Source organism: Thermobia domestica, chromosome 7 (assembly GCF_964235325.1).
Source record: "Thermobia domestica chromosome 7, izTheDome1.hap1.1, whole genome shotgun sequence".
Lineage (NCBI taxonomy): Eukaryota > Metazoa > Arthropoda > Insecta > Zygentoma > Lepismatidae > Thermobia > Thermobia domestica.
Window position 1 is genome coordinate 93,215,861 of NC_137460.1, and position 262,078 is coordinate 93,477,938.

Sequence of the window (262,078 nt, forward strand, 5' to 3'; positions counted from 1 at the left end):
TGGGTTGAACGCTTGCGATTGCAACACTGAAAGTTTACTTGCGATGACTTGTTCAGAACCAAATTGAGCTTTGAACTCTTTAGTGAAATCTTTAAATGAACGAAATGTACCTAATTTTGACTTGTACCACTTACGAGCGTTACCGGTAAAAATAAACCCTAGTACATCTAAGTATTGGGATTCAGATACGTCTACAGCGTGCGCTGCAATCTTAAACTGCTCTGAAAACGAAGTTGGTGACTCATCATCCTCTAAACCAGAAAACTTTGGGAACATTTCAATGTCACCATGACGCAATATTCGTCGTTTAGCCCTTTTTACGTCACCCCTTTCTGATTTTCTCACTTTAATACGCTTCTTTAATTTTGTTGTCTCACTAGCTGTCGAAGAACTACAATCTGTTTGGTTGGCACTACTAGTTTCTTCCTTACTACTGTATTTTGACTTATGGCTACTCCTATCATCACCGGATATACTTAATCTACGCCAATTACGGTCTCTTCCTTCTCTGCTAGCGCTCTCCGCTAATGAGGTTAACTTCATTTGGGTCTCATCTACCTTAATTTCTAAACTTGACAACCTGTCACCTATTAAAGCAATAATTTGGTTCATGTTAATGATATCAATATCAGGAGGGATAGTGTTCTGTGACAAAGTATCAACCCTACTATGCAATACTGCGACATTTCTTTCTAACTTGTGGGTCGTATCACTTAATCCCACTAGCATTTTTTCTTTATTTTCTAAATTGCCTTCAATTTTATTTACTGACCCCTCGATTGCTTCAATTTTCTCAAAAGCTCGGTCCGCTTTTTCTTCACATTTACCCAAATCGACCGTAATGTTCTCAAGTTCTTTATAATTCTGAACTGTTTTCCCCCATATTTTCTCACATTTATCGTTTACCTTCTCATATTTCTCGTCTATTTCTTTCGATATTTGTTCATATCTACCTACACATTCTTTTCTGAATATTTCTAATTGCACCTCAAGTTTATTATCAATCTGCCTTTTTGTTGCCTCTGATATTTCTACCATTTTAATTTCTAAAGACTCACGCACATTATTAGTTTGCTCGCTAACATCAGCTATTCTATTTTCTAAAGATTCGTTGATTTTTTCAATTTTGCTTTCTAAGGACTCACGTACCATATTAGTTTGTTCAATGAGTTCCTCTTTATTTGCTTTAAGTGCGTCCAGCACTAACTTAACATTACTTTCATCCATTTTTAAACAATTACGTAAAAATTCTAAATACGAGCCAGAAACTTACCTTGTACATCAATATTTCTGCGCATAAATCACTACTTTTGCTTTACGGTGCAGGAGTTCTGTTCCTGTTTCGGAGCGCCATTCTTATAACACGAGTGGTTCGTGTTCTTGTTCGGGAAGGCCATTCTTATAGCATGCGGGGTTCGATTCTCGCTTGTTCTCTTTCGGGAAGACACTCTCATGACCTTCTGAGTTCGAATCTTGTTCGGTACGCCTTAATAATAGTGATTTTAGTGGTTAGAACTCGTATTTGGAACTGCACCAGATTGCAACTTGAGATCAGTCCGAACCAAAGTCGTATACGCGCGTACCCACCTTCAGTGACACGCCTGCTTCGCATACACTCAAGTGCAATGATATTAAGTACAGAATTCTTACCGTTCTGGTAGTGATCGATGCGAGAAACATGGATTACAACTGAAAACAAGAAATATACACAGAAATGGTTTTACTCAAGCACAAAACGTTACACTTTTCATATACATACTTACTACTGCATTTTGTTAATATGATTATCGTTGACACCTTTAGAAGTTTTGTATTTTAGATTTTTCTCTTATCGTATGAACATAGTGAATTTAAGCCCTTGTATTTATTAATAAAAGAATAAAAAAATAAAAAAAAGGGAATTTTAAAAGATCAACTCAAAATATGATATGACGACGAAGCCGGCTCATTGCGTGACAATAGAAATGATTATTTTACACACGTTAATCACTGAGCACTTCTTCACACAACACTTTGATTCTGGGGATTTCACAAAGAGAAGAGGAGGGTTGGTGGACTATTTAGGAGGGCAATAACTTATTGGATTCTTCTTCCCAATTTTGAATAGGTTTCAAATTTCCTTGAATAACTCCAATTTCCATTGTACGGCTTCGACAATGTCGACAATAAAATTACTTGTGGTGCGCTGATGAACAATTGAAGAAGTAAATTTATTCCTTATTTTACTTACGTTATTTCATTGCTAATATGAGCAAAACTCAGCAATGGACTTGGTATTTGTTCTAAAAGAGTAACCTTTACAAGGAACTGATACGACGTGGCGTCTTCAATCGTAGACAAATTAAGTTATTTTGAAGCGTTTTCATTGTAATTTACATTCACATATGTATGTGACGAAATGATATAAGTTCCACACTTCACTCGTACATATTTGAATACAATATCATAAGTGATGACCAAATAAACGACGGATTTCTTTGCTGAGTCGTTTTACATCATTCCTTTCTGATGGCGTCTTCTAGCACACACACACGTTCCCGCCTTCTCTCTCTAGCGTCGGTAAGCTTGCGCTATTCACACCAGAGGATTATTTTAAAAAAATTCCATAAGCAGTATTGTTTACAAGAAATATATACATCATAAGGCGTTAAATGATTTCGCCATTAACATATCATAATTAAAATATTGAAATTAATAAAAACATTTTATGATTACATTTGAGTCACTGGCACTATATTTCGTAACATCACCATCACATCACATCCCTTTTGTTCGGTCAACAGGAAATACAAGTCACCACTCACAGCACTGCCAACCCATAGAAAAAGATAAAACTAAAACACAATTTGCGTCAACGCACAGTACATGGAGCCTTATTCCAATTCGGCCAAGAAAAACTGGGAAGATAAAATGGAATCGGAGTGAGGGGGGCCACACGCTCACATATACTAGCAAAATTGTGTGATTATTCCTTTCGGCCCCAGGTCATTTTTGGCGTTTTCCTACATTTCCAGTTAGTGACTTATTGCTCAAAAACCGTTTATTCGATTGGTATGGTTAAGGCCTTGTTTTTTAGAAAATGGATGTGACTATTTTTTTGGTGTAAATTGCATTGCAGTGTTGCCAATGGGTGGGAAATTATTGAGGGAAATGTAGGGGTGAAAATTTACAAAAAATTCCCTAACCGAATTTCAAATTTTTTTGTATCTAGTACCACTCCTGCTATATGGGTTCAAATCACCTAAAAGAATCTTTGGTGTGTTGACAAGGTACAGTGAAATCCTGAAGTCGCTTGCTTCCATCCAAAGAGGGAAAGAAAAAATTCTGTCATATACATGAAATTTTGACACTTTTTGCGCCTCACAAGCAAAAATCAAATATGCCTGGGCTACAGCTTCTCTAATTATCCTATTGAAACTTTTTATGGTGTGTTCTGTAGGGCAAGGAGGAAGCTTTCAGGTAGGGGTACGTTTGTTTCAATGTAGCCAGTAAGAGGGAAATAATAGAGGGGAAAGGGAAATTTTCCGAATTTTTCACGTAAAAGCGGGAATTAATTGTTTTGGCTGGAAGCACTGCCATCAGACAGACGAAAACTATCTGAAAATAAACCTTAGTACTCCAAGAATATATTCTACAAGTATCATGGCGATATATAACAAAGTAAGCATGAAATTAAAAAAAAATCTCATTCTACCTCAGAAATTCACCATTTTCTTACCATTTACAGAACATGGTTTATTATAAACCTCAACTGTACTTTCCCTAATCATTCTAGTGAAACTTTTTATGGTACGCTGTGTAGGCTAAGGATGAAGCTGTTAGACACTGTTACGTTTGTTCGAATGTAGCCAACAAGAAGGAAATAATAGAAATAAAAAAGGGATTTTTTTCCAGAATTCGCTCCTAAAATCTGGAATTAAAATTTTCTGTAGCTGGTAACACTGCTACCAGACAGACGTAAACTATCTTAAATTAAACATTGGTACATCACTAATATATCCTACAAATATTATGACGATATTTAAGGAACAAAACTTCTAATTACCAAAAATATATTACGGTAAACAAAAAATAGGGAAAAACTAGAAAATCAAGGGTTAGAACCTAAATACGAATTTTTCGTGCGTTCCCTAATTACCCCATTGTAACGATCTGTATTTGCGTTTGTTAAGTAAGGACAAATGTTCGATTGGCGTAAGTTGACTTGCACTCTTACGCAGGGGTGCCCATCCCCCCCAAAGCTGATGGCGCACTCCCCCCCAAAATTAATAATCTCTTCCCTCCTCGAAACTCAAGTTTATTGCTTTGGCGTTTGTTTGCTTTGGTAATATTGAAATACAGTTATTTTAAGCAAAAATCACAACGATATACATGCTTCGACCTGTGAAATACCAAATGAACTGCGGGGAGCGGGCTATACACAAGCCCATAATGGATATGAGAAAATATTTAAAAAATTATTTACCTTTCTTTAGTTGATTTCGTAGAACTTGATGATGTCACTTCATTAGATTCCATGTAGGGTGTGCATGGCTTATCACCTTCTTTCACTTCTATAACTTTGTACTTTATGTGTATATTATTTTTAAACTTATAAGCGTGTCTCTTTTTGCAATGTTCTGCCCACTTGTCCTGTTGATACACCGTATTACACATGACCTCTAAGCATTTATATTTCAACAATCTTTTCAGTTTTCGAGGCATAATTAAATCAATCAAAATTCTAGATTACAACAAACAAAGCAAACAACAGGTCTGCTGAAACATTCTCTCTCCACTTTGTCATAGAGATAAATACTATACAGAGTGCGTGCTGAGGTCGTTTTATTGATGTCAAATTATATAAGAGAACCGCAGTACCAGGCTATTTTAACCGATCTATTGTTCGGTTACGTTTACATTTATTTATTTATTATGGACGACAAATAATACGTAACAATATTCTGTTACTACTTGATGTATGGTGAATGATCATATTTTCTATAGTTTTCTATGTGTGTGAATGTGTGATTACATTTTCCAGAATCTTCGAAAAACGATCAACTGCCTAGCTGGCTTCACTCTGTACAATACATGGAGCTGAATATATAGAATACTACTGGAGCGACCTCTCACGGAAAGTCTCTATTGTACACAGTGATGCCACTTTTGAGTTGGTTTTCAGTTTACCGCAGGCCCTGGAAAATGTAATCGCACAACAGAAAACTTATCATTAATTCATTTATTATAATCATGTAGCAATTGAACAGCATTACTTTAAGTGTCGTACATGGTATAAATAAGAAATAAATAAATGCTTCCAGCAGAAAATGGGTAAATTACCTACACAAAGCGATAAACCGACCAACCCTTCCTTTCATACGACTACTTGCGCGGTACTTCATTCATCGAGTATCGAAGCAGGGGGTACGGGGGTTCACCCCGGAAATTTTTTGAAAATTAGCTTCTCAAAATCGTGTTTTAATGCTATTCCGACAGTAAAATTGATAGTTCGAAAGTAGACTAAAATCCCCCCCAAAATTTTTCTCAATGGCGCAGCTTGCGCCATACATCCCCCATGTGGGCGGCCCTGCTCTTACGTATAGGTGCGGATTTATAAACAAAAATTTCAAATTTTTTCCCCAAATTTTAGAAAAATTTAATTTCCCTAATTGGCATCACTGCGCGCAGGCCCGTCCAATTGATGTCAACAGTTAGGTATCCATCCGAGGTATCTACCTAGCAAGTCTTAAGGAGGTCTTTCTATTACGAAGGAAGCTACAGGGAAAAAGAAGTAAAGGAAATTCGAAATCAGAAAATTCTCGAATTTTTGACGGCTGAAATTTGAGAAGGAAATTCGAAACTAGAAGAAAACAATTAATATGATAAACTATAGTCCAACCATATTTTGCAAGAATAATATCCCGATATCTTAATTAGCGTCCACAGAGGAGTGGATTAAACAAATGACACATCCGTGTGTGCCACTTTGGACACGTGGGTCACCGAGTATACATTTGATTACATTTTTTGACTACTAACTCGTGTTGTTGTTGTACTTATAGTCTCGACTAATAATAATATCGTTGTTGTAAACAATAACTTTATAAGGAAAATTTTCTCTCCTTTTTACATCTTAGTTCCAACACTGTTGGTGAGAAATGCAGGGTGTTTCAAAATGAATATCGGGGTTTTAAGTCTTCGTAGTACTTATTACATTTTACGTACAATTATAAGCAATGCATCAAGTAAAGCAATACATCAAGCACCTCAAACAGTCTTTACTACAAGTGTTCAATGTGAGATTCATTCGTCACACGGGACACATCTAGTCGATAGGCGAGAAAGGCCCATAAACTTTCCGCCATATGGCACAAAACACATTCAATTTAGGGGAGTCTCGTTTCAAGTGTACCATCTCCTGAGGATTTGCTGACGGCCAGATACAAACATTATGAGTGTTTACATTACCTCTTAGGTGAAATGTCGATTTATCACTGAAGACGACACGATCCAGAAAATCTTCATTGTTATGCAGCAATATTTCACTTGCGAAATTGGCACGTAAACCGTAGTCTGTAGGCTTTAGACGTGTAGCAATTGCAAACGATAAGGACGTAGTTGCAAGTAAGCAGTGTTGAATTCAGACATTTTCACCCGGGGGGGAATGTGAACTCCTCGGGGGGAGGGCTGTTTTTCTGTATTTTTGTAAGAAAGCAGCATATTTAACAATTCCATTGACATGCACATCTTACCTAATATTGAGACTAAATGTTGATAAATATTCAATGAGAGATTATAATAAAAAAAAAACAAAAAAAAAACAATCGTTTAATTTTATCTACAACATTAAATAAAGACTGGCAAAAATATTTTAGACTAAACTTTAACTCCTATTTACAGTAGCTATTTTTATTATTATTTTCTATATTCAGTAGTTACTGTTTGTTATTACGTGACCAGGGTATAGCTCGACACAGAAGTCTCTGCCGCGATACAAATGCTTCACATCCCGCCCTTCTTACATGCATTTCTTCGCCCCCTTGTTTCTAGCACCTGCTATGTTGCCACAATAGTCAGTTAAATTCTTGACACCGAGGAGGAAAGATAATTTAAAAGTCTATGCGAATTTATGTTCCATATCATTCTCTCTCCTTTTCGCTGAAGTAAGTTTGGCAACTGCGCATGACACCCTTCATTATGACGCATATTGTTCTTTCCATGCTGAACTATAATTCGCTGAATAAAGTGTAGTGTTGCCAACGGCAGACGAAAGCAGCAAAAATATACATTTCAGAAGCAGAAGTATTCTGCAAAATTTCTTTCTAGAAAAATCATTGTTTAAAAAAAACTTATTAGCATACGACAGTAGAGATTAGTGGTGTTGAAGTACCTTTTTCTAAGTGCGCGCGTTTTTCGAACTGTGGTGAAGACAGCTTTTTAAAAAAAATAAAAAAAAGCTCGGTGTGTTTTTTAGTGTTGAAAGTTTTGTAGATAGCCTATTTCTAGTTTTTTAAGTTTTACGCTTGTAAAAACGTTTATTTGCACAATGCCTCCAGTGTTGTCTAAATTGAAAACAAAGACTTTACATAGCTAAGCGAGAGAAATTGTGAATAATGTTCATTCATTTCTGAAGATGGAAGCTAGTGAAAGTGTTAATATTCCAATTAAACATTTTGGTAAAAGAGCGGCAGCTGCAATCGGGGCCCTGGAACGAACAATTCGAGGAATTGTGAAGGAAAGAGAAGTTCTTGAGTCGTCAGAAGGGCCCTCCACATCATTCTCTACTCCTGGAAAGAGAAGACCGAAACCAGCACCTAAATCTTCAGTGGACAATTTCGATGAATGTGTCATCCGTAGGTGTGTGTATGACTATGCTATGCGTGAAAAGCAACTGCCAACACTTAGCAAATTGCACACGACATTACAAGAAGAATAAATTTTGCGGGTAGTAAAGAGAGTTTGAGACGCTTACTGCATAAGCTGGGTTTTAAGTGGAGGAAGACACCAAATAATAGAACCCTTTTAAGCGAAAAGCAAAAGATTTGTGCTTAAAGAACGCGGTTCTTGAGACAAATAAGGCATTTTAGGCGGGAAGGACGACCAATCATATATGTAGATGAAACATACTTACATAGTTCTCATACTCCAGAATATGGTTGGTCAGATGATTCTGGCAAATGTTTCCGGGTGGCTATGTCCAAGGGACGACGTCATGTGATAGTTCACGCCGGAGGTAAGGATGGGTTTGTTCCTAATGCTTTACTAATGTTTAAATCTAATTCGAAATCGGGGGACTACCACGATGACATGAACAGCGATAATTTGATGAAATGGCTTCGAGAAAAACTAATTCCTAATCTTTCACCCAGATCTGTTATTGTTTTAGACAATGCCTCGTATCACAACGCACACTTAAATCCTGCCCCCACTCAAGATTCTTTAAAAACAAGATATGCAGAGGTGGCTTCAAGAAAAGGGGTTACCTTTCATGCCTGACATGACACGACCTGAGCTGTACGAATTAATCAAATTACACAAACCTAAACATGTAACCTACAAAGTTGACTCCTTGCTAAATGAATACGGACATTGTTTATTAAGATTTCCACCATATCACCCTGAATTAAACCCAATAGAAAAAATATGGGCACTAATGAAAAACTGGGTGGCATATCACAACACAACCTTTAATTTGGATGCGGTCATGCAGTTCGCACAATGCAAATTTGAGAGTGTCACAAGCGAAGAATGTGGCTCAAGGTGTCGTCTTGTGGAAGAGATCGAGAATGAGTTTATGGAGCGCGAGGGCCTGATAGATGAATATGAAGATAATGCTGCATCGGCACCTTTCATAATTTACGTGGACCCTGAATCAACTGACACAGCCTCGGAGATTGAGGACTTCTCAGGAGATCCTGAATCAAAAGACACGGCCTCGGAGATTGAGGAGAACTTGTCAGGAATAGAAGAATTAGACTAATTAATGCGTGAAGTGTGCCATTAGTCTTAGCTTTAATATGTTTGTAGCCATTGGAATAAGGTAAGCTCTCTCTTTATTAATAGGCTGTACATGTTATTCATTTACGTTAGTATATTTTTTTGTACAATGCTTGGTAGTTATTCTTTTGGATACTTAGATTGCAACACTGTGCTGTGCAACGATCGCGGCAGAAACAAGTGTGTTGGAAGGATGGCGCTGCTGTTGTGTTTACATCAGTTTCTTGGCAAGCGCGGTGAGACAGGGGAGCGGAGAGTTTCACTCTGCAGTGTATCCAACGGTTTTTAAAAGTTGCAGTTTAGATGTTATGCATAGCCTAATCTCTTTCCGTTTAATAAAGAACGCCGTAAGTTATGTGATTGTAGTGAACCATTCCTGCAGTATTGGAGATGTATTGTGAATAGAGATATATGAATGGAAATTACCAATTTAAGAACAACATAGCACAATTGACAATTCAATGAGTTTCTACGTGTATTAAAAAGATTGTATAAAAATTGATTACGTTTTATTCGATGTCATTATAAAACAGGAGCAACCTGTAAAACGCTGCTCTCGTTAGTTTGTTCGCAAGTTAATATGGAGTTATATTTTTTGTTGTTGATGTTTTCTGCTTGTTACTTAAGATGTTCTGCAAATAACTTCAATAACTTTTGAAACTGTTTGTCTTAACTTGAGCCAAGGGCGGATAAAGGCTGAATGTTTGGAGGGTGGTCGTTCGAAGTCAAATCAAATTGAGAGTTTATTGCAAAAAAAAAAAAAAAAAAAAAGTAAAATAACTTTAGAAAAGGAGAAGTAGCTATTGTGTGCAATTTCTAGAACAGAAATGGCCACCTGCGATTTCGAAGGTGGACATTTTTTTTAATAGCAAGAACGCCAATGTAAGTAATTTCTTGCAATTTATTATTTGACTTCTGACAGTAAAACAAAAAAAAAGTAAGGCCTACCTATTTTAGGTTTTATTTTACATTTATAATACAAAGGTGAAAATTCTTAGGTTTTATTTTTAAAATAAAAAATATCCTATTCTGGGGGCCAATCGCCCCGATCGCCCCCCCCCCCTGAATCTTCCCTTGACTTGAGTATGTGCGTGAAGTGGTTTATTACGAACAGGACAAAAAGAACTGTGATAGATTGATTACAAGTAATCCGGTTAGAAACACTGCTGCTTGCATTTTAGTTTCAAAACCGGCCGCCCGCACTCGTTGGCTGGTCAGGTAATACTAATGTAGAAGTTTTTAAAAAGATTTAAATTAACTCAAATATTTTTTGTCCTAAAACAAACATACATAGGAATATCTTAACAAAAAGTTATCATTCTTTCTCACACTTCTGATTCTACATCAAGCATATTAGCCTTGGTTTCTTCACTGCATATACATCAATAGTTTAGTTTACGAAATCATCAGTAGATTAGTGCCGTGTCGTGGAAAATCAACGCTTAGGGCGAGAGTATACGACGGCACCCCCGTACATATGAGTGAGGTCGACAGACCAGCCGCAAAAGGTGAGAAAATTTTAAAAAGTAAACCCTGCTCTTCCGTGATTTTGAGCACTTTTTAGTACTTTTTTCCCTTCATTTTATACATGTGCATATGCCCACATGTGCACATGTGTTTTATTCCTCTCTTTTCTCTTTCCCTTCCGAATTTTGCGCTCCTTACTTCGGCGCCCGGGGCCGTCGCCCCGCTTGCCCCTCCGCCATGGCACGGCACTGAGCAGGATCTTCGTAACCTTCAATAGCAATCTTTCACTTATATACTACTATTATATTGATAAATTCTATATAAATCTCTAACCCAGGAGGGATAACTGTTCCTCCCTGATCCCTCTGAATCTCACCCTTTAACTGACTTATTTTTAGTTAAAGAAAGGTGTGTTTACTTTAACAATCATAAAACACATTTACGTCTGTTATTTCCAATGCGAGAAATGGGATTTAGGCGCTTTATTTCAAATAATGCAAGAACTGTACATATTCAAGAACTGAAGTCTGCTGACATCAGAGATCATATGGAATGATCGAAAGATCTTCCCTATCTTTCCTTTCCTATCTTAATCTCTGCTAGTGCTACCTACTAATATACATACCATACTGTATAGGGCGAGAGTATAGTACCTACTAAAATACAAACCTTTCTTCAACAGTTGACAATTTCATGTTCTGCCAAACTCGGTCATAGTGTTAAGAAATACAGGTTTTATTGACTATTTGGTATTCTATCTTAGATGTTACATGTTTAATATTTATATAGAATGTGTCTGCGTCATTTATATCTACATATATTGAGAGATCGGATTTCGTCTACACTTGCACGGAAAGAAAAGCAAATAATTGGGTGAAGTAATTTCTACATTTTGTGACTGAAATTTTGGGAGTTTCTCCGGGGGGGAATAAATTTTCTTCGGGGGGAGATTCCCCCCCGGGCTACCCCCTGAATTTATCCCTGCAAGTAAGTATTATTCACACAGACCGTTGCACTGTACAGATTCAGTCTTTATTAAAACACAAAAAAACTATCTGCTCATCTAGTCTACATCTTTGCTGCTTGCTCTTTCTAACGGCAGACAGAAGAAACAATGCATGTAGGCTACATGCGTGCGTACAAAACTGTTTGAGTTGAGTTGCTCTTTCATTTGATATAATATTTATAATTGTAAGTTAATTGTAACAGATACTACAAAGTTTCAAAACCCTAATATTAAGTTTGAAACAGCCTGCATTGCTTAAAATTGTGTCATCCTATATTCATGTCTGGTATATACATGTCATCAGGGCCGGTCCTAGTCAATTTGTCGCCCCATGCAATGGCATAATTTGCCGCCTCCCCCTTTCTCCAGAAAGAACAAATTTTAAGTATGCTACTCTAGCATGAACAACAAAGATGAGGGTAAGTGCAGTTGCACTCAGAAAGGCTTAAATACCGTACCTACTCTAAAAATGCGAAAGATGGTAATCCTTTTTATAGAATTCACTATCGAGCTTCAATCTCAATGTATCAGTTTGCAATTCCAGTGCAACTAGCTCTTTTATCTTTATTTCTTGATTTCTCTTTTAAGAACTTGTTTCTATCTTCAATGATAAGGGACTTGTTTCTGACAAGAAAAGACTAGTTGTCATATCAAAACTGTGATAACTTACTAAATGGAACAGATATTCACTATTATTCGAGAATTGAATTCTTGCATTTGGCAACAATGAATCAATTTGTGCTCGGATTTATTCAACCATTTGCTTTAGCATTGTCCATGTGGCCTTAAACTAATGCAACCTAAACATAATTTATGAATGTAGTATTCAAATAGAAGGTCAGCTTAGTAAATGTAACTACCATCATCATGAAGTCTGTTTCCAACAAGAAATTTTTAATTTAAATAATATACTTATGACAGATTTTGCCGGACCATCCAAACTTGCCGCTCCACGCAAATGCACGTGTTGCATATATGGTAGAGCCGGCTCTGCATATCATATATATCTTGTCGACAAATTATTTACGTATGACATTTAGAAAAATACTATTAGGCAAATTAGTATTAGTTTTTACCTTTAGACAAGTTATTTGAATTTTATACTGCTCGTGACATTATTTTCGTACTTATTAAAAGCCTGCTTTCTCGAAAAAAGAAAATTTCATTTCTACTTTTATTTCTTAGTTGATATTGATGAAAACTGCTGAAATCCGAATTGTTAATAGGTATGATATTCATGTAAATTGTAAAATAATTGTAGCGTATCAGTACCTAGCATTTAATTTATGTTGCATTTTACGGTGATTATACCTACATAAAAATATTTAATACTTAAATAGACGTAAGATGCATTACAAATGACTATTTGAAAAAAAAACGAGAGGCAATGTTTTTTTTTTTCTAAAAAAAACGTACATTTCTGAAAAATACGAACGGTTTTTTTTTCCTATTTACAACACTACGCACAGGTTGTGTCTCGAATGCCAAGTAGTAAGTCCTATTGCTATTGTTCCAATTACAAATATCAATATTCAAATATGCCTGAAGTTTTTTTTTTACTTACAATTAGATATACTCATCTCAGGTAAATTAATAAAAAGAAAGGAAGAAGAAAGAAGCTTTGAAAGTTAAAGTAGACAAATTGACCAGTGTTCAGAAGATGCTGTCTACAATGCACTGAGCAGAGTGGGTCGGTGGGTCCGAGTGGGTCACGGTAGGTCGTAATGGGTCACGTCCTGTTGACCCACGACCCACTGACCCACTCACAAATGTTGACCCACGAGCCACTCCATCTTTGGATGACGGTACGTATGACTACAAAAAAAAAAAAAAAAAAACATTTCGAAGAATTTTTATATTTTCTCAATAAGTTAGACCTTCAATTGCAGAACTTTTATGTATCTTCATTAATATACTAAATTCGGAGGGTCCACAATACATTTTCCGCTGTAACAGTTTGAGATGTTAGTTTGTAGTACAAAGAAACAGAGCAAATTATTTGGTCTAACATATTGACAGAAAAGATACGCTTATCTTCTCATGAAAGAGAAAGAAATATGAAGTGAATTGCATTTTTTCTTTCTTCTGGATTTGCCACTGGCCAATAAAGGGTTTATAGTATATTTCTTCGTTATTGCGCAAAAGGATGGAATGATGCGAAGGGTACAAAATGTACCCGCTATAATAGCCTATTTGCGGTCATTAGCTACGTCCCAGATAGCAAAAATGACATGCAACAAACTTGCAGCAGATTTGCAATTCAAGTCTGGCAAACTTGCAGCAGACTTGTGATGTAAATCTGCAAGTTTGATGCAAGTTTAATGCAAACTTCCTAGTTGACGCTGTTCGAACTTGCAGCACGCCTGCAGTGCAAGTGTATGGTCAATTTGCAAAGCATGGGGTTTGTTTGCACAGCAAGGCTACTGCAAGTTTCCACTTGCACTGCAAATATACAGCAAGTTTGTAGTAAGTCTTCTGCAAGTATATACTTGCATTGCAAGTCTACAGCAGGTCTTCTGCAAGTGAGTGTAGTAAGTCTTCTGCAGGTATATACACGTGTACTTGCATTGCATTGCATGCCTTTTACAAACCGAACATTTATTGTATACGAACAATCACACAGTATATTTTTCTCAACAATTTTGTCAAACAATACACGTTTAAAATATAAATTATCTCTACATACTGGATAATTACGTAATTATTTTAATTATCCACTTATTTTAATGCTTCACACACTTCGCACCTACTACAAATGGCGGCCTGTCGGGGAGATTTCTAAGCTTAGACTTTTTTGCCACCTGTTGGTAGAAACTAGAACTGACACATTTGCTAAAGTAACTCTTTGCGGGTAACTCTTTCAAAACACCTGCAGCAGGTGTACAGTGCACGGAAAGTCTAGCAAGTTAAAAACAAATATAGTGAAAGACTTGCTGCAAACCAACATGCTATTAGGGGTTGTACTGTATGAGTTAAAAACATGGATATTGCGCAAAAATGATGAAAAATGACTGGAAGTTTTAGAAATGTGAGCGTCGAGAAGAATGGAGAAAATTATGTGGGTTGAGAGAAAATGGTCTTAGAAATGGTGGAAGAGAAAAGAACAATTTTAGATATTATTAGGAAGAGAAAGAGAAAATGGTTGGGACATTGGCTAAGAAGGAACTTTATCATGAAGGCGTGCTAGAGGGTATGGTGGCAGGAAAGAGAGGGCGAAAGAGACTACAATTAATGGACTTTATCATAACAGAAAAATCATATGTGAAGACGAAGAGGTTAGTGAAAGACCGTGAAGTATGGAAGCTTCTCAGTTGCAGCCAGTGACCTGCTAATAATGGCACAATATCTATGATGATGATGATATGCTATCAACAGCGGTCGAAGTGAGACGGTATGCGGTGGTATGCCATACCGCCTCTGTTTATTCCGTAATGAAGGTATACCGCCTCTGTATTTTCAGTGATCAAGACATACCGTCACTGGAGAGTAGATGCTAAATACCTTTAATAAATTCATTTTTATACCAGTAATTGACGAATAGCTTTGCACGCAAAAACATTTTATTTCTTATGCAGAAATAATTTCGAAGTGGACAACATCGACATTTTTGTTATCTTTTTTCCACCTTATGTTTTTAAAACGAGGTGTCTTCACAGAAGTTCATCTAGTTTATATTTTGATGTACCATACTGAATTGTTTCTTTCTTATGTATGTGTGTGTGTCTTCTTGCCTGAATGCATTTTATTATTATTATTATTATTATTATTATTATTATTATTATTATTATTATTATTATTATTATTATTATTATTATTATTATTATTATTATTATTATTATTATTTTTAGTATGGGTTGTATGCGGATCTTCCGTTGTTTTGCGAACCCCTCAGTCGAGTGGCGTCCAGTTTTCCTGCAGGAAATTTTTAGTATAAAAACTCTGTTTTTGAGCATTTTCGTATATAATTCTCTATAATCCAACATAAGGGGATTGTTTTTTTTTTTTCATTTTTTCAGAGAGTTGCTGTCGGGGATAAAAGTCTCTCCATGTCCCTCCCTCCCATAACTGCAGAGAAACTCTTCAATGGTTTTTACTCATTATGTAAATAGAAATGCAATCTTTAGGCAACATACCCTCACTGTATTTCAATATTTAGATAGCCGGTAGAGAGCCCAAAAATGTAGGGGGGGCTGAAATTATGGGGGGCCGATCCAAAAATATTATTGTTCATCACCATATTATAGTTCATTTGCAAGCATACCGTGAAAATTTTAGGGGGGCCCGCAAAAAGCCCTAGACCCCCCTGATACGGGCTTGCCGATATGTCAAGTCAAAATCGTAATAAAACATACCGCTTCTGCTTTTTCCCCACTTCGAACACTGGCTATCAATAGACTGAGAGCAGAATTTTGCTCTAATGTGATGACAGAAAAAATACTTTTGTCATCTTGTCTCGTTGAAATTACTCTAAAAGTGTTAATTACCTTCAACAGGGGGCGCGTACCAATCCTCTGGATCTGGTACCGTAGTCAACTGCATGCATGAATCATCATCACTCTCCGAGAAGTCTTTCAGCCTAGCCATTTCGAAAGTTCATGGTACGTTACCGAGAATCAAGAGCAAAACTGGTAAGAGATATTCAGAGTATTTTGCTGTCAATTTATCGTCGAAACACTGTTCCATCTTATCTGTTTACCCTGCTTAAACTGGAATTTTCAGAATCCATTACCAGATTCAACTTTCATCGCCATAAAGCAAAAACAGTAATAGATAGCAATAAGCGATTTTAGCGAATCATTTCAGCGTCTGAAGAAAAGATTAAAAATTTACTCACATCTCTCTACTAAAACCGGAAGTAAAACAAAATTATTACCGCTTCCGTTTTCAATATTGATCCTCATAGAGCAAAAATAGAGATAGCAAGTGATGACTTTTTAGTATGGATTTCGTGACCGAGGAACAGTTTCTATCTTTGTTCTTTTTCCTCTATTGCAGGGGTGCCCACAAAGGAGGGCTATGACGCAAACTGCGTCATTGAAATATTTAGGGGGCTTAAAAATCTATATAAATATGTTTGAGGGGGTGTAAAAATTAATCGAAAAGATTTTTTTTTTCATGGAAGAACACCTACGGATAGACAATTGAGGGGGGGGGGTGCGTCATGGATATGAGGGGGTTGGGCACCACTGTCTATTGCAACCAGAAGTTACAGATATACTACTTTTACTTTCAGTATTGAATGTGCATATTTTAAAGGTCTACTGTAGCTTCACACTGAAAAACGGAATATATATATATATCTTATATATAAAAGAGAACGCACAAATCCTTTGTTCCCTCATCACGCTAATACGGCTGAACCAATTTCTTTCATTTTTGGGGGGTTATTAGGATTTGGACATATATATATATATATATATATATATATATATATATATATATATATATATATATATATATATATATATATATATATCGATTTAAAATAAAATATTCTTCTGTTATTTAGATGTTGGCTTTTCTAAATTCTTTCAAAGAGTCAAGGAACTTGTCTTCTACAACTCTCACTCGCAAACTAACCATTGAATTGCTTTCTTCTCTTAAGTTTTCACGAGAATTGTGATGCTTTTAGATCTAGAGTAACACATGCGATTTGTAATGGGCTGCATGCAAAACATTTTGTTTCAAAGAATCATGTAGCATGAAAATAAAGCACATTAAAGAAAAAAAAAACGTTTGATTCAACTTCTTCCGTGTATTACTTCCTAGTAGTAGTATAGATATGTTGAATACGACTAAAAGAGGCAGTTTTTCTTATACAAGGATAACGTTGTTTGCAGGTGAACCATTTGTTGAATGCATGCACTTTTGAATCTATTTTCACTTTTTCTTTGTGAAACTTAAGTTATTTAAAGCATCATATCCTTAGGACAAGACACGAGATCCAACTGTTTCATACACGTATTGGAAACTTATAAATACTTCAACATTTTGCCATAAAAGAAAAATATTTATTATATAAAATACACTGTACTCTACAGCGACGAGTTACAGTCAACAGTCGACAGCTACACATTTCTGATTAAATTGACTAAACCAAAGTGCATTTAATACTTGGGCCAAAGCGTAGCTCGTGTGAAATTAGTTATGCAGCTAAATATAACAACTTGATAGTTATCATCAGACAATTCCTACGAATTATAAATGAAATGACTGTTATAGACTTATTTGAGATGCGTTTGACATCGTACCACAGCCTGATAGGGCTCGAATAGATTTGTATAACAAGGTCTACTTGATAGTAATGGTAGAAGGTATTAACCATTATGTCTAATCTCAACATCGTAACACTCACCAGATGTATCTGTTGCAATGAATCTCTAACTGCATACAGTTTCCATTTATTGTCCTAACTTTAGACTCTTGAGCTAACTCTCGTTACTCTCCAAGATCCTTTGCTTTCCGAGATTCACAAACTTCCTGAAATTTCGCACCTGCAGCGTAGGACTTAACTCAGATATTGGTTTGAAATTCTATATGATGTTTTTTTTTCCTTGCGGAAATATTTCGTATATGTATGGATTTTTGTTTCCTTGATCAGCTAAGTTCTTTACAGCTTCACAATTTTCGAAATTATTATTGAATTTGAGGGACTTTTATAATATTTAATAGGTATATGCAAAATTCCACTTCATCTGTCTAAACAAACAAAGTGTAAATTGAATATTGATGACTGTTTATTGTTTAAACAATGTTACAAAGTTTATTACGTAAATGAGTGTAGTTTATTCAAATTTCATACAAATTAAATAATATACTCCTTTCATTGCGTAAAACAATTGTAGTAGAAGAAACAATTATATTCTAACAAGTAAAAGAGATACGTGAAATTTATACTTACTAGCTAGAGTTTTTAATCTAATTTTTAAAATTTAATTAGATTTTTAAATTTAATTAGAGCTTTTAATTTCTTTTGTAAGTCTCTATACATAAAATAAAACTGATTCACTGATCAACTCCCAGGCCAAGCTGTTTAAGCTAGAAACTTGAAATTTGTACAGACCATAGACTTTGTGACGTAAAGTACCATCGAGAGGAATTTTTCGAATTTCGACGAAGGAAGGGGAGAGTGTTGCAATTATTATAGTAAAATATCCAAATATCCAATTCCTTTGGCTTAGGGACAAGAAATCTAGTATTTAAACATTCCCATTTAAAATCTGGGGCTGAGAAGTAAAGTAGTATAAGTCATAAAATATTAATTACACAGGAGAGAGCGAAAAAATGTTTGCAAGTCAATATTTTGTTGAATTTCGTCAATTGTTTAAGTGTCTCTCATACTAATGTAAGTAAGAAAAAATATGATAACTCAATTTCCGCCAAAAACTGAGTTGGCATACTTTACCTCTCGGTCTCAGAAATAATTAGACATGTTTTAATCGTTTTCTTTTCTTTTCATAATAGTTGACCTAGAAGGCTAGAAAAAAGATGGAAAGAGAAAAAAGCGAGATTACAATTATCAAAATGGTGTCCATGTCTCGGTATGTTAAATATAGAGCTATAAAATTTGGTATTTGAACTTGCCATTTAAAATAATTAAACATGTGTTTAAGCGTTTTTTTTAATATTTGGTGTACGTGAAAAGAAAAGGGTGGGGGAGTTGTTCACTAAAAGATGCTCAAAATATGAGGTAAATCGAACTTCATGCAAGATCTCGAATTCAGACGAGTTCTGTATGAAAGGCACAGAAAGAGGAACGCATAATACCGTATTGCCAGTAGTAACACGTGGAAGGAGAAAGGACCTAGTTGAATGTAAGACATTCATATTTGTCCATTCAGAGATTACAACAGAGTTGTTTCTTCTACTACAATTATTTTACGCAATGGAAGGAGTATTTTATTTAATTAGTTTGTACGAAATTTGAACAAACTTTACTCATTTACGTAATAAACTTTGTAACATTGTTTAAAGAATAAACACCCATCAATATTCAAATTACACTTTGTTTAGACAGGTGAAGTGTAATTTCGCATATATCTATTCAATATTATAAAAGTCCCTCAAATTCAATAATAATTTCGAAAATTGTGAAGCTGTAAAGAACTTAGCTGCTTAAGGAAACAAAAATCCATGCATATACGAAATATTCCCGCAAGAAAAAAAAAAAAAAACATTGTAAGGAATTTCAAACCAATATCTGAGCTAAGGCGCTGAAAGTTAACATTTGCGACGCCACTGCGTCACATGTAATTGTGTATTAATAAAATGTATCTTTAAGTATGACATTTTTATTGATTAAGATAATGAATTAATTTGTTTCGATCTGTTCCGAGCTTAAGATATACAAAATAAGTGAAAAGAAATTAAAAACAAATAGTGAGGAAACTAAGTTAAAAACCTGCATAGATAATAATAAGTAAATGATATAAAATGCTATGAGCCGATCAGTAAGGGACTGTATACTTACTTTTGGGCTACTCTGTACTAATATTAATTTCAGGTCTTCTCGGGGGAGATTTCGAAGCCAGAGGATGAAAATAATACAAAGAAAATACTGATCATACGTTGAGCACGATCGGAGATATTCTCCGAAGAGGGTTTCGTAGCTCCAGAAGGAATTTTTCCCGGACTATCCACTGAAATCATCTTTAAAGATTATAAATAATAAAATAGTGTGTATATCTGTCATCAGCTTTCCACATAGATTGAAACATTTACAGCAACCCAATGTGACACACAGACAGATCACGAAATCTAATCATATCCGACACTCTTTTTCGAATTTTGACCCGGGAGGGGGAAGGGAGTTGAAGAAGTCAAATGCTATGCACGTTACTTATGAGTTATTTCATGAACTCCTTTCTATAAGCAACCCGCATGACCTCCGTGTTATGCGGGCTTATAAATAACCAGGCAATGAAATAGTTGTGAACGATTTTAAGCATATTCTTCTTCCTCTATTTGTATCAAAGTCCTGAATTAAGGCCCGGTATCGACAGATGCTTGCACATATTCACTGAATACTTTGAAGAATCAATATACATAACTTGTAGAACAAGATTTCCTTGATTGCGACACCATGGATCCACATCTATTATTATAAAAAGGTGCAATAACATTCACTTTATTAAAATTGGGTAATAAATATGTTATAACTATTTGGAGTTTCTCTGATACTTACTTTCATTCGCACTTCTTTCAAATTTAAATGTGTTAAAACCAAACACCACTATCATTTAAACTGCTATCTTATACAAATTAATATTTCATTAAAATATATTCAAATAATCTGAAATTTAAATATAATTAAAGTGAGCGTAATCAAGCTTCTATACCAGGGTTTCTCAACCTGGGGGCTTGTGACCCTTAGGGGGGTCGCAAGAGGGTTTCATGGGGGTCGCGAACATAAGCGGAAGAGATAAATATAATTAGAATCTAATACCGGAAATACAAATTCAACAAAACCTGCATATTGAAATACGCTTAAAATTGAAAGGTAATGAGATACCTGAATATGGTGTGATTTCACTAGTGCGGCAATGTCCGGTTCAATCTTCGTGACGCACATTATCAAGCAATTTAAAATACTCAATAACTTTTTTTTAACAACTGTTTTTTTTTTATAAACCAAAATTAGAAATCACTATTTTTCTATCATATGACCGAAAATTAAGGGAGTTATAATAAAGTTTTAAAATTTTCAAACTGCATCCATTTTGAAATAGTTTGACCGGATTCGGATTCGATATTGGTAATATGAATGAAATGACCAAATTCGGTTTTAATCCATTCGCTTTTAGGGAAGTTAGCAAGAATAGAAATAGACGGATATTGTGAAATCTCCGCAATGGATATATTAAAAATCCCACATAAGCTTATTACAAACCAGAAATTATAAGTGGGTCGCTGGTAAGAGGATGTAATAAAATGGGGGTTGTGATAGGAATTAGATTGAGAACCACTGTTCTACACCATTGAACTCAATGTGCATTTGTGTATCTGTTTATCTGCCTCTCTGTTTCAAAATTACTTTCGTTATCTGATTTTAATTAAACTTGGAGTGAGCTTTTTTTTTTTTTTAAAGACTTGAGGAAGAGTCTTTAATTTTAACGCTTGCGTGTGTAAATGATCGAATTTGGAAAAAGATGTGATAATTTACGTATATTTAAAGAAGGGCAAACTCCCTCAAAATAAAATTTCTGAGAGAGTCTTGAAGATAACTTAAAATGTCATTTTATAAAGAAAAGACTTGAGAACTTCGGTTTTTTTTTTACCCCACTAATGCCATCTGTATGGCTCTCGTTGAAACAATATCAGATATAGAGAGTGGCGGCTCTCGAGGACAGCCAAATCAGTAAAATTTAAAATGCTTATCACTTCAAATTAAGGGAATAAAACTTATCTGATACAAGAACTAGAATATTACGTAAGTTTTCTCCCTTAGTTTGAAGCGATTCTCTTAATAGCCGTCACTGGAAATGGAAGAGCTGTTGAGTTGTTTTTTTTTTTCGTAAGTTTTTTTGAGTGTGAAGGGACATTATCTAAATATTTGGCTTCTACTGTTTGTACGTACAACTATGATTTAAATTAAAAGCGTCGGACTTGTGAAATATTCAAGAAAGAGAGGACATTTCCTATATAAACAGCAAAACTATCTGAGCTAGTATTATGTTTAGGAAACTATGATTTCCGTTAACACTTTTCAGAGAAAGTAACTTCAACATTTCTTCCTCGTAGAAATCGAACCCAGAATTAAGATTTCTTCCACCAATGAATTAATAAAAGAAAAAAAAAGAAAAAAACAATTTTAGATGGGTAGAGAGTAGTTAACCTATTTTTACTATTAAGAAGCTTTCAGTGTTTCAAATATACCTGTTTCCTTAGCAAATACTTACCTTAGTGACATACTATTATGAATTTATAATAGTTCCGAAGAGCAATCTAGTTCTAAAATGAAAGGAAATTTTTCAGTTTTACGTCCCACAGTTCTGCCGGCTAAACTAAAGGAGATGGTGATGATGAGAAATGAATGAAATAAATAAAGTGGAAGGAAACAGGAAACTCCCGAGAAAACCAACGCACACGGTGTTTGTCCACCACAAAGTTTACTTGGCGCAAGCTGGGATCGAACCAGGGACCCCGTGCACCGGAGGCGAACGCTCTACCACTGAGCCACAACGGCCCCAAAATTCAATTTTAATCCTTCTGATTATTACGCTTATAGGGTTCTCTTATTATTGCATGCCATCAAAATAATATGACACATATTTTTTCTTTCTTACACTTCGGGGCATTTCTCGGGTGAGTAAATCTCACTTTCATGCATTTGCTTTTATTCTGGTCTCAGTATGATTGTTTTAATGTTGCCCATAAACTATAAATCATTATACAGTGTTATCTCCACTGAAATCATCACTCACATCTGGCATGAATTCATCTCATGCATTTCCTTGAAAACATATTTGTCTTCACTTCCTGAAAAGGATCAGACATTAGATGAAGTGAATGTTCGTAAAAGAAGTTATCTCCTCTAATATGTAGATGAAGATGAATGAGCTGAAAAAGAAATAACCACTAACTAATGTGATTTTGCAACCACTGTGTGTTGGTTTACGTGTATAAATCAATGCAGGCTGAAAGAATCAAGTTATCTTCATTCTGCAGGGTGAAGGTAAGGACGGAATGAGGATGTGAAGTTCGTTGCGGCAGCCAGAGACATAGAAAAGAGTAATTCAGAAAGCAAAGAAAAATGTGGATCTGATTCTCTCATTAAATTCACTAAATTAAAGTAGCTTTCGTTCCATAATAAAGCATTTTATAGTAAGTTTCGATAGTTGTAAACATACTGAGTTGATAAGATTGGAACAAGAAAATAACAGGGGGGGGGGGCGCGGTGGCTCAGAGGTAGAATGATCACCTCTGGTGCTTGGGGTTCCCGGTTCGATCCCAGCTCGCGCCATGTGGACTTTGTGGTGGACAAACACCGTGCTCGTGAGTTTTCTCGGGGTTCTCCCGTTTCCTCCCACTTTCTTCATTCCACCATTTCTCAGAATCACTGTCTCCTTTAGCCTAATCGGTATAACCGTAGGACGTAAAACTCAAAAAACTCAAAGAAAATAACATGTTTTATAGTTTTATTTTTACACTCTGTGTCGATACTGTAAGAAGCTATCTACACTAAACTACGCTATGCATGAATACTACACAGGATTTTTGACACTATTCTATGCAAATTTATTATTAGTGTGATGAAACTATAATTATTTATCTCTTATATAGAAGTAGTGTCTGTAAACATAATTTCTTACACTTCTTTCTACTTCAGTTCCTTAATTGCCACTCTTCCAAATAATTTTTTGAACCGCAGTAGAAACAAACTGGCCACCCTATCTTGTTCTACTTGCTTGATGAACTCCACCTAGATGGTTATCATTAATGTTTGAAGTATCTTCCTTCCGATTGAAGAAATAAAGCTCTGTATTATTCTATCAAATCGGTCAAAACTACACAGAAAAAAAAAGTGTTAATACAACCAGTGAATTCAATCCAACATGACTACTGCTTTAGTGTGTTATCTCAATATCTAAGCTCCAATGTTACGGTTAACACTGGCTCGATGTTACCGGTTTGACACAGAAAACAAAAAAACAAAACAAACAAAAAATCGCGCCGGTGTTAAAGAACCGATTGGATAAACGAAAGAACACGGAAATAAATTAGGAATATCGTCTCTATGGTGTTCTTTTGGTGTGTTCTTGGTAACATTAAAGCAGTGGCGTCGCCTTGTGTAGTTCACAAGAGCATATGAACCACCAAATATCTTGCGCTGTTTGTTGATCCTTAAGATATTTAATAATATTTAGAATATTACTGTATTGTCGTTTCGTTTCTACTCTTCACTTGCTTTAGCCCTTGCGTATATGCATTCCATCATCACACAACGTTAACAACAGAACATCGAACGTGATAGACTGCTCCGTGTGTGGCACGTGCGTCTCTTACGGGGGAGGGCAGGGGGGACGCGTCCACCCAAAATATTTTGAGTACGAGATAAATGGATCAATGTTGAAAGTATTTAGATCTAAATAGAAGAAGTAAAAACATAGCAGAACAAATAAAAGTTATGTCTGTTGTGAACCATTAGGTTGATGTGATTATAGTGTCGGCCTGACGTGTGCCACTTTCAAAGATTTTATATATATATATATATATATATATATATATATATATATATATATATATATATATATATATATATATATATATATATATATATATATATATAGGGTGTTTAATAAGTAATGGTCATAAATTAAACCGTAGATAGTACACGCCAAAACTAACAAAAAAGTCTTAGTAAACATGTGTCCGCAAACGCTTCGTAATGGAGATAGGGGTTGGCGAAAGTGTGGGAAAATAAAGCTTAGAGACGAATGTCTCAAAAAGTATGAATCGGACAGAGGGCGGTCCAATGAATGACTATCGAATTCAGACGTCCACTATGCAGAAATGCATGGTTGATAACTCTGCAATGCGCGCGCAAGGGTCTCCCCAAAGAAACGGAGGGATTCCCGGAAAATTGTCCACGGAAAGGGGGCTCGAGATGAACATCGAGGGCGAGTCTATCCACCAGTAATTCATAAGTCGTGGTACCAGGTCGAAAGCTCGTAAAGATCCAAATGGCGGAAAATGATTATGTGCCGTGTGTGGTTGCATAACCAACAGGAAATGAGAGAGGCAATCGAAGAAAGATGGTGGTGCATGTTGTGAACTACTTCAGAGCAGATTCTTAAGACGAATGCACATGTACAGAGTAGTCATGTACTGTACCAATACCAAGGTAAAACAAACGATGTGTGAAAATGAATGGAATGGCCGAAAGAAACACTGGTAGAACATGCAAGCCAGCTGGAAATACTGAATCGGGGTTTCAAGAGATGTTGAGCTCATCTTGGGTGCATGATGTTGCGGGTTCAAATCGGCTGAAGTGCCCACTGAATGCAGTGATTCTGATCCCAGATTTTCCAAATCGTAGGTCCCGTCCTTCGAAGCTCGTTTAAAGCAACAATAACTCAATCAATCAAGCGCCTGTAGCTTGCTCATTATTTGGTTCATCCCCTGTACGTATACGTAAAAAAAAAAAAAAAAAAAAAAAATTGTGCACGCAGTTCTTGTCAATCATCTTGTAAGCCAGAAAATATGGAATGGAAGAACACTACATTGTTTCGATTACAGACGTGAATTGGAAACACGCTTGCCTTTCCACGTTTGTTTATTATGTTGCCTGAAGGGTTCTACTACAGGTCTACATGCTTTTGTCGTACCGTAGTAGTCGCTTGGGAGAATGATTCAGAGTGTAGAGGTTCTTTGTCTTCACTTGTCTTTCTCGCTTACAGTGAATGTAGTAGTTCTGTGTGTTGAAGAGGTGTCAAATGCGCGTGTCTTTACAGTGTTGTGGTTGTACTTACTTCACCTTATTCCGGGGAACAATGCAATAATTTCAGTAGTGTTGCAAATCCACGGGGATACTATTGTGCAGTGTTAATTAGTGCTATTAGTGTGTTGCTAAATTATTGTTTACCTCGCCGTTGATACAATGTACAGAAATGTTGAGATGCTGACATGCACTTTATGTACGGCAAAGCAAACGGGAATGCGGTAGAGGCCGCTAGGTTATATCGCGAGACTTTCCCTACGAGACAGCAACCAGACCGAAGAACATTCATCAGAATACATCAGCGGCTGCGAGAACATGGGAGCTTTACACATTGTTCCACACCGGGAAGGCCAAGGACAGTACGTACCCTGAATTAGAAGAACGCGTGCTACAGGCAGTGGACGAAAACTCAGGTACGAGCAGAAGACGTGTGGGACTTGCCGAACGCGTATCCAGTGCTTTCGTATGGTACATTCTCCATGAACAGCAGTTGTACCCATACCATCTGCAACGTGTCCAACCTCTGACCCCCACAGACTTTCCGGCGAGAATGCAGTTTAGTTGGTGGCTTCGCAGACAAATTACTGGCAATTCTCATTTCACTGATGACGTCCTATTTACTGAAAGCACAATTCACCCGGGATGGCATTGTAAATTTTCACAATCCTCATGTATGGGCCCCTGCGAATCTACATGCAATAGTGGAGGTAGGACATCAGCGTAGGTTTTCCTTAAATGTGTGGGGAGAACTCAGGTGATCAGCTCGTAGGACCATTCTTTCTTGCTAATACATTAACTGGGATCTCATATTTGCGATTTCTCCAACACGATTTGCCGCTTCTACTCGAAGATATTCCTCTCGATAGGCGTCAGCGACTGTGGTTCATGCATGATGGAGCGCCAGCACATTTCTTTAACCCTGTCAGAGAACATTTATATGCCCGATTCGGACGAAAGTGGATAGGACATGGGGGTTCTATTGCTGGGCCACCGCGCTCCCCGGACTTAAATCCTTTAGATTTCTTTCTCTGGGACCATGTGAAATCGCTAGTTTATTCTACCCCTGTTGCAACATTAGAAGACCTTCGAGAAAGGGTGGAACAAAGTTGCGGACAAATTCAACAGGATGCCGACATGTTATCACGAGTACGTGGATCTTTGCGAATTCGGGTACGAGCATGCATTCGCATGAATGGACGACACTTGCAACTTTTACTTTAATGATAGGGGTAAGTTAATTTCTTATGCATCTCTTCTGTAGTTACACATCTGGGTATTTTACTGTTTACCTTATGATTAATACTGTACACATTACCAACATGACAATTTTTCTGTTTGTTGATATGGACAAACACGACATGTCCATCATTTTTTGCTTGTTGTATGTAATACACTTACGCGTTCAAGATGCGGAATGTTTCAGATTCGCCTCCCACATACTCGAATGTTGTCATGCTTTTCCCATTGCAAGCCAGTTTGCGGATATTCGTTACGCTAACTGCTTAGCACATAATGCTTAATCAGTGCCTTGCATACCGTTTGATTCCCCTAAGTGCTGCCACACTTGTACGTATGAATTAGTTGTCGGAATTCTTCCTGGAGCCATTTCCAACGTACATCACCACACTCCGATTGCCTCTCTCATTTCCTGCTGGTTATGCAATCACACACGGCACGTAAACATTGTCCGCCATTTTGTATCTTTTCGAGCTTTCGACCTGGTACCACGACTTATGAATTACTGGTGGATAGACTTGCCCTCGATATTCATCTCGAGCCCCCTTTCCTTGGACAATTTTCCAGTAATCCCTCCGTTTCTTTGGAGAATCCCTTGCGCGCGCATTGCAGAGTTATCAACCATGCATTTGTGCATAGCGCAGGTCTGACTTCGATAATCATTCATTTGACCGCCCTCTGTCCGATTCATACTTTTTGAGATATTCGTCTCTAAACTTCATTTTCCCACATTTTTGACAACCCCTATCTCCGTTACGAAGCATTTGCGGACACATGTTTACTAAGACTTTTTTGTTAGTTTTGGCGTGTACTATCTACGGTTTAATTTATGACCATTACTTATTAAACACCCTATATATATATATATATATATATATATATATATATATATATATATATATATATATATATATATATATATATATATATATATATATATATATATATATAAAGTTGCACTTCTTGATTAGTCAAAGTAGTCTTAGCTGCAGGCACACATTTTTTCAGTGCTTAACAAGCAACAATTGAATTCCACGATGAAGAAAGACTGGAGAGGGGAAGGAAAGGATGTATAGATAATCTGCGAATTAAGAAGGGAAATCTATACAAATACAAGGAAATATACAATACAAGTAGAAGCGAAGGTGACAAAAGAAGTTAAAAAGGAAATCAAAATTTGAATAATGTATGTGAAGGTAAATTTCATTTAAATAGAAGGCAGCAAGAGAGAATATAGAAACTACAGATGGAAATGAGCCTAAATGAGCGAATTGCAAGTTGGGGAAGACGAAAAGAATACATTGAGGAGCGGGATGGTAGCAAGAATAAGCTGTATATTTTAGATATTAAAACGGGAAATGAAGTAAACAAGGATGGTTCATTGGACAAGTTCAAAACATACTGCGAAATGAGAAAGGTAGATAATATACCTTTTTTGAGTTTATTAAGAATTCAGAAGAAGAAGAAAAATCAAAAATACGAAATCCGCAATCAAATCAAGAGTGTCACCGTAAGACTTCTTTCAGAGAGTTAAGATTTTGTTAGTTAAAAAAATCGAAATATATTAGTATTATAAAACTAGAATGCTGCAAATTTGTTTAAGAACACTGAGTAGGAATTCACCGGTAGGAATGTCAAGGTAAAGTAATAATCTAGAATCGTATTATATATAAACTAAATTTTTCATTTTTGCGTGGAGGGGGGGGGGACAAGTAGCCTACCAACGATGGAAGAAGATTATAATGAATTGTGTTGGTAAAGGTAGAAAGACAGAATCTCGTTAGTAAAATAGATTCCAGCTTACAGATAATTTTGACGTAACTTTAGTTGGGATCTACTAGTATTCTAGTCGTCCCCCCCCCCCATTTTAACATGCCAGAGACGCCTATGGTGTGTAGTAAAGGAAAATGCGGGCAGCTGAGGCGAGGAAGTGCGGTTTTCTGCCTAAATAAACTAAATGTTTGTAAGAAAAGCGAATAGCTTATCAAGACATACTGTACTTGGTAACATTGCTACAATGGTAAAATCTTACCTTCTGTATTGTAGGAACCTGAAGCAAATTTTGGAACTGATTTTTTTTCAACATTCATCTTTAACACATGCAAAATAGAAAAAAAAGACGAGTATTGGTATTTGCTGTAACTCTTGTAAAAAAAAAAAAAAAAAAAAAAAAAAAAAAAAAAAAAAAACGCGGATAGATTTTTTCTTTGGAGAGGGCGGAACTTACTTCGAAAATCGTACTTTATGAGCAGAAATATTATTCTCTCAGTGTATTCCAAAGTGGCAAAAGTGAAAACGTGTTGTGTGGTGGTATACTGATTGATTTATAAATGTGTTTGGTAGTATTTATTATTTCTTATTCATAATTTCAATCAGCTATGTACTGCTAGAATTTTTGGTAGATTTACGCTCGACCGTTTTCAAAACTGTAACTTATATTCATCCTTATATTTCCATTACATCTCTCAACTAAAGTCAATATATGCTGACCTATAAAGAAGTTAGGTGGATATATTCCATATAATCTCGTATACCCTCCTCGATAGGTTTGTATTGTTAGGTTTTCCTAAAATACTTTCTCAATACTAGTGACCAGAGATGACCACTTTGACCTAACCTCACTCAACCTCACGCTCACAAACTCATTTCGACCTCACGCTCACCTCACCGGTCAGATCTCACGCTCACATCACCAGTCTGACCTCACGCTCACATCACTCTAACCTCACGCTCACATAACCAGTCTGACCTCACGTTCACATAACCAGTCTGACTTCACGCTCACTTCGTGAGGTTGAGGTCGAGTGAGCGTGAGTTCCGAACTCGTGAGCGCCGACCTCATGAGTTTGGACACCTATGCTAGTGACTCTAAGGCCTGTTCGATACGGAAGCATTTTTCGGAAGATTTCTTCCAAGAAAAATCTTGGTCATTACCCTATTTTGTAGAGAATTCTGTTGAGTGATTGCAAACTACTGTATATCTTTTAGTGCACTGACGAATTGTGAAAGTTTAGAAAGAAGTTAGAGCATCATCGACCAAAGTTAACTTTCATCTGGAAGTGAAAACTTAACTGTATCGAAATTTCAAAGTTAATTTAAAACAATAAATTGTTGATGGATAATGAAATGAAAATATGATTGTTTTGCTTTCCTAGCGTCTTATATGAAGGGAATTAGCAATGGACCTGAATTGTGCAGTATATTTGGGACGTATGATTGAAGAAGTAAAGAAGTATGAGAACTGTAATAAACACATTAAAATTATGCTGAATTTAATTAGTGTTAGCATCAGGCAGCACCTACACAGAATCTATCGGACCCGGATCCGGATCCCCCTCAAAACTTCTTCACTAGACATTCACTTGTACACTTTCATAATAAAACTATAATCGTTTAGTAGAGAAATGACTTATGTAACCTAAAGATTTGATGTTACATTTCATCTGTACTCTTTCTTTTCTTTAAAAAATCTAATTCTATATACTTTTTTAGAATATAGATGGTGGAACTTAACAGTTAGATATCTCGGCTGTAAAATTACATCGGATCAATCGTACATAGATGTAATATCTTATAATATTGGATCCCCCAAACTTTGGACTCATCCAACAAAATTTTCTGAGTGAGCACCAAGTCCGTCAAATATTTTATCACGATTCGTTCGTATGATCATTTCTATTAAGTTTCATAATAATTTTGTAGAAAAAGAAGTCATATTCGCCCACTTTTGATTGATTGTATAAGATTTCGGGGTATTTGAATATGCTTTATGTCTCCGTTGGGACTCCGAAGATTCTAATAGCTCTGGTATTTTCCGTGGTTTGGTTGACTTCATGAAGCTCGTATCATCCTCATTTGTATAGTGACCAGTGTATGTCTTTGGTTGCCTGGTCCCGAGTTCAATTCCAGGTGGGAAAGCACCAAACACATTACAGTAATCTCCCTTTAAAACTGTAAATCTCGTCTTATATATCCTAACTAATATAAAATAAACAGTCATGAAGCGTCTTGAGACAACAATTCAAAAGTACATGGACAAGGTATTTTTAATTAAAGGTACCTCTGCAACTATAATAATAATTTGATATATTGCATGTTTTGTGTATACTGTTAACAGTTCACAAAATAGCATATCTGGCAATTTAATATACGAGATAGCAGACGTTTGCAGTCTAATGGAGATTCCATTAGTATATTTTCGTGAAATTGATGGTGAGTCTGTAGAAAGAGAATGGCATACAACAAAATTCGTGAATATGATAGTAAATAATCCGACGTTGACTTCAGAAACTGAAAGTTGTTTTTACTATACTAAAGAATATAAAAGCATTTATAGGAGTGCCGTAGCTCAAAATAGTCTCAGTGCACTAGCTATAGTATCAACAGAGAAAAATTGTAAAAACTAAACTTCAGAAGAATTATTGATAAGTTGATTGCCAGAAAAAACATCAGAAGTGATTTCATATACGAATGAAATGGAGTATTTGTTTATGATTGGTTCTGTTTCTGTTCTATATAAATAATTGCTGGTCTAATCACTGTTTTGTAAACCACTCCTGTATTCCTTACCGTGATTCTGCAGTCACACCGGACGCTATATACTTTCTTTTAATTTCGCCGTGTCTGTTGTATTCTGTGCGTTATTTATACATCTATCCCCGTTCTTGGTAACAAATAAGTCTAAATATTTATTTTTCTTTTTAGTTCATTTCAATCTGTGGTACCTAAATGAGTTCCCGAAAAATCATTTTCTTCAAAATTCCCGAAAAGTCGTCGAATTTTTCCCGAATTTATGTGTTTATGACAGCCTATATGATGACATTGGAAAGTCTAATTTATTCCATAGATAATAATATCATCATAATTATCCTGCCATTATTGGTAGATCACTTGCCGCAACTGAGAAGCTTCCATGCTCCATGAGCTTCCACTAACCTCTTCGTCTTCACGTACGATTTTCTGTTTTGATATCGTACATTAATTGTAGTTTTCCTTCGTCCCCTTCCTCTTTTTCCTGCCACCATCTCCTCTAACACGTCCTTTATGATACAATTCATTCTTAGCCAATGTCCCAACCAGATAATAACGTAAGAACAATGAATCTGACGTTATTAGGGTAAAAGCAGAAGCTCCGTAAGTGAACACCTAAAATTTCCTTTTAAAACTCGTGATTTTGAAAGATTTATTTTAAAAATCTGCAGATCTTCAGACAAAATGTCTGTCTTTGTCATACATGAATTGATATGCGAAAAGAACAATGGAACGCTTCCTTTTTTTTTCCAAGGAAGTGGAATTGTGTTTTCTTTGTCGTCGATAAAAAAGGCTTGTCTAACAGAAATAAATGTTTTGAACTTGACACGAATTCCTTTTCAGTGATATGCATGTGAGACCGGTGAAAAAGAAAGAGCGGAAAAAACAAAAACAAAACGTGTATATCAACGTTCTGGATGATAGAAGAAATATGCAGTCAATCAACTTATGGGTATAAATTTACACATTCGAAGATAGTGTCATTGAGATTTCTCAAAGAAAATTGAAAAACAAGAAGATAAAAGAGCAAAATTGTTCTTGATTAAGCGGAAATACGACCTTGGTATCATGGAGAGTTGGCCTGACGCAAATTGAAAATCTTTCATACACAATGGTCCGTCGCTAATAGGCCTATATATCTTGACATTATCATTACGTACTTTAGTAGGATCTGTCAAGTGTAGCTTTTTCTTCTACCTTGCTTTCCTTCCACCACACTTATAATCACATCTCTGATAATATAATTTCTTTGGTGTTCTAGCCAATCAACCTTAGTTCTCCTCCCTCCCTTGTTTTCCTTCTCTTACAGCTACAACCACACTCTCACAATATAATCTTATCTCAATGTTCTCACAAGCATAGTTTACTGCGTTCCCTAGTTTTGCTTGTATTATAGTTACAATCAGATATCTCATACTACAATTTCTTCTCAGTGTTCTAAATAGTTCGTTTTCCATTTCCGAATTATTCTTGTTGTTGGTCTTCCCCCCCCCCCACTATTTCTAATGATTCTTCATTATTTTAACACTTTACCAAGCTAAACTTCTCCTTTCTTATCTAGATTGTTAGATAGAAGATAGAGCAATCTATACACGAAAATCCATTTTCTTCCACAACTTTTTATCATAAAAACCACGAAGCTCCACGCAAGCTAGGAGAGCTTTTAACTTCCCACAATGCTCCAGGCAAGCAGAGTATGCAGGAGGCCTCAGATTTCCAGGCAAGCTCGGAGAGAAAAGTTGACCAGCTGAAAGTGATGTTGGTTGAGACGATGCTTGGAATTTTATACCTTCTTCTGACTTCATACCTTTAGCATGTACTTATTAACATTAACCAACAACATTTTTAACACATGAAAGTTACTAGTGTGCTTGATGAATGAACAAATATATGTTCGCGCATGTGAACCTAAAAAAGTGAGGAAAGTTCAGGGAGAAACATGACTAGTCCTGGACTATCCGCTTTCTCTTGGTTTCTGACATTTCAGTACCCGTTACGGACACAAGTGGGTTTCTCTTGACATCGCTGCATTTCCTCTCGCAGTTGTTGTTTCAATCATAAAATTATTATTATTATTTTGACAAGTCGGGTTTCTCACACAACTGATTCATTTATGTAAGATGTAATTTAGTGAATTTTCTATACGACAATTTCAAGCGTTTTGCACATTTTAGTCAACATCGTATTGTGTTATCAATCAGAAAGTGAGTTGTAGTAATAGTAATAACAGATTTTGCCCACGCGCTATAGAATTGCAAAGTACTTTTATTATTAGGTCGCACAGAGAGTGGTATAGAATAAAAACACAAGGCGCCATTCGGTAGTAATTGTTGCAAGTGCCACAAAATAATTATTTAGTTTTGTAGTTGTAGCACTAGAATGAGATTTAAATATAAATTTACCATGTTTTGGACAAATTCCAAGTTTACCCTTTCGTACTCCTTCGGTTGTAGGATTCGAAAATATTCTCCCTTTGTTTCATACTAAATTCTTGTCATTATACAGTGGGACCTCTATAACTCAAAACTGAAGGGAATAGACAAAAATTCGAGTTTTCCGAGTAATCAAGGCTCGAGTTATCGACCTTTTCGACTAATCAATGTTCGAATTATCAAGATAGCCACAAGAAAAATCGAGATACAGAGGTTTAGCGTTCCTCATTAAAAGTGACTATATAACCTCCAAAACTTGAACTTTTATTCTTTCAGCCTCTTGTGAAAGTTCCTTAAATTAAATAAGATGACTAGTGAAAATAAACTATTGAACATGTATTACTTTAGAGGGGGCTTTCATGTCTAGACATGAGTAAAACACAATTACAGTACACATTACCAACTATGACAGAACTAGCAACAATGACAATTACGTAAAAGAATTGCTATGTATAGCTTCGAGTTATCGAGGTTCATCAAGAGAAATTCGAATTATAGAGGTAAACTTCGAATTGTAGAGATTCGCAGATACGAAAGTTCAAGTTACCGGTGTTTTTAAAAATTATTATGAAACCTTTAAAATTCGACTTATCACACTGAGAAAAATATGTTCTCTGGACAGCGGTATATTGTACAAATATACGGTAACCTCTTGCTTACTACAGAAATCAGTACGGAACATACGTTATCCGTATGCTACATAGGCACTGACTTTAGATGTTACATCATGCCGTTGCAGGATGTCTAACATCTAACAGTTTTCTGTATATCACATGCATAAACTTATTCTACATTCCTCAGCTATATGTTATATATGTCCATTTGTATGTGACATCCTAACCACTTATATTGTTTCATACGGAAAGTACTTATAGATGGAATACTTATGCGGAAAGTATTATAAAACATGCGTTTTCAATTATACGTCTGTTGTACGTTCTCAAAAACTACAGGAATTATGCATGTAACCTACCTTTTTAAGTATGCAATCTACATTTTTTTTTCTCAGTGCAAGGTTGTAGTTTTTAAACATTCGACTTACTATTTTAATTAACATTGAGTGTTATGGAAAGTTCAAGGAATTTGAGTTATCGTGCTTCAATTGCAATTCCCCCCCCCCAAAGTTTGAGGAATATATACTAATATACTAGTACAAAACGTGAAAGTCTTATTCGATGGTGCTCTTGCTTCCCCCCCCACTTCCCCCTCAAGCGAAGTCTGAAATGAAGCCCTTGTCTGTGTTACTCGAGTTGTGTTAAATTTTGACGAGAGCCTGGTGCTATTTCAACTCCATTGCACGTTTGGGGTGAAATGTTAAAATAGTATTCGTTAAATAAATTACTTGATGTGATGAGGAATTATTTTAATAACACACCATTGATGTTTTCTTTCTCTTTTATAACATTACAGCAAAAGCTTTTAATACTTGTAATTACAAGCTCTCGCAATTATAGGATTTAAACAGTGTTGATAACTTTATCAATGTTTATCACATCTCCGCAAAGAGTTGTGATATCGAAGTGATATAAACGGCAAAATGATTTGTTTGTCAATTGCAAACGACACAAGTAACTATACTTAACCTTTTTATATATTATACTTAACCTTTTTTTAAAAAATAAACCTATTCAAAAAATTTCAGATTTTCCAGCCCTTGTAACTTAGTTTCTATTTTTTCTAAACAACTCATATCATGACCATGGTATTCAATGCTGAGGTACTTTCGATGTGTTTTATCCTACCAACTCCGTTGTGCTATATGTGTGATAGAGGCCTTCAAACGTTGAATGTTTGTAACACTATAACATCCTTAGTTTGCAACACTGTATAGTAAATGTGCTATTTGAAGTTTTCGTTTGATATGTTGATTTGAAATGTGTAATAATCTGACGTAGTGCTATTTGAAAAACATAAGTTAATATTGGGTTGACAACACTCTTCATCCAGTGGTGTTACAAAATACCTAGGACGTCCTCTTCCTTTTCTTGGTACAAAATTTCTCTTCTCTTCTTTCTACGATTTCTGAGATATTTACTACTATCATTATAAATGGAACACCCTATATATAGGGTGATTCTTTATAGGGTTCATAACTTCAATTAGTTATAATTATTTATTGGAATCACATACAAACTTGGTTTATATGTCATTATACTGCAAAACACTTCAAGTTTGGCTCGCGTTGTGAGTAGTTGCGGAGTTGACCACACGCGGCGCCACCGGTCAGTCGTTGAAAATGGTGACTTTCACTGGTGTGGAAAGAGCTAAGTGCGTGTTTTGGTTTAAAGAAACTAAGTCAGCAACGAGTGTACAACGTAAGTTTCGCACACAATACGGCAAGGAACCACCCAGCAGAGCAGCAGTGTACAAATGGCACCAGACATTTGTTGAAACAGATTGTTCAGTGCGACACACAAAGGATCCAGGGCACTCACCCGTGACTGACGATATGGTGGAAGCAGTTAGGGAGAGTTTTGTCCGCAGTCCTCGGAAATCTACACGACGTACATAACAAGAAACTGGTATCACTCAGATCACTGTTTGGCATGTATTGCATAAAACGTTTGTTCATGAAGCCATACAGACTGTCCTTGGTTCAAGCATTGAGTGAAGCGGGTAAACATACCCTACATGAATTCTGTGTTACCATGTTGGATCGCATTAGTAGTGATGACTCATTCTTGAACAAAGTGGTATTCAGTAACGAATAAACTTTTCACCTTTCCGGCAGAGTCAACACACGTAATTGTCATATTTTGGGCACGTAAAACCACATGCGTACGTGGAACTGGTTCGTGACAGCCTCAAAATGAAGGTATTTTGCGCTGTTTCCAGATGAAAAGTGAATGGACCATTCTTCTTTCCTGAGAGCACCATCACCGGCATCGCCTATCTTGACATGCTCCAGAACTTCCCTGTTCCACAGTTAGATGAAGATGACCACGATGGCCGCTTATAGTAGCAACAAGATGCCGCTTCGCCACACTACCTGATAGACGTAAGAGAATTTCTTGTTCAGCGTTTCCCAGATCAGTGGATAGGTCGTGGTGGACTAATTGCCTGGCCCCACGGTCTCCAGATTACACGTCACTTGACTTCTTTCTGTGGGGGTTTGTGAAAGGTAAGGTGTACACCACTCCCCTACCTGATAATGTTTATGAACTGAAACATCTCATCACAACAGCCATTGCGGACGTTACCTCCGAAATGGTGGCTACTGTTTGGCAGGAAATCGACTTTCGTTGGGGTGTGTCCAGGATGACCGCAGGTGCACATATTGAGCCATAATGGATTTGTCATAAAAGAAAAAAAAAGCTTGAAGTGTTTTAGACTATAATGACATATAAATCAAGTGTGAATGTGGTTCCAATAAAGAAGTGTAACTGATTGAAGTTGTATACCCTATAAAGAATCACCCTCTATATACCGTCCGCCCAATACACACACACACACACACACACACACACACACACACACAAAGAATCAAAAGTCTGAGGCCACAGGCCAACTTTGTTATGAGTAAAGGATGCAACGCAAAGCAAAGAGAAATCTAAAATCAATCGTTTCAATCTAAAATGATGATTTCTTTCTTCACCCGCACCAGCACCTACAGCCCACTCGTAAGGTGTCTTGGGGCCATGGTGGCTCAGTAGTAGAGCGTTCATTTCTGGTGTATGGAGTCCTTGGTTCGATCATAGCTTGCGCCAAGTGAATTTGGTGGTGGACAAACACCGTGTGCTTGGGTTTTCTCATGGTTCTTCCGTTTTCTTCCACTTTCTTCATTCCACCATTTTCATTCATTTCTCATTATTACCGTCTTCTTTAGTCTAGCCAGCATAATCGTAGGACGTAAAACTTAAAGATTACATTTAATTTCATTTTCATTTCGTAAAGTGTCTTATGTTAGTTGAAAAAGCAATGCTCTCGGTACATTAGACTGTCCTAACAGAACGGATGCGCAAAAATTAGGGTCTACATGGTGAACTTCCACATCGAATCCGTTTCCTAACAATACTGTATTATTGATATGGTGAAGATCCAAGGGAACAGCCTGCAAACCTGGCAAATTCGCTGTTTCATTTACCCTGAGAGAGAGAGTTATTAGGTTCTTCAGTGACAGCCTTCAATAGGCACATCGTCTTCCCCTCGTGCTGTGGAGAAAGAGGGTTAAGTAGGACTTTCTTCATATACCTTCATCTCTCTTCTTTATTACTTCTACTTGTGGATACATCCACTCCTTCCTTTACACCTTTCCTCTTTCCACTCTACATTTTACACTTTTCTGCGCCGTTTTAGCTGCATCCATCTGAGTACTGTAACGTACATACATTAGCTTATGTAAATATATTAAAATCGTGATATGCATATAATTATTTTTTTCTAAAATTTACATGTTCACATATGCTTTCCGTATATTAATTTGCATTTAAGATAGAATAAGTAAAGGATTAGTTGTGGAAGTAATTGTGTATAGTTTATTTCATTTTTGTGTTTATTATTATTATTATTATTATTATTATTATTATTATTATTATTATTATTATTATTATTATTATTATGTGTGTTATATAAATGTCAAGGGTAAGGATTAAATCAAGATTGAAGTTAAATTAAACACCTCGACTGAGAATAATATGTACAGAAAGCAATGCTTTGGAAATCTTAGGAAGTTGGACAGTACATCGCATGAACACAGCACAGAGAAAAAAAAAGTTGGGAGATTCTTTATCTCAAGGAAAAGAACACCCAAGATTTAAGTGCAGCTGGTCCAGGGTTGCTAACTAGAATTTTCAGAAAGAAGAGAATATGGATGAATTTTCAGGGTGCATAAACCTGCGATAGATACATATGGGAAAATTACTATGGTCAGAGACGATGTGACATGTAGTCTCCAAGTCGGATGCAGCTATTGTTTAAGTTTGCTTGCTGGAGTTCGTAAGTACATGCGAAACTTCGACTACAAAGAGGTGTGATAATTTTAGAAGTTGACCAGAAGTAACACCTTTTGAGCAGCTAGCATCATTTCCAACGGAAATTCCGCCAGCCAGAACCAAACCTAGGATTTCGCAGCTCCCCTCACCTCACCAGAGAAAACCGAGGAACGGAGCATTCCATGTAGAATCCTTCACCCCTGTAGATAATTTTACTTCCACAAGTAATTCTTTCAATATTGTAAAGATTTTCTTGGTATTTCGTTAGTGTAGAATATAGCCCAGGTTAGTCGCTGTATTGTGTTATTTTTGTGTCGTATCAAAAAAGGCTTATTTCAGTACAGGACGGCAAGTCCGGCAGTACTTCATGGAAGGAATGCATGATAGATGTAAGAGCATAAACATCGTTTATGTTAGCAGGCGACGTCCTGAGGGGAAAAACTGCACCAATATGGGAGAAAATGTAAAATTTCTATGTTTTTAAGATATGACAGCATGTCACACTTACAAATAAGCTGTCTTATTGTATATAGGTGTTAATTCTCGTGTGTGCTATGTTGACAAACACTTTAATTCAACAAAAACAATGAAGATATGACAACTTCACATAGCAACCCCTCACACAGGTGAGTGGTCGCGGAGAAATCCCGCTAGGTGTCAGGACCGTCAGAGCTGCATGAGAGCAGCGTGTGTTATCAGCTGAAAATTAAACAATTTTGGTGAGAAAACGTGAAATACATTTTAATAAGAACATGATTAGTGTAGTGCTATGCATCATTTTAAAGCTGGGCATTTCAGCTACACTGTGGATTTCAGCTTGCGTTTCAGCTTGCGAGTATCTATTAACAATTTTAAATGATGTACATTAGAAACAGTGAAAGTGTAAATTCAGGTCAGAGGGGACAATGACCTCTGTAGGCAACCCCTTTTCTTCCCCACTTCAAACCGTGATAAGACTCGCAAAAGCTGTGGAGCGAGCCCAGCTTTTTGTGTGGAAGGTGGTTTTGACAAAACCAAGGAGGCAGGGGGAAGAAAGGCAATTCGTGTCTGGTGATCGGGAGAGAGGTATCACTCTTCGTGTGCTCGCGTAGAAAAACTCGGTTTTTGACGGACAGAGAAATTGGTGTCTCTGTTATACTAAGAGACAGTGTTAGCTACAAACATTTAAGCTCATGGTATGAGCTATGTACGCAAACATTTTGTAAATACTTATACTATTAATCATACATATAGTCAATATTTATCTTAGTTCAGATATTCTTCGTAAAATGTGTATATAAATTATATCTCGTTGTTAATCCTGCGCGACGAACTTCGCAACTGTGTGCGTTAAGTACAGGACAGTGGTGTACGAACATTTAATAAAGTATGAGCAGGATATAATATAATCTATTAAACGAACCTTATAGTGTCATCTTCCCTTTTCTATTGGGGGTGATGAAGTTAGATAGTCGAGCAATAGCCACCTAACAGGCTGGATCGCGTTAGGTTAGGCGAAACAACCTGTGCCAAGATCCACTGCAGACACAAGATCCAGAGAATTGCTAATTGTTCTCTGAATATTCGACCGAAGGCGAACCAGGAGGGAAGCAGAGTATCGTCATGTTTTAATGTGGAAGAGAAACATGACCTCCGTGGGACCTACGTTTTGCTAAGCGGAAGATAGCAGAGCCAACGGCAAGGATCAAGAAGAAGACCGGGAGACATCCAGGAGAAGAGGAGAACCACCGAAGATGCGTCGAATCGTGCACGAACATTTAATCTAAATAAATCAGGCCTTAAAGTGAAAATAAACATTTCGGCGAAACAATCCTGAAAATTTCAAATTTTTTTTTTTATTGTAAGTCACAGTGTATAGTGTTGTTGCGTGTGTTATTACACCTAATTAAAAGCTTATCCAATGAATTTCGTGTGCACATCATTCTTCACAGGAAGTCCTACAAGGTATGTGATCAGTGTGATATTATCGTGTCTTTTCTTTCAGCTGCCCTGGAGTTGTCAATGTCCGGTAAAATGCGGTCTCCCAACAACCAAGTGTTGTTGTGGGAGTGAGAATTAGTATTGCCTCTAACCACCTGGAGAAACACGTAGACCTGGAACTTAGAGTCTCTCTTTTGATCTGAAATGCTATCCTAAATTACTCTCATTTTGTTCATTCAATTACTTTATCTTTTATATTACATATATTGCTCTACCGACATTTTAAACTTAAAAGCTCTACCGACTTAGCTAGTTATTTACATATTTTTCAGAACATTAGCATTTCAAGAGTAGCATATTCAAATTTATTTAAATTTTGATTCAATTTGCATAATAATTAATTTATTTTTCACGCTACGGCCTTCCCCTTTACAGTACTTACCTCTTTTTCTGAACTTCGCTCCCGATTTTGAGCTTTTCCTGATTTTGACGTTTCCCTTTTATGAGTGGCCTCTAGTTCTGGACAATTTAATTGTCATTTCAAAAATTCTCCTATTGAGGTACACACGATATATATATATATATATATATATATATATATATATATATATATATATATATATATATATATATATATATATATTTAGCCTACATGAGTTAATTAACCATTACACCTATTTAACCGTTACTGGTTTTGAAGAAGAGAAGAGAGATTATTCTCTTCATCAGGGGCGGATCAAGGGGGGCGATAGCTCCCCCCAGAAGAGGAGTTTTTTTCTGATTTTTTATATAAATAAAACGCATCCCAGAGTTTAGAGCTCTTAAAAGTAGCTCTAAGTAGCATTATTACAACTCACCGCCCCCCAGAGGTCCGTCCTGAATCCGGCCCTGCTCTTCATAGAGTATGAGGTTTCAGCTGCTCTGCTCGCTGAAACTAGAGACAGTTGCGCCACCACTCAAGGGAGTTGGGTACCACGAACTACTGAAAGGAAGAACGAATCAAAGCATTCAGAGCGCCTGTCTGATAGAATTAGCCAATGATACACTTAGCTACTGCGAGTAGCAGACGATGCAGTTAGTTACAACTCTAGCCGGTAGTGTCGCCGAATCACTTTCGTTGCATTGTGGGAACGATTTGAATTTCCATTAGGAATATAGGGGTGGTTCATCAGGTTAATCAATGATTCTCTTCGTACAATACTTATAATCGATGTCTCCTTGTGAAAGCCATTCTATGACACAAGCTTCTTCGCGTAAGTCTTCATACCAATGAAAGTTGCGGACCAAGTTATGAAGTGTTGTCGTGCGCATAGAATCCATAAATGCAAATTCTCCTCAAGTACAGTACCTTATTTGATTTCATTATATCTATATCTTGAGTTTATATGAGAGCTATTTTATCTTAGTTATACCCGAGCCATCGTATCTAAAAGAGAGAAATTACCGTTTTACACGAAAGGAAGCACCATACAAAGCAAATCTTTGTTTTGAAAAAATTCATTTGATGCAGTTGTTGTTCTCTACAAAGAATTTGAACAATAGTTTCACCATAATGTTATGGGGGTTACCGATGACATTTCCATTAATAAACAATAAACGTGCGGAATCTATAAAATAACATGAGTAAAATGTTTTCTTGCTTTAGGCAGTTCTCTCTTGTTCTTCGATTTATTAGCCAGCTATGCAAATCTGAAATGAAAAGCAAAATTCATGTTAGAAAACTAACCACTGTGTTTAACAACAGCTATTATATTCTGAAACCAATTAGATTGACATAAATGATATGTACGCAATAAAATTAGTGTCCATTGTTAATATTTACATAATATGAAACAATAGGCCGTTTTATAAACAAGTATGAAGAAACCAATCGAGCAGAAAAAACATTGCTTCTTATATAAAGAAAATATGAAATTATGCTTTCTACTGGACAATATACGAAACTACAATTAAAACAATGTCCAATAAAAGTGTTGATGTCTGAAAAAGAAACAATAAATTATAATTAAGAATAGAACGGAAAATTTAACTCCATGGACTTGAAATATTTATTACATCAATTGCAATAAATTTTGTAGTTCATGTGCTAGTTATAAACATTTAGTACTGTAATATTCATATGTATGATACAAGCCTTCTGTTTTGTTAAGTAATTGCGTAAAGCTATATGAAATATAGAGACAGATTTAATAGTTCGTTTTATTAAAGATAAACTTACTATAGTAGACTTGTTTAGACTGGAAACTACGTTTTCCTTCAATCGCAATAGATGGGATCTCTCAATGGTCATACATTTTGAGTTTGAGATTTTATTAAAGTTATAATTGTTACTATTGAGTTATTTCCTCATGACTTGTAGCTTTCTGAACTTGGTATGGAACACCCAAGTTCAATCTTTGGAACTGAACATGAGGTTCGTTTTTTTTGTTTGTTTGTTTGTTTTTATATCCTCATCCAACTAACTAACTAACTCTATGGCCTATGGAACCCGGAGGTTCAATGCCGCGTTCACAAAAGCTCTCCACTGACTTCTATCCTTAGCTAATTGGATCCAGTTTCTACTTTGTATTCCTATCTCTGCGAGATCCATCTTAATATTATCCTCCCATCTGCGCTTAGGTCTTCCTAATGGTCGTTTTCCGATTGGTCTTCCAGTCAAGACTTTGAAAGCGTTTCTACTTTCTTCCATTCTAGCTACATGACCTGCCCACCTAAGCCTCCTAGACTTGACGACCCTAACAATGTTGGGTAAACCGTATAAATTATGTAGTTCCTCGTTATGAAGTTTCCGCCATTCCCCATTCCCGTTCCTCTTGGGTCCGAATATTCGTCTCAGGATCTTGTTCTCAAATACTTTCAGTCTATGTCCTTCCCTTAGAGTAAGCGACCATGTTTCGCAACCATACAGAACAACAGGCATGATTATCGTTTTGTATATTTTAAGTTTCGAATTCTCTACAGAATTCGCGACGACAAGAGATTTTGAACCGAATAGTAATACGAATTCCCTGCTTTTAGTCGACATTTAATTTCTTCTTGAATATGATTTTCCTCTGTTAATATTGATCCTAGATATTTGAAAGTATCCACTGTATCAAAAGTATTATTTAATATTTTAACGCATCCACAATTTGCCGTATTACTGTCCCGACGCACTTCCATGTATTTAGTTTTCTCTGCATTTACTCTAAACCCGTGTCCCTGTAAGCGTTTAATAAGATCTCTGCATTTCTTTCTATTGTTCTCCTATCATCCCCTATTAAATTTACATCATCAGCATATGCCATAACCTGGTGAATACCGTTCAACTCTAGGCCCTGGTTGCTATCTTTGATTTTCCTTATAGCGTATTCCAGAACAAAGTTAAATAATAATGGCGACAACGCATCTCCTTGTTTCAGGCCATTTTCGACGTGAAAGCTCGTGGACAAAAATTTTCCTACCCGGACTTTACATTGGGATTCATTTAAACATATCTTAATTAATCTAATTAGCTTTCTCGGTATTCCAAGTTCTGTATGAACGTTGTATAATGTTTCTCTCCTAACCGAGTCGTACGCCTTTCTAAAATCAATATAAATAGTTGATATACCGGGGTATTGTGTTCCCACTTTTTTCGAGTATTTGGCGAATGGTAAATGTTTGGTCGATAGTTGATCGATTTCGTCTAAATCCGCACTGATAATCTCCAATAATTTCATCTGCGTAGAGGGTCAATCTTGCTAATAGAATATTTGAAAGAATTTTATAGGATGTTGACAGAAGAGAAATGCCTCGATAATTATTAGTCTGATTTGTCGCCTTTCTTATGAATTGGAACAATGATTGATTCTTTCCACTCTTGTGGCAATTCTTCCTTGTTCCAGATAAGGAGAATGAGTTTGTGTATCTTGTTCCACAATTTTTCACCACCAGCTAAAATTAACTCAGCCGGAATTGTATCTATATATCCGGAGATGTGTGTTTCTTTAATTTCTTTATAGCGGTTTCTACTTCTATTCGGTTGGGTTCTGGAATATACGGTTCTGCGGTGTGTATCTCTTTTCCTCATCCAACACCGACATTATAAAGTAAAGGGCCTGTATGAACGTCTGAATGACGATTGGCCTTGAATCCGATATAGTTGGCGGGTACAAAGACATCATATGAGACCCACCCTCACAGTAATAGGCAGTGACTTATCCAGAATTTTGAACTTAGGGGGTGTTAACAAAATCTGGGGGTTGCAATTTTGCATTAAGGTCGTATACTATTATCGACTTTTTAATTAGCCTTTTTTTCTTTTTTTTAAATTACAAACTAAAATTCGTTGATGCAACGAACGATTGCATTGGATTTTCTTAATCAGTCAGAGTCAATTAGCGTCGACTTGCTCATGCTTGGTGTGACGTCGACTTGAAATTGTTGGTAATCGATTGATAAAATGTTGTTGTGACGATCACAGCCGTGTAATGGCTGATTTCCATTCAATCTTGCGTTGCATGCTTTGCTTGAAAATTTATCTTGTCGAAAGTAAGTTGTTTTATTCTATTGGCACTTAAAAACAAGAATTCAAAATCTTTTAAAAACCAAAATAGCAAGATTTTTAATGGTGTCTTCCCGTTCTACCTAAAAGGCCCTCCAGCACTTTGTAGAAAATATTTTAAATGAAATATTTAAAAATATTTAAAATTTAAAAATATCTTATCTTCAGGCAGAACGGGAATGTCTGTTCTGTCTAATCTTTCGAGACGAGGAATTAAGTCCAGGGAGGGTTTTCTTCAAGAGAATTTTCCTTTAGTAATTGTAACAGATTCTGTAAGAAGAATAACTATTGTTTTAAGTTTTATCATAAATTTTAGATGTTATTCTGCTTTTTCTTCTCGGAAGAATGACTAGATTAGATACAGTTGTTACTAACAGTGTTATTCACATCTATTTCAGTAAAAATGAATGTGATTTAAAAAGAAAAAAAAACTACCTGCAGAGAAATGGAAAATTGATTGACTCAGTTGCAAGAAAGCCGTTTGACACTGTAGCTGAAACGAAGATAAAACAAACTTACTTCGGTCAAGTATCAAGCCATTTTACAACAAAACTTTATTCAGTTTTCCAGTAGTTAACCTCTAACATGCTAAGGCTCGCACTCAGGGGCGGCTTTGGGATTTTAATTTTGGGTAGACCCGCTCCCTCTCGTATGGATACATATGTTATATACATTTGATTGATTAATGACAATAGGAAATTACTTTTACAGTAGTGGTTGATGCTGTTTATTAAATAAGTATTTACCATTAATATAAAAAGTGGAAAATATATTTACCCTTTATTGTATCTTGTAGTGTTTAAATTTTTTTCAACATTTTTGGGTAGGCTCGGCCGACCCCGCTTACCCGCTAAAACCGCGATTATCTGACCTTTTGATTTGATTGAAACTACAAAAAAAGCATACAAGTATTTCAATATTGATATTGATATTTTGTATTGCTGCTATTTACATTGACAATATAAATATGAAAATAGAAGTATGTATATATGATACTATTCAATAGAATTATGTATATAAGACAAATCAGCTGATAAGGTGATGCCGAAAAAGGAGTTGTGATGTAGAACACTAACATTCTTTCTTAAGAGTCGCCTTATGCATCTTCTTGCATTGTTTACATGTTTTGAGGATGTGAACTGTGGCACCTTTTACGTACTGCGACTCTTAGCATGTTAGAGATGAACTACTGAAAAAGTGAATAAAATCTTGATGTGAAATAATTTGATATCATATGAATTAAGTTTATTTTATATTCATTTCAGTTACAGTGTCAAACGGCTTTCTTACAACTGTGTCAATCAATTTTCCATTTGCCCGCAGGATTTTTTTTAAATCGCATTCATCTTTACCACAGTAGATGAGAATAACACTGCTGATAAAGAACTCGTAATTTTTCCGATAAGAACAAGAAGAATAACATCTAAAATTTATGATGAAACTTGAAGAAATACTTATTCTTCTACAGTCTCTGTTAGTATTACCAAACAGATTACTACGAATGCAGGACAAAATTCAAGAGGACAAACCCCAAGGAAAATTTAGACAAAACGGACTAAATTCAAGCGACAGAATCATAGGCGCAGATTAATAAAAGAATGATTGTTTTTTCTTCAACACTGTTATGCATCTAAAATATTATCTAAAATTCTTCACTTTACGGAAATAACATTTTTTTAATGCTGAAAACCCAATAAAAGACATGACTGTTATAGTAAGTATATATTTCACATTTTGATCTTCGCTAAAAAAAATGATCAGTATTTAAGAATTAAAATATATATTTATACATTACTCAAAATAAAAGATTGCTATATGCTACCACAGAAGAATGACTTTTTAAAAATCAAATAGCATCACAGTTACTTTTTGTAATTAAAATGAATGGTCTTACTCTAATATGCTAAACGTTTTTCAAATGTATTAAAGGTATAATAAATAGGAATACTATAATAAATAGAAATACCCAGAACTTTTCATATAGGCATGTGTGAAAGTAATTAAAACTAATCTGTTCTTTTTATTATAACATTTTTACGTTTTACTGAGTTTTCAGCATTTTAAAACAAAGAAAAAGTTATTTCAGTTGAAAAAATACAGATAACATTTTAGAATATATGGTAATTGAAGGGGAAAATAATCATATAACGTGTGCACTGGTACATCCAATATATACTTTTGTGATTTTGCTCCTTGGATTTTGTCCTCGTCAGAATTTTTCTTGCATTTTGACCGCTTGAATTTAGTTCCCGCCCTCGTTACTACAGCCATTTTATAGATGAGTTCCGATCTGCATACAAACATGCTAGGAGTCAAGCTTTTCGGTGCTGCATTTCCCTAAAAGTTTCCTCCTCGCATAGAATTCCCTGTCTCCAAAGATTAAGCACAACGGGAATTCCCGTTCTGCCTAAAGATAAGATCATTTAAAATATTTTCTGCAAAGTCCTGGAGGGCTTTAGGCAAAACGAGAATGAATCTTTCGAATATTGCATCCCCTAGCTGGGAGGTGTAAGAATTCATTTCCGGAAGGGTGTCCGAAAATTTTAGGAAGGTGCTCGGGGGTATTAGGGGTGTATGGATAAATCACTGGTAATAGGCTGTTTCCTGCTATACTATCTGGCCTATAAGAAAATTTACGAAGTCGCTCTTTTAACCCTCAATCAATTCCACACACACACACACACACACACACACACACACACACATATATATATATATATATATATATATATATATATATATATATATATAGATAGATAGATATATATATATATATATAGATAGATAGATAGATATAGATATAGATATAGATATGTTGGTGCACCAGTATGCTCCCAAGAGTACAGATTAATTCATTCTTGATTTTAATCTACAGAACAAATGCTTTTTATGAAAGCAAGGGGACTGCTACCCATAGATGGCTAAGTGAGGTAAATAAAATTTAAACTTCAAATGGAACTGGGATGGCTCACCGACAATGGCTGATTTAACACGTTTGATAACAGCGCGGGTAATAGCTGATTTATAAATAGAGCCTGCGTAGGTAAGTGGATAACGTGTGAGACTGTTATTCTAAGGGTCTGGGGTTCGAGTCTCGGCCTAGACTGAATTAAAATTTTTTCAAGGAATTCAACACTATAAATGACGTTCGCGTTTGATACTGAAAGAGATTTATCCTATGAGGGGAGAAAAACCAAGACGGGGGCAGGGGGAAAGACGGACACTGTTTATCCTTAAGTGTTAATATTTAATTAATTCCCATGTCTTTTGCTCTTTCCTTTCCTTCTTTTCTCATTTTGTTTAGCTTTCCGTACTTTTCGGTTTCTGCATGTAGCGTATTATTCTTTTCGTTTCTTTGCATTAATTCCTATCTCTTTGAATTTAATGTGAATGGAATTTCTGCAGATTTATCTCGTGGTTGTTTCTCTAAATGATGCTCTCAGATAGTAATACTTTTTCCTCCAAATGGAGGAATATCCTGTCATGTTATGTTTTCGGGCATGTATTTGCTGTCATGTTGGTTGTCCAACTATCAGACATCGAGTGAAACTATTCTGCTACTGGAAAAAGCTATCATTTCTTATGTATCCAACCTCCATTTTCTACTGTCGCTGACTGTACAAGCTATTTTTTCATATCATTGATAATGATATCCCACTACATATTTAAAAGGACATAATAATAATGTTAATGTAACATAATAATAGAAGGGCACCCACGGGAATCCACCGAGTCCGTAGACTCTCAAAAAGTACGAAATCATTTGTGTTTTGTCTGCATCAGGTGCGCGCTCACGGGGAATCCATACGGTCCGAACTATCAACTATGTACTCTCCAACAAAAACTTCTGGGTGTGAGTCTGAATTAAGAATTATAGGAGCATTCAGTTGTGGAAGCCTTTTAATACACAGTGTTTTGTTGAATATAGGACACTCGTGCTTAGAGTTTAATATCTACAAATCATCTCTTCTTTATCCATTGAATTTTATAACGAAGTTCCTCCGTGTTAAACGTTACATTGGCATTGGCAAAGCAATAATTATGCTTCAAGTACCCATTGTTGACATTGAATTATGACTTCGTGCCATTAATAATGCGAAGTAACTGTGAAGTATCTGTGAAGTGACCATGTGATAATTGTGTAAACTCTTAGCTTAATTCGCTAAATTCAATTACTTTATTAAATTACATTTATCCACGACAGAATTATGAACATTTAAAATCCAACGAAACAAAACTTTTATTCATGATTGTACATTGCCGGACAGCTTGTATAAGCATGTATTTGTTAATTTTCACTTTTGAAATTGTCAATAAACGCGACTAGTTTCCTTTTTGCTTTTCCGCGTTCCTTTCCGTCTAGCCTGACATTTCCTAGTAAACTGAACGTCAGACACCGTTTTTCGATTAAGTAAACCACGGGACCGGAAGACACATTGATAGGGGGTATTCGCCACAAGGTTTGGGAAGGTACAGGATCGTCGTGAGAGGAACGTCGCTCCATTGGAGAACAACCAACTTAATGTCTTGGGAATACCATTCTGTTGGTACATCGCCACAGATTCAATAGAGTCCAATATCTGACTAGTGGAATGAAGGTGTAGGAGAACATCGTTGGAGACGTACCGTGACGAGAGAATTCGACGCCCCTGGCAGTCCAGCAGGATTGAGTTCCAGTTGTTGGCTGACTTCAGTACATCCAGGCTCCTCCAGGGAAAACCATTCATCATCCAGATGACCAGGGCGACACCAGTCTCATCGGATCTGTCAGGCTAGTGTTCATCCTTTATCTCTTAGTCATAACCTATTTCTCTCTCACACACCTTTTCCCCAACTAGTCATTCTCAGAGTTAAGACATTTGAATTTTATTTATATTCAATCATAACTCCTACAGTTAAGTGCCGTGTTGTGCATCAGTTTCATCCCCAATTTCTTGCATTCATTTAATGAATATTTTAGAGATTATTCTGAGCTACAACTGATGACACAGTACCGGCACATGATGGAGATGATGTGAGGCTTATGCCCTTGGAACGATTCCCTAGAAACATAGCTCATAGTCGTTAGAATTATTGATTGCTGATTTTTTTCTTAATAGAAAAGTACAGCTCATAGTAGCGATAAATAAGTTAGACATGTTAGATATTTTTAAAAGATAAATCCTATTGAGCTAAACATAATGAAAATGTATTTTGAGTAAAGAATACAATGTAATTTATAGTTTTTTTCTTGAGAAACAGTTTGACTAGAGTTGCCTTTATCACAGCCGTCCAGCCTATCTACGTTTGTACAGTTGCTCACTTATAGTAACTTTTGTTTTATAGTTTTTTATTTATTGATTTATTTGTGAGTGAGAAGAGATTTTGCCAAGTTGTTACATTTTGTTTTTTTTCTAGTAGTATATAAGAAGTGTGATTCATATTTTGGTGTTGGATATATTTAATATATATGCATAGTAGTGTAAGATAATTATTTATTAGTGTGATTAGGAATAGTGATTTAGAATAATAACCATAATGGAAAATACTAAAGTTATTTCATCTACGTTAGATCATTTAGTTGAACCCCCCAGATTTTCTGGCAAATTGAATGAATCAGTTCAATTATTTTTTAATCAATTTGAGGATTTTGCTGTCCTTCATAACCTTCGTGATGTACAGAAACGCCATTTGTTGCCATATTGTATAGTCATAAAAATGTCACAATAGTATAGTCATAAAAATTTCTTTGGTTCATATCCAAATACTTTGAATCTCAACAATGAATTAGAAATAGTAAAGTTGTTACTTTCCTGGAAAACCCTAACTCTTCCTTCTTATAGGCAAGGCCTGGAGTAACTGTCCTATTTGTCTCACTCATGTGACGCCCCGAACTGTTATTCTTATTTCCAACTCAAACAATTAACTATATAAGACCAACAAACAGAAAAGATATCGAAAAATAACATTTTAAATCCTACGTTTTTAGCGTTGTCCTCAAGGATGTTATAAAATAGAGGATCTGCCTATACAACAAAATCGTGAAGCCATACCTCACAGATTCGCCACACCTACTCTGCAAACTCCGAGCCACTAAGATCGCAATGTTCCGAGCCAACAATTATGCCGGAAACGAGAGTAGCCGATCAGACGTTCCGGCTCAGACGATGCTCGGTTATTTTTTTCGCTTCATTGAGTTCATATGATGAACATACACGTATGGGCAGATCCTCTATTTTATAATATCCTTGGTTGTCCTATGGATCCCGATATACCATTGATATACTTCTCAATCGGGAAGATGAACCTCACATAGAATCTGATATTCAAGACTGCATTTCTGGCTGGTCTAATCTAGTTGGTTTAAGCCCTCCTGAAACAACGACTAGAAGTTCGCAATCAGTTTGGGACAACACGGCCATCAAATTACATCAAGCAGTGTTACCACAAGAAACAGACAAGAAGACAAGTTGCGACTTCTCGCATCTTCCATCTCCAATATCAAGTGCTTGGTTACAGATATTACCATCACACATCCTAGGACCGCATCTTTCAAATGAAGTTTTCGTATTGCAGTTGCACTTCGCGTAGGAGTAGATATCTGTGAATCACACAACTGCTCTAAATATGGTGCATTAGTCAAGTAGAATGATCTTACACGGTCTTTCTTGCATAAGTAGCACCGGAAGACATGTGAGACATTCCAACGTAAACGACATTATATGGAGAGTACCCACATCGGCGGAAGTTCCAGCTGTTCGTGAACCAGTGAGATGTAACTGATCTGACGGCAAAAGACCAGATAGCATGACTCTGGTACCATGGAAGAGGGGAAGAATTCTTATCAAAGATTTCGCCTGTTTTGACGCTTTTGCGTCATCTAACGTTTCTCTTTCTTCATCATGAGAAGGAACCCACAGGGAATGCCAGAAAAGAAGAAAATATAAAAATCTACTCGATATGTTCATGTTCGTGACCATATCCATTGAACCAAGCGTCACTTGAGGCCTAGAAGGTCTAAATTTCAACTAAGAAGTAGGTCAACGTATTGCACAGGTTACTGGTGACAATCGGGTTACTGCTTTTCTTATACAAAGTATCAGTATAACAGTTCAGTGAGGCAATGTAGCTTCCAGTGTACATTACCTCCTGGTAAATTATTGGAAGAGGTTTTTCTTTTATAGCTAACTGTCCAGAATCAATTGCTGTTTTTTCATATCATGTTCGTTTCTTTCTTTTCTTCCCATCCTCTCTTTTATCTTTTTTAACCGCCTCTGTCTTTTCGATCTTTCTCAATGTAGCAAAATTATACCAAAACGAGTATTATAAAATATTATAATAATTTTAATTGTTAAAAATTAAAATCAGTTAAAATAAATTGTTAATTTTAAAAATATGGTTATTAACCTAGCAACAAACTTAGGCTTAGAGCTATAGTATAACATGTCTTAAAATATTTAATTTAATTTAATTTAAATATATCAACATTGGCGCACCGGACGAAAGATGTTTCTATGGCCTAAGACATGCAAATTGTTGAAAAATTTATGGATTCTATTAGCAACGAAAAAGAAAGGTAAACCAGGATACATGATGTTGAATGTTTGCTTGATAAATCGTACATTTTCTTAGATTGTAGTGGCCGTACGCGTCAATGGTCGTGATTGTTTTCTTCAGTTCTGGAGTTTCAGCACTTATCTGAGAAGATGAATAGAATTTCGGTGGAAATCATGCAGCAGAGGTCGTGATTAGAATCTCGCAAGAGATCAAACGGCAGTAGGCGCTAGTGAATTCATTTATCATCTCAGTGGAGATAATCACTGAAGAGTCTCGGTGGCGATCGTGAACATCTCAGTGGAGATGTTGATTGAAGACTCTCGGTGGAGATCATGTCACAGTGGTCGTGAATTTATATATTCTGTTAACAACGGAACAGAAAGAAGAAAAAAAACGGGATATATGACATTGGATGTTTGCTTGATGAGCCGTACATTTACCATAGATGACAGTGGGGTTACACGACAATGATCGTGATTGTTTTGTTGGGTTCATAAGTATGAGACCTTATCTGAGAAGATAAATGGTATCTCGGTGGAGATCATGCGGCAGAGGTGGTCATTAAAATTCTCGCAAGAGATCAGACGATAGTGGTCACTAAATTCATGGATCATTTCAGTGGAGATAACAATTAAGATCTTCCATGGAGATTGTTGACAGTGATCGTGAACATCTCGATGGAGATCATGCAACAGTAGTTGTGAACATCTCGGTGGAGATGTTGATTAAAGAATCTCTGTGGAAATCATGCTAGTCCGGTCAAATTAGACAAAAAAGGACTAAACCTGAAAAAAATCATAACAAGCTGAAATTTGTACATACCTTTGCAAAGGTGTATATAACAACATACTAGAAGTCAGGAAATATCCGGTGAAGGGTTTAGCCGCCATATTGGAAAATGGCGACAAAGTGTGGTTTTTCAACGTAATGACTGATTCTCACTTTAATAGCTATAACTCACGTTGTATTTGCACTATTGATGTTATTTTTACTTCATTCGAATAACAAAGAACTACGCTTATAGACCACGTATTACACTTACCAATTTACTCCACATGCGGGAAGTAACGGGGAGATTTCTTTTTTAAAATCCCAAAAAGTTCCCTTCTTCCTATTAGTTTTCTACTACATTAACATAGAAAAAAATCATAACAAGCTGAAATTTTGCATATACTTTTGGAAAGGAATATATAACAACATACTAAGAGTCCTAAAATATCCAGTGAAGGGTTTGGCGGCCACATTAAAAAATGTCCGACAAAGTGTGGTTTTTCAACATAATGACTGATTCTCACTTTAATAGTTATAACTCACGTTGTATTTGAACTATTAATGTTATTTTGACTTCATTTGAATAACAAAGGATTATTCTTACAGATCACGTATTACACTTATCAGTTTACTTCATATGCGGGAAGTAACAGAGGGATTTTCTTTAAAAATCCCCAAAATTCCCTTCTTCCAAATAGTTTTCTTATATATTAGCCCAGAAAAGTCATAACAAGCTGAAATTTTGCATATACCCTAGAGAACATGTATATAAACACATACTAAAAGTCCTGAAGTATCTGATGAAGTGTTTGGACGCCATATTGGAAAATGGCCGCCGAATAGTAGTTTTTAAAGATAATAACTATTTCTGACTGATAGCTATAGCTCACGTAGTATGTGCATTATTGATGTTATTTTCTCTTCATTCGAATAACAAAGGGCTACGCTTACAGACCACGTATTAAACTTACCAGTTTCCTCGACACGCGGGAAGTAACGGAGGGGTTTCTTTTAAAAGTCACCAAAATTCCCTTCGGGACATTAGTTTTCTTATACATTAACCCAGAAAAAAATCATAACAAGGTGAAATTTTGCACATACCTTTGGGAATGTGTGCATAACAACATACTAAAAGTCCTTAAATATCCGGTAACGGGTTTGGCCGCTATATTGGAAAATGGTCGCCAAATAGTAGTTTTTAAAGGTAATAACAGGTTCTCACTTTCATAGCTATAACTTACATTGTATTTGCACTATTGATGTTACTTTTAGTTCATTCGAATAACAAAGGGCTACGGATACAGACAGTTACCAGTCTACTACACACATGAGGAAATTACGTGGATATTTTTTAAAAATCCCTTAACTTTTCTCCTTCAGATTCCTTTTCCTTAATTAGTTAATAATCTCGTTCTCTGAGAGTAGACCCTAGCAATTAATCTTGTATTAAGTACACCATAATACACACAATATAACATCCAAGTTTCATTCAAATCATAGTGATAGAATCAGAATAACAAATAAAACTTCGTTAAGTACCACTCCTTTACTACACATAGAGCGAATAAGGCATTCTGTCAAGCTACATCTCCAGAGAAGTTCTTTGTGAATCTGAAGAGCAAATCTATGTTTATTGGAATACTTTCTGATCATGTCACGGCTGCTGGCACCAGTTTTCTTCAAGCCTTTGGAGATGCACATATCCAGATTTGTGTACATCAATAGAACTCTCTCTCAAATAGCCACATCCAGTATCAATTATTGGGGAAGATATTGATCTGCTTGTACTTTTGGCCTCATTAGCAAGTGAGGAAATATAAAGGTAACCAAGAAAGTTCTGTCGCTTTTTCACCCACCACCTTTGAACATCGATATGTCACCTAAGGCTTACCTGGATGATCAAAAAGAGTCCCCATCAGCATTGACGATCTTCTGTCAACGCTATGGAAGGCCATGGATTTCATCGCTTGGATAGAACTTGGTGGGTCGTGAAGCGAAAAAGGTACCAAGTGCATTTTGCACTTCTACTAGGGCTTTGAACTGGCGTCCTCTAAGGTGATTGTCCAAGGAGCAAGTGATAAGCGGACGGTGCAATGCCGAGGGAGTATGGCGGATGTAATAGTATTTCCCATCTAAGGCGTAGAATGGTGTCCTGCGTCATCCTAGCCACATGGGACTTAGCGTTGTCCTATAACATGAGGACCCCTGTGCGATTCAGAAGTGCTGGTTCCAGAGCTTTGAGTTTTTCTTGAACACGGCTCAACAGTTGACAGTACACAGTTGCATTGGTGCTCTGACCAGCTGGTAGTAGTTCCCGATGCACGATGTCGCGAGCAGTCTACCAAACATACAGGAAGACCTTTTTCTGGTGCAGTGTTGGCTTCGGCTGTTTTGGATGCTAACTAATGATGACGGTGCCGTGGAGCTTCGTATAGGACCCACTGCTCATCACATGTCAACACCTGTCCAGAAATGGCCCTTTCCTCAGACAAGACAGCAAAGAAACACAGGTGTCTGCTCGCGTTGCCTTCTGGCCAGGAGTCAAATCATGTGGGACCCGTAGATTTAATTTATAGTGCATCCCAAGTTGATGGCGGTTGTGTCGAATGGTTTCTCCACTCACACTAAATTGTAGTTCCAGTTTCTCACATATCTGGCCACTGTTGGCCTCAATTGCTGCCTGAAGATCATTTTGTACGTATGTTGGAATTCCGGCACTTGGTGCATCTTCGAGTGTTTCCTCGCCGTCCTCAAAACTTGTTAAACCACCGCTGCACTGTTCGCGTAGTCACGACACAATCACCAAAGGCCTAACATATCTTCCGCCCCGCTGCAGAGACATTTGATCCCGGTTTCAACTCGAACAGCATACTGTACACGCCCTTATGATGCTCTATGGAGGTCTCATGTTCACTCTCTCCTTACGCAAATTCACGGTGTAACTGAATTGCTACAACCAGGTAGTGTGTTGGATATACCCACACAAACAACTGACCTTTGCCTTATCTCCATTCGCATTCAACTCACGGTGTGACGTCCAATTGAACACAGATCTCCACAAAAAGCGACAGAACTTTCTTGATTACTTTTATATTTCCTCACTTGCTAATGAGGCCAAAAGTACAAGCAGACCAATATCTTCCCCAATAATTGATACTGGATGTGGCTGTTTGAGAGAGAGTTCTATTGATGTACACAAATCTGGATATGTGCATCTCCAAAGGCTTGAAGAAAACTGGTGCCAGCAGCCGTGACATGATCAGAAAGTATTCCAATAAACATAGATTTGCTCTTCAGATTCACAAAGAACTTCTCTGGAGATGTGACAACTAGCGTTTTAGAAGTTAACATAACAGTTCGGGAATGTAGCTTGACAGAATGTCTTATTCGCTCTATGTGTAGTAAAGGAGTAGTACTTAACGAAGTTTTATTTGTTATTCCGATTCTATCACTATGATATGAATGAAACTTGGATGTTATATTGTGTGTATTATGGTGTATTTAATGTCAGATTAATTGCTAGGGTCATAATCTAACAGACTAGTCACATTAAGTCATAATCTAACAGACTTAATTAGTTACTCAGTCAGAGGGCGAGATTATTAACTAATTAAGAAAAAGGAATCTGAAGAAGAAAAGTTAAAGGATTTTTTAAAAAAATCGCCGTAACTTTCCTCATGTGTGTAGTAGACTGGTAAGTGTATGTAACCGTAGTCCTTTGTCATTCGAATGAACTAAAAGTAACATCAATATTGCAAATACAATGTAAGTTAAGCTATTAATGTGAGAACCTGTTATTTCCTTTAAAAAACACTATTTGGCGGCCATTTTCCAATATGGCGGCCAAACCCGTTACCGGATATTTAAGGACTTTTAGTATGTTGTTATACACACATTCCGAAAGATATGTGCAAAATTTCACCTTATGATATTTTCTGGGTTAATGTATAAGAAAACTAATGTCCAGAAGGGAAATTTTGGTGATTTTTAAAAGAAACCCCTCCGTTACTTCCCGCGTGTCGAGGAAACTGGTAAGTGGTTCGTAATACGTGGTCCATAAGCGTAGCCCTTTGTTATTCGAATGAAGTGAAAATAACATCAATAATGCACATACTACGTGAGTTATAGCTATTAAAGTCAGAAATAGTTATTACCTTTAAAAACCACTATTCGACGGCCAGTTTCCAATATGGCGTCCAAACTCGTCATCAGATATTTCAGGACTTTTAGTATGTCTTTATATACACCTTTTCAAAGGTATGTTCAAACTTTTAGCTTGTTATGATTTTTTTCTGAGTCAATGCATAAAACAAATATCGGAAGAGGGGAAATTTTGGGGATTTTAAAAAAGAAATCCCTATATTACTTTACGCATGTATAATAAACTGGTAAGTGTTATGCATGGTCTGTAAGCCTAGTCCTTTATTATTCGAAAGATGTAAAAATAATATCAATAGTGGAAATACAACGTGAATTATAGCTATTAAAGTGAGAACCAGTTTAAAAAAAACACGGTTTGGCGGCCATTTTTCAATATGGCGTCCAAACCCGTCACCGGATATTTCCGGACTTTTAGTATGTTGTTATGTACACCTTCCCAACAGTATGTACAATATATCAGCTTGTTATGATTTTTGTCCGGGTTAATGTATATATTGACTGGACTATGCGGCAGAGGTCGTGATTAAAATCTCTCAAGAGATCAAACGGCAGTAGTCGTTAGTGAATTCATGGATCATCTCGGTGGGGATAATCATTGAACAGTCTCAATGGAGATCTTTGACAGTGGTCGTGAACTTCTCGGTGGAGATCATGTGACAGTGGTCGTGCATTTATAGAGTCTGTTAACAATGGGACAGAAAGGAAAACTTGGATACGTGACATTGGATGTTTGATGTGCTGTACATTTACCATAGATCATAGTGGCCATATGCCACAGTGGTCGTGATTATTTTGTTGGATTCTGAAGTGTCAGATCTTATTTAGGGAGTTGAATAGAATCTCGTTGAAGATCATGAGGCAGAGGTCTTCATTAGAATCTCGCAAGAGATCAAACGGTAGTGATCATTATTAAATTCATGGATCATTTCAGTGGAGATAATCATTAAAGAGTCTCTGTGGAGTTTGTCGAGGTGGTCGTGAAACTCTCAGTGGAGATGTTGATTGAAAAGTTGTTTCAGAGGTCGTGATGAATGATTGTATCTCATAGTATCTCAGGGAGATCAATAATTAAAAATATGTTATTATAGCTAAGGAGAGGTCTTTATGAGTGTCTCGACAAAGACAGTGAGTAATCTGGGCAAATTATTTTACGAATGTTAAGTATTGTATTCAGTTTACTCAGAGGGAGTGGATCTTCATAGTAGAACTACTTGAGCGAGAAGTGTGCACTATTCAAATGTAGTACTGCTCATTCGATTGAGATATGTCCTGTGATGTACGTGGATAGAAATTATGAGTTAACTTATCAGTGAACTAAAATGACATCTAATTTAGATTATTATTCTGTAGTGACTTTGTGTTCTCATAATGTTAAGATCCGGTGAGTTAGGGGGGCAATTCAAATGCTACAGCTCCGTCGCATGTTCGTTAAGTCATGCAAATAGTCCTGGCTTGGTGATACCGTGCATTGTTGTTCTGGAAAATGCCATCGTGTGGGTAGAAGTGTTGCATTGTACGTTGTACATGATCCTCTAACAGATGCAGGTACACAACAGATGTCTCGCTGTAGTCCATACACACCAATGGTCGCAGTCCATACCAACAAAAGTATCCCCAAACCATATAGTCGCCCTCACCTGCCTGTACAGTGCACAACATGCAGGAAGGATCTAGCTTCATGGTGGTGGAGCCACACATGCACACGCCTGTCCAAGAGAAGTAGCACAAACCGTGATTCCTCGGAACAACACACTCTTTTTCCAATTATCTACAGTTCAATTAGCGTGTGTCTTATGCTCGAGCGCAACGAAGTCGGCCGTTATGAGCCGTAAGAAGTGGGTCGTCTGCTGTGGAGCTTCATGCGTGCCAGTGTGCAAGAGATATGGATGTTGTGTATCCTCCCATACTTGTAGTAGCACAACACCCATATTTCACGCAACTATACAGAGTACACTAGCACGCATGAAGTTCCACAGCAAACGATCCACTCGTCACCCACTCCTTACAACACGTAACCGGCGACTTCGTTGCTCTCGAGCACAGGAACACGCTATTTGAATGATTTAAAAACACATCCATCTGTCTGAGTAACGCTAATATGAAACTTCAAAACTTGTAAGAATTACAGGTTGCATAAACATCTAGGCGAAAATACTTAGATGTTGTTTATCATTATTACAAACGTAAGCCTTCAGTCTATCACTCACCCTAATTCCCAACAGTTCACAGTCAGGCTAATAGCTGCGGCTAGTTGTGCCGCCTTCTACTTGATGCCCAAAACTGTCGATAACGTTCGGGCAATTTGGAGATGAGCCGAAGGCCTGGAAGAAGGAGAGGAACTACTAGTTTCTGCCCTAAAACAACAACCTAACATTAAAGTTTACAAGTCAAATTTCCTAAGTCATAGGAAATATGATTAAAATTTAATGATAAAAGGTTTGGCTATATTTTCAGCTGACGCATCAGAAATAAAGCGGTAAGAATTTCGAACATGTTATTCTCAGCTGACAGTGAAAAATTAAATGAAATCTTTGAGCTTTACGTCCCACGGTTATCCCACCTCGGCTAAAGAAGACGGTGATGATGAGAAATGAATGAAATGGTGGAATGAAGAAAGTGGGATGAAACGGGAGAACTCCGAGAAAGCCCAAGCACACAGTGTTTGTCCACCATGAAGCTCACTTGGATCGAATCAAGGACCCCATGCACCAGAAGTGAACGCTTAACCACTGAGCCACCGCGGCCCCTTCTCAGTTTACAGGTGAGATATAAAGTAGTAAGAGCTTTAAGCATGCAATTTTTAGCGGACGAAAATAAACATTTTATTTTGAAATCACAGAGGTAAGAAACTGAATATCCTACCCCTAATCAAGTTAGACATTCACACACAAGAGTATCGAAATTTCTATTTGTAAGTAAAATTCATTTTTTAAAAAATAGCTTTAATTGAAAGGAGAATAGTGGGTGTTAATGAATTAGACCGATAAGAGGTGATTCCTCAAATAATAATAATAATAATAATAATAATAATAATAATAATAATAATAATAATAATAATAATAATAATAATAATAATAATAATAATAATAATAATAATAATGGAAACTTAAAGCAATTTCAATCTAAGCAGAAGAATATTATGCTCCTGCAATGGGAGTTACGATGGTCAAGCAGGTGTAATTCAGTTTTGGTTGGAGGAGTGACACATTTCCAGTGAAAAGATCTGGCAGAACAATTGTATGTATATAAGATCCGATTTAGAAAATAATATATATATATAACCAACGCTGATTTCTTTTTGCTTGACAAAGCCAACACTTACGGAATGTAATGGTCTAATATAGTCATTGCTTTATAGGAGACTCTCAAAGTTTAGCATTCACATCACAAGACATATACGACGTGAGAATTAAATTATCGAAATAATATTCGATTATGAATATTTTTTAAAACGCTCTTTGAAGCAGATATGATTAGGAATAAATATGCCAGCGTTACAATAATACAAACAACAATAAATACAGGGTTCATTATGAAAGTAATGAGCATTAGTTTAGAAAAACTGTTTTATTGTTCCGATTGTTACAAATCTTTAAAATTCCTCAGAGTACGCTCCTTCTGCATCGATACACTTCTGGAGACGTGTTTTCCACGCCTGGAAAGCATCTTTAAAGTCCTCGACTGGAATGACTTTTAAAAACCTTGTAACATGCTCTGCACTGAGTTCCAATGTTTTCCTTTGAGGTGTCTCTTCAAACGGGGAAACAAAAAAAAAGTCACTAGGAGCCAGGACAGGACTATAGGGGGTGGGGGACCACTGGGGTTCTGCTCCGGGCTAGGAAGTCGACGACGGTGAAGGCGGTGTGACTTGGTGCATTGTCGTGGTGGAGTTTCATTGAGTCTTTGATGGCGACCCTGCGTTTCAGTCTCTTGAGCACTTCTAGATAAAATACTGCGTTGACAGGTAGTCCTGGTGGCACAAACTCGAAATGGATGATTCCTCGAACGTCGAAAAAGACAATGAGCATGATTTTGATTCGGGATTTGCTCATGCGCGCCTTTTTGGGGCGGGGGGAGGATGAGGTGTGCCACTCCGCACTCTGCCTTTTGGATTCTGGATCGAATTCGAACATCCAGGATTCGTCTCCAGTTACGACCGAGTCTAAAAAGTCCGGATCACTTTCACACAATGCCAACAACTCCTTGCAGCACAAAACTCGAAGTTCTTTTTGTTCGTTCGTCAACACCTTCGGCACAAGCTTCGCACAGACCTTTCGCATTTGCAGGTCCTCGGTCACTATCCCATGTACCGCAAATGTTGACATGTTTAGGGTGTCCGCGATTTGTTGAATGCTCACACGCCGGTCTGAGCGCAACACTTCACGCACACGGTTAACGTTGTCGTCGGTCCTGGCCGTTGTTGGGCGTCCAGAACGGGGCTCGTCGGCGATCTCCTCCCGACCCTCCTTGAACGACTTGTGCCATTTTCAGACCTGGGATCTTGACAAACACTCCTGCTTGTAGGCCTCTTTCAGCATCTGGTAAGTTTCCGTAACATTCTTACCCAACTTGACGCAAAATTTTATGGCGTAGCGTTGTTCGAGCGAACCCTCCATCGCGCCGTGTTACAACTTGTAAAAACGTGCTTCACGCGGATCGACATCCACACGCTGTCACTGCTTGCAGCAGACTGACTCCGGGCGCGTTTGGAAGGACAGGCAGCGCGCGCTGCGATGGATTGTTGAGTCAGGGTAGCACCATGCTCATTACTTTCATACTGAACCCTGTATGTATGATGTAATGCTTAATAGTTTATTTTTCTTTACATTGACAATAAACAATGTTTTAGCAAAATAAAAACAGTAAATTGTTATTAGCAGCTAAATATGATATTATGATTATTAACGCTTTGTAGTGGACTGAAAGATCAATTATAATTCCAAACTAATATATAAACATTCGCCAGGTAATGGGATGGGAGTTTTAATCTCTAACTGCAAACTACCAAGTTAGCTATACTCATTTGAGATAGTGCTGAATTATATAACTAGCAATATATTTAAGCTGCTCTAAATTGCAGGGATATTCTACCAAGGTAAAATATTTAAAATATAAATTTCAATGTATATGTGCTCCACACATAAATATAATTGTATATGGAGCAAGTAATTTTTAAATTAATTGAAACTTTATGCTAAACAACTGACTGAGACCACAAATGAAATATCATTGAGAATTTCCAAGCAACAGTACATTTATGGGTATATTTTGTTTAAATAATATAGATTTTTAGAAATAAATTATGTGCCTAATTTATTTTTAAAAAATACAAAAATCGTTTTAATTAATTTAATGAAACTTTGTACAGTATTTTAACAATTTTTTGAGTTATTTCGACAGCTTAAAGTTAAAGATTAAGAGAAAGATATATATATATATATATATATATATATATATATATATATATATATATATATATATATATATATATATATATATATATATATATATATATATATATATATATATAACATTTTCCAATATTAACGTCTACAGTTTGTAGAGTTAAATCATACACTAACACACTTTATAGAATATAAGCTAATGTAACTTGTATAACTTTTAGAGAGTCAAATATTATTATACTCGTTCTATTTACCATGTTAAATCCATTACTTTCAACAATTAATTTATATTTTATTTATAACAAACAATTACGTCCCTATCAAAAATTAACTCTTCTGGAGTTTAACGTCCCGGGATTATGCACCAAGGCTAAGGAAGACGGTGATGATATGGATGATCATGGTTGGATGGCGCAAGTGGTAGGAAATGGGAGAACTTCGAGAAAACTCACGCACGCTGTGAATGTTCACCATAAAAGCCACTTGGAGTTAGATGGGATCAAGCCAAGGATACCACGCACCGGAATCAACAGTTGTACCACCAAACCACACGGACCCAGAAAATAATTTAATTTGATACGAATTTAAATATCTCTAACAATAAACTTTAAAATCAATACTTGTATCCCCACAACATACTTGTTTTTATTTATAATTATTCAATAACTAATAACATAGTCACAACTATGGATATTTTAGTTCATCGATATTACTTATATGAAAGTAATTATCAGAATTTATTTCAGCTTGAACTATTTTGATTAATGAGAAGGAAAGAATATCTGTAGTTATCATTTATAGCTGTGGAGCTACGTATGTGTTATTTGAATACATAGAAATATTTGCTCTTTGAAGGCCTTGTATATTATCTGTACTGTACTACTATATACTAACAAATTAGAATATAATTAACATACTGAACCAGGTTTAGTTTTACTAATTGATCAAAGAGCGAACACGACATGTGCAAGGTTAGTAATTGAGATATCTGCATACAGTTTGCTTTGTGTGTGTGTGTGTGTGTGTGTGTTTTTACATGTTACTATCCAAATATTTAGTTATGTTAGCTGACGTTGTTTTTCTTAATATAGTATAAATATTCTCGTGATTAAAATTCTTTGTGTTTCTGCGCACTATAGAAACAATTAGTTGCTTTATTAAATTCTCTCTGTAACACAAGGAATCTGGAGAAGAGATTTGAGCTGGATTTGTAATGGAAATGGTAACACTTGCAGCTGCGAATTTCTACCTAGGTGAGCTAGGCAGCTTCCTAGAGTCTCAACCTCCGAATAGCGGATGAAATGGTACATACTACCTGATGAGGACACGTGATACGGAAAACAATACAATGCGAATTACAGTGAGATCATCCATTCCTTTGCAGAGTAGAAAGTTCATTGCGTGGCAATGTGATTTTCATTTCTAAGTTTAGTTGTCTATTTTCTACAAAGTACACTAAGTAAATAAAATGTAAAAGTAGATTTTTTTTCTAAATTATCAAAAACAGAAACTATACAGCGTGGTTCGGAAGTGGGCGCACCCCTAATTGTACTTCTTCGAAAACAATGTTAAGGGGGCAGGCTACTAAATATTTTTCAAAAGCTAACAATTTTTCTTTTGCCAGTTTTTCGTAAATGAAAAAAGATAATGAAATGTAACTGACCTCAATAATAGATAATGTTATTCTACACCCGAAAATATGAATCGGAAGAATTTTCAGTGTTGCCATCCATAGAAATTACAGTGTGACCAGATTTTAGATTACGCAAAAATCTAGGTTGAGGCAACGACTAGAAAAATGGACTCAACGGTAATTGATGACTTATCATGCTGTCTGTGTTTCTGGTTAACTACTTTTTAAATAATTGTGTACTTATTCTGTAATAACTTACATACGTTATTACAAAATTATAAATACAAATATTATTTAAAAAATAGTTAATAAGGAACACAGGCAGGGGCGGATCCAGGACCGACTTCTGGGGGGCGGTAGGTTGTCATACTGCTACTTTTAAGGGCACCAAACTTTGGAATGGGTTTTATTTATATATATAAAATAAGAGATTTCCTCTTCTGGCCCAATCGCTCCCTCTGGATCTGCTCCTGAACACAGGTAACATGATAAGTCATCAATTACCGTTGAGTTCATTTTTCTAGTCGCTGCCTTAACCTAGATTTTTGGGTAACTCAAATTCTGGTCACACTGTAATTTCTATGGATGGCAACACTGAAAATTCTTCCAATTCGTATTTTCGGATGTAGAATAACATTATCTATTATTGAGATAAGTTACATTTCATTATCTTTTTTCATTTACGAAAAACTGGCAAAAGAAAAAATGTTAGTTTTTGAAAAATATTTAGTAAAACAATGGACATTCTTAATTGGAGATACCTAATGAGTGGTTCATGCCTCAACTAAAAGAAAATGGTATCAAAGACATCAGGATAGAGCACCAGCATACTTCGCGATTCACGTGCGCAGTTACCTGAATCAGACGTTTCCTGGCCGCTGGATTGGAAAAGGTTGTGCATCTTCACCAGCTCCCTTTACCTGGCCTCCAAGAAGTCCCGATCTGAACACTAGACAATGCTCTCTGGGGTTTCATAAAGCAACAAGTAAGAAACACTCGATATCACACAACGCAGGAATTACGAGCAGCTGTGGAACACGCCTTCACCCTCGTGTCTCCAGAGTATCTCCGCAAAACATCTGCGAGAACTTGGCGCAAAATTCAGCTGTGTTACGATATCGATGGTGATCATACCGATGTTTATGACTCTTAAGACTGCAAAGTAACTGTGTACAGACATTCTTCCGTAACTAAGACTATACTGTTAAAACTAAAGGGGGTATGCCCACTTCTGGACCACCCTGTATATCTGGTCTGGTAAGATAGTTAAATCTTTGGATAAGTGTCAAATGTGTTAGTTTCATTCATTTTGTTCCAGAAGTTACATGGAGTACTACTACTACTAATAAAATTACTACTACTACTAAACCATACTTACTTTACATAATCAGTTACAACTTCAGTAGCAAGCATAAGTGTGAAGTAGTAGCAATTTTATCATTATAAGGGTAAAAGTGCTATACTCTCGATTCTCATGATAACGTATGTGTTTATTATTTATAGAATATACTTTTTTCTTTTAAGATTTTAATAATCACTAATATTCTGTATTCATTTCTAGGCTGCTATAATTAATTACTAATAATTTTAAGGACCATCCCGAATTATTAGAATGACATAGATTAAAGTATTTGACATAATATACTGTTACTCTTCCAAGGGTATATAAAAATATATATGTAGGATGGATGATCACATTTGAATAAAATAGAGATACAAGCAAGCTTTTCTACATGATCTTGAATATGAAATGAAATCTTTCAGTTTAACGTCCCACGCTTATGCCTTTTAGGCTAAAGGAGACGATGATTAAAAGAAGTGAATGATGCTGGAAGAATTGGTGGAATGAGAATGCGGAATACCCTGAGAAAACCTACGGGCACAATGTTGTCCACCACAAACTTACTTGGACGGGGATCGAACCAGACACCCCAGAGGTAAGCACTGTACCACTAAGACGCCGTAGGTAGCACAGTGGCACGAGAGTGGTTATTTAGGCTCTTCTATGCTTAAGGAGAAAACTCCATTTAACTTTATCACTTTGGGCCTATGATTTGTTGATGAAAAATATCAGTGTGTTCTGGTTACACTGAGTCACATTACAATTTCTTTCTAAATCTGTTTTAGGTCCTGTTATGAGCAAAGATACTATCTTAAAGTTATTGAATTTTACTTAGTTTTTGCTTTTTTAAAACTAATTAATGTTTCTGTATTGCTTTTTTTTTTTTAAGAACATTACGACTTTTCAAAAATTCTATGTTTTTAGAGGTCATAATATAACGATACGATCATACGATCATATTGATGTAATAATATTATCAATCTGTACCTGTTTTATGAATATGATCAGAGGCGCAATAATTGAGCAGAAATATGTATATTGAAAAAGAAAAAGTTTGTTGATTAGGTTGTCAAGAAAAAAAAAAGATTATTATTCATAAGGGTGATTGTTGTGAAGATATATAGATTATTACATATAGTTAAATATAGATTACGTTATATTAAATGCAAAACAACTCGTTGTAATACTACTATTCGTCGTATTTTAGAAATTAAGTTATAGTTGCAATGCATACGAAAATAATAAAAGAAATTGAATACTTAATAAGGGAAAAGGGTTAAATTCCAAAGTTGGGCGTCCGTTTCCAGCAAAATTTTTAAAATTTACAGGAAAGATATGGATAATTTGATCGTTTGTGTGCTTGATAGTGTATAAGAGTCTCGAAAAATCTGTTTATTTGTTATATATAAGCGGTTATAAACATGGGACTATACGGCGAGCGGAAAGAAGTACTTGGCGCAAGGTAACCAAACAGTTGCATTGTGGGAAAGAAACGAGCATTTATGGTATCAACATGGCGAATGTGCAAGGGCAATGAACTAACAGTTTTAACACTTGTGAAGCAATACGTTGATAACGAGCAAAATCTTCTAAAGGTTTGTGAAGAGCACGGATTAATGAACCTAATAACAAATTGCAGAAAGCGTGGAAAGGAGATAACAGCGAAAAAACGTGGCAAAAGCGGACGCCCAACTTTGGAATAAATGCCAGGGAAAATATTGATTTTGATTACATTTTCCAAAGTTTTAACAGCAACACCTATTTCTGGATGGATATAATGGTAAGGAAACTAAGTTCAGAGCATGGGACTGAGATTCTCTACCTACACGAATTTGTCTTGGATGTTCTTTCGTCAATAACTTCGGCACTAGACCAGGATATTATTAACTTACAGTAGAAATGTTTTCTGTACATCTAAGATAACGGAAGTACTACTCAAACTGAACAATTAGTGGTGAAGTTCCTGAAAAGAGAACGTGTTTCCCATATGGTTGTTGGATAATATTCAATCTTGGTGGTGACATTACACAAAATGGCCCAGTATGTATTTTGCGCATACCCAAAGATGAAAGTACACAATAGGAAAATAAAATTATGACAGAGATGTCATGAAATAGAGAAGAAAAGAGTGTGGACATAACTTTATTTATTTATGTACTTATTAATGTTCTTGTATCTATAATTGTGAGTGACGTAATCCAGTAAAAACTAAAAATATTTCTGTAGTTTTCTTTTGGAATGCGTTAATAACTTAAAGTGATAATCACCTTTGTATTTTGTAATGTCTTAAGAAATGGTCCTTCAAATTATAATTTTAATCTGTAAAATAGGAAATAACAGCAAAGAGATGAATGCGGAGAAAATGGTTGGTGATTGATATTTCTTTACAGGCCAAGAAGCATTAAACTGTTCCTAATAGCGAGGGGTAGTATATTGTCATGAAAAGCATCCACCTGCCTAGTGACGCGGATAATAATTTCTCATAAGCGTTGCACACACGCACTTGCCCTACAAGAATAAATTCATGGTGAAAGAAAATGGCTTCTGTTAGTACATATAAACGATATACAAACATTGCCTTCAATTTTCTAATTTTTGAACCTGAACTTCCTGGATTGTTAGTCATTCGATGTAGAATTAGCTGTGAGTGGGTTGGTTGCAAAAAGTACTGTGTAAAATACTGATGTCTCTTTCGGAAAATATATGTTTCTATTTGAAGAGCTCTGTCTCGTCTTGGAATGTATATATGTTTCTATTTGAAGAACTCTGTCTAGTCTTGGAATGTTTATCTGTTTCTATTTAAAGAACTCTTCTCGTCTCGAAACGTATATATAAATCTATATGAAGAACTCTGTTTCGTCTCGGAATGTATACAAGTTTATATATGAAGAGCTCTGTCTCGTCTCGTATCTCGTCACGAAAATCTATCTCGTCTCGTTAAGTGGGCATTACTTTCCATGTACTTGTTGCAGTAGCAGAATGGTGATAGAAAATGCTCAGACATAATCTGTTTCAATAAATGTTTATTCACAACTTATTAGATATCTCTGATGCATTTTATACTATACTTATATGCACCTTATTAGAGTCATGTAAGTGAGAGTTATAAGATTTAAGTGTTACCAGTAGAACATCCGTCCGTTACTCCACACGATAAACGAAAGCGAATATTTGAATTATGTTTTTTCTACAATAGATACCTAGAGAGAATATATCAGCCGAGTTTTTTTAATAGAGTCAGTTTGTTAATACTTTAATGGATAACGGTATTGAAACGAAGTTACTACAGGTTACATATCTCACAGTTAGATGTCAGTAAAACTTCTCCAACAGTTGACATTTACCGGCCGGAACTGAAACTTTCAGCGTAATTGCTTTTTTTTCTTTAACTCCCAACGCAAGCATACGGGACCTTAGAGTTTCACTCTAGGTGTATGTGTGTGTATATGGTACTTTATTTCTCGGTAACTACTGGCCGGATCTGGACCAAATTAAAGAGGCAAATAGCCCATAGCAAAATAATAATAATAATAATAATAATAATAATAATAATAATAATAATAATAATAATAATAATAATAATAATAATAATAATAATAATAAAATTGCTATATTTGGTGGCTAAGTTCGGCTAGGGACAGGCTCGGCTCGGCCTGACTCACCTTGCCTTGTATGTGGTACTTTATTTCTCCATAACTGTTGGCCGAATTTGAACGAAATTCGATGATCAGACTAACAGCCCATTGTATAGGGAATAAATATTGCTATACAGTATTTTGTCTCTGGCCTCGGGCAGGGACAAACTCGGGTTGTATTGTATGTGATACTTTACTTCTCGGTAGCTACTGGCCGGATCTCAACGATGTTAAGTAGCCAAGTAGTTCATCTCGTAATCACTAAAAATTGGTACTTTTGGAGGCCAAGCTTTGTCAGGAACCGGCTCGGCTCTTCAACAGAGTCCATGTTCTATAGCTTTACACACCGGAAGTATGGTTCACTTCGGCTTATTACTGTATACCAGACTTTATTTCTATGTGATTATGCTGTGAAGACTGTTATGGAAACTATCTTATGAGATACCTTGTGCTCTCCCCACTGGTATAGTGGATAGCGCATCTTTGATGTACAGGGCATGAATTTGATCCCAGTGGGAGAATATTATAGTTGTTCGGATTCCAGCTTAAAAGTATAGGTCTTAGTCTCACATACCCTCGGAGCTGAAAAGAGACGCTTAACTTCAACAATTTAAGAAATATAATACCTAGTATAACACTGTTTTAATTAACTAATTTGATTTTCAGTTTAGCGTCCCGTTCAGCAGCGGGGCTATATGAGACGTGGACCTACAGGTTAACGTGGAATCCGAATCGCATGAGGTTCCACTGGGATTTGAATCTGGGCTTCCACGCCAAAGGAGCGTACGCTAACCGTTTAGCCAACGGGGGAGCTCCAATTAACTGATTTGTAGATATCACAATTTACTAATACACAAAATCTAATACTAATTTTACCTTTGTTACTGTTTAGAAACAACTCAACCTTCACATATCTGGTAAATCTATCGTCCAAATATACATGTTCTTCTCACATACTAGGATGTTCCGCTAGTTAAATACTCATTATAAAAATAAATACCCTTCGTTTATTCAATCATAAAAAATGTCAAACATAGAAAACATTTTTGTTTTTACTATGTTGTTTGCTAACTGTGACCGACTACTACGCGATAAATTTTTCTTTCTGCAGCTCATAAACGTAATCAATGTGAAGCCGCACAAAAGAGTCCATAGTCAAGAAATAGGTAGTGCTATGCATTGGACGCATTTAAAAAACGACTTGCGTATACAACTTTGCTAATAGATTACAAGAAACAATAGGTACTTGTTAACAAGTATGAACATACTAACATAGCATAGTGGTTTTATTTGAAAGTGCTTTGGTTAGTATAGGACTTAACAATTTGGACAAAGCAAGTCAGACGTTCATTCAAACAACTCGTTACATTACGTCACTCTACGTTACACGCACTGAGTCGGTGACTTTAATGACTCCAGTGACAGCAAAACAGTGACTTTCTTTATCATTTCATATAGCAGAGTACTTTTTATTTAAATTGAACGAAATAACCGACCATCTTCTTGGCGTTACCGCCCCGAACACCATAAAAAAAACAAGGTGCTGGGTAAAGTTTGGTCAGTAGAAATTTCTCGTCTAATCTCGACACCCGTCCGGAAAGCGAGACGAGAGTTCGGATGACAAGTACGTTTGAAAGTCGTAGCGAGATGAGAAACATGGTAAAGCTTGTGTTTTCGAGATGATACGAAAAATTTCTCTAGTCTCGTGGTCCACACAAGTTCACAGTCACACAAGTCATAGATCACAAACACTTCACAGTCACACAAGTCATAGATCACAAACACTTCACAGTCACACAAGTCATAGATCACAAACACTTCACAGTCACACAAGTCATAGATCACAAACACTTCACAGTCACACAAGTTATAGGTCACAAACTCTTCACAGTCACACAAGTTATAGGTCACAAACACTTCACAGTCACACAAGTTATAGGTCACAAACACTTCACAGTCACACAAGTTATAGGTCACAAACACTTCACAGTCACACAAGTCATAGATCACAAACACTTCACAGTCACACAAGTCATAGATCACAAACACTTCACAGTCACACAAGTTATAGATCACAAACACTTCACAGTCACACAAGTTATAGGTCACAAACACTTCACAGTCACACAAGTCATAGATCACAAACACTTCACAGTCACACAAGTTATAGGTCACAAACACTTCACAGTCACACAAGTTATAGGTCACAAACACTGTTTTAGTGTTACATGATTTATACTAGCGGTGGGTACAAAAACCGGTTTTTAAAATTTTCAGAAAACCGGTTTCGGTTTTCTCCAAAAACCGGTTCGGGTTTTCGCCCGAAACCGGTTTTAGTTTTCCAAAACCGGTTTCGGTTTACACGAGCTGGGATTGAACCAAGCACCCTACGCACCAGAGATGTGAACACTTTCATTTCATCGTTTAAAGATACTTATATATATATAGTTTAAATGTTGTTGTATAACACCCTTCATCGACTTCCGTGCTGGGAAAGGATTTGGAAAAGTTTTAGATAAAGTTAGGAAAAGTTAGTTTAGTTAAAGTTAGTTTAGAAAAAGTTTTAGATATCTTATATTTCGTCTCGTATCATGGGCAGCGCAACTTATATCTAGATCGTAGTTTGCTATCTCTTGATTCAAACAGGTTCTTCATAGCCTCTTGATGCTGGGTTATTACCGAAAATTCTTTGTCCCTATACACTAGAAATCAAACTTGGAAACACATTATCGGAAAACACTAGACATTTGGTTATGAGAGCAGAAATTATAATAAAAAACAGTTAATAAATTAAACCTGTTAATTTGGCCATCTATCTAAATTACGATAGAGTTAAACCTGTTAATTTGCCCATCTCTCTAGTTATTATAGAGTTAAACCTGTTAATTTGGCTACCTCTCTAAGTTATGATAGAGTTAAACCTGTTAATTCGGTCTTCTCTTTAGTTATTATAGAGTTAAACCTGTTAATTTGGACACCTCTCTCAATTACGTCGTAGAAGTGTTTATTTGTGTGTAGTGAGGTTTCGGTTTCCATTATAATTTCAATGATAGCCAATTTAATATCATATTTTGATGTTTTTCCTGATAAAGGTATATTAAATATCATCGCATTAGAAATCGAACCCGAGACCACGCACAACACAGAAAACCTTGCGCGTTAGCCACTTGACCAGGAATGGTGGGTAAAACGAGAGACAAAAATGTTAGTAATACTGGCAGGGCCGAAAACGCAGTCCTGTAATCCAGCTCTCTTGAAGGCGATTATAAGCGTGGTTTGGAACGACATAGAGGATTAGCATAAATAATTCATTCGTTTTGAAGAGGCTATATTTTCAAAAATATTACACGTATAGACATGAAAGATATACTGTATGAAAAGAAATACAAACTCACGAAGTTCGTGTGTAGAGTTTGGAATTCCCTCATTGCCACACCCCAGTTCGTGATTACGTAAACAATGAACTTCCGCATCGCTGGATTGGGCGTATTGGTGAGAATGACCTAGCTTTGTTCCCCTGGTCTCTCAGATCTCCTGAATTAACGCCCTGCGACTTTTTCCTGTGGGGGTACGTTAAGGACCTTGTTTACATAGTGAGCTCAAAGAACGCATCAGTGCGGCAATGCAAACAATTTACAGAACTATACTACAAAATGTATGGAATGAGCTCGAGTATCGTCTGGACGTGTGTAAGGGACACAAATCGAACATTTGTAGAAGGTGTATAAACTTGGTGAGTTTGTGGTTCTTTTCGTATATTTTTCATGTGTGTGCGTGTAATACTTTTTAAAAATATAATCTTTTCAAAACAAATGAATCATTTATGCTAACCATGTACGAGGGTAGACCCAAAAGAAACCGGATTGAAAGAGCGCTGCCGTTCCTAAGCGTAGTCGAGAGTTCTCCTACTAGGTGGGTTTAGTAGAGACCTTCCCAGATCAGTTGGCCAAGCGGCGTCTGCGTAGGAGGTTAACGTTTGATCGTATTATTGTTTTTCTCAACTGTTCTCATTTGCCACCTGCGAAATCGTTATGGCAGATTCAAAGGAGCAAGGAGTGTGTTTGCTTCCTACTTGGAAAATCGGAAACGAAAACTTACCAAATGCTTCAGCAGGCTTTCAAGAAGGATACTATGAACCACACACAATTTTTTGAGTGCTCTGGGCGCTTTAAGTGTGGTGAGATGAGTATTGAAGACCATGCTCGTTCTGGGTGCTCTTCATCATTTCGAAACGACGAAAACATCGAACAAATCTGCCCCAAAATCAGCGAGGATCGTCGTTTCACGATCGATGATATTTCAAAACAGGCAGGAGTGAGTTGGAGCTCGTGCCAGCGTGACTTTTGCAAATGGGACATGTTGCCGCTAAGTTTGTTTCTCGCCCGCTCACACAGGATCAAATCATTCGTCTGAATTTGAGCCAGGACTTGAAAAATCAGATTGAAAATGATCCAAACTGTTTGACCAACATGATGACTTCTTCCGAGAATTAAACAAAATCTAAAAGAAAAATGTTTTGATGGTGTAGAGGCTGTAAAAAGAACTTCGAAGAGCGCATATAAAAGTTCCAGAGTTCCAGAGGTGCTTCAAACACTGGGAAAGAAGATGGGAGAAATGAATCGCATTTAATGGAAATTACTTTGAAGGAAACTGAAAGAATTTTGTAAAAAATGTAATAAATTATTTTTTTTTAGAACGAAAGTCCGATTTCTTTTGGGTCGTTCCTCGTATAATGTGAGATTTGATCTTAAATGTTGATCTGTGCATGCACCAACTACACCGGATTCAATGCTCGGTCTTTGGAACTCACGTTAATAATAGGTAACGCTCACAATAACATTAGTTCCACGTTTAGTTCATAATCTCTCTGTTGCATCACAAGAACTTAAAACATAAAAACTCAAAATAAACTCACCTTAACAACATTGGCAAAATAACTTGCAATAAATTTCCAATGCCAAAATCAATCAAAATTTATTGTAAGTATATTTTTTTAATTTTATTTATTTATTTATTTATTTTTTTTTTTTACCAGTATCATTAAAGCATTTTCCACCTTCTGTTCCTTCCAAGATGCAAAAGAAGGAGAGGGATAAAGAGAACAATGTCTGTTATACCGTAGCTGTAAACACAGAATTGATGATACAAAATTAAGATTTATTTACTGTTTCTGATGTTAACGATTAAATGACAAGCAATTTGTAATGCTTATTTTCCTTATTAACCACTACGAACGTTGTTTCAAATTGACGTTTTGTTTGAAATTTTTAACACACTTCTTTTATTTTCCTTTAAAAAAAAAAAACTGAGTATCAGCAGTGTTGCCATCTCATACACTAGAGATATTTCAGGCCGCATCTGATGCATAATTTAAAACTCCTTAGATGAGCAACAACTGTTACCAGACTTTTTTTTTATTCCTCAAATTTAACGTTCCTTCTCAGTACTGAGGTTAATTTAGATGTAAACCTACAGTTTAGCATGTGGTATGAATTATATGCGTTTCTATCAGAATTCTACATTGTTTCTCTTCACACCAAAACTATAATGCTAAGAACACAACCATGAAAAGTTAAGTATAGACTCCTTATAGTTGTTCAGTGATTAGTATATAAGAACTATCTTGTAGCTAAGAAGTTAGCTTACGCTCCTTTGGTATGGGGAAACTGGGTTCGATTCCCGTCGGGAGCTCATATGGTTCGGATTCCACGTTAAGCTCTAGGTCCACATCTCATATAGTCTCGCTGCTAAAAGGGACGCTAAACTTAAAATCAAATCAAATCAAATCAAAATCAATGGTTAGCATGTTTACAGTTGGCGAGGGAATCGTGAATTCGCTTCCTGATGGAACTATATTTGATTTAGTTCAATCTTTTGGAAGGCACTGTACTTCAGTGGTAGAGCGCTTACCTCTGGTGTGTGACATCCCTGGTTCGATCTCCGATCAAGTAAGTTTGTGGTGGACAAAATCATGTTTTCTTGGGATACTACCGTTTCCTCCCGCATTTCCATTCCACCAATTCACCCATCATTCACTTTCTTTAATCATCGTCTTCCTTAGCCTAACAGGCATAAACGTGGTACGTTAAAACTGAAATATTTCATTTCTGTTCACTCTTTGATTAGTTGAAACTTTAGTAAATCTACTTTTAAAGACAAAATTCGGACAAATAAAAGCGTTAAAATGTTCAAACTTAGTATATGTTAGTGAAACTTTAAAATAATAGAAAAAGTAATTTTTGTTTACATCTTGCAACATTTTTATGCAACAGTATTAGTGGATGATGATCAAAGCATATGCAGATGATATATGAGGCGTTAACAAACTCCGTAACATAAATTTGGGAGGAGCCGCGGTGGCTCAGTAGTAGAGCGTTCACCTCTGGTGCTTGGGGTCCCGGGTTCGATCCCAGCCCCCGCCAAGTGAACTTTGTGGTGGAGAAACACCGTGTGCGTGGGTTTTCTCGGGGTTCTCCCGTTTCCTCCCACTTTCTTCATTCCACCATTTCATTCATCACTCATCATCACCGTCTTCTTTAGCCTGACCGGCATAACCGCGCGACGTAAAACTCAAAGATTTCATTTCATTTTTCATAAATTTGGGAGATGATTCCATATATTAACTGCAAGAAAAAGCTTTAACAATGCCTGCTTTCAGTTATAAACGGTCGAAAACGCGAAACACCACGTTTTAAAACGCCCTGGGTTAAAAGTTATGAGACCTCTCACATGCGGTTCGGGGAGTTGAACAGTTACTATGAAATGAAATCTGCCAATTTAACGTCCTACGTTTATGCCCTTTAGGTTAAGAGAAACGAATGATTAAAACAAATGAATGCTGCTGGAAGGATTAATGAAATGAGCATGTAGGAGGAAACAGGAGTGCTCTGAGAAAACCCACGGGCATGATGTTGTCCACCACAAACTTACTTAGCCAGGGATCGAACCAAAGGTCCCACGCACCAGATGTAAAGGTTCTACCATTGAGCCACCGTGCTCCTAAACAGTTACTAGTGTGTACCCTTGTCTAAATATCCATGTTTCATAACCCTCTGGTACCCGCGCAAAGAGTACTCAATTAGTACTTCAAAATGTATTCCTGTGCCTCAATCTACTTTATACATACCGGTACCGGGGGATTGTAAAATATAGAGCATATATTAGTTTCTGTGTAATCCCTTGCTTGAATTATTTACGAGAGATTCCGTAGTTTCAAGCCAGAGCGTTTTAAAACACTATGTTTCACATTTTTTGTGGTTTATAACCAGGGGTGTAGCCAGCAGGTTTTGGTAGGGGGGGCCCGTCGTTTTTGAAGGGGGGCCAGCTGCAATGTACAAAATTAAAAAAAAAATGTGCTGCAACTAGTGTTTCTGAGCCCTGAAGAAACCGGAAAATTTTGTTTTCCTTCATTGTTTTTAGATTATTATTATTATTATTATTATTATTATTATTATTATTATTATTATTATTATTATTATTATTATTATTATTATTATTATTATTATATTTATTGTTTTTCTTCATAAATTATATTCCTGGTATTTTTATTATGTTTAACTAAGAATACTGCCCCGAACCAAACATTATACTTTTATGCATAACTATTTCAATTTAAGCCCTTGTACACAGAACCTATCTATAAAGGTAACTAAGGAAGTTCTATCACTTTCTCACCCACCACCTTCCAACATCCATATGTCACCTAAGACGTACCATTTCACTATACTTATCCACCCACGCCCTTAGTTTAATACCATTGTTTTATGGTATTTGTTAGAACGTTTGTCTTCAAACTGTCAAATATTGTGTAATCTGTTGTCACAGAAAAGTATACCATACTATTTACCGATCGGCACAAGAAAGAGAAAGCATACTATTTATCGATTGGTATGGTAAAATACTATTTTTCCATAAATTATTAATATGTAAACTTTGTTATTTTTAAATGATTGAAGCGAGGTAATCTCACTATAATGTTTTAAAAGCTGGTCATTTGGGGGGGGGCAGGAATTCATTTGGGGGGCCTGGCCCCGATGGGCCCCCCGTGGCTACACCCCTGTTTATAACTCTGATATTTGGTAGATTTTCTTTCTTGTATGTGATGTAAGAAATCAACTCCTAAATGTATGATAAAATCTTATTAACACTTTGTATACTTGTGGCATTATGAATGAAGATCCTATTGTATTAGTTGGTAGTACAGTAGATAAATGTGATAAAAACAAATATTATTATTTACTGTGTGTACGAAGTTCAAACTATTGTGTTTGTGAGAGACGGACAGAATATGTAAAGACTATTAAGAATTGTGAGTTTGAAATTCGCATTGTGTTGAATACTAGCTGAAATGGATTTCTTTTTCACGAGTAGGAAAAGATGTATACAAAATATTTGAAATTAAAGAAATGAGTGAAATAAACAAATAACGAATAGCAACGCTCCTGTTAACTCCCGAGCCAGCTGACAAGTCCTTTCTTGTCTTAACTTGAGCTTAAATGTTATTGATATTGTCACCAATCAGCTAAGCGATCCCGAAAAGCTATGGATTCTTCGACACTAATATTCGGTTGTTTTCAGTGGCGTAGCAGCTGCCCCCGCAACCCCCGCAGTGCGGGGGGCCCCGAGGTATAGGGGGCCCCGAAGTCCTGCGATGAATAAAGATTTAAAGAAGTAGAACTTCAACCTTACTTCTATCGGCTTTACAACTAGGGCCCCTTCTCTATACTTTGCGGGGGGGCCCGCAAAAGTGTGCTACGCCACTGGTTGTTTTCGAATATCCCCAAAACCATTCCATTGTCCGGGTACGTATCCTGTCTGCTATGTAAGCCCACATAACAAATATGTAATACTGATTGCATATAGGCAAGGCTTTTTGAAGAAACGATTAGAAAAGAAACGTGCATAACTTTTTACCCTTCACCACCTTCTAATCCAAAAATCGAAAAATGGCTTCGCATGTAATTAGATTTCGCAAAGATCTAATTGCGTGCAAACTTTGGTTGTTCTAAGTGACTTCTTTCTATGCAAAAGTCTGATGATAGATAGAAAGACAGATAGACACTATATATATATATATATATATATATATATATATATATATATATATATATATATATATATATATAGATATATATATCGGGTGTTGCAAAATAAGTGTTACAACTCTTGGGAGGTGAATGCTGCCACTGAGACAAGAAAAAAAGTTCTCTTGAACTTTCTGCTGTCGGACATAGTTTCAGATCTACAAGGTGCCGAAAGCGTGGGAAAATGACTTTCATACGCCAATAATTCGGAAACTATCCAACATAAAGAGGGCGGGTAAAAATTTCACTGAAGAAGTCATACCTGCTCTATTGAATTTTGTATGTTTCACAATCCTACCATGCACGCGCAAGGGATTCCCCAAAGGAACGTAGGGAGTCCCGGATAATCTACCAAATGAAACTTGGTCTAAATGGATATGAATTGATAGGCTTTCTACCAGGTAACAATAATTCGTTTCTATTAAGTCGATATCTGGAACAAATACAAAATGGCGACACCTTCATGCCCGTTGTGTGTGGTTGCATAATCGCCAGGTACGAAAAATGCTCAGAAATGCACTCATACTCAGTAAACGCGAGTTCAAAGCGTCGGAAATGTAAGGATTAGTGTCAAGAACATGAAAGCCATTGCTAATTCACCAATAATATTCCTTCAAACCGATGCAATATGATGTACACGGTTGCATACCAATAAGGATGCAACAACTGAGGCCAAGTTGAAATTGTGCATAGGGACTCACTAAGAAACTGAATAAACTAAATGAATGTCACTAGTGGGATCGCATGATCGATATTGAAATGTGGCCAATGTGTGTGTTGATATCAACATGTAGCTAATGAACAAATGTCAACATGTCCCACTACTGCTTGGACACGGTCTCACGTGCGAAAAATAGGAAAATAACTACTCGGGTATTGAATCTGAGGCCGTGGGTTCCCAGTAGGATTGGAAACTGCTACCACGCGAACAAAAGCGAGTGATCTAGCCGTGAGGATCGAAGGAGCCTCACTTTCTCTGTATTCATTTCTTTGAGGCCCACTTTGTTTGGCAAGCGCCCTTGTACATCCTCCCGACATGCTTGTGTGTTTCATTTTGTTACTCCTATTGCACAGTTGTAAACAATCAGGGTTTTAGGACGTTTATTCCTATTTCTCATGTAGTTTTATTTTCCATATGTATGGTATTCCAGCTGTAGTGTTAAATGTGCCAAAAGGGTTCAGTTTCGTCTTTCTCTTGGCATGTGCACTGTGTGTAAGATACGAATTTCTGGAGGTATTTTCCTATATTTCGAGTACGTCATATGTCCCAGAAGACGTGGGACATGATACAAGCTTGTTATTTTCACGTTCTATCAGAATTTGAACCCTGCATTAAGAGATTTCTTTTCATATGTGTCGACTGTGGAACAATGTTCCAAACAAAGAGGGACATTGATACAATCGTGTTCTATTTACGTTCTACCAAAAGGTGCAACAGATGTTATAGCAGAGTGTACAACTTATTTTCCTAGTTTTCGCACGTGAGACGGTGTCCCAGCAGTAGTGCGACATGTTGACATTTGTTCATTAGCTATATGTTGATATCAACACACACATTGGCCACATTTCAATATCGATCATGCGATCCCACTAGTGACATTCATTTAGTTTATTCAGTTTCTTAGTGAGTCCCTATGCACAATTTCAACTTGGCCTCAGTTGTTGCATCCTTATTGGTATGCAACCGTGTACATCATATTGCATCGGTTTGAAGGAATATTATTGGTGAATTGGCAATGGCTTTCATGTTCTTGACGCTAATCCTTACATTTCCGATGCTTTGAACTCACGTTTACTGAGTATGAGTGCATTTCTGAACATTTTTCGTACCTGGCGATTATGCAACCACACACAACGGGCATGAAGGTGTCGCCATTTTGTATTTGTTCCAGATATCGACTTAATAGAAACGAATTATTGTTACCTGGTAGAAAGCCTATCAATTCATATCCATTTAGACCAAGTTTCATTTGGTAGATTATCCGGGACTCCCTACGTTCCTTTGGGGAATCCCTTGCGCGTGCATGGTAGGATTGTGAAACATACAAAATTCAATAGAGCAGGTATGACTTCTTCAGTGAAATTTTTACCCGCCCTCTTTATGTTGGATAGTTTCCGAATTATTGGCGTCTGAAAGTCATTTTCCCACGCTTTCGGCACCTTGTAGATCTGAAACTATGTCCGATAGCAGAAACTTCAAGAGAACTTTTTTTCTTGTCTCAGTGGCAGGAGTCACCTCCCAAGAGTTGTAACACTTATTTTGCAACACCCGATATATATATATTTTGTAAAATTTCTTGGGTAGAGCAAATATAGTACTCGGGATTTGGACTTTTCCCATCACCTTTTTATTATAAAAAGTTCCTCTAATACGGAAGTATGTACAATAATAGTTTCCTTTAAATACTTTAGGTTAGAGTGTGGTAGGAACCCGATGACCAAGCGTCTTAGGGCTTTATGATTAGGTGTCTCTCAATTGACCAAGCGTCATGAGAGGGTAGGGTAACCCAATGGCCGGGTGCCTTAGGGCTTTAGGTGATTTGATCAACCTGTGGAGATTGATGTTGTCGAGGCGTGCAGCTCCCTTTTATCCTGTAGTGTCGGCTTCCTTCGGTGATCCTCGTCCTTCTGACTGTTGGCGATTGTGGGCGACTCCTCTTCGGGACCGTCGTCTGTTTGTTTTTATTTACTACTAACACATGTTGTTCACACCTGGTTATTATTGCATGACGTGTAGACATGCGGAGCCTTACAATATACAGTATAACCAGGGGCGTCATTCAGACTTCGCTTGAGGGGGGCAAGAGCACCATGGACATAAGATTTTCACGTTTTGTACTAGTATCTATATCAGTAGACAATCAATTAAAGTATATGTATTCCTCAAACTCTTGGGGGACAATTGACCCCTCCTGCCCTCTCTAAATGACTAACCTGAGTAAAACAATTCTCGTCTTGCCTCGTGTTCGAGCCGATTGTCCCGACTCGTCGGTGACTCACAAGGCACATTGTCGTTTACTGCTGTCGTGACATTGTTATTTACCGCATACCCACTTTAGTGCCCCGTCATCTCTTGTACCCAGGGTTGTCAACCGTCCCGATTCTGTCGGGACTGTAGCGATTTCTGACTTATTTGTCCCACGTCTCGATCAGACACTCGTCGGGACGCATATTGTCCCGATTTATCAATTTTCAAAGTTAATTAATATTTTACTGGGCCATTATTACAAAGGAATAACTTATTCTTTCGCACGCACAGTTTTATGTATAGAATCAATTTAACACATTTATATTTTAATTTCACTCATGGCAAAAATAGTTGGCAGCTCGTCGTTAATTTATAGTTATTTCTCTGCAATAAGAACACAAAGACTCTCTTGCATTTTTAAATTTAAGATTACCAAAAGAAATGGCCAAAGAAATGACTTGTTTAATTAATAAGGAACTCTATAAAACCAAACATTCTATATGGTACGTTGTTTATCTTTAAAAAATTACAATTGAAGCCGTGACTTTCATAATCTCACAAGTCCAGCTGAAGAGATGTTGAGAAACTCAATAAAAATGGAATATTTGTGGAAATGTGAACTTGGAAGTCAGACTTTTTTCATACTTACAGTTTGCTGAATAACAAATGTCACTATGCAAAAAATCGGATTTCCAACAAATATTTAGTTTTTAATACCTCTTCAGATGAACTTGTGCGATTATGAAAGTCACAGCTTCAATTGTTTTCGTTTGAGTTTGATCCGTATATTGCTTATACCAAGTGATGAGCAGTAGGTGGGAAAATAAAAAAAAATAATAAGGTGTCACATTTATTCAGGTTCGTATTATTCAGCTGATTATTTGTATTGTTTTCAACGACTCTACGTGTAGTCGCTCCAACACCGATTGTCCTGTCCCGATTTTTTCATAAGAAAAGTTAGCAACCCTGCTTGTATCGTTTCTTCCTTTTGTGCGTGTTTTCTGTACTTTACTATTCAGTTTTTAGTGCTCACTGTTCGTTGATTTTTACTGTAGAGAACAATACAGTCATTTTTTAGTTCAGAGATTGTTTATTTTACTGTAAAAACATATTTTTCTGTATTTTATGATAATCTGAACTTGCTTGCGTTCCGACCATACCCCCCAGTCTCAAAGGTGTCGGATTAAAGGGGTTCTACTCTCTCTCTCTCTCTCTCTCTCTGTATATATATAGTGTTTTATTTCTAAACGTAAAGGTGCCGGTACGCTGGACCTCAGGTTCATAATTGTTGAAAAACTGCATACCTATCAGGGTATAATAATAATAATAATAATAATAATAATAATAATAATAATAATAATAATAATAATAATAATAATAATAATAATAATAATGTCCAGTAGCATCCCAGACAACACGTACGTGTACGACACATGTGCACTATCCATGCATAAGCCGTACATTTGCACATGTGCATTTGTGTGGATGATGAACACATACATAACCCGTGCATAAGCCGTACACGTGAATTTGCGTGGATGAAGCACACATACATAACCCGTGTATGTGCACATGTGCATTTACGTGGGTTATGCACACGTACATAACCAGTGACTAAGTCGTGCATGTGAACATGTGCATTTGCATGGATAAAGTACACATTTACATAACCCGTGCCTAAGCCGTTACATACACATGTGCATTTGCGTGGAAGAAGCACAAGTACAGAACCCGTGCTTAAAGCCGCTATGTGCACATGTGCATTTGCATGGATGAAGTACACATTTATATAACCCGTGCTGTAGCCGTTATATACACATGTGCATTTGTGTGGATGCAGCGCACGTACGTAACCCGTGCTTAAGCCGTTATGTACACGGTGCATTTGCGTGGATGCAGCGCACGTACAGAACCCGTACTTAAGCCGTTATGTGCAGATGTGCATTTGCATGGATGAAGCACACATTTATATAACCCGTGCTTAAGCCGTTATGTATACATGTGCATTTGCATGGATGCAGCGCACGTACGTAACCCGTGCTTAAGCCATTATGTGCACATGTGCATTTGCATGGATAAAGCACACATTTATATAACCCGTGCTGTAGCCGTTATGTATACATGTGCTTTTGCGTGGATGCAGCGCATGTACATAACCCATACTTGAGCCGTGCATGTGCACATGTGCATTTGCGGGGATGAAGCACATTTAAATTACCGGTGCTTAAGCCGTTGTGTGCACATGGGTATTTGCACGGCTACTGCACGTGTGTATGAGACGTCCATAATACCGTGCAAGTGTATACTTTTACTTTCATTCTTTTACTCTCATTCTCATCAACAGAAAGTAACCTCCAATTTTAGTAGGTGTTGTTTTTCCTCCAGGCGGTGTTATAGAGACTTTTCGACGAATAACAGCTGAATGATTGTAAAAACTCCATAACATCCACTGAGCTAGGATACAAGATAAACAGGTGGCAGCATTGTACTGATGTAACTACAGTCAGGCAGTTCATAGGTTTACAAAATTATTTTCGTGACCAATTACAGCAGAATATGTTGCGTTATTTGTTACTTGGCAAACATGTCAAAGATACTACCTAAACTTTGCTCGTTGCAAATAATAAACTCCAAAACTAAAATTCTCACTGACAATTATGAGTTACTTGTTATATACTTTGAAGGTGATGTTTTTGCAGTTATAAATGGTGTTACTGCGTAAGACACCAAATATATAAACTCTTTTTTTTCGTTGCATCTTGAATTTGCTTTTACATCACCTCTGTACTATCTGAGGAAATCACCTGTGCACTACATGTAAGTCATCTGGGTAACGCTTCAAATCATCTCTATCGTACATGTAAATCATCTGGGTACTGCGTGTAAATCACCTCTGTCCTACATGTAAATCACCTGTGTGTTACGTGTGAATCATCTCTGTCCTACATGTAAATCATCTGGGTACTGCGTGTAAATCACCTATGTGCTACGTGTAAATCACCTCTGTCCTACATGTAAATCAGCTGGGTACTGCGTGTAAATCACCTGTGTGTTACGTGTAAATCTTATTTGTCCTACATGTAAATCACCTGTGTGTTAACGTGTAAATCATCTCTGTCCTACATGTAAATCACCTGGTTACTGCGTGTAAATCACCTGAGTGCTACATGTAAATCACCTGTGTGCTACGTGTAAATCACCGCTGTCCTACATGTAAATCACCTGTTAACTACATGTAAATCGAATACGTGCTACTTGTAAATCACCTGCGCGGTAGGTGTATTTCACTTGTGCAAGACATGTACGTGTGCATTGCACATGTTCTGTGCACGTGAAGATGTTGAATAGAACCTGGCATGTATATGTGCATCACATGTACAGGCATGCATTTATACAGATGATGCACATGTTGCATCCGTGCAATTCTACATGTACTATACGGATACTGTACGTGTATTGTGCTGTCTGGGATATGACTGCAGTCTTGTAATTAAAAACTTTTACGTATATATACTGGGTGGCCCAAAAGTAGGTATACAGTCCCGTATTGATCTAACTAACTAACTAACTAACTCTATGGCCTATGGAACCCGGAGGTTCAATGCCGCGTTCACAAAAGCTCTCCACTGACTTCTATCCTTAGCTAACTGCATCCAGTTTCTACTTTGTATTCCAATCTCTGCGAAATCCATTATTGTCCTCCCATCTGCGCCTAGGTCTTCCCAATGGTCGTTTTCCGATGGGTCTTCGAGTCAAGACTTTGAAAGCGTTTCTATCTGCTCACTGTATTTCATATCACTTCTTATTGTTATCAAACAGATAGATCTTTTATTATTTGTTCTTAATGTCTTTTTACTTATACCTTAAGCCCGGAACAGCGGAAGCAAATAAACCCATAAGCTAGAATGTTATACTTGATCAATGTAGGGGTGTATACCTACTTTTGGACCACCCTGTATATAAGAATGCTTTAAAAATGTCTGAGTCTTACATCTTAATTTGATAATACAATAAACCTATAAATTTATGGATAAACTTTTAGAAAAAATCTATTGGACATTTTCATTTAATCTTCTTCCTCATAATGAATAAAAAACTATTAATTTATAGGAATTTTTTTAAAAAAGGAGGCGCGGGGACGTCCTTGCGAGCAAGAGACAGAAGGGCCCAAATATTTCTAGTCCCCGTATATACAATTAACTGACTTGAAGAAAGAACAAAGATTTACAACTCTTTCTCTAGAAAGAAAAAAAGGAAAACAATAAAAACTCTAATTTTCAATAAAACTATATCTTTACTATCTGGTATTTTTGAAGTTTCTCATCGACCCAATTTTAAGGACAGAAGAGTAAATATTCCGTTCTCAACAAAAAGGTGTCGGTACGCCGTACCGTTCCGTACCGCCTGAAATAAAACACTGTTTGTGTGTGTGTATATATATAGTTTTAGAGATGAGAGAGAAAGAGTAGAAATATCTACTGAAGGAGAGTACCTTTACTGAAATCTACTATAAGAAATACAATTCTAACTGAAAATTGAAAAAAGTTTAAAATGATTTAATTTTAAAAACTTTTAAGCTACAAGAAAATAAAAGATAAATTAACAAATAAGGTGAAATAGAAAATACTATTCATAGTAGTAGGGAACAGTACATAATAAAAAAAAATTGAGAGCAGAGTGGGTCGTCTAATGCAAATGTTTATGCAAATTGAAATCAATAGACACGTACGGACATTCACCAGCACTACAACAAGAAATTGATTTCATTACAATTGAATGAATACTGTGATAATCAAATTAGCTCAACTTGTGGACAGTTGATTATACCTGGTAAAAGTGAAATGATATTTTTTTTTTTAATCGAGCCAAGTGCTTTGTTCAAAGGTTGCATTTCAAACGGTTCAGTCATTTTCCTGTGAAAGGGTAATGTACATCGTCGATATAATAGATCTAACTAAAGTCCGGAATCAATAGCAAAATGCCATAAATGTCATTATTGCAAATTTCATGATATTTTCAGAAAAAGTGCAATTTCACAATTTAGAAGCAATTTGTTGCCATTGTCACAGGTTTTCTCTTCCACTACTCTTTATTTACTCATGAATGACAGCATACCACAGATCTGAGTCGCTCTTATCTGGCCAAGTGATCTCGGTGTCTGATAATAACTGGTCTATTCCCGTTGGAATGTGACAAGTGGAGGAGCAGGGATGCTAGTGCGTATTCAGTTCTTGGACTTTTGAAGCAATGTTCGGTTCTTGGAACGACAAAGAAGATCCTTACCTTCAAGAAGTGGCCAGGTGGGCAGTTATTGTGAATCTTAGGCGTGCGTGATACAGAACTGGTATTTATGTGCGTTTCAGTATTTCAAGATGCCGAAAGTTGGTCTTTCTAGGCAACAAAAGTTGGAAAAATTTGTGAGTGAGTTCGGGCGTACTTTTTTCCAACAGACAGTTCTATACTGTTTTGGAAGTTATGTGAAACTGTGGTTTCCGCTGAAAAGCGTTATTTTCTAACACACCATATAAGCACTGCAAAACAGAATTCTGCAAGGACACGCAAATCAGCTGGTGAAAAGGTTCAAAATCTTCTTCTGGGAACCAGGAACGGATTAAGGGCGTAGCCAATGGACCCCAGGCTCAGGAGACCCCCAAAAATCCCTCTTTTTAATACTAAAATATTTCAATCAATTTATTATATTATAGGTTTCAGACCGATACTAATTTTTTCCACTCGCTACACTCGCGGTATCGCTAGAGTTAAGTCTTCTTGCACCAGCGTCTTCACGATACTTATTTTATGAGGGAGTGAGCTATTTTGGGTCTCTATTACAAACCAAATTATTAGCTTATGGTGAAAATTCCATTGAAATATCTGTCATTACTTAGAGCAAATCTAGGAGGTTTTCCAAATCTCCTTAACAATAAAAGGTATTTATTAAAATCAATTTGTGCTCTCTGAGATACCAAAAAGTCATTCCGTAACAACATGTGTTGGGAAAAATGCTCATACACTGCAGTATATGAGCATTTAATTCTTGATAATAAATGTAATTAAACTAATTATTGTAAACTTGGAGCACATTAAATTTTACTACAGTGTAGTTCTCGGTGTTTCAATAAGACTATGAGGCTGTGGAAGGCAGCAAAGAAAATTTATGCGCTGGAATTATTTGTAACATAGGGCCCTCTTGAAATGGTCGGCTCCAGGCCCCCAAAAGACTTAATCCGCCCCTGCTTGGAACAGTCACCAATCCCGCTTCAGCTTAGCGAATGATCTGTGTGAAGCTCTAATTAACGCGGACATTCCTTTATGGAAGTTAGAAAATGTTTCCTTTAGAAACTTTCTTGAGAAATACACAAAACAAAAAGTTCCAAATGAACCATCTTTGAGAAAGATTTGTGTTGATAGCGCGTACAGCAGAACTATTGATGATATCCGTAAAAGTGTTGCTGACAAAAATATATAGATTTCAATTGATGGAGCTTGCGATATTCTAGGACGTTCCATTGCCAACGTTGTAATTGGACCTTGGGGAGGGGAAGATGGCACACAAACTTTTTTGATTGCATCAGAAGTTCTGGAAAAAGTAAATGGCACGGCAATTGCACAGGTTTTTACAAAATCGCTAGAATGTGTAAAATACAATAAGTCTTTTTTTGTCACAGACGGAGCTGCACACATGAAAAGTGCAGCAAAAGCCCTTAAGGTTCTATTCCTACGTATGCTGCATGTCACCTGTCTGCCACACGCGCTACATAGAATTGCAGAGGAACTTCGTTCTCATTTTCCTGATGTTGCCCTTCTTGTGTCAAATATGAAAAAGGTATTTCTGAAAGCTCCCTCGCGAACAAGTGGATCCCCTGAACTTCAGCTTCCACCACAGCCTGTCTTAACGAGATGGGGTACATTAATTACAGCTGTTCTCTATTATGCTAACAACTTTGTGATCGTGTTGTAAGTACTAATCCAGATTTGGGAAAATTGAAGGACATCGCTAGTGTTATGGAAAGTGATGCTGATACAACTGTTGACAGTGACATGGATCCTTCCCAAATTACAGGTTTCAAGTATGCTCCAGTGACATCTGTAGATGTGGAAAGATCATTTTCACATCTAAAGTGAATTCTTTCTGACAGGAGACAAAGTATTTCCTCTGAAAATCTTAAAAAAGATGTTAATAATTTCAGAGAACAAAAATATGAAAAATCTTTCATAAGTGAAAATAAACTGTTAGTGTAGTGTAAAATGACTTCACTTTAGTATTTCTTGTGCTTTGAATGTTTCTGCTAATGTAACCGCGTGTGAATAAAATGTGATAGTGTTTATAAGTTATTGTTCCATTCTTACTACCGAAGAATGACGAATGAATTGTTAGATGTCGTCCCTTCACGGGTTGCGCCAGATTCCAGAATTTTAAGTGGTAAGTACAAAGTGCAAAATGAAACATTTTATTCGATTAGTAAACGAATTATAGCCTATTATAGCTTTTACATATTTTAGTATCTATTTTTTCCCCAAAGTTTGTGATTGCTTGTTTATTTTATTTTGCCATTTTACCTGCCATTTTTGGGTGTTTATTTTGCAATTTTGCCAGCCATTTTCGGGCTTTTATTGCGCCATTAATTACGGGCTTTAGATATAACGTAGGTAAGATTAAGCGTGAGATTTGTGGATAATGTGTAAGTCTTTGTACGAGTGACAACATCCACAGTATTAGGGTTAAGGTCCCGTTTCACATGTCTTGCGTAGGGTGTGGAACCAAGGCACAGGTGGACGTTTGTAAGTCATAAATTGTGACTTAAGATGAAGTTTTGAAGAAAAATTAATTCTATTGGTAAAGGAGCATTGTAATTTTTTTAACCTTTTCGCATGTAATACAACGTGTTTCTTATTTCTCTTTTTCTTTTATCTTTCGTATCTCGAAACCGAACATAACGTGATTAGTAACAACATTAAATTGAAGACCATAAAAAAGAAGACTGAATAGAGAATTCAGTTACCAGTATAGGAACGACAATACAATTCAGAAGATCTCTTATGTATATCGCCTCAAGGAAACAGTTGCATGTAAGAAATATCTGTTATGCGAGTATGTATCTAGTTATAGAATAGTAGAAGTGTTTGTGTAGCTTTTTTCACTATTATTTCCGAACAGGAACTACAAATTCAAAAGCTGTATCAGTTCCTTATATATTGGCGGAACTGTCACGCAGAAAATAAAAAAAAGTACCGTTCACTGATTCCAAAGCAATTACCATAGTAGATACACCTGCTTTCAGAAGAAGGCCACTATATGGTCATGTCACAACAGATTTCCATAGCCTTTATGGTTTTAAAAACAGTGTACATACCTTGCCTATCTTGGATAAGGGTATTAAGCAAAATTAACGTCTTAAACCCAAGAGAACAATAGTACACATTAGGCATGGCTATAAAGAAACCTGTTGATATTCTCTATTTTTTCTTCCCTTCCGGGAACAATAGGGTTATAGTTTGTAGTCCCAACTTAATAATTGAAGCAGTTTCTGGTTAATCTAAACTGATGATATTTGTCAACTAGCAAAGTCATGCCAGAAGAAGTGAACCTGTTTTTCCGACAAAATTGCGATTTCCCCGCCAATTAGCAATGGTTAGGCTATATCGTTGCACATCTGTCGTTGCTGTGGCGAAGCTGTGGACTACTTGTGACTATATTTTATATAACACTTTGTACGAATCATGTTTGCCACCACAAGGATTACTTTTGGTAAGTTCTCACGTTTTAAAATGAATTTACTAAACATAAATGAAACAAGTAACACATCTTAAAACAATTGAAGTGTATTGAATAACAATCTTTTTTATGATGTGTTCTTTTCTTTAAAAAGCTAGTGCATTCAATTGTTTTTAAAACGATATATTACACGTACGGTTTATTCTAAAATGCTTACCGTTAACGAATATTTTGTATTCTGTAAGTTGAGTACTTCGATATAGCTAGAAGTTTATAAAAAGGAAAGGAGTTAAGTTGAGTTTAACGTCCGTTTCAGAAGCGAGGCTTTACGAGACCTATTGATTAACGTGGAATCCGAACCACATGAGCTCCCGGCGGAAATCGAATCCGGATCTCCAACGCCACAGGCGCGTACTCTGACCAGTTAGCTACGAAGGAGCTCTAAAAGGAAAGGAAACAAATGTTTTCGATTCAAATACGTGTGCGCACACCCGTGTTTAAAACTATTTGGTCATTCAGCTTCGTTTTTGAAGCTTTTTCGTAGCATCTATGGATAATATTTTTCTTATATACTATTATTACAGGAAATGTTTTTGAAAGGGGAAACTGTACGCCGTCACAATCTGCTACAATTTATCTGTCTATAAGGATAGTGCTTATAAAAAAAAAAGAAATGTACATATATATCTCTTTCTTAAAAGAAACCCAACTAATTCCTTCTTAGTTCCTATAAAGTTTTTTTTTCGACAAATTTAAAAAAATTCGTTACTGAATTCTCTATGTCAGTGTGAATGCGTGTCTCTTATTTGCGAATTTTTCAATTTTGAGCCTCCTTGCATTCCATATAGCATCAAAAACTACCTCAAAGAAGTGATGGAATTTTTCGCGTCTTTTTTACTGTTTTCGAAAGATTGACCAAAAAGGTTCGGAGATTTGGGAGATTTAAGAAGCCATACCTCGGGAAGCGTGAGTCATAGAGAGACCATATTGCGTGTTGATCAATACCTAAGAGGATGGTGAACATTTTGGTACCAAATAGTAGCTGGTGGCCACTGGCCAACTGGCCACTGTTGTTCCCCAGATATTGGCCAGAAAAGTTCGGATTTTGGGTGATTTAAGGAGCCACATCTCGGGAACCATGAGTCACAGAGAGATGATATTTTGCGAATTTTTCAATTTTGAGCATGTGACTTCATAAAACAACATATAGTAGAACGTTTTAACAGAACTCTTAACAATAACATGTGGAAAAAAATTACCACTCAAGGAAATTGTAAATGGATATATATATTACAAGAATTGTTTAATGAGTATAATAATAAAGTACGTAGTACAATTGGCATAAAGCCTGTAGAAGTTAAAAGATAAAATAATTCTTTTTTAAGTTCGATCTGGCTATGCTCTGGGAGCATTCCATTTTTTTTTAATGTAGGTCTACAATCTGAGGAGTCAAGATGCATATGGATGCCTCCAAATACAGATTTATTTTTATTTTTTTTTATTTATTTTTATTTTATTTTATTTTTATTTTTTTATTTTATTTATTTATTTTTTTGCGGTAACATAGAAAGTAAATCCGCATTTGGAAGTATCTTTACAAAATTCCTAATGTAGTACTAAGAAAAACCTTTAGGAAATTACTGAACAACAGGCTATTGGACAATCCATAATACGGCCCGAAAGTTCCTGGTTCGGTTCCCAATGGAAGTCAAGTGGTTTGGATTCCACGTTAAACTATATATTCACATTTTATATAACCTTAGTGTACTGAAAAGTGACGGCAAGTACTCCAAATGAACCAAGATTGAATGAATCCACAGTCTTTTACGAGGTCTGATTATGAAGTTAAGCATAGTAACTGAAAAGAACTCAATGCATTCCTTGCTATTCTGATTGTGGATATTGTTGTGAAGATTTATTGATGAAAACATTTATACCTAGGTATAAAAAAAGAACTGTCCTTAGTAGAATTGAATATATTTATTCTAGGTTTTTAATTAATCTGTGCTATTATATAAAAGAATAAACGTGTGTCTTATGAACGTCCAGGTTGTATGATTATAGATAGAAATATTACTAAATTTGGACAGGTAACTCCTTTAGTTACTAGTGTGTTTACAGAACAAAACAAGACAAAATAAAATTTCCTCGTCTCCTGTCATAATTTATTTGTTAAATTTTTCGTCTAGTTTTGTAAATTTATGTACAAAATGCATGCCAAGATTTTCATTTTAATTTCGTCTAGAAGTTATCAGAATCCTTCTGCGTCACGATCAGTGTTTCTTCCTGACCTGTTTTTTTTGGGGGGGGGGGGCAATGTCCCCCGGAGCTCTTAGAGTGCCCCCGGAGAAGACCACGAAGACCATTAATACGTCTATAATATAATAATAAATAGAATTGTATCAGCAGTGCCCCTCCGGAATATCAATTTTTCCCCCCCGGGGAACATTGTTTCGGAAAGGTGGTTCACGCAGAAGGGTGTTATATAACAACATTTAAATCATATTTATTATTGGAGAATATTATGCAGGGACTCGCCTAATTTTAAACATCGATAAATGCTCTTCATTACGCTCCTACAACCTCTTTAAGAATTCATAGATTTTATAGGTACTGTGTGTCAATTATGTAATACTAAAACAGTGTTCGAGATCTAACATTTGGCTGAACTAATATTGATCACGAGGCTCGTCTCAATTCTTGTCTCGTCTCAATTCCCAGGGCAATAGAAATCATTCAATGCATTATAGTGGTACAGATACCACTTTCAGATGTAGATGTAAACTTGATATAATAACCTCGCTGCTAACTAAAATATAAACCAATATTTCAATATATTGGCTCCCTATATATTGAAAGTGTTCCTAATTTCACAATGTTATAGACGTGTCTAGCATGTTAAAGTTTAAGGGGTCGACAAAAACATAGAAATCTTCTATCTCTAATCAAGTTTACGTGAAAAAGAATTTACTTGAAGCCCTTTGTCCTTAGCTAACCTCTTCGTTTAGGCAGTGAAATTATCCTTTCTAATACTATCCATACTATCCATTATTTGTGGTCATCCCTTTCCTAGTTTTCCTTCCACCATACACTCTAACACGTCACTCGTAAGATTATTTTTTCTCCAATAATATCCTAACCCATTTTGATTTGGCTATTCTTCCACCCAGTAAGCTTCCTCTTTCTGCTGCGAACATTTTCCGGAACTCAAGTCTTTGTCGTCGCCATTCTGTAATGTCTAAGTTTTTCATTCCTACAGTACAATACTGAAAGTTTCGTAAGTTTTTTTTCCTTGTAATTCTTTGCTCAGCAACCTATATATAATTTTCTTTCTAATAAATATTATTCCTTTATTATCATCTTCTACTTAAAGAGCTTTTACCATTTCTATCCTTTCTTTCTAGTTTTCGCCCTATTTCAAATCTTTATTAATAATACTATCTACGACGGGGGACCCAAAAGAAACCGGATTGAAAGAGCGCTGACGTTCCTAGGCGTATTAGAGAGTTCTCCTGCTAGGTGGGTTTAGCAGAGACCTTCCCAGATCAGTTGGCCAAGCGGCGTTTCCTCCCAATGGCCCATGACGCCACCCATCAGTTTTTCTGATATGCCCCCTCACACAAATCAAAATACTAGCTACCTTTAAGTTTAATCAATGCTTTTCTAATCAAAGCATTCTTGTACTTAGATAATTATTCATTAATTATTTCTGTCCTCACTTCCCCAAATGAAGTACGGAGAATGCTTTGGAACTTTTAGTACGTTTCACTAGTATTTCGGAAAGAAAAGGGATGAAAATTAATTCGCTACAAATCAACCACTACTTTTCTCGGAATACTTTAAAGTCATTTCCACCTGGAAAGAGTATGAACTATTCTCCGTGAAATACTCTTACACTGGAGGGTCCCACAAGTTGTCGCTAAAATCTGATTGCCACATAGCACATCTGATAGAGCACCATGAGAAATGAACATTAGCAAAATTTAAGGTGCTATGGACCAGAAGGATAGGAGCTAGGGGGCTTCAAAATTTGAATATCAAAAAAATTATATCATGGAATTATGTACGTTTAAAGTAAATATCTTGAAAACCGTTAAAGTAATCAAAACAAAAGTTGCACAAAATAATGAGAACAAAATGACCTATCGAAAACCATAAACAGTGTTGGCATAGGTGAAGCAGTGTTGCCAACTCAGCATAAAATATTTTATTTGAAATAGCACTATATACAAAATAAACTATTATCACTAAACATAAAAGTGAAGTGTAGTTTTACAGTGTTGAAGATTATTGGAGCTACATGTGCTGAAAATGTACAATAGAGAAGTCTGATGTGTACCAACAAGGGGTGATAAAGGAATGCATTAGAAACAAGTGAGGATTTTGCATTATACTTCTGTAGCCCCGATGATTAAGCAGACAACTCGCGAAAACAAAATGATACACACAAGGAAAGAAACACGTGATTTTCCTATTTCTGTAAACTGGTTCTCGATTATCTTATCAGTATTTGGAAGCATAGTTTCTTGGTTTCTGTCTTTCGTGTTAAGAGACATATTCTTTTACTTCCTCTCCTACCCAGGTAACACAAATTGGAACAGAAGACGTTTTTAAAAAGGTATCACATGACGTCATTTTTTTGGTGATAATGTCATCAAATATCACGTGATCTGCGACGTCTTCTGTAAGGTGCAGTAGACGTCTACAGAGGACTATTTGTGCACCGTCATTTCTTTCACCTCGATTTCGTCGTCCGTAGACGTCTACTGATGACCTATATGGTACCATCATGGTACGTCATCTTTTTAACCTCAATCACGTCATCCTGGTACCTACTTGAGGTACCCTTTTGGTTATCCTGGTACCCATTGGTAATCATGTAAGAGAGATGTCAAAATTTGGTAGAACCGCGTGTTCAAGTAATGCCACTTGTGTTTTTAAGTTTACAATTGGAGCGTTCCTATGAAACCATGATCAGTGCTAGTAAAACTCGTATCACTGCCAAAAACCCACTTCTTTCCACTACCCTTACTAGCGCGTATACCCATAATCGCTGACGTGCCTGCTCCCTTCGGACGCATTCCCGCGCGTTCGCACTGCCCTGACTTGATTAGATAGTATTCGTGCTTCTTAGTGGCAACATAGCAAAGGTTAGTTTAGTTTTAAAGTTTTATGCTACACATCTAGAAGCCGCATTAATAAGTAAATCGTAAAACAATCGTTGGGGTATGTTTAGCAGAAGGGTTCCAGAGGTACGTAAAAAATATAAAATTTATACAAATGGGTTGATGCAAGTACTTAGACCTCACATAACCATAACCAAACCTATTATTAACAGAAATAAGTGAAATTCTATGATTTATTCGAAAATTATGCTGGACCCTAAAGTAACAATCTAACAAACTAATCTAACCTAAGCTAATGTGAAAAGAAATCACCAAAATTGTAACATTTTTCTTAGAAAAAATTGCTGTACCTCTTCTGCTAGACATATATCTAATTGTAATTTTTAAAACAATTCGGGTGGCACCCTTGAATTGTATCTATGCGAAAGTGGAAAGCTTTTAGGAAACAATAAGAAGGAAACTAATGAAAGATTATAATTTATCAACAATTATTTCAAGTCATGTGCCAAAAGTAAACCTGTACGGGAAATTCAATGCAAATACTCACTTGTCTTAGATCTGATGTTTTTTTTTTATTTTCACAAGAAGCTAATTTTCTTGTGGTTCTTCCCCTGTTTTAAGCGCGCGTTCGAAACGAGTAGACACTTTATATGGAGGCCATAGAACTTCACATTTTCGTGGAGTGAGCCAAATTTCGTTGGCAATAATAACTGAATTGCCTTCAGGCAACTGTATCTCCGGTTCTTCCTCAATGACACAATACATAGTTCTTCTTCACCCTAATTAAATGCAATGTTCTGAAAAGATAAGATGAGATAATTTACCTTCTCCTCCGGTATAGTAGCACAGTGGTCTGTTATGACAATCTTGCTGTAAAACGAGTACTTTTACTTCTAAAAATTAAATTAACACTACGCGACTTTCTAAATGATGGACGCGCGCTATTCTATCATGTGATTCTATCAAGCACGACTCCCAGCATGCACTGTTCTAAGAACATCCGCGGTTTTAGCACCTCAAAAAGACGTCCTTTTTAGGTGATGTTTGAGACGTCAGTTCTTTCAACCATTCTGGCACGTGATAAACATGTACAATTTCGGTCATGTTTGACACGTCATTTTTACTACCATTCTGGCATGTGATAAACACGTACAATTTCGGTCATGTTTGACACGTCATTTTTACTACCATTTTGGTACGTGATAAAGACGTTCCAAATTTTCAAAAAACGTCATTTTGAATTCGAACCCCAAAAAAAGACGTTCATGGTCCGGTTTGTGTTACCTGGGTACATACCATATGATTATGTTTGTACACTGCAATATTACCATATTCACATTCGAAATATAATTATTTTATTACTTGCTCATTTCGTTTTTAGTTGGCCAGGATAGCCGTGTGGTCCACAAGGCTAGACAACCGATACATTAGGCGTCACGGGTTCCAATTCCGCTTCGGACATATTTTTATTGTACTTTTCACCTTGCATTTCATTGTAATCTTTCTCTTTTATAGTGATTCGCATCCCACTTTACACTCCTATATAGATTCGAAGCTGACACAGAACGTAAAAATGGCATCACTCAATTTCGTTTTTCAAATTGCATCAATATTTTGTGACACTGCTGACATTTTGCTATGTTATACTATCTGTGTTATGCATTTAAACTAAATTCATAGTATGAGACCCAGATTTCTTTATTACCATCTGTTGCCACATATCAAACTTCTCCATTGTACATTTTCAGCACACGTAGCTCCAATAGCGTGCAACACTGTACCACTACACTTCACTGTTACGTTTAGTGATAATAGTGCATTTTAAATCTGTGCACATTTGTATATGTTGCTATTTCAAACAGAATATTTTTATGCTGTGTTGGCAACACTGCTTCACCTAAAGCAACACTGTTTATGCTTTTCGATAGGGCGTTTTGTTCTCATTATATTGTGCAACTTTTGTTTTGATTGCTTTAACGGTTTGCAAGATATTTACTTTAAACGTACATAATTCCATGATATAATTTTTTTGATATTCAAAATTTGAAGCCCCCTAGCTCCTATCCTTCTGGTCCATAGCCCCTTAAATTTTGCTAATGTTCATTTCTCATGGTGCTCTATCAGATGTGCTATGTGGCAATTAGATTTTAGCTACAACTTGTGGGACCCTCCCGTGTTAATATTAGATGAAAAAAAAGAAGAAAAAAAAACCTTAACTGTTATTCCCATCCGTACCTGTAGATCGTTTCTATTATCCACAGAGAATAATGGAGAATAGTAGAATATGAACTACTCTGCGAGATTTCCTCTTGGAATAATCATATTATTTTTGTATTATTAAATTTTCAGTAAATATTCCTGCTTCCCCATACAGACTGTTCTCCATCTAATTTACGCAAGTTTCACAGTACATGGTTCAGAGTGAATTGTTTATTATTTTTAATAAAATTTACTAGTACTTGACAGTGTTTTGGAACTCAAAAAAGTTGGAGAAAACGTCCGAAGTAATGAATTACAACCTCTTCCCCTTGAATCAAACACTATCTCCGGTGAATAGTTATAATCACACCCAGTGGCGTATTTAAGGGGGGGGAATTCCGGGCTTAAGCCTCCCGAAATTTTATTTACTATTTTAAAGTAAATGAAATATCTTGCAGAATTTTCACATTTCCAGGAATAAAGTTAGTAAAGCCCTCCCGTCCTTTCGAAAGAAAATCGTAAATATGTCACTGATCCGGAGATACGAGGTGTAGTTCCAATGCATTATTCTTAATTTCAGATAAAATTGTAAGATAATTGTAAATAGAAAATCAAGTTAACTGAAATATTTGTCCTCCCTCTCTCTCCTCCAAAACAATTACTCATGAATTTCTGTGCGTCATGGTACTCTTCCGAGCACTCCTAATAACCATCGTTACCCCAGGGGTAAAAGTTGCTCTGAAAAGGTAGGGGGAACGCATGACGTCACCCCGTCCCCCGTGCTTATCTTTGCCCATTGTATTTTTAGAAAGTGGAGGGACGCCATAGATATTTTCTGGAAGTGGGGTAACGACGTCCCTTCGCGTTCCCCCTCACTTTACCTCTGCCGTTACCCGTTAAGCTGTTAACAGATTGACTCCACTAATGAATTTAATCCAAATAATCACTATTGCTATCTATTGCAGAAAATAGATTCAGTTTCGTTTAACTGTTATCATGTGGAGAATGAACAAATGGGTGTACTAACATTATAATCCTATTTTTAATTTTACTTGTGTGATTCTAATAAACATAAGTTGTTAAGTAATAGCTTATCCCTCACATTTAGCTAACTGACAATTGAATATGTTAAAGGTATTAAGAATAAGTTAGTAATGTCATCTTCTAAAGAAGAAACAAAATGGAATCGAGTTGCGGATTATTTAAAATATATTGACTTTCAGCATATGTTTTTTTTTTTTTTTCGTGCTGGACCCTAGCCACCTATTTTAAGATGATAACAAGGAAACAGGTGAGGTTACATTTACATCAAAGTTGGACCACCCGAGTGTGACGTATTATCATAGGGGTCAAGGTGGAACAAAACGAGCCTGCGGGGCTTCTTACCGCCTTCGCTCGCTTAGCTATGCTTCGTGACGTAAATGAATCAGTTTTTTTTTTTAATCAATAAAGTTGTGTGCGCAAAATTGAAGCATTATGTATAGCGTTAAAGCCAAAAACGAGTGTTATTTTCATCTTATTTTAATGAAAAAAGTGTTAGGAAAAATTAAACAAATAAAAAAAAACTTCCCTTGGATAGGGTTCGAACCCACTCCAAAAGCGATTTTTGTTATTAACTTGAGGTTAGCACGCTCGGCCACGAGGGCTGGCAGGATCTGGCGTTTCCTTTTTGTTATATGTATGCTACGTTGCGAGAAACAGATAACTCCAACCAATCAGAACCGTGCATTTAGATTCTATGGCTAGGGTCGAGCATGATTAAAAATATGGCGACTTTCAGTAGCTACACAATGCAAATAATTGGTATTATTATATATGTTATTTTCAATTGTTCTTCCTATTTGTTTACTTCCTCTATGCACATAATTTCAACCTTGATCTTTTTTTTTATCTTCTTTACAAGATATTTGGGTGTGGGTGGAAGGCTCCCCTCGCTAGGGACAGCAGTGCACACTGTGAAAAGAAACTAATTTATCTATTACTACTACCGCTAAATTTAAGTATTTAAATCTATTCACTTGATATACACCATTTCATTTATCATTTTAAATCAAGATACACAAGCCTGCGATGAAAAAAAGTACACGGGAAGTGATAGCTGAATTTAATGTGGTTTTTGGAGCTAATTTAAAACAAAACAATGAAAAATGTCTATCACGACACGTTTTCTTGAAAAATTAAATTTTACTTGGATTTGTATGAACATTTACCATAAAACATGTTTTGTAAATGATCTTAAAGTGATTTGAAATTGATCTGGAAGTGATTTGAAAGTGATCTCCATGCTTCTTTGTCAAAAAGACGAATACAAAATTCCCATGTTTCATTTGTAAGTAGGACAGCTGTGATAAGACTCACCATTGGGTCAAAGAAAGACTGGCCGAAAAGACAAACTCTTGGACCAGGCACCAAAGTGTTGTTAGCCCCTCTGCATATAAAATTAGGTGTAATGAAGCAGTTCGTGAAGGCTATTTCAAAAGATGGCGATGAGTTTAAACTCAAGGGAACTTTTTGTTTTTCTTTCGACCAGAGGCGGCTCGTGCGATCCGACGACAGTGGCTTTCATGCCTCTAACCCTATCATAATAAATCGATTGCTGAAAAAATCAATTGGCCTCTCCAAGAATCGCTTATAAACTTCAATGGATAAAAAGCACTGTTGCCAGATAGTACATGCGACATTCTTTGAGAGAATTCCTTTTCAAATAGGGTTTCCGCAAAAAAATATCAATATCGATTTTACAAATAAAATCCTGACGTTGCGGGCAAAAATGGACGTTATTTTCGAAATCAGCACACCAAATCACATACGACTCAGTGAAAACTTCTCTTGTATTTTTTCAAAAACCTCGATTTTGCTGGCTTGTGATATTAATGTTCATATAAATTAAAAGTTCTTTGTCATCTGAAGTATAGTCTCCAACTAGAATGATTATACGAATGACTATTTAGATTGGATAAAATATATACTTTATTGAACTGTAATCCATGGTATTCATCACTTAACATGCACTTCTCTCTCTCTCTCTCTTTCTCTCTCTCTCCCTCGCTTTTTTCCTACAATGAGTATTGAGCTGATTGCCTTGTTGATTAGCCGTGGGACCAGAAAAGCACATTGCAGCTAAATAACCTAAAAGAGTGATAATTTGTTTATCGCGCCAGTAAATGGAGGATGGGTGTCGCTGTCCCAGTTTCATTTGCTACATCTCGAAATAAATAAATAAATTATAATAGAAAAGACGGTTTAATTAAAGACTCTTCTATTAATACTTACAGTAGTATCCTTGTTTAAAATGTAGGACATACATTTATGTAGTGAGAGTGTGTTACATATATGCATTTCTTATGTGCCAGAGCTAAGTCAGGAAGATCCGTGATAGCTTAATAATAATAATAATAATAATAATAATAATAATAATAATAATAATAATAATAATAATAATAATAATAATAATAATAATAATAATAATAATAATTCCCTGAAATTCCTCTCATGAAGTGGCGTTCACCTCTGGTGCTTGGGATCCCTGGTTCGATCCCAGCCCCCGCCAAGTGAACTTTGTGGTTGACAAACACCGTGTGCGTGGGTTTTCTCGGGGCTCTCTCGTTTCCTCCCACTTTCTTCATTCCTCCATTTCATTCATTACTCATCATCACCGTCTCCTTTAGCCTAACCGGCATAACCGTGGGACGTAACACTCAAAGATTTCATTTCATTTTCTCCTCCCATGAAGGGATTTGACCAATCAGGCTGCGTATATTCAAACGGGTGATGTATGGTCAAGATATTAACTTGAAGTGCCATATGGAAGGCTTTGAACAATTGTTCGTTATTTAAACAATAATTCGACCAATTGTTTATTGTTTATATACTGTTTGTACCAACTACTTCTTATTTAAATAATGATTCGAGCAATTGAAGACTTTGGGGAAAAAAACCGTCAAGTCCAAAAAGTGAAAGTGTAAAAGAGATAGCTTCATAAGCGTTTCTCTTCATCCGATTTTCTTCAAACTTGGCACCTATATACTAGACCAAAAATAAATCGAAACGTATTTTTTGTTTCTTCCCAAAAATAAGTTAAGGGGGCAAAGGGCCCTTTTTCAAAAAAATCGTCCCCTTGTTTAAAAGGTCCACTTTAAAGAAACGAAACTCTGGCAATGCAAAGATGACTTCAAAGTAGGAAATACGGGTTTTGTCGTTTTCGCGAGAAAAGTGTTGCAGGGGAAATGCCCCCTTCGAAATGACAAAAGACCCCGCACAATCCTTACGGAAATTGGATTTCAGTGGAATTGCTTAAAACCGTGATATGTTGTAGATATGGTGTTCCTAAGAAAAAGTTTCAATTTGCACAACGACAAATCACTGACCATTTGGCCACTACAGTGCCACATTTTTTGAAAACAGCCGAAGATAGTGATATTCTGAATTTCGGTAAAAAAAAAAAAAAAATTACTGAAACCTTGATATGTTCTAGATATTGTGATCCTGAGAAAAATACTTAATGGGCATAACCACCAATCACTTATCGTTTGGCCACTACAGGGCCACTTTTTAAAAGCAGCCGAAGATGGTGATATTCTGAATTTCGGTAAAAAAAAAAAAAAAAAAAAAAATAACTGAAACCGTGATATGTTGTTGATATTGTAATTCTGAGAAAAAATCTTAATGAGCATAACCACTAATCACTGACAGTTTGGCCACTATAGGGCCACTTTTTAAAAAAGAAACAGAAGGTAACGATATTCTGGATTTCGGTGGAATTACTTGAAACTATGATATGTTGTAGATATTGTGATCCCGAGAAAAAGTGTCAAGAGACACAGCAACAAATCAGTGACCATTTGGCAACTACGGGGCCACATATTTTAAAACAGCAGAAGGTAAGGATACTGTGGAATTTTGGTAGAATTGTATGGAACCCTGAAAAGTCCTATCCACAACCCGGAAAAGTGATGCGAAGTGAAGCGGCCAACGTAATTTAAGCATAGGCAACATTCAAATGTTCATCTTGCGGGAACAAATCAAAACCCTGGAAAGCCCTAGACAATTTTTCTCAAGTTCACGACTCCTACAATATATCACAGTTTCTTTCATTTACACCGAAATCCAGAATACCGTTATCTTCAGCTTTTTTTAATGGCCCTGTAGTGGGCAAAAGGTCAGTGATGGATGGTTGGAAAAATTCAGACTTTTTCTCAGGATCACAATATCCACAACATATCACCTTTTCAAACAATTCCACCGAAATCCAGAACAACGTTACCTCCTTAAAAAAAAAAAAAAAAGGGGTCCTGTAGGGGCCAAATAGTTATTGATTGGTGGCTGCGCCTGTTGAGACTTTTTTCAGGATTACAATATCTACAACATATCACAGTTTCAAGCAATTCCACCGAAATCCAGAATACCGTTACCTTTAGCTTTTCTTTTTAAGTGGACCTGTAGTGGTCAAACGGTCAGTGATGGATGGTTGGAAAAGTTCAGACTTTTTCTCAGGATCACAATATCTACAACATATCACGGTTTCAAGCAACTCCACTGAAATCCAGAATAACGTTACCTTCTGTTTTTTAAGTGGCCCTGTAGTGGCAAACGGTCAGTGATTGGTGGTTGTGCCAATTGAAACTTTTTCTCAGGATCACAATATCTACAACATATCATGGTTTGAGTTTTTTTTTTTTTTTTTTTTTTTTTTACCGAAATTCAGAATATTACTATCTTCGGCTGCTTTCAAAAAAGTGACCCTGCAGTAGTCAAACGATAAGTGATTGGTGGTTATGCCCATTAAAACTTTTTCTCAGGATCACAATATCTACAACATAGCACGGTTTCAGTCATTTTTTTTCCCCCGAAATTCAGAATATCATATCTTCGGCTGTTTTCAAAAAAGTGACCTCGTAGTGGCCAAACGATCAGTGATTCGTGGTTATGCCCATTAAGACTTTTTCCTAGGATCACAATATCTACAACATATCGTGGTTTCAGTCATTTTTTTATACTGAAATTCAGAATATCACTATCTTCGGCTGTTTTTTTTTAAAAAAAAGTGGCCAAACGGTCAGTGATTTGTGGTTGTGCCCATCGAGAATTTTCATCAGGAACACCATATCTACAACATATCACGGTTTTAAGCAGTTCCGCTGAAATCCAATTTCCGTAAGGATTGTGCACCGTCCTTTGTCATTTCGAAGGAGGTATTGCCCCTGCAACCCTTTTCTCGCAAAAACGACAAAACCCGTATTTCCTACTTTGAAGTCATCTTTGCATCGCCAGAGTTTCGTTTCTTGAAAGTGGCCCTTTTGAACAAGGGGACCATTTTTGAAAAGGGGCCCTTTGCCCCCCTTAATTTATTTTCCTTAAGAAACAAAGATACTTGTCGATTTATTTTTGGTCTAGTATATAGGTGCCAAGTTTGAAGAAAATCAGATGAAGAGAAACGCTTGTGAAGCTATTTCCTTTACACTTTCACTTTTTGGACTTTACGGGTTTTTGCCCCAAAGTCTTCAATTGCTCGTTGTTTAAACATAATGATTCGAGCAATTATTTGTTATTTGAATAATGATTCGAGCAACTGCTTGTTATTCGAATAATATTTCGTTTTCAGTAATCATTCGAACAAATTGTTTATTATTAGAATAATGATTTGAGTAAAAATGTTACTCTGATACACTTGAACAATTGTATGTCGGATAATGATTCGAGTAGCTATTTGTTATTCTGGGTGTCTACTAAAATTCCAAAATGAAATTTCGTGACTTTTTCGTGATTTTTCTTTACCAAACCATAAAATTGGTGACTTCAACTTTCGCCTATTCAAGATTCGCCTAATAACCCCAAGCAATGGAATTTAAAGATGTTAACTCAAGAGAAAGTATAGGCGAATCTTGAATTCAAGATTCGCCTTTCAAGATTTGCCTAATGCGAAATTATGTTGGTAGTACTGTCAAAAAATGACTTAAAAATTTGTATATAAATTAAAAAATGTACATTTAAAAAGCACATATTTAAAAAGTATAAGCACAATTACAGTATATGACTAGACTATGGCAGTATATGACTGATATTATATATTTGACATCGAGATATGAAAATGTTAGATGATGTTACAGAATTATTACAGAAAACTTAAGCACAGTTATGGTATATGAATTACAACGATAACGTTGTATGTAATATTAACAATCTGTGCCAATTTACAGAAAGAGATCAGAGGCGAATTATTTGAGCAGTATTGTGTATAAAGAAAAGAAAGACATATAGAGATTTCGAGACATTATCTTTGTAATCGGTAACTAAAAAAAAAAAAAAAGACTTGTTACTATAGCAACGTCGTAAATAAATGTACATGTACGTGGACATCTTGTCGAGAATAAGTGTATGTATAAAGGTGTAGACATCTTGTTGTATATGCAGAAAAGTTGATTATGTACGCTTCTCATGGTTAAGTATTAAAAACCAGCTAAGAAAGTGTTAAAACGTTTTGAATTATTTTGAAGATTACTAAAATACGAACCAGGACAGACTCCTATCAAATTGGTGCCTCACCACCGGGAGTTATATAAGTGTCGTTTTGAAGGATAGTAAAAACGGCAAGCTTTCAACGCGACCTTAGTATTACCATATTGAGAAGTGGAAAAGTAATTCATCGAAATATGGCCATGAGTACAAGTAATAATATAATTGGTGAACAGAGTGTGTATCCTGAATTGACTCCTAGTGAAAATTTGACAGACATTTTAAAAGACTTGGCCCAACAAATAAGAAACCAGTCAGAGCAGATTAGAAAATAGTCTGAGCAAATTAAGGATCAAGTACGAAAAGGTGATGATTTAACCCAACAAATGAGGAACCAGTCAGAGCAAATTCAACGCTTTGATGAAAAATTGGACCAGCAAATTCAACACTTGGATGAAAAGTTGGATCAGAAGTTAACACAGTTAGCTAATGAGTTTGACGAAAAAATAGCGAAGTTGAATCAATGCAATGAAGACAGATGGGATCGTGTTCAACATCAATTAAACCAGATGAACCAACATGTGGTGGAAAAATTTGAGAAGTATGATGAGAAAATGGAAAAGGTAGTGCAAAAGAACACAGAAATTCAAGAATCAATGGATGTTTTAGAATCAACGATTAATGCCCATGAAAATCATATTAAATTACTGCGAGACGAAGTAAATTTCATCAAGGAAAGATGTATTCCCGGAACTCCATTTCAGGATAACGAATGCACGAATCATCCTACAGCCACAGGTTGGGTACCTGATCGTCCTCCCAGAACAACTTTAGAACTTGATGGATCTTCGAGTGGTGCAGAGAGTAGTGAAAGAGAAGGTAGAGTAAGGCAAACATCCAGGCGCAAACACATCTCCAATAGAGGTATGAAGACGTACACAGGTAAACAATTGCGATTTAGCGAAGTTAAGTCGCTTACAAAATTTAGTGGCGTGCCAGGAGATATACCCGCTAGGGCATTTCTCGAAAAATTTCAGGATGAATGTGAGCTCATGGGTGTAGATGAGTCTCAGTTCTTAAAACTATTACCGCACATCTTGTTGCCACCCTGCTTAACATGGTTTAAAGCTATTAGAGGTAGTCTTCATACATATTCCGATTTTAAAAATGCTCTTCTATCAAATTATGAAAACGATTTTATGCTAGCGAATAGAGATGTCGTTTTGCGAACGAAGCATTACAATCAAAATTACACCGGAGTATTACTGAATTTGTAGTATCTACATATCATGAGTTAAGATCATTAAATCCAAACCATCCGGAATCCCGAATTATAGCTTCCATCAGGATCTTATTGCCATTTAGACTACAACAGTTGTTAATGTCGGCACAGTGCATTAACTTCAATCATTTAATTATGCTCATTCAGAGTTATGAGAGTCAGTCTGAAATTCAGAATAACAATAAAATGCAGGATAGAGGTCAGGGTAATTATGTACGTAATCAGACACAATATGCTTCTGTTCGTAATGTAGATATACAACCAGAAAATGATTCTAATGTTCGTAGTTTCAATAATAGAATGAGTAGTTATAATGGTACCGGAAATCAAACGCAACCTAATTATAGAAAAGGAGCTAGGAATTTCAGAAATAGCAACAGGAATTTCAGTAGAAGTAATAATTATCGCCGATCTTCACAAAATCAATTTGCAGATGGCAGGATTTCTGTAAATAGGAATCAAAATATGGTATCATCCTATGAAAGACAAGAACGTACACAAGATTGTGCCATACAATGTTGCTTAAATGAACCCTTCGAACGTATATCTTGAACTGTCAAAAAGGCGTCCGACAGATTTGTATTAAATTGACCTTTGCTTACGTCTATGGTTAATATGTTCTTCAGTCTACTTATTATTAAAATCTATGTTGAAAACATATGCAATTATAAGATCAGTTAAGAAAGTGTTAAAATTAATTTATGGCAATTAACTGAAAATACTATTGATTTGTCCCTTATAGTTTTGCTGCAATTTCCTTTTATAACATTAATTGAGGAAATGTTGATTTGTGTTTCATGTCTTTTACAAGGTTCTCTCATAATTACTTATATGAATATTATAGATATTTAAAAATAAAAGATCATAATTTTAATGTAAACTTATGAAGGTAATGGCAGACTTATATAAAATAGATGCACCTTATTATATGGAAAGAATAAGAATAATGAATATCGAATCTCTTAATTTTTCAAAGTTTATTAATGTACTAAATGATAATCTTCAATGTGTTTATATGTTCTAATCTTGTTGCCTTCTGACCCTGCTAATATTTAATATTACGAAGATCTTTGTTTGTAAATTATGTTGTTTGTATATGAAGGAATAGTTAATTTGTACCCTAGAAGGAAACTATCAGTTAGGTTTAATTTTTGAATAGCCTTATTCATGATAATTGTAATTCGTCGTTATTAGTATTGAGATATATTGACAAATATAAAAATGTGTAATGTCATAATATATTATATAAATGAAAAAGTAGAATATGTGTATTAAAGGTGATATTAAATATATGAGGGCTATTCAAAAGGTAAATGTTTCATGATATTTTAACCCAGGGTTCTTTCCTTCATAGTAGAACTATTATGGAAGTCCCGTCCGAGCGACATCTACAACGATAACGTTGTATGTAATATTAACAATCTGTGCCAATTTACAGAAAGAGATCAGAGGCGAATTATTTGAGCAGTATTGTGTATAAAGAAAAGAAAGACATATAGAGATTTCGAGACATTATCTTTGTAATCGGTAACTAAAAAAAAAGAGAGAGTTGTTACTATAGCAACGTCGTAAATAAATGTACATGTACGTGGACATCTTGTCGAGAATAAGTGTATGTATAAAGGTGTAGACATCTTGTTGTATATGCAGAAAAGTTGATTATGTACGCTTCTCATGGTTAAGTATTAAAAACCAGCTAAGAAAGTGTTAAAACGTTTTGAATTATTTTGAAGATTACTGAAATACGAATCAGGACAGACCCCTTACAGAATAGATAGTATATGTACGCTTGACATCGAGCTGTGATAATGTTACAAAAAGTTACAAAATGTCTTACAGAAAACATAAAATGAAGTGATAGAAATTATACGAAAGTTTGCATAAATCATAAAATAAACAAAGCACCAAGAATCACTAGTTACACATAAATGAAATGTAGTGAGACACTGCAGCATCAAAGTTCTGTATTATGACTATTTCTTGTGATCCAACCCTTCTTTTGAATTCCACAATACATCGATAAAGGCGTCACCACTTTGCTTTCTTTGATTTAGCGACGTGTCCCATCTGAAGTTGATACATTGTCATTTCATTTTCTGCTTGCTCCTGTTTCAAAAGTTCTACAAATCTGTATATATTCAAGCCGCCGCAGTTTATAGAACAATCATGTTTTCCTTGATTTCTTACCTTAGGTTCAATTATACGGTCTTCGAGCTTATAACAAAATATTTTGTAACAAAATTTCCTTTTGTCACCTCTGTAGGTAAGGTAGATATAAAATTACAAATGATAGGCCTGTGCCGTTTAATCTTGTTATTTGTTTCTTTCAAGTGTATTTTTCTGATTGCTTTAACTGATCCACAAAGAAGGCAAATTTCATCAACCAGCCAAAATGTTTAAATACATGGGGAAATATGGATGATGTGATACTGTTTTACATGAATTTTTTAGGAAGAGACACGACTTTGTTCCAGAAAAGGAAGAAAACTTGTTAGAAACTACTCGAGAGATAGACAGTTAATTGGTCGGTGTTATGCATCAATTGACCAAGCGCCAAAACACGGTTCTGAGATATTGAAGAAAATAGAAACGTGTTCCTATTACGATCCAGTACTTGGAGCTTCGTCGAATAGCTTTTCCTGAACGTTTAAACAAACAGTAGGGTTTCAAACCATTTTTTTACATTGTTTGCATTATTTCCCATTCACTGATGTAAAAATCTCGAAAATCGTAAAATGGCGCTTGGTCAATTGATGCAATTCCTATGAATCCTGAAGAACTCGTAAAAGTGGGATATTTTTTCCAATTACACCTATGCATCGTGTGATAGTGAGGCACTGGCATTCTGTCGGTATTCCACATACAGAAGACTTATTTCACACCAGTCACTCATCCCTCAGTTTTATCCAAAAAATCGTGCTAGCAGACGACACGTATTGAAGGTGTACTATCAGAAGCAAACTCAGCTGGAGTAAGATATTCCAGCAATTGATTGGAAATCAGAGGAGAAAATGAAGAATGCTACCCAATTACTTGTTTGGACATACCGCAATATCAAATTCTTTTCTGAAGCTTGTGTATTGTAAATGTAAAACCCTTATGCCCTTAGTTCAACTGCTCTTGTTCGAGATTGTTTCACTCAGACATGTGCATTAATTGTAGGGAAGTCACATTTTGGGAATCAAATAACAAGATGAAAGTGACATGTTGGCGTTATCTTAGTGTTGAACTACCCTCGAATTATACATAACTTATATGAATCTTTCGAAGTTCCTTCTTTCTTATTCTTTTTAGTTTTTCAGTGTAGTAGATACCTTTCCTGTTCTGAAAGAAGCAGAGTTTCTTACATGAAACCTAAAATATTAAAACATAAACGCTCTCCTTAAAACTGATTGTTTCAATGACCTTTCTCATCTGAAGCAGCAGTGGGTCGGATCCAACCGAACTTATCGTTCATGTCCCAATAGTGAACAGTGTCAAGGATTGGTTAATTTTTGTGTCTTTTATACACTATAAATTATGAATGTGGTGCAGGACTACCAAGTATGCGAGCTAAAACAAGGTTTAAGAAAAAATCAACTTTCGCCTAATAAGAAAATTAGCTCTGTGTCATCGTTTTTGATTGACGTTTGCATCGCTAGGAGGTATTAGGCGAAACTTGAAGCCCCGATCAAATTTCGTAACATTCAAAAACTAATAACAGTACATATATTCTTCAGCACTTATCTTTATCTTATCTCTATTTTCAAAGGCTGTTCCTTGGAGTAATAAAAGGTTGGTACCGTATCTTCTAACAGTTAAGTAAACTGGTTAGATGCGTAGGTGGTTTCGGCGATGCGATGCGATTTGTATCGCCACTGCTCAATGATACCACCTGAAGGACAGTCTCAAGAGCGAATTTCAATGTGAATTAGGCAGAATTTTCATGCATGCGATAGAAGCGTGCTTTGCTTGCGAGTTAGTAGCGTTTAAAGCCGACAATAGACATTTTTGGTGGTGAATTTTGATGTTTTATACAATAAAATTTTCAAGTCTGTACTTATATTCGTACAGATAAAAAAAAATTGTGACCATAAAGCTAAATCTCTGACTTTCGTGACCATTTTCTGATTTCGTGACTTTTTCTTGACTTTCGTGACCGATAGACACCCTGTTATTCGCATAATAATTTGATTCAAGTAATGACTCGAGCAATTGTTTCTTATCTAAATAACGATTCGAGCAAAGCAATTGTTTGTTATTTAAATAATGGTTTGAAGAAATGTTTCTTATATTAATCTTTTAAACTAACTAACTAACTCTATTGCCTATGGAACCCGGAGGTTCAATACCGCGTTCATAAAAGCTCTCCACTGACTTCTATCCTTAGCTAACTGCATCCAGTTTCTACTTTGTATTCCTATTTCTGCGAGATTTATCTTAATATTGTCCTCCCATCTGCGTTTGTGTCTTCCTAATGGACGTTTTCCGATTGGTCTTCCAGTTAAGACTTTGAGAGCGTTTCTGCTTTCTTTAATCCTAGCTACATGAACTACCCAGCTTAGCCTCCTAGACTTGATGACCCTAGCAATGTTTGGTAAACCGTATAATTTATGTAGTTCCTCGTTATGAAGTTTCCGCCATTCCCCATTCCCGTTACTCTTTGATCCGAATATTTCTCTGTTGATCTTGTTCTCAAATACTTTCAGTCTGTGTTCTTGGTCAGAGTAAGCGACCATGTTTCGCAACCATACAGAACAACAGAAAGGATTATCGTTTTATATATTTTAAGCTTCACTTTCCTTTACAGAATTCGCGATTACAAGAGATTTTGAACTGAATAATAACATGAATTCCCTGCTTTTAGTCGACATTTAATTTCTTCGTGAATATGATTTTCGTCTGTTAATATTGATCCTAGATATTTGAAAGTATCCACTTTATCAAGTGTTATTTAATATTTAAACGCATCTATAATTTGCCATATTACGGTCCTGACGCACTTCTATGTATTTTGTTTTCTCAGCATTTACTTCTAAACCCATGTTCCTGCAAGCGTTTAATAAGATCTGTGCACTTCTTTCTATTGTTCTCCTGTCATCCCCTATTAAATTTATATCATCAGCATACGCCATACCCTGGTAAACACCTTTCAACTCTAGGCAGTGGTTGTTGTCTTTGATTTTTCTTATGGCGTATTCCAGGACAAAGTTGAATAATAATGGTGACAACGCATCTCCTTGTTTCAGGCCATTCTCGACGTGAAAGCTCGTGGACAAATATTTTCCTACCCGGACTTTACTTTGGGATTAATTTGAACATACCTTAATTAATCTAATTAGCTTTTTCGGTAGTCCAAATTCTGTAAGAACGATCTTTCTCTAATCTTTTAAGCAATTGCTTATTATTCAAATAAGTATACAAGACAATTTCTCCTTATTTAAATTAATTGTTAAGTTTCATAAATCATCTGAGGAGTAATTTTGCTCATATACTGTAGGTAGTAGAGTAGGCCTAATGAATCTTGGAAAATTTTCCTATCTTATTCCTAATTTTATTCCATATTCTTTCGTACGTGAACTTTGTCATCTATTAGTTGGTCTCGTGTCAGCTTTTTTCTTATTTTCATGTGAAAAAATTCCGAGGAGCTAGCTACCCATGTGATCATATGGTTACTGTACATGTCTTCTGCACGGGGGACCCGGATTTATGGGATCCATATAGTTTGAATTCCACGTTCAGCTGTAGATCCATGTCTCATATAGCCTTTGTGTTGACAGGGGCGTTAAGTTTCAATCTAACGTAAGAGCTTTGGAGGTTAATGTTTTCCTTCAATTTTTCTTTTGCAATGGCCATATTAATATAGCCTAAATTTCTCTATCTGGGTTCACTCAAGCAGTCGGTTCTACCAAATATAAAATTTATAGATAAAATACGATATGAAACATCTTTCGTGAAGGAATGAGAGTGTGAATATAATTACTGTCAGTGAATAGCATATTGAAATCAATTTTGAGTGATAATGAAAGTATTATATGCATAAATGTGCTCTTTTCTATCCTTGTTTATGCGCACACACCCCACCGCTGACACGCCTGCTCCCTACTGACGCACCTCTTCGCTACCGCTCGGCTTCCCTGCTGTGCTTCTGCCCTGACTTGGTAAGATAGCATTCGTGCTTTTTAGTGGCCACTTAGCACAGGTTGGTTCGTGTTTTATGCACGATAGTTTTTATGTCATCCACACTATTTATACTGAGCCCTCCTGAAGTCAATCTGCAAGTAGTAATGGAGTTCCCCTCTTAGTGCATGCTCTGCTAAAAGAAATATAAAGCTCTAACCTAACTTGAAAATGTGCCACAATTTGGTAGAACCGTCTCTTCAAGTAATGCCATCTATTCTTCTTGAACACTCTCTTGGTTGAGTGTATTCTCAATAACTTCATTTCTAGTTCATGCTTTTTAAGAATCTCATGTCCGTGTTTGGATTTTCCTTCACTCTTTTCAATATTATTCATGTACCACTGGTCGAAGTGAGACCGTATGCGGTAGTATGCCATACCACCTCTGTTTTTTCAGTGATGGAGGCATAATACCTTTCGTCTTGCATTGATCCAGACATACCGTCACCGGAAAATTATGGGCACTGGCTCATTTAATTAAAATAATTTTGAAGAAATATTCGAAATTAAATTATCTGGGGATCAACAAACCCTCACAACAAGTGAAAATTTCACCGTTTCGGCCAAGGCAGCTAACAGCAGGAATACGCTTCCTCGTTACTCACTCAAAACTTTGATAAAACCATGCAAGAAAAGCTACAGCTAATGGCATGCGACTTAACCAGGTAGATGGACGAAAACAACCGAATAGAAACCATAATTTTTATTAGGCTGAAGGCCTAAATATTTAAAATATACAATTCAGAGTATTTTACAGTGCAAGTAAGTATCTGTTCAAAATATTCGTCCAATGTTCTTTTAAACTGTGATACTTCTAATTGTTTGCCGTGCAGCACGTGTTTTCCACTTCTTGATTCACTAGGAGCTCACTACTTGCTCCTGCATTCCCAGTTCCCTCCTTCTCCTGCGGCCGTCGAGTACGAAGTGGACGAGTCTCCCCCGCTGCTTGCCTAGTATAGCCGCTTCGTAGGCTCGCCGACTGGACAGCAGTGTTGCTAACCTTTGGGATGACGTCACCTGCAGAGTTCTGTGGGAGGGGACTACCACAGAATATACCTTTAATAAATCCATTGTTATACACAGTAATTGGCGAATAGCTTTGCAAGTGGAAAGATTTTATTTCTTATGTAGAAATAATTTCCAAATCGACAACTCCGACATTTTTGTCATCTTTTTCCTAAATTTTGTTTGCTAATGAGGTGTTCAAAGAAGTTCATCTAATTTATATTTTGATGTGTCATATTGAATTGTTTCTTTCGTATGTATGTATCTGTGTGTGCCTTCTGCCTCAATGCATATAAATGTCGCGTTTTGAGCACGGGCGCATTTAGAGGTTGTCTGCTGTGCGGGACGGATCTTCCCAAGAGTTTAAGAATACCCCTCAGTCGAGTAGGGGTTCCGAGTTTTCCCGCAGGAAATTGTTAATATAAAAAGCCGGCGTTTGAGCATTTTCGTGTATAATTCTCTATAATACAACTAAAGCTGTTGGCGTAGGATCAAAGTCTATGTATCTCTCTCCCCCTCCCCTAGGGGCCGCGGTGGCTCAGTGATAGAGCGTTCACCTCTGGTGCTTGGGGTCCCGGGTTCGGTTAGCTCATAAGGTCATCAATTCTCTTCCCCGCGTCTCCACTGCGTTTTAATCTCTAAGCTGGATAGATTACACTCTTGTCCGTGATGCGCGCAATATCCAGAAGCCACATAAAACCTTAAAAGAAATTGTAATATATTTTTTTCTATTGATAAGAAGGTATATTTTTACAGAATTATGCATTAGCGATACCACTTATATTCAACATGATAAACTTAACGATACGGCATAAATTGTTATTCCTGAAAAAAATCACATGAGGTAGTTTAGTATTTGGGGTGATTTTTTTTTCCTTTCAAATTCTGAAAATGATCCTGGGAAACGATTACATCTAAAGATGATAGCTGCAAAGCTTAGTGTGGTAACGGATTTCTTTACTTTTTATCATAATAAAGGATGTGCTTCGTGTTAAGGTGGCTGTTCATTAAATAGACTACAGCTTAATGTGGAATCATTCCAACCCAAGCTCGCACTGGAAATCGGACCAAGTATTTTGAACTGAAACGTTTTAAAAGCAACTCTCTGGCGTTTCTCGAGCCTCGTGTAGATACTTTGCCTTCCTTACAATCTTTCTAGCAGTGATTTTTTTTCAATTTGAGTTAACATTTTTTTCAGGCATACAAATGTGTTGAGTGGTTTAATGGCTCATAGATGTTTCGTATTCATAATAAGACAAAAGAATAATTATTGTTCTAGACTTATACCCCTGTAGTTAGGCCTAGTAGACACTTTGAAGCAGAGCAAAATCAGTCAGTAACTGAAATTAACATGCTTTCCACATTGAGAATTGATTGTGCGTATAAATTCGTTCCCGATTTTATCTTCATCAATATTCTAAAAGCAAATAGTGTTAGTGCGTGTAAAAAGGAAACTAGCTCTTAAATTAAACTTTTAGACTTCCAAACTAAAACAGTAAGAGATATCCAAATGCGACTTCTTGTAATCGATTTAGCATTCCAAGAATAGATTCCATCTTCTCCATTAACTTTCTATTCAAACCGGAAGTGATTTGAATTAGTCATTTCCAGTTTTAACGTTTATCGTCATAAAACGAAAACAGTAACAGACAATGAGAAGCGATCTTTTTACAAACGATTCAGTGTTTCAAGGCAACATAACATTATCCCAAACTACCAAAACCGAAAGTGGTTCAAATTTAATATTATTTCCCTTTGCAATAACTGACTTCCCCAGAGCAAAAATGGTAAGAGATATGGAGGTGAGGATTTTTGCAATTGATTTAATGTCCCAATAATTCTTTCCATCTTCGTTTATTTTCTATTCAAACCGGAAGTAGTCCAATTTAATCACTTCCGGTTTCAACGTGTTTTCGCCAGAAAACGAAACAGTAACATATAGTGAGAAGCGCTTCTTTGCAAATGATTTAGTATCCCAAGGTAATGTACTTTGATCATAATCTACTAAAACCGGAAGTGGTTGAAATTTACTACTAGGCCCTACTTTAAGTTTCAATGCTGATTTTTATACAGTAAAAACGTTAAGAGATAATAGATTCGATTTTTTGCAATTGATTCAGCTTCCCAAGAGTAGGTTCTATATCTTTCCTTTACCTTTTATTGAATCTGGAAGTGGTTAAAATTAACCATTTCCGGTTTATAGCCATAAAACAAACATGGTAACAGATAGCGACAATCTGCTTTCTGCAATCGATTTAGAGCATGAAGAGAATATGCCATCACACCCGCAACATTCTACCAAAATCGGAAGTGATTAAAATTTACTACTACTTCCGGTTTCGATCATTGTCGGCTTATAACAAAGAAACAGTAAGGCATAGCGAGTAATGGCTTTCTGATATGGATTCAGCGTCAGAGGAACAGGTTCTATCTTTGATCTTGTTAATCGATTGCAACCATCGTTGTAAACGTACTACTTCCAAGTTTTGAGTATTGAATGTCGGTAGTTAGGAAGTCTATCGTAATTTCACACTGGGAAACGAAAGTCACTTGTATACCTGAAATTTATACAACAAAATTGTCTCATGGAAAAGGAACAAACTTCAGTACATAGTTGTACAGCGTTAATTAAAGAAAGTAAGTTGTCCACGTCACTTTGAACTCCTATGAACTCAGACTTGTATGATTTGTTCCAAGGCTTTGTTGATTTTTTTTATTTTACTCATTGTTTTTAGAAGCATCATTTTTCAAATATTGCTTCTACGGTTCTGAGTACAAAGCCTTTAATAGGATATAATAATAATAATAATAATAATAATAATAATAATAATAATAATAATAATAATAATAATAATAATAATAATAATAATAATAATAATAATAATAATAATAATATAATAATAATAATAAAAGGCGTTATTTCCACCCAGGCTGGTAGCCAGCCCAAAAATGTAGGGGGGCCCGGTTAAAGTTAGGAGGGGCCCGATCCAACCATATTATAGTTCATTTGTAAACCTACCGTGAAAATTTTAGGGTGGTCCAGCAAAAATTTAGAGGGGTGGCCCCCCTAGAACCCCCTATATACGGGCCTGTTTCTACCTAACAAGTTAAATTTGAGCCAAGTACATATCTCTGCACAAACTCAATTCAGTTTAAAGTAACGCATTAATTACGCACTTTCGTATTTGTAGTTTTATAATGGTAACGTTGAAGGGAAAGGAAAACAAAGTTCTTTCGTCGTTAAATTTTATTTAATATTAAGAAGCTAAATCGATTTCAAATTGCAAGATATTACACTTTTTTTTTTTTTTTTTATAAAGTATAAGAAAATATAGAAGAGTACATATGCTGTGCTTTAATAAGTAGATATATTTTTATTCAAGTAACAAAGTTATGAATAGTGTTAATACTTTCAGACATACAAAAGAAAAAAAATGTTTTGAAGTTTGTTCTTTTCAGTATAGAATCTACGTGAGACGTGGACCTAAAGTTTAGCTGAGTTGATTTTGAGTTTAACGTCCTGTTCAGCAGCGAGGCTACATGAGACGTGGATCTACTGATTAACGTGGAATCTGAACCACGTGAGCTCCCACCGGGAATCAAACCCGGGTATTCGACGCCAAAGGCGCGTATGCTAACCGCTTAGCCACGAAGAAACTCCTAAAGTTTAACGTTGGATTCGAACTATATGTACTTTTATGAAGAATCCCGCAGTTAAATATTCCCTGCAGAAGGCATGTATGATAATGAAAAAGCGACGAGGGAGGTCTATCGTTATAAGATATAAGGATGGCACTATTTACAGATAAGTAAGATGAATTTACGTATCTGTTAGGTTTTATGTTACTTACAGTGCTGGGCAAAATAGGTAAGCAAACCTATTTGAAATACAAAATACAAAATGTATCTAAAATACAAAATACAAAATAGTTTTCAGAAGTGTATTTAAAATGCAAAATACGATATTTCAAATACGTTTGCAAAATACAAAATAGGTATCACTAATTTTATACATAGTCTGCAAAATATTTTTATTGATTATGGTTCATATAATAGTTTAGACATCAAATACAATCATTTTCTTTGCACTAACCAACATCAAACACTTCCATTAGGTCTACATCAAACAGATTCTTTCATTTAAGGAAATGCTTATTCACTTTCAACAATTGTTTATTGAACATTTTATCTCCCATACTCATTTTGTGCGATTTCATAATGAGGCCCCCAAATGAGAAAAGTCACTCAACAGCTGCTGAACTTGACACTCATGTATTGAACTTTTTAAATAATTTAAGAACAAGAGGATACTTGTCCAGTACACACAGTGAAGTATCTGAATCCTCAAAGTACTGGAGACATTGCAACTAAGAAGCATTGGAGGACGCACAGATATTCTCCTTGTGATCGTTGGTGTCCGATTCGAACAAATAATATTGTTCATCATTAAGGTCAACTGTTTTTTCATTTGATGGTACAGTATTGTCAGTGAGTGTTCATGGAGCATTTTTTCCATAAATGCATCTTTCACAGATTATCTGTTTTCCTTGGGAACCCATCTAAGTTTAAAAAACGAATGAGTGACAGAAGCAAGGATAACATCATTTACTAGTGACTCCATCATTTACTCATGGAATCTTTTGTCCATGCCCTCTAACAATGCCTTCACTAGCGAATTACAACACTTTAATAACGTAGTTCCAGTTTTTCCAGAACTTTCTTCATGTGAATAAGTTCTGGGATGAGCTCGCCATAAAATAAAGAGTCAAACGATTGCTGTCGATCAAGTTCTTGTGCAATATACAATTTAAGTAAATGTCAGAGCCCGGGGCGAAGTGGAATTCGGCGCCCCCCACCTACTCACCTTACTAAGCTTTTCCTTTTTTTTTTATTACATATAACAGAAGCAGCTTTTGTTGTTACACTACGCTGAATTTTTATCAGGCTGCTTGGACAAACCATTATGTATTCTTTTACAAATAAGACTTGTTTTTAGGACTTGTAAGCTTCTATTCTACAACTGATTGAACGTCGAAAGTGTTATTATTTCCCCTTCTTTAAATTTATTTTCCATATTCCCGAGCAAACAGCAGCTTGCGTGTGTGTCTACACTTCTCTCATGCCCATACCTTCATTCTCACCGCCGTGATTATTCCAATTGGTTAGAAAAGTGTGATTAACTAAACAAACTCATCACCATCAAAATGCGGGACATGTATTTCAGAGTTTTACCGTTTGTGATTTTGAAAACGCTCCTGCGTACACTATAAGTCATTACTCGGTACCATGTAGTGTATATTACATGATCATTAACAAATCATATATGATAATATTCTTTAAGTAAGAGTAAAAACTTGTTATCAGTCTTATTGAAATGTTTGGGTTGCGAGCAAGAAAATTTTAACATCTAGGTCTTTGCAAACCGGCAGCAATATTGATTTAATAGGGCGCCAATACTTTTCCGGAGTGACGAATGTTTACTCATTTCCAATACTTTTCCTTTCTTTTTGCTCGTTCGGCGCTCTCTTTCTATCAGCACCCGGAGCGACCTCCCCGCTCGCCTCCCCGTAGCTACGGCTCTGGTATTCATCGAGAAATTAAAACTCGTTATGTTTAAAAGTGGGAATTCCCAGTGCGTGGCATGCATAATTTAACTTACTTTTTACGTTTTAAAGCTTCATTAAACTATCAAAATAAGAATTCCACCTTGTACGACAAGGTATTGTGAGAGACACACCAACAATATCTTTGGAAACTTTGCATGATTTTGGGAATTTCGAATGCAAGTTCCGCGACAGCAGCCAAACTACACGCCACGTAATGTTAATAACTGTTAGTTTCTAGTATACTGTGTGCAGGTTCATAAACTGCGTAATATTTTATTTCCAAGATCAGATCAATTTTGCATTTTGCATATTATGGAAAATAACAAAATACATTACAAAACCTATTTCAAATATAAAATACAAAATAGTTTTCGAATTTTAAGTCATTGTGCTAGGATTCGAGCTCTGCCTCTTCTTGGGCATAAGTGCTTTTAATGCATAATTTCTTTCACAATCGTTGTTATATATTTTCAACTTCTGCTTGAGCCTACGGAAAGTAATATTTAAAACTGAAACAAAAAAGTTAGCATATTATGCCCTAGCAATACCAATAAAACTTTACCTTTCTCGTCAGTCCTCCACAGTTTTGCCTATTTTTGGTAAAATGTAGCTTTGAGCTTGGAAACTGATAAGTGCTCTTAGAGGACCAGCTGCCATATAGGCAGGCCACAAGGGAGCTCTTGCCTCATGTTTAGAATTTTCGGAATAGAGCGTCCGTGAAGAACCGCAAAGCAAATTACATATACAATGAGCATTTTATAGTTTGCTTAAAGATTTTTTTTTAAAAAATAAAAGTATAAATAAAAAATGAATGCATATTAACGAATGATCAACTATTTGGATATATTGATTTACATTGGTTCTATGTAGGATTATTCCGTACTAGTCTTCGCAAAGCTCTACGTACAGCAACACAATGCAACGCAAAAGATGAAAAAAAAGTCATTATAATTGCTATATCGATTATCGCAAACGAAATCGCAAATTTTGCGTTGCAATGACTGAATTTAGAGTCCCTTTCAGCATCGAGGCTATATGAAACATGAACCTACAGCTTAACGAGGGATACGAACCTCATGAGCTACTTCCGGAAATCAAACCCAAGTCTCTCATACCAAAGGTGCGTATCCTAACCGCTTAGCCGTGAGAGAACTCCGTTAATTGGTTACTTACCCTACAACATTGAATCATGATTTTTGGATTCGATCATGTCCTTCATAAGCAAGAAAGCTGTAAAAGGAAATTTAAATGAAATTCTAAGTATATCTTCAAGAAATAGTGTTAGTCATGCAACAACAGTGTCGTCAGTTCCTTATTTGATCCCATTGCTCATGCCTGTTTGTAACTCATCCGTGACATACACACGTTTGGAATTTCTGACACGTTTTCACACACAGCTGGTAGACTATTCATGTTGCAAAGGAGTGTCCAGACAGAAGCATCACTCTCCTTTTTTTAACTAGAATGACACACAATTTCTGCTAAGGAATACAGAAATGGTAATAACACAACACCAAAGGGAGTGGTAAAGTTCTTAGCTCGTTGTCCGGTTCGTTTACCTACATTATCATAATATTTTAATTATCAATAACTATACAATCGTTCAAAACAGTCTTGTTAAAAGAAACCTGGCCACTCATCCCTCTTTATAAAAGCTTTGTACCCACAGTCGGAATTAAATTGAAAGAAATGTAGATTTTCTTGGGCAGTTTCTTTTCTTTATGTAGAACCAAAGTGTTAAAATGTTCTACATATACGGTTGCTAGAATATGGCATTTTTTAATTTCCTGGAATAAGTAGATAGCCAATATATTTTGAACGTATAACGATCTTGGTGTTATTGACAACAAGCTTACTTTCAGTGAAGATATTTCTGATGCTATCTACAATATCCCCTTTAAAAATGTGAATATTAGGTATCTTCAATAGATTTACATCATTTAAAATTTGACAGCATTGGCTATACAGTCATGGTTTCTCCTTTAGCGCAATATTGTTCACATTGTTTGGTCTATGCTATAACCCATTCACCTTTTCAAGCTAAACACTATATTCAACTTCTTTTTTAGTCTTTGTTAACCATAGAGTTTCTGAGCTACGTACGTCAAAATAATTAAACTAGATTATAGTTTAAATAAAGAAACTATATTAGAAATTAGATGTAGTATCCTACAGTAGTCGTCCCAAAATTCGAGTAGGTTTTTTTTTTTTTTTTTTTTTTTTTTTTTTTTTTTTTTTTTTTTTTTTTTTAGCAAGTGGTAAATTGCAAATTCAGCTGTTACTCTCGCTTCCCTCACTTAATGTCTATTTGGAGGGTCGCTATGTTGCACGCTACAAAATAGCGCCATTTCTCGTAAGCCTGGCAAGTGATTTATGAGTTTTGTTTCGAAATTGTATTGCTCTCTCTCTCTCTCTCTCTCTTTCTCTCTCAGTTCAAGTACCTAATCGCATTGCATGCAATACAAGTCTATACGTTTTTCAGAAACCTGTGCCTGTAATAATCCAAAAATCACTGATGTACCTACTGAATTCAACAGAGTATCACCTATCAGAGATATGTTTTCCCCTGGAAGATTTTTTTTTCTTTTTAAATGTCCGTTCTGCAAATTAACTTGTAAATGTTTTTGGAAACAGCGATCTAATGAACAACAATATACTATGGTGTAAGTAATTTCCCTGGTAAAAAAAAAATCCAGAAGAGGCAGTTCACTCCGGGGAATTAAGTTTTTCCTTTGTTCTGTCTGTTTCAATTTTCTCAAATACAAATCGTACAATTTTGTTTATATTTCTTAATATCAAAATTTATTAATAACCTTAATGAATGGTAATAAGTCATTTCTCACGAGAAAATCCATAAAATGTAGTTTATTTTTGGGATTGGGTTATCTTCGGACGAAACTTTTCTGAAAACCTTTGTAATTCTGTTCGTATTTCAAAACTAAATGTTCCAGTAATAACTGAACCAAAACGTATTTAGTTTAACAAGCTGAAGCGAGAAAGTTTAACGTATATGGCCGTACCTTTTATTGCACATTAGATTGTATCGAATCAATTCCCTAACATCCATAAAAACTAATGAAATATACACTTATATCATTACTAATAAAACTCCAACTGGCCAAAGCAGTATATATATTTTAAAATTATATATTTGTGTTACATAGTCGAAACTGTAATACAAATATATAATTTTAATATATATACACTGCTTTGGTCAGTTGAAGTTTTATTAGTAATCTTGAATTTTTCAAAGGTACAATGAATAATATGCTTACATCATTGATATTAATCGTTCACATGGTATTTTAAACTGGAGAGGAAATGATCTCTCGCGTACATTAGAGATGGCTATATATTTTTTAAAAGTATCTTATGGAAAAATTCATTTTCCGAAAACTAAAAATGAAATACGTTTTTTTTTTCAAAAAACAGAAAAAAATAAAAATCGAAAAACAAAATATTTTCGAAATAGCGGAAAACGATATTTAAAAAAAAAGGTAAACAAAAATCGAAAACAGAAAACAAAAAAAATCGAAAAATGAGAAAATAAAAAATTCGAAAAATGGAAAATTCGATGCAGCCGATAGAGTACTTGGTTGCCAACTACAATTATCACCAAAGACTGTACGTAATTGCACTGCCACATTTCAATTATTTTAATTCACGTCGAACGCAGAACCATCTTTCACGCTATCTTCCACGAATCGAGAAAACATTTGAGACAAAAGATTGATACTGTTTATCGCATATTTATTCTGGAATGAAAAGTGAGAGCTCTCAACTGAAATGAAAATGAAATGAAATCTTTGGGTTTTACGTCCCACGGTTATGCCGGTTAGGCTAAAGGAGACGGTGATGATGAGTAATGAATGAAATGGTGGAATGAAGAAAGTAGGAGGAAACGGGAGAACCCCGAGGAAACCCACAGACACAGAGTTTGTCCACCACAAAGTTCACTTGGGAGGGTCTGGGATTGAATCCGGGACCCCAAGCGCCAGAGTTGAACGCTTTACCACTAAGCCACCAGAAACCTTGGTGAAACTTGTTTCCATTGATTACTCCATCTATCAGAAATTGAAAGAAAATTTTCAAGTATAATTTGCTTATTTTTTTCCTCGTAGAATCCGAATCTGTAATTTAAAAAAAAATAAGGATCTTCATTTAACTTTCAAAAAGTTAGACTCACTTCACCTACAGAGGGCGACGGAATATAAATTTATCACAGAAAAATTCCCCTTCTTAAATATTAGATTTTTTATTTAGGACATTTTTCTGTCCCATGCTTTTTCTTCTCCAGATATTTTGCAGTTTCAAGTTTTAAAAACACCCTGTATATATAGTATATGGTGCCCACAGGCATATATGAAAGCACAAATTGTGTTCATAAGAATATTTGAAGGAGTGGCATATTTGTTTATCCAAAGTTATACATCGAAAATTGCAAATTTAGGGGGGAATTACACCTGAAACCTTTGTGTGATGGACACCTCTGTGTATGTTTGTTTTCAATGAAGACATCAATATAACTTTCTGACTAATAAGGGTGGCCTGTTCTTTCAAAAGTTTGAGAAACACTATTCTAAGCTATTAGTACTAATAATCATTTCCATTTTTAAAATTTTTTGAGAGACCACAGTAGCTCAGTGGTAGAATCCTTACTTCTGGCGTTTGGTGTCCTTCGTTCTATCCTTGGACAAATAAGTTCGGGGTGTACATCATCTGCATGGTACTCCCGTTTCCTCCCGCATTTTCATCCCATCAATATTTCCATCATCATTTACATGCCTTAATCATCAGTTTTCATTAATCTCCAAAGGGTATACTCGTGGTACGTTAAAGTGAAAAATAACATTTTATTTATTTTTTTTTCAAATTGTTTATGCTGTTTTTAAATACACACTCAAAGAAAAGAACGTAAACATAAAACCACTTAACAAAATCATAATAGGCAGTAACAATATCTCGTGTGGAAAGCGCAACACTTGCGGTATCGACATTTGCGGTACTGCGACATTTGCGGTACTTCGAGTACTGACATTTGTGGTACTGGAACATTTGCGGTACTATTCGAAATAACTTCTTATTCTCCTTGCTAAGAGAGGATATTTTCGAGTGTTCAGTTAGAGGACAAGCACGCAGTGTCAACTGCTACACAAAGACCAAATTTTATAACATTGGTGTAGCCAGTACGTTGTTCTAGGGAAAAATAACAATAATATGACTTTTTTTTATATAGGACTCGGGTTTATTGCATACTAAAAGCAGACTAAAAATCTTCTTTCAGAATATGAAACCATTATTAACACGACATGTATACATACAAACTTTTCTCAGAACACTAAAAACATGTAAACCCAAATATAAGATTCAGTTATACAGAAGTGGAAAAAAAAAAATACTAGGATACATGGTAGACACATCCGAAAGGTGTAACCAAAAGCTTGTTTGTGATTGACCAAAACTGGAAAATGTAAACAAATCCTTATCTCTTATTGGTCAAACGCCTGTCCATAAGATTTAAAGGAAACTTCCAGAAATATTTATATTTTTGTTTTCTTTAATGGTTTTCACTATCAGTTTTCCAATAACTACAGATAATTATGATCGATAGATTGAGACAACTAGAGACATTGAGATCACAATAATAAAAACAATAAACAACGAAGGTTCTCTTCTGGAACAAACAATAATTATTCCAACTTTTGAATGTGTGCCATTTTCCTCAAGAATTTCTTGACATCTTTTGATTCTACATAATCAGTTAATGCTTTTTCTATTCTTCCGTCCAGTTGTATATACTGATGTTGTCTATGTTTCCCTTCAATGTTTAAAGATCTTCTTTGATACAGGTAGTCGCTGTACAAGCATTTTTTAGATACTTTACCAAACTACATGTTAGGAGTTGACTTACCTATTAATGATTTGAGTCTATAGTTCCACTTTCAACAGCATTATTCGTTTTGTGCTCTTGATTCAAGCAGTTCCACATGAAGATGTCAATATCGGTATTATTTAACCGCTATTATTACTTAACCACTGTTCTACAAGATAATCTAAAAACATCTTAAGTCTTTTGTGATGTGATGCATCTTCGATAATGGAAAGCCACCCAATATCGACATCATCTATAGGGAGAAATGCTGGGACAAAACACATTCTGAGGCAGAGCCTTACCTCTGGAAATGATTTATAGTCATTTATGAGTCCTAATTCCTGAATCTTCCTCTACAAGCACTGATTAAAATGGAAATTACACCCACTAATGTGCGTTTCCTGGAACAGTGTTCTTAGATATGTTATTGCCGTTTGATCGAAATGTAATTTGTTTAATTTCGGATTCCAATTATAATATTAGCCTTCATCAAGCTGAAACACTCTGAAACATCTTACTATCTATTGCTGGTAAGAGGCCGAAAATCAAAGGGACAATATTTGTTTCCTCCAAGTTATGTTCCCCTTCTTGAAATTTCTATACAGTCTGTACTGAAAACCCTGGTGAAATGCGCATGGTTTCTTCTAAGAAGTTTTGATTACTGTGATAGTTTCCATTAGGCGGCCCGCGTGATCTCCTTTTATATATCCATAACCTACTAAAATCAGCCAACCGGAATGAATCACATATATTAAGCTGTTCCATTTGCATACCCACCTCCTTCATGAATGTATTCATTCTAATTTAGATTAACGGGGCTGAAATGGATTATTTTGGCGCACGTTCCACGGTGTGTACCGCAAATGTCCCACTGTCTAAGGGAAAGTTCTGGACAGTACCGCAAATGTCCCAGAAAAACTGGTTTTCTGGTTGTACCGCAAACGTCCTGATACCATCTCGTATGAGTACGTAATTGAATTGAATGATTAATCAGAAACGATGAGGAAGAACCCCAAAGTCGCCTTTAATGTGCTTTTCTTAAAGTTGAGATTTGAAAGAAACTTCTTTCTTGCAGCCAAAATATTAGATAAACCGTTAGGTATTTTAAAATCAAGAATGTTTCTCCTATTTCCGCAAACTCAAATATTTACCTTAAATCTGATTCTTCTACTTTTTTTCCACTGCTCTATGAATGTATGCTATCGAAAGTACACTCGGTAAGTAACTACTCAAAAATTACTATGAAGAAGATTTGCGACTCACATATTTCATGATTTATTTCTTCTTTGCCCTTGGTTTGCTCGTAAAACCGTGAACAAATCTATACACTTTAAAACTGTACAAGCTATAAGCATATCAGCACTGTGACAGAAATACGTGACGCTTTATACAATTTTTTTTCTTCCCTACTTGCAAATATTTAGATGTCTCCATCTCGTGGCAGCCAGTGTCGGTTGAAATAAAAACGAAAGCTGTCAGTTTAACGTCCCGCGTATTTGTCCTTTAGGTTAATGGAGATGGTCGATTAAACCAAGTGGATGATGATGGAAGAATTAGTGGGATGAGAATATGGGAGGAAACGGGAGTTTATCAAGAAAACACACGGACATGATGTTGTTCACCAAAAATTTACTTGGTCGGAGATCGAATTAGGGAACCCACGCACCAGAGATAAGCGCTCTATCGCTGCTTTTTTTTTTTAAAAAAAAAAGTTAGCTAATTTACCTCAGTAACTTAATTATCTAATTACTACGTTTTACCCGTTTCTTCCAGTAACGTAGAATGACACGGACACGAACACAAATACATCTAGGACAATTAAAATTCCAAAGTCTGTCCCAACGGGAATCGAACCGGGGACCACATATACTAAAGGTGCACGCGCTAGCCACTAGACCGGCAGGGCGAGCAAAAAAACTCTACGAGGAGAACTTAAATCGATAATAATCCTATGCCTCTACCCAGTGGCGTATTTAGGGGGGATTCCGGGCTTAAGGCCCCCCCAAATCTTACTTATTATAGTAAAGTATATGAAATATCTTGCAGAATTTTCACATTTTCAGACAAAGCCCCCCCCCCGAAAGTTAACAAAGCCTCCCCGAAACAAAATCGTAAATACGCCACTGCCTCTACCCATACCGTAGGCGCCGACATGAAGAAAACATTGGGGGCTTAACTACCGTAAACAGGAACAAGAGATGTAGGGTTAGTTGGTTGAAAACCAACTGACTTTAATCAGAAGTGTTTGTTTTCTCCTATTTTTGTTTCACGTTTCTGTACACCAATAATAGTTAACTACTAATGCTGATAGCTCGACACAATACAGTTGCAGCCCGCTCTGCTGGTCTAGTGGTTTGTGTCTGTGACTCTGGAGCACAGAGTCCCGGGTTCGATTCCCGGTGGGAGAGCATTATACGATAGTGGATCGGATTCCATATTAAATTGTAGGTTCACGTCTCATATAGCCCTGCTGCTCAAAAGATACGCAGCTAAATGATAATCAACTCAAAAATATAGTTGCAATAATTCAGAAACGACAATGGATAAGAATTCACTATAATCTGTTTCACGTAAGCTGATAGGAAAAAGAAGATGTTTTTCCCCCACCACACTCAAGTACAGGTGAATGTTGGTGTTCCGTCTTTCACCATCAGCCCCCGCACACAGAGGTATAGAGTGTATCTAAATATGTAAAACACACGTCAGTAACTTTCTCACGGTGCAACGACATTGCGCAAATTTTTCTAAGGATTAGATCGTTGATAATCTCTGTAATCTATAATTTATTAACGAGGAGCAGAAAGTGCTGAAAGTGCGCAAATTTCCACCGTGACGTTGCCAACAACAGGATTTAGGAAACGGTATGAAATTTTGAACCAAAATAAAATATATAAACGCCATTCCTTTGTGTAATAATATATGTATTGTATTCTAATATTTACAAAGCAAAATATACAAAACATTTCACGTTTACAGCTTGAATTCTTGGAATTTAAATCCTACAGCTTTTAAAAATGTCATACATGCCTTCTCGTGGTTTATCTGTGACTTCCTAAACTCTGCTTATTTCCTCATGACGAACTGGTTTCCGTTTGGATCTCTAGCAAAACAGAAATCATCGTATGAACATCAGGAGCAGGGAAGTAAAATTGATTATTGTAGTGTCTATGAAAAGCTTCTGGTCCATTTGTTGTCCGACATGGCTCGTTGCGATTCTCGTTCTTCATTGGCTGTTATATTATTGTCTTATTATATCTGCAACCGGCACACTGACCACTCATTGTTATAACAATTTATACGATAATAATATATATAAATAATCTTTTTCACAGCCCCTAAGAACAGTAACTAAGATGCAAATGCAAATATAAGGATCACTTATAGAAAGGTGAAAGAACAGGTACTAAGACACACCTGAAACATGTAAACAAATGCTTGTTTGTGATTGCCCAAAACTGGAAAATGTATAAAAATCCTTATCTCTGATTGGTCGAACGCCTGTTCATGGTATTTAAAGGGAACTGCTAGAAATACAGTTTATATTTTTTGTTTATTTTATGTAAGTTTGTTTTCCTTTCAGTTTTCCAATAACTATTTTCTTATACTTTTAATCTTACAGTTAGATATAATCAGTGGCGTATTTACGATTTTGTTTCGGGGAGGGCTTTGCTAACCTTCGGGGGGTCTTTGCCTGAAAATGTGAAAATTCTGCAAGATATTTCATATACTTTACTATAGTAAGTGAGATTTAGGGGGGGGCTTAAGCCCGGAAGCCCCCCTAAGTACGCCACTGGATATAATACAGAAAATTATTGACTGAGATATGTACCTCCGTCTTTCTCTCTAACGACGCCCGTGCATACATGTAAGAGCGATAACTGAAAATGTTATTGTCATCCATTACTTTGTATTTTTTGCGATAAAACAACTCGGGTTTTCGTGACTGTTTTTATGTCTTAATGCTTATGGTAATGATGGCAACATTGCACAACATTCTTTGCGCAATTTCCAATTTTGTTGACTGCTCATTAAAGCTTTATCTGTGTCAACAGATAAGGCAGTGAAAGATTGCGCAATTTCAGTGCACCCCTTTCTCATTCTGTCTCTACTGTCTCTAACAAATGTTTACCAAAGCAACCTCCTTTTCCCTCTTCGTGCCATTATATTTAACACCTCGTTAGGGGTGAAAGGCACAGGGTAGTGTGCAGATATCAAAGCCTTGCCGTAGTTTTTGTTACTTTTAACCTTCTTCCTCTTTTTCTCGTTTCTATTTGTTTCATCCTTCCTTAGTTTTTTTTCGTCTCTGGTTCTGATGGGGGAGTCCGGACCCGCACTTGGCTACGTGCCTGTTTGGTAGGTTACCTCTCTCTCTCTCTCTCTCTCTCTCTCTATATATATATATATATATATATATATATATATATATATATATATATATATATATAGAAAAAGAGAAAGAAAGAGGGGGGGGCAGCCTAGAAAATTCTAATTGAACAACAATTTAAAATAGATTGAATATCTTTGTACCTGAATTAACTCAAGTATATGGACTTTCACTCTTTCCCCCTTACCTATGGATGTGCGGACGCTTTTCAACTATTTTTACCTTATATATATATATAAGGTAAAAATAGTTGAAAAGCGTCCGCACATCCATAGGTAAGGGGGAAAGAGTGAAAGTCCATATACTTGAGTTAATTCAGGTACAAAGATATTCAATCTATTTTAAATTGTTGTTCAATTAGAATTTTCTAGGCTGCCCCCCCCCCTCTTTCTTTCTCTTTTTCTCAAGCCTACATAGCCAAATAATTTATTCTTAAATATCTATAGTTAATTGATCGTGGAAGATAAAATGAATGGTACCGTTATTTTGAACAACTCTTCATTTTTTTAAGAATTTTTAATCGTCTTCTCTTGTGAAAAGGAGGAAATTTCAGCCTCACGCTAAATTACAGATTAAAAATTCCATTTTATGACTACTTGAAACAGCAAAACAAATATTGAACCTCATACAAAAATGAAATCAACAATCACATCAATCATTAAAAAGAAAAGAAAAGAAAAAGAAAGAAAGGAAGGAAGAAAGAAAAGTTCTTCTGAAATCCTGAATCTTTTAAATCGTCTAATTGACATTATATCTTTGCCAGGCGTTCTCTAATGCATATGTAACACAGGTCTCATCGATTTTAGTAGGGAATGCTTATTACATTTTCCGCTCGTGAACCACAATGCGGGAAGATCAACTAAACTTTTGAGTTCGTAAACCTTTTCCTTTGGCTACTACCATTATTGATCTGCTGCGGATTTCAAAATGCAATACTTAACACCTTCAGTTAGAGCGGAGCTGAAAGTGATATTAAAGATTATCTCTCTAGTTTATCCAAATCTTTTGTTGTTGTTGTTGTTGCTTATATATTTCTTTTCTAGAAAAGTTTTTCAACGTTTTCCAGCATGTCTTGTCTTATTAACCTAAAAAAACTAACGCCATACTATATAGTGTACGAAACTCTGCCTCAGAAATGAGAGTCTGCCACTAAACTGTGTTGACACAATCAGGATCAGTGTTACCAATTTCCGTTAGATTATCCTTTATATTATATTCTATTTTCTATGGCTTTTTTATGACACAGAGAGATTCAGATAATTTCTGGATGAAGTTATGGGAAAATCAAGTATAAATTTTGTAGCTGAATTTAGAAAATTAGATAAGAAAATTTCGAGATTAGACAAGGCCAGAAAGGATTTCTTCAATAATCAAGACCAGACGAGATTTCTTGTGAGACAAAGCTTGTGAGACGAGACGAGAGATAAGGAATATGGTCTTGTCTCAAAAGCAACAGTAGTGGTGAGTGATGTGACCGCTTACAAAGCAATCTTGTTGTATGTAACCTAATGGCACCAAAAGAGAAACAATTCTGGGAAGCCTACATTTTAGCACTTTCCAACGCACACTCTAGTTGTTCCAGCGTAGTTAAATGTCATCACGAACATGGATATGCTGTTGTAACGCTCTGCTGTGAATGCTATTGTGTGATAATATACTACATGACCGTCTTTGGACTGACAAACGGACTAACACCCACACCACTGATGTTGCTAGCACCACCGATGTTGCACGGAATTAGTGGCATTGATGGCGTCAAAGAATGCACCCACACAACATCTACGGCCAGCCAATTCCATCTCAACAGAAGTGGAATTGAATACCCCTTTGTATATAAGCACAGAAGTATTCTCCATTGGGAAGTGCGATGTCGAGCAATCATCACGAATATTGGCCGACACGGAGAAACAACAGATGATTGAAAGATGGATTGTCGTAGGTGGGAGAACACTCCAAACCAGGCGCGGATCCAAGGGAGGAGCCCTCACTTGACGCTCAGGTATACACTGGATAAAATGGGCTTCAATCCTGCTTCACACTGGATAACGCGGCAAACTATGGCTTAGCCCCTCCCTTGATCATATCCTGGATCCGCCACTGCTTCAAACAAGGTTATACGGAACCCTCTTACTTAATTCAATTTTAACGTGATTAACATACAGAGAGTGATTCGGAATCAACAAAAATATTGAATTGTCACGGGGAAAATAATATAATTGCAATATTTTAAGAAAATCGAGTCAATAGAACCAACTGTAATGTGAAATCTGTATATATATATATATATATATATATATATATATATATATATATATATATATATAAACAATGTATGCAATTAGTCTAACAGTTTTCTACTTAAGCCCTTTAATAAATACTCTTAAATTGAAAAACATGTTTGTATATATCTCATTTCAGCATTAATTTTACTCTTTGTGGTGGTAACTGTGTCCGGAGACGAATCGTCATCAGAGGAGGAGCTTGGGATCAGTACAGGGAGTGAAAAATTAGCATTGGATCTCTACAATGTAAGTAATATAACACTTTTGTTATTTTCTTTTTCAAAATAAATTAACATCGTTTCACAGTGTGAAACTAAGACTTCCAAACTATAGGAATTCAATACTCAAACTTGGAGTAATGCATCCATAAATACTGGTTGCAATAGAGTAATAAGATCAAATATATAACCTGTTCCTCGGACGCTGAATTCATATCAAGAAGCCATGACTCGCTATCCCTGACTGTTTTTGTTTCTATAGCGATAAAGGTTGAAACCAAAAATCTTTAATTTCAACCACTTCTATTTTGAACAGAGGTTTAACGGGAAAGAAGAGATCTATTCTTGGCAAGCTGAATCGATTGCAAACAACCGCATCTCGATATCTTTTTTATCGCTTCTGCTCCATACAAATCAGTATTGAAACCGGAAGTAATAGTAAATTTTAACCACTTCCGTTTGGTAGAGTGTGGTCGATAGTCATATTATTGTCTTCAGATGCTGGATCGTTTGTAGAAAAACCGCCTCTTGCTATCTCTTACAGTTTTCGTTCTATGCCGATAAACGTTGAAATCGGAAGTGGCTAATTTTCACCACTTCCGGTTTGGATATACGTAGCTTCCAAGAAGAAGAAGAAACCTATTCTTGGGACGCTACATTGACTGCTGAAAGCTGTTTCGTAACATATTTTACCCGTTTTTACTTCACAGAAATCAGTATTGAAATATTTAGTAATAGTAGGCCTACATTTAAACTACTTCTGGCTTTGTTAGAGTGTTGTAGAGAGCCATTACGTATTGTCTTGAGACGCTGAATTGTTTGCAAAATTCCGTTTCTCAGTATCTGTTCCCATTCTCTTTGTATGTATGGGGATAAACCTTGAATCTGGAAATAATACTAAATTTTAACTACTTCTGGTTTTGGTACAGTGTTGTAGGCAGGGGCGGATCCAGGACGGACTTCTGGGGGAAAGCGGTGGGTTGTAATACTGCTACTTAGTGTTACTTTTAAGAGCTCCAAACTCTTAAGAAGGTTTCCTCTTCTGGAGGGCGATCGTCCCGATCGTTATCCCCTGGATCCGCCCTGGTTGCAGAACAGTCATGTTATATTGCCCTGAGATGTTGAATCGTTTGAAAAAAAAAAAAAAAAAACTACTTCTCGTTGTCTGCTACTGTTTCTATAGGGTTAAACGTTGAAACCGGAAATGGGTAATTTTAAACACTTCCGGTTTCAATAGAGGGTTAACGGGGGAGATTCAATCTATTCTTAATCGACTGCAAAAAGCGCTTCTTGTTATCTCTTACTGTTTTTTTCTCTGATACCTGTCGACAGACGGACGGACAAAGCCGTTTTATAAGACTGCCGCATAGCAGACAGAGTTGGGAAGTTTTTAAAAGTGATTTTAAAGAACGTCTTTTCTTATATGTTCAACAGCAAATGTAGACACATTTCGTAGGATTCAAATTAATGTATCAATGAATATTAAGATTTAATGAAGAAAGAAATGAAATAAAACAATAAAAAAATTACTTTATTTCAAAGCAAACAGGAAAAGAAAATTCATAAATCAAGGAGAACTCCGATGCAATCAGATCCACGTCCAATATCGATGTATTCGACTTTTTTTTTTTTTTTTTTTTTTAACTGTTCTTCCAACGACTAAATAGAAACACGAAAATAATTTTAACATATTGTTGGCTTGAAAATTGTTTGGAGGCTCCATGAAGGGTGTGACGTAACCATATTTATTTTTGGAGTATATATATAATAACATGCGTTTATTTAAACGTTGATAATGCTCTTTACTGTGTTCGTACAATCACTTTATCAATTTACGAGGTGTGATTGGAAAGTTTTAAGACTGGGCTTGTAATTTAAAATTGGCAGTACCTACAGGCTATTGTGATGGATCTCCTTCAAAATAGTCCCCTGCTGAATAAACACACCGATTCAAACGGTGTTTCCACTTCTGGAAACATTCCTGAAAATTATTTTCCGCGATGAAGTGAAACACTCTCTCCGTATTTGATTGAATGTCCTCAATTGAGTCAAATCTCTTCTCTTTCAATGACAGTTTTAATTTAAGAAAGAGGTAGAAGTCGGCCGGGGCCAAATCTGAGGAATACGGGGGTTGCGGAAGCACAGGAACGTTGAATTTGGCCAAAAATTCCTGGATCGAGAACGCGCAATGCGCTGGTGCATTGTCGTCGTTGATAATCCAATTTTCTTTCCAGAGGGCAAACCGTTTCAGCTGCACATTTTCGCGCAGAGGCTGAAGGACACTTTTGTAGTATTCCTGGTTGACTGTCTGCCCCCTAGGGGCAAATTCATGATCACGATACCCTAAGAATAGAAAAAAAACTCACCAACATTGTCTTCACATTCGACCGAATTTGTCGCGCTTTGTTTGGTTTTGGTGAATCTGGGCTCTTCCACTGAGAAGATTGGGCCTTTGTTTCTGGGTCATAAAATAAACCCATGATTCATCACTTGTTATTATCCTATTCAAGAAATCTGAGTCCATTTCGGCTCGATTAAACAGTTCTTGGGACACTTCAAGTCTGTGTTGTTTCTGCTCGTGTGGCAACACTTTTGGAATGAATTTCGCGGACACTCGACGCATGTTCAAATCATCAGTTAAAATTTGACTGAACCTCATAGAAATTTAAATTCAGGTCTTCAGCCATCTCCCTAATTGTAAGGCTACGGTTCGAGCGTACTAAATTGCCAATTTTCGCAATGTTTTCGTTAGTGTTTGACGTTGAAGGCCGACTAGACGGGGAGTCATCCTCTACTGACTCGTGGCCATCTTTGAATCTCTGAAACCAGATAAACACGTTTGACCGGCTCAGACATTTGTCTCCAAAAGTTGTTTTTAATAGTTCGTATAGTTTTTTTATACTATGAATCATGTAAGTTACAGGAGTAAAAATGAATCTGAAAAGGTACAGGGACGCATGACGTCAAGCCGTCCCCCGTGTCTATCTTTCTCCATTGCACTTTGTACGAAGTGGAGAGATGCTATAGATAATTTCTGGAAACGTGGGAACGACATCCCCCGCGTTCCCTCTCACTTTTAACCCTGATGTAACAACAAAACACCTGATGTAAGACTTGAGATGTAAGACTTGAATGAATCAGCGTTCTCCACAAGACTCGTAAAAGTTCTTGTCTCGTCTGGAATTTCGAAATATACATCTCGTCTCGTTTCCGAGACGAGAATGAAAACGAGATGAGAATTTATTGTTTCGTAGATAACATCATTTGTAGAACAGACTTCGATTACTTAAGAATCATATTTTCCTTTTTTTTTTCGTGTTCTTCGAGATATATATATATATATATATATATATATATATATATATATATATATATATATATATATATATATATATATATATATATATATATAATAAACAGCTACTGTTTGTGTTCTTTCTTACTTGTTTGTTTTTCAGGTTGTCTCACAGCATTGACAGAGAAGAATCCAAGATAATGTTGTGAAGCGTATCGAATGCAATGCAATACAAATGACAATGTAGAAACTTAACGAATCCATAGCGCTCATCGCATACTTACGATTGACTATGTAACGGGCTTTAAAAGAGCTATTGTTAAATTTGAGTTTATAATGCGGAAATTAACGGAGATAAGTAGAAATTCGTCTGGAATATTGTGTATAGTTGTCATCCTGTGAACTAACAAATTAGCTAACATCTACATTACACTTCATTATTTTATCTAGAGGAAACAGATTACGAGATTTTAACTTTTTCTTTTACTTCTAAAAAGAAAACTTACTACAATATTGCTCATTCATTCGTCTGAGAAATGTTCATTTTCTTGTCTCTATTATTATTATTATTATTATTATTATTATTATTATTATTATTATTATTATTATTATTATTATTATTATTATTATTATTATTATTATTATTATTATTATTATTTAATATTTCAGAAATGATTTCATTCTAAATAACGTAGATGTGTTTCGGTTTTTCAACATTGTTTATTTGATTTCACCATTATGCTGATTGCGTCATTAACATAGAAGATTTTAAATTATGATATTTCATTTCTTGATTACGAGGAGGAATCAGAAAGTAAGGTTCCCTAATGAATATCTTTTTTACTGTTGCATTTCAGAAGTTGCTACTGGACCGAGACGAAGTTTCGATCTTGACTGCATTGTAGCAGCAGAATCAAGTTTCAGTGCATCACACACCCTGAATTATATATACACACAAAATGAATGCTATGCTCTCTGTGAGGACACTAAGAGAAGTGCGATCTGTGTTGTTCTTTATGAACAAAAGGGACAGAGTCAGTTTAAAGTCAGAAGAAACTGCAACAAGAAATGTACGAGTTAAATATGAAGTCAATGGGGCATGTCCGTAAATTGTGTTGGAAATTCAGTGATACTCGCGTAAGTGTGCAAGAAGAACAAAGAAGTGAGTGTCTTCGTACCACATCAGGGGAGCTTCTTATTCAGTCGAAGAGACTGTACGATTGAATTGCCGAATGTCACTAGCAGAGTTGGAAGCACAGTTTAATCTATCACATCGCATAATATGTGACACATTGCCCACGAAGGTTTGGGGATCAGAAAAGTGTGCAGCAGGCGCGTTCCGCGACAACTGACAGAAAACTCATATGGATGCATCTCTCTCACATCTCCTCCGCTCTAATGAGGATTTCCTGAGGGGGATGGAACATGGGTGTGCCAGTATTCTCAGGAGTCAAAAGCGCAATCAATAGCATTTAAATATACAGAACCACCAACAGCCAAAAAGTTTACATTATCACCCAGCACTGGCAAACTGGTGGCAACGGCTTTTTAGGATACGCATTGGTGTGCCCTTCGTGGAGTTTTGTGCTGCTAATTGCAGGGTGAATGCTGCGGTTTATAAAGCAACACTTTGGGAACTGAAGAGACCTATTCAACGCAAAAAGCCTCAACTGTTAGCAAGATCGTCCACTTACTCCACGACAATATGTGCCCGCATACAGATTATGCGACAGTGAATCTTTTGCAATGGTAATGCAAGGAATTTATTTCGCACTCACCGTGCAGCCTGGATCTCAATCCCTCTGATTCCCATTCACTTTTTTCAAAATGAAAGAACATCAGTGTGACAAAGATTTACATCACATGATAACATCAAGCATGCGGTTCGAACATGACTTCCTAAGATAGGATCCCACCTTTTATGCTAGAGTTTTGACAAATGGATTTTCCACCTAGGCAAGTGTCTCATCAGAGAAGGTGACTAAGTCGAAAAATTGTGAAAAGATGTATACCTTTATTCTACATCTAAGTATTTCTCTTTATATTTGGTTTCAAAAATATACATGAGATGGGAACCTTACTTTCTGACTTCTCGTAAGTTTTCCTTTGTTGTTCCGATTACTTAATTAGTCTACTGTAATAGATATATGTTTAAACTTAGTCCAAAGATAATTTGAATCAACGTGAAGGCTGATCCGTTTCCATCCGAACAAATTGAAGTTGTTGCTTACATAAGAGAACACAAGCAAAGTTTTCACCGTGTGAATTGAAGCTTTGCTCTGGAGCAGTTGTGTAGTTGCCATACAATACTGGTATTTCGTTTGTGTAAACTAGGAATAGGACATGTTCTTGATAATAAAGAGCATTGATTTTGACATTTTTGTTTTGGACCTTACGAATTTTGAGAAAACCTTACGAGAATCTTTCCTTGCATTGATGCACAAAGCTATATCGGTCATTTTCATGAATATTTCTGAAGGTGATGGCCTGAACATTGTTACAACAAATTTCTTGCGGTCACCACCTAGGTGGCACTCATACAGCCTTCTACCCTATCTCTTTCGTTCCTATGTAGATACAATGTGATCTGAACGCATGCACTCTGGCCTTCAAAACGACTTCAAGCCTCAACTTATAACGCATTGTATGATTCATTGTTTGACTGCGTCACATGTAATTGTCTTACTCCAAGAATAGCCATTCCCAAAAAAGCATTCAACAAGAAAAGATCACTCTTAACTAGCAGGCTCAATATTGGACTTAGGAAGAAGTTGGTCAAGTGCTATATATGGAGTATTGAACTATGTGGTTCAGAGACGGACATCATAGCAGTTAGAGAGAAAATATTTAGAGAGCTTCAAAATGTGCTGCTGGAGAAAGATTAAATGTACAGCGATACATTCCTATTATAATTAATCTGTACCCATTTTACCAACACTGATCAGAGGCGCAATAATTAAGCATATAGCTTAGATGTAAAAAAAAGAAAGAACGCTGTTATTGACAAGACATGTTGTCATGGGAAAAGACTATGACAAAAACTATCAGTTTGTTATTGACAAGATTATTAGTTGTTATGGAAAAGCTCATTACGCATGGGATACGCACGAAATTGGAAGACATGTACAAAAGCTATGGTTGCTGTTGATATTTAATGTACGTATAAAACAGAAGAATAAATCGACGATATCTGGACGCAATTCATGTTTATGGTTAGTAATTAGTAGCTGATATGTTTACTATAATAACATACTGATTTAAAGATACGTAAAACGAATCAGGGCTAAAGCGAAGTGTTTATTTATATATATATTTCGTTTTATCTGGTGCCGAAGACACGGGACTATACTATACTATTTAGTTCTGAAGAATAGTAAGAACTGAGTTTATGTGTATACGTATTTTATGAGTTTCACTACTTTGAGAAGTGGGAAGAGAATCCAAAGAATTAGCAATATGCAGGATTCCGAGATTGAAGAAGTACCCAGTATTTCAAATGAAACCATATCTGGAAATGCCGTAACTGTGTCTGAACATTCCTATTCTAATCTTATTGATGTGTTTAGTCAACTACTAGATGAAAAGCTAGATGAAAAGCTAGAACAGAAATTTGACCAACAACAAAAAAAGCTAGAACAGATACTAGCGCAGCAAAAATCTCTTACAGATAAAGTACAAGGTGTACAAGAAAGGTTCGATCGGCTACAGCATAGTTTGAAAGAGGATTTGCACGTATTGATTAAAAGGGTGAACGGTACTGATGTGAATAAGAAAGTAGAACCGGAAGAAGGTCAGAAGAAAGTCGATGGACGAAATGAAAATATTGAAGAACAGGATGGAAATGAAACAATTGAACCTGTGACGAATGGTGATGCGGAAGATGCTACAATTGAAAAAGAACCGTCATCTCCGGCCAAGGAAACCTCCACTACCACTACAGGCGTATTCAAAATTGAAGTGAAAGGTCTACCGAGATTATACCGGTTAGAGAAATTGAAGAAATTGTTGACAGACGATTTGAAGTTGGGAAGCCATACTATTTGGTCACCGAAAAGAGCGAGTTCTTGGATTTATTTGATCTTCAAAACTGAAGAAGACCAACAGTTGGCAGTGAAGACCTTGAATGGATACAGTTGGAAGAAGCGAGTTCTTTCAGCCGAAGTTGTCGAAGCTGATCAACGTAAGCGAAAATTGGAAAACTCTGTTGATAAGGATTATAAAAAGGCGAAAGTTCAGTTATCCGTAGAAGACAGAATAAAACAGGCTACAATACCTTTGTGGGATGTTAATTATGGAGAACAGTTGAAGAAGAATAATGAAGAAATAAAATCTTCACTCACGCGACTAATGGATTTGTTGCCGAGAAGGAATTTAGATTTAACAAATTGGGCAGAAGAAAGAAAAGAGAAGAATGAAGGACTTGCTGACTTTCTGAAGCATTCGTCTATAGAGAAGATTACGGATGATTTGAAAGATTATGTCCAAAACAGAGAAAGAAACTGCTTGAACGTAACATCGCTCTATTTCCAGATCTTCAATGAAAAGGAAGAAGGTGAGAAACCTCCACCACTACAGCTGTTGTTCAAGAAAGAATATGTGAAAGAAACTATATGTGACATGAATTTTCGAGTATCTCCAGATTATTATTTTCAAGTGAATACTTTGATGCTGTATACTTCCATCGCAGAAATGGTTGAAGTTGACGAAGAAACTTCCTTGGTAGATGTGTGTTGTGCCATTGGAGGAATTGGATTTATTTTTGCTAAGAGTTGTGCTCAAATTCTTAGCATAGATGTAGTTGAAGATGGCTGTATTCCCGTTTGTGACTTATCGTTTAGCTTGATTGAATCTTTTGGCCATGTAACTTAGATTTGAGTTACGGATGGATAACAATTCCTAATTTATTCTCTCAGATGTTATGAGTTGTGTTATGAATACTTCATTTGGACTTTATATTCGAGCAACATGTTATGATGTGATTAATTTATCTTATCTTTGTATTAACTCCGAATGTTATGTTTACCTTTATTTTACTTTACATGTTCAAAAGAGATTTGATTGTGTTAACTTGAAATCCATGACAGTGAACTTACATTGAAGCTTTTAAATGTAATTATTACCTTCTGATCTTGTTGTTGACGTGTGATATGATGGCAATCTTAATTGTAAATAATGTTGTTTGTATATGAATGTTATCGCTCAATGTAAAAGAGGAACAATTAACTAGTAACTCTGTGTAAGTCATCAGTTACTTATAATTTTGAATAGACCCACAAATAATATTTTTTAATGAATCGACGCTTTATGACATGTGATTAGTAATAAAAGAAAAATGTTGTTATAAATGAATCGATATATATATGGAGAAAGAAGAGAAGAGAAAACTACTTATATTGATGTAATAATAATAATTAATAGGAGAGTTGATTTAGTAATAATTAGTACGAGGGCTATTCAAAAAGTGAATGTTTTGAAAATATACAGGGTTCTTTCCTTCACTATAATACTGTTACGGAATTCCCGTTCTGGGCGACATTCATACAGCGATACATTCCTATTATAATTAATCTGTACCCATTTTACCAACACTGATCAGAGGCGCAATAATTAAGCATATAGCTTAGATGTAAAAAAAAGAAAGAACGCTGTTATTGACAAGACATGTTGTCATGGGAAAAGACTATGACAAAAACTATCAGTTTGTTATTGACAAGATTATTAGTTGTTATGGAAAAGCTCATTACGCATGGGATACGCACGAAATTGGAAGACATGTACAAAAGCTATGGTTGCTGTTGATATTTAATGTACGTATAAAACAGAAGAATAAATCGACGATATCTGGACGCAATTCATGTTTATGGTTAGTAATTAGTAGCTGATATGTTTACTATAATAACATAGTGATTTAAAGATACGTAAAACGAATCAGGGCTAAAGCGAAGTGTTTATTTATATATATATTTCGTTTTAAATGGACGGAGAGAGTAACAAACAAAAATGTTTTAAAACGGATAGGAGAGAAGAGGACGCTTTTAGCCAACATCATTCGTGGGAAGGCCAATTGAATTGGACATTTCTTGCGAAGAAATTGTCTTCTTCATACCGCCATAGAAGGAAAGGTGAAAGGAAAGCAAGGAGTAGGAAGAAGACCACAAGTAATCGATGATTTGAAAAATAGGAAAATATTGGGAGTTAAAAGAGGAATCTGGAGATCGAGAAACGTGGAAGAAACATTTCTAAATTTAAAGTTGAAAAAAAAGAGAAAATAACTCAAGATCTCTCGAAAGGTAGAATACCCAATGATATAATAGTACCTTGCGGTAATGGATTTTCATAGGTCAACAGATCCTGAATGTTATTAGTACAGGTCTTGTGAGTTTCACTGACACAAAATTTCCCGAATTTTTTTATGGATCATCATCAATTTTGATTAGAATATAGAGATTAAAGAACTTAAAGATTAGCTTCATTGATGGAAGAGATCCATTCACCGGAAGTGATATATAAAATCCATTTTCGTTTTTAACGTTGATTACTATAGAGCAAAAATGGTAATCTATATTGACAAGCGGTTTCCTGCTAGCGATTAAGCGTCCGACGAATACATTACATCTCATCCTTAAGGGTCTTCACCACAGCGAAATTAAACTACCTCTAATTTTAGAGCTTTTCTGTAATATCTTCAAGACAAATAAAAATATTCGAAAAATAGAAACGTAGTGAACTAGACAATACAATTTTACATGTGATATCGTTATTATAACTCATCTGTCTGTTTTCGATCTGGAACTGTAGATAGATTTATATATATATATATATATATATATATATATATATATATATATATATATATATATATGCGGGTTCTGTAAATAGCGGCATACCAAAACCAGATAGATGAATTGTGGTAAAGGTATCGCATGCACAATCGTATTGTCTAGTTCTCTACGTTTCTGCTTTTCAAATATTTTTATTTGTTTCGAGGATATTACAGAAAAACTGAAATTAGCGGTAGTTTAATTTGGCTGTAGTGAAGACCCTCAATACTCTACTAACACCAAAAGTGATAGAAATCCCCTACAACTTCCCATTTCAATATTCAACTATTATTCGTTTGATTTATCTGCGCTTGCGACAAAGCTGAGAACCAATTTCCTTTTATACAAGTGTCGTCAGTCATATGCCAGGGTTACCAGAGGTACTGGTTTTATTTGAAATTCCTGTCATATGCAGATTTTCTAGAAAATCAAAAAGATATTCTGAACCAAATTAAATATAATGGAAACAATCCTGTACCTATTGTAAGTTGTTGCGGGCTAAATACACAGAATTAATATATTTAATACGGGATCAAATACTAAATCATGTAGATAGCTGCTAACTTAATTTTCCCATATGAATATAGAATTTGAAGAATTTTAAATAGTATGTCTCTAAAACATCAACTTAAAATGTCTAAAGCTGTGGAGGAACCAGAAACAATATAATGGGGCTAATAAAATGCCATGTCTAAGAAGCGCAGACAATATATACTGTATGCCGTAGACTGGGTGTGTTTTGGTCCTTTAAAGCCAACTTTGGTCCAAAGGAAGAGAAAAGTTTGATTTCTTTCTACATGGTTATTACGGTTTCTATCAGTAAGAAAAGTTGTGGATCGAAGTATTACAACATTGAGAACACATGAATATTGGCACTAAGGATTTGTTTCAAGAACGTGGGAAGCAAAATGCTAACAATTGTTAGCAAGTAAACATTTATCTTTTTTCAAGTTCCACAACTTTTGTTCATTGCATTAAAGTAACATATCCTAAATGCACAAGTAAGTAGAATATAAAAACATGTTCATTAACGAATATTAATAAGCTAACGCCTTAAATGTTGTTCAATTACACACAAACTATTAAGCGTTTAACTGCGTGAGGTAACATTGGCAAAATTTTTGGGGCAATATTGGCCCATATTTTCTGTGTTGGTAATGGCTCAATATTAAAGATAAAATGGTGTACAAATGGTGAAATGTATTAAGGAAGATTAACCCTCACTAGCTTCTAAACGAGGATATTATATAATGCCTGAATTGCAAGAATTTTCTTCCTAAAACTGAGCAGTATGGAACCGCTAAAGTACCCTACCGCAATGAAGAATATGGTGCTCTTATTTTCGGATGTTAAGTATTCATTCATTTAGAGAGATTTTCATTGAACGGCATTTTTGTTTTCCTCAAAATTGAACAAGTGATTTCACCTCTATTTTTGTAATAACGGTATTTTAAGTTAAGTATTCAGAAATTTGTAGCGTTCCTTTATAGATATTTCGTATTCACTCAAGTAGAATACAAATATTTTCATCAGACGATATTTCTCGTTCTACTGAAATTGAGTAAAAACATTGATAATTTCACCAATGTGTTTATAATACTCTATTCTTCTCTTCTGCTTCTTAAATACAGTCCTACAATAATACTTTCGTGTATTAATTAGTCATTTTGACAAATGAGCTAAAGTTACCCCAATCATGAAAAATCTTGCACGGCATCAAAAAATTGGAACTATGATCATCATTCTTGGTCACCCTGAGTGTATACTGCTTTCAAAAGAAAGCCAAAAGATTACCTTTTAACAAGGAGAAAGGTCATTAAATTGCCTCCCTAATCTTAGGAGATGTTAGAATGGAATTTTGAAAATTGAAAAAAAAAAAAAAAAATGGACCAAAGTATACCCAGTTTACGGTAGCTGAAATGTTCGCCGCATGGCCGCACAGTCTTTCATATGTTCTTGTAACATTATGTTAAGTGCTCTTTTTTCAATACCAATTGCAGAGGTGACCCGAATTGCAGAGGAGTTATAAGAAATAAGTTACATTCCTTTCATTTTTCTTTAGTCATACGGCTTTTTGAGATACTGATGAAATTAGTTTACAAACAGAAATAAATACTAAACTCCAATCAGCTGCTACAATCTATGATAGGCTATGGGTAACCGGCTGTAGCACATTCAATTGGGTGATACGTTGCCAGCGCATTACCTATCAGGTATCATTACCTCTGATTTTCTAGACCTGGGTTGCTTAATTCTTAATTGACGTAATTTTCCAGTTATCTCATGATAATGAAGACATAAAATGAAATCTTTGTTTTTGAGTCCCACGATTATGCCTTGGAAGTTGAGTGAGACAATGATATAATGAACGAAGTGGTGAAATGAAAAAAAAAAAAAAGGAGGATACGGTATAATGTAAGAAAACAAATGCAAGGGTTGCTGTCCTCCCAAGGTTCACTTAGCGCGAGCTACGATCCAAGCACGAACCTCACGCACCAGAGTTGAGCGTTGTACCATTGAGCCAACGCGGCCCTTCATCATGATGCACTAACACCGGAAAATGTTAAGTGATCCAAGTGGAAGAAGGTCATGCACTATGAAGTTGTGTGCGCTAACATTAAGATAAGCAAGAGTCAGTAAAACAAGATAAAATAAGTTTTTTTTAAAAAAAAAAATCCTATTTGTTATTTAAAGCTCTCTACTCACACCCGCAGTAGGTAAATTTTGATGCATATTCTGACAAGGAAGAGTCCATCCAGTGGCATAGCAGCTGCCCCCCGGGGGGGGGGGCGAAGACTTGCTATGAATAAAGATTTAAAGAAGTAGAACTTCAATCTTACTTTTATCGGCTTTACAACTAGGGCCCCTTCTCTATAATTTGCGGGGGGGGGGGGGCGCAAAAGTGTGCTACACCACTGAGTCCATCCCTCCAAGAATAAAAATTCAGCACATAATCAAATTAGAGAGCGTCTGGGATTTTTTTTTTTTTTTAGCATGAATTCCTATATTACATTTTAGCATGAATACTGTACTTCCGATAAATTATAAGAAAAGTCGTATTATCTGGGTAACAAATGGAATATACTGCATATTAGTGGAATAAAGGGTATGGCCGGATAAGGAGGCGAGAAGTGCCCTTAATACGCATTGCTGTGATATTTATACCAAAGGTACCTCATCTCCAAAGATAACTTAGAGCAGAAAATCAACTTCAAATTCCTTTGAATTTCGAAGTTGTTGAAAATTCGAAAAAAAAAAAAAACGTATTCACATCTGGGTAACGACTTAAGTTACGAAGGTGAAACAAAATATGAATATATTTTGCTTGAAGGGCCTTACCGAAAATAAGAAACAATGTATTTCACTCTTCAAATTTCTAGCGAAAAGCGCGTCGGAAATATGCTATTCGAACTCATGTATTGTTGCTTTATGCTTGAGTGACCATCTTCTATTTTCCACCACAGAAGCAGCATCAAACTACCTATAATATATTTTGATTATGGTTTGATACTCGCGGTGCAACTTGTCGTAAACTGAGGAAAGCCCGAAGTAGGATGCGCCTTGAAAATATGCAACCCGTGTTATGGCACAAATGTTTTGGCCGGCGCGAATGCTGTCAGAAGTCGAATATCGTCGAGTTTGAGTTTCTGACTCGTCATGAATGGCTCTACATGGCAGTATAACTCTCGTAATCGTACCTCTTCGAGAAACCGCGGGAGAGCGTTAGTGCCGCTGATATTAGAACTGTCATTTAACCATTGTTACGTTTCTGTTTAAACTGCGCACTGGCAATTCGAATAGTGTTAGTGGTGCAAATCTGGGGCTGGAAAGGGAACAGCAAGTTTCGGATATATGTGCATCTGTCATTCAATAATAATAATAATAATAATAATAATAATAATAATAATAATAATAATAATAATAATAATAATAATAATAATAATTTTACGCTATAAGTTTGGAGTCGCAGCCTGTTCGCGAGAAGAGCTCATAACAATTGAGAAAGCTATTGTGGCAACGAAACTTCACAATGCTCTTGACCATTTGGTACTAATCTTTGATGGAAGATATATTCGATACGATAAGAGGTCAAATAAGGTGTATGAACCAAAATCCTACCAGGGACAAAAGAAAAAAAATAGTTGCCTCTATATAAGTTATTTACTATTTATACTACAACTGGTTATATTGTAGATATGCTGCGGCGATATACTGCAATCACAAATGATTCTCATGGCACAAGGTGAAATTTATTGTATGAATTGCTGCTTTCGGGATATAACTGAATATTTGGAAGAAAGAGGATTTACAATTTTAATGGCTACACTGAAAAGTAAGCGGAGGCAATTGACTATGGCTGAGGTGAATCTTTCCCACTGTTACAAAATTTTATTGGGTTGATGAGATCGTTCATGATATTCTTAGACAAGTATTGTCTTCTACGTCACCAATTGGACAAGTTACTTCCTCAAGTTGGATTGCTGTGCCGGATAGCTTCTTTTTTACACAATAGTTTTAGTAATTGTCTTAATTCTGACGATGAACTCGACGAGGAAGTTCAACAAATGGAACGACAGCACATTGCAGAGAACACATTAGGTTTAGAAGTAGATGTACACACTCTTCGCTAAAGTCACGTCTGCGGACATCGTGGACTTCCCCGAATTGACACAAAAAGAACTAAAAATCCTTTCTGCAGATTCCTATCCTACAGTTTCTTGCTCGGCTGAAATGATGAACGAGAGATATCTTCGTGGCTAAGCGGTTAGCGTACGCACTTTGGCGTGCGAGGCCCGGGTTCGATTCTAGGCAGGAGCACATGTGGTTCTAGGTCCATGTCTCAATAAGTCTCGTTGCTGAAAGGGTTGTTAAACTCAAAATCAACCCAACTCATGCAATGGTGAATGAAAATAACAGCATCAATCTCCATTTCCTGAAATAAAATGCCCACAATGTTAAATTCGAGGTACGATCTCGGCATATTAGTAGGAAGACATACAGGTGTTATATTGATTTTGTTTCGAATACAATAGGATATTCGGGTAGAAAACTATATTATTGTGAATGTGCACATAGGAATCGAACATTTTAATGTTTTTCATATGTCGCCTCAAACACTTATTACCTTTCGCGTACTCGATACTTTGCTAAGATTGTTCGACCCACAGAGATTTTAAGCAAATTGTGTGTTGCCGGTCTTGTCACTCCAGTAATAAATAAAGGGGGGCTAATCCGGACAGGAGGCGAATCCGGACATTCTAAGGTTTTTGAACATTTTCTTGGGAACTAAAATACGGAGCGCAACACGAATTTGCCAGTTGAAGCACCGTACATCCCTTCACGTTCAGTGTAGAGTTGAACTTCATGGAAGACAGAGTGACGCAGCAGTGCGGTATGGAATACAAGTCTGAAGACAAGTAACACCATAAAATTTGCTTCTTCTAATTTCTGAACAGTCTTACTTAAGGTATTACTAGAAAATAATTCTGTTTTTCGAAGTCCAGTTTCGTGTGAATAAAGGGTCACTTATGCTAATCATTTACGTCAAGGTCAGAGCCCACTCCTCAACGCCACTTATGGTGATAAATAAAGTTAACGATGCGCAGACGGGGCGAATAAGGACAATAAATGTGAGGTGAATCCGGACACCTATTTTTCATTGGGACTATTTCGGACATTTTCATATGAAATCTATCAGATCAAAATAAAAATAGTTTAGACTATATATTTTTTGGAAGGTGAGTTCACATATACATAAGCACATACACACTGCAAAATATTTCTAGAAATAATAAACAAGACGAGAAAAACCTTCGAAATAAAATATTATTTTGGAGAGGAAAATTACCTGTTACAAAATTAGCCCACCCCGACCTTTCTGGGGTGGGATGTCGAGCCACTTTGAAAATTTAAATAGGGACCCCATTTTTTATATCAGATTCGGATTCTACGGGGGGAAATACATAAATTTTATTCGATAAGTAAATGGCACTCTAATGAATAAAAACTAGTTGCACTAAGGTTTCTTCAATTGGAAATCCCCACGTTGTCATTTCGGAATAAATGTGCAATAAACAATGCTAATCTGTCTTATACTTCTTCATGACTCGTGATAGATGGTTCTATATTCAGCAAGGAACATATATATTTTTTTAGTGAAAAACACGTGTTTTATTTAGTTATGCTCCAACGGTAATAAAGTTGATATGACGGAACCTGTTTTCTGTACGTTATCTCAGTATAGGCGTGATTGTTTTCGGTGTGACTCTTCACTTCTCATCTTTTAGTTACAGTAACTGCTCAAACTGACTACCTCTAACACCCATGAATTTATTGATAAGCATTTCGAATAGTTCTACACGACTTAAAAGTGTGTCTGCAGTAGAGTTTAAACCGTGCATCTACATGTGCACTCTGGTAAATTTTGCATTCACATCAAGTGCTACTTTCTGTGAAAGGAAGGTGACAGAAAACGTTATATTCTACTTTATGTTAAACTTAACACAATACATTAAACTAAACGGCGTGACAAACATATTGGCATTTGAAGGCGAGGTTCCAATTTCCCTTTAAATGCTGCTAGCAAATGAGAGGCCAGCGGTATTGCCACGTTTATTTTGCACACATCCACGTGTATTCCCTCTCACTTGATCGCGCTGTAGTTTGTCTGCTTAGCCATAGCCACACCCCTTTACCACTTGGCAACGTCACGTCAGAGCTTGCGTTTTATTCGTTTAGTTGAAATGCCAAGATGTTTGTCACAGGTTTTAATTTCGTGACGTCTGATTAAACTATTTTTTTCAGACGGTTAGACAATACGTAAGGAAACAACATAGGTCATGGACAGAAGATGGCTTTATAATGCTGTGGCTACGTCTAGAAGAGGCATGTCAATCCGGGAAGCAATTGAAGGATTTAATGTTCCCAAATCTACTTGGCGAGACTAACAGAAGAAATTAAACAAGAGATTAGAAAGACTGGACGTCAGAGTGTTATTAGTGCTGCAGTAGGAAAAAGATACTTGCAGAAAGAATTTCTACTTTACAAAAGAGAGGATTTGGCCTTACCCACCATGATATGCAAAAGTTGGCCTTTGATTTTGTTTCCGTACAAAATATTCCACGTCCCTTTAACACAAACAAACGATTAGCTGGTTCTGCATGGTTCTCATTTTTCCTCAAGAGGGACAATTTGTCTCTGAGAAAACTACTAGACCTATCCAATGCAAGGGTGTAAGGGCTTAATAAAGAAACTATGATCCGTTTCTATGAGCAATTGAGAGAAATTTTGACAGAAACATCGTTATGGAATCACCCCGAGCGGATGTATAATGCGGACGAATCGGACTTTCAGCTCACAACAGGTCGACAAAACTGCTAGAAAAAGCTGGAGGAAAATATGTTGTCCAACTAACGCACGGAGAAAGGGAACGTAGCACCAGGGAATCACCAGGGGAACGACTTACCTGTGGAAAGAAATTGCAATTTTACAGAAGAAATTGCTAGTGCATCGACCATAAGAAGTGATTTTGGTAATTGTAACTTCTGTGGTAAAAATTATTATGCATGTGACTCATAAATATGGTCCTTGGATAGAATGCACAAAATGCAAAATATGGTATTACGTAAGATGTGTTGGTGGTGATGTTAATTGTTCATTCGTATATATAAAGTGCATTTAACTTGAACTGTTAATATTTCAACAGCGTTTTTATTGCAAGAAATTATGTAGTATAATCTCTAATGTAGTGTAATCATACTGTGGCTAACTAGACTGTGTGATTCAAGTTTAACTAAACAATAGCCATTAGACTATTGGAATCAAGTGTTTAAGGTCTTTACTCAGAAAAGTTCTAATGTTGACTTTTTCATTCAGAATCAGGTAAGATACACATCCTGTTGAGCTTTTGTATATGTTTACGCTTAGAAATGAACCTATATAATATTTCTTATCCTTACTTATAAATCATTTGTATTAAGAAAACACACATAAGGTAAGTGTCGATGTCGCATTTAATATGTCTAATGATTTTGTAACCATATTTTGATTTTAAGAATATTTGTCACTTCGTTCGGATTCGCCTCCCCTAGTGTCCGGATTTATCCACCTCTTTCGCAATTTCCAGCAAAATGGCATGTTCTGTTCTGCTGAATACCATTATTAAGAGCAACAGGCCAGCACTTTATTATTATCTGTTATATGTAGACTAAACTCCAAAGAATATTTGACCAGAACATAGTGGCTCTCTCCGCTGAATTAAGGTGGCTACAATACAAAATACTTGAACTGTCCGGATTCGCTCCCCTTTACTCTACTTAATTTTTCTTTTTTTTTTTCATACAGCAAAGACATTGCAAAATCGTTTCGAATATGTGCATTATAATATTTTGTACATTATATATGGGTATACATTATATATAGGGATAATCAAAGAAGTTGTTTTCTGTAAATCCTGATTTAAAATATTGGTATTCTACTAAGGCAGACTGAAAATGAATGGCACTAGTGCTCTCATGCTGTTTCTGGAAGATGTACGATTATGAGAGTTATATTTCCACGTAGAACCATTCATGACGAGTAAGAAACTCAAACTCGACCATCTGACAGTCTTCGCACCGGCCAAAACATTTGTGACGTAACGCGGTTTGCATATCTTCCAGGTGTGTCCAACTTTGGTTTTCCTCATTTTACACCAAGTTGCACCGCGAGTATCAAACCATGATCAAAATATATTATAGGTGGGTTGATGCTGCTTCTATGGTGGAAAATAGAAGATGATCACTCAAATATAAAGCAACAATATTTGAATTCGAATATTTCCGACGCGCTTTTCGCTAGAAATTTGAAGGGTGAAATACATTGTTTCTTATTTTCGGTAAGGCCCTTTAAGCAAAGTATATTCATATTTTGTTTCACCTTCGTAACTTAAGTCGTTTTCGAGATGTGAACACTTTTTATTTTTAATTTTCGAATTTTCAACGATAACTTCGAAACTCGAAGAAATTTGAAGTTGATTTTCTAGCCAAAGTTACCTTTGGATATGAGATACGTACCTTTGGTATAAATATCACAGCAATCCGTATTAAGGGTACTTTTCACTGCCTTATACCCTTTCAATTTTCTAGGTTATGCGTTTTGGCCTGGGTGTTGATCAATCGGGACGTTGATCAGTTACTCCGTCAGGTCTTGTTTTATATAGGGAGATTAAATTGATATTGTCAAATCTCTTTCAAACACAATTTTTATCTTGACACTCAAAATCCATTAAAATTGATAAATGGTATTTTATTATTTCGTAATGTAGATAATAGAAAATTATTATTTAGTAAATTTTCAGAAGCTGAAATAAATAAGATACGTAAAAATGCACAGTCCTCTTCTATTGTATTACAAATTATTGGAAAATAATTTAGTTGAAATACAGAATAGTTATTTTCGTTTCCTATTATTCTTCAAATACATAAAATCCATGCATCATTTAATTGTACAGAATATCAGTAAACATAAGATGATTTTTTAAAATTAATCTATAGGGTGTTAATAAACTATACCGACAAACTGTAGGAACTGATTCTTCACATCAAAATAAGAGAAAAAGTTCATATGGATCTATGGCGAAAAGTGCATAGTTTCAGAGCTAGAGCTGTCCAAAATCACGAAAAAGCCAAATTTCAAGAGTCCCTAGTTCGAATTCCAGAAACTGTGGATGGTGGTCCTTATCAACGTAAAGGAAGTCACGCATACACAATACAAAAGTGCATATGTCGTCAATTTTTCAATAGGTGTACAGGGTGTAATTCTCAGATATGCTCTCAATAGAGTTTTCAGATATACCCTGATTTCAAGGAGGGTCCAAAGTAGGCAGGAGATAAGCTTTGATAACAATGAACATCCAATGCTTCGGAGGGATGTCGGAAGTGTTAGGAACCGGCAGCTCCATGTTTTATTTGTGTGTGTGTGTGTGTGTGTGAGTGTGTGTGTGTGTGTTCGGAATAATGTGTGATGCAATGTATCTCGTCACTGTGTATTTCACGTTTTCTTCATTTATAAGCGTGAAAGTAAACATTGCAGCATGCCTTTCCCCGAAGATCCTTAACCCTTCCGACATCCCGCCAAAGGATTCTGTGTTCATTGCCGTCAAGGCTTATCGTTTGCCTACTTTGGACCAATCATAAATCCAGAGCATATCTCAAAATTCGGTTGATGGCATGTTTGGGAATTTCATCCTGCAGGGAATACTCTGTATACCCATTGAACGATAATGAAATATGCATTTTTGGATTGTGCATGCGTGACTTCCTTTACGCTGATAAGGACCACTATCCACAGTTTCTCGAATTCGAACTAGGGCCTCTTGAAATTTGACTTTTTCGCTATTTTGGACAGCGCTAGCTCTGAAACTATGCACTTTTCCCTACAGGTCGATATGAACTTTTTCTCTTGTTTTGATGTAAGGAATCACCTCTTACAGTTTGTCGGTATAGTTCATTATCAGCCTGGTATATTAATCAGAAGTGTTGATGAAATGAAATACTTGAGTTTAACGTGCAACGTTTATGCCTGTTAGACTAAGGGAGCCATGATTAAAGCAAACGAATGATGATATAAGAATTGATGGAATGAGATGTTGTCCACCTCAAACTTACTTGGCCGGGGATGGAACCAGGGACCCCACACATCAGCCCTTTCGGGATCTTATGGTACTATTTGTACCATACGGTTGTTTCATGGTACATTGTGTTATAACTCTCCTATTTGAGCTTTTTCGTTCGGTTTTTTTGTTTGTTTGTTTTTCAAGTCCAGAGGCATTGTAAAAGACGTTACGTATGGTTTCACACCTTCATGCGTCGAGACACAGGACGTGATGACGTCATAACTTTAAACAATGTGTTTTCTTTTATTAAGCCTATGTTAATTATTTTTTGGCGGGCTTATTTTTGCACGTAGAAGATTGAAATTTTGCACAAACATTCAGTCCACCGAGTAGTATTTATCAGATTTTTCTTAGATCTGTGCGTTAAAACAGGAGGGGGGTTCAGAGGAACAAAAATTTCGAAAAAAGAGATATTTTAACCCCAAAATCCCTTTCTTCGGGATTTTCCCGCCTCAGATACATGATGGAGACACGTGAGTCGTACCGTCTGAAATTCAGTTCTATTCTGAAGAGAATGATGGGCGAACTTTGATTCTAGGATAATTAGGGATGTCTCAGGGAATTTTTACAAAATATCCTTCTGTATACGGGAATATGGGACATTGTCTGTATTTTTTTTTTGTCGGGCTTACTTTTGCACCTAGAAGATTGAAATTGTGCACAAACATTCAGTCCACCTAGTAATATTTATCAGATTTTTTCAGATCTGTGCTTTAAAACAGGGGGATCCAGAGGGGCAAAAATTTGGTAAAAAGGGATATTTTAACCCCAAAATCCCTTTCTTCGGGATTTTCCCGCCTCAAATACATGCTGGAGACACGTGAGTCGTACCGTCTGAAAGGCAGTACTATCTTGAAGAGAAGGATGGGCGAACTTTGATTCTAGGATAATTAGGGATGTCTCAGGGATTTTTTTACCTGAGATCACGGTCTTTTGCGGTAATTTGGGGCATTGTGGGGATTCTTGATAAAATTTCTCCCGCCCTTACTATTCAAAATAGAAACTTAAAATTTGGCACATACATTTAGTCTACCGAGTAGTATTTGTCAGATTTTTTTGAGATCTCTACGTTTACACAGGGCCGTACCAGAGGGGCTCAAAGTGTGAAAAAAATGTTTTCCCCCCCGAAATTTTCCCTTTGACCTCACTTTTCCCTCTCCTGGTATATGGTATCGGCATATAAGTGGTACCACTTGAAAGCCTACTCCATTCTGAAGAGAATGAGGTATGAACCATGATCCTAGGATAAATAGCGACGATGCAGTAGCTGCTTGACTGAAAGTCTAAAAAATACCCCAAAACCCAAGATCCCAAGCGAATGATGATGGAAGAATTGATGGAATGAGATGTAGTCCACCTCAAACTTACTTGGCCGGGGATGGAACGAGGGACCCCACGCATCAGAGGTAAGTGGTCGACCAATGAGCCACCGTGTCCAGAAGTGTTGTTGTACAGTATCTTGCAGTGGCCAATAAATTAGTAAATAATATGTTTTTCATAACACATACTTTCAGGAAGACATTATCATATACGGACTTAAATCATAATCGCTTCATTTAACAAATTATTTACTACATTCTCCCACATTAAAATAGCATCTATTGTTATGATCAAGAACAAATCACGCAATAAATCTCTTTGCCTCAATAAATATAATTGCACATATAAAATAATTGTAGGCCCCACATTCTTTGCAAAGTGAATGTTTTACGGTTAATCAGAAATCGAGGGAAGTGTTTTCACTAAAGAATTGTCCTGTTATTATAGATCTAATCAGAAAGAATTCTTTAATATAAGAGAGAAATACAATTGAAATACCGTAAGAAATGACTATCCATATTTATTATCCTATTGTCATTTCAGATAATTCGAGATGCTATATTTGATATTCGATCTAAAATATAAAGACATGCAAAAATCAATTATCGAAATGTATTTTCCTTTAAGATATATTTTACGCTAAATTTTGAGACTTTCAAGGCCATTATTGTTTTATATTTCTGCTGTTAAGCAATCGAAGATATAAGTTATTAAAATCTCAGAACATATTAATTTGAAATTGATTTAAGTGCAAAATTCAATACTTATTACAAAACTGTTATATGCATTGTTATGAAATATACAGTTCATGATTACTATAAGCTGCGGTAATTGGTAATAATATACCTTTGAAAGTTGGAGGTTCCAAATTTAGTTATTCGGACTTCCGACACATAATAAAATCATTGCCAACAAAACTTAGTGTAAAATCACTTTCCATGTTCCAAACACATGGTACTGTCAAAAATCTCCAATAGGCCTAATAATTCTCAAACAAAGATGAAACTGAATAAATAAGATTAGGAATTAGATTTCTTGTTTATGGCCATGTTGGACTGTCACGTATGAGAGGTAATTGGGGAAGGGGAAGAGAGCAGCCTGAGATCACTGTTAGGTACTATCCCGGTATTTGCCTGATTGAATTAGGGAAACCCAGCAAAACCTCACTCAGGGTGGCTACCTGGAGAAGCTTTCTATACTTTTTCGACCGAGCGTCCCCACCAAGAAAAAATCGAATAATGGTTTAACAGCATTAAGAGTCAGCGGGACTCAAGTGACCTTGACAAATCGAAGATATCAGCCTTCCTCAGTTTCTCCTTGCAGTGCAAAGTGTTTCCTTATTTTGGCAACAGATGGGGTTGTTGCTGAAATGCCGTCAAAGCAAATGGCACCCCTCCTTTTCCTTCGTTTTCCCCTGTATGTGGTCAAAGTTGGACAGCGCAGGAGGGGGATGGTTACGGCTGTAAATGGGACAGAAGAGTAAAATTCCTTTCTTTTGGCTAAAAGAGAAACAGAACTGAAGAAAAAATAAATAAGAGGGACCAACATGATATCAGCCGTCCGCCCCGTGTCTAGAGAGCCCCTCAAATATCTACAACGGTCACAAACAAGTGGTAATTCTTTTACCAAACAAGTTAAAACATGCATCAAGCATTCAGTGACTGGATTTTCCCATTATAACGTTCTAATGATTCAATATTTAGCAATAATTTGACCGTCGAATATCAAAATATTTGAAAATTTAGTTTAAATCTGAATTGTTGAAAAAGTGGCTGCTTAGAAAAGAAAATATTAATATTACTAAAACATACACGTTCATTAGGCATCTTCGCAACAAGTATGTAATCTCTATTAATTTCAAATCTCTCTCGTTAGAGATAGTTACACATCTTCTGTTTACACACAATATACGGGATATAGTTAAGGAAAAGACTCCGTATTTCATTAAATTTGACACGTTCATTAACTGTTATATCTCACTTGATTTATCTGTACGTGCGGCAAAGCTGCAAATTAATTTCCTTATTTCCAAGTGATTGTCAGCTCCATTGTGGGCTTGCTAAAAGTACTTGTTTTACTTGAGATTTCTTTTATATGCAATTAAAAAAAAAAGCCAAAACAAATCAAATTTAAAGGGATCAGTCGTGTACATACTTTAAGTTGTTATACGCTGAATATGTAAAACTATTTATTTAACATTGGATGAAACACCAAAGCGTGTGAGTGGCTGGAAACTTAAATTTCCCATATGAAAATAGGATTTTAAATATCAAATAGTATGTAATAAAAGAATCAAATAATATCAAAAACATTAATTGAAAAGTTTTACGGCAGTTGCGAAATTAGAAAACTTCATGGGATAATAAACTTCTATGTCAAAGAAGGGTAGACAAGCATGCAGCCTATACACTGACTATGCGTTACCGCCTAAAACGTTTGATGCATGACCCTAAAGATTTTCATGTACTCTTGCGATACCACGTTAAGTATTTTATTTCAGTACAAAGAGATGAGCCGCATCGTAGGGGAGACAGATAACAAATAAAATCTCATTCTGTTTAGTATTATTTAGTCATACGGGTTTGAAATACAGGGTTAGTCAAAAGTCCTTGGACACCTGCAAAAGTTTGAAAATCGACGGGAAAAGTAAAAATTGATGATGGGAACAGAGGTTTGATGAGGGGCCGCAACTTTTGGAGTGTATGTCATTCATGGCCGCCATCTTGAAACCCGCCATTTTGGATTCAAGTCATTTTTTTAAATGGGAAGGGGTGTATGACACATTAAATAACACTAGTTTGAGCTCAGGAATTTAATGGTGTAATTTGTTTTTTTTTTCTATCTTGTACAATTTAGAAGTTAGTAATGTTCAAAGGTGGGAAATTACCTTGATATTGAATGCTACAACACATGTTCTACGTGTTGTCCATCCCGTGCAATGCACAACCGTAGTCGCCGCAACCACTCTGACTGCACACGGAGGAGAATGGCTCCTGAAATTTGGTCACAGGCTTGTTGGATGCGTTCCTCCAGGTGTCTCAAATCACGGATTATCTCAGCATACACTATCTGCTTAAGATGTCCCCATAGATAAAAATCAAGGGGTGTTAAGTCAGGGGATCTTGGCGGCCACTCCACGGGACCACGGCGACCAATCCACTTCCCTGGCAGTTGTTCATCCAACCATTCACGGACGCCAAGTCCATAGGGGCTCCATCGTGCTGAAAATAAGATGGAAACATGCCGTCAGCGTTCAGCGTGGCAGGGAACACAAGGTCCTGCAGCAGCATCAGATACTGTGGTGCAGTTAAGGTGTTGTAAATGAAAAATGGCCCAATGATGCGGGTGTCTCATATGCCACACCACACCATCACCTTCCTGGACTGTTCTCAACTCGGGTCAACCCAGTTCGGATTTGCGTCACACCAGTATCGACAATTATGTCGATTAACCTCCCCGTTTAAAGTGAAATACGCCTCGTCGCTGAACAGTATGCCCTTGGCAAACGCAGGATCCAGTTCGTGTTGTTCAGTAGCCCATATGCAGAACTCCAACTGGCGATCAGGGTCATCCTCGTCCAGTTTATGTTGCATGTGCAGCTTGTAAAGATGCCACTGACTGGCGTGCAATATCCGGACAACGGAGGATTGGCTTATTGCACATGCTAGGGACACACGACGGGTACTTCGTTTAGAACTTTTCACAAACGACGCAACAACCGCCGTTGCAGTTTCCTCATTGGTGGCAGTCTTTGATCGCCCACTACGTGCCCTATCTTGAACAGAGCCCGTCTCTCGGAATTTGGTGATCACGTGAGCCACCGTGCTATGCGATATCGGTTCTCTGTCTGGGTGCCGTCTGTTGTAGTCAGCTGCTATTGTTCGGTAGCTGCGTTTCCCTGATATAAGGATGATTTCGATCTTCTGTTCACGTGTCAGACCCATTTTAGATCACCTGGAACAAAGAGAGAACTAGGTCAGTATCAAGGTAATTTCCCACCTTTGAACATTAATAACTTCTAAATTGTACAAGATTAAAAAAACAAAACAAAACAAAAAAAACACGTTACACCACTAAATTCCTGAGCTCAAGCTAGAGTTACTTGATGTGTCATACACCCACTTCCCATTAAAAAAGTGACTTGAATCCAAAATGGCGGATTTCAAGATGGTGGCCATGAATGACATACACAACAAAAGTTGCGGCCGCTCATCAAACCTCTGCTCCCATCATCACTTTTTACTTTTCCCGTCGATTTTCAAACTTATGCAGGTGTCCAAGGACTTTTGACTAACCTTGTACTAATGAAATTAGTTAACAGATAGAAAGAAATACTCAACTCACTCCCACTACAATCCAGTGCATCAGCTGTCAGGTGTAATTATTTCGGACTTTCTAGACCTGAGTTCGCTACTTCTTAATTCACGTAGTTCCCCAATTGTCTTGAATGAGAAATAAAAATGAAATGAAATTTTACAGTTTCACGACCCACGATTATGCCTTAGAGGTTAAGGGAGGTGATAATATTGAACGAAATGGTGGGAGGAAACGGGAGAACACGAGAAAAACCACACTATAATGGTCGTCCACCACAAGGTCCACTTCGCACGAGTTGGGATTTAACCAAGGAGACCCCATGCACTCAAGGGGGACGCTAAACCAGTGAGCTATCGCGGCCCTTCATGATGATGGGTCAACACCAGAAAATGTTACTGGTCAATTGTGAATGGCACCAGCCACAAACTATGAAGTCACTTAAGCTAACAATTACGCTAAGCAGGTTGATAATTAAAAAAAAAAAAAAAAAAAAAAAAAACTTGAGTAACCTTTTTCTTTCTTGACTAACTTGTTAAAATCTTATGTAGGATTATAGGGAGCTTCTGGGAAGTAACTTTTGTTTCTAACATGACTACAATACTTGTGGTAAATTATAAGAAACGTGGGTCACTAACGCTCTCACCTTTAGTGCAAGCGGTCCCGGGTTCGATTCCCAGTGGTGACAATCGGTTGAAAAAATGTAACAGCTTTTTCAGGCCAGCTATCTTGAGTGAGGTTTCTCCTGGGTTTTCCTCATTCCCACCAGGCAAATGCCGGGATGGTACCTAACACAGGTCCGCTTCCTTCCTTCCCTTTTCCCGGATAATATGATCGCCGAGGGACGTCATCCCTCAAATATATGACAGGCTGAATGGCCATAGATGCCGACAGCCCAGAAATCTAATTCCTAATCCCGAATCTTATAAGAAACGTGGTATTGTCGGAATCACACTACATAAGGTAACTGCAGCTAAATACGCCGTGTTCAGTGCTGGGACGTTTCCGACGAAATCCGCTAGAATGCACCTCCAATATGTGCCACGGTCTTAGACAAGTCCGATTTGACGGGAGACAGCGCTAACAGCGCCACGCCGCGCCGTGAGGTGTTGCTTGCTTCGGGAAGGTTCCGTGGAAGGACGTTATTATTTCAATTACATAAGAACCCGTTATTAGTACCGTGCTAGCTCAGAACATTAGCGATTGTTTTCAGCAATGCACGCCTTATTTCGTGATCGTCAAGGAAAACTTTGATTTGTAAATGTAATTTCAGTATTTGTGATTCCATTGCTACTAAATCAACACCAAGCATGGTGCAGCGAAATACGCCAGGGCTTGTGCAGAACTGACTGCAGAAGACAAAGATGTTTTCATTTGCCCCACATGTTCCATGTATTTATAATATCACTGTAGTTGTTTTAAGGCACAACACAGTGACACTATTTGTTTATCTTCTTATAGATTAAAACTTTTGAGTTTGGAATTTCATTTCAACTTTGGAGATTACCGTTTTTACATTTTATTTTTCTATCTTCACCTTGCACTTTGGTTAGTCTATTTTTTGCTTCAGCCATGTTGTGTAGTAATATTTGAGTTCGTACAATACAGATGCTGTAAGCAGTTGCAAGATTTATTACATGTTTCTCGTAGTATCCTAGACTTGGCGTAATTATCTGTACGTATTGGTAAATACGCCACTTTGTAAGAGTTTTTTTTTTTTTTTTTACCTAGGGTACAGAACAAATGTGAGTCCCATCATAGCCACATTTTTTTTCTGTACGCGGAAAAGGCTAATCTGCAACGCACATTTCTTGTTCTTTGAGTTTCATGAAGATTAAAGCCATAAAAATCCAACACCCTTAATATGACGTATTTGCCTGCCCCTACCTTATTACTAAAATCAATTTTTGATATACTTTACTAAGAGGGGGAAGGCTTAAGAGCGTCAGCTCCTTCCCTGTCTCTGGTTTAGGGTGTGGATTTATGGATATACTTTGGATAAAATACATCAATGGTTGAATAAAATATAGTAATTTCAGTAACAGTTCTCACACTTCTGTCTACCGCACAGGTAGCTATGTCTGTTTTATTAAATGCAATGTAAGTCCATTTTTCTCACTTTTCTAGAAAGTTTTCACACCTTATATGTAGCCCTTCAAATATCGGAATGCATTACTTCAGTGATGCCAACCTGAAACAATATGAAATCCCATATCGAGAGGCAAAAGATCCCATTTTACGTGTGAATTTCCCACGTTATACTAATTAAAAGTACTGTATACTGTAATATTAAAAATTAAATTTCTTTGTGTTAGTCACTTTTTACAATATCTAAATGTATAAGTCGTAAATTTCGATCTTCTCGAAAAATCCCATATATGCTGCTTATTATCTCTTTCCGAGAAAATAAGGTCAAATACTCCCACGATATGGGATTTTTCCCACAGGTTGGCATCACTGCATTACTTTGTGTGTGTTTTTTCGATTCCATTTTCCACTTCAAATTACAACAATTACTACAACAAATCAAGAAATGAACTGTTCATATTGACTTTTAGTTCTATTATGTTGGTAACAGTGTTGCCAACAGCCTCTGAAGAAAATAAGCCAGATAGTCTCCAGATTTTTTTTTAGTTAAAAAAATGGCTAGATTTTGAACTGCTAACCTATAACTCATCTTGTAGATTTTAAACCCCTTTTGTGTGTAGGATTATAAGTGAGTTATTGTAAAATTTGAAATGTTGAATTTTATTCGCTGAAAGCTAACAAGCAAAATGCATGACTTTAAATTACAATAAAATCCATCAACAACTCATCTGATTTGTGAAAGTCAACAGCCATATTATCAGTTGAATTGAAATAAGTCATCATTGATGAACTGGATACACCATCTTTTGATTGTGGATTGGTTGTTTGCGTAGAGTGACATTGTCCCAATTTTCAGTAGTAGGTCTACTTCCTTCGGCAGGTAATAGTCCTTACAAACACTTCTTAAAAACATATCATGATTGCATTGAGTTTTTTAAAGCTAATTAGACATCCTATTTCTTTCCTTTAATAAACAAAAACCACCTCTGTGGCTTGAAGAACGAACAGTTTACCAAATTTGTATTATAGGCCTATAAGTTTTATTCTTACAATGAAATGAGAAAATTAAAATAATTAATAAGTATCAAACGGGTCCGTTATGGGAGCAACATTAAAATTGTTCCTGAGTCGAAAAGTATTGTTAAGTACTTGTAAATCTGTGGGTGGGGAGAGAGAAGAAGAATGAAAAACAAGTGTTTGTTGCGTAATAAAACACCCTTTGTCTAGAGAAATCAATTAATACGATAATATTTAATGATAAATAGATTATTTTTTTTTAAAAAAAATACACTTTATTTTCAAAGAAAAAAGTATTTTTAGACTTAATTTAACGCTCAATAAAAAAAGGCAAAAAATGGAAAAAGAGTTTCATAAAATAAGCTATATTTAAGGCTATAAGCATTTCGTAGATTTGAATGGCTAAATGCCTCTCCAAATAGGCTAGATTTAGCCAAAATAGGCTAAATTGGTATCACCGCCCTGTAATGTAGAAAAACACTCATACCTCCTCTCCCGATAACTCTGTCAACCAATAAGAGTATATAAACAGACAGAGCGTCCTCTCAGAAGAAACGCACGAACTCGTCAGATAGGTAATATAAATCCAGATTGAAACCCTATAAGAAGTAATTATTTTAAACTGCGAAAAATAAATTAGTTTGCTAAGATTCCATAAATTGAACTTAAATGAATGATATTAGTAAAAGCTATTAAGATTAACTGTATTCCATTCTTGATGAGAAGGGAAACTACTTTATGAGAGAGGGAAATTCCCATAATCACTCTCTTGATTCAACCCTGAATGTAACATGTTATTTAGTCTCATCTGTAGAACTGGAAGTGGTAGAAATCTACTTTTACTTAGGTTTGAATATAGAGGAAATATCACTCCACTAGAGTACGTTTGTTTTATCTTGGCACACTTCCCGCCAATGCACTTTGTTGGTGTTTAAAGTATTTTCTGCTAGCACTCACGTGAACGTTTTAATCCAATAGAAGTCGTATTGGTTTCGTCATTGTAGGTGACGGTAGTTGTTAGCCAGCCCATCAAATGAGGTCATTGCTATTTGGCGGGTATTTGAAGTGCTTAGTTGACACACGCGGACAAGTGTGTTACAGTGAATTGTGAGTGGTGTTGTGTTTTGCTGTCTTTCCTAGCGTATTATAGCTCTCAACTTATCTGTGGCGTGGCAACAACGCATTGCAGGAGATGCATCCTTTAGGCGGGAAGCGTGCCAAGAAAAAACAAACGTACTCTAGTCAATTTTAAATAGCATTAAGCGGTTCTCAATTACAATTTCAATGGAGAATGTAAGATTATGGGAATACATTGATGAAGGAGACTAGAGGTAACGTACACTTGAAATTTGTATTACAGCCCATGGGTGCCGCTCGTTGAGGGCTAAGGGAACCCGGGCGCTCCTGAAGTTTGGTTGAGTTACGAATTTGTATTATAATACCAGAAAAAACTGATTGGGTCCTTTAAAAGTTATACAGAAATCAGCACCCATGTTACTGCCTTCAGTCTTTCCAACTACATCACAGTTTTCAGAGGCGAACTCACGCGGGGGTCCACCGGTCCGGACCTCTCATCAAAGTTTGAGACCTAACATACATTTGTATACTTTCTTAATAAAACCATTTGTTTGGCAGAGAAATGATTGATGCACATAAAAATTGAACTTCACAAAAGCTCTTCATTGATTTCTATCCTTACCCAACTGGATCCAGTTTCTACTTTGTACTCGTATTTATCCGAGGTCCATCTTCATATTGTACTCCCATCTGCGCGTAAGTTTTCCTAATGGTCGTTTTCCGATTGAATTTCCAGCTAAAACTTTGAAAGTGTTCCTATTTTCTTCCATTCTCGCTACATGACCTGCCCACCTGAGTCTCCTATACTTGATGACCCAAACAATGTTTGGTAAACCGTCCGCTATTCCCCATTCCCGTTTCTCTAGGGTACGAATATTCGTCTCAGGGTCTTGTTCTCAAATAGTTTCAGTCTATGTTCTTCCCTCAGCGTAAGCGACCATGTTTTGCAACCATGCAGAACGACAAACATGATTATCGTTTTGTATGTTTTAAGCTTCAAATTCCTCAACAGAATTCGTGACGGCAAAAAAATTTGAACTGAATAATAATACGAATTCCTTGCTTTTAGTCGACATTTGATTTCTTCGTGAATATGATTTTCGTCTGTTAATATTGATCCTAAATATTTGAAAGTATCCACTTTATTAAAAGTATTATTTGATATTTTAAATTATCCATAATTTCTACACAGAAAAAAAAAAGTACGTAAAAACGTTGGTTACATGTGTAAATTCTGTTGTTTTTGGACTTAACGTACAGCAAACGTATAACTGAAAATGTATATTTTATACGCACTTTCCATTTAAGTGTTACCAATAAACGTACTTTCCGTACGAACGGAAAGAACTGTACATAGGTGGTCAGGATCTTACATATAGATAGACATATGTAACATATAGCTGACGTGTGTAACATACCTATACGTAAGTAATATAAGGAAAACTGTTAGATGGTCAGACGCACATGGATAACGTATGCTCCGTATTGATTTCTGTAGTAAATATAAGGATTCTGTATATTTGTATAATATACCAAAGTCCGGATAACGGATTTTTCTCAGTGTAGTATTATGATCTCGACGAACTTCCAATGTATTTATTTTTTTCTTATATAAAGCACCTAGTTCTATAATTTTCTTTTCTGGGAATATTAGTGACAGTACTTAATAAGTACTTATCATCTTTTAGGTTGTAGAATAAAATACTACAGTCGACGTAGTCTTGTGGTATTGGACTCATCTCAAATCTTGGATCCCTCCCAATAAAATGTTTTGGGCGCCTTTGCGTAGCTTTTGCGTAGGAAGTGGTGGGCATGAAAAAATTGCGGAAAATTGTTGGTGGACAGTGTGGCAAGGCAAACTCCCTAACGCGATACTCTGATACTGCTGCTTTGTAGATCTACCAAAAATATTCATGATTATTTACACTCACCTTTTATTATAAGTGGTATATCTAAATATCTCATTTTTGGACATTCTTTCCGTTACACTCTAATAAACAATAATGAAAAATTAAAGGCCACATCTCTAAATTCTCGTACATTTCTTATTTTTTATTAGAATACACTACAAGTCTATGTAAACCAATCTTAAATTTGACCCCTGACCTACGATGTTGATTCCATTTTATTTTAATCACCTAAGCCATTTTTATTTCTTGTTTGTAGCTCACCCTTATAGCTTTGGTCCTGCGTATAGAGAAAGATAATTCACGTATTATTAGTAGTCGGAAAATTAGTTGCACTTTTTATACGCTTTTTTATGATGCTGGCTCTAAAATGTGCTTCGTTTCATTCCATTAATTTTCACTGAAATTACGCCGCGCCGTATTCATTCACAATGATGAAATGGATTGGTTATTATATAGTAGTTCACACAACTGACGCATAATAGCGCTGCACTCAGAGAAACAAGTGGTGCCTCTAATGGTCATATTATGTACTAGCTCTACAAGGTTTCGGGGAAAATACAATGCGAGAAAATTGTCAAAACATATGCAGGTGGTGGAGGCCTCCAAACCAATCAAATAATAAATAAATAAATAAATAAATAAATAAATAAATAAATAAATAAATATCGATGAAATTCTCTTACGAAGTTTCTCAGTTTGTTTTTGTTTCTTCTGCGTAAATTCATCATATTTAACTTTTAGTCGGTTTTCTTTTTTTCTGACAGAAATAAAAAAAAAAATTGAAATCTTTAACCCTTTACCGGCCGAATTATTTAACAGCATCCAAAAAATTCCTATTTGCGTTTATAGGATATAATTTTGTTCCTAGAAACTAAAAAATAATCATTTTGAAAAAAAATGATTGCACGTTTTCCAGAAAAAAAGCTATGTGTATTGAAAATCACATTGGACGGTAAGGTTACATATACAGGTAAATCTACATATACGGACACATTTCATAAATCTTCATTTATACTTGAAAAAGTACAAAGTTTATATGCTGAAACAAAATATATAAGTACAGAGACTCAGAACAACACTTCTTTGTACATTTGTAGAAGGAATATATTCCAGATATTGTTTCAGCAAATAAGTTTTCTTGTTGATGACGCAACACACTGAGCTATTCCATTTCCTGCCTGCTGAGTCCATGTTCCTGGCTGCTGAGTTGATGTTCCTAGCTGCTGGGTTGATGTTCCTAGTTGCTGGAAGGATGCTCCTTGATGCTGGGATGGTGTTTTTGGCTTGTAAATTGATGTTGCAGAAGAATCGAGATCATTACTTTCGCTGTGGAAGTATGCAATAGTAAATGAAAACAGGTTATACTTTCCATTCGAATATAAAATATGTGAATTTGTTTATAAAAAAACACACAGGCATTTGAAAAATATATATATGAGTATCTGCTCAGTTTTGAGAGAAACACACGAGAGATAACTACATTATAACAGATTCTAATTTTCAATTGTTAGTAACAGGCAGCCCAATCTATGAGTTTTTATTATATTATGTAAGAAAAAGCAATCCATTCCATATATGTTAGCATAGAGCAGAGATGTATGATAAATAAGGTATTGGAAGAACAAAAATGTTCAACACAATCAATGTATATCTCATAAATGTAATGAGAGCGATAAAATATAATAAAATGTTGGAAATGCATTATTGTAGGTCGAATACACTGCTATAACGGATGTGTAAATACATTTTAAAACATAAAACAAGTAACATAAACATGAAAATTTTAAAAGATCTTCACAAAAATGTGAGAATGAGTTACATGAGAATAAAGAAAGTTAGAAAAAGGAGATGTATATCTCTATCTCAAGTAAGTAAGAGAGATAGGGCAATTATTATAAAGGACAGTAGTCTAAACAGCAAAGAACCGTAACTGAACTCGTATCTTTGTTCGAACTATAATCAGGATCAGCGTCACTGTCATCTGATCAAAGATCGGAATCGTCACTTTCTACAGGTAATTGTTTTTCTTTCTCCTTCCCATAAAAATATTTAGGATCCATGTCACAGTCCTGTAAGAGAGTTCTAAACTGTACGAAATAAATCGGTGTACACACACACGCAAATCCAAGGGGGGACAAAATCTGTCATAACTATATTATTTAAAATAAATACTTCTGTATTTGTTGTTGGAAATATACTTCATGTTGATGGTAGTTAAATTTACTAAGTTGATCTTATATTTGAATACCACATTCATAAATCATGGTTTAGGTCGAATTAGTTTAAGATCACATGGACAGTGCTAAAGCAAATGGTCAAACAAATCCCAGCATGAGTTGCTTGATTATTGTCAAATATAAGAACTTAATTTAGAACAGTAGCGAACATCTGTTCCACTTAGTTAGTTATTACAGTTTTGAGATGAAAACTAGTCTTGCCTTTGTCACAAACAAGCTCCGTATGATTTAAGGTCGAAACATGTTTTTCTTTTCAATTTTGTAACAAATGTAGAAGGAAGATCAAGAAATAAAAATAAAAGATAGTTTGCACTGGAATTGCAAACTCATATATTGAGATTGAAGCTTGATATTGAATTCTATAAAAAAGATTACCATCTTTCCTCTACAGGTGTGTTTGCTTTATCTTTCACGAACATAATATAATATATTTTTTTAAAGAAAAAAACAGACACAGCGAGATTGTATTTGCAGTATCTAGGCCTTCCCCTCCCCTTCGTTGTTCATGATGAGGTAACATACTTAAAATCGTGGCTTTTAAGATTTGCTCTTTCTGAGATGATGCCGTTGGACGGGACGGTAAATTGCCTGGGGCCGGCCTCGAGTATATAACATAGTAAAGTGTAATTACATGAGGAGTTCAATAGTGATTTGGTTTCATATTGACATTATTTAGCATCTAACAAGTAAGTATCTATTTAGAAATAGTGACATAGGGACTCTAAGGGAAGATAGGGTACAGCGGGGTAATTTGAATAATTTCAGACATTTTCTCATATATCTCGGAAACTGTAATTGGTATTCAAATATAAAATTGTGAACAAAAACTTTGAACCTTACTATTACTTAACAATTTTTCTTAAGATAGTATCTGAGATACATCATTGTGAAATTTGGGTATTCAATTTCCCCGCCGAAATTTCGAAAAACGTAAATGTGAGGGGCAATTTGAATAACGAGTGGGGTAATATGAATAACCAACAAAATAAACAAGTCTTATAGAAATAATATATAAACTATTTAATAGTTAGATTGCAATTTCTACGGTACTTGAAATACGCTAGTTTTGATGAAAAGAAGTACGCCTACATAAATTGTAAATATGCGTCGCCTATTGCTATCTTTTTGAATGTAAGCCTACACTAAAAAAATTGTTCAGAAAGGCAAAGAGTCGTAATTGGTTAATTCATGTTCCATCGTTCGTATTTAACGACAACAATAACAGATAAACTGTTTTCGACCTTCTGCACCGACACAGACTTCGTAGAACTATGTCTTACAACGCTGGCAACGAATCCAGTCTCCCTTTCTAGCAGAACGTTCTGAATAGTAATTAAGAAGGCAAAAACAGCAATTCCTTGTTTCACTTTCATTGCCTGCAGCCATTTTTAGCCTTAGGCCTACATTTTCGTCACTGGAAGGGGTAGATGATTTCAGTTTCTTTCGAGCATTCATTTGTTTTTTTTTTTTTTCTTGGCAGGTTCTGTATTAGCACTCTTCTTTCTTGTAGTGTCTTTGGATTTTGTTGCCCCCGATGCTTGCGTCTTTCCTCGGAGGTGTTTTATTCTCATTGCCCGAATATTTTCAGAAGTTGAGTGGCATGTTTTTCCTGCGACACGACGTCTCTTCTGCACTTAAACTTTTTCGGGCTGGGAAGCACTTGTTGTATGGGCTCATCTATAGGCTTCGTTGGGACAAAGTTTTGAGAGCCATGACCGGAAGAAGAAGGCGCGTTGTTAAGATCTTCTTCCCGAGAAGACTGCTCCTCAAAATGTATAATAAGGCCATACGTTTCCGAAGGGGCTAATCGAAATTCGTCAATAGCTTGTGGACTAAACGGGTAGATACCAGTATATGAAAACCCATTAACTGCCAGTCCAACAGAAGCTGTCCACTTCTAGGCTTCAGTGAACAAAATGCAGAACTGAGATTTACTAATCACTGACCTCGGGTTTAGTGAATCCAGATAGTTGCCTCTTGGTAGTAATTGACTTTAAGGGTCTTAAAAACAGAGCGATAGAGTGGTTATAATACGTGTGTTGTGTGTGGAAGTAGGTAAAGCATTTCGATGTCGTGACTGGTAGAACTCTAAGGACAAACGTTGTGAGTGAGATTTTGGGTTTTAAAGTCCGGATTTAGGCGTACGCCTTTGAATATTACTACAGGAGGTATAAAAGACCTTCTGGCATTGCAGCATGCTATCAACGTTATATTTTCACCTCGCTCAACAGATGTTAAACTTACCACCTCTTTTCTACCCTTTTCTGCAAAAATTTTAGGGGTCTGTTATTTAGAGGAAGATTACTTTCGTCCATATTATAAATACGGTTACGATGGTTTATGGAGATCATACTCGTTCATTAATTTTCCCAGTAAGTCAAAATAAGAATTCGCAGTTTCCTTGTTAACACTAGAAGCTTTCGCTTTTGACAAACAAATATAAAATAGCAGGCCTATAGTTCTAATTTCACTGCTATTCAAATTGCCCCGTTTTGAATTATCCAAATTGCCCCGCAGTCGACGAATATTCCATTCAGAACGTGGTATGAAAACTGCTGATTAGTTGACGCCAGCGTACAGTATATCAATGCCCCACATGCTACTAATACGATTATAATCCAGAACGGTTTCATTTTATCCAGTTAATAATAAGGAAAGCTTACGGAAACAACATTGAAAATTATAACGACCTAAAAATACACACATTCGTACTTACCTTGCAGCAAACAAAAAATCGTATAAGCCTTCAGAACCGAAGGAATAGTTTGTATTTCTGAGAGCGACTTCTGCAAACCACCACCTACAAATCCACCACAGGTTCATTAACATGGCGAGCCGCGTTTCCACTCCACCTGGCAAAATGCTTAACATTATTCAAATTCCCCGCCTATTCGAATTACCCCGCTGTACCCTACTATTGGATAAAACAAAGATTTGGATGTCTGCGGTAGCTCTTCCTCCTACCTATATCTGAGATGAAAATCAACATTATATGAAACTACACGAAGAAAAGTTTCCATGAATAGATAAGAAGAAAATCAACATTTAAAAGATAACAGCTATGGCAATTGGATCAAAATGATCTGCGATAACTTCAGAAATAGAAGCGGAAGGAACATTAGGAAAAGTGGCAAATTGTTGGTACCTACGTAGTATTCTTAGAGCAGCGTTACCGCAGTCGATAATCTCCTGAGTGAATCTATTATTATTATTATTATTATTATTATTATTATTATTATTATTATTATTATTATTATTATTATTATTATTATTATTGGTTTTATGCATGTCGGCAGGTTCTGAACTAATGCTTTCTTCTTTTTTACTAGGCTTGGGGCTGTCAATATTGTTTCTTCCACGTTTCTCGATCATCAGCTTCCTCTTTTGACTCCCAATATTTTGTTCTATTTTTTCAAATCATCGATCAGGTGTGTTCTTCTTCTTCCTACTCCTCGTTTTCCTTCCATCTTTCCCCTCTATAGTCTTATGAAGAACTTCTTCGCAAGATTTGTCCAATTCAATTCGATGCACCTTTCTACGATGGATGCTGGCAAAAAGCGTTGGGCCGCATTGTGTCGCTACTGTCGATAGTAAATTCAAATTGTCTGCAGCAGTGGTGGGCACAAACACAAATTTTTCGGTTTTTAATCTTAAAAAAAAAAAGAAAGAAAGAAAGAAACTGGTTTTCAGAACTTTCAACAAATAGATTATTTGGGAAGCCAGTGCGGTTTTCTATCAAAACTGGTTTTTATTTACTGTTAAAACCACTTCTGGTTTTCTATCAAAACCCACTTTTGAATTTTTATCAAAACCGGTTCTGTTTTCTATCAAAAAGCGGTTTCTTTAAAACATCAAACCGGCTTTGCAACAACAACAACAACAACAACAACAAAAACAGAAATATCTATTTTTCAGTTTTCGGTTCTTCTACAAACTAGTTTCTGATTTTTATAAAAATCTGTTTTGGACATCGCTAGACTGGAGTTACAACTCCCGTTTTGTTACGTTGACGCAAAGTGTTGCGGAATGAGGCGTCCAAGTTTCTTTCATTAGTAGGGCCTATATGTGAATTGCTAGGAAATTAAATATAAAAATCGACAGTATATTTATACATTTTTCTTTCTTATTAGGCGTTGACCCGAGAAGGACAGAATTTACTTTTGTCACCATTGAATATCCAAGCTCAACTAGCGCTAGCGTTGATTGGAGCAAAAGGTTCCACAGCCAAACAACTGGATGAAGTATTGATGTTGCCTCACAACAGAATTTTAACAGAAGAAATATTTGCTGCTTTGCACAGCAATTTGACGGTAAGTTATTTAAGTATATATTTTGTTATCACTTACTTTGATTGAGCTCTCTGTTCGACCTCATAGTGGCGACACGTGACTATTAAGGTAGATTCAACACTATTATACCATTATTTCCTATTATTGGTCACACGAATCGACTGAAGTCAAAACAAGATCCATTAAACACTTAAGTAAATATTGAAATCCTCCTAGAGGAGTTAAGAACCTTTCCATTTCGTAGAACCCATATGCAATTAATGACTATGTATTTGCAATATTCCATTAGGCCATAAGGATGTTGGTTGTTAGCACAGTATTACAGGATGGCTCACATTAGTTCGTCATTATAATAATACCGAATACCGGCCGAAAGTATGGGAAAATCTAAACACTGGCTCACCTGCATGTTACAAGAGATTCTGAAAGTGTAGCCCGTTAACGTACAGAATAACTTAACACACGCGGAGTATATTGGCTGGCATCCCCTGTAGCTCATTATGGATAATGCTACGGATGGTGTGGCCAATGTTTTGTTGTAATTCAGCCAAGGTATGGGATTATTTGTGTACACCTGCTTTAAGCATTCCTAGGGATAAAAAATCATAGGAAGATCAATCCGAATAACGAGAGGACTACAATCTCTTGTTTGCTGTGTGCTTTTCTGTAAACCGTGTATGAACCAATAGTAGGGATTCGTTCAACGTGTGTCATGTGGCTCCATCTTGTTGGAAGTAAAAAGTAAGAGGAATATTTTTGGTGGTAAAACTGTTACAAGAAGCCATGATAAAGTTCACTATTTATTGTTGATTCAAAAAAACACTAGATCCACTACACGTGTTCCCGAAACTGCGAACCAAACACCAATTTTTGGTCGTGGAGGTGTGTTTCATGCAAGATATGTAGGTTCTCAGCAGGCCAGTGCCGTGGAACCCGATAAACAGGACTAAAGTACTGCAGAGGGTTCAAACGTTCGTCCGTAATCATTATTAGTAACCAATTACAGTGTTCAACCCGTTTATCTGTATCCGGCTCCTTCGGTTCCGAGACACTTGTTACTTAGTATGGTTTCAGTTTCAAAGATTTGAGTACACGCTGAAACGTTGCTCATAACAGATCGACCTGCTAGATAAGTTTGATGAATAGGCTTTTTCAGGCTTCGTGTTATTTGATGCGGAATATCAGGAACCACCTCCAGTGTTCGGACATATGGTATTCATCTACTCAGGTTTGGCACAGACCCAATTTGATGCCAATTTTGTACTGGTTCTGAACACAGCGTTTTGCAGGTGGTTTTGTTCATGGGTACCTGAAAGTGAAGGCGTCTTATGTGTCGTGTGTGGGGGCGCGGTCGGCTCATAATCCTCCGCTATACAACTTTGCTTCTACACCATATTCTCGACGCGGCTAGTTTACCCGATCTGAACAGACAGAGGATTCCAACTCAATAACTGCACACGGGGGATACGCCGATGCCATATTGCAGTGCCAGACAGAAACAGATTCCGCAAAGTGCTAAAGAACTGTGTATCGGGTGGAATACTGGCGTCAGATAGAATTACTTACAACGAATGGACATGAACGTGTCATCCGGACATCGAAATCAAACCTATCCCATTCGATAAACATAACAAAGATATTTTCATGCACAAAAAATTAAGTGGCATGGACAACGGAGTAAGTCCCTGGGGCTCATTAACCTGTAAGTATAAAGAAAATCGTAGACTCGTAGTGAAATAGCTATTGCATCGGCATTGTTCTTTGGAAATTCATGGTTTATAGTTCATTCTCTTCAGCATGAAACGAGATTTCCAGAGGTGCTTTGTATTGGCGCCTATAATGTACTTGAACAGGGAAAATCGGGATAATATTAGGAAAATTCCCTCCAAAAATCTCTCCCATCAACTTTGGCCTTCTCTGGAGTGGCCCCGGATAAAAGCACACAATCCAAATGCACCTCGAAAAATACTATAGGGGCTAGGAAACGGGTGTAGCAAGTTTATTTTTGATAGATGGAATAAGTATGAGGGAAAAAGTTGTATACTAATACGCTCTGTACAAACGAAACCGTACCTATGACCTGACCTGTAAAGAGAACATAATAGAAAAAATATAAAAATGAAATATAAAAATATATTTATCCTGATATGAAGATTTGTACCACATTCTCTGTAGAATCAGAGGTGGATCCAGGGGGGGCGATCGAGGCGATCGCTCCCCCCAGAAGACAAAACTTTCTTATTTTATATATATAAATAAAACCCATCCCAAAGTTTGGAGCCCTTAAAAGTAGCAGTATGACAACCCCCCCCACCAGAAGTCAGACTTGGATCCGCCCCTGTGTAGAATGAAGTAAGCGTTTTAAACAGCAACTGCGCTACAGTTCTGTTTACGGATGCGCACGAGACAGGATTTGAGGCTGTCTCGACTCGAAAATGTGCTGTAAAAGTGATGTCTCGACTCGAAAAATGTATATTTTTCTATTAGAAGAACTGTGTCTCGGCTCGAATTTTGTCAGGAAAATTCTGTCTCGTCTCGTCTCGTGCGCATCCCTAGTTCTGTTGGGATAAACTCACATCCACCAACCCCCCAACTCATGCCCCTTTGTTCTTTATTCCGTTCTTATGGTGTCATACTATATCTTCTCCCTTGTTTTAAGGATGTACCTCCTATCTGTATACCTTCTAGTATTTTTCAAGGTACCTTTTAGTTGCGTACTCCTACCAGTGTGTGACTTACCGGGGGAATGGGGGAAAATCCCCTTTGATTGGATGTCTCCCATAAATTTTGAACTTCTCCATGTTAAATTTCTCGGATGTGCACTGTATCCCTCCTGTAAAATGTCCTTTAATTCGCACATTGTCTCCTACCGACTCCAGTGTCACTTCAGAGGATGCACAACTTCACAATAGAGCTACTTTGGAAGACATTTTTGCGATTTATCCCTAATTTCTCTTTCCATATATCACGGAACAATATGCCTAATAACTATTGAAACGCTTGCTTCAATATACAGAGAATGTGGTACAATTAGAGCTATTGATATCAGGATAAATAGTGCTGCGTTAATATTTTTTATATTATGTTCTCTTTATAGGTCAGGTCATAGGTTCGGTTTTGCATGTACAGAGCGTATTGGTATACAACCTTTTCCCCGGGGCCACTCCAAATGGGGCTAAAGTTGATGGGAGGAATTTTTTGAGAGAATTTTCCTTACATTATTCCAATTTTCCCTGTTCAAGTACATTATGGGTGCCAATGCATAGCACCTCTGAAAAGCTTGTTTCATGCTGAAGAGAATGATCTATAAACCATGACTTTCCAATGAACAGTATTGATACAATAGCTATTTCACTGCGAGTCTACGATTTTCTTTATACTAACAGGGTTAATGGGTCCCAGGCACTTACTTCTTTGTCCATGGCACCTAATTTTTGGTACATGAACATAACTTTGTTATGTTTATCGAATGGGATAGGTTTGATTCCGATGTCCGGATGACACGTTCATGTCCCTTCATTGTCAGAGAATTACACACAATTATTTGCTCGTCGATATAAACAAAACACATTTTCAGACAAAAAAAGAGTTTAAGAAAAGTATTAAGTAAATATTGTAAAGTTGATAATTAGAAAGTAAATTCATGATTAAATCCTGCTTTCTCTATGTTATGCAGACACATTTTGTCATTCTCGTTCGATAAATAACAACTCAATCGACGTACCTTGCAAGTATTCTAGGGCCTCGCTCGCAGACCCGATTGTTTCAGCTTAACAGTGCTCAAATCCGTAACCAATGTCATGAACCAATAGGCATTGAACCAACAGCGGAACCAATACCTTAACAGCACAGACAGTAATCATAACTGCGAGAAGCAGTAGGCTGATCAACTGTCAACGTAGACACAACACTCATGAACCCATGACTTCTGCAGGCATAATACTCTTGGATGCATGACTTTTGCAGGATAACACTCGTGGATGCATGACTTTTGCAGGAATAATACTAATGGATCCATGACTTTTGCAGTCATAAAACGTTGTAATTAGCATTTTTGCTGGGCATTTCCAATCAAGATCGAAACTCTTGGATGTCAAATGGTTAGTTGGCCATCGTACACTTTAAACTTGTCAATGTATTTCTAACTTAAATTTTGAAATTATTAACTCCCAACTATGCTGGCCACTAGTGTGCTGATAGGGCAGGCTCAATCTGTTTCACGACTTTCACAGTGATGATTTTACTGGATAGTCAATGGGGAATATTTCGCCGAGGTGTATCTCCGATAGTGTTCAATGTAAGGTACTAATATTTTCGCAGTATTAATATCAGCTCTCGTGTATTGAAAATACGCTTCCCGATCGAAATTTTCTGAAAACTCCACTGATTTTTCCACTTGCTGAGTTACTGACTGTATTTGATGAATGACAAATGTGGATGCATGCTTAATCGAATATGCTGTTATTAATATTTTTAAACTCTACGTTAAACACTGAGTATAAAAAAAATAAAAAAATCAGATAACGTAGAAATGATACCTACTATTGGTAGTGCTAAATTGATTTAAAAAATGTAACTGCCCAAGAATAGAACTAATGTTCCTTTTACTTGATGCTGTACAAATCCATTTCATGGACATTCGCACATCTCCAACACAAATAATTTCTAACTGAATACTTTGTGACGTCACAGCTTGCTGCTCATGTTCTCTGTAAACCACACAGGGAGAAGAAGGAGTATGTAGGTAGCCTGAGGACGATAAAAGACAGTGATGACAAGCAAACAAGATCATCGATAGCGTAGTCGATGGTTTTTGCAGGCATACTACTCGTGGGCCACGACTTCTGCAGGCATAATACTTGTGGATCCATTCCTTCTGCAGGGATAATAGTCATGCATCTATGACTTTTGCATGCATAGTACTTGTGGATCCATTACTTTTGCAGTAATAATACTTGTGAATCCATAACTTTTGCAGGCATAATACTCCTGTATCCATGACCTTTGCAGGCATAATACTCGTGGATCCATGAATTTTGCAAGCATAACATTAGTGGATATATAACTTTTGCAGGCATAATACTAGTGGATCCATGACTTTTGCAGGCATAATACTAGTGAATTCATTATTTTTGCAGGCATAATACTTGTGGATACTTGACTTTAGCAGACATAATATACTCGAGGATCATGACTTTTTCAGGCATTATACTCGTGGATCCATGACTTTTGCAGACATAGCATTCGTGGTTACTTGACTTTTGCGGACACAACACTTGTGGTTACAGACTTTTGCGGACATAATACTCGTGGATGCATGGGTTTTGCATGTGCATAATACTCGTAGATGCATGACTGCGCGTACACTGCCCTTCTAATACTTATTTATTCCATTCTTCTACATTAATTCCTCTTAATCTGCTTGCCAATTTTTTTAAAACATCTATAAAAAGCGTGCATAAATTAATTCGAGTAAAAGCTTAAAAAAAAAGTCGTTCATAGACAAACAAAATTTTCATAAATATGCAAGTGATAATTAAAGTCCTGAATTGGAAAAGTTCCAAGTTCATCGGAGATTTTTTTTTTGGGGGGGGAGATACTATTCTGCTCAGCAAAAATTATTTTGTATTAATGAAAAATGGTTTTGAGCTGAACTTAGGATGAACATTATGCAAGTGAATAGCCCTTGGAACATAGATACCTACAAATAAAATAAACGATACGGACCACTGCACTAAACATGCTCGCTCCAATTCCTTACACTAAATCGTGTTATCCTGCAGTTATTAATGAAATATTTTCTTGTGAAATGTGAACAAAATGTTTATTATGAGGCGTTTTCGGAAATTTCCCCTCCAAAAAAGAACTTCATCCCCAGAAAGAAACCATCCCTTGTAGATTTTTGCATAAGAAATAAATTTGCCGTATGTTAAGGTTATTGGTGGAATGTTTGTTTATAAAATATCAACCAAATCATATGAGTTGCTTTTCATAAGATTAAAAGAAAAAGCTCAACCCCAAGAATAAACTACCATTTGTTGATATTTTCATGGAAGTGATTTATATACCATTATAGAAATATGTAATAGACCCCTAATGAAAAATTTATTTATGGAAAATCACCTGAGCCGTTTTCTATGGAGGGAAACTGTGTGAAAAAAACTCAATTCCAAAACAAACAACTCCTCATAGGTTCTTTTATACAAAAAAAAAAAAAAAAAAAAAAAAATAGTTACCCCGTATTTTCCATTTATTAATGAAATTTTTATTTACGAAATATGAACAATATTTTCTTATCCGTTTCTGAGAAAATCGTCCGAAAATATCTCATTCCCAAGAATAAATTACCCCTCGAAGATATTTTCAGGGCAAATGAGTTATGTCATATTGTCGGGTTATTAACAAAATATTTACTTATGAAGTATAAACAATCGCTTTAGTCGTTTCTAAGAAAATTGTCCTCTGGAAAAAAGAAACTTCCCCAAGAGCAAATTACTTCTTCTCGATTCTTCCCAAACAAATGACTTATACTAAAGTCGAGAAATTGATTTATGAAATATAAACAAAATCGTTAGAGCCATTTTTGAGAAAATCGCATTTCTTTTATTTTCTCCCTTTAGGAAACTACCCTAATTTTTGGAGGTAGAAAGAATTTGAAATACCCCCTTGAGAATCACATAGAAGTTTAAAATTTGGTTCAGATACGTTGAACGGTATAATAATAATAATCTTGTGATAATCACAGTCTGAGTTGGATAACACGAATATCTGTAATCGGGTTGCAATTTTCAAAACAGTGGTAATCTCCAACAACGATTTAATGCAAAGAAAATGATATCGAAAACATGGAAAGTGGATTGCGCATGATTGAATACGCACATGCGTAATTTGGTCCGATTAGTCTCGTTTCCCTTATTTTCGGAAACAGGACGTGTTTATGTACGACACATGCCCAAAGAGGCTTGCTTATGCTCATCAATGATCATTCCTACCGTAAAACATGTTCGTAACTCTGCGATGTTTTGAGCCGCAAATTCCAGGTATTCCGTGAGCCATGTGAGACCACCTGCATCCCATGGTTCGGATGTTGTTTCCAGCTAATAACGAAATTTTCAATTAAATGTGCCAATTCACACCGCTGCATTCAGTTATGTTCAGACTCGGCAGCACACACACACACACACACATAAAGTCCTTACACTCCCTTATAATCTGAAGCCGGAAGGCAACAAGTGAAAAGTGAGTATGACAACTGATATTGGGTAAAGGGCCGCAACTTTTAGGGTGCATTGTGTCCATCATGGCCGCCATCTTGGATTCAAGTCAAATTTTTAGATGGGAAGGGAGCATGTGGCATATTAAATACCATTAGCTCGTCCTCACGAATGCAGTTGTGTAATTGTGTGTTTTTGTCAATGTTGGAGGAGGGGTTCGGGAATTGCGAAGGCCCAAAGTGGACAAATTACCTGTGAAGTGAATGCTACAACACAGGTTCTATGTGGTGTTCATCTCGTGCATTGCAATACTATACTCACTGCAACTGCTCTAACTGCACGGAGGAGAATGTGGGATTAAATTTGATCACAGGCGTGTTGGATGTATGCCTCAAAGTGATTCAAATTGCGGATTCTCTCAGCATACACAATCTGCTTAAGACGTCCCCACAGATAAAAATCAAGGGGCGTTAGATTAAGCGATCTGGGCTGCCACTCCACGAGACCATGGCGACCAATTCACTTCACTGGAAGCTGTGCATCTAACCATTCATGCACACCAACTCCATAAAGTAGGGGCTCCATCGTGCTAAAAATAAGATGGGAAGCTTCCGCTTGCGTTTAGTATGGGAAACACAAGGTCCTGCAGCAGCATCAGGACTGTTGCGTCGTTAAGGTGTTGGTAATGATAAATGGTCCAATGATGCGGGTGTCCCATATGCACACCACACCATTACCTTTTCTGGACTATGTTCTCTACTCGAGTCAACCCAGTGCGGATTTGCGTCACACCAGTATCGAACGTTATGCCGCTTGACCTCCCCGTTCCAAGTGAAGTACGCCTCATTGCTGAACAGTATGCCCTTGGGAAACGAGGGATCCCATTCCTGCTATTCGGTACCCCACATGCAGAGCTCCAACCGGAGATCAGGGTCATTCTCGTTAAGTTTATGTAGCGTGTGCAGCTTGTAAAGATGCCACTGATAGGTGTGTAATATCCGGATCACGGAGGATAGGATTACTCCATATTCCAATGACACACGACGGGTACTGCCTTTACGACTTTTCACAAACGATGCTATCACCACCGTTGCTGTTTCCTAAGTGGTGACATCTCTGGTCGACAACTATGTCGACGATCTTCTGGAATTTGGTGATCATGTATGTCAATGTGACCCAGTTTATGTCACTTGAAACAAAGAGAGATTATGTCAGTGTCAATGTTATTTTCTACCTTTGGGTCACAACTCCCAACTCCCGAACCCTCCAACATTGACAAAAAAAGGAACAACTGTATTCTTGAGGTCGAGCTTCCCATTTTAAAAAAATCGACTTGAATCCAAGTTGGCAGCTATGGTTGACATACACCCCAAAAGATGTGGCATCTCACCCAATATCAATTGCCATACTCACTTTTCACTTGTTCTCTTCCGGGTACAAATTATAAGGGTGTCCAAGAAGTTTTGACTCACTCTGTATATTAAATCGTCAAATCTAATAATCATGTTAATAGAACTTGACAAATATAAAGAGTGGGCCGTACTGATTGGTCATGACATTTTATATCATTTATTATTGTTATCCATATAGGTATTGACTTAGTTTCTTCCTTACCTGTTCTTAATTTGTTTTCACTTATACCTTAAGCTCAGAACAAACAGAAGCAAATAAATTCATTACCTTAATCAATTAAAATGTCACATTTGATAGATGCAGGTCTGTATACCTACTTTTGGGCCACTCTGTATGGACATATTGTTTTTATCGAGGCACCTTTCATGAAATTACTTAGGGTTCCAAATAGTCCAGTAAAGATAAGGAAGAGAAAGGCACAAATTAGTTACAAGCTGAAAATTGATATGGAAGTAGAGAAATATTTCAGGAATAACATAATGAAAGTCCCCTAAAATCCCACTGTAGCTTTCCCCGCAATTTTGGAAAATGTCCCCCATCTTCAGATGACGACAAGGAATTTATGGAAATCATCACCCTTTACATTTATTTTTCTAGCCACCGTTCTAATTATCACAAAGCCATGAATCATACATGGTTGGAAAGCTTGAAAGACACAACATCTAAATAAATAACATATATGCTTATTGCGCTAAATTTCTAGAAGAAGAGGAAGAAGAAAACAGCTTACTTATTTGAAAAATGTTATATTTTCAGAAATCATGGGAAGTTTGCAACACTGACAGTTATTGGTGTCAATAGATGTCCTTCATATTTGTCTCAAACATAACCAACAATGACACAAATCGGTGCAATACAAGCTGAGAAAATGAATGATAACCAATATTACTTTCTGACCTTTCTGTACAAATGTGCATAAGGTGACATTCACTTTCACGGCTCTAGTCACCTTCTGTTATTACACAGGACCAAGAGTTATATATCATTGGAAATCTTAAGAAAAGTTAATTCGAACGAGGTAACACTTATACTAATCAAGCCCAATCTGTGGAAGAAGCGTAAACTCAAAATTTCTGGACAAAACGTGATTTTCATATAAATTGTGTAATATTTGCAACACTGACAATTATCGTATGTTAACAGAACTCCACCAAATTTTTCACTATCATAATTGTCAATTTACTTTAAAAATGGTGTACATTCTTCGCAAATATAGCACAACATTTATTTATGGACAGTATTAGAAAGTAATAGAATTAGTAGTCTTCTTTGCATGGGAAAATTGTAATTTACACACATAAAATCGCTCTCAACTGCAATAGTCATTTGAATGTAACTTTGTTTTTAAATATCTTGTTTATAACTAGAATCTAATTTTCTTACTAGTATTCTTTTATTAGAAATTAATGAAATTATCATTGTTATCTCGTTCATCTCCATGGTATTTATCATTTGGTTTTGCATTCATACATGAAATTCCTCGACACTGACGACAAAAATTAAAGCACACAATTTCTGCTTTCTGACAACCGCACATACGATTACAGCTCTTTTTATATTACAGGGTATTAAATGCATAACATTACACGGTGCGAGTTCCTTGGTCATTCTTGCTTTTACAAGAATATCGCCTAATGTTTTCCATCCATATTCGGTCGGGAGCGTATCATTGAGCAATACCTTGGCTCAAAGAAGGTATGCCAAAGAATGAATGCAAGGTACCAGTTTTAACGTACATACTCAAAGGTGATGGCCTTTCGGATTTAGTCATTGAAGATATAAGACACCTTTGTGAACCCACCTTCTGTACGATGTAACATGCATGATATTCAAGTGGTTGAAGATACCAACTTGCTCGAATTGAAACGGATTTTGCAGTTGATGACAAGCAACAGCAATAACTACCAAACATCTCAAGTTGTGATTCTACTATCATCAATCTTCATCCAACAAGCATGGATGCTATATACTCGACATTTCTCTTTGCCATCAAAGAATGCGTAGGTAACAAGCAAACAACGCAATAAGTCACTTTCGATCAACCGTTGAACACTAAAGCATGTGATATCGTAGCAGCATGTAGAAATTCTGGTGAATTACCGTAGGTGGTTCTTAAACTTGAGATTTTCTACACATTGTCAAATATGGGAAGAGTTGCAAATGAAAGGCATTGAAGAACTTTGGTTTCGTGTGTATGTTAGTAACTCCATTTCACAGATGATGTCCATTCTTATGCTCGTGCTTTGGGAGCTCATTTTTTAAAATACAGTTAGTAATTACATTTATATACATAAATTATACCCCACTGAGGAGTTTGTAAGTCAATTGCGAGATGTTTGTATTACCCTAATAACTGAAGAAGATATCGATGCTAATGCAGTTGTTTAACACTTAAATATTATCAGGATTGCGAATGACCTGAAGTTATTCGCCGCTGTAGAAAAAGTCATCCCTCTAAGTTATTTGCCCTGTACTTTCAGTTTGTAGAAATTATGCGTCTTTTCATTCGTACCGAAAGAACTGGAGACTGGAATCTTCATCTTGATTGCGTACGAGAAATGCTACCATACATCCATTCAGCTGAACATCTTTTGTATGTCTAATACGCACATCTGTACTTACAAGAAATGTTGTGGTTGGAGGATGAAATGGATCCTTATGAGTTCCAGCTGTTTGCACGAGACCTTTACTTCGCTATTCGTAGGAAAGATATGTTTTGGAGTGGTATATGGTCTGATATAACGATTGAGCAGATTTTAATTAGAACAATGAAGCGCAGGGGTTGACTGAGCATGGGAGAGGCATGACTGAAAAGCTAATATCTAGGTGGGTCTAGCATGACAACAGCATGTCACTTACGAGAATGTCTAGAAAAATTATTAAGCAAAGATAGGAATGAAGTTCACACTGGTCGACATGTGTAAGTGTACCAAGGCAATGAATCGCGTGATTTATTACATGTAGAGAAATTCTTGCGATGGTTTTGACAGCATTCTCCATTCCCTTCATATCCGGAGCTCACGTCCCTAAACATTTGCATGGTAGACAATGAAATGGTCAACTGTGATAAAGCTAAGGAAATCGAATTGGCTGCTATGGAAGGAATGTTTGGATAGACTTTTGGAAATGTGAAACTTAAAGCAAAAAATTAAAGTCATCCCACTATCCGTAATGCACAATGCAGTGCGCATCCATGATGAGGTACTGGCTGTAAATATCATGCTAATCTTCAACCTAATCATATGCGTAATGAAGCCCGAAGAAGAACTCCAACAGTGTTTTGCTTACGAGTTTGTACCCTATCCACTTTCTCTCTTTACAGAAAAGTCCTTGAGGAAAACGAAAGTCTGCTTTGTATACATGTTTGAATGCTGAACTCAAATTGAAAACACTGTGTACCTTATAGATGTAGGCTGGCTTCTACATCATGTTGTTTGGCCACAACATGGAACATACTTTGACGTGTACAACGCGTATGTATCCTATTCACTCACAAACTTTGGAACGAAAGCAAGACTTATTTTTGATGGATATTGTACTGAAAACTCTACAAAAGCCACTGAACGGGAAAGACGTGAGTTAAAGGTTCACTCAGCTTTGGTGGTATTCACAAATGAAACTACAACTTATAAATTCTTGAGTAATTCCAAGAATAAGGATTATTTCGCCCGTGAGTTGATGAGTCATTTGATACAAGCTGGAATTCAAGCCCAGTAAGCAAGAAGTGATGCTGACGCACTTTAACTAAAACTGCTATAGCCAAGCCTTTAAATCCTTGTAGGCACATCGCAGTAGTTGGCGAGGATGTTGACATTTTAATCATTTTGCTTACACAAGGTAATAATCAGTACGACATCACATTTCGAAAACCAGGACGTGGACAAGAAGCGACAAAAGAAATTAGTACTAAGAATTTGCAAGATACATGAGCAAATGTGCTAATTGTTTTGATCAGTTACCATGCTTTAACTGGATGCGACACATTATATGGTTTGTATCGACAGGGGAAGGGAAAGGTACTACAATTATCTCAAAAACAGGAAGATTTATGCCGATCACTTGAAGTTTACAACCACGATAATGGTAGTATACAATCTCTGATTGAAGCTGGCCCATCATTTCTATTAACACTCTACGATTGTCCAGCAATAGTAACCTCATTGGATGAATTCCAGTATAATTCATATATCAGTGTAGTAAGTTGTTGCCCTATTCACTATGAAATACAATTAGCAACATTGCCACCCACCAGTGATGCTGTTAAACATCATAAACATCATTTCTTGAGAGCGGATCATCAGGTTCAATTTTGCCGTGGAAATGATACGCTAGCGACTGAATATGGATGGAAAACATTAGGCGATATTATTGTAAAAGCAAGAATGACCAAGGAACTCGCACCGTGTAATGTTATGCATTTAATACCCTGTAATATAAAAAGACCTGTGATCGTATGTGCTGTTGTCAGAAAGCAGAAATTGTGTGCTTTAATTTTTGTCGTCAGTGTCGAGGAATTTCATGTATGAATGCAGAACCAAATGATGAATATCATGGAGATGAACGAGATAACAATGATAATTTCATTAATTTCTAATAAAATAAGTCTAAATGGACTAGTTACAAAAATGTTCTTAAGGTGCATACTAACGTTTAAAATAAACATGAAGTTTCACTTCAAGAATACTAGTAGGAAAATTACATTCTAGTTATAAACAAGACATTTAAAAACAAAATTACATTCAAATGACTATTGCAGTTGAGAGTGATTTTATGTGTGTAAATTACGATTTTCCCATGCAAAGAAGACTACCAATTCTATTACTTTCTAATACTGTCCATAAATAAATGTTGTGCTATATTTGCGAGGTGTAAAACTATGTGTTATAAAAGCTTACTCCATTGGGAAAAATGTACACCATTTTTAAAGTAAATTGATAATTATGATAGTGAAAACTTTGGTGGAGTTCTGTTAACATACGATAATTGTCAGTGTTGCAAATATTACACAATTTATATGAAAATCACGTTTTGTCCAAAAATTTTGAGTTTTTCGCTTCTTCCACAGATTGGGCTTGATTAGTATAAGTTTTACCTCGTTCAAATTAACTTTTCTTCAGATTTCCAATGCTATATAACTCTTGGTCCTGTGTAATAATAGAAGGTGACTAGAGCCGTGAAAGTGAATGTCACCTTATGCACTTTTGTACAGAAAGGTCAGAAAGTAATATTGGTTATCATTTATTTTCTCAGCTTGTATTGTGTCATTGTTGGTTATATTAGAGACAAATATGAAGGACATAATGTTGGTGGTGTCTTGTTGATGTGCAATAACTGTCAGTGTTGCAAACTTCCCATGATTTCTGAAAATATACTGTTTTTTTAAATAAGTTGTTTTCTTCTTCCTCTTCTAGAAATTTAGCACGATGAGCATATATGTTATTTACTTAGATTGTATGACTTTCAAGCTTTCCAACTATATATAATTCATGGCTTTGTGATAATTAGAACGGGGACTAGAGGAATAAACGTAAAGGGTGACGATTTCCATAAATTCCTTGTCGTCATCTGAAGATGGCGGACATTTTTGAAAATGCGGGAAAAGCTACAGTGGGATTTTAGGAGATTTTTAGTATTATTCCTCACACATTCCTGTACTTCCATACCAATTTTCAGCTTGTTACTAATCTGTTCCTTTCTTGGCCGAAAAATGAGCTATCTTTACTGGACTAAAAGGCGTACCCAATTTTTAAAAAATCGAGAAGATTTTCCGAATTTCTCCCAAACTTACGTACAAGTGAGAGAGACACATACGTAGGGTGTTATTTGAAAGCCTGCGAACTATGAATCTAAGACAATTAGGAACTGAAATCCGATTTCAAGTTTTTTTTACGTTTCATGCGTATGCACTCAAGGCTAAACAATACGCAAAATTCATGGAAGGGAATGACTGTGAAAGAGTGAGTGGAATATGAATGTGATAGGAAACGGTAGAATCAATGGATACGATGTTGTGCACCCCAAACTTATCTGACCTGTAATCGAACCAAGGACTTCTATCGCCAGAGATGAGTGATCTACCAATAAGCGACCGTTCTCCCTGAAGATAATTAGGGTACGAACAAGAAATTACTTAGTGAAACTCTAGAATTTCTTTTTCTTTTTCTTGTTTTTTTTAATGAAAGGGTTGAGAACTGGGGAATCGTTAATGTTAAGTTACCATGTTAGCTAAAGTTGTGATTACCATGTCATTGACAGATGTGACGATACATATTTAAATTATATTTGACTCAAATCTATGTTACTTTATTTCTTTATACAGAGAAGTTCAAATAACCGATTAAAAATAATCAACAGCCTCCTTGTAAGCTCAGAGTTCCCAGTAGCAGAGGGATTTGAGGAGAGAGCAGAAAAGGCATTCTCAGCCACCGTCCAAAGTGTTGACTTTTCAAACGACAATGGAGCAAAGGCTACCTTCACAATCAACAATTGGATTAAGAATATTACTGGTAACAATGCGTATAACATTATTGTCCCAGGTAAGTGTCAACAACTTAAAACGTTGATTATACTATGAAATTTTGATCAGTGGTACTGCAGTGCAACTTTCAATCGCCCTGAAGTCGTATTACGAGGAAGCGCTTTATCCCCGGTCACAAGACTACCTAGAAAACTAATTAAATCGCTGGAATTTTAATTGTAGTCTGTCAATAATACTTAACCAGTAGGATATGCGGTTGTATGGCCATGATTTTAGCAGGCTAATGTTTAGTTGACCCGCTTTTTTTTTTCGAAAAATGTACAATTTCGCTATTTTTTTTTTAAATATTAGATTAGGTTCGGTTAGGATAGGGTTAACTACTTGCACATTGTATTTATATATTCCCTTACGTGCGTTTCCGGTAAGTACATATAGTCTCTACAGCATTCCGCATTTCTCATTTCTACTCAAATCATTTATTCTTCCTTTACTTAAACTCATTTCTCTTATAAATTTTCTATTTTTTACCTATTTTTGGCTCCTTCATTTAAACATAGCCTTTTTACCTAAGACAGTTGTAGTATAGTCAGTGGTGAAGCGTAATCCCACAAGTAGGATAGACCCGACAAACTAATAACACAAATAACATTTTGTGTATCATAAAATGTTTAAAATTACAGTCAGAATTCTATTTTCCTTATTGAGTCGAAAAAAGCACCAAATTTATTTATTTTAAAGAACTTTCTTATCTGTATTTCTAACACTATTTAGAGTTAAATTTATGTGCATGTATACACAGTAGTTTTTTGGTGTTGTTTAACAAGAAAAAATGAATATTTACATATTATTATTATTATTATTATTATTATTATTATTATTATTATTATTATTATTATTATTATTATTATTATTATTATTATTATTATGTTTATGTTTAGCAGAAGGGGTCCAGCTCTTTTTTCTAAAAATTGTTACAATTTTGAGAATTTCTGTTCACATTCGGTTAGTTTAGGGTAGGTTAGGTTAGTTTAGGTTAGGTTAGGTTAGTTTATGTTATATTTGTGTAGAGGTCCCGCATAATTTTCCAAAAAAGAATGGAATTTCGCTTATTTCTACTAATATTAGGTTAGTTTAGGTTAGTTCTTGTTAGCTTAGGTTAGTTTATGTTAGGTTAGGTTAGATTTGGTTAGGTTATGTTACGTCTAAGTACTTGAGTCATTCATTTCTCCTGTAAATTTTGTGTTTTTTACGTGCTTCTGGACCCCTTGTACTAAACATACTCCTATTATTATTATTATTATTATTATTATTATTATTATTATTATTATTATTATTATTATTATTATTATTATTATTATTATTATTATTATTAAACAAATATTTACATGGAGGAAAACACGCAAGGTGTATTAATGGAATATTCCCATTTACCTCCACTACAAATATTTTGAAGTGCAGTTCATATTTTCTTCTGTCTGGGATTTGGAGGTGGGATGAGGGGAATTTCCTCTTCACTTGCTGTTTTCATTTCCTTATATTTGAATACGGAGAGAGAAAAAAAAAAACAGCTGTCAAATTTCTTGGATAAGCGTTTGTTACTTGCTTCTCCCACTTTAAAGTAAGTACAATACTGCATTTAATTAATGCATCCGGTGATAATGACTTAACTAGAAATGTCAATGCTCAAAAGGAACTTTATTTGAATCAACACAAGACATTTAATGTTGTATTCTATTGAGTGGTATATTTAAAAGGGCAGCTTCCGGGCTTAAGTACGTACCGAATTTTTATCGCAACTTTTAATTGTTTTATATATATTACGGAACTTTCAAATTTCTAGGAATAATGTTAGCAAAGCCCCTCCCGAAACAATCAAAGCCCCCGCAACAAACCCGTAAATACCGGTACACCACTGATTCTATGAAATGGAAAACTCAACTAAAATTACGCACAAATATAATTATTTTATCCTGTACGATAGCGTTTGGTAAATTTATACAAATGTTTAATATATTAGATTTTATTCCACAAGCTATTATTTACCAGGCCTCATGTAGGGGAGGAAACAGCTATTCTGAATAACTCCTGAAATTTTGAACCTAAATTAAATAAGTTATCACTAATAGAAATACGTAATTCTACACAGAAACTTCTTACTCTTTGTTAAGCAAATTATTTTATAACATATTAGCATTGAAAGATGCCTTCAACGCTAAAACTAAACTCCCAGGGGCGAGCCTTCGCACCTTCCCAACAATGTGTGCAATCGCCAGCGATAATAGCTTCGCTGCCTGAGCAGCATTGAGCCTGTCTAGCGAGCTGGTGAGGCTCAGGCGAAAGGGACTCCAAGTGTTTTCAACCTACTATTTTGTTACTGAAAAAACGAAAAATTGAAGTATTAACTTTATTTTATAAGAAACCAAAGATAAAGAAAATATACGGTAGAAAACAGGGTAGGCCCAGCCTCAGAGCCTCATAGTACGCTTCGCCACTGATTATAATCATTTAAATCTTTGCCACTGTAAGCTATTCCATGGAAGTTTGATCTAATACTCTATTCAACGCGCGTTTTGGGACTCAGCAGTGTTTTCAATTTACAAAATACACAAGTAAGAATGATAACACAGCGTTTCTAACTTAAGTACTACCCAAAAATACTTTTTAACTACTTCAACACTCAGAATTCCCACTCAATTCCCACTTGAACCCCAGAACACTCAATTCTCATTTGAATATTCAGAAGTTCTAGGCACAGCTGAACCTTCCCAGTGAGTGTTGGTACGGAAAAGTGTAGATTAGCATTGCCCCTTTATATTTTGAATAATAATTACGGGACACCTGGGTCATGTTTGCTTAAAAACGGGACATTTAGGCGTCCCGTTTGAGAATCAGAAGAAAACGGGACAACGGTTGAAAATAAGGGACCGTCCCGGCTAAAACGGGACGTCTGGTCACCTTGCACAGATTCTAACACAGATTTTAACCATCTGCTAATCGGCCAAATCCGAAAGTAGTCGATAGTTTTTAAAGCATCTATCTAGGCACTTTGGACAGCCGCTGACATCCAAAATCGGACAGGTAAAGTGGATAATTTAGATGTGGATGTTGCTAAAGGAGGTCTTTCTACTTTATTCCTGATTTTATAACAATGTACACAGGTTTCTTGGGAAGGAAGTCCTCTGAATGCATCAATACTCGTAAATAAAATAACAAACAACAGAAGAAAAATGATGAGAGCGGATTCAATCATTGTAATCCTATCGGTTTTAATCAACAACTGATGATTAACAATTGTCTACAAATAATGCAGATACGAATGTTCTGAAAACAAGAAATGAGTTTCGTTTCACAAGACTTCCAAACTATGGGCATTCAATACTCAAACTTGAAGTAGTGCATGTATAACTACTTGTTGCAATAGAACTTATTCATCGGGCACTGAATCCATATCAGAAAGCCAGTACTCGCTATGCCTTATTGTTTTTGTTCTATTGCGATAAAGGTTCAAACTGGAAATCGTTAATTTGAACCGATTCCGGATTAAATTGATGGTTAAGGGAGGAAATAGGATTTACTCTTAGGAAGCTGAATCGATTGCGAAAAACTGCATCTCAATATCTCTTACCGTTTCTGCTGCATGGAAATCAATATTGAAACCGGAAGTAATAGTAAATTTCAACCACTTTCAATTTCGATAAACTTGCAAGTTGTGATGGTGTTCCTCAATCAATTGCAGAAACCCGCTTGTCTATATCTATTACCATTTTTGTTCTTTGGCGATAAAGATTGAAATTGTAAGTGGTTAATTTTAACCACTTTCGGATTCAGTAGTAGCTTATAGGATATGGAACCTACTTTTGGGAAGCTAAATCAATTGCAAAAAAAAAAAAAAAAAAAAAGGTATCTCGAATCTCTTACCGTTTTTGCTCTATAAAAATCAGTATTGATACCGGAAGTAGTAGAAAATATGAACCACTTCTTGTTCTGGTATGGTGTTCAGTATAGTCATGGTACTTTGCCTTAAGACACTGAATCTTTTGCGAATAAATCTTCTAGTAGTTTCGTTTAAAGAAAAAAAAAACCTCTTAATTCAGATTGTCCTCCAATTGCCTCGATTAACACAAGAAAATTCAAGATTCCCACTGGCGCGGCAATAAGAGACCAGCCACACCGAAATCACGTGCGTTAACAATACAGTCTAGCAGAAGCTTACTATCGTTTAGAACCCTTTTCCATGCACAAACAAACCCCGAGATATGCATGCAAATATGCACGAAAAATATTTAAAAAAAATATGCATTAAATATTTAACATATGCGCTGAAATATATGCTAGAAAATAAAATCTCAATTTCGTACAAAAATATACTACATTAATGATCTCTGTTACATTGAATTATGAACGTCTTCCTTAGGTTTTCTTCTGTAAACTCTCTGCGTTTACCAGTGACAAACGTTTTGTAGATCGAAAAGTTCCTTTCTACATCAGCAGAAGTCACTGGTGCATGCGAAAAACATCAAATGTATTCCTGCGTTAGGGCCTCTTCCAATTCCTTGTTTTCGAGATTAACTACTTTTGCAATGTCACAAATTGTTTTCTACCCGGGATTTTTGCTTAATATTTGGCAAAGTTTATCTGACGCTATTTTTGCAACACTGTAAGTTTCACTGGACAAAGTTTGCGACAATTCGCCCAAAAAGAGTGAATGCTGCAAAGCATTGTTGCGAGATTCCAACTGACTGATAATTTCAGGTATTCTTGAGAAGTGGTTGCGTTGCCACTTGTAGAGAAATATTTTTGTGACACACAAATAGTGCCTGTATCGTCGGAATTTAATGAGCCTACAACTGTCTTCACTTGATTTAAGTTATCTGCATAATATGACACAGCTTCTAGCCACAACCTGCATTGGGTTAAAACTGGTTGCGGCGGAAACGGTAAATTTTTCGCAACTTCGTGAAAGATATGTACGCACTTTCACAAATACTTTCTCTACATTTGGTACAAGCGCAAGACCGTGTGCAAGACAAGTCAGGTGGACTAATTTAGGATACAACATTTTATTCTATTATTCTATACATTTTATTCTACATCTACGTTTACAAAGTGATTCAGTTTACTTTAAATATAACCTACTTTCTTGTGATATACTCTGAAATATGCTAGTATGCAGCAATAACATTCGGAAATATGCAGTATCCTACAAAGTTTGCACAATATGCATATACATCGACATTCACTCAAAATATGCACTTACATGCGCTATCATAAGCGTCTCAAGCGAATCCTTACAAGTCCGTGGGAATGAAAGAGATACTTTCCGTACGTTTCTGCATGTTACTATAAACATGCATTTTTACATATATATCCAAGCTGCAGTAATGTTAATATCTTTTTTTTAAAAAAATAAAAATCTTCTTTTTTAATGCTTTATTTTTGCTTACGCAGGTGGTAAATTTTGATGATGTGGTACAGAGAAAAAACCCAAAAAGATGCAAAAAGATGGAAAATGTAACTTACCTGCCGGTAACTTATGTATGTCAGGTTAAGTAATAGAACTTCTTCAAGAAATTGTTTTTTTAAAAAAAATGCCAATACTAGTTCTTTTTTATAAATTGAGGGGTTTGAGCCGGATCAGCTCCTCAGACTACGCCACTGAACACGATACAAGATAGATACGGTAGTTTATCTTGCAATATTTAGGGAAATCCTTTGCAATAGAAATTTTAGTTTTTCCGTCTCTGGTGCAACAGAACGGCTTGATGCTTTCAGTACCTCTATATTACGATATACTAAACATATTCTACGCCTGAAAATAGTCAACGATTGTTCATCTTGCAAAAATAATTTTCAATAGTGAGAAGAAAACGTTCATTTGCCGAATTTGCTCTATACGTTGTACAACAGCGATTTCACAGTCTCATTTTTTATTGCTATGCTAGAGATAGGCTTATATCCTATGTATTTGATGAGTGGAAACGGAAGTTACTGATTTGGATTTAACTACCGTATATAGTTTATTTTATGGTCCTATGGTTCAATGTTGTAGAAGTAACCTTAAATTATCCTAATAAATCCCGACAAACATGTAGATTTGCTGAATTGTTTCACTGTGTGTATGAACGAAATGAAAAGTTTCATAAAATGTAATATGCATTCATTGAATTGCCAATAAATATGATTAATAACACTTCTATATGGCTGTACCTATTTAAATTATTCTTGACTATCAGAATGCCCGTTTTTCGCACGCAGGGAGTATGTTTCATTTTGGACATAAAGAGCAACAAAACGGTCACCAATCAACTTAGGGACACTAAAAACTACACGATTCGACACTAATATCGGTCATTTTCGATTATTTTTATATGTCACAATCCATCTTCAGAAGTGAATTTGGATGGGGCTGAATTAGGATTTAAACGTCATCGGAAGTGTCACAGTTCACCCGAGCAACCCCGAAAACTATGTTTTCGTGACCCCAGTATCCCCGTTATGGCCCCAATGCCAGCCATAAATTATATTAACTCATCTCACCCAAGACACATTTAATAAAACATCTCTAAAGCGAATCAACAAATAGACACCGGCAGTTACAAGACTAGAAGAGTGAACTAATACAGACACTGGAGCTGTTGCAGCCGTGGCTTCTGGCAATCAGGCAGAAAAAGAAATTTGAGCACTTTTTGTCATGGCAGCTAAAATAATTAAACAAGAAATAATTACTATTTCATTATTACTTAAAAGTGTATCTAAATAATAAAAAAAACATAATTTCAACTACCACAATTCAACATTCAAACGATAGTTAATAAAATTGCTATGTCTCCAACTCGATTAGAAAGTGCAGTTAATATCCCAGCATTATAAGATGGGACATTTTCATAACAAATAACGAAACAATATGAAACTAATCCTAACCCATCTCACCCAAGAGGAATTCTAATTAAATCAGGAGAAATAACTAATAGCACCATTGAAAGAACAAATATTAAAACTAATTCACTCAATGAATACACTATATCTACTAATTAAAAAAATTAGACCTACTACAAATTAAAAAAAATACTTATACCATTTAAAAATACGAATCTAGTCACACAAATCGAGAAAGGTCAAACCACGCCGTGAGGGCACAGAAAGCCTTCCCTAATTCCACAAACTAAAATTTTCTCTAAACTACTCAAGCAATTATAACCATAAAAATCTTGGGCCAGCAAGAAAGATTAACAAATTTAAAGGTAATCAATGTAATATTAACAATAAGTACTCTCGAACACTTCCTCCCCAACAAGAGTAGAAATTAGAGTAAGGCATGCCATGTTGAGTATTTGAGTGGAAATATAATCTATAAGCAGCACTAGAAAGGAAAGTAATGCTAGACCTACTATGCTTGTTCACGACCAACCAACAAACTAATTTCACCTAATAAATACAAAATAGGCGGGGCAGCCATATTAGCAATTCTTAATAAGAACCACCAAAGATTTATACTTGATATAAGAGACAATATTCTTCGATTAATTAGTAATCTTCGACTAAGAAATGTTTGCAAGACAAAGTAACCCAGAAAAACATAGTCTATGTGCAATCATCAATGTAAGTGTTCCCCTAAAGCCTCACAGCCCCATGGTTATTAGCTCCATCAAGATTAACCCTATATGAGCCACGGAAGAATAAGCAATCAGAGATTTTACATCAGCCTTGCGTAAACATATTAATCTAACTGATCAAATCTTCACAACACTAATTCCAAATCAAATCAAATTCATACTCACAGCTACAGTTTCTGTAAAATACATAATGAGTAATAAGTAGAAACTGGATGTTTAGGCATTAAAAACCTGGAAAATAGGCAGGAAATAGGAACTTAAAATTTAAAAAAATAGGCAGTAAAATAAGCGCTAAAATTTAACTCGAAATAATGAAGATAAATACTCAATACAATAAAAAGATAAATTCAAATCATAGATAATGTTCAAAAAGTATATAGAAACATACCTGTTTGTTAATATCTTCTTTTACTGTATATATAAAAACGATGCTTGGCATGTATTCCGTGTATATTTCGTAAATGCATTCTCTACAGCATTTTATCACTACACATAACAGTCCAAATTTTATACAATTCATCAGTACACACACACCAGTTCAAAATTTTACAACACTTTATCAATACACATAACAGTCCAAAGTCTTACATCTTATCACTACAGTGGGAGACCCGGATTCGATTCCCGGCGGAGCTCATGTGGTTCGGATTCCACGTTAATCAGTAGGTCCACGTCTCATATAGCCTCGCTGCTGAACGGGACGTAAAACTCAAAATCAATCAATCAATCAATCTTATCACTACAAACAATACTTATATTTCTCGGAAGAGATGGAATCCTTTCTTGAAATACTAAATTATATATTTCTCCCAATAAAGTCTTATTTTGAAGAAAATGCATAGAATAGGCAACATTAGGCACTAAAGCAATTATTTAGGCAGGAATGGGCGACATAGGCAAAATAGGCAAAATAAAATTGGCTCAAATTGTAACTATAACTCCTCATATAAACTTTAAAACATTGTTTTGGACTATATCTTTAATAGTAAAAAATAGGCGATTTACCGAACATCCGGTCTCTAGTAACAAACCATAGCCCTTAGCTTTAAGTAAAATACCAGTCAGAATTATTGAACCACTTACAGGACCCTCAACATGGGCCCTTGGTAATCACAGATGAACTAAAAATATAGGTATCTTAATTTTAAAAAATCACATATAATATCTAATTCCTAGAGCTATATCACTTCCTATACTAATCATCAACAAACTGCCCTTGACATATTCTAAATGAAAGATACCAATCAAAAGCGGTAAAGAAGCAAATAAGGTATAAAACAATAAATACACCCCACCTGTACACTAGGGTGGGCCGAATTTCAACTTTTTTCGAAAATCGGTTCGGCGAAGCGGTTAAAGGGTGTATTTCAGTGGGCAAAGTGTGTCAGATTTTTTTTTTTCAGTCAACGTCTTCATGTGCCGCATACAGGTTTTATGGAAAATGTATGCAACCCGCACTACATGGTACAATACTTCATGGTTTTGGCTGTGTAAAACTCATATATTCTCGTTTTTTCTTTCTTTTTTTTTTTTTTTAAGATTCAGCCTTAAGGGCAGCTTGAACTATACCTAATTCACCTTCCCAAAGCTCACTTAGTTCTTCGCAGTGCAGTTATTCGCTTAAATTGACCAAATTTCAACGCCTAAGGCAAGAAGATTGCGTTTTTTAATTTGTATGTACAAGAAAAGATTTGTTTTTGTTTAGGCTAAGAATAGAGTTTATTTACTTACTTATTTATTTATCTTTTCCTCTAATGCAATTCATTATCAACATTCACGAGCATTTATTCTTTGTCCAAAATAATCCAGAACTCACCACGAGGAGGTGACAGCAATTCGAGTTCCACCCACTTTTAGTTCCGCCCTGTCTAATTTTCTGCCATGGTCTTACTTGCTTACGTCCTCACTTACTTGCTTTACTTTTGTAGATGGCATAGTCTTTTTCCCGATCCGAGTGTTGGCATTTTCTTGCTAGAAACCAAGGCACAGCGTATGAATCCATCACAACCTGCCGACCCACACACGGATTGAGAAGCTTGTGTCACCAAACCTACCATTCACTCTACTGCTTGGGTATAGCACGGTACCGTAGTTATTTCTTCTCTGAGCATTGCAACTGAGTAAATATTTTCTTCAATCTCGTCGTCGGAGAGCATCTTGTGAACGGAGGTTCTGCGAGGGACAAGGCCATCCACTCCACCATGTCCTAGTAATCGTCCGCGTCAAAATTTATTTTTAAGAACTGCAAATTATTGGAAAATACAGAGAATACTATCTGCTTAGATTCCGTGGGTAGAAATTGGGCTAGATTCCCAAATTCCATAAATGCCGCGGCCCTTCACAGCATGACAGCTTTTGCTGGATGGCAAACCAGACCCGGGGATACACTATGACATTTATTGTACAAGGCACATGAATGCCTCGCAAGGTCTCGCTGTGCTGATGTACAAACGAAGAATGCGATATGCCTTGTTGAGCCAACGTGACTGGACCACTGGACCGGGTTTCTTGTTCGCCAAGTTTGAAGAACAGTATCCTGAGTGAATTGCTCTGCAGATTGCTAGCAAATATTATTGGTCCGCACCGAGGTCTTCAACTTTTGTGAATTCATCCAACCAGTCAAGATTTATTGCTTCGTATTTACCAAGGGCGCTTCCTCGCACTTGTCGAGCTTTCTTCGGATGGGTTCAGAAAGTTGTTTTGGGCCCGATGCTTCATCGTCGAGATGTCGTATTAAGTAACGAAGCTGTAGTTCATTTGCGTGAAGAAGACAAACGGTGCATTGAAGTTCTCGATTTAGTTTTTTTTAAACAATATAGAGCCCCTTTAAATCTTCCCGTGTTGATTGGTGTACCGTCATAGCCAATTGCTACTACCGTTGACAGATCAGTTCCGTTTTCGTCCAGAAATTCGTATGCAGACGCGGCGATGTCCTCTCCACTACTAGACTACGGCACGACGTTGCCTAAATATGTTGAACCTGATTCTATTGTTAAGTGTTCTTCTTCGATCTGCCGTCGATACCAATGTTTTCCTTATTTCGCTTGCGTTAGAGCCTGGTCTTTTCTTCCACCGAAGAAGACTCTTCTAACAGATTTTCCGGCTATGTCGTTACTTACTTGAACAGCTTCACTGAATTTACTCTTTTCCCTCCTAATAACATTTTTATCAATAACAAGGCTTTGCGCTCCGTTTGAATGTCTCCTGCATCATGAATTGCTGCACTAGCGATTAGTGAAACTGGCCAGAGATGAAATAACTGTTTCCATGCCATACCCAAGCAGTAAAGCGAGTGGTGCGTTAAGTGACGCAAGTTTCTCAATCCGTGTGTGGGCCGGCAAGTCGCGACGGATTCATATGCTGTGTCGTGATTTCTAGCAAGAAAATGCCAACACTCGGATCGAGAAAAAGACTATGCCATCTAGAAAAGTAAAGCAAGTAAGTGAGGACGCAAGCAAGGCCATGGAAGAAAATTAGACAGGACGGAACTAAAAGTGGGTGGAACTCGAAGTGCTGTCACCTCCTCGTGGTGAGTTCTGGGTTATTTTGGACAAAAGATAAATGATCGAGAATGTTGATAATGAATTGCATTAGAGAAAAAGATAAATAAATACATAAATAAATAAGTAAATAAACTCTACTCTTAGGCTAAACAAAATAAATCAACTTTTTGTACATACAAATAAAAAAACGCAATCTTCTTGTCTTAAGCGTTGAAATTTGGCAAATTTAAGCGAACAACTGCAAATAAGTGGGCTTTGGAAAGATGCATTAGGTATAGTTCAAGTTGCCTCTAAGGCTGAATCTAAAAGAAGACGGGAATATGTGCGTTTTACATAGCCAAAAACGTGAAATATTGTACCGTGTAGTGCGGGTTGCATACGTTTTGCATAAAACCTGGATGCGGTACATGAAGGCGTTGACTGAAAATTCTGAAAAAAAATCTGGCGCACTTTGCCCACTAAAAGTCACCCTATAACCGCTTCGCCGAACCGATTTTCGAAAAAAGTTGAAAGTTGAACCGATTTTCGTAAAAAGCCCACCCTACTGTACACGCTCGGGCTGATAACCTCAACCTAAAATTAAAAATAAAGTACGAATTATCGACCCTTCAAAAAAGAAGTAAAATATAAATAATGTAGAGGAAGAAAATCACAAATAAAATAGCGCAAATAGTACTAGAACTAAGCTAATAAAACTTGCACTATAAAATGAACTATTCAATACACCTTCTCTAGCCATAATTATAACAATTCAAATACTCAATAAAACTAATGAATATCTCAAACCAAGTCTTCATAAATAATAACCCACTCTTCAAGAAATAAGCCCCATACTATTTTCTATATATTATAAATAAAAAAAAAGCAGACTTCAATAAGGCAAAACTAAACAACTTACCATAATTTAAAATTAAAACCCAAAGGAATCAAAAAGAATATAAATATTAAATACTTTAACATATTTATGGCCAGCGGCGCAAATCTGTCTTCAACATTGGGGGGGGGGGGACAAGTAAGACCGTTTCCTTATCTTCTTTTTTTCTTACTTTTTCTTTTTTCTTTCTTTTCTTTTTTTTTAAGCGATGCTCAAAATAATTGTGAAGTTGAAAAGCAATCCTGTGAAGCATCAGAGGAACAGAGTTGTCTTCAACATTGGGAGGTGGGCAGATTTTAGGCTTATTCTGGGGGGGGGGGCATTAATTTCATCTCACTTTCCTTTGTGGTAATCGCACACAAATCATCACATTTTTTTTTTTCAAAAAGCACATTTCAAATCGGATTATTGGGAGGACAATCCCCCCAGTTCCAAGATTGGAGGGTACATGTCCCCCTCATCCTCCCCGGGATTTGCGCCAGTGTTTATGGCTGGCACGGAAACTCAGGCACTCGGTGTTTGTCCAACACAAAGACTATATGGCACGAGTGGGTCGAACCAGGGAACCATGCACCAGGGATGAACACACTATCGTTCAGCCACGGCAGACTCAAGATTCGAGTAATGTGTCAATATAACGGAATTGGGTGTATCTGTAAGTAAACGTGTTACAAAGTGTGTAAAATAGTACCAGCTTCTTTTAGCGGAGTTAGACACTTTTTAACGTTTTAGACGTGGTTATATCTGTCAGGATAAATTCCATGTTATATTGTTTATTCGAAACATAGTATATAAATCTTCCATATGTACTATTTTATAAAGTACTTTTCTTGATGACAAACAATGTATTAACAAAATTAGCATATGTTTAGATGATATAAACCTACACATGTTATATTTAGGTAAATTTTCTAATTAAACGTGTGTAAGTGCCGTACCTCATGAAACTTTTAAATGTATATCGTCATCGGATACTAGTTCCGTTTTTATAAAATGTTTACTGTGCCATCTTACCGGCTAAACTGATTAAACACGAACAGAATCTTGGATTTATTACGATTTTAGCTTATAAATACTCAAGTGAAATATTACGTCTTACCAGTGGCGTATTTAGGATTTAGTTTCGGGCGGTGCTATGCACAACACGTGAATACGCACTTACATTTTTCCTTTTGGATGCCGACAAATTTTAATGAAATTGTGCATATACGAAATTTATGTCGGGGGGGGGGGTGCTTGAGCCCGATAGCCACCCCCTAAATACTTCACTGCGTCTTACGATAAGTTTCCTTTTTAAACTTCACTATTCATTTGCTTCATTTAAATTTATTTCCTATTTCACATTGAAAGTCCTAATAATGGGAAATGTCTTACAAGATACATTCGCGAAGTGTCCCCTCGGGATTCATCTAAAATTGATTTAAATCCAAAGTTCTCAGCGGCCCAATGCGTATTGTACTAATTTTAGCGGCCCATACAGGTAATTTGCATATTTATGGGCCGTCATATATCCGGAATTCATACACTACCATAACGCTCGGACATAAATTGCTTTTAGTTTCGTTTGATGTAAATGGATATGAATATGGGTATATGCAAAACAAATAGGATCAAGTACGGCTTCTCTGACACGTATTACTCACCCGGCCGCCATCTTGGATTCGCCATATTGGATTTAACTTTCGGTTTTTCAAATGGAAATAGGTGCAAGTGATATATCAAATTCATGTAGAATTTTCTCGGAAATCCACTGGTGTAGTTAATTTTACCGTAGCTTGTACCGTTTGGAAGATATTGCATATTAAATCCCTCCAGGCACTTCGCGAATAGACATTTTAGAGTAATATCAGTTAAGGTAACGATGTTGACAAATCAAAACAATTTCTAACTGCAAGAAAACTGTAGGCAGTGGTGTATTTAAGAGGAGGCTACCGAGCTTAAGCCGACCCCAAAATTTTATTTACTATCTTAAAGTAAATGAAATATCTTGCAGAATGTTCACATTTTCAGAAATAAAGTTGCAAAGCCTCCGAAACAAAATCGTAAATACGCCACTGACTGTAGGTATAAACAAACTCTTTACAATATTAGTGTTATAATTTTATTACTTTTCTGTGAGTGATTGTTATTATTTTCATGTTATACCATAACAAGGAAGTATTCTATTACGGTCAAAATACCTAATGTAAATGAAGATACGACCAGATTTGGATGAAGACCTACCATTTCCGTATTTATGTCTATGTGTATGTATGTATTTACGTTCAGGGAAAAAAATGAAATCTTTAAGTTTAACGTTCCACGGTTATCGTTCAGGGAATATTTCGTCAACAATAAATCGTTTAAGATTACATATGCACACGGAGAACTACACAATTTTCTATTTTTTTCAACATTCGTGAAATGCCTGACATTTAACATGCAATACTTTGCAAACGGTACAAACTACATTAAAATTAACTACACCAATGAATTTCCGAGAAAGTTTTTTATGCATTTGATGTATCACATGCACCTATTCCCATTTGAAAAACCGAAAGTTGAATCCAATATGGCGAATCCAAGATGGCGGCAGGGATGGGTAGCACGTGTCAGATAAGCAGTACTTGATCCTATTTGTTTTGCATATACCCACATTCATCTCCAATTATATCTAAAGAAACTAAAAGCAATTTTGTGACCGAGCTTTATAGTAGTGGTTGACTAAATTCCGGATATATGAAGGCCCATAAATATGCAAATTACCCGTATGGGCCGCTAAAATTAGTACAATACGCATTGGGCCGCGGAGAACTTTGCATTTGAATCAATTTTACACGAATCCCGAGGGCACACTTCGTGAATGTACCTTGTTAGACGTTTTGCGACGCTAATGGTAATAATAAACAGTCACAATGGCGCGTTTTGCGCTATCGCTAGCCTTTCTAGTGCTAATAATGTTGGTACCTGCAATTTGCTGCTTTTAAACTATTGTAGCATACAACGAAATTCTTGAATAATTGCATAAATATGGTATGGAGTTTGGAACGGATAATGGGGAAATTAAAACAAAATAAATAAATAAATAAAGCAAATATTAACAATTATATCTTTTAATTAAACACCATTTTAACCTTTAATGTTTAGCGGGTTACGGAAGCTCGGCCGTAACAACTAGAATTACATGGAAATTAAATGTTCTCTATAATGAATAAGTGACAAATATAATTACTGTATTACGTTTGTTTGTTTTAAATAAAACCAAAGAATACAGAAGTTCAATTCACCTAAGGTGGCCAATTTTACAGAGCTGATGACGAGCACAACGTAGAAGAAGGAACCAGAAGTCAGTACTCCGTGAATTCAGAAGTGAGTCACGTACAAAGCTGTGTGAAAGTTGTGGTGAACAGCTATTATGTCTATTAAGGTGACACCTCATTGGGAAGGGTGCATATGTGCACTTTCCGATGCACAATTCAGTGCGTCAGTGGTTGTGAAAACGTGTGCGGCAAGGGGCAACAATATCAACAGGCGTACAATAGCAAGGATAAGCCAGCGCTGTAAAAGCACCGGCCCTAAATATCAAGATCAAGTAGTGAGAGGAAAACGGCCATGACCAGCCAATATACCATGCGTTGTGAGAGACATCAGCGCATCAGTTGTGAAGCAGAACCCACCCACCCAAAGCAACCTTGTCACCTCACGTAGGATATCACAGAGCACAATGTGCCGTATCATAAAAAACAATTTGGGACTGAAAAAAAGTCATAAGGCGATGGGGCAAAAGTTATCACCAAATCATATTCGAGAGTGATTCACGAACGTAAGAAAGTTGTACGAACAGTACGTCTCAGGTGACAAATGGCAGTGGGTTGTCACTCTGGATAAAGCCTGGATCTACCTTGATGACACCAATAAGCCCAGGACCTTTTCTTTTTTATTCACCACATGATGCGAAGGGCCGCGGCGAGTTCGTCCGTGAATGTCGCGAGAAGTTTTCGAAAGGCTTGCTAATGCTGGCAGGTTTCTGAGCCCGTAAAAAGTTCCCAATGCATCGTGTGGATTCGAAGGCAAGGTAAATGCAGCCTACTTTCAAACGAACATTATGGAACCTTTATACACAACGCACATCCCACAGTTGTATGGCAAGGACACCCGGAAGGTGTGCGTATTATCGGCGTATGGCCGCAGAGACTGGTGTGTCTGTTATACCCTTCTCGTCCATACCTTTGAAATCACCAGATGTATGGCCGATGGATTTCTACGCCTTTGGCGTTCTGAAACAATACCTCGCGCGAAGGCGCCTCACCACCAGAGTGGGGCTCTGAAAAGCTTTCAAGTGGTGTGGTCTACAATTTCTCTTACACACCTTCGGCGCGTGTTGTTTCAGTGGAAATTGCGTTGCAGGGCGATAGTCCAGGATCATTGGCAACCACATCGAGCACAACTTTTGGTGGAGGAAGAGATTGTCGTGAGCAGTTGACCGCACAAACTTTGGCCATGTTAGGTGCATTGACCTTTTGCAAAATATAATTAGGGTTTAAATAAATGTTAACATTTTGCTTAATATTCTAATATATAAAATTGAAAGTGATTTCATATCTCTTGAACCACGTGACTGATCTCGATCAAATTTTCAGCATAGATGAGGTTCGGACCTGAGAATGGTTTTTTATCATTGCACTTGATGGTGCATCTTATAAATTAAAGGAGAAGGAAGAGAAGAGGGGGAGATATTTAAAAATGATCGAAAATGACCGATATCGGTATCGAATCCACAGTTTTCAGGGTCGCTGAAATGACCAGTGACGCTTCCAATCCCGTTTAAAACCAACTTGGGGAAGGGGAAGGGGGAAATGTACAAAAATGATCGAAAATGACCGATATTAGTGTAGATTACATAGTTCTTTGAGTCGCTGAGACAACAGTGACACTTCGAATGCCTTCAAATCAAAATTCAGCCCCATTAGTATTTTATGTAGAATCTGAAACGTATTCTTCCCGTGCGAAAAACGGGTGTTCTGCTAGTAAACTGATATACTATAAAACACTAGGTAGTAAGCTCACTCTCATGGCATAAACTGTATAAAGTGAGTGAAGCTAAATATTAAAAAAAAAAAAAAAAAAAAAAACCATTATTCGGGTAAATGTCGTGAGGGTTAATTTTTCGTAGTTCTCCCTTGAGGCTGGTGTGTTGTTGCCAACACTTTGCCTACCTACACAGAAATTTATTTCGGGGACGTGCAAAGCTTTTCGGGGGGGGGGATGTACAAATTCAATATGAGAATAAATTATATTGAAATTTGTAAAACCACCGTCTCTGTAATTCTCGTCACGATACTGAATAACGTCGATAATTCCGACACAATTTGAGGAGTTTCAGCCACGCACCAGTTCAAGCATGATTATACTCAGTGCTGCTAATTAGAACCGTTAAACTGTATTTTTATTATTGTTATTATTATTATGATTATTATAATTGTAAATGAAACCAACAATATACATAGACCATAAACTAAGCGACACACGGTAATTATAGTTACTGCATAAGTAGTTAGTATTATTGCCGTGTAATCGTGAGGTCCCGAGTACAAATCCCAGTCCCAGCTATTGTGATATTTTGCAGTAGCACTCATTAATTAGGCAAATGGTAATATAGTAATTTTAACATTTACGACATTGATCAACATCAGTTTAAAAAAAAAACTTCATTTTTTCTTGTTCCTCATGAGTAGTTTCCGAGAAAGTCAAGGTTAATGTTCTTTTTTGTAAACCGAAAAATTAATGCTGTAGAGTGTAGACGATTACCGCTCCACCTGTTAACCCTACATACATTAAGATGTGTTGAATATTGTCCACACTTTTATTAGGATAGGCAGTGGCGTATTTAGGATTTTGTTTCGGGGGGCTATGCATAATACGTTAATAAGCACTTTTTTTTTTTCGTTTTGGGTGTCGACAAATTTTAATGAAGTTGTTCATATAACAAATTTGTTCCGGGGGGCTTGAACCTGATAGCCACCCCCCTAAATATGCCACTGTGGATAGGAGTAGAAAATAAATATAAATTTTATTTTCTCTGATTCAATACTTTTAATTTCTTGAGAATAACCCAAAAATTTAAAAAGATTTTCGTAGTGAACATTAAGGACACCCTCCCCGTTTGGTGTAGCCATAATGTGTATGAAGTTATTTCCAGATAAAGTTGAAAATTCTGACACTAGGCGTCGCTACGGGTAGAGCTGACGCAAAGCATCGCACACACGGAAAAGAAAGTATTTGACAGTTGACAAATTTTCTTTTGCCAATTACTCGGGAACAATGAATTAATTTGAATCGTTTTGTTGTTATTCATAGGATAGTTATAATTTGATAGCTTGCCAAAATCGGTACTGTAATATGTTAATTTATTGTTGAGTTGTTAAGAAAATAATAATTTTGTCAACTGAAGAATACTTTCTTTCGTGACTGTACATCTAAAAACGAAAAGATCTGCTGGTTTTAGAGTGGTGATATAAAAAATGGAAATCCTACGTACACCAAGGGGTTACGCTTAACACCTCACACAATGGAGGGGTTAAAAAATGTGCACCACATAAACCATTATTTCCTATTTCACAAAATGTAATCTATTTTGTACTAACTATAAGCTAAGACAAGTGAAGGCACAAAATAGAGAAGAACATTAGATTTTCTGGGACAAAAAATAATGATTTTTGTGGTGGACATTTTTTACCCTCCCTCGGTGTGCAGTGTCATGCATAATCCCTTGGTGTACATAGGGTTAAGATGCAACTGATACTCAAATATATTCTTTTGAAACTTTTCATTAGAGTACACCAGCAAGAAAACAATATATATTATGGTTAATGAGATAAATCCCTCAAAACTATGATTAACTCCTAATATTTAGCTATAACATGCTCAAAGATAAGACTCAAATATCAATCATAAATCACATCGAACTGAATATAATGAAACATATTTGAGGGTTAAAAAAATGAAAAATTAGTTTTCGGAAATTCGAGAAAAATCGAGAAATTTATAGCATTAGAAAGTTATCTCGTTCGTTGTCAGTCTAACATACTTAGTAGTTCTCGTTCTGCTGGAATATACTATTTATTTGTTTATTTATGTACTCTATTATTTATTTATTTATGTACTCTTTATGAAAAATTCACACTGGTAAGTATAGTCCGAATAGTGACATACATACTACTTGAATTTGCTTTCATATAAACACACAAAAGCATTCAATATATACAGGGTGTAATCAAAAAGGACTTTAGAACTCTGAAAACGCCTATTCATTTATTCATTTATCTTACAGACATGGTTTCGGTGTCATTTTGTAGCAAAATACATCAAGTTTTGACTCATGTAGTACACTAATTCAGAAACAAGGCCACCACAGCTGCAGCAATGATGGCTGCCTTTACTGGTCCCGAGCGTGCTAGCTATGTGTTTTGGTTTAAAGAATTCAAGTCTGCGACAACTGTGCAACGTAATTTTCGTACAAAGTATGGTAAAGATCCTTCCAGTAGACCTACTGTTTATCAGTGGCATAAGTATTTTTTATTGAAATTGGATGTTTGGTAAGACACAACAAATCTTCGGGTCGTCTCCGTACGTCTGAAGGCGTTGTAGAGCGAGTGAGACGAAGTTTTGTGAACAGTTCTAATATCACCAATGGAAGCCACATTGAACCTTAAGGTAAAATTACTTGATAAATTTTCTACAAAATGACACCTAAACCATGTCTGTAAGCTAAATAGATAATTCAATATGAATTTTCGAAGTTGTAGAGTAATTTTTTGATACACCCTGTACAGAATTATAATGATCATTGTCCCTTTAGAAAAAATAAATCTTTGTTGTATTTGATTCAATTTAAGGGTATAGTTTGAAGATGAATATTGTGTACACTTAATGTTTGATTCTTTTGTAGGTGCGTTTGACGCTTCCACCAAAATGGTCCTCTTGAGTGGACTGTATTTCAATGGTATTTGGGTAACAAGATTTCGATCAGAGATAAGTCGTTCCATGCCTTTCCACGTAACCAAAAATTACGAGGTGAAGGTGAGGATGATGACTATGCAAGGGAAATTTCCGTATTACTTCAACCCAAACATAGGAGCTCATGTTGTGGCTGTTCCGTATAAGGTAAATAAATTGCAGTACGTTAAGACTTTAGTTTCGTGGCTCTGTACAATTAAGACCATACCCATAGGGACCGATTTTTAATTAATTATTTTTTTTTCTTTTAATTTGTGCTGAGGCTTCAGTATATATAAAATAAAACACAATCTTTTAACAGATCCAATCAGGTTTACCAACCATACGATAATTTATTGTAATATACGATAATGGCCTTACGATAATATTTGAATATACGATAATTTTAGAACGCACATTTTGTTTTCAGATTGTGAATGTGCAAATAAATTGTACACGTCCATTAAATAATTATAAAACACACATACTGAGTTTTTTTTTTTAAAATAAACAATCATTCCTGTTAAATTAAATCAATAAGGATTTAAGAATTGGCAAATGGCAACATTGTATCCATTTTTTAAATTCAATTACGTTTACAATGTGGTGGAAATATTGTTGTTGTTCAGGGTAATGTTAATAAGGATTTCTTTTAATGGTGAGAAAAGTTACGCAGATTTGAAGTTTAAAACTGAAGATTACTAGATAAGTTTATTATATATTATTGTTGTTATTAGTAGTATTATACTTGCTTCTATAATTATCACATGCATAACGAATATAGGATATATATATATATATATTTTTTGTAATAAACGATAACTTTAAAGACGAAAATCGATAATTTTGTTCTCTGAGGTTGGCAACTCTGGATCCAATAACCGAGTGGTCTTCAAATTGGGGCACTAGCCAAGGGCGCCCATGTTGTGGTTTCCAAGGGGGGAGGGCAAGTATAAGCGACGTTTCAAATATAGTTTCAAATTTTGCTGTAAGTAATGTAAAAATTCTATTGGGTTTTCGATATTCTGAAGTACAATTTCCTCTAGGGGGCGAGCGCCCCACCTTCCCCCCTTGATGGGAGCCCGTGGCACTAGCCGTTTGAGCTTCACAGTAGTAAGGTCCTATGTTAAATAGAAAAAATAAAAAGCAATGTTGACCGTTGAGCAGACTGTTCCCTTGGGCCCTCACCATACCTACAAAACAGATTGTTGGCAAACAAATTTGAGGTGTTCAAGGTACCTTCAAATAACAATGTGCATATTCCTCCGTGTCATGTCCTTATATCCTGTTCGAACAGTCTCCTGAACTAGAAACGTTCCTTCTTTATTTAACACTATAGCACGGCCAACAAGAGATGGTCTCTGACGTTTCTTAACACATGCGGTGGGACATTGCAGCGGTTTGGGTACAAAACCTCGCGGCCAGAACCTCGCGGCGACAACCTCGCGAAGCAAAACCTCGCCTGGCCAAAACCTCGCCTGGCCAAAACCTCGCCACCCAAAACCTCGCGCCCCAAAATATCGCCATACCCAAAATCTCGCCTGACCAAAATGTAAATGTTCCAACAGATGATAAGGATGACGGTATAAAAGACGCTGTTTCAGAAGAAGTATCACGGGTATTTGACCAAGTCCCGCAATACCATATGAAAATTCTATTTCTGTATTAGAGGATTTCAATGTGAAGGAAGGGCGACAGGATGTTTTTAAACTGGTTATAGGGAAAGAAAGTCTGCATAAGGAAAGTAATTACAACTAACGAGGTTAGTTTCGTGAACTTTGGAACATCCAAAAACTTAAAATTTTAACAAAAATCTAATAATATTTATGAAAATATGAAACAATATATAAGTTTTTACGACGTCCCTTGATTATGTCCTATAGGTTAAAGGAGACGTAGATGACCAGGATGAAGGAAATGATCGAATAAAGAAAGTGGGAGGAAACGGGAATAACCCGAGAAAGCCCACGCACACGATGTTTTGTATCTTCTTCTTCTTCTTCTTCTTCTTCTTCTTCTTATTATTATTATTATTATTATTATTATTATTATTATTAGTATTATTATTATTATTATTTGTAATGTGGAATTGCATATTAGGAAACACATTGGGTAAATTTTAAAGAAAAGTTTCATTCGCGGCGAGGTTTTGGCACGGCGAGATTTTGGGCGGCGAGGTTTTGGCCACGCGAGGTTTTGGCCCGGCGAGATTTTGTCCCGCGAGGTTTTGGCCGGCGTGATTTGGGCGGCCATGTTTCGGCCGCGAGATTTTGTCCGTATACCCATTGCAGCCCCTACTTTGATACCAGTGTTACCAACCACGATCACTCTGTCTTATACCATTAAATTGCCACTACAGTTGCACCAAAAAAAACCTTTACACGCGAGTAGTGGCAATGTCACTGCGAGCTGTCAGAGACGTTCTCTTACTGAACGCACTATAGCGTCAATTATCCCCTTGCGCCCCTTCGCTGCGTTAAGGTGGATCACTAGCTGTTTTCGGTGCTATGCTAAACGCTGCTTGAATAGTGCGGCGTTGCCAGATAGTATCGAGTGTTTACTGATGCAAGGTAATAAAGGAAGTAATCATGGAATTTTGCTTGGGTACTTACTGGAGAAATTAATTTTCGACCCTTACCGGAATTCAGAGCTAAGTTCCACTTCTCGAACTGCAACGCTAGAGTCCAAGAATTTTCTTATTGTGACTGTTACAGTAAACATACAAATTTGTCAACAACGCATTATGGCGTTTTGCGCAAGTTTCTTCTCAAAATCTATTTCCTCAAATGTAAATTAGTATATAAAGATAATGTGAAACATAACAGGAGAAATAGTAAAACAATATATCTATTTCGTCGTAACTTTAAAATACTTTACACATACAAATAAATATTTCATAAAACTGAGCACTTCTAAACATTGTTCAGCGTAAGTTCTAAACTGCGATAAACAAAATATTTGTATCCTTCCGCTCGTCACAAATACGATTGGCTAGTGATATATCACTCCCACTCCCCACGGGGAGGAGCAAATTATGCACGTGCATTTTGACAATACTGTCTCGTGTTGTCCAGATACTTACAGCAGCAGCAGAAAAGAAAGAAAATAAACTCGAAAGGTTAAAAAAAAAAAAGTATTTGAATTTCGCTCATAAACAATTGTTGCTTAGTGAGTAAAGGTTTGCCTTGTTGGTATTTCACCACAACACTCGCGGAACCGGCATTCATGCCAGTCATCTTTCAGACTTTAAAAGCAGAACACCCGTCCACAGTTGAGTTGGCGCCAGAGTTACCGCGCATGCATAGTGTTTATTTCTATTGTTTCATTACCCACACACGATTGCAGTATAATTAGATAATCCGTATTATATTGTTGTCATTTATAATAATATAGCAGTTTTATATGAAGCTTCATAGTAAAAGTAATAATGCAATCACATGAACTATTTTGCGGAGGAGTACAAGCGTCGGTAGAACAACAGCAAATCAGCGAAATTTAGTTTCATGTGGCTTTGTTTATCGCAGTTTAGAGCTTACGCCGAACAATGTATAGTAAAATCTAACAGCAACTGCCATCTTGTGAGCTTATTGTAAAACGAATCAAAATATTTTCTTTTATTTGTTACCTTTTCCGATATCAGAATACACAACCAAATGAGTCAGTGTCTTGTGTTGTAGCTGAAACATAACTCTAGCTTATAGTACAATATCTATCATATGATAACGATTCATTGCGCAGTAGTTAAGGAAATGAGCTAAAATACGTACTAACTTCCGGGTGGTAATCCACCTTAAAATAAGAACAATTAGTAATATGTTTCGTTAGTCAGTCACTTTTCCTATTACTGATGAGCTCACTGATATCAATCATTTCCGATCATTTTTATGTATTTCCCCCCTCCCCTGACCCCAAGTTGCGAGGCTGAATTTGGATGTAAATGGCATCGGAAGTGTCACTGTTCATCTGAGCGACCCCGGAAACTATGGATTCGGGACTAATGTCGGTCATTTTCGATCATTTTTATATATACACCTCCCCTCCTCTAAGTTGCGCCGTCAAAGTGAAATGATAAAAACCATCTCAAGACCGAACCTTATATATGTTGAAAATTTGATCAAGATCTGTCGAGTGTTTCAAAAAATTATTGTTTTATTTATTTTAATATATCTCCCTCTCCCCTCCCTTACGTTGTGCCATCAAAGTGAAATGATAAAGATCATCGCACCACCCGAACTTCATCTATGTTGAGAATTCGATTGAGATCGGTGGGGTGGTCCAAGAGTTATTTAGTCGCAAACATTATTTAGTCACTTTCATTTTTATATATACTAGTTTAACCTGTGCTCTTTATACAGCGCAACATTCACATATGAGCATGAATCTTCTTGTCATTCCTCACAACATCTGTACGTCTTGATAGTAAAATTAAAAAATCGGCAAAGAGTATAATAAAGGGGAAATTTTTCGACTATTTTTTCAATCACACCGTTTGCAACATTTGAGCGTACTTGCGGTTGGAGTTTTTAATTCATTTATGATCAGTGTTTTCTTTCTTCCTGCATGCAGTATGTAATAAACAAAATACATTACACACACACACAATTAATTATAATATTAGTAATATATGATGTTCATTGGACAAAACACTGCAAACAATAAAGATTCATCTTAGACTGAAGAAATGGTTGTAATTCGTTTTTCATAATCATTCGGCCTTGAAACAAACTCCGGAGAGGTATACTAACTTCGTATACAAATATGTGGTGTTAGAATGTATAACTTGTGAGATATTATCCTTTACTTTTTAAAATGTCAATAGTTCCAGTGTATGCCCAAAAAATATAATAAAGAAATCATGGTTAATTTAAAAATATATATATTCAATTAGAACTGAACAATCCACATAAAATTTGTAATCGATCAGTGAAAATGGTGTCTTTCTAGAGCTTGTGGTTTCCGAGATATCATTATCAAAAGAATTAGCCACAAACATAGAAACTTTTCTAGCATTTTAATATATATAGATAGATTCAGTACCTTATCAGTATGGGAGCACAAAGGGGTGATGCGATTGGAAAAATTCCACCATTTTAGATTGAAAAGAACCTATTTTCAACACTTTCTTCTCTTTCGATTTTTCCGTATCTTTACTCATAACGAAGTTGGAATATGACCACGTACTTTGGATACACCCGGTATATTTGTAAGAAAGAATGTAATGGAACGTATGACTTATATCCACCTATTGTAATATTTTTTTATATATATAGTTCAGTGTATACTTACCTTAAATCTACGAACGAATGAGCGTACAGAGTTGGGTATACTCTACATGTTTGAAAACAGTCGAACGTGTACCTACCAAATATTCCAGTATTACATCACTGTTTGTAATAATTACTAAGGGTATCATTGTTGCAATATTTAATTTCCAAAGAAATAAACACATCCAGTTTTAGTCTAAACGCGAAGAAAGACAAGGAACTTAATATTTCCGTAATCGCTATAACGTACAAATTATATTAATTTTCTTCATGACATAAACGGATTTGTCTAGTAATAAAAATATTTTTTTATAAAATCTAAAGAAGTCCCCATTTTCTTGTCTTTCAAATGGTAACATTAGTTCTGAGGAGAAAGAGAAAGCATTGCCTTTAAACATACAATTATGATACTCTCATTCCTGAGAGAAAGTTTCAATAATAAGAATCAATATGTCTCGAGTATGAGGAGAAGAAGTGTACTTTCAAACTTTTAAATCCTCACTTTTAGGAAAGTAATTTTTAAGGGCGTATGGTCAGTGCCGTAACTTGTAACCTTTCCTGGAGGGACAAACAATATTTGTCCCCCTTATAGAAAAAACTGAGGCCCCTAGAAAAGGCACATATGAAATTTGCCCTCTCCATCGAAATTGCCCTCCCCCTAGAAGTTAAATCCTTAGTAATCATTTTTATAACTTCTGGGAACCCTATTGACGTCTTTCTGAGGTAGGGCTCAGGTGCTTTATCTTAAAGAAATATATTTTGTTTAGATGACAGGTTAGCAGCAGCACCTAAAATTATCTTCAGTTCTTTTGCAAATGGTATGGTGGGTCCATTTCATGATTTACTAATTAAATTGAGGGGACTCACAGCCTTAAGAAATATTCATATATAGGCTATTATTTTCACGGAGCTCTCATAGTAGTCATTTTACTGAAATGGATTTAGATCACGTTTTCGTTTCACTTAAGAGATTTTTTTTTCTGGGATCTGGTGAACCTATTCCATCTTTCATTTATACATTCAAATTCGTATCTTATAAAGTAAGAAAATTTTATCGTGAAATGGATACCCTTCAAACAATAGGGAGTTTAAAAGGAGGGGCAGTTAGTTGTTCCTCCTGCCCCCACAAGTTAAGGCACTGTATAATGTGATATCCAATGCATTTAAATTGTTTTAAGAATCTACATACATTAGTTAATATTAAGAAAAATGATTGCTCTCATAATAACAATAATAAAATGTATTTAAATTGTAAATTGGTTTCTATGTTTCAGGGCACCAACTTGAGGTTAATTTTGATAATTCCGTCACAGTACTTGGGATTATCGAAAGTTGAGAAGGCGCTACACAGATATAAGCTTATAGACATAATTGAGCATCTCAAGGATACTTATGTCACCATACAAATTCCTTGGTTTCGTTTAGAAAATACTTTAAGATTGGCAGACACCCTTAAGAAGGTAAACCCTGTAACATTTATTTCATCAATCAAAGTAGTCTAGTAATAATACTGGTATATACAAATAGCAGTAGTAAAATTGTATTAGTAGTAGTACATTGTAATGCCTATTTCCGTTAAAAAATCTCTTTGCTTATATACTTATATTTCTTTTTATCATAACTTTTCAAATTAAGTGTTCCTCAAGGTTGTGCTCTGTCACCACTTTTCTAAGGGATTAATAATATGGATGCATATACCTATCTATGCATTCCCTCTCGTTAATGATACAGTTGTTCTTGCCTTAAAGGAATGAATATATCAAGTCAGTTGTACAAAATGTTTTAAATATTACTTGTGGTTTCTGTTTCATAAGAATAGAAAGAAAACCTTCATATTCTAGCATCAATAGATGTCCTGCATATGGACTATGTATTTCCTTTTAAAACAAATTAATATTTGGTAACAGTTTAACTTGGAAACTGCCTACAGTTGCTGTCATAGAGAAATTGATTGAAATTTAAGAATCTGTTCTCTGATTATTGAGGTTGTGATATGGTTGATATACAGTAGTTCGAAGGAATATGGTTGATTTTATATATGTATAAGTTGATGTGAAATGCGCAAATGTTTTATTTCTTATCGGATGACAATTTAAGAAGATAGACCTGGACCGTTTGGATGCCAAGTGACTTAAGTCCAAAAATTGAAAAAAAAAATGAACTAATGCCTTCATTCTCTTCTAAATAAGAGTACATATCTTTTCAAAAATACTCTTTATAAACAGTAAAACATAAGACCATATATTGCATGGCTATTGTTTAATTGCTAACATCACAGTGTTCATGAAGTGCTGAACTTGAATTTTCTTTCATGGATATTTTTAAATTTGGACTTACGTCGCTTAGCACCCAAGCGGTCCACTTGTTACTATTAAAATAAATAAACCTTGTGCAATGGTAAAATTATTGACATTTGGTTATTTCTTTGCGCGTAAAATATTTGGCCAAAATTTTCTTTTCCGCTTAAGTAAGATAGTTCTGTAACAGGTAATTTGTACACAATAAATATGATTTTTATCATATTTAGTCAAGTCATGTAACACGTCTCTTCTTTTGGACATTTTCTTCAGATAGGATTGACCGAAATATTTTCTGAGAGCGCAGATTTCTCTGGAATAAGCAAACAAAAAGGATTGTATGTTTCTCAAGTAGTGCACCAGAGTGTAATAAGGATTGGAGAAGAAGGATCAGAATCCCTATCTATATCAAGAACAGCAGGTAAGTGCTTTTAATCACAGCTAATTGAGATTCCATCAGAACCATACACACGGCAAGAATATGGAACTTTATACATATTTACAGGGATTTGAATAATGAATTTGTATTCAGGGCCTAATGATTTGTTGATTTTTCTTTAGACTCAATTATGGAAAATTTAATAGAAAAAGAACGATGTTCAACTCTCCCTCTATCTCTCGAAAAGTATCAGAACAAAATTAGTGAGAGATAGCGAGAAATGTTGTATGTACCCTGCGTTCCAAGAATAGGTTCTCTCTTAGCGAGAAATGTTCCTTTTATTGTATGTACGCTGCGTTCCAAGAATAGGTTCACTCTTAGCGAGAAATGTTCCTTTTATTGTATGTACGCTGCGTTCCAAGAATAGGTTCTCTCTTAGCGAGAAATGTTCCTTTTATTGTATGTACGCTGCGTTCCAAGAATAGGTTCACTCTTAGCGAGAAATGTTCCTTTTATTGTATGTACGCTGCGTTCCAAGAATAGGTTCTCTCTTAGCGAGAAATGTTCCTTTTATTGTATGTACGCTGCGTTCCAAGAATATGTTCAATCTCTAGTTTTAAAGAGTTTGGTTTACCAAACTCCTTTATATATCCTGTCTATTCATGTGTTCCTTCGAACAGGACACACAAAATGATTGTCCGTCCGACAGAGAGACAAAAGAATCTCAGGATCTACTTGACAAATCACAGTTCAATTTTGGTCAAAATATAGAAATTTAATTCGTTGATGGTAATCATCCACTTACCGGAAGTAGTAGAAACCAATTATTTCCGGTTTTAACGTTGATCACCGTAGAGCAAAAATGCTAATAGATAGCGAGAAACGGTTTAGTGCAATCGATTAGGCGTCCCAACAATACATTTCATCTCTCTAATCCTTAACTCTCTGCTAAAACCGGAAGTGATAGAAACTATCTTCAACTTGCAGTTTCAATATTGATCTGCATAGGGCAAAAACAATCACATTTAACAAGAACTTGTTTTTTTTTTAATCGATTTAACGTTCTAAGAATACGTACCATTTTCTCTTTTAGTCCGCTATTCAAACCAGTAGTAGCAGAAACGGACTACTTCCGGCTTCAACGTTGATAGCTATAGATTAAAACTGGTAAATAAATAGCGAAAAACGATTTTCTTCAATCAATTAAGCGTCCCAAAGATATATTGCAGCATCACTCTAATCTCTCGACTAATTAAAACCGGAAATGGTACTTCAATAATAATTGGGAAAATTTCATGCCTTCACGTGGTGTACAAATCGCACTGCTACTAGTGCAATCATAAGTAGTGAACCTTCCGCTCTCATTATTGGTCAACGTCCTAAGAAAAGATTCTACTAGTATCCTATTATTGAAACCGGATATACTCTTACCACTCTACTGAAACCGAAATAGTAAATGTTTCAGTTTCAATGATGGTTCCTTATCGTTTAGAAGTTTCCCGTAGATTTTACAACGAGAAATGAAACTCAGTTGAGCCTTTACATTGAGACTGTGACAACTTTGGTTCCATTGATAATTTTAAATTCAGGAAATTATGCTTGATTCAAATAGCTGCTTATTACTTTATCCAGAATTTGTATGAAACCTTCCATGGTGATGATTCTTCCTCTTGCACTTAGTTAGGCCTCGGTTTGTATTCCTTAGAAACCAACAAACTGGATGGGGAAGTGTTATTTGAAAATTATATGTAAAGATAGTTAACTAAATGAAAGCTAGTGATGATTGTCACTGAAACTAGACTTTTTGTGGGCCAGTCGTTCTTTTTGTAACAAGGTTTAATCCGGAAAATCTGAATTTGTCTGAAAAAAGTACAAATCTTTACTAAAGATGCTTCAATGCAAACATGAGAATTTAAGTGGCATTCTGTAACCGTTTTATTACCCCGTCAGGAAGTCGCGGTCGGAAAGAGGAATTACCGCCGTCGACGGTGGCACGACGATCTACTTGTTCAAAGTTGCCGACCTTTTGCCGAGGCGGCAAGCGGTCGAAAATCGTAAAATAAAATGCCCTTTGCCGACTGTTGGCGATCGTCAGAGTCGGCAAAACAGTCAGACAGGCCTCTTTCCGACCCTCTGCTGACTCCTTATACCGGCCTCTTTTCGACGGCGGCACCGGCGCATTTAATGCTCATTTCCGGTTGTTTGCCGACTGCTCGGCAAGGCAAGTATTCGTCGCGGTCGAAAATCGCGCGGAAAGACGCCGATGTCCAGTGCCGGCAATCCGACCGCGTCATCAGGTCGGCATGGACAAATTGTCCGATTGCACGATCCTGATGGGGTACGTTTGTTTATAATAGATATCTCCTCTCATTCTGTTCATTTTTCTTTTAAATCAACATTTGATATACATTATGGAACCGTGCAATAGAAAGTTTCACCCAACATGTACTATATTGGCCTTGCAAAACTACTGCAAACAGGCTACATCTTGTCAATCAGATTGTCTACTGTTAATTTTTGATAGAGTCCTAAATAAAATGCTTAATAAGGGTGCACTTCAGCTTAAATAGATGATGAGGTTATTCGTACAGCATTAATTTTTAAGTTTACAATAAAAAAATAGCTTTTCTCGAAAACTACACATAAGGATTTATACATATAATTTTGTGCAGCTCATAATTGATATGTGACAGACCTTTTGACAAATTATTTCCCATTAAACACTAATTGTAAAGTTGAAACATAGTTATGTTAACACTATGTATTTTTTTGTACTTTTCTTAAAACATGTTCTTTTTTTTTTTTTATTTATTGTAGAAGGTTTTACGAGCAGAAGATCCTCAGGTTTCAATCCTAGACGTATAGAAGCCAATCAGCCATTTATATTCTTGGTAGAACATAAGGTAACTGGTGTTATTTTGTATATAGGAGCTCTTAAGAACCCTAGATTGGAATAGATAATTTTAATTTTTAAAAAAATCTCTTCATTTTATGTTTGTTTATATAACACTTTTAAATGTGATGTATACGGTTTCAAAATTTGTTAATAAAAATTTATTTTTAAATAAATTCCTGTTTATTTTAATACACAGCATATATATATATATATATATATATATATATATATATATATATATATATATATATATATATATATATATATATATATATATATATATAATTGAAGATAATTATTTCATAATAAAGAAAATTAAGCTCACTTGAGGGGTGTAGATGCAAAAGTGGCAATCTCCACTCGGCCGAATTTTTCAGGACGCGCGATTAATTCATAACTCGTAAACCCCATAAGATTTTAACGTACAGATTTTTTGGCATAGTAGATCGTAGCAATATTAGAGGGTTGAACATAAAATTTCCCCAGAGAATGTCCTTCATTTTTTGTAATTACTTTTTCAAAATTGGAGACTGCAAGTTTTGAAAATGAACATGGACTAGCGAACTAGTACAGACTTGTTGAAGGAAGTTTGGAACGATTCCAGGCAAGCGGCACGGTCGCCATGGCAACGTCTGATGCCAGCGGGCCTCTGATTGGATGAAGTGGAGATTGTCACTTTTGAACCGCATCGGGTAGTGGAGATTGCAAGTTTTGCAAAAATTGTGATATTCGCGTTCAGTTTTTACTGAGAAGATGTAGGTTGTGATCCAAACAGACTTCACCGCTTGGTCGGGGACACTTAAAACAATACAGTCCCACCTCTGACTCAATTTCTCAAAAAATTGGAGATTGCCACTTTTGCATCTACAGCCCTCACTTAAGTTATGCTTCAGACTTAGGGATAGTGGTGTCATTAAACTATGCACCCGAACCGGTTGTTAAAATTGTTCAGGTTCCCGGGCCCGGTATTTAAAATCGTCTATTCACCTCCAGCAGTACTTGCGAACAATATAGTATTATTAGTACGTGCTATGCATAAACTGTCAATATAAACATGCTTTATTATTTAGTTACACTTACTATTACCTAATAGTATACAGTAATTATATAATAACAATACTTAGTCAACTTGGTATAGGCCTGCTATAGTATTTTCGATTTGTGATCCCCCCCGATAATAGGACTTTTCTTATAAGTTATCATAAGTATTGTTCAGCCATGTTAAAAATTTACTTCCCAGAAGTTCCCTTTAATTCTACACAAGATTTTAATAAATTGATTATAAGTAGCTCTTTCTCGTCAGCATATACATCAAAATTTACCGCCTGCAAGTGTGAGTAGGGAGCATTAAAAATGAACAGGATGCTCGAATTTTTTAAAAAATATGTTGATTTCATGTTTAGCCGAATTGTTAGCACACGCGATTTCGTAGTGCATGTTACTTAGTTCTGCTCCTGATTGGGCAACTAATAATTCCCAGTATTTCCCCATTATAAATGAAAGGCCTCGATAGCCCAAATTAGAACACTCACCTCAGGAGTGTGGGGAACCTATTTTGATCTCAGCTCATGCCAAATGGGTTTTGTGGTGTACAATCATCATTGTGTCTGTTTTCTCGGATTCTCCCGTTTCCTCCCACTTCGTTTTTACACCATTTCGTTTATTGTATCATCATCGTCTCTCTCAACCTCCAAGGCATAATCGAGGGATGTAAAACTGAATGATTTCGTTTTATTTTTTGTTTATCACAAGACAATTGAAGAACTACGTAAATTAAGAAGTAGTGATTTCAGGATCAGAAACTCAAAAATAATGACACCTGAAAGCTGATGCACTGACTATACATCATCAAGCTGAACGTCCTACATCTGGCTAACCATAGCCCTTCATGGATTGTAACTGCAGGAAATTTAGTACTTTCTATTTGTCAACTAATTTCAACAGCATTTCAAACCTATAATGACTAAAGAAAACTGAAAATACTGTGGCTTGTTAATCGTCTCCCTGAAATTCGGTTTACCTCTGTGTACTGAAAGAAAATACTTAACATGATGTCGCAAGAGTATATGAAAGTCTGGTCGGCTATGTAGGCTAACATTTCAGCGGGTTACGCATAATCAGTGCATCAACTTTATATATATGGCGCTTCTTCGACATGGCACTTTATTAGCCCCATGATGTTTTTTCCGCTTCACCATTGTGTAGACGTGAAGGTTTCTTTAAATAGTACTTAATGCTCCTTGGGTGCTATTTTCTTACCGCAAAAGTAACTTAGCTGCTATGAACATGATTTAGTGTTTGATCCTATGTAAAATAGTTTTACATATTCAGCTTAAAATGACTTAAAATACAAGGATATAACTATTCAGCACCAAATACTACGTCTAAACGACCTCCCGAAGGCAAATTCTAGTTCCCTCACTTAATTTAGCTAATGGGTTCAATTGCAGTGGCAGCGATTGGACGTTAAAAGTGAGGGGGCAAAACATGATCTGAATATTTGTATATCAACCGTAGTTTCCTTAGTTGTGTAACTAATAGGATATTATCTTTTTTTAGTTAAAGTACTGCATATTGTATTTCATATATTATTAAGTAAATTGACAAGAACAACGCAAGTAGGTACTAGCCCTTTGTACTTTTAAACAACAAAAGTGTAAGAAGAGATTTGATTTCTTGTTCATGAGCATCGTAAAATACTGTCTGAAAAATTGTGTGATGAGATTATTTAATAACAAATTTGCAAAACAAATAAATAGAAAGGATAATATTAATCACAGTAATAAATAATGAGACTTGTTTTGTAGCAGTTATAATGAAACTGACTATAAGAATGAACAACTTATATTTTTAATTTCAATCGTGCCATTAAATGTATGTTATTTCTCTTAGAAAATGAAAGATAGTAAATACTGCAAGCATATGCTACGGCATTTAAAGAAATATTTGCTTTTTTAGTTTCCCGAAACATATTCGTTGCCATTAGGTGCAGTTTCCACTTTCTTGGAACACATCGAAACACAATACTTAGATTCACTCCACACTCTAGTTATACAAAATAATCCTAAAATCTAGAATTATGTTGAATTCACTAAATTTAATTGTATATACACTTGTACACCCCTAAACACACCACTTCACTCGTATAATACACTGCAAAACAATGGAGAAAGTAGAAGTTGTTTCTTGTTACTATATTTTTAATCAATATTTCTTACTATTAGAAAGAAGAAAAGACATTTTAGAAACTCAATTTTTATGCAATTAAAGAATAAAAGACATTTTAGAAACTGTCAATTTTTATGCAATTAAAGAATAACTTGTGAAAGACTTCTTTTTGTGCGAAATGCTTTTTTTTTTTTTTTTAATTAGTTTCAAAGCGGCTGACTAACAAATCGAGCCCTTGTAAGGAGAAGTGAAAGTATGCTGGAATTGTGCTGCAATAGGTTAATTTTTGGGTTATTTTCTGTGACAGTTAAAACCCAATTCCTGCAGCTTTCTTAACTCCACGGCAAGCAATACGTACTCACACAACGGCAAATATTATATGGCACCATTTTTTCTATGAACCAGTAATACATACAAAAATTTTACATTTCCAAATGAAACTGTATACATTAATGGGTTACTTAAAGAAGTAAGAGGCAACCGCCCCTTTGCCCCTACCCTAACAGCACAATTACATAGTAGGCATATGCCTATCATGTTCCCTCAGGTACATGGGAATGTGTCCAGTATGTGCCTTATGTACTCCCATGCGCAAAAAAATTGCGCGTATACTGTAACTCACGATTTTTCTCAATTATTTCATTTTCCTTATGTTTATGGGTAAAATTCAGTTATTAGTATGTGGAGATAATAGAAAGCAATCCATCTAAGGAGATATTTCCAAAAAATATAATAAAATAATAAAAATATAAGCAAAAAACAAAATTATGTTCGGTTTTGTGTATACTGGCAATAATGTTTTCGAGGGAATTTTTGGAGTAGCACAGCACAATTGTAGAGGGAATTACAGAATTGGTAACAGAACAGGGGGACAGTTGAATCAAGGAACAGGAAAGTGGAGTAAAATATTGCATTTATTGGCTTAAATCTAGGGTGTAAATTGTCTGCCAAATATAAATTAGCTTCAGTAACTAAGATGTTGTACGGAAATATATAAACAAAGAGAAAAACTGTTGTCTTAAGTTTGGAAGTGACATGCTCTATAGCTATGAGCATTTATTTCTTGAGAAAAGATAGGCAAGAAAAGAGTCTGTGTGGTCAAGTGGGTAGAGTGACGGATTAGTAATTCTTATACTGTTTTGACCCCAGATCGAATCCTATCCGATCCTGTTCAATTTTTTTTCTATACAAAACATTGTAGAAAGTGTATAATTTGTATGTTAATAAGAACCGAAACAATATAATAATGAAATAACTTTTTGTTTTTCTGATGACGTATTTATTCAGAATTAGCTTACTATTTATTACTAATAGCGATTGTTTTTAGTTTATGGTATGGTATGCTTAATCATTCCCTCTCCGTTTTTTTTAACACAGCAGAAGTAACTTCAAACTTCAACTCACTGCGAGTGTGTCTGTAAAAAACAAAACAAGCGCGACCTGCAGCTTTACACACAGCGACAGTTTTACCGTGAGCAGCGGTGTAGTGAACATCGCTGTGGTGTGCCTCCGATCTCAACGAGATTCTTACGTTCGTTGAAATTGTTTGAGTGTTTCGTTTACTGTACTCAGTCGTGTGTTCTCAGTAGTAGGAAATACAGTGTACCAGTGAAAACTAACAGTTCATACCAGTGACAAGCAGTTTATTGAACATAGTACTCCGTTTTGTTTTTTCTTGCCATGAATAACCTTCGGAAAAATACTGTGCGGCTTGCATTTGACAAGACGACACGAAATATCCGGCCTTCGGTTGCGCTCATCCAGACTTGGTTAATTAATGAGTTACAGTTATCAATACACGATCTTGAAGCTATTCAACTTCACAATGATGATTATAGCTTGTATTTGAAATTTAAATCGCAAGAGAATGTTGACACATTTTTACGACGACACCCGGAATCACTGGATTTTCGACATGAATATGGAACAGTAAGTCAGGTCAAACTTTCAAATGCTAGTATCCAGTACACTCGTGTACGCATTTTGGATCTCCCGATGGAAATTAGTAACGATGAACTTAGTGCTGTGCTTTGCCCCTTTGGAAAGATCATGTCCATAAATGAAGAAATGTGGTCGAATACCCTCCCTTTTCCCATTTACAATGGCAATCGTATTGTGCAAATGTGTTTAGGAAAACATATTCCCTCAAAAATTGTGGTACGGGGTTGTCGTGCTACTGTGATGTATCAAGGTCAACCACCCACGTGCTTCATTTGTCTGGCTCTTAACCACGTCGCAAGTTCTTGCCCTCGCAAAACGAAAGCTCAGATGCCTTCAGTTCCCGTTACTGGATTTAAGATGACCGAACTTTCTACTGGAAAAATGCCCCCCACTCCGAACTTTTATCTATCTTTAAGTGCAAAAACCATGACTAATGAGCCTCATGCCCACAATATGGACTTGGAAAACACTTCAGTTGCCGGGAATGTTAATCTCCATGCTGATAAGGACTTCCCCCCTCTTTCAAGTCATTCTGAATCACTTGCCACAACAGAACCAGAGGAACGGAAACAAGATAGTAGTGTCACCTGTGAGCACCCTATACAACTACGAGAGCCACAACACGCTGTGCATAATGTTTCTTCGTCTGAGTGCCCACAAAAACAAGAAGAGTCTGTTAGCTCTCCTTCCCCTTCCCCCTCCACTGTGGTAGTTCCTTCTTCCCCTTCAGTGGCTGTAGTGAGTGACCCAGTTTTCAAAAAAAGGAAAACAAAAAGGTTGCAAGACAATGCATCGAAAACAAGTGAGTTGTCTGTGTGGAATTCTCCGACTGTATCGCTGCCAGCACCAGTGGCACGTGACAACATAGCAATAGCCAATGAATAACACGTTTGCTCCGTGTATACCTGTAGATTAACACAAATGTCTCACGCGACGGTCAAAGCAAGTGTTCCATGTCAAGGCTTCCTTTCTCTTCAAGGGCAGGAGTGTTACTTGTTTATACTTTAGAGGTGAGAATCTCCTATTGTCCTTCGATCCACAATACGTCTTTATCGCTGGTGTTTACATTCTATGAACATAACCATAGTGTTTATTAATGTGTCGGGAAGTCCAAGGTTTCACAGGGAAGTGTTTGCCCTGTATTGTTTATTTACTTATTTTAATTGTTTATACATTGTATATGCAAGCACTTCCTAATTCCACGTCACGATCCTATATCTCGTTAAATATTCGAGGGATTTCTAGTGATAGTAATCGTACTCTATTACGTCGTTTTATCATGCAAACATCGGCTGACTTCATATTACTGCAAGAAGTAGCGTTTCAGAATTTTGACTTCCTCCCTATGTATAGAGCCTATGTGAACGTGGGCCCTCAGCACCGAGGTACTGCCATCTTGTGTAAAAGAGGTGTCGAGGTTAGGAATGTTGTGTATCTTCCATCTGGCAGGGGTATAGCAATAACTTGTGATGATCTAACTCTGATTAACATTTATGCCCCGAGTGGTTCAAATAATAGGAATGCAAGAGAACAGTTTTACAATGAAGACATTTTACCCCTATTTCCCACTATTCCCACAAAAATAATATTGGCTGGGGACTTTAATGTTGTGAATCGTGGGATAGACACTACCTCGAAGTTCATTCTTTCCCCTGCTCTCCAACAATTAATTTCCTCCCTCAAACTCAAGGATGCTTGGGTACAACACCGCCAGGATCTTCAGTTTACATATAAGACTCAAAATATGTCTAGTCGCATTGATCGATGTCATACAACACCTGACTTAATAGCTTCTGTCACCGATATTCATTTACGGATTATACCATTCAGTGATCACGCAGCAATACTCTGGACATGCAAGTACAATCTCGGTGTTTCGGTTACTTACGGAAAGACTGAGTGGAAATTAAACAATCAATTACTTAATCATGCTGAAACGAAATGTATCTTTCGTCTGAAATGGGAGTACTGGCTCCGACAACGTCATTACTATCCAACTTTAAATGAATGGTGGGTTAAATACGTTAAGCCGAAAATACAGAGTTTTTTTAAATGGCAAGGTGCTGAAGTACAAAGAGAAAAACGAGAAAGTCTCGCATATCTGTATCGAGCTCTCCAGGAGTTGTGGTTCCTCCCCAGTTCACAGCAAAATATGATAGCCATTAACAAAACGAAGGCTTGGATCAAACAAATCCAAGCTACTTCGGTCAGACAATATGCCCATCGCCTGCCTCCCGGTGGTTGTCTTCCCGATGAACATATTACCCTGTATCATTACATGGCTCAACATAAACGTCGCGTTGCTAAGGTTATTGACGTAATTAAGCATGATAATCGAACGATCACGTCCCTCCCCGAGATACAGCAGGTATTCTTCGATCACTACAGAAACTTGTACGCTAAACAAGAGGCACCTCAAGATGGATACCAGCAATACCTGAATCTCCCCCTTCCCGTCCTGTCGGACAGGGAGCGCCAGTGCTTGATGTCGCCCAACACAGAAGAGGAAATAAGTAGGACGCTGGCTCAGTGTAATAGTGATTCCAGTCCTGGGGCAGATGGATTATCGTATGCATTCTATCAAAAGTATTGGGATATAGTCGGGAAGGACATGATTGCCCTCTATAATGAACTATTACGATCTCCTAACTTTCTACAAAATGAGGGTCACGTGATATTTCTTCCGAAATCTACAGACGCCACAGATGAAACACACTATAGGCCCATAACCTTGTTAAATACCGACTTAAAATTGTTCACCAAACTTTTAGTGCAGCGCATGCGCAATCTCTTTGCTGATAAAATTAGTCCTTTTCAAGCAGCGCTCAATAAAGAAAAGAATGTGTATTATGCACTTACGAAGATTCGCGATGTAGTAGGATACTTTCTTTTTGCCAGAAAACCGGCCTGTCTTCTGTCATTGGACTTTCAAAATGCCTTTGATCGTTTATCACATGATTATCTTTTTGCAGTGCTCAGCGCATATAAATTTCCGCTTAGCTTCCTTAATATTATCCAGCAACTGTATAGCACGGCGACTGCTCGACTACAGATAAATGGTTTTCTCACTCAGTCCATTTCACTGAACAGCGGAGTCCGCCAGGGTTGTCCAATATCCATGTTTCTTTTTGGGCTTGCTCTTGAACCTCTCTTATATAAGTTGGCTGCGTATATCCAACCTCCGCTTCACGACCTGCAAAATCTCTCCGTCACGGCCTATGCTGATGATGTGAATATTAGTTGCACGACATTACAACAGTTTCACTATATTATTGCCCAATTACGACAATTCAGTGATATTAGTGGTGAACGTATCAATTTCTCTAAAACAAAAGTGTTGGCATTTCATAACTGGAAAATGGATGGCATTCCAGAGCCCTTCTCAACTGTTGAAGTGGTAGATCAAGTTAAAATATTGGGTGTTATATTTTCGAATAGTGACAGTATCCATTATGAACGAATTTGGGATCCATTACTGAATACTGTGCGCGGGCTGTGTCTCCAACAAAAATTACGCAAATTAGACCTTATCCAACGTATTTGGTATGTAAATAGTTATTTGTGTGCAAAATTATGGTATTACGCTCACATATATCCGATATCGGACCTCTATCTTCGAAAACTTCATTCTGTTATTGGTTGGTTTATTTCGGCAGGACTTTATTTTCGTGTCACACGTAATACCCTTATTCTACCTTGGAAACAAAGGGGCTTACAGCTCATTTCGATACGTGAGAAATGTAAGGCGTTTTTCTTAACCAACAACTATAAGCAATATCAATTTCCTGACAGTATTACACAGCAGTGGCTTTCGTGCTGGATGGTCTCATTTCCAGCACCCAACCCCCCTAATATGGAATCCCTCAAAGACGCCCCTGTGTATATTAAAGAATGCGTGCAAGGTTGGTCGTATCTACCTCTCTTGGATCCCACCAATTATTTCAATGTAAAAATTATGGGTCAGTACTTACTTGCACCTCTGTACAACGAAATGGTTCCGCACGTTCAGCAAAAGTTTCCCACAAAAAACTGGAAAATGATATGGCATAATGTGCACAATGTCACTCTGTCAACGCAGGTAAGGAGTACCTGGTATATGATTGTGAATGAGCTTGTTCCTACTAATGTTAAATTAAAACGTATTGGAGTACTACAAACGGATATGTGTCAACGGTGTGATCAACCTGATACGATTGAACACAGACTGCAATTCTGTGCTCAATCACCTGATATCTGGAGAACGTTAACAAGAATGTTAAGTGTCATTTGCCGTTTACATGCAACTGTGTTTGAACCTCAGTATATACTGTTTCCCGACTATCGTTTCTTTCCGATCACCAAACACAATACTGTCACCTGGCTAATTGGACAATCACTTTTCTATATCATGGATACGTATCCGTGTGGCAATATGTCTGATTACATTATTTTTCTGAAAAATGCTTGTAAAAGATTTTCTGTACAGTGCGAAAACAAATATTTTGCTCACTACTTACGAATCTTGTATAATGCATATATGCACTGAGATGTTATAAGTTCCTGTAATGCAATCAAATGAAAATAAAAAAAGTGGGTAGAGTGACGGATTAGTAATTCTTATACTGTTTTGACCCCAGATCGAATCCCATCCGATCCTGCTCAATTTTTTTTCTATACAAAACATTGTAGAAAGTGTATAATTTGTATGTTAATAAGAACCGAAACAATATAATAATGAAATAACTTTTTGTTTTTCTGATGACGTATTTATTCAGAATTAGCTTACTATTTATTACTAATAGCGATTGTTTTTAGTTTATGGTATGGTATGCTTAATCATTCCCTCTCCGTTTTTTTTAACACAGCAGAAGTAACTTCAAACTTCAACTCACTGCGAGTGTGTCTGTAAAAAACAAAACAAGCGCGACCTGCAGCTTTACACACAGCGTGACGAACACAATCACAGCCATAGCTCGTTGTCTGTTCTAGTGTTTCTGTGTGTGTGTGTTCCTTTTTAGAGTATTGACTCTCTCTCTCTCCTTTTGTTTCATATGAACAAGTGCAACAAATGCAAGTTTGTGTAAAAAAATCAAGAATGCTTTCTTTAAACAAAACTAAATTTTACAGCTCTCTTTGTGAATAACACGAATGCTTCCGACGAATTATACAGTAGCGTGAAAAACTGATAATAAAATGATCTAACATTCATAAGCTTCTTTTTTTAGCGTGACAACACATTAAACATAACAAATTAAATTTTTGGGATTACAAATTATCACATTACGTGTCGGTGTAGGCCTATTCGTTTTCACATTCGAGCGACGAAAGAAGAAAGTGTGGTTATAATTATATAAACCGAATACCAGATTTCAATGAATTCAAGTTACATGGCTCCTATATATCGAAAAAATGATTTTTCGATGTCTGTCCATCTATTCGTCTCTCGGTTCGTCACGCTTTTACACGCACTCAAATAGAGGCCATACTGTTCAACGTATCTGGACCGAATTCTAGACATAACGTTTTAATAACATACTATCTTTCGAATTTTATGTCCTTCGACATCTAAAAGTAAGGGTAATTTACTGAAGGATTAAAATTTAAAACAATTCAATTTTCTCAAGTAAAAAAAAGCTGTGACGATTTTATTTACTTTTTATAAATATATATTTTATTAACGAATCTCCACCGCATATGAATAATTTTTCTGAAAAAATATATATGGTGTAATTTACTGTATGGTATGCGTTCTTTTTGCAGAATTTTCTCAACCACATTTCATAAATAAACGTATCATTAATAAAATAACAAACAACTCGTTCGAAGGAGTAGCTTAATCTTAGGGTGAGCTTTACCCCGATAGTTTTCTCATTAACCCCTCGGGTAATTTTGTTCATATTTCGTAAAGAAATGTTTCATTAATAAACTAACATACAGCATAAATCGTTTATTCCGATAACATACAGAAGAAGTGGTTTTCTCAAGGGTTGAATTTCTTTGGACAATTTTCTAAGTAATAACAGACAAATTTGTTCTAATTTCAGTAAAATATTTTCTGTAATAATCTTACAATATGGTATAACTCGCTTATTCAAGAAAGAAAAATCCAAAAGAGATACTTTGACAGTGATTTTTTTCCCGACAATTTGCTAAAAATATACTGTCAAAATTACAGATAGAAGAGTTTACCTTTGGGTGTAAGCTTTCCCCGATGACCTTCCTAAAAACACAGGAGATGTTTGTTGTTCATATTTTATAAATACATGTGACATAAATAACCTAGCTATGATATAATTCCCTCATCCGGAAAAACTAGAAATGGTATATTACTTTTGACAGTAAGTATTACCCTGTGATTTTCTCAAGAACGACTCAGGTGATCGTGTTCGTATTTCATAAATAAATGTATTACGAAAACACTAACAATATAGCATAGCTCGTTTATCCTGAAAAGATCCACAAGGGATAATTTATTCTTGGGGGTGACTTTTTTCATGATTTTCTCAGAAATTACTCAGACGCTTTTGCTTATAGTTCACATACAATTATATCCTTAATAATTCTAATATATGGATCAAGCTATTTCTAACGAAAATATGACCAATGGGTATTTTACTTTTGGGCCTGAAGTTTCTTCTAGCAAAGTTTTCCAAAACATTATTTTATTCGCAATTTCCCAAATAAATGTTTCAATAATAGTTACAGCCTAACATAAGCCAGTGTAAAAAATTCGAGCGAGAAAGTACAGTGCGTTTGCTCCGTATCCTTTCTTAAATATATTTTTTAATGTTACACCTAATCACAATTTTCCGAACAAAATCGAAACTTCTTTTTAAATGTGCCTTGTTGTGGTCAAATGGTTCAAGTGCATTTGTTTTGGATTTGATTTCCAGTGAGAGCTAGTGTATTTTCATCTAAGAGATGTGACACGTCGGTGCAAAGAAAAAAGTGTTTAAATAAGCCTAACCAAGCTAATCAACAAAAGAAATAATACAATGTTACGAAATTATCGTAGAAATGTTGTTAATATTAGGTAGGTGCGACTGAAATGTCCAAACGATTATTGTTAATTCCAAAGGCCTTTGTTTTCGTCCGGCGGGAGCTCATGTGGTTCGGATTCTACGTTAATCAGTAGGCCGACGTCTCATATAGCTTCGTTGCTGAGCGAGACGTTAAACTCAAACTCAATGTGTTTGTTCATAAATGTCTTTGCGTATGGTTTTGCATATACGTGGCATGGACATTAAATTTTGATTTCTACGCCATATGTATCTACAGTATAACCTCGTTAACACGAACTCGCTTAAGCCGAACACTCGGTTAGGACGAACAAAATTTCGGTCCCGGCATCGCTGTACATTATCTTATAGGAAGTTTTATCGGTTAACACGAATTTCGGTTAGCACGAATTACGAACTAATTTTTAGTCCCTTGAGTCAGTAAAAGTTTTGATTTAACACGAACTTTCAATCCTTTTTTTTTACATCATTTTTTTTATTTCAAATTTCACTCCAGATCAGTTTTTGTCATACAGTATTTATACAGACGAAAATTGCCTTGTAAATAAGAGAAAAACCAGAAACAGGTACCTTTCCTATTATGAGGTGTTGATTCTGTCCTCCGCCAAACGCTGAACATGCAGGTGCTTGGCAGACGAGCTGGCGTCAGCTCGAGACAAAACATCTTCTCTCCCCTGTAACTCCAAACTGGTGACAGCAATCATAAATACCTTTCCGTTACTAGCGGTACTCACCCTGCTAGCGGAGTTACCAGTTTTATAACTTGACCTGGATTTTCTGCGAGGAAACTTTTTTTTTTTTTTAATCTTCGAAGATTGGATAATAAACTTACTGTAGTGTTTTCACTTTTCAGAAAATGGTACCGAGACCGAAACTAGTCTCGATGTCGATCTTAACTCGAATTTGAGACCGAGGAGTGCTTTTCGAAATCGAGACGTGATCGAAACTCTGTCTCGTCTCGATACAATTCTGTGGATGGTATCAAGACCGAGACTACTCAGTCTCGTCTCGATACCATCTCTAGTGTTTTCTATGACATACATAATATACTGTAGTGGTATGTATAGTCTGCATACTGTAGTGCGTATGTATGGAGAAAATGTATTCGAATAATAAAATTTGGGTCCCCGGTTAACACGAATTCTTTTAACACGAACTCCTGATTTTTCAGTCCCTTGGAATTCGTGTTAACGGGGTTTACTGTAATTACATACACAGCTATAGAACGAACACAACAAACTTGGAATATCTACATTGTTTGCGTATGGAAAATAATCACGCTCTACTGCACAGGAGAGCCGTGTGTATGGAATTCCATACACATGGCAATCAACGTAATAAGAAATGTATAATAATAAGAATTAATAATAATAATAATAATAATAATAATAATAATAATAATAATAATAATAATAATAATAATAAACAGAAAACGATACGATCACTTACATAATTTATAAATATAAGTTAACATTTAATAAGCATATAACTGCAATGGAATTAAGTTGTTTCTCTCTCTCCCTGAACGCAACAGCCCTTATTGTGCTAAAGCGTAGAAGGGAACTTGTGGCACTCACGATTTGGGGCGTTGTGTGGTCACAACTTCGGATCCCTTTGTTGTTAGTCCTAGCTTTCTAGACGGATGCAGTTATTCCCGGTAGAATATACAAGGAAATAGATTTTGTATTACTATTAAAGTAAATAATTATACTCATTCCCTCAATGTGATACTTGTGGTTGCTTAACCGTATACAGACAGCTGATCCATGGAAGAATCGTTGATAATAATAATAATAATAATAATAATAATAATAATAATAATAATAATAATAATAATAATAATAATAATAAATAACAGAAGCTCGACAAATATTCTTGCAAATAATAGGAAAAAGTTTGCGTCACACAGTTCACTTTGCTGGACACACCAGTGTGCCGCGTTATACCGATTGTGGCACACTGGAATATAGGGTATGTTTTTTTTTTCAACTATTCCAACTGCTTCAATTGAAATGGATCTATAATAATGAGAGAGTGAATTTAGTCTTCTTACCCTTCGATTTAGAAATAAGGTTCGCGAGAATTTCATAAAAGAATAATATACCCAGAATTGTATATAGTAGTTTGTTTTATTCGAAATTACATACTTCCTGCAACTGTTTTTTGATTGAAATGATTTGAAATGAAATCTTTAAGTTTTACGTCCCACGATTATGCCGGATAGGCTAAACGAGACAGTGATGATGAGAAATGAATGAAATGATCGAGTGAAGAAAGTGGGATAAAACGAGAGAACCTCGAGAAAACCCACGCACAGTGTTTGTCCAGCACAAGGTTCACTTGGCGCGAGCATAGATCGAACCAAGGACTCCATGCACCAGAGGTGAACGCTCTACCACTGAAACACCGTGGGCTCTGAAATTACTTAAAGGAGAAAGGGACTACTTTATGAAAACTTGATGACGAACACATTTGTTAAAAAACGTGCTAACAGCTTTTCGTGAAATATTGCTTATAGACAGGGGCGGATTAAGGCTTTTGGGGACCTAGAACCGACTGTTTTAAGGGGGCCCTTTGTTAAGAATAGTTCCAGTGCATAAATTTTCTTTTCTGCCTTCCACAGCCTCATAGGCATAAGGAACTACCGAGAACTATGCTGTAATATTTGAATGTGCTTCAAGTTTAGAATAATTAGTTTAGTTAAATTCATTATTAACAATTAAATAATTGCATTCATTATTAACAGGTAAATGCTGCTGATAGAAAGACTTAAATCTAGCGATACCGCGAGCGTAACGAGCGGGAAAAAATAGCCTCGGTCTGAAGCCTATAATATAATAAGTTGATTACTATATTTTAGTATTAAACAGAGGGATTTTAAAGGGCCCCCTGAGCTTGGGGCCCCGAAGGCTGGGCTCCATTGGCTCCGCCCTTAATCCGCTAATGCCTATAGATTATAAATTAAAGGGGACGGGCCGGGTCCGTTCTAAAAATTCCGGCCCGTGCAGACCTCTAGCCCCTGTGTATATGCTATCTTTGAAAATGCAGTAGAGTTTCGCTTATCCGACATGAAACAGGCAGGCAGAACGCCGGATAATATGGATGTATTAAGGAAAGACCTATTAAAAGTCAAACTATGATATAATTTTACATATTACGCACCTAATTATCATGTTTTGCAAGAAACAAATACAATGTATTGACTCAGTGACGTATCCAGCGTGAGGTCCTGGAAGCTGTCCCTTACCAAACCTCAAGCACTTTTTAATAAACCTACTTTTTCCCTTTTGAGGTTCTTTTATGTCAGATTACTTTGAGTCAGTGTCCAAACTGTGAACAATGCGTTGTTGTTATAATTCTAACAAGTAACACTTCCCAAGTGTAACACTCCGATTTTGATAAAATTTGGCAGGTAGATACTACACATAAAATAAACAAATAAGTGCTTCTTTATTTTTTGCTTAAAAACGGTTTTAGGGGGCAAAAGCCCTCACCCAAAATTTTGAAACTTGACGCCCGAAAGGCAAAAACAAGTGGACCAAAGTGAACGAAATTGAGAACAGATATTGCGGACATAAAATTAGGAAATACGTGTTTTGTATTTTCCTGGAAAAAACGGTTAGGTGGGGCACAGACCCCTCCAAACCTTTGATCATGAAATATCAAAAGTGCTAATAACAGTATGCCAGAAGTGCCTAAATTTACACGAAGAATTGGAACAAAACTTTGTGTTAGTACAATAAGCAAAAAATAAACAAATACGGCTTTTTTATTTCCTGCGAAGAAACGGTTTTAGGGGGCAAAAGGTCCCACCCAGAACTTTGAAATTGGACGCAAGAAAGGCAAGAAGAAATGGACCGAACTGAATGAAATTGTTCACAAATGTTGTAGAGGTAAGATGAGGGAATACGTGCTTCGTATTTTCCTGAAAAGAAAGAAAAAAAACTGTTGAGTGGACCGAGGCGTTGAGTGTCGGAAGGAGAGGACCGAAGCGAATGAAATTGTCTGTAGATATTGGATATGAAAAATAAAGCCTCTCGTGTTTCACAAGCGTCTCCATCAGATTTCTTCAAATTTGGCAGATCAACAACAAGCACAAACAGTTAGCGTATTTTGTAGTATATCACGAAGTAACTTTAACCCTTATAATGTTTTTCCGCATAAACAAAAACACGTGCCGATTAATTTCCTGCTTGTTGTTGATGTGCCAAAATTGATAGGGACATTTTAAAAACACGAAAGTCCTTATTTTACATACAGTCTATACAATATCTACAGACAATTTCATTTGCTTCGGTCCATTCCTTCCTGCACTTTTACAGTAATATTTACTTTTTTTTTTGGAGGGGCTCTAGGCCCCAACACTGTTTTGTCGTACAAATTAAAACGCATTTCATTTATTGTTTTGCAAATTGTCCCTATACGAAGTTTCGTTGCATTCGTAATCAACAGCTTAGAAGGTCCGTTCCCCACTCAACCGCTTTTTTTCCAGGAAAATACGAAACACAATTACCTCAATTTACGTCTAGAATATCTACGCACGATTTCAAAATTTTGGGTGGGGAATTCTGTCCCCTAAAACCATTTTTTCGCAGAAAATAAACCCGTATTCGTTTGTTTTTTGCGTATTGTCCTTACACAATGTGTCGTTCAAATTCTTCATGTCCTTTAAGCACTTCTGACATACTATTATTAGCACTTTTGATATTTCACGATCATAGTTTTGGAGGGGTCTGTGTCCCACCCAAACGTTTTTCTTTTTTTTTCCAGGAAAATACGGAACCCGTATTCCCTCATTTTTCGTCTGCAATATCTTGGCAAAATTTCATTCATTTCGGTTCACTTCTTCTTGCCTATCGGGCGTCAACTTTCAAAATTTTGGATGGGGGTTTTTGTCCCCTAAAACCATTTTTCCGCAGAAAATAAAAAAACAGGTATTCGTTTAGTTTTTGCGTATTGTCCATACACAAAGTGTCGTTGGAATTCTTCGTCCTTTAACCACATCAGACATATTGTTACTAGCACTTTTGATATTTCATGATCAAAGGTTGGGAGGGGTCTGTGCCCCACCTAACCGTTTTTCCAGGAAAATACAAAACACGTATTCCTTCATTTTACGTCTGCCTTATCTGTGCACAATTTCGTTCACTTTGGTCCACTTTTTTTGTCTTTCGGGCGTTAACTTTCAAAGTTTTGGGTGAGGGATTTTGCCCCCTAAAACCGTTTTTCCGCAGAAAATAAAAAAAAACATGTATTCGTTTATTTTATGTGTAGTGTCTGCCTGTCAAATTTTATCAAAATCGGAGTGTTACACTTGGGAAGTGTTACTTGTAAAAATATACCGTAATGCCATTGATACCAGGTGGGATTAAAGAACACTTTTAAATGGGATTACAATTTCGTTTCCGTTCTGTTTATAACATTACTGTATTAGAACGATACACTCATTGCCATTTGCTATTTTTGTTATGTGATATACGTAGCAGACAGTTTTCCTTACATGTCTCTAGAAAATTTTTTTTGATTTCGTTTGTGTTAGAATGCAGTTTGACCGGTTCATAAATGAAAAGTAAGAAATGTTTAAGAGAAATACAGAACTGTTGCATTATTATTATTATTATTATTATTATTATTATTATTATTATTATTATTATTATTATTATTATTATTATTATTGATATTTTTAAAACATTAGAATTACGTGCTTACGAGCTTTCGTGTCGGGCCCCCTTCGAAAAGTAAAGCTGGATATGTGCCTGCACTGAATGATAGACGTATGAGTCAAGGTATAGACGGGCGTGCTAGGCGATTGAGTCCGGAGCATCAAAAACAGACTAAGACCACAACTTGCAGTTTTTCTTGCCGATTGATGCTACTTTTTACCTGCTATGATATGTCGGATAATAATGTGAAATAAACGAAGGTCAAGACCATGGCGTATTGGTGTTTCATGCATCTAGACCAGTAAAATATTTGTGCCGAAAACATCTTTCACCCACTAGCTAAATTTGTGGGTATGATCGCACATCTTGCCTTATAAAGTATAGTCTTATAAAGAATATATAGGCCTATAGCATGCTAAAAACCTAAAGACCAAATTCAATGATTTTCTATAGTTTTCTTTTTTAATAACGGGAATCTTGTTTGTTTCATCACGATAAATCACGTGTAAGATGTCTGTTTCTGTCTATATATATTTTTCATACTTTATTGGAGACAAATTTGTTTTTTGTTTTGTTTTTTTTTCAAGAAAAGAGGAAGATAAAAGAAGCTATATAACAGCATAAACTGAAACCAATGGCTATTACTAATAGTACACTAATTCTAAATAAATACGTCATCAGAGGAAATAAAAAGTTATTTTTTTATTGTATTGTTTCAGTTTTTATTAACATACAAATTATACACTTCTATAATGTTTCGTAAAAAAACTTGAACATGATCGGATGAGATTCGATCTGGGGTCAAAACAGTATAAAAATTACTAATCCGTCACTCTACCCACTTGACCACACAGACTTTCTTTTCTTGCCTATCTTTTTCTTAAGAAATAAATGCTCATGACTATAGAGCGTGTCACTTCTAAACTTAAGACAACAGTTTTTCTCTTTGTTTATATATTTCCGTACAACATCTTGGTTACAGAAGCTAATTTATATTTGGCAGACAATTTACACCCTAGATTTAAGCCAATAAATGCAATATTTTACTCCACTTTCCTGTTCCTTGATTCAACTGTCCCCCTGTTCTGTTACCAATTCTGTAATTCCCTCTACAATCGTGCTGTGCTACTCCAAAAATTCCCTCGAAAACATTATTGCCAGTATACACAAAACCGAACATAATTTTGTTTTTTGCTTATATTTTTATTATTTTATTATATTTTTTGGAAATATCTCCTTAGATGGATTGCTTTCTATTATCTCCACATACTAATAACTGAATTTTACCCATAAACATAAGGAAAATGAAATAATTGAGAAAAATCGTGAGTTACAGTATACGCGCAATTTTTTTTCGCATGGGAGTACTTGTGAGGGGCAAATCACATGGATGGCAAGTGATAGTCTGTCTATGTCTGCCCCTAGGCACATGCCTGACATGTACCTGGGGAACGTGCTTAGTGTGTTCTAGGTATGTTCCCCATGTCGTAAGCGTCAATGAACCACAAAATTACTCCCCCAAAATATGTTAAATCGCCTATCTGCGTAATGTATTTACATTAAAGTAAGTCTAAAAACACTTTAAATAAGTAAAAAATGTATCCCTGGGCGGGCGCGAACCACCAACCTTTGGATTACTAGCCGCGTACTCTTCCGATTTTTTCACGGAGGCGATTAAGAGAACGTCGCTTGTAGAGGGATAAATTGTTGAGGTTTTTTGAATTTGGCTTGTCAGATTGCTCCTTTAACTGCGTATATTCGGCGATAACCGTTTGGGATCAGATAAAATCTGTTCGCCATGTAATTCTATAACAATATGACGAATGTCTATTTACTTTCTTCCAATTCACTTGCAAAGATCGGCGACAGTTGCCATCTAATAAAGTTGATGCATCTGTTGCTTCTAGTACACAATCGCTTAGAAAAAGAAGAACAAATGCATCAAATGTAGGAGATGAATGTAGAACCCCTAAATGGCGCATGCGTAGCCCATCTTGTGCTGTTAGGGTATCTGAAACAGTATGTACCTAAAGGACGTACCTAGTACATGACAGATATATGTCCCAAGTGACGACATAAAAACAAATGACTGTTAGAGTGCGAATCTGAGCCAGGTATATAAATGCTATATTTGTGGTACATAGTTGCAAATATTAATTAGGTGCAACATGCACCTAAAACTGTAGGTAGTTGAAGTACATACTTAGCACATGAATATCATATGTGCCAAGTGTCGGGTATCTAGAAAGTAGCTGGGACACTTAAATGGCACATGCATAGCACATCTACAGTTGGGGAGTGCTGTTAGGGTAATCGCCACCCATGGGTTCAAGTGATGGAAAGAATTATGAACTCTGGGACCCGTGACACAGAAACAGATCCCGGACCTAATAGATCCTGTAGCCAGGAGGCAGACTCGTGAAGATTGGTCGAACCAAAGATATAACAGAATAACCAAGAGGTATCATTGTGTTTGTTTGTGCTCGGTGGCATACAGTAAATGAAATTCCTAATTTATTGATGTCAATCAATCCCTAGTTAATAACTGAAGACATAGTATATGACAAATCAGGCAATAAATCCTGAGTCAAACTCGAAGTGATTAACTGCAAACAATGCATGGAAAATCAATAAATCAATTCTGAGTCAATGAAAAGTTCAACTGAAGACCAAGTAGATGAGAAATTAATGAGCTCCAACGAGTCAAACATGTTTCCAAGGATTTATTTATTCATTTACACTAGCCGGGAAGGAGGAAGGAAGAAAACAGTCTGGGACCAATATGTTAGGTACCATCCCGAAATTTGCGTGGTATGAATAAGGAAAACTCAGAAAAATTTCACTCCGGATGACTGACCTGGAAAAGCTGTTGCACCTTTGCGGCCGAGTGACCCCCTTGGAAATCCAATGCTGTACAGCTCACACCAAAGGGCAGAGTGTTAGTGACTACGCTACACAGGGCCCACGTGTTTCCAAGGAATAGTGTAACAAACATGTGAGCAAAAAATGGCGTTATAACTATGGTTGCAAACAATTCTAGCTAGAGACCGACGAGTTTTGCGCCTGGTGATAGAAATTCGTTTTCAAACAGCAATTGCTGCCTCAATAAAGATTCATTCCAACTAATTTCCGAAAGGAAAAGAAAATGCGAATGGAACTTCATGTAATGATATTTAGAGTTGGGTACACCAGAAAGGAAGCTTCTTCTGACTGGGACATAGAGATACACGTCTTCAATAGTCCCAAGAACACAGACACTGGACTGTAATGAACTGGGAATGTGTGATGTAGTCTAACGAACAGCGTTTTTTGTGTGTATTCCAGCGATGCAGTTCGTTCAATGCACGGAAAACCCAACAGTCTCAATGACTAGGTATCATGTACCGTCATTTCTGCAACATTTTTATAATGAAGTGGATGCTCCTACCTTCGAAGATTACAATTATCATATTCACAAGGTTCATAAAGCTCCTACTTTGAACATGGTATGAAGAATATTCAAACACCCTATCACATCTGGTCTGACTAGCAAAGTCCATAGATTTATATTGAGTTGAAAATCTGAGGAACTATTTGAAGCAGCGGGTGAAATGCAGAAATCGACATTCCTATAATTTACTGAAACTACGGAATGTACTAACGAGTGACTGTATTCACATCAATATGATATGCCTAAAATATCCAATGGAATACCATCGAAACGGAATTTAGGCGGTTATCCAGGCAAGAGATAGCGTTACTCGTATTAGGTAAATTCTCCGGGGGGTGAGAGTACGATACCATTATTTAGTCTGGTATAGGCCGTAGCCAGCCCAAAAATGTAGGGGGGCTCGACTAAAGTTAGGGAGGTCCGATCCGACCATATTATAGTTCATTTGCAAGGCTACCGTGAAAATTTTAGGGGGCGGCAAAATTTTAGGGGGGACCGCCCCCTAGACCCCCCTGGATACGGGCCTGGTCTGGTATCCTTATTTTTAAAGAAAAAAACGTGCAACATATTTTTTGCATGTTATAGGAATGTAAGTACAATTCTCATGTGTTATTATTGCCTTTTGTGTTTTAAGAATATTGTTTTTTTTTTTTTAATTTCTAGTAATAAACAATAATAATTTACAACAATATTGAATAATATAAAAATCAAGAGTAAGTGTACACCTCAAATACATGCCTAGGTCTGTTAAACAATAAATAAATGAAATGTAATTACTTCTGCAATCGATGTAATACATTATATCAGTCACTCCCATCCAATTACTTCAGAGTTGTGGATTCCTTGTAGTTCTTAAGACAACGTACGTACCTTACATCTTAATATTTTTGCACTTTCGTAGTAGTATTACTTGAGAAGTAGATAGTAATGTTAATAGCAATTAAATTACAAGTCTTTATTTGTGTTACAAGCATACAGCACACCACACATACATACAACGCATTCTAATTATTATAGAAGTCAGCAGACCACCAATTTGGGAAAGACTTCATAATACAAAATATACAATAAATCATAACCGTTAAAAATCATAACACAGAAATTACACATTACATATTGAGCATCTAATAAGTAGCTCTCTTATTATTTGCCAAGCAGGCGTAGGCTAGTATCTTCAGATACTCGGAGGACTCTAAGGCCTCTTTCACACTACATGCCGTGCCGCAGACGGCGCCGCGCCGTGTGTACAAAAGTCGTGCCATGAAACATACGGTTTTTGTCGTGAACATCACAGAAGCCTTTTTTTGACACCCTAACTGATTTGTCGTTTATACAATAGAGACAGTATGGATGATCGAGATAGGTTATTATATTTGTATAGGTTCTACTTAAAATCTAAAAGACGAAGGCATAGAGGAAGGAAATGGGTTCATTTCTTGAATATTCAGAGACCTGTAGCTGGTGCATTTATGCTATTATTTAGTGACTTACGAAGTGATGAAAGAAAGTTTTTTTTTTTTTTTTTTTTTTTTTTAATATTTTCGTATGTCGATATAGCACGGCCAACAAGAGATGGTCTCTGACGTTTCTTACCACATGCGGTGGGACATTGCAGCCCCTACTTTGATACCAGTGTTACCAACCACGATCACTCTGTCTTATACCATTAATTAAATTGCCACTACAGTTGCACCGAAAAAAACCTTGACACGAGAGTAGTGGCAATGTCACTGCGAGCTGTCAGAGACGTTCTCTTACTGGACGCACTATAGCAACCTTTGATGTATTGTTAGAGAAAATAAATTGGAATTCAATCAGTTGCAAACCTCCCTCCAAGTAGCTGTTTCTTCGCTTTTGCACTGCGAAAAAAAATTGTAGGTGGCGTACTTAAAAAGATAGGTTACATGCGTAATTCCTGTAGTTTTTGGACTTAACGTACAACAGACGTATAACTGAAACCGCATGTTTTATAATACTTTCCGTATAAGTGTTCCATTTATACGTACTTTCCATATGAAACAATACAGGCGGTCAGGATCTCTCATACAAATGGATGTATATAACATATAGCTGGCGAAGGTAACATAAGTATAAGCATGTGATATACGGAAAACTGTTAGATGCCATACATCCTGCAACGGCATGATATAACATCTAAGGGCAGTGCCTATATTGCATACGGATAACGTATGCTCCGTACTGATTTCTATAGTAAGCAAGAGGATACCGTATGTTTGTACAATATACCGCTGTCCGGAGAACGGATTTTTCTCTGTGTGGGTTTGTATGAATCGAAAAATCTGTCCCGTAATATGGGCCTTTCCTCTACCAAGCTAAGTAATGTTTCTATATCTTCCATGAAATCAATTTCTTAAGATAGCCAAAAGCAACTCCTTTTTAGCACTTTTCAATAAGCTACCAAACAGAATTTTGTCAGGTGCGCGCCGTCTAGTCTGAAGAGAACCGTAAGCGACAATAGTAATCAACATGCCGTGTACGGCGCGGCGCTGCGCCGCGTCTTTTTTAAGGGCACCGTGGCTGGATAATCTAAAAAGCCTCATATATACTAATGGTAATCAAATAATCACGGCGCCGTTCCAGTTGTGGCACGCGGCAAACGCCGCATAGTCTGAAAGAGGCTTATGTGAAGAGGCCAATTGCGGCAGGCACGCACTCTGAAATTTTTGTTGGGAGAGGTCCAAGATTGAGGAGAACCAATATTACAAAACATTACGTTCTATGTACTATTGAATCGTATTATTCTATACTTGAAAAGGCAGTAACCATATATTCTCAGAAAAAAATATAGGAGATTGTTTTTATAAGAAAAGAAACAATACAGATGAAATGTAAGACCGAATCTTTAGGCTACATCAATCATTTATCTGCTAAACAACTATAATTTTATTAATAAAGTGGACAAATGTATGTACAGTTACGAAATTTATGGGGAAATCTGGAGCCGGTGGAACTTCTGCGTGGGTACATCCCTGTTGTTAACTCTACATTCGTCCGAGTAGTGGCAGACAGCCGAACGCCTAGATAGGGTAAAGGAGCTCTAGACGTTCTTTCTTCACAAGCTATATCGACTTTGACTTCCGCTCTATGCTATCCTGATATGTGTTGAAGGTTTCATTTTCAGTACTTTCCTCCTGTTTCACTACACAAATCTCGAGATAAGAAACTCTAAATATAGATCCTGGCGAATCTCCACTTTATCTTCATTCTGTTGTTACATATGACAATGTAAATTGGCGTCGCCGTCTATATCTGAAGATTCCAATAAGTAAATATGCGAATGGAATAATAACGTATAATTTCATGTACTATTATACATCAGTTATTGGCATACATCTACGGGGGCCGCGGTGGCTCAGTGGTTGAGCGTTCACCTCTGGTGCATGGGATCGCGGGTTCAATTCCAGCTCCCGCCATGTGAACCTTGTGGTGGACAACCACCGTGTGTGTGGGTTTCCTCCCACTTTCCTCATTCCACCATTTTCATTCGTTTCCCATCATCACCGTCTCCTTTAGCCTAACCGGCATAACCATGGGATATAAAACTCAAAAGATTTCATTTCGTTTTTAATGCATCTATCATTTCGTGCACGAGAAATACGTACCTAATCTATCTAATCTGACTTAATTTTTTCAATGCATGCTCAGTCATCTAAACTTTCACAATATTCTTTTTTGCTTCTTCTTAAGAAAAGATCCAATAGACCAACATTTCTCAAACCGAGAAGCGTGAAAATTTGTCAAGGGAGTACAGGCTATTGAAATAAAATGAAGTATCAAATTACGGTAGTTTAAAAGTGCTAAGGCTAGTGTTGAATGAAACTGAACCCAAACATTGAGATCCTGTTTTTCCATTTCAAATGCGTTTGGGAGCAAGGAAAGAGACAGACAAGCATTAAAACAATAATAATTTTAACCACACTTCTAGAAATTTGTGAATAATCTGATTGTAAATTGAAAATTTTCTCCGCCAACTTGTAATTTATATAAACATTTTTTACTTTGTTTAAAAACACAAAATAACATCTTCAAATTCCAAGTTAAACCCACTAGTGCTTAGGAACATTAAAAAAAAAAAAAAAAACACACACACACACACACACATTGCTGTAATAAGTTAATAATATGTTTCAGGGAATCCAAATGCAGTACAAAACTATGATTTTATTAAAATTACATCATTCATAGATACAAGGACGGGACTCACAAATGTAGGCAATGAACACTATAGAGTAGGTGTTCACCTGCCCAAAATTATTGGCAAAGGCATGAATAACAATTGCCAACGAATGTGAACAGTGAGCTTTAAAGAGATAATTCTATGAAATGACATACAGTTTATATTATTATTACTACATTATAGGGTACAGAGCTGAAAAAGAATTTGAGATTACATCGTATATACTGTATGTTCATGTGTATGTCCTTTTTTCAGCGTAAAACTGTAATTTCGAAATTAATCCTATGAGAGCCAAGCACATTAAAAATCTCCGATACGTGTTTGAGTCCCGGAGTATTCTTTTAGTCGGCGTCTATGCACGTGCTTCTATTTGCTTGACATATACTTGCACGTTTTTAGTTCTTTTAAATAGAAAATGACTCAAGCCAATATGTATTTCTGTTTAACAAACAATGCTTCTTTAAAGTCACCTTCAAGCCTTTTTAACGAATTAAAGCGTTGTGTTTGTGCTTGATACATTTTTGTTAAACAACACAGTTTGTTGCACAGTAATTATGAAGAAGAAGAAGAAAGAAAGGAAAAGAAAACAATGACAAGATACTGAAACTTCATGTTATTAATATTTTTCTTCTCTTATTTCTGTGTTTTATCACTACTTTTGTCATCTTGAGGACGGAACACTGAACAAGTGCATAAACAAAACAGGTAATGAGCACACATAAATGTGACAACTATGGAATTATGTCCACAAAGTTGCAACACAAATGTATTGATTTGTTTTAGTTTTTGAATATACTTTTTGAATAGCACATTTTCTGTGATTTTGTGCGAAGGAAACGTGGCAGATGTGACTTTGCCAACACCAAAAAACGAAATTATCTAACTGTTGGACTATAAGAAAAGTTCTCAAGTGTTAAGTTTATCTTATTGGAGTAAATTATAATAAGGAATACTTGCCCAATGAAAGAATGATTTTTATAAGTCGATTGAGTGAGAATAAGTACTTTTGAATTCAGTGAAGGAATAACTAGATCTTGTTGTCGAAACCAATTTATGTTCAAAACTAAACAATATATGTGTGTATGCAGTTTGAGATAAATGAAAGAACATTTTCTTAGTAATTCCCACACGCAAACATCATGTTCAACAAACAACTTGTCAGGAACAAATTTGGTAAGTACGTTCATCATAATATAAAATCATGTTACAAATAAAAATATCTTTTATGTTTAGAAGAAGGGAATAATGTTTAGAAGAAGGTAAGTGCGAATTGAACATACTATACCAAACCTAACTTAATATTAACACAAATTAGCGTAATTGAACTTTCTTTTTCGATTCACAAAAAAAAAAAAAAAAAGCCTGGCTCCACTCAACTAAACATTGACCAAATATTATATCATCTCTCTTTTAGAAGTTCTATATATTCACCTCTTCGCAAAAGTTTAAAGCAATCAAGAGCGTATATACCATAAAGTAATAATACAATGTAATAATAATAATATACTACAAAGTATAATATAGTATATGAGATTTCAGCTGCTCTTCCTGCTGAAACTGTGGACTGTGGTGCCGCCACTCAAGGAAGTTGGGTACTACGAACTACTAACGGCAAGAACGAATCAAATGATTCAGAGCGCGTGAATACGATGCAGTTATAGTTACAACTCTAGCCGGTAGTGTCGCCGAATCACTTTCGTTGCATTGTGGGAACAATTTGCATTTCCATTAGGAATAGAAGGAGTGGTTCATCAGAGTAATCAGTGATATATATAGACTTCGGCCATTAGAACGTGTGACTGGGCAAAATAAAGGTAAAAATGAAATTCGACAAATTTCATGTCAGCCACTTTATAAAAAAAATCATATGCAAACGAAAACATTACAAATAAGAATTTTCCCGGCTAAGATTTTATATGTCAATAGGAATAAACGTGAGCTAGTACGTGGATAAGATTTGCAAATGTTATTATTTTCTTTAACATAAATTTTATTGGTGGAACAGTCCAACTGTTATTATTTTATTTTTGGTAGTTGTCACTTAATAGTCTTCCCTTAATTCCCTTAATAGTCTTTGGCCGTTCTATAATGAAAGATTTATTATAGTTCATGTATGTTTGATCTTACCGGCCCTCTCCGCATGGTCTCTCGATGAGTCTCGAATATTCTCACCAAATAGTCCATTCAACGCACCAATCACTCACATTTAGCACAACTCACTGTCAGAAAACATTCAATATGGATTCAAGTTCATGTCCAGATCCTGCCGCTGGGGCGATTATATCACCAATTAGTTTAGTTGTCTTTCTAATTATTGTCACTGGTCGTTACGTACGTTCATACACTACACTCCTCGTCTTATTGGTTAAACTAATAAAATTGTTTTTAAAATAATGAGAATAGACGCATTCCCTTTTTGCACTGATCGTTTTGGCGTCCCCTTTCATTCTGTTCTCTCCGTTCACACTATTTTCGTTTTTTAGAAACACTTACAAACTTTCAAATGCAAGCCCACCCTCGTTTCCTATTGGTTGGAAAAACTATTTAACATTTTTAAACTGGACAGAAGAGAGAAACAAACAGGAAACTTCGTTGGTGGCGACTTGAAACATTATCGGGTGGTCAGTGGATGAAGGACAAGAAAGTGTAAAAAGGACAGAAAGTTAGGAAGACGAGAGGGGAGTTGGGGAGTGGACTCTTTTTCTTTTTTTTTTTAACATCGTGGAGGGTGGCTGGACACAACTGGTAAGAAAGTGGTTTGGATAGGATGAGCGCCTGAAATGTGCACTGGCACAAACGCTTAAAACGTACATACTATTTAATGCTAAGATTTCAGACTAGCTTGTAAAAGAAAAATGGGTTAGTAATTATTATATTCTTAAATATGGTTGTTTAGTATATGGGGCATTCAGAACACAACGGAATCAAGTTCAAAACTGTGAGAAAGAAACTAAGTTTGTATGTTACCTTAAGTACATACATGGCACAGTTAACAAATGTTTTCTTACATCATAAGAATTGTTCACAACGATATCTGGGATGAATCTTTTAAATTCTGAAAGAAGCTTCATATATATATATACAGATGATGATCAGAAAAATGGAAACACCTGTAGTTGGCAACACGTCAGATGTATGGGTTGGCAGTGGTGTCGTGGCGCCCGCAGCGCTGGACCGCTGGTGGTGGTGTGTTAGGTCGGTCTCCATACTACGTCAGGCGCTGTGGAACAGCAGTGTCCAGTGGCTGCAGCAGACGGAGGTAGTGTAAAAAGGGAGACATCTCAGATTTCAAAGAGGGCAAATTGTTGGTGCGCGGTTATGTGGAGTGAGTGTGACGGCAGTGGCTACTGTGTTAGGTGTGTCGCGTGGGACAGTGTCGAAGGTGATGACGGCCTACACAAGACACGGGAAAAACACATCGGGGAAGCAGAACAGTGGGCGGAAGAAAATCATGAGTGTCAGGTCAAGCCGAGTATTAAAGCGCATTGTAACGCAGAACCGTCGTGCCACTGCAGAGCAAGTGACGGAGGAACTCAATCAGCACCTCCCCCAGCCTGGTTCGACAATCACAGTCCGCCGCGAATTACATGACATGAACTTACGGGGTCGTGTTGCACGGGCCAAACCGCTCATCAGGGACCATAACGCTTTCGCACGCCGCAAATGGTGCCGCGACCATACAACTTGGACCGTTGAGGACTGGAAATTTGTGATATGGTCGGATGAGTCATGCTTCATCCTATTTCCAACCACGGGCCGTGTTTATGTGTGGAGAACGCCCAAAGAAGCTTATGATCTGCAGTGTCTCCGCTCAACTGTGAAACATGGCGGCGGCTCAATGATGCTGTGGGCCGCCATATCATGGTTTTCATTGGGTCCTGTGGTCACACTTAGCTGACGAATCACTGCCAACGATAATGTCGCAATTTTAGGAGACCACTTGCATCGTACGGTCCGGATGTTGTTCCCGGACAATGACGCCATCTTCCAGGATGATAATGCACCCATTCACACAGCTTGCGTTATTGCAGCGTGGTTTGAGGAACATCGGGATGAAGTTCAACAGCTCCCCTGGTCCGCCCAATCCCCAGATCTCAACATAATTGAACATCTGTGGTCCGTCTTGGAAACACGACTCCGGCGACGATTTCCACCTCCATCCTCTCTCACAGAACTGGCCGATGCCCTGCACGAGGAATGGTGTAAAATTCCACTTGCTACCATTCACGACCTCTATGCCTCCATCCCACGTCACATCAAGGCTGTTCTGAAGGCGAAAGGTGGCCCGACACGATATTAATCTGGTAAGTTGCAATTTCGTTTAGGTGTTTCCATTTTTCTGATAACCATCTGTGTATATATATATTCTACAGATGAAATATGTCGAAAATGACCCAAAAAAGATTTGATTTCCTTGTGCACGTACGCGCCATATTGAATGTACAGTATTACATAGTACAAGGTGTGTTCAAAAAGTATCGAACCTTATTCCCCCCCGCGAAAACCATCGAAGCGTGGGCGACTTCCTTTAGTTTATGTGCAGAGAGAACACTCATGCGCAGTCATGATCTTTTTCCCGCCAGCAGAAAGCGTCAGTCGCTAGCAGTCGGCCAACGTGTAAAAACGTGTAGTGGGCAGTCGTCCGATTTGTTTGTTTGTTTGTTTGTTTTTTTGTAAAATGACAGAATCACTTGAACAGCAGTATTGCATCAAATTTTGCCAAAAGCTTGGAGATACCCTAGCAGAAACCATTCAATCGGTTAGGTACATTTATTTATGAACGAGAATTTGCGCATAAGGAGAGAGTGTCCGCAAAATTTGATTCAGGCTTTCATCGCCAAGCTCCTTACTCACCCGACATGGCAACGTGTGACTTTTGGTTATTTCCCAAGTTGAAAATGCCACTAAAAGGGAGCCTATTTGAGTCAAGAGAAGACATCATGCAGAATGAAACCATACTGTTGCTCACAATTTCACAAACTGGGTTCCAGACGTGCTTCCAACAATGGCGGGATCGCTGGAAGAACTGTGTGCACTACCAAGGAGACTACTTTGAAGGGGATTAGTGATTCTGATTTCCAAATCAACAAATGTTTCTCTGGCAACCAAAAGTTCGATACTTTTTGAGCACATCTCGTATTTTGATTGACGAGTCAAGAAGGATGTCAACACCAAGGCTATAGGACCGTACATTTAATTTTAACTCAAGCATACAAAGAAAATATAATAATAATAATTTTCAAAGTTTTGAACAGGAACCTTAACATAGAAAACAAAACAATACAAGAAGTGAAATCTTCAGAGAAATTAGCGATGCTCCTAGGGCTGTGCAATATCGAAATTTCGATATCGACATTCGATATTTTTATGATATCGATATCGAATAGATATATCGATATCGACAATATCGAATATCGATATCGACAATACCGGTATCGAATATCGATATGGATAATATCGAATATCGATATCGACATCAAATATCGATATCGGCAACATCCAATATTGATATCGACAACATCAAATATGGATATTGAACATATTGTTTGGTCTTAAATATTCATGTTGATATAGACAATCTGGTCTCAAAACGTTTCAATGGCGGATATCTCAGAGTACTTGTTATTCACAGAAAACATACTTGTGTTCCTTCTAATCCACCACTCTTTCCTCAGAAAAAGTTAATAAAAATAGTCATTTAATTTCTTTCCTAGCTATCATATTGATCATCATTGCGGAAATAATGAGAGTGAAACAGGGTAACATAGAATATGCGTGTTTTATTTGTGTGTATGTGTTTATTTCATGTATGTGCATTTGGGAATGTGCACGTGTGATGGTATGCGTTTCAGAGAGAGGGAGAGAGAGAGAGAGAGAGAGAGAGAGAGAGAAGTTCTTTCTATAACATAACACGTGCGTGCATTGTATTTTAAGCTCACGTACAAACAATACGTGATCCAGGTATGGACGATAGGGGCCGCGGTGGCTCAGTGGTAGAGCATTCACCTCTGGTGCATGAGGTCCCGAGTTCAAACCTGCTCCCGTCAAGTGAACTTTGTGGTGGACAAACAGCGTTGTGTGCGTTTGCATGGGGTTCTCCCGTTTCCTCTCACTTTCTTCATTCCACCATTTTCATTCATTTCTGATTCTCACCGTCTCCTTTAGCCTAACCGGCATAATCGTGGGACGTAAAAGTCAAAAATTTAATTTCATTTCAGAGATGGACGAATAACGTACCCGATCAACAAAAACAAAATCGGGGAATCCCCGTCTCTCTTTTGTGCTAATGATTTGATGCCTTACTGCAACAGGAAATCGATGCGTATCTTTCAGTGCCATCTAGACAGTGGTGCTATTCAGCCGGTTCGCACCGGTTCGCTAGAATCGGTTGTTAATATATTTAGAGTTTGCTAAACCGTTTATTATACCCAGACATAACAGTAAATTTTACCCAGTTATACCAAAAAACGAGCAAATTTCAGTTTGTTTAGCTTTGTTCTTAGAAATTCTTAGGGCTAGATATATGATCTCTCAGAACAAGGTATAAGAGATTTTTTCTTAATTTCAAATTGGCTTTTAGATATCAAAAATGAAAACTGGGATCACATCAGTGCAGTGGTGAGGGTTATTTACATTTGAAATGCATACATACCATTATCAACAATTGTTGATCCATTGCCAAGTTAAGGTGTTTCCAATACTTCTCGACAAACATCTATTTTGGATAATTCGTTTCCAAGATATTCGCAGTGCTACCTATTTTCGTCACAACACCTTATATTAGGTTGCTGTGTAGATCTCTACTTGTCACTTGTGGCATCCAGTGAAAACTTTGATTTTATCTATCTTATATGATTTGCTTCCTAAGAGAGAGGGAGAGAGACATCTTTCTATGTATCCATCTACTATCTCTTTCTCATATTTATAACCAGTTGTTAGAAAATTAGAATAGCACCACTGCATACCGGAAGAAAACCTCCTTCACTGGAGGAAATCTCATGACAGTGACTTTCCAAAATTAGCTCTTCTGGCTCGTAAGTGTTTGTGTAGGTACCAGCGTTCTATTGGAAAGAGTATTTAGTTGTGGATGCAATATCGTAACTGATGCTCATACTTCACTAAGTGCAGAACATTCGAAACAACTGATTTTCTTTCCATGAATAAAAAAGCTCGTTCCTAAATAGCAGTGTCATGAACTTCAATGCATCCACAACTGGTTATACATACTGGTTCTAGTTGATCATACAGTTTAACTGGTACGTTTGTTCAATTTAAGGAGTACATATGAGTATACAATGTAAAAACAGAGCTTGAAAAAGGCAAAAAATACCTAAAATAATAAACGAATTGTGAAGAACACGTACTGTATGGTGTGTGAAATTTACGAGCAGTATGATACCATTGATTACACGAGAGACACCGATTCCATTGTTCAAGTGAACTGTCTTCGGAATTTTTCCTATAGCAGTGGGGGCACTGAGCATTTGCCCTTTCGGTAGCATCACTGTCATAACAGTCATCGGGTTCTTCATTCTGAGTTGCAAATGAGACTTCTCGCTGTTCGGATGTAGGTAAAAGTTTGCCCCTCAACCTGGGTTGAAAAAAAAAACGTTTTAAAAAAAACAACAAAAAACGTTTTTTATGTTTAAAACATGTTTTTTTTGTTTAAAATGTTTTTAACGTTTAAAACAATAATCTAAATAGGCATATATATTACATTTTTACACTCTTAGGTATTGCTTGCCATCTATATTCAATTGCTAGGTCAAATTTCGGTAACTTCCCTAGTCTCGATCCGCCCAAATGTTCAATTCCGGAGAAAGAAATCGGGATTTTCCCGATCTCCGTTCACAGAATATGTACAGCAGATTTCAGATGAGAAGCGGCATGGCCTTGAGTTGGCTTTACGCGGCGTCCAATTGGCTTTGAGCGGTGTTGACAATTCGCGACAAGCAGTTCTGCACGCTGACTTCTCGCGCTACTGCGAATCTTGACAATAGCAGAGGCGCTTATTAGAAATATTGTATTAGCACATTAACTGCTCACTTTACGAAGTAGAGAAAAGAATTACGAACACATACGTGAAAACTACATCTTTTTATGATAACTGGTTGTCATGATACACGCTTTGAAAGGTTTCCATATAAAACAATTAGTAAAACGAGCGTTGAGTCCCATCTAATTTCCAGTGGATTTTTCTTCGATTTGGAAATGGAACTCAACTTTTATTAAAGGATAATCAGGGGTGTAACCTACAGGTTGTTCTAGGGGAACATTACTTTCAGGGGGAGGAAAGCTTTTCACACATTAAAAACAGAACAAATGACCTCTTTCAGAATATGAAAGCATTTTAACTCACCATGTATACTATACACATATTATGTTTTCTCGATGCTACCTTAACAAAAGACGGATCTTGACAGTACTGAAGTTGTAAAGCGGATTGTAAGAGATAAATCAATAAGCTATTCATAAGAAAACAAATGCTGTTTCTAGCAGTCTGTTTATCCGACTTTGTGTTTATGTAGGTTAAAATACTAAAAGGAAAAAACTCGAAAAAATATCAACTCAGATATTATTATGCAATAATATAGTAGTGAGAGATCCTGGGGGGACTGAGGGAGCCAGGGCCCGTCATTTTATTTGTAAATGTGCAATATTAGGCATAATTTGAATGCAATTTGTCTTAAAATCATCATATATGTTTTCTGCATCTGAATGCACCCCCTCCCCAATTTACAGAGAAATCAGCGTCCTTGTAATTAGGTACAGTAACTGTATTGATGATGTTTTCTTTTTTCTTTTTTTAAAATTCTTATTTTATTATAAACGTTCCTAATTTGCATTAACTATTAAATAAGTTTACTAAACATATACTAGATGAACCTCATTTCGGGGCTGGAAATAGTTTGGAAAGTCAAGGCCCTCTTTTCCCCCGTTTCTACACCCTTGAGAATAGTAAGCGATCGAATTAAATAACAAGCCTCTGCAATTTGATTCATATATATATATATATATATATATATATATATATATATATATATATATATATATATATATATATATATATATATATATATATATATATATATATATTCGATTCCCGGCGGGAGCTCATGTGGAAGAACAGAAGGTATGGGACATTCGTAATATTGTTTTGTAATTGCCTTCATGCAAGATTATTCCTTATTCGACAGAAGAAACGCAGTATGATTTTTTTTCTTCGTTTCAATACCTTACGTATGTGTGGTCAATTACGTACTCCTTCTTTACTCCTCTAGCAGGGATGCAAAAGCACCAGGCGTCTGAGTGGTGTCATAAATTATTGTAACCCAAAACAAACTCGACCATATCGTGTTGCTTACGAATCAGATGGATTGTTGTTGTGAGACCTACATCAAGTATAAGAGTATGTTATTATAGGAACAGACATGGAAGCAAAGGAGCTGATTGTGTGTGTAGGAACTCAACTTCTCTTCTTCTAGCATAAACAGAATTCATCAGTATCTAGATTGCTTTCTTTCGTGGTAGTTCATTTGTTCTCCAAAATTATAGTTGACAATGTCTTTAAGGAAACCGAGTACAAGTGCTGAATTTTCTTTTTTAAAAAAAAGTGCTACGAAGTGAAGCTCGAAGAATAATTTTTTGTGTTTACAATTTTTGGAACTCATAAAAAAAATTTACAAGAGTCAGATTCAGACAATGGCGAAATATTAATTGACATAGACGATAGTGAAAGTAGTGTTGAAGACGAACGTTTAGCAGTTCCACTGGAATAAGTTAATAGGTAGGTTATTCAGTTGCTATATATACTTCTAGGATACACAGCCAAAATCTTTGAGTTTGCTGGAATAGTATATTTACATTGTGAATAATATTGCCAATGTATGTGTAATAATCTGAACTAGAGGAAGAGCGAGAAGGGAAAGGGGAGTCCGAAATCCGGCAACACCGCGCGGAATATCGCACAGCATTGGCTACTGCCCGTGATGCTTTACATCTGAAAAACACAATAGTTTAGTTTCTTTGTGTTACGATCTACTGGTCGTCTGCATTCTTAATCTTTAAACGCCCATTGACGCAACTGCTGTGTCAGGGCTTTAAAACTCAATGGCTCAGTCTTAAACCTCAAATTAAGGCTGGGAGATGGTTTTGGTACCAATTTATTCCTGGAAGATGGAGCTTTGCTGGTGTGCATTTTATGTATGTGAGAGGAGGGTAAATGTCGTGTTTTTTCAACAGTTTTTTGGGGGGCCATTCCCCCTCTTGGGGGATAGATTCATAAAAATTGTTACGTGAAGCAATGAAGTAGGCCACTACACGTAATATTGTGTATTTATACTTCTTGCTTATATGGGGTAGCAGTGAGGGGGCAAACTCCAAAAACTGCAAATAACTTGGAGTTTACGTAAATTACGTTTATTTTTACAACATCAATAGCTCAGTCCTTAATTAAACTAGAAATATGATTTGGTACCGAAATATTTTTGAGGAATGAAGCTTTCCGTCAGTTGCATTTTATGTATATAGAGGGTACGTATGTACGGCCGAGAGAGGGCTGATGAAGTTTTTTTTTTTTTTTTTTTTTTTAATTTTTCATCAATTTTTTTTCATCAGGTTTTGGCGGGTATTTCTCCTCCTTTGTGGTACATTCATAAAAGTTGGTATGTGAAGCAAGTTGTTTATAGAGGAAGAGGGGGTCAAATTTGGTTAATTTACATTATTTTCGGGACGGTCCCATATAACACAAGATATATTTCACTGAAGTGGTCTAGTAGCATAATTCTTGTTCGTATACATGATGTGTGCAGCAAAAATGATTTGCATATGGACGTGGTACTATAATGGGGGAGGGAAGAGAATGTCTAATTCAATGAATGTTTTTCTGTGCATATTTTTTTAAATATTTCGTACATAAAACGAATTCATTACGCAATAGCAGCAATAGCTACCATTTCTTATATTATTGTCACAAGTATGTGGCCTACATATTAGCATCATTTTGTCAGCGAAGGGTGACTGCAAGGGTTGCCAAGGCCCCGCAAAGTCAATATTTTCATATTTTAATGATTTTTATGTCTGTTCTTTTTCTACGAATACTGCGGGAATTTCACGAATGTTACCTCGTTGAAATTTGTGGTCTATAAGCTTTCCAATGGTGTATAACTCATGACTCTGTGACTATTAGAGGGGTCACCAGAGTCCCGAATGTGAGAGTCTACCATTTTGTTAAAATCCCTGGCGGGTGTCTAGAGTTAATTGTGTTGTTATGCCGTAGACACTAATCATTATTAGCTACCCATGTTGCAGATAGAGATGTATCTTGAAAACTGTTTAGTTAAAATATGTCATTTGCTCCTTGTAGGCTAGTCACTGCTCTTTTCTATGAGTTGTATTTGTCAGAGCATTTCTTCTAGCTTATGATGTGAGAACTGTTCATTATTATGGAAATGATAGTGATCAAAAAATACCCAAGTTTTGAATTTCTGAATTTGGATCTTAGAATAGTGTATAGTGTGTTTAACCTCCGTTATTCTTGGAAATTAAGAAATGTTCAAATACTTCACTTAAATTTTTGTTGGTTTAGTTATACGCACACTGATGTGCAGAATTTCGTTCAGTAATTGCTGTTATAATAAGAATATAACTCTGCTTGTAATTTACTCCATGCACAAATCCTACGGAGGATGGGTTGTTTGTTAGAAAATTAAATTAGCTTCTTCAATCTGATATTTTAGTTGTTTTAAACATGTCCAACCAGCAACAACAGCAACAACAACAAAAACACGTTTAAAACAATTTGTTTAAAACGTTTAAAACAAACTGAATAAAACAACAGCCCTCGTTTAAAACATGTTTTAAACACTTGTTTTAAACATATCAACCCTGACCTCAACGGACGTTTTGTATGCTTAAGACTCGTCTGCAGTTTCTTTCTGAAAGGTGATGATATTATCACAGCTGCTGCTAACTTTGGTCTGCCTCGAGTCGAGCTGCGTCTCGTTAATGAGGGTACCGGTGAAATAGCTTGAGGCGAAACTGAGAGAACTCGCTTGGATGTGTCTGTGTGTTGAACTGTATGAAATGGCAGGAAGATTTGTTCGTGACATAGCTGAAATGGCAGGGGAAACTGTTCCTAAGGTAGAAGAAATGGCCCCAGAAACTATTGTCGGAAGCTGGCGGGAATCTTCGACGGCTGTTTTGCCACACTTCCAAGGGTCATCTGAGTTATTTGTGAGTGTGCCACCGTTGATAAACTATCACTAAAGAAAACTTCCATTCATTTACTTAAAGAACAATAAAACAAATCATGTAGACAATGAAAATGTCGAATATTCGCTCCCGGTGCTGAAAGAGATAACTGACGGGTAATGTGGAATAGTATTCCACATTATCCTCCCTACAAGTATTTCACTATACCCGCCATCCGCCACATTGGTATTTTAACCCCTCACTTTCAACTGATTGGCAGAATCCACATCAAACATTGTTCCTTTCCTATGTCACACTTTTGTTACTTAGCACCATAATTATAACGTTCACTCATGCACAAGAAGTTACATTACGTAAGTGAAATATACATACCTTCAAAAGTTTTGCATTTCTCACAAATTAGATTTTCTTCTCGTACTGTGACGCTTGCAACAACAGCAAGCTCATATTTTCATGGAAGCTTATATTGCCCTTGGCAGGGCAGCACAGGATACTTTCGCTGGGCATCACCCATTACTACCGCTGAAACACTGGTATTCCACATTACCCGACGCATTCCACAATACCCGACTTTCCTCTATATAAATTGCAAAATTCCTCCTAATCAAATTAATTGTGATTTTCATTGGCATCCTGTCTGAAACGATTTAACTTCATTCACGTCCGATATCATTGGAAATGACTATTATTTAATTACTAGCTGCATAAACAAAGTATTTACTGACAAATTACAATATTTCTGTAATTAACATTTACATCTAAACTGATTTCTAAGCAATACATCTAACAGCGTAATTAAACTTGCTTTTTATGTACATATATAAAAATTAGTATTATTTCAATTGTTATGCATTTGGACTATAATTACAATGTAACAGAACTATTAAAACATCAAATAGAAAAAAATGAGCATAAAAATGGTACAATTGAATGATTAATGGACGTTTTCAATGTTTCCTAAATATAAGAACGCTATTAAGATCTAGCAATAATCGTAATCACACACTAATAAGAAAAAAAAATCATTCCATAACTTATCTGTCTTTCAGGTAGTAACTTAGCGTGTTGAAAAAATTGTTTCATTAAAATTACCCATCAGGATAGAGAAAAAAATAATTTTTTAAAGTCACGTTTGGTAAAAGGTTGTGGTCAATAATAGAGAACACCTCTCTTAGTTTCTTTGCTTTTGGATAGAAACAAAATGATATGTAAATAAGAATGGTTTGTTTGATTCTACCGTTTTGTAGTTCAGAGATTGAGAAATCCTTCCAATGCCGTGCCCACTTTTAACAACTGCAACATGGGACATCGTTAAAAAAAAATACTTTCTGCCAGTGGCGTATTAGGGGTGGCTTCCGGGCTTAAGCCTCCTCCAAAATCTTACTTATTATAGTAAAGTACATGAAATATCTTGCAGAATTTTCACATTTTCAGTCTAAGCCCCCCGACACAAAATCGTAAATACGCCACTGCTTTCTGCTATGCTGGATGTCTGAACTTCGAATTCTATGAAGATCCTTCTTTGCAATAGAAAGGTATGGGTTGTAGATCTGGTTTCGAACTAAAGTCGTATCCTTTATAATCTAGGCTGCTGGCTATTGAGAATTCCTTTGGACGCATAATCTTGATCTATGCAACTTATGTTAACAGCTAATATACTTCACAACCACTCTTCACATATACATAGTCACTTGAAAAAGATGTGGTGGGTATTATGTGTGATCTTAATGTTAATAGTTTATAGTTCACTCTATGATTTCTGTTATGTCTTTAAACAAAAGGAAAATTGCGAGCTTCATGTATATAGCATAACGAGAGTCTGAATTCTTGTTAAAACGAGAGCTGGAATCTCGTTAGAACAACAACAAGACTTTGAATTCCTCTCACAATTACGAGAGAGAAAATTAATGCAGAATAAACTCGTTGCTCTGGACAAACTATTCATTTAGAACTGAATTCTCCGACTCAGGCACACATCACTACAAAGTTCAAGAAAAATATGTGTCATATATAGAGTGTAGTGGTAAAGAAATGTGTAAATTGAAAAAGTTATGTACTCTGTGTTCACTCGCACGTAACCTGTAACCAACCTCTGTGTTTTCCTTTTTTTAAAAATCTTCCGTCCTTCTTTCGCTGTTTCTAGGCATCCTTGTAAGTCCAAAATCTCTCTTGTGATTCTTTCCTGGTGTCTCCAATCCTCAAGAAGTCTGTTAAGTTGTTGGTGTCCCTTCTAGCAGTGAATATATCTTAGACGTAACATTAACGTATTTCACATATATTCGTCGAAATCTTCCGTATTGGCGATAGTCCGTCTTGGCGACAATTTCTCTGTTGTGTGTCACATAGTCACTCGAAGGTATTAACTTAGCAAAGGGTTCCGTCTTGAATACATTGCTGAGATTCGAAAAGGCTCTGTGTGTGTGTGTGTGTGGTTGGCTTCAGTTAAATTCCCTTCTTTTTAAAATTCCGTTATCCTCCACAAACATAGTTGTCGAAAAAAAATGAAATGGAAAGAAAGACCATCGTACGTTTTTAAAAATGATGAAATTGAACATGTACAATTTTGGAAATCAAATAAATTAATAAATAATTAATACAGAGTAACTGTTATAATAATAATAATAATAATAATAATAATAATAATAATAATAATAATAATAATAATAATAATAATAATAATAATAATAATAATAATAATAATAATAAGCAATCACTTATCAATAAACTATCGGAATCAACATTTCGTCATCATCTTTTTCCATCTGCCCTCTAAAATAATATACCCTCGTGTCGCGAGAAGTTCAAGTCTTTTTGCACTTTGACAGTTGTACAGTGTAGAATATATTTAAATCCTTCAAATGCTAGCAAAACAGCTGAATCCCCTTCTTATATCCCATCCTTTGCAATCAGTTCTCTGAAAATAAATAAATAAATAAATAAATAATAATAATAATAATAATAATAATAATAATAATAATAATAATAATAATAATAATAATAATAATAATAATAATAATAATAATAATAATAAGAAGAAGAAGAAGAAGAAGAAGAAAGGTATGAATAATTTTGTTACCTTTGAAAAAATATATTTTAAACTCTTGTTTAAAAAGTGTTACAGAATATGAAAATTTTTAAGAACTAGATGGATGTGCCATGGTACAGGAATATTTGTTTTCATATTTAGAGTGTGTATTATTTTCAATTACGGCAAATCACGGTAATTCAATGACATATTTCTTCGAACAGTTGCAAATATGTAATTTGAATACAGAGAAGATTCAGTCTTACCAAACTCCGCAAATTCTGAATGAAAATTTGCTTGCAAAATACCTTCACCTGTCTAGTATGTTTCTTCATTTGACTAGTGAAATCAGCTTGGGGTAACTACACAGTACTTGTAACAAAATTTTCGAGAAACTGAAACTATTTGTAACGCTAATTTAAACTTCTATCATATGACTAGTGACATGCTAGATTGCTACCTTCGAGAAAGTGGCTTCAGTTTACTTACATCAACTGCGTGTTGCCTCTTATAGTGACATTAAAAAAACGAAAGAAAAAAGCTAATTTTTAATTAGAAGATACAGCTAATCAATACAATAATTACATATTTTAAAACTTAGCCTTACCTGTAAACTTTTGGAACTGCTTCAACAGAATTCTTGGTGACTATTGACTTCATTTTGTCTATTAAATATATTTTTCTACTGTGTTCCTTTCTGTTCCATGGAAGTACACAATGTTCCTTGATAACACATCATTACCAAAAACAACAATCGTAGCTATGCACCCATGTCTACATTTCCAATATTTCTTCTCATTAACACGTCTATTAAAACTCTTTTAGGCGAGCATTCTCGCCCCCAACATATTTTGAACTAATGAATTCTTCCATTCAGCGTTGTTTTACACTATTGGTACTAATATAAAGTGACAGGTTTAAATTTTGGATTGCACGTTATACAGATTACTGTCTTGGTTCAAAACTTTCATTTCTCAAAGCCACAAGTGAGTTCTGAACTCTAATTAGTTGCTTATTGGATTCTCCCAGTAGCCATTGAACTTCAAAAGTACGAAACAAAGAAAATCCTGTAAATTCTTGCCCTTTCCCCTCCGATTTGATATTTTGATAAACATTCTTTTGATTTGATCGAAACTCGACAAAAATATTTCAAACCAAATGCTCATAAATAGAAATCCAATTTTCAAGAAGTAAATTAATTAAAAATTTACTTTTCTTATTGAGAGTTGCTTCTATTAGGTAGATTGATTATTGGCGATATGTGATATTTTGTATTACTGCTATTTACATTGATAATATAAGTTTATATGATACTATTGTATGGCGTATAGGGTTATGTGTAGGAAGACATATAACTTAATAAAGTGATGCCGAGAAAGAACATGTGATGTAAAAGACAAAGGGTCTTTTTTAAGGAGCGTCTTATGGATCCTCTTGAGGTTGTAAACTGTGGCATTTTTCAAGTACTGTGAGCCTTAGCATGCTTGAAGTAAATTACTGGAAATCCGAATAAAAATTTGTTGTGATATAATATTAGACGAAGTAAGTTTGTTTTTTTGTATTTGTCTCTGCTACATTGTCAAATGACTTTCTTGCAACTTAAAATTTTCCATTTATCTGCAGGTATTTAAAAGTTACATTCGTCTTTGCAAAACTATATGGTATATAACATGCTATAACAGAACTGTATCCTACTCACTTTTCCGGGAGTAACAAGTACAATCATATCCAAAATGTATGATGAAACTTGAAATAATAGTTAGTTTTCTTACAGAATCTGTTAAAACTACTAAACAGCTTATTAGAACCATTTAGAAAAATATGGGTTCCAATCTGCATTAAAAAAAACACACAAGAGGTTGTGCTATTCCGGGCTGCATTTTCCTTAAGAAAATCCCTTCTTGCATATAGTTCCCTGTCTCGACAGATTAGGCAGAACTGGAATTCTCGTTCTGTCTAAAGATAAAAAAGATCATTAAAAATATTTTCTACAAAGTGCTAGAGGGCCTTTAGAGAGAGCGGGAAAATACCGTTTGTAATAAGGTATCCCATTATTTTCAACATTTGATGTTAATTTTATAAATGAGTTGAAGAAATATGGCAGCTGCTCTGGTTATGCAGTTTCACGAGATTGAACTGAGATTTTATGTTAGAGGTTTACGAGTATAATGAGGAAACTGAAGCACAGTATGACTTTAATTCAACTAGTAACAATATGTATTTTTGAATTATAAAGTAAGACTAAACCTTCTTGTTCATACTCTGCCGAAACAGCATAAAATCTATTACTTGATTCCTTTTTTTATTTAAAGCATCAACTCGTTCTTCTGAGGTCTGTGTATTCGGGACATTCTCGGCAATAAGTTTTCGCAACACAAATCGTCAATTTCGAGCAATAAAAGTAAATATATCAGATAAAATTGTCCGATGTGCAAACATCCCGAGCATCTCATGTCTGTTTTTGCTATGCAGCTTTGGCTTTGAATTGTCCGAGAGTGATTTCACGTTATATGTATTCTATTGACGTTTGCCAATAAGATCGCTTTACTGAAGAAAATACCTACTAAGATCGAAGCTAGAAATGAGTGCTCCAGTGCAATTTCACTCTTCGCAACAGTAATTGTCATAATTCCTAAAGCACATAAGTTCTAAACTGAATGTCCTAAAGAAAATATGGGAATAAACCTTAAATTTTAGGTCTTCTGCAGCTTACGCAGTTTAGCACTTGTGCACCTGGAAGATTTTTAGCATATCTGCAGTTTAGGACCAGTGAGATTGAATACAGTTTAAGATTTGTCCATTTTAGAAATACTGCCGCGTTCCGAGCGTAGCGTGCTTAGATTTTGCGTCGGAAAGCCCGTTTTCCTGAATACCTATATGTTCCGGTTCTCTCCAGACAAAGAGAACACAGAAGAATAGAGAAAATTGAGTGGATGAAATGCAAACAATGATAAAGTGTTGAAATAGTAGGAAAGAGAGCAATAAAAAAGAAAAAGGCATCATTAAAAAAAGAAGAATTGAAACTGATTAAAATATTAGTTGAGATTTAATTGTATTTTGACAGTGATGATGGAAACAAACAGAGGAAGTAAAGTACATTAGAATTGATAATATTGAAAAGGGATAATTCTATGCTAAGGCGAAGGGATGATGGGAGATCGTAGTGCGTAGAAACTTGTTCACTTTGACAAGTGATCAATGCGGACCAAAAATGGGCATTTTGCAATCGGGCTCACGCAGACTCAAGTTCGCTATTTTCAAACGGGGTCGGACACACTAATATCAACCATCCTCACGCTAGCTAAATCTTGCATTTGGTCAATCTCGGGCTCGCTAACCTCAATAACACTCGCCTTCACTAAAAGATCAGAGTCGCAATCCTAGATTAAGCTCGTACTCGCTAGGACTCAGACTTTGGCTAGCTATCCACTTGTAGAATTCGCGTTTTCAGTGCCTTTTGCTCGTTTATTGAGTTCGAGGCCGCTTAGACATCTTTGATTGCAATAGCAGAATACCGATACCTTTGATAGTAATTTACAATAACAAAATATACACACCTTTTTTAAGTATGGGGCGCGTCCAGAAAGTAAATTTACTATAGATGGCAAATACAAAGACAAAGTGACCTTGGAAACATTTATTTTGTCACAGATAAAGAACTAATTTTCAACATATTCACAACTAGAATTCAGATACTTGTATACAGTGAGATCAACCTTTGTATTCTGATGTTGTAAAAGTCAACTGCCTGGGAATCAATTCCTTCGGCACCCACTTAGCACACAATTTCTCGAAACTCCGGTATGCAGTAACAATTTCGTGCAACAGAGGACGAGAAATTTATGAGAACTAGTTGCTGAGTTTATTTATCGTGACGGTTCTCCAGAATGAGCTGCTGCACCAAGTTTACAACGTCTCTTGTAACGAGAGATGGTCATCTACTTCATAACTTAGTTGTCAGTTCCCATTGACTTCCTGAACCCCCCTTTTTGCACGAAATTATCTCGACACACCTAGATTTTAAGAAATCTTGTGCCAGATAGATGCTAAAGTAACTGACATTGAGGCTGACTTTTTAAGACATCGAGATACAAAAATTGATTCCACGGTATGGCTAATGTGTTAATTTCGATGGTGAATATATTGAAAAGTAGTATTACCTGTACAAAATCTGTGGTAATAAAGTTATCACGGTCACTTCCCTAGGAAACATT

General features: G+C 36.3%; 1 protein-coding gene across 3 annotated transcripts; it reads left to right on the forward strand.

Moving 5' to 3' along the window:
- Positions 1-86,974: 86,974 nt before the first annotated feature.
- Positions 86,975-217,358, forward strand: LOC145690284 (leukocyte elastase inhibitor-like). Of its 3 annotated transcripts, none has more exons than XM_081765039.1 (8): positions 86,977-89,423; positions 132,220-132,329; positions 171,165-171,344; positions 186,270-186,486; positions 206,346-206,560; positions 212,931-213,116; positions 214,227-214,374; positions 217,150-217,358. In XM_081765039.1, exons 1-8 carry the CDS (start codon positions 89,360-89,362, stop codon positions 217,287-217,289), a joined length of 1,260 nt encoding a protein of 419 aa, XP_081621165.1. In that variant the 5' UTR covers positions 86,977-89,359; the 3' UTR covers positions 217,290-217,358. The 3 variants fall into 3 exon arrangements, with proteins under 3 accessions (XP_081621167.1, XP_081621165.1, XP_081621166.1); XM_081765040.1 differs by lacking the exon at positions 86,977-89,423 and adding an exon at positions 90,559-90,749; XM_081765041.1 differs by lacking the exon at positions 217,150-217,358 and having other exon boundaries at positions 86,975-89,423; positions 214,231-214,368.
- The last annotated feature ends 44,720 nt before the right edge of the window (positions 217,359-262,078 follow it).

Coding starts and splice junctions, on each gene's coding strand:
- LOC145690284 (XM_081765039.1), top strand. CDS start 89,360: ATGACGAATGAATTGTTAGATGTCGTCCCTTCACGGGTTGCGCCAGAT. Junction 171,345..186,269: donor CTTTGCACAGCAATTTGACG/GTAAGTTATTTA, acceptor TTCTTTATACAG/AGAAGTTCAAATAACCGATT. Junction 206,561..212,930: donor TTGTGGCTGTTCCGTATAAG/GTAAATAAATTG, acceptor TCTATGTTTCAG/GGCACCAACTTGAGGTTAAT.